General features: G+C 50.9%; 6 protein-coding genes and 1 long non-coding RNA gene across 37 annotated transcripts; 3 read left to right on the top strand and 4 right to left on the bottom strand.

The window, feature by feature from the left end:
- Window positions 1-5,320: 5,320 nt before the first annotated feature.
- On the bottom strand, window positions 5,321-6,147 carry LOC132485692 (transcription factor BTF3-like). Its single transcript, XM_060092270.1, has one exon. It carries the CDS (start codon window positions 6,042-6,044, stop codon window positions 5,556-5,558), a length of 489 nt encoding a protein of 162 aa, XP_059948253.1. The 5' UTR covers window positions 6,045-6,147; the 3' UTR covers window positions 5,321-5,555.
- Window positions 6,148-42,290: 36,143 nt separating this feature from the next.
- On the top strand, window positions 42,291-129,677 carry SMARCA4 (SWI/SNF related, matrix associated, actin dependent regulator of chromatin, subfamily a, member 4). 9 transcript variants are annotated; one of them, XM_060094116.1, is made up of 36 exons: window positions 42,291-42,449; window positions 57,540-57,789; window positions 59,611-59,743; window positions 60,640-61,038; window positions 61,334-61,432; window positions 62,350-62,608; window positions 64,778-64,904; window positions 65,835-66,008; window positions 67,565-67,738; window positions 68,973-69,140; window positions 69,227-69,277; window positions 74,091-74,221; window positions 74,411-74,468; window positions 82,554-82,675; window positions 83,646-83,796; window positions 85,443-85,606; window positions 91,165-91,231; window positions 92,252-92,362; window positions 94,130-94,372; window positions 95,781-95,894; window positions 96,609-96,716; window positions 97,809-97,895; window positions 98,703-98,749; window positions 99,836-100,002; window positions 102,706-102,869; window positions 105,647-105,874; window positions 106,126-106,224; window positions 106,482-106,559; window positions 107,345-107,563; window positions 111,986-112,042; window positions 112,551-112,804; window positions 125,367-125,475; window positions 125,757-125,858; window positions 126,539-126,671; window positions 126,863-127,005; window positions 129,163-129,677. In XM_060094116.1, exons 2-36 carry the CDS (start codon window positions 57,568-57,570, stop codon window positions 129,193-129,195), a joined length of 4,995 nt encoding a protein of 1,664 aa, XP_059950099.1. In that variant the 5' UTR covers window positions 42,291-42,449; window positions 57,540-57,567; the 3' UTR covers window positions 129,196-129,677. The 9 variants fall into 9 exon arrangements, with proteins under 9 accessions (XP_059950099.1, XP_059950101.1, XP_059950100.1 ...); XM_060094118.1 differs by having other exon boundaries at window positions 57,537-57,789; window positions 69,230-69,277; XM_060094117.1 differs by having other exon boundaries at window positions 57,537-57,789; window positions 125,370-125,475.
- An 11,376-nt stretch (window positions 129,678-141,053) lies between these two features.
- On the top strand, window positions 141,054-177,539 carry LDLR (low density lipoprotein receptor). Of its 5 annotated transcripts, none has more exons than XM_060094110.1 (18): window positions 141,054-141,260; window positions 151,963-152,085; window positions 153,038-153,160; window positions 155,976-156,362; window positions 157,994-158,116; window positions 160,124-160,246; window positions 161,959-162,078; window positions 162,536-162,661; window positions 164,317-164,488; window positions 164,575-164,802; window positions 168,003-168,121; window positions 168,424-168,563; window positions 169,965-170,106; window positions 170,217-170,369; window positions 171,462-171,581; window positions 173,888-173,965; window positions 174,992-175,146; window positions 175,787-177,539. In XM_060094110.1, exons 1-18 carry the CDS (start codon window positions 141,194-141,196, stop codon window positions 175,820-175,822), a joined length of 2,535 nt encoding a protein of 844 aa, XP_059950093.1. In that variant the 5' UTR covers window positions 141,054-141,193; the 3' UTR covers window positions 175,823-177,539. The 5 variants fall into 5 exon arrangements, with proteins under 5 accessions (XP_059950093.1, XP_059950092.1, XP_059950094.1 ...); XM_060094109.1 differs by having other exon boundaries at window positions 174,989-175,146; XM_060094111.1 differs by lacking the exon at window positions 153,038-153,160 and having other exon boundaries at window positions 174,989-175,146.
- An 8,306-nt stretch (window positions 177,540-185,845) lies between these two features.
- On the bottom strand, window positions 185,846-191,250 carry SPC24 (SPC24 component of NDC80 kinetochore complex). Its single transcript, XM_060094108.1, has 4 exons — window positions 191,078-191,250; window positions 187,373-187,790; window positions 187,155-187,231; window positions 185,846-186,065 (listed from the first exon to the last, which is right to left on the bottom strand). Exons 1-4 carry the CDS (start codon window positions 191,235-191,237, stop codon window positions 185,959-185,961), a joined length of 762 nt encoding a protein of 253 aa, XP_059950091.1. The 5' UTR covers window positions 191,238-191,250; the 3' UTR covers window positions 185,846-185,958.
- A 241-nt stretch (window positions 191,251-191,491) lies between these two features.
- LOC132486639 (uncharacterized) lies at window positions 191,492-194,388 on the top strand. The gene is made up of 3 exons (XR_009531497.1): window positions 191,492-191,822; window positions 192,545-192,761; window positions 194,074-194,388. It is a non-coding gene; the product is annotated as an uncharacterized LOC132486639 (long non-coding RNA).
- A 3,792-nt stretch (window positions 194,389-198,180) lies between these two features.
- Window positions 198,181-222,963, bottom strand: KANK2 (KN motif and ankyrin repeat domains 2). Of its 6 annotated transcripts, none has more exons than XM_060094104.1 (13): window positions 222,866-222,963; window positions 220,989-221,211; window positions 219,862-220,023; window positions 218,233-219,444; window positions 208,897-209,070; window positions 208,699-208,801; window positions 207,432-207,671; window positions 206,724-206,811; window positions 205,974-206,193; window positions 204,789-204,931; window positions 201,963-202,163; window positions 201,794-201,883; window positions 198,181-200,356 (listed from the first exon to the last, which is right to left on the bottom strand). In XM_060094104.1, exons 3-13 carry the CDS (start codon window positions 219,896-219,898, stop codon window positions 200,303-200,305), a joined length of 2,562 nt encoding a protein of 853 aa, XP_059950087.1. In that variant the 5' UTR covers window positions 219,899-220,023; window positions 220,989-221,211; window positions 222,866-222,963; the 3' UTR covers window positions 198,181-200,302. The 6 variants fall into 6 exon arrangements, with proteins under 6 accessions (XP_059950087.1, XP_059950086.1, XP_059950084.1 ...); XM_060094103.1 differs by having other exon boundaries at window positions 219,862-219,977; XM_060094101.1 differs by having other exon boundaries at window positions 219,862-219,954.
- A 674-nt stretch (window positions 222,964-223,637) lies between these two features.
- On the bottom strand, window positions 223,638-265,910 carry DOCK6 (dedicator of cytokinesis 6). Of its 14 annotated transcripts, none has more exons than XM_060094086.1 (50): window positions 265,812-265,910; window positions 259,098-259,185; window positions 258,298-258,473; window positions 257,963-258,031; window positions 257,584-257,713; window positions 256,410-256,622; window positions 255,033-255,118; window positions 253,257-253,323; window positions 253,002-253,151; window positions 251,784-251,864; window positions 251,515-251,668; window positions 251,217-251,344; window positions 250,991-251,099; window positions 250,277-250,439; window positions 247,144-247,261; window positions 247,002-247,072; window positions 246,640-246,778; window positions 246,444-246,545; window positions 245,665-245,751; window positions 245,021-245,252; window positions 244,610-244,771; window positions 243,778-243,941; window positions 243,004-243,108; window positions 240,761-240,853; window positions 240,421-240,516; window positions 239,545-239,685; window positions 236,232-236,345; window positions 235,868-236,038; window positions 235,376-235,515; window positions 235,119-235,288; window positions 232,806-232,966; window positions 232,351-232,533; window positions 232,115-232,241; window positions 231,727-231,811; window positions 231,479-231,575; window positions 231,210-231,344; window positions 230,729-230,881; window positions 230,389-230,547; window positions 230,173-230,273; window positions 229,276-229,468; window positions 229,032-229,175; window positions 227,783-227,914; window positions 227,672-227,686; window positions 226,235-226,360; window positions 226,019-226,108; window positions 225,455-225,691; window positions 224,945-225,088; window positions 224,757-224,863; window positions 224,325-224,486; window positions 223,638-223,879 (listed from the first exon to the last, which is right to left on the bottom strand). In XM_060094086.1, the coding sequence occupies exons 1-50, from the start codon at window positions 265,853-265,855 to the stop codon at window positions 223,837-223,839; spliced, it is 6,357 nt and encodes a 2,118-aa protein (XP_059950069.1). In that variant the 5' UTR covers window positions 265,856-265,910; the 3' UTR covers window positions 223,638-223,836. The 14 variants fall into 14 exon arrangements, with proteins under 14 accessions (XP_059950069.1, XP_059950073.1, XP_059950072.1 ...); XM_060094090.1 differs by having other exon boundaries at window positions 224,981-225,088; XM_060094089.1 differs by having other exon boundaries at window positions 250,277-250,412.
- Window positions 265,911-266,152: the final 242 nt, after the last annotated feature.

Here is a 266,152-nt window from a genome sequence, read left to right as displayed (position 1 = left end):
GAATCCGCCTGCCAATGCAGGGTACACGGGCCCTGGTCTGGGAAGATCCCACATGCTTTGGAGCAGCTAAGCCTGTGCGTCACAACTACTGAGCCTATGCACCGCAACTACTGAAGCACACGTACCTAGAGCCCATACTCTGCAACAAGAGAAGCCACCACAATGAGAAGCCCACACACCGCAACGAAGAGTAGCCCCCGCTCGCCACAACTAGAGAAAGCCCGCACATGGCAATGAAGACCCAACGCAGCCAAAAATAAATAAACAAATTTATTTATTTATTTAAAAAACAAAGCGTGTGAAAAGAAGAGCAGGGGATTGAGTCAGTCACCATCCACCTGTGCCAGGTCAGGCCAGACTGTATCTTAGATCCTGGGGATACCAGGATGATCTAACACTTGCCCTGCAGAGTATCAGGGCAGTCAGACACCGTCACAGAAAGGACAGCACATCTGGGGGGATGGGAACCAAAATGTCAGCTAACAGCGGTTCTTTGCCTGTTGTGGGAGAATGAATCAGGATTTTTTTCCTTGTTGCTTACCAATATCTCCTAAGTATTTTACATTAAATATGTAATTCCATAATTCAAGTTAAATAAATATTAAAGAGCTGGCAGTAGACTAGAGGATGCTTTGGTAACAAGGGAGGGGGCTGAGGACACAGAGGTACAGTGGACAGGATGGAAGGTGGAAGGGGAGGAGAAGGGTCCAGAGCTGAGGGATGAAGCTTCTGCTCCAGCCAGGGGAGTGACAGGAACCAGATTTCCTCTCCCATCTGACACAACTCCCAAATTGGGCAAGATGTATGAAAGAAGGTTTTCAAGACACTGGACATGTCTTGGAGGGACAGTGGCTCCTGAGACCCACGTGACCGCACCAGTGTGCTGCTTGAGAGAGTTCCAGGCTGTGGTGCTGGGGACCACATGCTTCGGAGCAACTAAGCCCGTGCGTCACAGCTACTGAGCCTCTGCACCGCTCTCTCCCTGAGCGCCCAGGGAGCTGAGAGTCCAAGCAGACCAGGGCACGCAGACACCACCCGAGTGCGCCTCGCAGGGAATGCGTGAACACGGGAGGATGTCCCCGCAGTGGCATACCGTGTGGCAGTGAAAAGAAACCAACTCCTGATCCAAGCTGCCACCTGTCTGAATAACATGGAGTGAAAGAAGCCAGAAGAAAATGGTACATAGTGGATGATTCCCAGCTATTTAAAAGTCTAGAAAACGCAGCCGTCTTTATTGACAGAAAGCACATCAGTGGTTGTCTGGAGGGAGAGGGGGATGTGGTTCACAGATGCTTCATGGGTATATACACACGTCACAATGAATCAAATTGTGCACCTTAAGTATACAGAGTTTACTGTATGTCAACTATACCTCAATAAAGCTGTTTTAAATAAAATTAATAGGCTTCAGTTTTAGGTTTACAGAAAAACTAAGCATACAGTAATGAAAATCTCCACAGACTCCCCGCCAGCCCCCGTTCCCCCACCCAGTTGTTTCCCCTATTATTAACATTTTGCTTTAGTCAGGAACATTTGTTACAATTGATGAACCTACAAACAGATATATACATATTTATTTATTTATTGAAGTATAGTTGATTTACAATGTTGTGTTAGTTTCTGGTGTACAGCAAAGTGATTCAGTTACAAATATATATTCTAGTACATTCTTTTTCATATTCTTTTTCATTATGGTTTATCACGGGATATTGAATATAGTTCCCTGTGCTACACAGTAGGACCTTGTTGTTTATCCATTCTTTACATAATAGTTTGCATCTGCTTATCCCAAACTCCCAATCCATCCCTCCACCATGGCTCATTTATTTTTATCATTGAATATATGCCATTGTCTGGATGTACCATCGTGTGTGTATCCGCTCACCTATTGAAAGACATCCTCAGAGCCGACTGGGCGGATTAGGGCAGACACCACGGAGCGGCACGGCAGGACGAGTTGTGGCGCGTGATGACCACCAGAGGGCGCCAGATTCTCCCTTCTGTCTCACCAGGACGGCACCAGCCATTTCCCCCCCCGGTCCTAACCCCACTGTTCCCTGCGCTAGGGTTGATCGGGTCTTTGCCTTGAACTAGGGTTGATCTGGAAACCACTTGTGGGAAAAATTAAGTTGGACTTGTTTCCTTCGGATTAAAAACCAGGGTTTCATGACTAGATGCATGACGGGGTGCGGGGAAGGCGTGGTACTTTGTTGAGCGTTTATGGGGGCTTGTCCAGAATCTCTCCCCCAAAGAAGTTAACTGAAGAGTCAGCTGGATCTGCCATCTGTAGAGATGAACTTAGCTGTTGGGGGGCGGGGGAGGGGGGAGGAAAAGCAGCCCCGAGCCTGATTTCCCATGACTGCAGTGCCAGCGACCCCTTGCCCAAGGCTGCTTGCATCTGGTTGGATGAGAAATCAGGGGCCCAGCAGAAGGGGTGATGGCTTGGAATCTGGTCCGAGGGACAGCCCCCCCTTCCTCTATCTATTGATTACGTTAAGCTGCTGTTGCTGGCTGCAGAAAGAGTTGCCTTCCCGGGTGTGTGCAGGGCTCCCCGCGTGGATTCAGGGCAGGTGATGCGTGCCTTGTCTTCACCCCGTGTTCTCAGTTATGGCTCTTTAGGGAAAATAGTGCCTGTTCCAGAAACACTGATCGATTTTTTTCAGAATGTATTATTAAGGGCTCAGAATAAGGAATCTTATGCCTACAAATAAGTTTTTAATTATTGATTCATGATAACTTATTACACACTGAATCGTATTGAGGGACGATTATGCATTTAAAGTCATGTAAGTGTTCCCATGAAAACTTGAGTGAAGCTGGAACTTTTATTATTTATTTATTTATCGGTGTCTCGAGGCATGAGGGATCTTAGTTGCTCGACCAGGGATGGAAACTGTGCCCCCTGCAGTGGAAGTGGGGAATCCTAACCACTGGACCACCAGGGAATTCCTGAAGCTGGAACTTTTAAACTCTTTTTTCATTCCTTATTTCCTAGTCTCTCACCTTCATCCCTTTTTAAGGAAAATGATATCAGTTCATTCTGGTGAATCCGGAGCAACCTGAACAAAGATAAATTGACCCCAAAGAGGACTTAAACAAAGTCTAGTTCCTTTCTACTCCGGTGGTACCTGGGTTCCTCAGACCCTCATACAACATCTCACCTATAGAGAACAAACTAGTGGTTACCAGTAGGGAGAGGGAAGGGGGGAGGGGCAACAGGGGTAGGGGAGTAAGAGGTACAAACTATTGTGTATAAGCTACAAGGATATATTGTACAATATGGGGAATATAGCCAATATTTTATAATAACTATAAATGGAGTATAACCTTTAAAAATTGTGAATTACTATATAGTACAGCTGTAACTTATATTGTACATCAACTATACTTCAATAGGGCTTCCCTGGTGGTGCAATGGTTAAGAATCTGCCTGCCAGTGCAGGGGACATGGGTTCGAGCCCCGGTCCAGGAAGATCCCAGTGCTACGGAGCAACTAAGCCCATGCGCCACAACTACTAAGCCTGCGCTCTAGAGCCCACGTGCCACAACTACTGAAGCCTGCGTGCCTAGAGCCTGTGCTCTGCAACAAGAGAAGCCACCACAAGAAGCCTGTGCACCGCAACGAAGAGTAGCCCCCGCTCGCCACAACTAGAGAAAGCCCGCGTGCAGCAATGAAGACCCAAAGCAGCCAAAAATAAATAAATAAATAAATTAATTTTAAAAAAACTATACCTCAAAAAAAAAAAATCTTGGAATTCCCTGGTGATCCAGTGGTTAGAACTCCAGGCTTCCACTGACGGGAGCCTGGGTTCAATCCCTGGTCAGGAAACTAAGATCCTGCAAGTGCGGCCAAAAAAAAAAAAAAAAAAAAAGTAAAAACCAAGCAAACAAAAATCTCACCTAAATCCCTGCCTGCCTCCAGGAGCCAGAAGTCCTAAGTCATGAAGTAGGAGATTACTGGGGAGCCCAGCCTGGGATCGGGGAGACCTCAAGGGTAGGTAGGTGCGTCCTAGGCAGAGGACACAGTGTGGGTGGGCTAAGACCACCAGGTCACATGATCCTGGGCCCTGGTACAGAGCTGGACGTGGTCCTTGGCAGCTGGGGTGGCACATGCACTTTGTAGAAACTAATAGCCTTTTGTTTTGTAGTTTTAGGTTTACAGAAATATTGAGAAATGAGTACAGAGAGTTTCCATATACCTGCCCACTTCTCCCTGCACCCCCCCAAGTTTCCCCAATTATTAACATCTTGCATGAGTGTGGTGCAACTGTGGTAAAGAAAGAAGTGAGGGCTTCCCTGGTGGCGCAGTGGTTGAGAGTCCGCCTGCCTTTGCAGGGGACATGGGTTCGTGTCCCGGTCCGGGAAGATCCCACATTCCGTGGAGCGGCTGGGCCCGTGAGCCATGGCTGCTGAGCCTGAGCGTCCGGAGCCTGTGCTCTGCAACGGGAGAGGCCACAACAGTGAGAGGTCCGCGTACCGCAAAAAAAAAAAAAAAAAAAAAAAAAAAGAATGAAGTGAGATTGATGAGATTTAATTAGTTAAAGCCCATAATTTACAGCAGGGTTCATGCTTGGTGTCATAGAGTCCTATGACTTTTGACAAATAATGACACATATCCACCCAGTATCATACACAAGAGTTTCACTGCCCTAAAAATCCCCTGGGCTCCACCTGTTCCTCCCTCTGCCCAACCTCCTGGCAACTACTGATCTTTTACTGTCTCTGTACTTCTGTCTTTTCCAGAATGTCATACGGTATATAGTGTTTTCCAACTGGCTTCTTTCACGAAGAATTTAAGGAACCTCCATGTCTTTTCATGGTTTGATAGCTCTTTTTTCTTCTTTTCCTTTCTCATATGCTCTTTATCCATTCCTCTGTTGATGGACATTTAGGTTGCTTCCATGTCTTGGCTAATGTGAATAGTGCTGCAGTGAACATGGGGGTGCATGTATCTTTTCAAATTATGGTTTTCTCTAGATATATGCCCAGGAGTGGGATTGCAGGATCATACGGTAGGCTTATTTTTAGTTTTTTTAAGGCTCCTCCATACCACTCTCCATAGTGGCTGTACCAGTTTACATTCCCACCAACAGTGTAGGAGGGTTCCTTTTTCTCCACACCCTTTCCAGCATTTATTATCTGTAGACTTTTTTTTTTTTTACTTATACTGTCATTTTAAATCTTTAATCAGATTCCATCTGTGATTATCAGTCATATTACATGCCATGATTAGCTTTCTGTAAACAATTTTGCTTTCTGTGTACAAATCAGTATTAATGAAATAAAATATAAAACACTGTACTAAGCAAAGAACTTTATTAATCTTTGTTTCAAACTTTATTCCCAGGCTTCCTCAGCTTAATTAGCTGCAAAGAATGAATTGTATATAAGCAAAAACTGAAAAGAGCTGCACTGTCCAGGGGCTTGGGCTTAAAAATATTAGAGATCTAGATTTTATCAGATCCATAAACAAAATTTTAAAAAGCAGTCATAATATAAAATAGCAGCTCCCAGTAACTTCTTCAAGATTTATCTTCTTCAGAAGTTGACTCAACTCAGTTTGCTTCATTTTTGGAAGCCTCATCAAAATTCTCCACAAGATCTGGAACTTCATCATCATCATCCTCTCCAGTAGCAAGTGGTGCTTTTCCATCCACAGATTGTTTGGGCAGAGCTTCAGCCAGTCTCCTTAAACTGGTCAGACTGTCTGCGCCAAGCTGGTTTAAGATGCTGGGTAGCATTTCTGTCAGCTGCTTTGTCTCAGCATGGCCTGTAATGGTGAAAGTGTTTGCTGCCAGAGATGCCTGAACTTTAGGGTTGTTAAAGTGGTTCACTGTTCCTTGGTTTGTGAACATATTCACCTCTTCAGTACCAGAGATATTGTTTACCCCTAACTTCTTTAAAGAGAACTGAAGTTTTTTGTCGTCTGCTGTGGCTGTTCTATGAACCACCTTCTTCTTTCTGCGAGCAGTTCCTTTCCCACCAGTGCGCACTTGTGCCTGCAGTTTGGCGAGTTTCTCCTGGTTCATGATAGTTTCTTTCATCTTGTTGGAGCGGAAATGGGGCCACGCGGGGGACTAGGGTTGGCGCTCAGGGGGGTCTCGGGCAGACCAGCTGAGATAAGGCGCACACACGTGGGGACGCAAGATGGCTATCTGTAGACTTTTTGATGATGGCCATTCTGACCAGAGTGACGTGAAACCTCTTTGTAGTTTTGATTTGCATTTCTCTGATAATTAGCGATGTTGAGTGCTTTTTCATGTGCCTGTTGGCCATCTGTATGTCTTCACTGGAGAAATATCTATTTAGATCTTCTACCCATTTTTTGATTGGGTTTTTTGATTTTGAGTTGTATGAGCTGTTTGTATATTTTGGAAATTAATCCCTTGCATTTGAAAGTGCAAATATTTTCTCCCATTCTGTAGGCTTTTTGTTTTGTTTATGGTTTCCTTTGCTGTGCAGAAGTTTTTAAGTTTAATTAGGTCCCATTTATTATTATTTTTTATTTCCATTACTCTAGGAGACAGATCCAAAAAGATCTTGCTGCGATTTATGTCAAAGAGTGTTCTGCCTATGTTTTCATCTAGGAGTTTTATAGTATCCAGTCTTACATTTAATTCTTTAATCCATTTTGAGTTTATTTTGATACAGTGGGATATTATTCGGCCTCAAAAAGGAAAGAAATTCACACACCTGCTACAACACGGATGAGCCTTGAAGACATCATGCTCAGTGAAATAAGCCAGATGCAAAAAGACAAATAGTGTATCATTCCACTTATATGAGGTCCCTAGAGGAGTCAGATCCACAGAGACAGAAAGTAGGAGAGTGGGTGCCAGGGGCTGGGGGAGGGGGATGGGGTGTGAGTGTTTAATGTGGAGAGAGTTACACTTTTGCAAAGCAAAAGTGTTCTGGAGGCTGGTTGCAAAACATTGTGAATATACTTAATAAGACTGAACTGTACACTTAAAAATAGTTAAGATGGTAAATTTTATATTATATGTATTACAATTTTTTTAAAAAACAGGGATATGAAATTGTTGAAAACGGAGTGATCTCAGAGCTGCCCAAAAGGAGTACAGCCAAGGCTAAAGGTAAGGATGAGCTGCTGTATGGCCTGGAGCTGGCGATTCTGTGCGGGACCTGGCCTGGCAGCTCAAGCCGCAAGCAAGGACCCTCCGGAACCCAGCTCCCTGTTTGATGAAGGAAGGTTTAAGAGAACGGGCTCCTGCAGTGCAGATGCTTGCTCTCAGCTCAAGGTCATTCCTGCTTGTCCTTAGATATTTGTGTCTGCAACCTCTGTTTGTTTGGCACCACTGAGTGGTATTCAGTATCTTAGTTCCCAGACCAGGGATCAAACCTGTGCCCCTGGCAGTGCAAGTGCAGAGTCTTGACCACTGGACCGCCAGGGAAGTCCCTGGTGTGCAACCTCTGGGCAGAGAATTTTGCTTGAAAGGGACTTTGGAGATGACCTGGATGAAGCCCATTGTGCTACGTATTTGCATGCCAGCTTTGCCTTCTTCAGATTTGAAGCCTTTTTAAAAAAATTTTTTATGGCTCACAAATTGTAGTTTATTGAATTTTTAGACACATATAGAATAATTAAGCATCGCAAATTTGTTTTAACATTTCTGTTGAAAAAACTTTAAAGTGTATTACATACATTCTTTAGTTTCATAACCACAATATACTCTATGAAGTTTAATTTTTCATGGTAACAAAGGGCTTTGAATATTAACCAGTATACTAAATACTAAACTATTATAATATGTACAAGAGATTTCCTAGTACAGTATTCATATTTTAACCCCATAGCGCCCTACAGATGAGGAAGATAATGTATAGAGGTTATATGACTTGCCCAAGGTCCCATGGCTAGTAAACAGAGCCAAGTCTCCTGTGAAGTGCCTTTATCCGTTATACTATGACTTCTATGCATACAGAAGGAGTGAGATACTAGATCAGCTTCTAATCCTAGTAATGTTGCTAGACTAGCTGTTTTGAGTAGATTCCTGATAGGTCTCACTATCATAAAATCAGAATGAAGAAAGCACAAGTGTACAAACCATAGATTTTTTTTTTAATTTAAATCATGGCGTAGGTAGATGGAGGCATGGGTCAGGGACTTAATTAAAGAAGAGTGAAGGCAGGGACAGAACATTCCAGACACACAGCCATGTCATTTCCGAAACAGGTTTACCTGCGAGGGTCTCTGAGCGCAGCCGGAGGAAGGAGGTGTCTTTCGTTCACAGTGAAGATGGATTAAATACTTAACCTGGGGACTTCCCTGGTGGCACAGTGGATAAGACTCCATGCTTCCAATGCAGGGGACCCGGGTTCGATCCCTGGTTGGGGAACTAAGATCCCACATGCCATGTGGTGTGGCCAAAAAAAAAAAAAGAAGAAGAAAAAGAAAATATCTGACCAGTATCCTAGTCTGGAAATTGCTGTGAAACAAATGTTTTTTTAATTTAAAAATTTTTTTACTTTTTTTTTTAAAGAGCATATTTTTTATTTTTTTTTTTTTTTTTTTTTTTTGCGGTATGTGGGCCTCTCACTGTTGTGGCCTCTCCCGTTGCGGAGCACAGGCTCCGGACGCGCAGGCCCAGCGGCCATGGCTCACGGGCCCAGCCGCTCCGCGGCATATGGGATCCTCCCAGACCGGGGCACGAACCCGTATCCCCTGCATCGGCAGGCGGACTCTCAACCACTGCGCCACCAGGGAGGCCCTAAAGAGCATATTTTTTAAAAGTTCATTTATTTTTGGCTATGTTGGGTCTTTGTTGCTGTGCACGGGCTTTCTCTAGTTGCGGTGAGAGGGAACTACTCTTCGTTGTGGTGCATGGGCTTTTCATTGCAGTGGCTTCTCTTGTTGCGGAGCATGGGCTCTAGGTGCTCAGGGTTCAGTAGTTGTGGCTTGCGGGCTCTAGAGCGCAGGCTCAGTAGTTGTGGCGCATGGGCTTAGTTGCTCCACGGCATGTGGAATCTTCCCAGACCAGCGATCGAACCCATGTCCCCGGCACTGGCAGGCGGATTCTTATCCACTGCGCCTCCACGGAAGCCCTCTCCACATCTTAATGCATGTCAGGCAGTATCTCACTGTGGTTTAGATTTGCATTTCCCTAATGATTAGTGTTGTTGAGGAAATATTTTTTACATTGGAAATGATTTCAAGGTGACAGAAAAGTATCTAAGCTTATATAACCACCAGCCACTTGTTTTCAGAGATGACAGGGATGCTCAAGTTGGTTCTCATCCATCTTCTATGCTGTAGTGTGACTTCTTTCTTCTTCAAAAACTGAAAATACACACACCTGGGCTGGGCCCAGTGCACCTGGACACACAGGTTCAGCTGTTGGGGAGGGCAGATGGCAGCTGCAAAACCACTTCTGACACGTGATCCCCTGGAAGCTCAAACTCCTCATGTACGCAGAAGACAGCTGTGCTGAGAGGCCGGCTTTCTCTCCCCAGGCCCCACTGGTCCCACCCTTTGCCTTAAGGCCAGCTCCTTCTTTGGGTGTCACCTGCAGCATCTTTCTAGCCAAGGACAGCTTTTCAGGCTCTGGCTTCTTGCTACACACTCTGCCTTCGGAGCACTTACCACAGGGAGATTGTAGAGGGATGTGTACATTCAAGTTTCTCATGTCACGTCCCCAGACCTGACACATAGACATCAGGGACCTGGTCTGTCTTCTATGCTGGAGAAATGTCTGCTCAACTCTGGCCACCATACTAATTAAAAACATAGCTCTAAACTGTTTATTTTCAACTTCAAAAATACATTACAGGGCCTCCCTGGTGGCGCAGTGGTTAAGAGTCCGCCTGCCGATGCAGGGGATACGGGTTCGTGCCCCGGTCTGGGAGGATCCCATATGCCGCGGAGCGGCTGGGCCCGTGAGCCATGGCCGCTGGGCCTGCGCATCCGGAGCCTGTGCTCCGCAACGGGAGAGGCCACAACAGTGAGAGGCCCGCATACCGCAAAAAAAAAAAAAAAAAAAAAAAAAAAAAATTACATTATTACTAGTGTTACCAGTTCAACATGTGTTAAGATTTATCCACAGTTACCACTTTTTTTTTTGCTCAACATTCCTTCTTGGTTCTCAGTCGTTGCCTCTCAGAACTTTTTGTTCTGCTTGAAGAATGTCCTTTTTAAATTTCTTATAATATAATTTCTTATACCATTTTATTTTTTAAATTATTATTTTTTATTTATTTATTTTTGGCTGCACCCCACAGCATGTGGGATCGTAGTTTCCCCGACCAGGGATCTAACCTGCACGCCCTGCAGTGCAAGTGGGGAATCTAAACCACTGGACCACCAGGGAAGTCCAGAACGTCCTGTATGGAGGTCTGCTAGTAGCAAACTCTCTCTTTTTATTTGAATGAAAATGTCTGCCTTTTACTATGTTCTTTTTTTTTTTTTTTTTAATATTTATTCAGGGCTCCCCTGGTGGCGCAGTGGTTGAGAGTCTGCCTGCCGATGCGGGGTTCGTGCCCCGGTCCGGGAAGATCCCACATGCTGCGGGGCGGCTGGGCCCGTGAGCCATGGCCACTGAGCCTGCGCATCCAGAGCCTGTGCTCCGCAACGGGAGAGGCCACAACAGTGAGAGGCCCGCATACCACAAAAAAAAAAAATTTATTCATTTGGCTGCGTGGGCTCTTTAGTTGCAGCATGAGGGCTCTGGTTAACATGACTAGGGATTGAACCCGGGCCCCCTGCTTTGGCAGTGCGGAGTCTTAACCACTGGACCACCAGGGAAGTCCCTTTTACTGTGTTCTTGAAAGTTGTTTTCAGTGCAAAGTTGACTTTGGTTTTTCAGAATCCAAAATTTGTTTACTTATTGAAGATATGATTCCTTGTCTTCTGGTTTCCAATGCTGCTTCTGCAATGTCAGCGCTCTGTATAATTGTTCTTATTCTGCCTGATCTGAAAGTCATCTCTTTGTTTTAGATATTCTACAGTTTTATTACAATTGGACTACATGTGGAGTTTGGGTTTTTTTGTTTGTTTTGGCCACGCCAGGCGGCATGAGGGATCTTCCCTGACCAGGGATCAAACCCATGCCCCCTGCAGTGGAAGGGCGAAGTCTTAACCACTGGACCACCAGAGAATTCCGGAGTTATTATTTTGATAAATTTTAATTTGAAGTGTAACACTGTATAGTGAAGAATTACCCAGAGAGAGGTCTGGCCTCTGTCCTAGCTCCTGGGAGGTAACCTCTAAACCCTTGGGATTCTCTAAGTGATAGGATGTATTGGCTATTCTTGGAGAGCCCCTCAGAACACACTTTTTTTGCTGTTAGTTTCAAGTGTACATCAAAGTGACTCAGTTATACATATACATAATCTCTTTCAGATTCTTTTCCATTATAAGTTATTACAAGATATTGAGTATAGTTCCCTGTGCTATACAGTAGGTCCTTGTTGTTTATCTATTTTATATATAGTAGTGTGTATATGTCAATCCCAAACTCCTAATTTATCTCCTCGCATCCTGGTATACCCTTTGGTAATCATGTTTGTTTTCCATATCTGTAAGTCTATTTCTGTTTTGTAAATAAGTTCTTTTGTATCATTTTTTAAGATTCCACATATAAGTGATATCATATGATATTTGTCTTTCTCTGTCTTCACTTAATATAATATCTAGGTCCATCCATGTTGCTGCAAATGGCATTTCATTCTTCTTTATGGTTGAGTAATATTCCACTATATATATATACCACAGCTTTATTCATTCATCTGATGAACATTTAGGTTGCTTCCATGTCTTGGCTATCGTGAATAGTGCTGCCATGAACATTGGGGTGCATGTATCTTTTCGAATTAGAGTTTGCTCCAGGTATATGCCCAGGAGTGGGGTTGCAGGATCACAGTGTAACTCTATTTTTAATTTTTTAAGGAACCTCCATACTGTTCTCTATAGTGGCTGCACCAATTTACATTCCCACAAACAGTGTAGGAGGGTTCCCTTTTCTCCACAGACTCTCCAGCATTTATCTTTTTGATGATGGCCATTCTAACTGGTGTGAAGTGATACCTCACTGTAGTTTTGATTTGCATTTCTCTAATAATTAGTGATATTGAGCACCTTTCCATGTGCCTGTTGGTCATCTGTATGTCTTTTTTGGAGAAATGTCTATTTAGATCTTCTGCCCATTTTTTGATTGGATTGTTTGTTTTTTTGATATAGAGCTGCATGAGTTGTTTGTATATTTTGGAAATCCATCCCTTGTCAGTAGCATCATTTGCAAATATTCTCTCCCAGTCTGTAGGTTGTCTTTTCATTTTGTTTATGGACTCCTTTGCTGTGCAAAAGCTTTTTTAAAAAAGTTTTTATTGGAGTATGGTTGCTTTACAATGTTGTGTTAGCCTCCACTGCACAACAAAAGGAATCAGCCATACACATACAGATATCCCCTCCCTTTTGAACTTCCCTCCCATTTAGGTTACCACAGTGCATTAGGTAGAGTTCCCTGTGCTATACAGTATGTTCCCATTAGCTGTCTATTTTATACATAGTATCAATAATGTATATGTGTCAATCCCAGTCTCCCAATTCCTTCCACCCCACCACCTTCCCCCCTGGTATCCATACATTTGTTCTCTACATCTGTGTCTCTATTTCTGCTTTGCAAATAAGATCATCTATACCATTTTTCTAGATTCCACATATGTGCGTTACCATATGATATTTACTTTTCTCTTTCTGGCTTACTTCACTCTGTATGACACTCTCTAGGTCCATCCACATCACTACAAATGACCTAATTTCATTCCTTTTTATGGCTAATATTCCATTGTATACATGTACTACATCTTCTTTATCCATTTCTCTGTTGATGGATATTTAGGTTGTTTTCATGTCCTGGCTGTTGTAAATAGTGCTGCTATGAACATTGGGGTGTGTGTGTTTTTTTGAATTATGGTTTTCTCAGGGTATATGCCCAGTAGTGGGATTGTTGGGTCATATGGTAGTTCTATTTTTAGTTTTTTAAGGAACCTCCATACTGTTTTCCATAGTGGCTGTATCAATTTACATTCCCACAAACAGTGTATGAGGGTTCCCTTTTCTCCACACCCTCTCCAGCATTTATTGTTTGTAGATTTTTTGATGATAGCCATTCTGACCAGTGTAAGGTGATACCTCATTGCAGTTTTGATTTGCATTTCTCTAATGATCAGTGATGTTGAGCATCTTTTCATGTGCCTCTTGGCCATCTGTATGTCTTCTTTGGAGAAATGTCTATTTAGGTCTTCTGCCCATTTTTTGACTGGGTTGTTTGCTTTTTGATATTGAGCTGTATGAGCTGTTTGTATATTTTGGAGATTAATCCCTCGTCAGTTGCTTCATTTGCAAATATTTTCTCCCATTCTGACGGTTGTCTTTTCATCTTGTTTATGGTTTCCTTTGCTGTGCAAAAGCTTTTAAGTTTAATTAGGTCCCATTTGTTCATTTTTGTTTTTATTTCCATTACTCTAGGAGATGGATCCAAAAAAAATATTGCTGTGATTTATGTCAGAGTGTTCTGCCCGTTTTCCTCTAGGAGTTTCACAGTATCTGGTCTTACATTTAGGTTTTTAATCCATTTTGAGTTTATTTTTCTATATGGTGTTAGATGGAACACACTTGACAGTTTAAGCTAACTTGGTGACTCACGGTGGGCCCCTGGATCGTTTATGCTAACTCGATCACTCGTGGTGGGTCCATGCCAGAAACACCAACCATGTAATTAGATGGATAGGGTTGGAGTCACACAATATCAGCCTGACCTCCAGTGAGGGGAGGTGGGGACGGGGGCTGGAGATTCAGCCATGTGGGCAATAATTTGATCATGTAAGTATTCAATCAATGATTCCTACTTAAGAAACCCCAGTAAAAGCTCTGAACACTGAGACTTGGGTATACTTTCCAGGTTGGCAATAATCTCTGTGTATTGTTGCAGATGTATGTGTCTAGAGGATAATGTATCCCTGAGGACAAGAGAAACTTCTCGATGTTAAATCTCCATTGTCAATGCCATGGTCAATGCTGGAGAAACATTTCCTATGAGATGCATTGGGCTACTTTTTTCTGTAGGACCTATATGTTTTTTGTTCTTAATCCCTGCATTATGGTCTTCTTTGGTGTTTGATGGGTATTTTCCCTAGTGTGCCCTTTTAATATTATTTTTTTTGGCCGCACCATGCGGCACACGGGATCTTAGTTCCCCGACCAGGGATCAAACCCACACCCCCTGCATTGGCAGTGTGGAGTCTTTTTTTAATATATATGTATATTTATTTATTTATTTGGCGGAGCCAGGTCTTAGTTGAGACACACAGGGTCTTCGTTGCTGCATGCAGGATATTTAGTTGCAGCATGTGGGACCTAGTTCCCTGACCAGGGATCAAACCCAGGCTCCCTGCATTGGGAGTGTGGATTCTTAACCACTGGACCACCAGGGAAGTCCCATAACCACATTTTTTGAGAATAAGATCCATATTGCTCCCCACTCCCCACCTGGAGATAGCATCAGACCCACAGGTTAAGTAAGGGCTCTGTCCCACGAGACTGGCTCCCAGTCTCTTTGATGCCAATCTCAAGTTCAGGTTGTCACCTGTGCTTCTGACCAACTGGCTATAAACCAGAGGTTACCCACGACCCCTCCTTGGGTTCGACTAATTTGCTAGAGCAGCTCACAGAACTCAGAGAAACATTTTACTTACTATATTACCGGTTTCCTACAAAGGCTATGAAAGGACCCAAATTGACAGCCAGATGAAGAGATACACTGGTTGAGGTCCTGAACGCAGGAGCTTCTTTCCTCGTGGGGTTTGGGGCTCAGCACATGGATGCGTCTGGTTCACCAACTTGGAAGCTCTCTGGACCCCATCCTTTTGGCTTTTTATGGAGGCTTCATCACATAGGCATGATTGATGAAATCGTTGGTCAGTGGTGATTGATTCAACCTCCAGCCCCTCTCCCCTCCCTGGAGGCTGGGGTGGGGCTTTGGAACCGAATGTTCCAGACAGGGTTGGTTCTTCTGTCAACCAGCTCGCATCCTCAGGTGCTTTCCAACAGTCGCCTCATTAACATAAACTCAGGTGTGTTGAAAAGCGCTTGTTAGGACTATCAAGACACCTTTATTGCTCTTATCACCTAGGAAATTCCAAGGGTTTTAGGAGCTCTGTGCCAGGAACGGGGATGAAAACCAAATATATAGTCTTTATTATAAATCACAATATCATGGGACACAATTTGAATGTAGAATCAATTACAAATACCAGATGAATTGGATGTAGGGGGGGTGAGAGAAAGCGAAGCAGTGAGGCTGACTGAGAGTTTTGGCCTGAGCACCCAGAGGGATGGAGCTGCTTTGGATGGACAAACAAGGTTGTTATTACTGGTTTTTATTTTTAATTTAATTTAATTTTGCTTTTTTTGGGTCCCAGCATGCGGCTTGTGGGATCCTAGTTCCCTGACCAGGGATCAAACCTGGGCCCTCGGCAGTGAAAGCGCAGAGTCCTAACCACTGGACCGCCAGGGAATTCCCTATTAGTGTTTTTTAAATGTAAAGTATTAACTTAAAAATGATTAAAAATCATTCACATTTTGGTCATTCGTCTCACTCAGTAAACACGTTTCAAATTCTAAACCAAAGGGTCCTATCGGTGGTTCAGGTGAATTCATTTAGTTGACTAGTGTTTGCTGAGCACCTATTACACACCAGGCACTATTACAGACACACGGGATACATTGGTGAACAACACAAAGACTCTGCTCGGCAGGGGGGCACGAAGGACAGAGGCTGTTGGCATAGTCAATACATGATTGACATAGTAAATAAGGAAATCAGAGAGTGTGTTAGAAAGTGGTAAGTGCTATGGAGAAGGGTGGCTGGGAGAGCTGAGTGCTGACGGAGGGGTTGCAATACTGAATAGGGTGATAGGAGTTGTTGAGACTGGAGCAAAGGTCTAAGGGAGCTGAGGGAGGGACTTCCCTGGCAGTCCAGTGGTTAAGACTCCACACTTCCACTGTAGGGGGCATGAGTTCGGTCCCTGGTCGGGGAACTAAGATCTCGCATACCTTGCAGAGCGGCCAAAAATAAAAATTTTAAAAATAAAAATAAATAAAGGAGCTGAGGGAGGAGTGATGCAGATATCTGGGGAAAGAATGCTCCAGGCAGAAAGACTGCAGGTGCAAAGGCCCTGTGGCAGGACTGCGCCTGGCAGGCTGGAGGAGCAGTGAGGAGGTCGGTGTGGCTGGAGTGAGTGAGTGGTGGGGACTGGCGGAAGCGAGGGCAGGGGGCCTTGAGGGCCATGGTCGGGACTTCAGCTGAGGTCAGTGCAGCCACTGAGGCTAGTCCTTCTAGCCTAAGAAGATTCCAGAAGCTCTGATTGCAAGAAATGCTGTCTTTACCTTGCCCTAGAAATATAATCCATGGCTTCTTCCACTTTATTATCTGGGAACTTTTAAATATGGAGAAAAAAATCTAAGTCCAGGATGTAGGGGAGTCTGGTAGAGCACAGCAGGCCACTTCAAGATGTTTGATAACAGCACATCCAAGGGACCAGCAGATGCCTGTTAAAAGGAAAACCAGCCTTGGAGCCACTGAAGGGGCAGCTTTCCTTCCCCTGGCTCTCACCAGCGAGGTCTCCCGGCAGTAATTACCGCATGTGCACGCTGACTCAGGGCCCGGCTGGCACTTTTGTAATTCCATCCTGTCCTGTGAGCTTCAGCACTGATCTCAGAAGCGCAGACAATGAGCACCATGATGGAGGCCTCTAGTCCCCTCCATAAACACAGCGGTCATGATCTCCATCGGATGAAAACCATCTCCAGGGTTCCCCAGGGTGCCTGGATAAGCCAGCAGAATCAAGTCTTAATTATCCTGGGCTGAGGCTTCTCACACTGTCTCTCAGCCAGCACCTGAGGATCTGGGCTGTGCTCATCAGAGGTTAGCTGGATGGCTTGGATTTATTATGACTTACGAGGTTTTTAAAAAGTTGAGGTAAAGTATGCATAACAGAAAATTGACCATCTGAACCATTTTTCAGGTACAGTCTGTGGCATTAAGCACATTCACATTGTTGTGCAGCCATCACCACCATCCATCTCCAGAACTCTCTTCGTCTTGCAAAACTGAAACTCTGTCCCCGTTAAACACTCACTCCCTACCCCTTCCCTCAACCCCTGACCCCCACCATTGTACTTTCTGACTCTCTGCATTTGACTATACTTTAGGGACCTCATATACCATGTGGAATCATATGGCATTTGTCCTTTTGCACTTATAATGTCATCCATGGTGTAGCAGGTGTCAGAATGTCCTTCCTTTTGAAGGCTGAATAACATTCCATTGTATGGATGGACCACGTACATCTGAGGATGGATGTTAGGGTTGCTTCCACCTCTTGGCTATTATGAATAATGCTGCTTTGACCATGGGTGTACAAATATGTTTGAGTTCCTGCTTTCAATTCTTTTGGATCTATACCTGGAAGTGGGATTGCTGGATCACATGGCAGTTCTATTTCTAATTTTTAAAGGGATCTCCATACTGTTTTCCACAGCATCTGCACCATTTTACATTCCCACCAACAGTGCACAAGGGTTCCAGTTTCTCATCATCCTCTCCAACACTTGTTATTATTTTTTTGATGGTAGCCATCCCAATAGTGCGAGCTGGTAGTTACTCCTGAGTTGTTTGTTTGTTTATTTTAACAGCATTTATTTATTTGGCTGCACTGGCTCTTAGTTGTGGCACACAGGATCTTTGTTGATGCATGTGGGCTCTTCACTGTGGGATGCGGGATCTTTGTGTTTTTTTTAACATCTTTATTGGAGTATATCTGCTTTACAGTGTTGTGTTAGTTTCTGCTGTATAACAAAGTGAATCAGCTATACATATACATATATCCCCATATCCCCTCCCTCTTGGGCCTCCCTCCCACCCTCCCTATCCCACCCCTCTAGGTGGTCCCAAAGCACCGAGCTGATCTCCCTGTGCTATGCGGCTGCTTCCCACTAGCTATCTGTTTTACATTTGGTAGTGTACATATGTCAATGCTAATCTCCCATTTCGTCCCAGCTTACCCTCCCCAGGCCATGTCCTCAAGTCCATTCTCTACATCTGCGTCTTTATTCCTGTCTTGCCCCTAGGTTCATCAGAACCTTTTTTTTTTTTTTTTTTTTAGTTGCGGCATGTGAACTCTTAGTTGTAGCATGTAGGATCTAGTTCCCAGACCAGGGATTGGACCCGGGCCGCCTGCACTGGGAGGGCAGAGTCTTAGCCATTGGACCACCAGGGAAGTCCCACTGCTGAGTTTTAAGAGGCTGCTTCTGGCTTCATGGAAGTGTGTCTCAGGTTTATAAAATCATTAAAAGACCTGGTAAGCAGCCCCAGGGAGAAGTAAGAGCCAGATGAACCCAGGACAGTGAAACCCTTCTCTGGAAGAAGCAGTACCACTGAGGCCCACCCCACCATGCCTTTCCCAGGGTCACCTGGTGACAAGAGCTCATGCGTGGGCCATGTTGGAGGAACACCAGCTTGGGCAGAGATGGGTTTCGTTTCTTCAGTTCACGGTTGGACAGCCTGTTCTGCCACAGTCTCATGGATGCCACTCCCAGGCTTAATGTGCACTGCAGAACGAGGTCAGTGGAAGAAAGGGAGGAGACGACACACGAGAGGCAAAGAGGAGGTGGATGGAAGGGGGCCGGGCAGGACGGCCACCTGGTTTTGTCACATCCATGCCCCGCTGCAGGCTCCCCTGGCCAGGTGTGTGTCTACACAGACCCCAGGGCTGGGGGACGATCATTTCAGCCGTGGTCCTCTTATGAACAGGAGAAGGTAAAAGGATGCTTAGAAGCTACCCTAAATCAGGTCCCTAAATCAGTGCTTCTCCATGGGGGATGATTTTACTTCCAAGGGACATCTGGTCATGTCTGGAGACATTTTTTGGTGGTCAGAACCCTGATGGGGGATTTTTTTAGTTAGGAAAATTTTTATTTCAAAAAGTATGGAGGGCATCCTAAAACCTTAAATAGGATTCTGGACACTGTAAACTTACAGAACAGACAAATATGCCAATCTGCCTCCTCTCTGGGGTTGGAACTGGATGTTGGACTGGAAGAAGGGTGTCCTTTATTACACAGCAGTCTCTGAAGTCATAAAAATAGAGAGTACTTTATAATAGTAGATCAGCATTAAATACTAGCCACTGAATTTTCATAACTGAATTTGTCTCATAGACTAAGTCTCCACATCCACCGTGTAGAGACAACCCCAACCCCCAGGTTGGCCCAGCCTCTGTCCCCAAATCAGCGTACAGACATCTGTCAGTGGTGGGGCTCCAAGCCTAGAACTCACGCCCACGGGAGGGGAGGGATGGAGACAGATGTTTCTGAAGGATCCTCCGCGATCCTGGAGCCCCACCTGGAGGCTGGAGGGACCTGCTGGTGCTGAGGCTGCTGCCTCCCTTTCCTACCCTTGATGGGGTTCTGATGGTGGGGACCTGGGTGGTTCTAGAGTGTGGACATGGAGGAGAGTTGACCCACAGGAGAGGGATGCAAACCCCGCCCCATCTCCCTTTCACTGGCCCACACAAAGCCAACCATCATTGGAGAGGCCGCCAGACGGCGGGATAGCCAGCTACGTGGTGCTCAGTCACGGAGAAGTAGCAAAAAGAAGAGAAAGACCAGGAACCCAGGACACTGGGCCCCCTGCCACGAGGGAGCTTCTACAGGGAAGATCAGACAAAGGCCTGAGTCCCAAGGCGGCACCCGGGAGGGAGCCTGGGCTCTGGCCTTTGGTATTGACCAGTGATGGATGGATGCCAGGGTCGCTGCTCAACGCCCTACAGTCCCTACAGTGCACAAGACAACCCACAGTGATGCTGAGGTGGAGAACCCCTGCCTGACGCCATCTTCTAACAGACCCTTGAGAAAAAGGCCCTGACACGGGCCAAACCCCAACACACACTGCCTGCTTATTTTCTTCCACAGAAGGGGGTGAAATGCTACATTGTAGATGTTTTCAGTTTACACTCCCTGTGGCCAGCTCCACCCTGGCAAAGTAGAGAAAACAGAGCTTCTCTGCCAGCTCTGAGGATGGTGACTGAATCTGTCTGTATGTCCACACCAAAGGTGTCCAGCAAACTATGTCCTGGTGCCCACGTGTTCCTAGTCTATTTTGGTGATGTGATGGTTGATTGTATGTGTCAACTCGGCAGGGCTGTGGTGCACAGACATTTGGTCAAACGCTATTCAGGATGTTCCTGTGAGGGTGTTTTTGGATGAGATTCACATTGAAATCAATAGACTTTGAGCAAAGCAGATTGCTCTTCACAACGCAGGTGGGCCTTTTCTAATCAGCTGAAGGCCTGAACAAAAGACTGACTCCCCCCATCCCCACCTCCAAACAAGAGGGAATTCTGCCAGCAGACAGCCTCCGGGCTGGAACTGCAGTATCAGCTCTTCCTGAGTCCCCAGCCTGCCGGCCCACCCTGCAGATTCTGAACTTTCCAGTCTTCTTAATCACCTGAGCCAGTTCCTTAAAATCAATCTTGAATGAGAGTCTGCTCATGCTGTCATACCAACTCACCATAAACTAGGTGACCTCAAAAACAGAATAAATTTTTTCTTTTTCTTTTTCTTTTTGGCTGTGCCACACAGCTCATGGGATTTTAGTTCCCTGACCAGGGATTGAACCTGGGCCCCCAGCAGTGAAAGTGCCACCAGAGAATTACCAGAAAAAAATTTTTTTCACAGTTCTGGATGCTGGGAAGTCCCAAGATCGAGGTGCCAGACAACTGAGCTTCTAGTAAGTTCTCTCTTCCTGGCTTATAGACGGCCACCTTCTTGCTGTATGCTCACAAGGCAGAGATAGAGATGGAAATGGAGACGCAGAGAGACAGATTAAGATTGTTCTCTGGTGTCTGTTCTTATAAGGACACTAATCCTATCATGTCAGAGCCCCACCCTTATGACTGCATTTAAACTTAATTACCTCCTTACAGGCTCATCTCCAAATACAGTCACATTGGGGTAGGAGTTTCAACATGAATTTTGGGGAACACAATTCAGTCCACAGCAAATCTCCTTCTATCCATGTACACATCCTATTGGTTCTGTTTCTCCAGGGGAACCCTGACTACGGAGGTGAGATGAGATCTTCTAAATAAAGCAACCCAGGCACTGTTTGTCACAGACAACTGAGCACAGGTGACACTGGTCACCTAGGGTTCCCCTCCCCTCTATGGCTCTGTGTATAACCTGCAGGCAGCCAACTCTCACCCCTATCTCTAGCTCTGCATTTTCCTTTGCGCCCATCATTGGCAGCAGCGGTTAAGGGCACAACCACCAGAGTCCACCTGCCTGGCTGTGACTAGGCCAGCTCTGCCAGGACAGTGGTGACCTTGGGTAGATTATTAACCCTCTCTGTGCCTCAGTTCCAACTACAACGTGGGGGCAATGGTAGGAGATGCAGCAAAGGGTGTGAGGGTCATGTACATATATGGATACGGACATACAGTTTTTAAATGAACAGACTTTATTTTTTAGAGCAGTTTTAGGTTTACAAAAAATTGAGCAAATAGTAGGGAGTTCCCATGTATCTCCTCTCCCCACCAGCCTTCTGCCCCATAGTTTCCAGTTTCCCTAATTATTAACATCTTGCATTAATGTGAAGCATTTGTTACAATTGAAATTGGTTTACAACTAAATCAATAGGATATATTACTATTACCTAAAGTTCATAGTTTACATTAGGGTTCACTCATGTTGTATATTCTACTTTTTTAATAGGCTTTATTTTTTAGGGCAGTTTTAGGTTCACAGCAAAATTGAACAGAAAGTACAGAGATGTCCCCTATAGCCCTGGTCCTCCCCGCCACATGCATAGCCTCCCCCACTGTCGGCATCCCCCACCAGAGTGGTATATTTGTTGCAACTGCTGCACCTACACTGACACATCATCATCACCCGGAGTACACAGTTTACATTAGGGATCACCCTATGCTGCACAGTCTGTGGGTTTGGACAAATGTCTAATGACATGTATCCATCATTACTGCATCACACAGAATGGTTTCACTGCCCTAAAAGTCCTTTGTGTTCTCCCTCTTCCTCCCACCCTTTCCCCCAAACCCCAGGGAGGGGGAGGTCTCCTTTTACTGTCTCCGGTTTTGCCTTTTCCAGAATGTCATATAGTTAGAATCACACAGTATGTAGCCATTACAGATTGGCTTCTTTCACTCAGAAATACACACTTAAGTTTCCCCCATGACTTTTTGTGGCTTGATCTTATTTTTCTTTAGTGCTAATATTCCACTGTCTGGATTTACCACAGTTTGTTTATCCTTTCGTTTATCGAGGGACATCTTGGTTGCTTCCAAGTTTTGGCAATTACGAATAAAGCAGCTAGAAACATTCATGTGCAGATTTCTGCATGGACCTAAGTTCTTAATGCATTTGGGTAAATACCTAAGAGCACAATTGCTGGATGATAAGAGTATGGTTAGTTTTGTAAGAAACTGCCAAACGGCCTTCCAAACTGGTTGTTACCAGTTTGCACTTCTACTACATTTTAATTTACATATTCATGGTTTAGAATAGCAGCTGGCGCCCAGGAAGTTCTATGCAAGTGTTAGCTATTGTTGCTAACATTAATTTCTGGTCCTTTAACGGTGGCTAAGTTTAGCACACACCCTTTGGCTTGCTAAGCTCAACCTTTCAACACCTTTGAAAAAGGATTCCCTCCTAAGCGTCCCTATTCCTCCCAACAGAGGAAGCGTGTCTAACCAGTCTCAGGCAGGGACAGAAGTTAAATCTAAGCCAAGTCCTTGTGTAGGAAGCCAAGGAGAGAGGCAGAGAGAGAGCATTCAGGCTGAGGAATTCAGGAAGACTAGAAAAGGACAAAATGGGACCTGCGGTTGGATGTGTGCGGCTGCTGTTTCCAAGCAGGTAGAGGAAGATTTGCAGGGGGGAGTGGCGGGGGGATAGGCAGGGAATTGTGGGCCACTTTACAAAGTAGGGCCTCGTTCTGAGCCACTCAAAGGTTTATTTAAAGTAAACACTTAATATTTATACATGTACTCAGCCCCAAAGGGTGTAAGTGTCTGCCTTCCTGGATCACAGCTCCTCCTAGGGACCAGCCCAGAGCTGTGCTTAAAGAGGGCCAGCCACCTCCCAGCCCCCAAACCCCTACCCCCTACCCAGATGTTTGACCCACAAAAAGCTTTTGGTTTTTTTCTGAATTTTTATTTTTTTATTGGAGTATAGTTGATTTACAATGTTGTGTTAGTTTCAGGTGTACAGCAAAGTGATTCCATTATACATATACGTAACATCTATTCTTTTTTCAGATTCTTTTCCCATATAGGTTATTACAGAGTATTGAGTAGAGTTCCCTGTGCTATACAATAGGTCTTTGTTGATTATCTGTTTTATAGATAGTAGTGTATATGTCAATCCCAACCTCCTAATTTATCTCTTCCCCTCACCTTTCCCCTTTGGTAACCATAAGTTTGTTTTCTCTATCTGCGAGTCTGTTTTGCAAATAAGTTCACTTGTATCACTTTTTTAGATTCCACATGTAAGTGATATCACATGATAATTTGTCTTTCTCCGTATGACTTACTTCACTTAGTATAATAAGGTCCATCCAGATTGGTTCAAGATGGCGGAGTAGAAGGACGTGCTCTCACTCCCTCTTTTGAGAACACTGGAATCACAACTAACTGCTGAACAGTCATCGACAGGAAGACACTGGAACTCACCAAAAAAGATACCCCACATCCAAAGACAAAGGAGAAGCCACAATGAGACGGTAGGAGGGGTGCAATCACAATAAAATCAAATCTCATAACTGCTGGGTGGGTGACCCACAAACTGGAGAACACTTATACTACAGAAGTCCACCCACTGGAGTGAAGGTCCTGAGCCCCACGTCAGGCTTCCAAACCTGGGCGTCCATCAATGGGAGGAGGAATTCCTAGAGAATCAGACTTTGAAGGCTAGCGGGATTTGATTGCAGGACTGGGGGAAACAGAGACTCCACTCTTGGAGGGCACACACAAAGTAGTGTGTGCCATCGGGACCCAGGAGAAGGAGCAGTGACCCCATAGAGACAGAACCAGACCTACCTGCTAGTGTTGGAGGGTCTCCTGCAGAGGCAGGGGGTGGCTCTGTCTCACCGTGAGGACAAGGACACTGGCAGCAGAAGTTCTGGGAAGTACTCCTTGGTGTGAGCCCTCCCAGAGTCCGCTATTAGCCCCACCAAAGAGCCCGGGTAGGCTCCAGTGTTGGGTCGCCTCAGGCCAAACAACCAACAGGGAGGGAACCCAGCCCCACCCATCAGCAGACAAGCAGTTTAAAGTTTTACTGAGCTCTGCCCACCAGAGCAACAGCCAGCTCTACCCACCACCAGTTCCTCCCATCAGGAAGCTTCCACAAGCCTCTTAGATAGCCTCATCCACCAGGGGGCAGACAGCAGAAGCAAGAAGAACTACAATCCTGCAGCCTGTGGAACAAAAACCACATTCGCAGAAAGATAGACAAGATGAAAAGGCAGAGGGCTATGTACCAGATGAAAGAACAAGATAAAACCCCAGATAAACAACGAAATTAAGTGGAGATAGGCAACCTTCCAGAAAAAGAATTCAGAATAATGATAGTGAAGATGATCCAGGACCTCAGAAAATGAATGGAGGCAAAGATCGAGAAGATGCAAGAAATGTTTAACAAAGACCTAGAAGAATTAAAGAAGAAACAAACAGAGATGAACAATACAATGATTGAAATGAAAAATACACTAGAAGGAATCAGTAGCAGAATAACTGAGGCAGAAGAACGGATAAGTGACCTGGAAGACAGAATGGTGGAATTCACTGCTGCAGAACAGAATAAAGAAAAATAAAAAAATAAAAAGAAATGAAGACAGCCTAAGAGACCTCTGGGACAACATTAAATGCCACAAAATTCACATTATAGGGGTCCCAGAGGAGAAGACAGAGAGAAAGGACCCGAGAAAATATTTGAAGAGATTATACTCAAAAACTTCCCTAACATGGGAAAGGAAACAGCCACCCAAGTCCAGGAAGCGCAGAGAGACCCATACAGGAGAAACCCAAGGAGAAACACACCGAAACACATAGTAATCAAATAGGCAAAAATTAAAGACAAAGAAAAATTATTGAAAGCAGCAAGGGAAAAACGACAAATAACATACAAGGGAACTCCCATAAGGTTAACAGCTGATTTCTCAGCAGAAACTCTACAAGCCAGAAGGGAGTGGCATGATATACTTAAGGTGATGAAAGGGAAAAACCAAGATTACTATATCCAGCAGGGATCTCATTCAGATTTGATGGAGAAATCAAAAGCTTTACAGACAAGCAAAAGCTAAGAGAATTCAGCACCACCATACCAGCTCTACAACAAATGCTAAAGGAACTTCTCTAAGTGGGAAACACAAGAGAAGAAAAGGACCTACAAAAACAAACCCAAAACAATTTAGAAAATGGTAATAGGAATATACATATCGATAATTACCTTAACCGCAAAGGGATTAAATGCTCCAACCAAAAGACACAGGCTTGCTGAATGGATACAAAAACAAGACCCATATATACGCTGTCTACAAGAGACCCACTTCAGACCTAGGGACACATACAGACTGAAAGTGAGGGGATGGAAAAAGATATTCCATGCAAATGGAAAGCAAAAGAAAGCTGGAGTAGCAATAATCATATCAGGTAAAACAGACTTTAAAATAAAGACTATTACAAGAGACAAGGAAAGACACTACATAACGATCAAGGGATCAATCCAAGAAGAAGATGTAACAATTATAAATATATATGCACCCAACATAGGAGCACCTCAATACATAAGGCAACTGCTAACAGGAAGTCGACAGTGACACAATAATAGTGGGGGACTTTAAAACCTCACTTACACCAATGGACAGATCATCCAAACAGAAAATTAATAAGGAAACACAAGCTTTAAATGACACAATAGACCAGATAGATTTAATTGATATTTATAGGACATTTCATCCAAAAACAGCAGATTACACTTTCTTTGCAAGTGTGCACGGGACATTCTCCAGGATAGATTACATCTTCGGTCACAAATCAAGCCTCAGTAAATTTAAGAAAACTGAAATCAAGTATCTTTTCTGACCACAACGTTATGAGATTAGAAATCAATTACAGGGGAAAAAAACGTAAAAAAACACAAACACATGGAGGCTAAACAATACGTTACTAAATAACCAAGCGATCACTGAAGAAATCAAAGAGGAAATCAAAAAATACCTAGAGACAAATGACAATGAAAACACGATGATCCAAAACCTATGGGATCACAATCTGAATCTAATCAAGAGGAAACATCCAATGAAGTCAAAGTGAGGGACACATTACAAAGTAGCTGGTTTGTAATTTTCTAAAGTCTCAGGGTGGTCAGGGAAGACTGAGAATCTGTTCCAGACTGAAGGAGGCTGGGGACAGCACAACCAAACCTGTGATTCTGGACTGAATTTTTTTGTGTAAATGTGTAAAATGTAAAAGGAGCCTGAGAATTAAAATGGTAGTATCACGGTTAAGTATCACTGTTAATTTCTTGATGTGATGGATGTATCATGGTTACACAGGAAAATGTTCTTGTTTGTAGGTAATACACAATAAAGAATCCATGGGTAATAGGGCATCTGTTCAGCAACTTACTCTCAAATGGGTAAGAAAAATAAAATGTTCTGTATTGAATATCCAAAAAAAACCACACACACACAAAACCTATGGGATGCGGCAAAAGCAGTTGTAAGAGGGAAGTTTATACCTATACAAGCCTACCTCAAGAAACAAGAAAAATCTCAAATAAACAATCTAACCTTACACCTAGAGGAACCAGAGAAAGAAGAACAAACAAAACCCAAAGTTAGCAGAAGGAAAGAAATCATAAAGATCAGAGCAGAAATAAATGAAATAGAAACAAAGAAAATAGCAAAGATCAATAAAACTAAAAGCTGGTTCTTTAAGAATATAAACAAAATTGATAAACTATTAGCCAGACTCATCAAGAAAAAGAGGGAGAGGACTCAAATCAATAAAATTAGAAATGAAAAAGGAGAAGTTACAACAGACACCGCAGAAATACAAAGCATCCTAAGAGACTACTACAAGCAACTCTGTGCCAATAAAATGGACAACCTGGAAGAAATGGACAAATTCTTAGAAAGGTATAACCTTCCAAGACTGAACCAGGAAGAAATAGAAAATATGAACAGACCAATCACAAGTAATGATATTGAAACTGTCATTAAAAATCTTCCAACAAACAAAAGTCCGGACCAGATGGCTTCACAGGTGAATTCTATCAAACATTTAGAGAAGAGCTAACATCCAGCCTTCTCAAACTCTTCCAAAAAATTGCAGAGGAAGGAACACTCCCAAACTCATTCTATGAGTTTGGTATCAAACTGATACTAAAACCAGACAAAGGTACTACAAAAAAAAATTACAGACCAATATCACTGATGAATATAGATGCAAAAATCCTCAACAAAATACTAGCAAACAGAATCCAACAACACATTTAAAGGATCATACACCATGATCAAGTGGGATTTATCCCAGGGATGGAAGGATTCTTCAATATATGCAAATCAATCAATATGATACACCATATTAACAAACTGAAGAATAAAAACCATATGATCATCTCAATAGATGCAGAAAGAGCTTTTGACAAAATTCAACACCCATTTATGATAAAAACTCTCCAGAAAGTGGGCAGAGGGAACCTACCTCAACATAATAAAGGCCATATACGACAAACCCACAGCAAACATCATTCTCAATGGTGAAAAACTGAAAGCATTTCCTCTAAGATCAGGAACAAGACAAGGATGTCCACTCTCACCACTATTATTCAACATAGTTTTGGAAGTCCTAGCCATGGCAATCAGAGAAGAAAAAGAAATAAAAGGAATCCAAATTGGAAAAGAAGAAGTAAAACTGTCACTGTTTGCAGATGACATGATACTATACATAGAGAATCCTAAAGATGCTACCAGAAAACTACTAGAGCTAATCAATGAATTTGGTAAAGTTGCAGGATACAAAATTAATGCACAGAAATCTCTTGCATTCCTATACACTAATGATGAAAAATCTGAAAGAGAAATTAAGGAAACACTCCCATTTACCATTGCAACAAAAAGAATAAAATACCCAGGAATAAACCTACCTAGGGAGAGAAAAGAGCTGTATGCAGGAAGCTATAAGACACTGATGAAATAAATTAAAGATGATACCAACAGATGGAAAGATATACTGTGTTCTTAGATTGGAAGAATCAATATTGTGAAAACGACTATACTACCCAAAGCAATCTACAGATTCAATGCAATCCCTATCAAATTACCATTGACATTTTTTATGGAACTAGGAAAAAAATCTGAAAATTTGTATGGAGACACAAAAGACCCCAAAAAGCCAAAGCAGTCTTGAGGGAAAAAAACGGAGCTGGAGGAATCAGACTCCCTGACTTCAGGCTATACTACAAAGCTACAGTCATCAAGACAATATGGTACTGGCACAAAAACAGAAACAGAGATCAATGGAACAAGAATAGAAAGCCCAGAGATAAACACACACACCTATGGTCAACTAATCTATGACAAAGGAGGCAAGGATATACAATGGAGAAAAGACAGTCTCTTCAATAAGTGGTGCTGGGAAAACTGGACAGCTACATGTAAAAGAATGAAATCAGAACACTCCCTAACACCATACACAAAAATAAACTCAAAATGGATTAGAGACCTAAATGTAAGACCAGACACTATAAAACTCATAGAGGAAAACACAGGAAGAACACTCTTTGACATAAATCACAGCAAGATCTTTTTTGATCCATCTCCTAGAGTAATGGAAATAAAAACAAAAATAAACAAATGGGACCTAATGAAACTTAAAAGCTTTTGCACAGCAAAGGAAACCATAAACAAGACGAAAAGACAACCCTCAAAATGGGAGAAAATATTTGCAAATGAATCAACGGATAAAGGATTAATCTCCAAAATATATAAACAGCTCATGCACCTCAATATTAAGGCATCTTTTTTTTTTTTTTTGCGGTACGAGGGCCTCTCACTGTTATGGCCTCTCCCGTTGTGGAGCACAGGCTCTGGACACGCAGGCTCAGCGACCATGGCTCACGGGCCCAGCCGCTCCACGGCATATGGGATCTTCCCGGACCGGGGCACAAACCCGTGTCCCCTGCATCGGCAGGCGGACTCTCAACCACTGTGCCACCAGGGAAGCCCGGATTAAGTCATTTTTATTGAATTGTCTGTTACCCAACGTGATTGTAGTTCCCAGAAGGGAGGACAGCTTTCCTTTTAATTTTCTTCTAGCAACTGAGGTACTGATACAATTACAACAGAGAAGGGACCCAACATATCTTACCAGATCACCAATAAGTGGACACATCTTCTCACGCTCATCTATTCATCTGATCAAATTCATATAAGCACCGAAAGTCAGATGGAGTTAAATAAGCAGATGTGATACACGTAAAACTGGGGGTAGTTCTGCAGACTGTAGGATATTGTGCATTGTTCCTCCAGACATTGACAGAGGGTGATGCAGTTAGAGTTTAGACTGTCCCTTTGTCCTGATTGGGTTGGGAAGGAGGGGAAGCTGCGTGTACTGAGTGCACTAACCAGATCTCACTGCTGCTCCTGCTGTGTGAGTACCCAGAAGGGCCACAAGGAGTGTGATTTCACACACACACACACACACACACACACACACACACACACACACACACTCACACAAGAGCAGGAGAGGCCAAATAGCCCAAACGAATATGGCAGGCCACAGAGCCTGTTTTCTTTTTGGTTGTTTGTTTGTTTGTTTCATATATCAAGCAACAACAAAATAAATTTTTGCTCAGTTCATTGCATAACAATTTCTACCCAGTCCATTACACAAGAATGTTTTTTTAAAAATTAATTTTTATTGGATTATAGTTGATTTACAATGTTGTGTTTGTTTCACATGTACAGCAAAGTGAATCAGTTATACATATACATATAATCCACTCTTCTTTAGATTCTTTTCCCATATAGGCCATTACAGAGTATTAAGTAGAGTTTCCTGTGCTATACAGTAGGTCCTTATTAGTTATGTTTTATAGTAGTGTGTATATGTTAATCCCAATCTCCCAATTTATCCCTCCCCTCCCCTGTCTCCCTTGGTAACCATAAGTTTGTTTTCTACATCTGTGACTCTATTTCTGTATGGAGCACATTTTCCTAGTAAATGTTATCCTAAGCTTCTCACTGGCTCTCTTGGATGGATGCTTAAATACATCTGAGAGAATGCAAGGGATCTGCAACTTTGCTTTGTTTAACCTCATGGTAATATGTTTATGTGAATTTCTATCCCATGGAAATTTAAGATCTTCACACATATGTTAAAAAAATCTTTGAAGGAGACACACTGCAGTAGAAACAAGAGGCTCCTGTAGCAGCCAAAGCATACAATACTGTTAGGATCCACTAGTTATCTGCATGTTGGTTTACATTTTTAAACGGAAAATTTTATTGAGATTGTCGATTCATGTGCAGTTGAAAAAATAATACAGAGAGATTCCTCGTGCACTTTCTCAGTTCCCCCCAGTGGTAACTATTTTTTTTCCATTTAAAAAAATTGTGGTAGTGATTACATTTATATAGATTTCTAGAGAATACAAGCTCATCTACAGGAACAGATCAGAGGTTGCCTTGGGACACGACTGGTATTCAGCGAGGAGTGGGGAGAGGCAGGAGGGATGGAGTATAAGAGGGCATGAGGAAACTTTGTCGGGGGATGCATATGCTCATCATCTCATGTTGGCAGTTCACAGTATATGTCAAAATTTATCAGATTGTACCTTTAAGTATGTGAAGTTTATTGTATATCAATTATACCTCAATAAAGCTATTTTTAAATAAAACCTAAAAAAATTGTGGTAAAGTACACATAACAAAAAATTTACCATTTTAAGTGTACAGATTAGTGGCATTAAGTTCAACCACAGTGTTGTGCAAACATCACCACCATCCATCTCCAGAACTTTTTCATCTTCCCAGACTGAAACTCTGTCCCTATTAAACACTCACTCCCCATCCCCCTTCCCCTCCCCCAGCCCCTGGTAACCTCTATTCACTTTCTATCTCTATTAATTTGCCTGTTCTTGATACCTCATATAAGTGGAAGCATACAGTATTTGTTCTTTTGTGTCTGGCTTATTTCACTGAGCATGATGTCCTCAAGGTTTATCCATGTTGTAGCATGTCAGAATTCCTTCCTTTTTAATGCTGAATAACGTTCCATTGTATGGATGGACTATATTTTGTTTATCCAGTCATCGATTGATGGACCCTTGGGCTGCTTCCACATCTTGGCTGTTGTAAATAACACTGCTATGAACATGGGTGTGCAAATATCTGTTCAAGTCCCCAGTGGTAGTCTTTTGCAAAATGATAGTATAATATCACAGCCTGGAGAGAGAAATACATATTTTTCCCATTACTCCCCCTTGCCCCCCAGCTTTATTGAGATATAACAGGATATTGACATGGTTACAGTTCACTGATCTTATTCAGATTTTCTCAGGTTTGCTTGTACTCATTTGTGTGTGTGCCTGTGTGTGTATTAGGTTCCATTCAATTGTACCACCTGTGTGGGTTTGCATATCCACCACCGCAGTCAAGAAATGAAACAGTTTCAATACCATAAGGATTCCTAGTGCTGCCTTTTTATAACCACACACACACCTCCTCTGGCAACTGCTGATCTGTCCTGCATCTCCAAAATGTTGCCATTTCAAAAATGTTACATAAATGGAATCATACATTATGGCTTTCTCTCTCTCTCAGCGTGACTGCATAAATCCCTGACATTACTTCATTCAGGTTGTCCAATGAATCAATAGCTCATTCTCTGTAATTGTTGAGGAGTCATCCACGGTACAGATGGACCACAGTCTGTTTACCCAGTCACCTGTGAGAAGGATGCCTGGGTTGATCCCAGTTTTGGGCTATTACAGATAAAGCTGCTATGAATATTCATGCACAGGTTTTGCGTGAACATTCATTTTTATTTCTCTGGGATTAAGACCTAGGAGTACAGTTACTGGGTCATATGATAGTGGTCTGTTTAGTGTCTTCTGAGGCTGCCACACTGTTTTCCAGAGTGGCTGTACCATTTTACATCCCCACCTGCAATGTATTATTCCACGTGTATTCCAATGTATTCCAGTTTCTCCACATCCTCGCCAGCATTCTATGTTGTCACTAATTCTTCTTTTTTTTTTTTAAGGGAACTTTATTATTTTTATTTATTTTTTTGGCTCCTTTGGGTCTTCCTTGCTGAGCAGGCTTTCTCTAGCTGCGGCGAGTGGGGGCTACTCTTCATTGCGGTGTGCGGGCTTTTCATTGCAGTGGCTTCTCTCATTGCAGAGCATGGGCTCTAGGCTTGTGGGCTTCAGTAGTTGTGGCGCGTGGGCTCAGTAGTTGTGGCTCATGGGCTCTAGAGCACAGGCTCAGTAGTTGTGGCACACGGGCTTAGTTGCTCCACAGCATGTGGGATCTTCCCGGACCGGGGCTCGAACCCGTGTACCCTGCATTGGCAAGCGGATTCTTAACCACTGTGCCACCAGGAAGCCCACTAATTCTTATTTTAGCCATTCTGATGGCTAAATGTGTAGTTTAGTGTAGATGTGTAGTGATTTCTCATTGTGGTCTTAATTTACATTTCCTTAATGGCTAATGACACTAAACATCTTTTCGCGCACTATTTGCCATCTGGATATCCTCCTTGGTGAAATGCCTAAATATATCAAGCCTAGCCCAAGTCATATGTTTGGCTTATGTATATATATGTGTGTGTGAAAAATGTATTGTGATTATTCCTGATGGAGGTCCAAAGTGTAATAATTCCGAACTAGTGTTTTAGAAGAGCTTAATAAATTCAACCTAAAATAAAACATATTTAGACATATTTATAGTTAGAATAAAAAACCTATAGAATTATGACAAATGTAGGGAGTTAGGTTTTGCCCTGTAGCTGCAGGAAGTGACATGATTTAGTGCAAGTGTAACATGATATGCTGACCATTTGCTGAGCTGAGTTGAAACCTGGGCTTCCAGCTAAAAGAAATCTATTGCCCTAGGTTTATAATTGGGAAGGATGGCTTCTTGTTCTCTGCACAACGCATCTCACTGCTTGATTTGGGGAAATTGTTTTCTTGTGACGCCCATTTTTCAGGGCAGGAGGTCATGTTTGAGGAATAAATATATGTTTGGTTTATAAATAAGCAGTTTCATGCCTAAGGAAGATCTGAAGAGATTACTCAAAAAGTACTCACCCAGGGCCTCCCTGGTGGCACAAGTGGTTAAGAGTCCGCCTGCCGATGCAGGGGATACGGGTTCGTGCCCCGGTCTGGGAGGATCCCATATGCCGCGGAGCGGCTGGGCCCGTGAGCCATGGCCGCTGGGCCTGCGCATCCGGAGCCTGTGCTCCGCAACGGGAGAGGCCACAACAGTGAGAGGCCCACATACCGCAAAAAGAAAAAAAAAAAAAAAGTACTCACCTTACAGTGGCAACTGAAGAGGATGCATTTCACATTTTCACCTGCTGGACGTGTGTAAGCATTTTATTTCAAGCCCTTGACGTTGAGTCAAAAGAGAGAAGTTCATTTTCTCTGCAATGGTTCATTTTAGGTGTCAATTTGGCACATGGTGCTTAGCTGTTTGGTTGAACACCAGCTTAGATGTTGCTGTGGAGATTTTCATAGATGTGATTAATGTTTAAATCATACTGAGGATGTTGAGTCAAGCTGGTGACCCTCCATCATGTGGATAGGCCTCATCCAATCTGACTTAAGAGCAAAGAATGAGGATTCCCAATGAAGAAATTCTCAAGACTGTAGTACAGAAACCCTGCCTGAGTTTCCAGCCTGTGGAATTCAGACTCAACACTGTGACATCCTCTATTCCCTGAATTTCCAGCTACTGGCCTGCCCTACAGATTAGACTTCGGACTTGCCAGCCCCTACAGTCATGTGAGCCAATTCCTTAAAATAAACATCTTTCTCTTTTTATCTGTATAAATATAAATATATATACGTGTGTGTGTGTTCTCTTTCTCTATATATGTATATATATTCCATTTCTCCAGAGAAACAGAATCAATAGGATGTATATATATGTACATCCAACATCATATTGATTCTAGAGAACCCTGACACATCCTCTGAGCCACGTGAGAAACTCCTGCCTAATAAGGCAGCAGATACCAGAAGATGTGGACGTGAATGCACAGACTCCGAGACTGCTAAGGCCAACTGGGAATTGTATTTTCACCGCGTGAGGAGTGATGCTGCAAACATCTGCACTTTTATACACCTCTTTGCATTCCCACCTTTCCCTCCACACCTGGCACTCTCCTTCCCACCGGGGAATGCGGGAGGGGCAGCTATCATTGTGCCAGGCAGCATATGGGGAGGGTGACTGGGACCTGGACACAGGAGATGAGGGGCGGAGCCTAAAGCTGTGACTTCAGTCTAGGGCTCCAGTCATTCTCCCCACTGGCATCTGAGAAGCCGGGAGTGTAATACTGACGCCTCAGGAAGCATCTCGTAAACCCGGATTCCGTGTGAGGAGCGGCAGCAAGGAGTCACCCGGGAGTACTCCTTCACCCTCTCTTTCGTGCACCAGGCATTTGGCACTGTGCTAGGTGCTGGGATGCATGGGTGGTGGAGACAGACACAAAGTTTACGTTCCAGCATGGGGGATGAGTACCGTGGAGAAAAATCAGCTGGGAATGCAAGGTGGAGGCGTCTGTAACATTACCCGTATCCTCTGGGAGACAGAGCCATGCATGGGTTGGGAGCACATGGGCAAAAACTCTGGGCCAGGAATGTGCCAGGTTTGAAGAATAGCGAGTGAGGAGGCCAGTGGTGGGAGGGGAATGAGCCAGGAGAAGGGCAGTAGGAGATGCAGTCAGGGAGGGAACAAATGGCCTACAGGTCCCTGTGATGACCGACTTTGGTCTTTTATTTTATTTTATTTTTTTTTTGCTGTACGCGGGCCTCTCACTGCTGTGGCCTCTCCCATTGCGGAGCACAGGCTCCGGACACACAGGCTCCGCGGCCATGGCTTGCGGGCCCAGCCGCTCCGCGGCATGTGGGATCTTCCGGGATCGGGGCACGAACCCGTGTCCCCTGCATCGGCAGGCGGACTCTTAACCACTGCGCCACCAGGGAAGCCCGACTTTGGTCTTTTAAATGTGTTTACATTTATTTTTATTTTTATTTATTTATTTATTTTTTAAATGTGTTTACATTTAAAAAATAAACTTTATCTTGGACTTCCCTGGTGGCACAGTGGTTAAGAATCTACCTATCAATGCAGGGGACATGGGTTCAAGTCCTGGTCCGGGAAGATCCCACATGCCGCAGAGCAACTAAGCCCGTGTGGTATAACTACTCAGCCTGCGCTCTAGAGCCCGCGAGCCACAACTGAGCCTGCGCGCGTAAAGCCCGTGTTCCGCAACAAGGGAAGCCATTGCAATGAGAAGCCCGTGCACCACAACGAAAGAGTAGCCCCGCTTGCCGCAGCTAGAGAAAGCCCTAACGCAGCAACGAAGACCCAACAAAGCCATAAATAAATTAATTTTAAAAAGTAAACTTGGGCTTCCGTGGTGGCGCAGTGGTTGAGAGTCCGCCTGCCGATGCAGGGGACACGGGTTCGTGCCCCGGTCCGGGAAGATCCCACATGCCGCGGAGCGGCTGGGCCCGTGAGCCATGGCCACTGAGCCTGTGCGTACAGAGCCTGTGCTGCGCAACAGGAGAGGCCACAACAGTGAGAGGCCCGCGTACCGCAAAAAAAAAAAAAAAAAAAAAAAAGGCACAGAGTGTTCCCATACGCTCCCTGCCCCACAAATGGACAGCTTCCCCCCTATCAAAGTGCCACCCTCCCATCAGTGGCGCCTTTGTTACCACAGATAAACCTAAATGGACGCATCATCATCACCCAGCATCCACAGTTTACATTAGGGTTCACTCTGGGTGGTGTACATTCTAGGGGTTTGGACAAATGTATAATGACAGGCATCCACCATTGTAGTATCATACAGAATAGACAGACGGCTGTAAACATCGTTTGGGCTCTGCCTATTCATCCCTCCTTCCCCTAAAATCCCTGGAAACCACTGATCCTTTTACTGTCTATATAATTTTGCCTTTTCCAGAATGTCATATAGTTGGAATCATGCAGAACAAACATAAGCCTTTTCAGATGGGCTTCTTTTACTCAGTAATATGCATTTAAGGGTCTTCTATGTCTTTTCATGGCTTGATAGCTCATTTCTTTTGAGTGCTAATATTCCATTGTCTGGACGTATCACACTTTATTTATCCATTCATCTACTGAAGGACAGCGTGGTTGCTTCCAAAGTTTTGACAATTAAGAATAAAGCTGCGGGCTTCCCTGGTGGCGCAGTGGTTGAGAGTCCACCTGCCGATGCTGGGGACACGGGTTCATGCCCCGACCCAGGAGGATCCCACGTGCCACGGAGCGGCTGGGCCCATGAGCCGTGGCTGCTGGGCCTGCGCGTCTGGAGCCTGTGCTCCACAACGGGAGAGGCCACGGCAGTGAGAGGCCTGCGTACTGAAAAGAAAAAGAAAAAAATAAAGCTGCTAGAATGACTTCCCTGGTGGTCCAGTGGTTAAGACTCCACGCTTACACTGCAGGGGGCACAGGTTCAATTCCTGGTTGGGGAACTAAGATCCCACATGCCCCGTGGTGTGCCAAAAAAAAAAAAAAAAAAGGTTGCTAGAAACATCCAGGTACAGGTTTTTGTGTGGACATGTTTTCAACTCCTTGGAGTAAGTACCAAGGAGCATGATTGTTGGTTCATATCGTAAGAGTATGTTTAGTTTTGTAAGAAACGGCCAAACTATCTTCCACAGTGGCTGAACCACTTTGCATTCCCACCAGCAATGAATGAGACTTCCTGTTGCTCCACATCCTCACCAGCATTTGGTGTTTTCAGAGTTTTGGATTTCTCCCATTCTAATAGGTGTATAGTGGTATCTCACTGTTGTTTTATTTTATTTTATTTATCTTTATTTTTATTTTTTTGGTACGTGGGCCTCTCACTGTTGTGGCCTCTCCCCTTGCCGAGCACAGGCTCCGGACATGCAGGCTGAGCAGCCATGGCTCACGGGCCCAGCCGCTCCATGGCATGTGGGATCTTCCCAGACCAGGGCACGAACCCGTGTCCCCTGCATCGGCAGGCGGACTCTCAACCACTGCGCCACCAGGGAAGCCCTCACTGTTGTTTTAATTTGCAAATCCTTGATGACATATTGATATTGAACATCTTTTCATGTGCTTATTTGCCATCTGTGTATCCTCTTTGGTGAGGTGTCTGTTCAGGTCTTCGTTTAATTGGGTTGTTCATTTTCTTATTGTGGAGTTTTAAGAGTTCTTTGTATATCTGGATAACAATCTTTTATCAGATAACTTTTCAAATATTTCCTCCCAGTCTGTGGCTTGTCTTCTTATTCTCATGATGGTCTTTGCCTTTTATGCTTGGTGAGATGGGAGCCATTGGAGGGTTTTGAGCAAAAGAGGGACATGATGGAACTGAACATTTTAACTGCTATTAAATATCCAAATGGTGGTATCTGAGAGGCACTTTTCTGGAGCTCCAGGTCCAGACAGGAGATAAACATTTGGAAATCGTTAGCATGTAGATTTTTAAAAAATTAAAGTGAGGGACTTCCCTGGTGGTCCAGTGGGCAAGACTCCACGCTCCCGATGCAGGGGGCCCAGATTCGATCCCCAGTCGGGGAGCTAGATCCCACATGCATGCCGCAACTAAGAAGCCCACATGCCACAACTAAGAAGCCCACATGCCGCAACTAAAACAAGATTCCGCATGCCGCAACTAAGACCTGGCACAGCCAAAATAAATAAATAAATAATAAAAATTTTAAATAATGTGAGATTCATATAAAATTAAACACTTAAGGATGAATGATTTAGTCATATTTAGTACATTCACAACAGTGTGTAAGCATCATCTCTATCTAGTTCCAAAATATTTTCATCATCTGCCAAATAAAACCCTGTACCCATTAAGCAGTTACTCTCCTCTTACCCCCAGCCCCTAGCAATCTGCTTTCTGTCTCTATGGATTTGCCTATTTCAGACATCTGAAATATACACACTCATACAATATGCTGCTTTTTGTGTCTGACTTCATTTGCTTAGCATGTTTTCAAGGTTCATCCAGACTGTAGCACATAATAGGACTTTGCTTCATTTCATGGCTAAATATTCATTGAATGTATACAGCACAGTTTGTTTATCCATTCATCTGTTCATGGATATTTGGACTGTTCCATCCTTTTGGGTATTATGAATAGTGCAGTAGTAATGAACATTTATTTACAAATATTTTTTCAAGTGCCTGCTTTCAGTGCTTTTGGGCAGATACCTAGGATGTAGATGATTTTTTTTTTTTTTTTTTTTTTTGCCTCACCATGCGGCTTGCGGGATCTTAGCTCTCTGACCAGGGATTGAACCCGGGCCAGGGCAGTGGAAGCATGGAGTCCTAACCATTGGACTGCCAGGGAATCCCCTGGAAAAAATTTTAAAGTCACAAGACTGGAAGGGGGTGAATGTAGATAGGGGATGAAGGTCTGAGTCCTATGGCGGGTCATTCTTAAAAGATCAGTGTGAGGAGGAGGAAGACACAAAGGAGCTGATGATGGGGTGGGAAGAAACCTAGCAGTGTGTGGTGCCCTGGAAACCAAGTGAGGAGATTGTTCTAAGGAGGGAAAGTGTCAACTGTGGCCACCAGCCCTAGGAAGGTGAAGCTGAGAACTGACTCCTGCCTTCAGCAACAGGTAGGTCCCTGTGTCCTGGACAGGAGTCATTTCACTGGACTAGGAAAGGCCTGAAAAGAGCAAGTTTAATGGACATTAGAGAAGACCTAAATAAACAGAGAGATACGCCATGTTCATGGATTGGAAGATGGTGATTCTCCACAAACTGGTCTACAGATTCAGTGCAATCCCTATCAAACCATGACCGTGATAAGTCACTGTTTTTGGTAGAAATTGACAAGTTGATTCTAAAATTTACATGGAAATGCAAAGGATCTACAGTAACAAAAACAATTTTAAAAAAGAACAAAGTTGGGGGCTTCCCTGGTGGCGCAGTGGTTGAGAGTCCGCCTGCTGATGCAGGGGACACGGGTTCGTGTCCCGGTCCGGGAAGATCCCACATGCCGCGGAGCGGCTGGGCCCGTGAGCCATGGCCACTGAGCCTGCGCGTCCGGAGCCTGTGCTCCATAACGGGAGAGGCCACAGCAGTGAGAGGCCCACATACTGCAAAAAAAAAAAAAAAAAAAAAAAAAAAAAAGAACAAAGTTGGAGTACTACTTGATTTCAAGATTTACTATAAAGCTACAGTAATCAAAACAGTGTGGTCTTAGCTTAAGGGGAGGCATATTGATTAATGAACAGAACAGAGAGTTTGGAAATAGACTTTCTGTCTCAAATAGTCAACTGATTTTTGACAAAAGCACCAAAGCAATTCAAAGGGGGAAGCAAACAGCATGGAACAACTGCATATACCTATGGAAAACAATGAACTTCAATCTTACCTCATACTATATACAAAAATTAACTCAAAATGTATCACAGACAGAAGTATAGTGCTAAAGGCATCAGTTTTGCTTAAACTGGGCTCTCACTGTACAACCATAAGCCACTGGTCTATAGGATTATTCCTAAAAGATATCTTGTCCTTAAAACAGGACTCTTTTTTTTGGCCTTGCTGCATGGCTCTTGTGGGATCTTAGTTCCCCGACCAGGGGTTGAACCCGGGCCACTGCAATGAAAAGTGCTGAGTCCTAACCACCGGACAGCCAGGGAATTCCCCCCAAACAAGACTTCTGAGCCTTCCTTGCCAGTGTCCATGTCCCCAGTGTCCCAGCTGCAGAGAAAGCTGGAGTTCACACAGGGCCCTCCTTCTTCACCTCAGTCCCACTTCCATGTTTATCCATTCTAACTCCAATTTCATCTACCTCTAGATGTGAAGACACTCTCTTTACCCTGGGCCAATGCAGTGGCCTAAAGGGGCTCCCCACTTCCTCTCCTTGCTCCTTGCCCCGCAAGCCCAGTCTCCACCCTGCAGCCAGAGCAGCATGGGATTCTCCTGATTAAAGCCCTCCAACTGCCTCACACTGTGCTCCAGAAAAACCTCGAGATCCTTGCCACTGCCCTGCTCTGCCTGGCTACTGCCGACGTCCCCCTCACAGCCACAGGAGCTGTTCCCATGCTCTTTTCCCTCTTCAGGGTCTTGGCATACAGAGAGGTCGAGCTGACGCCTCAATCCCAGGAAGGCCCCATGTTATGATCTCATCACACCCTGGGCTTTTCTTCCATTGCACTTAGACTCTCCTATCATGTATTAGTGTGATCAATGTGGGAGACAGTCAGCTGAACTCAAGGACTGTCTGCTCCAAGGGCCGGAACCCTGCCTGCAGGCCTATGACCAGCTCAGTGTCTAGCATGTTGAGGGCGCTTAAGAAATATTACTTGAGTGAATGAGAGAGACCAAAGTCCACACTCCATTTGCCCATTCCCTGTCCACTGCCCAACATCACAAGCTAAGGTTCTGAGAACTCCCAGGTGGCCTGCTTTCAAGGATTCCTCATAACCAACCTGTGGAGGTGAGTGCTGTTATTGTTTGCATTTTACAGGTGAAGAAAAGGAAGTGTGGATGAGTCCAGTAAACTTGCCTGGCAACCCCCAGCTACTAACAATGGAGTCGGGTTTTCAATTCAGGTCTTTTTGGCTTCAGCCCAAGATCTCGCCTGCTGCTCTATGCTGCAAGGGACTCACCTTGGGCTTGGAAAGGCCCAAAGAGCTTATGATACACACTCAATAGAATCTCTATTATTCTTTCAATCAAAAAAAATTTTTAAATATCTAGCAGATATATGGCAGAGGGGGGCAACACAGTAGATGCTGGGTATTCACTAGGGACTAAAATTTACAACATCGTGTCATTTAAGTTGAGTGAGACAGACAATAAAGGGGGTATGCAAGAATTGTGAAAGAAAGGAAAAAGAGGCAGTGATCAGAAAGGAGGCAAGGCCAGTGGAGGTGATGAGTCAGCTGAGACCTGAAAAATGAGGAAGAGCCGGCCTGAGAGAAGCAGGGGTAGGGACAGTCATAGGCTGTGGGACTTGACCTTGGGGAGCATCTGTCCAGTTGCGGAGCTAAACGCGACATACACAGACTCGGAGATACTTTGAAAACATAAAGAGACCAAGCCGCCTACAGGCTCTGGGTCTTCACACTCGGAACAAAGCTCTCTCCGTCACTGCTTTTATGTCTTGACTCAAATGTCTTCGCAGCGAGGCCTTCCTTAGCTGCCCCATTTAAAACTCCCACGACCCTTCCTGTCTCCATATCAACAAAGTGTATGTTACTTAATTCTCTTGCCCCGCGCCTGCCTCTCCCACTAGATCGTGAGCGCCACAGCGGGTGAGGTTTTTGTTCGGTTCCGTAGCACCTGAGCCTGGGGCAGGTCAATAGATATCTGCTAATCCAATTAATAGCCCTAGGTAGGTTTTGCAGAAAAGGCAGCCACGGTCGGTGCCCGTTCGGCAAAGCCAGACGGGCACCGCCATCCTCCGACCAGGGATGAAAGCGGTTCCTAGGTCCGCCCTTGGCCCAGGGGTCGGCTCTGCTCGTCCCCAGCCCAGCCTGTCCGCCTCCTGCCTTCACGCACGACCTTGGGGCCTCACTTACGAGTCTCAGGGTCCCCCGGCCACCCCTTCTCCTCAGAACCTCGCAGCCACCCCATCCCCCAACCTCCCTCAGCCACCTCCGCCTCCACAACCGCCGCAGTGCCACTCGCTCTGCGCATGCCCGGCGGCGTGGAGACGTGCGGCGTGCGGAGGACGAAGACCCCCCGCGCGCAGGCGCAGGACCATCCCGCACAGCGTGGGGAGGTGCGTTGGGCGCGCTAGGTCTCTCTGGCCCCACCCACCTTCCCCAATCCACCCTGGGCGGGCGCGCACGCGCGCTAGGAGCGGAAGGGCGGGCGGGCACGCGCAAGAGGCCGGGCCGGCGACGGAAGCGGGAGAGGCTGTCTGTGGTGGGGGGAGGGGAGGTGACGAGTGCGCGCGCAGCGGGGGCGCGGGCGGCGTGGGGGGGGGCGGCTGAGGCGGGCGCGCGCGCGAAGCTTACTCTCGCTCGGCGGCAGCGGCGGCGCCTTCTTTGTTTCGTGAGGAGAGACGAGACGCTCATTCTGCCCCCGGCCCCGCGCGGAGGGGTGGGGGCGGCGCCGGGAAGGCGACGGCGCCGTCGACTCCCGGTAAGGAACGCGGGTCTCGGGGTGAGCGCGGCGCGGGACTTGGGAGGACGGTTTGAATGGAGCCAGGGCGCTGAGGGTGGAGGGGGCCGCTGGCGCCCGGATTGGGGCCGGGGTACGGCGGCGCCCGAGGGTCAAGAAGCCTGGCCGGCACCGCGCGCGCGGGGAAGGCCACAGTGCAGCGAGGCCGCGGCGGCTACAGTATCCGCGGGCCGGTGGGTGGGGGCCCGGGCCAAGTGGAGGCCGCGCGCCCTCCGCGCGCGTTCTCGCCGGGGTCGCAGGACAAAGCTCGCAGCCCCGTCGGCGGGCCAGGGGCCCGACCCCCATCGGGGCTCCAACAATAGCCAGGCGTCCTGGCTTTTCTGGCTACGTGTAACGGGTCCGACTCGAATGTTGGTTTTTGGCGAGGCTGCGGTCGGAGCTCAGTAGGAAAAATCCCAGGTGTGTCCAGCGTCGCCTGGACACGAACATTAGCAGCCCCCTTGGGTTAGCCGACCTAAAATTTTATTTTTAAAAATCACGTCATTTTAGATTTTCAAGGAAAGGTAAATAACTCTCCTAATCCCTCGCAAGTAGTGACTTCAGAATGTTTGCCCTGAAGCGGGGGTCGGCAGCAAGTGGGGAAGGACAGGGGAAACTGTTTGGCGTTGAAAGCATTGTTTTAGTTTTGCATCCTTTTCCCTTCCTCTCAGTTGATTTTCCAGATTAAGGCATTTATTTAAAACGTGAATCTTTCAGGAGAGGGTGTTTTGTGCCGGTGTTGAAGACACTAGTCTTGATTTTTCCCCCCGCCCAGTGAATCCTTGGGGAAAGTAGGGAATAAGCGTGAGAGCCACTTCCGAGGAATTTGAAACAAGTTTTCACTTTTAATGGACAGACCGGATTCGAGTTTGATTCTTGGCGTTGCTGTTGACTTAGCTGTGTGACGTGAGGCAAATAGCTTAATCTCTCTGAACCTCTTAGTGTCCTTGTATGTGAAATGGGAATAATGCCACAAATGGAGTTGGTGAAGGCGTGAAAAATGGTTCTTGGCTAGAGGGAAGCACTATTATTGTTGTTCAGTACAATCTCTTCCTTTATTGTTCAGTATTTGTTGAGTCCCTACTGGGTGTTCGATGGGTGGAGGTTGGATGCCCTGAGGAGCCTCTCCAGTCCTGTAGGGGAACAGGTGGTAAATGTGGGAACAACTCCCCTTGGCCTATCATGTGTGAGGAACACAGTGGATGGATGCGCAGGGGAGTGAGTGATGGGAACCGGAGATCAGGGAGGCTGCGTGGAAGAGGGGGCCTTTACTCAGGATCAGGGAGGACGTCCAGGCTGCATTTGACCACCCGGGACCAGTCATCGCTCCCCTCTGCTACACTCGCGCATCACCCTGAACCTTTCTTGTGTAGCAGTTACCCCAGTTTGTAATTATACATCTGTTCTTCTCCAAGGGCCATCAGAGCCTTCAGCTGTGTCTACCTGATCTCCTGCAGTGTACCCCGGGCCCAGCACGTAGTAGGCCCTCAGTGAACCTTTGTGGATGAATGAGGAGGGTATGCGGGAGGACTGAGTGAACATGTGTGTGAAGTGCTTGGCACAGGACTGAAGGGGGGTTGTAGGCAATAAATGTTAGTTGCTGGTTTTGTTTTTGTTTTTGTTTTTAAACTTTCCAGGCCATTGTTTTCTAAACCTCATTACCCCAACAATGAGGGTGTGGGGGGGGCGGTGGTTAATATGAGGTGGTGGTGTGGAGTGCTAGTTCTGGAATTAGACCTCCTGGATTCACAACCAGCTCTAAATCCTAGTTTGACCTCAAGCAAGACACTTACCAATAGGTCCCCCCACTTGTGAAACAGGTATGACAGCGGTACCACCTCAAAGAATTGTTGTGAGCGTTGAAAAGGTAGTAGGGGAAGTGGCTTAACACACTGCAGAGCCTGGCATGTAATGAGCCCTCAATTTATTGGAGTTAATATTGTTTATATATGTATGTATTTGTAAATTAACTGTTTAAAAAACTGAAAACATAAGTTAGAGTCATTCTGTATCCCAGAAATCCCAGGTTTGATGTGCCAGTTATATATATTTTTATAATTTTCTTTAAAATCAATGCATACACAATTATGAAAATAATAAATGTTCTTCCCCATGCCACTTAAAATCATTTTGTGTCCAGCACTTCAGGAGATGTTGATCTTGCAGGTTTTTGAGCTGGGGGTGGTGGTGGGGTGACCTCATCAGAGCTTCTGTGTAGGGTAGCGCAGTGCAGTGGTCTCCAAACTTCCTGTCAGTGAAAAGCACTCCAACATAAACACGTATTTATTTATATACCTTTGCCACTCCTTGTGGACCCTCAAAACATTGGGAGGTAATCCTAGACCAGCTTCAGGTCCTAGCTGCTTATCAGATGTGGGAGAGTGGGAAGGATTAGTTGTGTTAGGTGAATATCCCATGACAACGTTCTGCAGGTGAAGAAACTGAGGTCCAGGTATATTTCACCAGGAGTTCTTGGGTCAAACATCCAAGTCTGACTCCTGGCTTGGCCACTTTCCCTCCTGGTGCCTCAAGGCAATGGGGGTTACAGTGCCTGGCACCTTTTAAGTCCTCAGACATGACAGCAGATTTTGGCCTGGACTCTCAGGGCTACCATGGCACAGAGGGCGTTCACATTCACCAGAGACAGAGCACAACGTGAATGGCGCCCCCTGCAGTTGTGCAAGAAGTAGCCCAGCCACGCATTCCCCGTTCGTATAGCGAACAAGTGTGCATTGAGTGCCTGCCACGAGCCAGGCACAGCTTGGGGCTGGGGGTTCAGCCGGGAACAGGCAGACAAGGACCTTGTTCTCCTCCGCTCCTACCTGTCTCCTTATTTGCAAAGGGGGACAGTAATAGTACTGAACTTGTAGGATTGCTGCAAGGACTAAACAACAACAAAATGACAGATGACGAATGTTAAGTGCTTAGGACAATGCCTGACACACAAGACTAAACAGTTTGTAGCCGTTGTCATATATTATGATCTCTACAACATCCTAGCGGGTTGAGATACAGAACAGATTTTTGCCCCATTTTAATAGTTCTGTATGTTTTCAAAGTGGTAGCAAAGGAGTCAGCTCCTTCATTTTGTCCTTAATAATTTAAAAATTGTGTGCTTAAAAAAAAAATTGTGTGCTTTGAAGTTTCACCATACAGCATTGGAAAGAGGGAAGTGTGTCTGGTGGCATGGGTTTTAAAAAACATCAAGTGTTTGTTTTGCATTTCATATATCTCCTCATAACTTGTAACGTTGATTGGAACACTGAAGAGAGAGGGTTTTTTTTTAAATTAAAATCAAAAGAATATGCAAAACCTACTATAAAAGGGAAGTAACAGCGGCGGGGAATATTGGAGGGAGATGTCCGAGGGTGACTATATCAGAACTGAGTTGCTGTCACCTTCCAGATGTCATCCCTAAGAAGTATTAAGCTCATTCATATAGTCGGTGATATCTTGGAGTTTTCTGTTAGCTGCATGCAAATTTTTCAGGATATGGATTTGATGGGCATGAGAAATCTGGCCTCCACTCATCTTCCTGTGTGGGAAAGGACCTTGCGGGAGGCACCAGGTGTAGCTAGGTCTCTTGGGAGATCATATTTCACAGGGCAGAGGGAAGGAAAGGGATGCATCCAGTTCCCTCAGGGAAGGGGCTTCCTTTAGAAAACAGGTAGCTGGCTCCTCCCTAGAAACCCAGACTGGTTTCCAGGGCTTCGTTTTGGGATTCTGTTACTTTGCTAAAGGGCCATGTCTTCATTTTTGTGTGTGGACACTTGTAACTGGGAACCATCTGAGTTTCGCACAGTGTGAAGTTTACACCCACGGGAGTGTGATAAAGAGAATGGGCTTTCCCAGTGACCTATACTGTATAGCACAGAGGACCGTACTCAGTATTTTGTAATAACGTATAAGGGAAAAGAATCTGAAAAAGAATATGTACACATATTAATGTGCTGTACACGACATTATATATCAACTGTACTTCAATAAAATTAAAAAAAAAAAAAGATGATGGGCTTTAAAATGGCTCCTCGGGGTGGTTTAAGTTCTCCTTTCACTGGCAGGTTGCGCCCTGCTGGTTCAGGAAGCAGGTGGCCGAGTGGCAGTTGCTGCCTCACCTGTTACAGTGAGAGACTTGAGGGGGCAGGGTTTGATGTGCACCACCCCACCTTGCCCCGAAAGTCCCAGTAAAGTGGCACAGTGGGTGTCTCCTTGTCCTGATGGTGACGCTGAAGCACAGGGGGCTCCTCGATGTGCCCTGGGAGCTGCTTCTGGCCCTGATGACCGCAGAGCACACATCCGACCACAGCCTGGAGCGCTAGCGCGCCGAGCGCCCTCGTCTGCCTCCTCGGAACACCCCCTGGAGGCTCCTGCCTTTGGGGTGCTTCTCTTTGCTGCACTTCGTGCTCTTGCAGCCTCTCCTCCTCCTCCATCTTCTGATCCTCAGCCTGAATCAGTTACTCAGGCATTAGAGTCGGACAGGCTTGAGGTAGGCAGGACTCTATTCCTACGTGATTTGGGGCAAACAACGTAACCTCTCTGAGCGTAAAACCCCCTGTTTCTCCCATAGTCCCCAGTTGGCACCTCAGTCACCAGTAGTGAACCAAGGGGACGCAAGTTGGGGCTGAAATCCAGCCTGGCTGGGCTTTGCTAAACTAAGCCTGGTTCCAGGGCTGGTCGCCCCCAAGGAAGGGGCACCCTTTATATTTCAAATGGCATGTGCTAAGTGAGGCCCTGCTGGTCACCTTGGTCATCCCTGTCTCCTCTCATTCTCTCACATCCATTCCACCTGCTTGTACAGAAAAGTCTTCTAAAACCATCATCAGACCATGTCACTGCCTTACCTAGAACATTCCAGTGGTTTCCCATTGCACCTAGGGTAGACTCCAACTTCCTTACCACTGCCCTCGAGGCCTGTGATCTGACCTCTTTGCCCATCTCTGACCTCATCTGCTGCCGCACCTTTCTCGCCTGCTCTCCTCCTTCAGGGTCCCACCCCAGGGCCTTTGCACTTGCTGGTCCCTCTGCCTGTCCATAGCCACTGGCTCCCATTTCACTTCAGGTCTCTGCTCAGATGTGTCCCCATCACTGCCCACCATGATTGGAAACGCACCTCCCATCAGCTTGACTGTTAACCCTGCTACTTTATTCATAGCACTTCCACCCACTACATGACACTGTGTCCTATTTATTTGTGTGCTTGTTTCTGTCACTCAGTTGTCCATCTCACCAGGCAGGGACTTTGTTCTCTGCTGCATGGCCAGTGCCTAGAACCCTGTTTAGCACAGAGTTTGTTCTCCCTAAGTATTTGGGGGTGGCTGGGGGTCTGTCACGAGTGACACTCGGCAGTTATAGGTGCCACACCTCCCCACCTATTCTTGGCCACACTTGCACTTTGTGCGTCCCTGTCATGGGGGACTTCTCTCCTGCCCTCTCCACAGGTCACGCATCGTGCTCAGTGTTGAGTACAGAGCAAGCCCCACAGCAGACCCAGTGGTGGGTCATGATGTCCATCCAGTGGGGCTTGGTCAGGCTTAACAGAGAAAAGGAGGAGAGTCTACCCAAGTTTCACGGCGGGCAGGGTCAGGACAGAACTGTACAACTTGTCTCGGTTACCTGATGCCTGTTTGTGCTGGGTCACATTGGAGTCTGGGTCATGGTAAAAAGAGTTTGGAAGATACCTGTGTAGATAGGCTAGCGTTTGTGTTCTTGAAGTGTAGACAGTTTATCTCCCTGCTGGATTAGAGCTTGAACTCCCCGAGGGCAGAGGGCTGGCCTGGTTGTCTTCATGTCTCCTGCCATGTTATAGATGGGGAGGTACTCTTCAGTGGTTTTCAGATGAATGAAAAACTTAAAAAGGCGGGGGGAGGATTCCAATGAATAAAATGATATATAATTCCCAGTGCTAAAAATAGTACTTGGTAGCAATTTGGCATATCTACCTCTGAGGTAGAACTGAGAAGACATTGTAATTTATCATCGCGACGTGGTTTTTTAGTTTCTCAAATGCATTCCCTTTTAAATGTAGGGCAAGGTTTTGCTACTTAATTATATTGCAAGGGAAATGCCACAGAACAGCCAGCTTCCCAGGGTCTCAGGAAGCCATTTCCACGCGGTCCTTAAAACCACAGGTGCCCCCCACCCCCGCACGTCCTTGCAGGTTCGAGGACTAGTGCACCCCACACCGTCAGGTCAGGTGTGGAGGGTTTTCTTAGTCGTGGAGTGTGGTGGGGGTGGGGATGGGGGAGGTGTAAATCTCATTTTGTAGTTTAAATGTGATGGATGGGGCTGGCTCTGCTGAAGCCATCCCGCACGGCCACCTTCCACCGTCTGAGCGCCGGGTCATGACTTGACTGCAGTGTCGCTGCTGCTGAAATGTGTCTTTGAACAAATTTCTCCACGCCCCAAAAAACAAAATAGCAGCCATCCTGGGACCAAACTTAAATATAAAGCTGGTTTTTAGGCAAGATGGAAAAAAAAAAGAAAAGCCAACCCATAATCTCAGCAAGCAGATTTCAGAGGGTCCCGATCGCCTGTTGGCAGCCTGTCTTGCCACAGTGGCCGGCTACCACGGTCCTTTTTTATTTCTAAGAGAAATGCTAAGAGTGGTACGAAAGAAGAAACTAGACCTCTAATCCTCAAGCAGGTCTGGTTCTGCATTTAAATGTCGGCATAGTGATTTTGGTGAAGTTGAAAGTAGGTGGAAAATAACACAGTCCCCAGATCCTTTCATATTCCTCCTTCATTTCCACAAAGGCACTTCCTGGGGAATCTTTTCTGGGTGTTTATTTCCCAGGTATTTTTTCTGATCCAGGGTTTTCTTTTTTTTCTTTTTCCTTAAAAAGTGTTTTTTAAAAATCTGTTTACAAAAGTAATAGTTAAAACAAACACACACAGAAAAACTTCAGAAATCTGTGATGTGGAATGTGTAAGTTCCCCAACAGATGCCTCCAGAGAGAGTCGCTGGCAGTTTGGTACATGTTTTCTGGCTTCTGTGCTCGGATTAACGTGCAGAAATTGTTCTTCTTAGCAAAGTGGAGTTCGGGCCAGGCACCCCTAACTTTGATGATGCCTTGTTCCCCTGCTTCATTTTGGACCATCCTCTGTGTCCACGTGTACCGTGTCCCGCATTAATTTTTTTTTTTTTTTTCGGTACGTGGGCCTCTCACTGTTGTGGCCTCTCCCGTTGCGGAGCACAGGCTCTGGATGCGCAGGCTCAGCAGCCATGGCTCACGAGCCCAGCCGCTCCGCGGCATGTGGGATCTTCCCGGACCGGGGCACGTGTCCCCTGCATCGGCAGACGGACTCTCAACCACTGCGCCACCAGGGAAGCCCCCGCATTCATTTTTAATGATGCTTTGACTTGTACAGCATGGATTGCGGGCAGTCCTGGTTGTTCGGCAGTTGAGGGGCTTCTCAGAGAAATTAAGGTGAAATGGCTGAGTCCCTTCCAGACCCTTTGGCCCCAGGAACCTGGGAGTCTGTTTTCATCTCACAGCCTCCTGAACTGTCTTTAGTTTTCAGCTTTTTGGTTCTTACCCTGGAGTACATTTACTTTCTGTCACATGCCTTCGGGCTACCTGCCCAGAATCCCAGGTTCCGTTCCCCCCTCATGGAGCCCCCAAATACACCTGCCTCTCGGGCCACACACATCTCGATGAGGCTCCCAGACACACATGTGCTAGTGGCTTTGCCATTTTGGCCCCTGCATCCCCTTGTCCTTCGCTTTTCTCACCTGCTTAGGTTTGGGTTGTCTGTCTGGTTTGAGATGGATTTCTGTGTTGTGCAAAGTTGCCCCACCTCTTCCAGCCCAGACACCATGTGAGTTGCCAGAGAGAGACTTGTTGCGGGAGTCCAGGGAGTACCAGAAAGCCACCTGAAACCCCCTGAGGCAGCCTTGAGGGTGACCTAGGGGACCCAAGCGCTTTGCTGAAAATGCCGGATCTTTAGTGTCCTGTATGAGGAGGGCAGGGGTGTTTGGTGATGAGGGAAGTAGGGGTTTGGAGAGAGGGGTGTTCCTTGCCCTCAGATCTTACCTCTCTTCTGAAATTCCTGGCTGAACTTGTCTGCAACCCCCACCCCCCGGGTAGGAGCACATTGGTATCCTGTCCCACACCCTCTCTGGCTCTCAGCAGGGCCAGGCCCAGCCCTGCACCTCGGGAAGGGCTGGCTTGATGATGGCTAAGAACAGCTCCTTTGTGCAGTGGGAGCTAAAAAGGCAAGGGAGAGTTTGTAGCCCAAATCCTATCCATTGACTGTCAGGCTGGACTGTGGTCACTTTTGACAGCTGGTCCTCATTTGCACCAAGGCTGTGCTGGCGTTCAGGCAGCTGCTGCACCTCCAGGTCAGCAGAGCTGCCTTGTGCAACCCCTGCTTCCCGAGGAGGGAAGCGAGCCTGTTGTCCTGAGTGCCGCGCGTCCGGAGCGCTAATGGCTGATTTCACCAGCAGCGTGGTAGCACTTGCTGCTGGTATGTGCCTGGCATGTGTTAGGTTGTGTGACACAGCTAGCGACCCCTGAGGGAGGGACTGGTCTCAGCTCCAGCCTGCAGAGAGGAAACAGGCTCAGGGAGTCCGGCGTTGTGCCATTGGCAGGTGGCAGAGTCCACGCTCAGAGCCTGAGCTCTACTATGGCCTTAGGCTTGTGATGCCAGCTCTTCCATTGACCCGCTGGGTGGCCTGTGAGCCTCAGGAACCCCTCTGTCTGGTAGTCCTTCCTCGCAGGGTGGTGGTGCAGGCTCAGTGAGGAAATAAATTCCTGTCCTTATTACCCAATGGGACCACTCCTTTCCCTCCCCTCTCTGACTGGATCTTACCTCCCTGCACTTTCTTTGTGACTGATTAGTCCTCAATAATTGTAAACCACTAGGAGGCGGGAACAAGTCACAATCCCCCTGGACTTTAAAATATTCCTTCCCTTTCTCTGTCTCCATGATCCTGAGGTAGTAAAGTGTCACAGTACTTCTGAAACCAAACGTGGGTTTTCCACACCAACCAATTCTCCAAGTTCCTGTGGACACCAACAGGGTGTCCCTACAGTTCAATTCAATTCTGACACTAACTACCCAGAGTTGGTGCAGACCTCACAGGTTAAGGGCTCAGTCCCACAAGACTGCCCCCCACTTCAGATGCCAGTCGCAAGTAGTGGGTCCCAAGGTTATCCACACTTCTGTCCAACTTGGTTACAAACGTGTATTCCCATGACCCCCTCATAAGGTTTGATAATTTGCTGTAACAACTCACAAAACTCAAGAAGGCACTATGTTAACCAGTTTCTCAAGGATACAGATGAACAGCCAGAAGAAGAGATACATAGGGTGAGGTCTGGAAAGGTCCGGAGCACAGGAGCTTCTGTCCCCATGAAGCTGGGGTGCACCACCCTCTTGGCACGTGGATGTGTTCACCAACCCAGAAGCTCTCTGAACGCCATAGTTTAGGGGTTTTATGGTGCTTCATCACGTAACCATGATCGATTAACTCAATCTCCAGCCCCTCTCCCCTCACTGGAGGATGGGGTGGGGTGGGGATGAAGGTTCTAAGCTTCTAGCCATGGTTTGATCTTTCTGACGACCAGCCCCCATCCTGAAGCCATCCAGGAATCCACCTAGAGTAGCCTCATTAGAGCAAGAGACACTCCTAACACTGAGGAAATTCTAAGGGACTTTGGAGCTCTATGTAAGATGCTCTTATCACCCCTATCACTTAGGAGATTACACAGGTTTTAGGAACTCTGTCAGGAACTGAAGGCAGAGACCAAATATATTATTTCTCATTGTCACAGGTAGACAAAGATTTCTTAAACAGGACCCCAAAACCATTGACCATAAAAGAACAGACTTGATACATTGGACATCATTAAAATTAAGAACTTCTCTTCGTCTCTGGGAGACAGTAATAGCAACCACATACCCCCAATAAAATGTTAGTGAAAAGCTTAGAGCCTGTACGAAAGTGGATCTCTCGGTGGCCAGTGAGCATGTGGAAAGCTGCAACACTGTTAGTCACAAGGGAAATACAAATTAAAACTGGAATAAGGTACGATTATACACTCACCAGAACGGTTACAAATTAAAAAGACTGACAGCACCAGGAGTTGATTTAGAGGAACTGGAACGCTCACCCAGCTGCTGCAGGGAGGGCGGTGTATGCGATTGTCATGCCGATTTGGAAAACTGACAATATCTGCCAAGGTAAAGTTATGCCTCCCTCATGACCAGCAGTTCCCCTCCTGGACATACAAGGAAAATGAGCGCCCACATCCACCAAATGACATGGTTCACAGCAGCTTTATGTGTGCTAAAACCTGGGAGCACAACATCTGGGAACAGGAGAATTGACAATAGCATCCAACTGCATGGATGCCCCTCCCAGACCTAGCGATGAGCAGAAGTAAACTATATGACCCTCTTTTCTTTTCTTTCTTTTTCCTTTCTTTTTTTGGCCATGCTGCGTGGCACGTGGGATCTTAGTTCTCTGACCAGGGATCAGACTCGCACCCCCTGCAAAGGAAGTGCAGGGTCCTAACCACTGGACTGCCAGGGAAGTCCCTGACCTTCTTTTCAGATTGAGTTCAGTAACAGGCGAAACTAACCTACAGTGAGAAAGTCAGAACAGAAGTTTCACCGGGAGGGTGGTTCTGAATGGGAAGGGGCCAAAGGCCCCTTCTGGGATGTTGGAAGTGCTCTGTCTGATCTAGGATTCATCCAGCTGTATACCTACGATCAGGGCACTTTAGGTATGCCAGAACTCAAGATGCCCCTCCTCAGTACTACACCAAGGACCCGAGAGCCGCTCCCCACTTCCATTTTTCTGTTCTCTCCACCGCTATGCTGTAGGACTGCCCTCCTGTGTCCACACGTGGCACCAGCACCAGCCCCTGGTGGGGCTTTTGATGGAACCCTACCTGCTTTGCCGCTCAGGATGGTTTTGCATTGTGTCTGCACTTTTTGGATCTCCTTTACTGTCGTTGCCACGTGTGTCTGAGCTTTCAAGTCCAGAAACAAGTTTGCTGACGGTGGCTCCGAGCAGTTAGTTACCTGTTTCATTGCAACCCGACCCTTCAGAGGTGGCAGCTTCTGAAGGAAACGCGATTTAAAAAGGGTTTTGTGAAAGCCCATGCTTCTTGAAGGCGAAGGTTGCCATACTCGGGCATGAAAGTCTTTTTCGCTGCCCTCCTATGTCTTTGGTGAGCTGCTGTGTGTCGCCAATGACGTTAGTGGTGCTGTGAGAGGAGGCAGTTAATTCCTAGAGGGACCTTGGGAAGAGCTGTCTTTCCAGAGGCACATCGGTTTGTCTGTCTTTAGATAGGAGGGTGGTGTGGATTTTATTTTGCCATCAGTTTCAGTTGGCTTGACTTCGAGTGGAGACCTCCAGGTGAGAAAGAAACCATGAGCTGCCAGATGCCACAGGTTCCTTAAGGAGGTGCAGGACTGTTGTCCCTCTTCCCACCTCAGCAGTGCTCTGTGGACCCGAAGAGAGGGCCTGTGGACACAAAGGGCCCAGAAGGGAGCCCCGAGGAGCCATCGTCCTCAGTCCAGCCACGGCCACATCCATATCACTTGGCTGCTCACTTGGGAAGTGTGACTGCTGGTGCATCCACCCTGTAGACAAACCCCTGGACCAGAGGTTTCCAACTCTAGAATCAGCATTTTAGCAAACAAGATACAGGGCACAGACCGCTGTCACGTGGCAGGGCAAACAGCATCCTGTTTGTGTGACAGAATGTGTGAATATTCACATGGAGCTGAATCAGGTCAAATTTTTTTTTTTTAATTGAGGTATAGTTGATTTACAATATTAGTTTCAGATGCACGATGTGATTCAAACGTTTTTGTACATTATACTCCATTTAAAGTGATCATAAAATATTGGCTGTATTCCCTATGCTGTACAATATATCCTTGTAGATTATTCATTTTATACATAGTAGTGTGTACCTCCTCATCCTCTACCGCCATCTTACCCCTCCCTCTCCTCTCTCCCCACTGGTCACCATTAGTTGTCTATATCTGTGAGTCTGTTTCTGTTTTGTTATATTCATTTGTTTTATTTTTAGATTCCATATATAAGAGACAACAGAGTGTTTGTCTTTCTCTGACGTATTTGACTAAGCATAATACCCTCCAGGTCCATCCATGTTTCAAATGGCAAAATTTCATTCTTTTATTATGGCTGAGTAATATTCTATTGTATGTATATGTGTGTGTGTGTGTGTGTGTGTGTGTACACACACACACACACACACACACACACCCCACATCTTTATCCATTCATCTGTGGCTGGATACTTAGGTTGCTTCCATATCTTGGCTACTGTAAATAATACTGCTATGAACATTTGGGTGCATGTGTCTTTTCTGCATATATTCTTGTCTCCTTTGTTGTAGATTAATTGACCATAAATGTGTGGATTTATTTCTGTGCTCTCTATTCTGTTCCATTGATCTGTGTGTCTGTTTCTGTGCCAGTGCCATACTCGTTTGATTACTCTGGCTTTGTAGTATAGTCTGAAGTTGGGGAGCATGATACCTCCAGCCCTGTTCTTCTTTCTCAGGATTGCTTTGATAATTCAGGGTCTTTTGTGTTTCCCTACAAATTTTAGAATTATTTGTTCTAGTTCTGTAAAAAATGCCGTGGGATTGCACTGAATCTGTAGATTGCCTTGGGTAATTTGGTCATTTTAACAATACTGATTCTTCCAATCCATGAACACCGTGTAACTTTCCATCTGTTTGTGTTTCTTCAGTTTCTTTCATCAGAGTTTTAGAATTTTCTGAGTACAGGTCTTTCTGAATCAGGTCAGATTTTGCTGCCAAATGAATTTGTCTCGAATTTATTTTTTTTAAAAGTTTGATTTTTTTCCTTGAGCGTATTGGGTTTTGGATTTGTGCGGAAGGGATTGTGAGCACATGTCAGTTCTCCAGCACTCCTGTTAGGTGTATTTAAGGTCCAACACTGAGGCTCCTTGAGCTTTGGAGGAGATCAGGGATGCCGGGAGGATGGCGGAGTGTTTTCTCGTACGGTCAGGCATGTTCACAAGCAGGCAGGGGTGACAGCTGCTGGTCCTGGCTCTTCCAAGATTTCTGACCCTCTCTGTTCAAGTTATTTAGTCATGAAACTGGACTGAAGAAGTTCGGGCTTTTGATCTTTTATCCAGGAAGATATACCCCCACCTTTCAAATGAAGATTTTTTTTTTGCGGTACGCGGGCCTCTCACTGTTGTGACCTCTCCCATTGCAGAGCACAGGCTCTGGATGCGCAGGCTCAGCGGCCATGGCTCATGGGCCCAGCCGCTCCACGGCATGTGGGATCTTCCCGGACCGGGGCACAAACCTGTGTCCCCTGCATCGGCAGGTGGACTCTCAACCACTGCGCCACCGGGGAAGCCCGACTTTTTTTTTGAATCAAGAGCATTAAAAATGTTCCTGTACTTTTTCAAGATTTATCCTTAGAATCAGGAGAGACCAATAGAGCTTAGGGGCAAAGAGATTCATTCCCCAAACCAAAAAGTCCACAGAAACAAAAGCAGATTTGTGGCATGCCAACAAGAGAGGGGCTTTTGATTATTAATAAGGACCTACTTTAGAGCACAGGGAACTCTACTCAGTACTCTGTAATGGCCTATATGGGAAAAAAATCTAAAAAAGATTGGGTATATGTATATGTATAACTGATTCACTTTGCTGTACAGCAGCAAGTAACACGACATTGTAAATAATCTATACTCCAATTAAAAAAAAAAGAGGGGCTTTTAAATAACTCAGGATGCATCAGGACCAGGGAACTTAGTGGAACTGCTAGAATTTGTGTCTTGAAGACTGTTAAATGATGAAAAGGCTCGTAGGTATGATTCTCTGAAGAGAAAGCTGGCCTAGAATGTGCTGAGTAATTCTGTAGAGCGAGTGTCTGTGTGTGGAATAACCTCGAAGGAGAAGCACTGGAGTGTGGCCGGGTCCCAGTGGGAGCACCAGTCAGCTCTCCATCCTGAGAGGGCTCCATCGTCACAGCTCCGGGGGTCTCTGAGGAGCTGCAGCCCTCTCTCCCCACACATACCCCCTCACCCCACCCTGCTGGGAGGGTTAAGGAAGGCAGGGTTGCTTCTTGCTCTCTGCAGGGCCAGCAAGCACTTAACCTCTGTGTCTGGTAGGATGGTGGGTAATTTTAAGTTTCTGTGTTCTTTTTATGTTTTCCAAATTTCAGCACTGAGAATGTATTACTCCTTTATCAGGAAAGGGGTTGTTAAATGAAAGAGAATTTTACTTACAGTCATAGAATTTACAGTCATAACAGATTGAGGGTTCCCTGAAAACTGAACCCTTACTGTAGGGAGCACTTATAAAATTTATCAGCTCACAGACCAATCGTAGCAATCATAACTTACCAACATCACTGGATATGTTTTTACCTGATTTTTGGATCTTGTGGAGGCCCGGGGTCATAGTTCCGGGCATCAATTTTTAGTTTACAGCACTTGAATATCACTTTTGAAGTATTTGAGATATCAGAGTGCCATTAGTTCTGTAATACTTCTCTTTAAAGGAGCCTACTTTTAAAACTTAAATTCATGTATTTTAAAGGAAACTTGGTCGCACTGCCTTAAGTGGAAACCAGCATTACTTGCTATGAATATGTGTTTTAGACGAATTTATGAAGGTCCAGTCAGATGCTGTTGCCAGCAAAGGCTTTGAGCCTTAGTCACGTTCTTCTTTTTTCTTCAGTAGGAAGATGAGCAGGTGTTGGAGTGATGTGAAGGGTGTGTCAGCACTGCCCTGAGACGTCCCCTCTGTTGTAATCAGAAAGATACCAGGGGAGGTGAGGCAGGATCACCTGGTGTCCCCACCTCCTGAGTCCCACCCCTTCCTCGGGGGACTTTGATCTGAGTTTGGGTGCCTGATGTGTCACCTCCTCAGAGAGGAATGGAGGAGAAAGGACTGGGGGACTGGGGGCGCCCGTCAAAGGCGCCAACTCCCTGTCAGATGGGTGCTCTGACGTGACTGTGTGTGATCGTCCTTGACCTGCCCTGACCCACCCAGCCGATGGCTGTGACCCCCATGCTGACTGGGACTTTCTTCCAGCAGGATACCACTGTCCGCAGCTGCCGTGAAGATGTCCACTCCAGACCCACCCCTGGGCGGAACTCCTCGGCCAGGCCCTTCCCCGGGCCCGGGCCCCTCCCCTGGAGCCATGTTGGGCCCTAGCCCAGGTCCCTCACCCGGCTCCGCCCACAGCATGATGGGGCCCAGCCCAGGGCCTCCCTCAGCAGGACACCCCATCCAGACCCAGGGGCCTGGAGGGTACCCTCAGGACAACATGCACCAGATGCACAAGGTAGGGAGCCCTGGGCCCGCTGCCCCACCAGCTGGGTCCGCACGATCAGAGGCGGGAGGGGGAGCAGCAGCACACCCTGGCCTCCGCTGTGGCCGGCAGCCACCCCACCCTGTGTCTCTCACGCCTATTGTTTTATTAGTGAATTAAGAATGTCCAAATCCTAAAAGATGGCTTACAGCCCATGGTTTCCTCCAGTCGGGCTGCTCGGCTCACCCGGGTAACTCACGGAGCACAGCAGCAGGTGCCCTTTGTCCCCACTTGATCCTGTACTTGGGTGCCACTGTCTTAACCACTTACCTGAGCTGATCAGGGATGCTTTTGCCAGTGAGATGAAAAAACCCTCTTTTAACACAAATGGTTGTCCTCTCTCTCTGCATTCCTGGGCGGTGGTTGAAGGAAATGAGGAAATACCCTCTTATGGATAGTATTTTGCCCATTTTGCAGACGAGGAAGTAAGGTCTCAGGGAGATGGTCACTCAGTGAGTTGGTGGCAGAGCCATCTCACCCCTCCGGCCCTCCCAACCCCTCAGGCATGTGCCACATCGCTGACCTCCCACACAGTGCGGTGACCCCCTCCCCTCCCTGCCCTCCCCATCCCCCATATATTTCTGTCAACTTTGATACAGTATCTGTCTTGTCACTTCCCTCTTGGGAAGCTGTTGGTGATCTCCCTCCATCCCCCCACCCCGGCACACACGCTGACTGAGGCCAGCTTCTCCTCTAGCATCATCTCCTTTTCCCTCTCTGACCATCTTGTTTCTTCCTCCTGGACACTTGACACATGTTTGTCAGATACCTGCCATGTGTCTGGCCTAGGAGCTGAGGTCTGGTGGTGCCCTTCACCTGCCTGCACAGAGCTCCTGCTCTGGGGGAGGCGAGCCCATCAGTCAGCTCCACCAGCCCAGGGAAGAAGGAGCAGAGGGTGGGCCCCACCCAGGGTTCTGCTCAGCATCCTGAGGGCCCCCTGCTTCTTCTGCTTGTGAAGCTGGCCCTCGTGCTCCCAGCCTGGTGCCCTCTCGTCCTCCTCTCATGGCACACACTGAGCTAGCTGTAGCTGACTTTGCTGGGCCAACTATTAGACCGGAGAGCTGGATGTTTGCATTAACTGGGTCTACAGAGGGCCTGGAAGGGTCTCGAAAATGTCCCCTTTCCCAGCCATTCCGTAGGGGGAGTGCTTAGTGCTGAGCATCAGGAGGGAAAATGTGTGTTTCTGTCCCACCAGGATCTGATCGAGCCTCCGCGGAGGGGCAGAACGATGCTGCAGACAGCCTCCCTCCCAGCTAGCAGGTGGGAGGCCAATCTCGGATCAGTGAGGACATTTGACATACTGTTACCATACTTCATGGGCAGGAGTTACTGCCCGTCTCTCTGATTTACAGTCTCCCAGGCAAGAGGGTCCCCCATCCAAAGACTTGTGGTCACAAGCTCGTCTTGTGACGATAAACAGGGAGCTTGGTATCCCAGCTAAAACTGCTCCTGACCAGGAGCTATGTGTGTCCTTTCCTTGTGAGATTTTGGCTGTCTGAAACTGTCTCCTCACCCTCTCCCTGATGTCCTAGTCCAGCTGTCCCCTTGCCTCTAGACCACCAATCTGCAGGTTCCCTGGGTGGCATTATTTCATGCACCTGCCTTGACACTTAAGTAGATGTCAGGACCATGTCTTGGACCTAAGCCACTTGGTCATGTTGGTGGTTCAGTAAATGCCGTGGCGACTTTGAATGGGCATTATTAGTGATATTGAACTCCTCTCATTCAGCGCCTTTCTGTGCAGCCTCTTCCCTTCCCCCCTTGCTGATCCTGCCCTGTTGTCCACTCTCGTAGCCAATGGAGTCCATGCACGAGAAGGGCTTGTCGGACGACCCCCGCTACAACCAGATGAAGGGGATGGGGATGCGGTCGGGGGGCCACGCCGGGATGGGGCCCCCGCCAAGTCCCATGGACCAGCACTCCCAAGGTATGGTTTCCTTTCTTTTCTTTCTTCATGTTTGTTGCCCTCCGGAAGTCCCAAGGTCATTTTCCTAACCGGATCACCCATGCATGGATTCAGAGGACCTAGGACAGTTGAGCCTCCTGGGAGACCCTGCCACAGGGGGCTCTTTATCTTGGGCTTGGCTGGTGCCCTGTTCAGGGCGTCTTGGAGCAGCCCCAGGAGAGCGGATACTGGTGGGACAGAACTGTGTTCAGCGCTGGGTGTTAGACAAGCCCTGGGCAGGATGGGCTCCTCGGGATAGGAGGAGCCACCCAATGCAGACTCCTGGGATTTCCCTGACGGTCCAGTGGTCGGGACTTGGTGCTTCCACTGCCGGGGCGCTGGGTTCGATCCCTGGTCGGGGAACTAAGATCCCGCAAGCCGAAAAAAAAAAAAAGAAATGCAGACTCCTGGGCTCTGCCCTGCTCCAGACCTGCTGAGTCAGAATCTCAGGAGGGGGGCGGGGCTCAGCTTTAACAAGCCCTCCAGGTACTTTTCTGAACAGGGAAGTTTGAGAAGCGATGGGGTACATGGCTTCCTGTCACGGGGTGGGAAGCTCAGGGGCTCCACAGGTAACGGAAGTGAGAGGAGTGGGCCTGGCCAAGCCGAGGGGCAGAGGGGCAGGCCCAGAGAAAGCCCGGATCTGTGTGACATCTCAGCTTTAATCGTTGGCAGGTTACTGAGAGATGGGCCGAACCAAACCAGCTGTGCAGGCTGCTAACCAAGCTGCGAGCGTGTGCTCAGGGTAGGGGCCCGTGTAATCATGAGAACGAAATCTCAGGGTAGGGACCAGTATAAGCAGGCAGGGCTTCCCGTCTCTGCCTTAAAAATTACTGGACACGTGCTGCCGAGTGACCACTCGGATCCACGTTCCCCCGCAGGTTACCCCTCGCCCCTGGGTGGCTCCGAGCATGCCTCCAGTCCGGTTCCAGCCAGCGGCCCGGCCTCGGGCCCGCAGATGTCGTCCGGGCCTGGAGGTGCCCCGCTGGATGGTGCTGACCCCCAGGCTTTGGGGCAGCAGAACCGGGGCCCAACCCCCTTTAACCAGAACCAGCTGCACCAGCTCAGAGCTCAGATCATGGCCTACAAGATGCTGGCCCGGGGGCAGCCCCTTCCTGACCACTTGCAGATGGCGGTGCAGGGGAAGCGGCCAATGCCCGGGATGCAGCAGCAGATGCCAACACTACCTCCACCCTCTGTGTCCGCAACAGGACCTGGCCCCGGGCCTGGGCCCGGCCCCGGTCCTGGACCAGCACCTCCAAATTACAGCAGGCCTCACGGTAAGGCCCACCGCCCATGGCCCTCGGGGTAGGGAGGGGTCTCAGAGCAAACTGACAGGAGTATGGGCATCAGTGTCGGGCAGATCTGGACTCTGCCGCCCATCGGCTTCCCTGACAGCAGGGTTGCTGTCGTGATAAATGTTGTTTCTCCAGCTGCCCCCTTTCTCCCCTGGTTCCCACAGTGAGGGGCTTGTTTTTGGGTGTGTCCCCTGGAGCCAGGGCTGCCCAGGGAGGCAGGTGCAGGGAGGAACACAGGACGCGTTTTATCCTCTTGTCCGTTTCTCCCTGCATGCAGGTATGGGAGGGCCCAACATGCCCCCTCCAGGACCCTCAGGTGTGCCCCCCGGGATGCCCGGCCAGCCCCCCGGAGGGCCTCCCAAGCCCTGGCCTGAAGGTAAGTTCCCTCTGTTCTGGTGACACGTCTGTGCCCTGACTCCCATGTCAAGTTTGCATCATGCAGACCCTGAGATGAGCCTGGTCGGAGAGAGCAGGCCAAGGACGCGTCCTCGCTGCCTCTGCCATCTTCTTTGGGCCTCACCTGGCCCTGCTCAGCTCCCAAAGGCTTGGGTTTGGTTCCATTCCTCTATACCTGCCCACCCTTGTCTTGTGGCTCACAGTGACCCTGGGGTTTCTAAATTGCTAGCGGGAAGAGAAGGATACTAATGAATGAGTCCACCGTGGGACTCAAGTGAGAGGCCCAGCTGCAGCTGCAGCTGCAGGCAGCATCCTTCAGGACGCAGTGTCCTGAGCCTGGAGGTTATGGCTGACTCTCTTCCCTCCCAGAGCTGTGAGAGGCAGGCAGGATGGCAGGGCGGCTCGGGGTTCTGTCTCCCCTGTGTTCTGTGTAAAATGTAGTTAGTACTTATTTGAAGGTCACATCTGTTAGGTCAAAGCAGTGGATAAAACAGACTCATTCCCCATCCTCACGGGCCCTGAAGTTCAGTGATGGGCATTGAAGGGCTAATCGCTTAAATAGGATTCCGTTGGAGCTGGGGTGGATGAAAGGCAGGCAACTGCTGCTCCTGTGAGGCCACAGCATAGCAAGATCACACCCAGACTCGGCACTTGGACCAGTAGGGGGCTTTGGGGAAGGGGCCTGCAGGCTGAGATCTGGAGGAGGAAGAGGAAGCGAGCCCCGTGGGCGAGGAGTGGTGTGGCAGTGAGAGGTGGGGGTTATGGAGAGCTGCCCAGGCCTTGTCAGCCTTGGGGACGAGTTAGTCCCCAGGGCAGTAAACGCCCAGCAGGCTTGTCATCTCCACCTGGAATGGACTCGGAGCGCAACGCTGTGCCCTGATTCTTGACTCCCCCCAGGACCCATGGCGAATGCTGCTGCCCCCACAAGCACACCTCAGAAGCTGATCCCCCCGCAGCCAACGGGTCGCCCCTCGCCTGCACCCCCTGCCGTCCCTCCTGCTGCCTCCCCTGTGATGCCGCCCCAGACACAGTCGCCAGGGCAGCCTGCCCAGCCCGCCCCCATGGTGCCGCTGCACCAGAAGCAGAGCCGCATCACCCCCATCCAGAAGCCGCGGGGCCTGGACCCCGTGGAGATCCTGCAGGAGCGGGAGTACAGGTGAGGGTGCTGCCGTTCCCCCCCCAACCCCAGGTCACGCATTGTTGTGGTTCACACTTCTAAAGGCCTATGGGGTATGCAGCCAGAGGTCACCCTCTTGCCTCTGTCCCCAGCCTCCCAGTTCTCTGGGTCAGTGTGTATCCTTCCAGAGAAATCGAGTATGTATACAGGCAGATGGGTACAAGTGGCTGTGTGGTCCCTAAATGGTACCTGACATGTGCACTGTTCCTCCCCTAGCAGAATATCTTAGGGATCATCCCCTATTTGTACAAAATAAGCTCTTCTTTTTTCTGGACACATTCTGCCTGGTGGCTCTACTGTGACTTATTTAGCCAGTGTCTTACCCGAAGGGACGTTAGGTGGTCTCTAATCTTTCGGTAAAACGATGCCGTAGTAACTACACTTGCATATTTCTCATTTCACATGTGTGCATTTATGTCAGAATAAATATGTGAACACGGCATAGTTTGGGTGCAGGGGATTTACGTGCACGTGGAAACTTCATCAGTTCTGCAAAACTGCCCTCCATGGAGATTGTATGTGTTGGAGTGAAAGTGCTGTTTTACCTCTCCAACACAAGTGTATTATCCAACTTTTGGCTCATCCGCACTCAAAAAGCCACCTGGCAAGCTTTGCGGTGGATGTTCCTCAAACATCAGTAGTTGTTGGTCACTTTGCCAAGGCCTCCTGAGCGCCGGGCGCTGTGTGAAATGCCTGGTGCACAGTAGGTCTGTATCACCCTGTCCCACACTGCTGGGGGCTCCTGAGATTCACTCCCTGAGCACCTCGTGCTTCCCTGTTTCTCCACTGCATTTGTAACCTGTTCAGGGCTGGCCTCCCTTGGTAAATGTCAGCTCCATTAGGGAAGGGGGCTGTGCCTTGTTCACCGTAAATCCCCAGCTGCATCAGTAAATCTGTGCCAATGACTGTCTCCGGAGTGCATCTCCAGCTGTGACGTGCCCTGGAGCTCCAGCCCCTGTACCCAGGCGCCTCCCCGCCTGCTCCATCTGGACAGCTTAAAGATGGCCTGTCCAGATGGCCTTATGCCCCCCAGTTTTCCCTTCTCTCTCTGTTCTCATGCAGCAGCTGAATGGACCATGGACCCTTCGGCTCCTTGACCCTCACTTGTACTCCCTCATCCTCGGTGTCCCCTTGGTGAACCCTCTCAGCTCCCTTCCCTCCAACGCTGTTCACACTGCCATCTGGTCTACACCTCCTCCCTGGCCTCCCTGCTCCCATCCTTGCCTGTGCAGTGTTTCCCACACAGCAGTTTGAAGTCTCTTTTTACAATTAACTTACATTAGATCTGTTCCCTGGGTTAAAACTGGCTTCCGTTATCCATTGAGTAACCCTTTTCTCTTTAGCCCCTGCCCAATGCTCTGTCCTCACCTACCTGACTGTCCTGGTTCCTCTTGCTATTGAACAGGTTAGACTTGTTCCTGCCCCAGGGACTTTGCACATGCTCTGCATTACTCTTTGTGGTTATTTAAGCTTTATTGCCAAGGTCCCCACCTTATAGAGGCCCGCCCCCCCACCCCTCCCCTCCAGGACCCTCCTCAAAGCCCTTCTCCGGAATTACCCTAGATACTTAATTTTTTAACTCCTTTATGGCCTGTCGTCCTGATAATGCTGTGAGCTCCATGAGAGCAACAAACAGCCTTGTTAGTTTTGTTTAGTGCTGAATCCCTTCACCTGGAATGGTCCCTGACACACAGTAGGTGCTCAATAAGTGTGTGAAAGACCGAGTAAGGAGATTATCCCATTTGAACTTCAGACCAAGCCTGTAGGGTTGCTCTGAGGGGTCTTCCCACTTCATAGCTGAGGACACTGAGGCTCATGGGCTAAGTAGATTCCCAGGGCTGGGATGGAGACCCTGGCCCGCCTGACTCCAGAGGCTGGCTCCCACCGCTGAAATGCCAGAAACCAGCTGCGCCCTGTCAGGTTTCTGGTTTGCTGTGGCTCCCGAGACCTCTGTGGCTGCCCTCCTATATGTAGTCTGTGTTGTGTGGCATCCTTTTCTCGGCCATCTCCTGTCTTATGATTCATATCAGCTTCCCTTGAGGGATGGATACTTCTGAGGCTCCAGCTTCAAAGAAAGGGAACAGATGGGTTCCTTGTAAACAGGTGAGACCTCTCATCACCTGTCTTTTTTCTGTCTTCACGCCCTAGGCTGCAGGCTCGCATCGCACACCGAATTCAGGAACTTGAAAACCTTCCCGGGTCCCTGGCCGGGGATTTGCGAACCAAAGCGACCATCGAGCTCAAGGCCCTGAGGCTGCTGAACTTCCAGAGGCAGGTGGGTGCAGGCACAGGCCTTTGCTTTCAGAAGAGACTCTTTCTGCCAGCCTTGATGCTTAGATTAAAGAGCCGCTCACTGGGCAGTTATTAAATGTACCCTGACCATTAAAGCCACTGTGCCAGGACTTCCCTAGTGGTCCAGCAGTTAAGACTTCGCCTTACAATGCAGGGAGTGCAGGTTCGATCTCTGGTCAGGGAGCTAAGATCCCACATGCCTCTTGGCCAAAAAATGAAAACATTAAAAAAAGAAGCATTATTGTAACAGATTCAATAAGACTTTAAAAATGGTCCACATCAAAAAAATCTTAAAAAACAAAAGTCGCAGTGCCCAAGCACACTTGTTAGCTCACTGTCCCCCTTCCTTTCTGTGTCCTGCCCAGTGGAGGGACATTGGGATGAATAAGTGTGGACCTTCCCTAAGGTGGCAGTGGCCAGCTTGAAGCAGTGTACTTAGATGGGTCTATTTCTTTCTTTTTTTTTTTAAATTTTATTTTATTTGGCCATGCTGTGCAGCATGTGGGGTCTTAGTTCCCCGACCAGGGATCAAACCCGTGTCCCCTGCATAGGGAGCGCAGAGTCTTGGCCACTGGACCACCAGGGAAGTCCCTAGATGGGTCTAATTTCTAAGGGTCCTTTACTTTTGAATGACCAATAAGGAAGTTTGTTTGTGGTTGAGGGAGGGCAAAGCTGGAGACCTGAAGGCCTGAGCATAGGGCTGTCTGCTGGGTGTCCAGAAGCAGCTATCTCCTACCCTGTGCGTGCCCCGCCTGCGGGCACCCACCACAGGTTCTCCCCACGCACGCGTTTGTGCTCACGGGTCCTCCTGGGAGCGGCAGCCTGCTGCCTGGCTTGCGATACGGAGGTGCACGTGTTGCGTGGATGTTACCGAGTCGTGCCCGTCGCCAGTTTTTCCTCTTCCTTCCCGAAGCTGCGGCAGGAGGTGGTGGTGTGCATGAGGAGGGACACGGCCCTCGAGACGGCCCTCAACGCCAAGGCCTACAAGCGCAGTAAGCGGCAGTCCCTGCGCGAGGCCCGCATCACCGAGAAGCTGGAGAAGCAACAGAAGATAGAGCAGGAGCGCAAGCGCCGGCAGAAGCACCAGGTGTGTCCCCGCGGCCGCAGGCTTGACCGTGTGCCTGAGTCGTCAGCTCCGCACTGTCGAGTCTTGGTTTTCCTCTCAACACGATGTCCGAGTCTCTTTTCTGTTCATTATAAGAGTATCCTAGGCACTAAGAATACTTCAGTGGACAAAAACCAAACAGTACGGAAAGGTGGGTCATAATCAGACGCACGTATAACACGTTGGGAGTTAATAGGGTGTAAGGAGACATGAAGCGGGGATAGGGAGTGATGGAGGAGCCCTTCACATAGGACGGTCAGTCAGGGACGGTCTTCCTGAGGATGTGAGGTCTGAGCAGAGCCCCGAAGGAGGAGCTACACTGACGTGTGGACGAGGCTCTTTGCAGACAGAGGGGAGTGTGCCCCAGTGTTCTGTGGAAAACAGTGACCCAGGGGAGGGTGGGAGGAGGTGAGAATGGGGAGGTGATGGGCAGAGCGTGCAGGGCCCTGTGGGCCGGGAGGATGACTTGGGCTTGTGCTATGAGTGAGGTGGGAGCCACGGAGGGTCCTCAGTCAGTGATCTGACTGAGGTTGTTAACAAGATCCGTCAAGGAGACCAAACTCTCTACTCAAGTAGGATTTGGGGTGATTCTGTTTGTTCACTCATTTATATTTTCTAAAGTTTGCCTCCAAACAGTGTCTGTTACTGGCATAGTTTAAAATAACAGAGAAGTCAATATTCAGTGTTAACTACTGTTAATATCTTGGTATATTGTTCTGACATTTTTTGTCTATATACATATAGTAATCAAAAGTTGAACAGCTGCCTTTAAAAAATATATATATGGGGCTTCCCTGGTGGCGCAGTGGTTGAGAGTCCGCCTGCCGATGCAGGGGACTAGGGTTCGTGCCCCGATCCCGGAAGATCCCACATGCCGTGGAGCGGCTGGGCCCGCGAGCCATGGCCGCGGAGCCTGTGTGTCCGGAGCCTGTGCTCCGCAACGGGAGAGGCCACAGCAGTGAGAGGCCCGCGTACAGCAAAAAAAAAAAAAAAAAAAATATATATATATATATATATGCACATTGAGCTGTTTAAAGTATTATTGAAGCATGATTTTAACATATGTGTTGTAGTCCATCTCGGTGTGCCCAGCATCCAGTGATTTATGAAACTGTTTCCCTGTTTGGGGACATGCAGCGTACTTTCAGCTTTTCAGTGTTGAAAGTAACACTGGGATAGGCATTCTTGTCCTTGAGTTTTGGGGCCGATCTCTGCTATTTTCCTTAAAATAAATCGCTAGCAGTGAATGATTTGGTGGGAGGGCGGGTGCATTTTGCAGTGAGTGGGTGGCAGACACTGCCAGGTTGTCTCATCCAGGGCATTTGTTCCGTCTGCTGCACATGGAGTGGGGGGTCCCTTTTCACCACACAGTCCATGCAGAGAATGTTGGGCCTCGTAGGCAGACAGTGTCTCGGTATCGTTTTGGTTGCGTCCCCTTGGTTTTCACCAAGCCCCCTTTAAAGTTTCGTCTCACTTGGGGTGACACCACGGCAACTCCTGTCCCATAGTCAGTCTGCTCTTCCGTGTGCGTCCTGCAGGAATACCTCAACAGCATTCTTCAGCACGCCAAGGATTTCAAAGAATATCACAGGTCGGTCACAGGCAAAATCCAGAAACTCACAAAGGCGGTGGCCACATACCACGCCAACACTGAGCGGGAACAGAAGAAGGAGAATGAAAGAATCGAGAAGGAGAGAATGCGGAGGCTCATGGTACAGTTGGCCATCATGACCCCGGGTCCCTTCACGCAGTTGCTGGGTGTTGCAGGCATGGGGGCGGATCAGCCGCCCAGGGTTACGCCGGGGCATTTTGGTGCTCAGAGTTAGAGGCAGGACAGAGAAAGAAAGGGCTTGGGTTTGGGAGTCCGAAAGACCTGACTCCAGACCTTTGCCCACTCACTGACCATCAGTGACCGCGTGACCTCAACTGGTTAACTGGCTGCTCTGTGCTCTCTGGAAGGTGGAGGTGGCACCCCTCCTGGTGGAGGAGCCGCCCCTCCTGGTGGAGGAGCCACCGATGGTATGAGCCTGACCTCCCACCCCACCCTTCCCGTCTGACCATGTATTATTCGTGGAGGGTTCTCTGACCGGGCCGATATTGACAGGCATTGCTGAGTGGACAGGGCCATGTTAGTACGAAGGAGAGTCCCTGCCCTGGTGGGGCTCGTGCTGGCCCTAGAGAGACAGATGCCCAAGCGAGACAGACAAGATAGTTTTGGGTGGTGAAAAGCACACTGAGGAGAACAAAGCAGGGCCAGGGAGTGGGGATTGACTGGGCGTTACGGGCAGGGTGGGTGTGACCCGCGAATGCGGAGATCCAGGGGAAGCAGCTCCCGGCAAAGAGGAGCTGAGGGCAAAGGCCTGAGGCGGGAAGAAGCCGTGTGTGAGGCTCAGCCAGTGGCCCCTGGAACATCGTGGCGTGGGGGCAGAGTGAGGTTGGAGTCCCGGAGGCAGCCACGCGGGGCCTTGCAGGCCACCGGGAGGGCTTTGGATTTAATTCTGACCATGACGGGGAGCCGAGGGAGGCTGTAAGCTGGGATGGCAGTGGGGGGCGACATGATCCGATGTGTTCTTAGAAAGCCGGGGCAGGCGGTCTGTGGGAGAGCGGTGGCTCGGACAAGGTGGAGAGAAGGGTTAGGATTTGGGTGTGTTTGTGGACATAGGGGCCAGAGCTTTTAAATGGCCCCTGGCAGGACCATGTTTGTCCAGCAGGTCCCCAAGGAGCCTGGCCCGGGGTGGGAACTGGGGAAGTTCTGAAGGGGAGTCAGTAGTTATGTGAAAGGTGTGAATATAGCGCAGCCCTGGGGGTGAGCTCAGCGCTCCCTAAATGTGGGTCCGGCTGCTGGTTAACTGCAGCCTCGCGGGCTCCTTGAGTCTGGTTTGCCCGCCCTGGGTGCTGGTGGACGAGCGTGTCACGGGCACGTGCCATAATAGCACGCTTCTACAGGCCGAGGACGAGGAAGGGTACCGCAAACTCATCGACCAGAAGAAGGACAAGCGCCTGGCCTACCTCCTGCAGCAGACAGACGAGTATGTGGCTAACCTCACGGAGCTGGTGCGGCAGCACAAGGCCGCCCAGGTCGCCAAGGAGAAGAAGAAGAAGAAGAAAAAGAAGGTGCGCCCCTCGGTGGGACTGGAGCGGCTGTGTGTGCACGTGTGCCTCGGCCTCCCCGGTGTGACTGTCTCTCTCTTTCCTTCCAGAAGGCAGAAAACGCTGAAGGACAGACACCTGCAATCGGACCCGATGGCGAGGTGAGGAACCAGGGGTTTCTTCTGTGGAAATGCCAGCCCAGCCCCAGGTTAGGTCTATTTCATCCTTAAAAAAAATTTTTTTTTCCCTTTGAAATTATAAAAGTATATGACAATGGTAAAAATCCACATAGGTCCCCTGCCACACTCCACCCTTCCTCGTTCCCACTGCCCGGAGAGAATATTGTTTACTATTGGGTGCATTTCCTTCCAGAGCTTTTTCTATGCACGTGCTGGTATTTATTTCTCAGTTTTCCCTTTAAAGTTTCAGGCTCACAGGAGAGGTGTAAGAACAGTGCAGACAGTTCCTGCATACTCTTCACCCAGATTCCCACTTTTCACGTGTCATTAGTTTTTCCTAAACCATTTGAGGGTCAGATGCACACGTGAGGGCTTTTTACCCCTCTGTGTGTTTCAATGTGTACATCCTAAAAGCAAGGCTGTTCTTTTCCACAACTGTACAATGATCGAAACCAGGAAATGAACATTGACGCAATACTGGGATCTAATTCACAGCCCTTGTTAAGGTTTCACAGTTGACCCTCCAGTGTCCTTCACAGCAACAGAAATCCCCGACGTGACGCCGGGTCCTTCTCCGTGCGTCATATCAGGAGTGTGTGGCGTAGATTTCTTCCCCCACTGGTGATATTGACCTTGAGCCTTTGGTGGCCGCCAAGGTGTCTCCAGCTGTAAAGATTAAGTACCTTGTGCAGAGATACTGAGACTATGTAAAGATAATGTGATTCCTCAAACTTTCATTGGCTGTTTCATCATCCATTGTCTTTGCCTGTATCAGTTTTTGCCATAATGGTTACAAAATGGTGATGTTTTTTCACCCCGTGTTTTCTTCTGCATTTATTAGTTGACTTTCTGCAGGAAGGAAAAGCTTTCCCTTCTTTTTTATTTGGCTTGTTCATAGTTTGGCAATCCTTGGTACTGACTCATAGATTCTTATTTAGTTTAATGGATTTACTTAGTTTAATCCTGCACTATTATTATGTATTTTGATGCTCAAATTGTTCCATTTTGGACCAGTAGGAGCCCCTTCACATTGGCTCCTGCCTGCTTTTGATGTGTCCCCATCGTTCTTTGAGGGGTATCTGACTTCCTTGCACACGAAAATGGCCCAGGCTCATCTTCTGCTTTCTCTGCCCGAGTCCTGGACTCGGGCATTTCTCCAAGGAGCCCTGATTCCTTTAATCAGAGAAAAATATTTGGAAACCATGATCTAGATGTGTTCGTTGCTACTGAGTTGTCATTGCTTCTGGGCCCTCTCAGTGGACAGATCTAGGAAACAGATGTGTGTATGCACACACATCCACTTTGCTAGTTATATATATTAACTAGTTATATATATTAAAAATACTGAGGTCACACTAATACTTCCAATTCTAATCCAGTACCACGGGGTTCTTTCTCTCCTTCTCCCTGTCCACATTATAATAGCCCAAAACCTGACCCCCATCTGCCACGAGATAGGCCCTCATTTCCTCAGTCCTAGACTGTGCAGGAAGTACATTCAGAATGGCTAACGTGTACCCCTCTGCAAAAGAAACCTCCTAGCTGGGGGCTTCCCTGGTGGCACAGTGGTTAAGAATCCGCCTGCCAGTGCGGGGGACATGGGTTCGAGCCCTGGTCCGGGAAGATCCCACACGCTGCAGAGCAACTAAGCCTGTACACCACAACTACTGAGCCTGTGCTCTAGAGCCCTCGAGCCACAACTGCTGAGGCTACATGCCACAACTACTGAAGCCCATGCTCCACAACAAGAGAAGCCACTACAGTGAGAAGCCCGCGCACTGCAACCAAGAGTAGCCCCTGCTCCCCGCAACTAGAGAAAGCATGCATGCAGCAACGAAGACCCAACGCAGCCAAAAATAAATAAATAAATTTATAAGAAAATAGAAAGAAACCTTCTAGCTAGAGGTCAGTGTTTGTCTGAAGTTGAAAGTACATGCTCCAGATACTGCATTCAGAAGATTAGTTCTCCCCTTGTGCCCCCGTTAGTGAGGCTCCCCCCAACGCTTGTTGGTTTTATTTATTTACTCCTCATTTCTTTATTTATGTGTGAAATACTAGCCTGGTTCCAAAAGTCAGAACCATGCAGTGAGGCCCACTCAGAGAGGAGTTGCTGTCCCCACACATGAGTCTTTTCCACGGCACTCTTGTCCGCCTCCTCTCGGTTAATACACTAGTGTGAAAGAAGGCTGCATAGTGAGGTGTAAATGCAAGGTGTGGCCTTAACCACCTCCTCCAACCCCTCCTCAGTCCCCCTTCCCAGAGAGAAACCTGAGTAACCTTCGGTGTGTCTGCTCTGGGACCTTTTCTGTACCTGTGTCTCCAGGTGGTTTTCTTTTCCCCGCCTGGTATTGTATCTTAGTCTTTCCAAGTTAGCTCATGTACACTTACCTGACTCTTTCTAATGCCACCATATTAGAGAGGTGGCTAGTGCTTGCTTCTCTGACTTATAAATGTAATACTTCTAGGAAAAAAAGATAATGATAACATGAAATGTAAATGTAATAACATGAAAAGTAGAAGCCCCCATGGTGCCTGTTCTCTCACAAGCATGCATGTTGATCCCTGGTTGATGTCTCTCTCTGTATCTTTCCAGAAACCTTTGTGCTTATATTCTCTTTGTTTTGTTTTGGGACCATTTGGGTCAGTCTACACATAGCAAGACTTTTCCTGTTTAGCAGGTATCTTGGACCACTTTCCATATCAAGCCATTAGTTCTTTCATTTTATTGTATTGATGTTCTAGGATCTCTTTCATCATTCAGATTGATAGCTATCTAAGTTGCTTCCCATCTGTAGCTGTTAGATCCTGCACTGAACAGCTCTGATGGACCACTATATGTCCCCTCCCCTATGGGTGGCTATTTCCATTGTTTCCTTTCTTTATATCCCACACATTGTTGTAATGAACCCCCTTGTACATTACCTTTTGATGCTGTCTTAGCTGGACTGCCATAACAAAACACCATAGCCTGTGTGGCTTTTTTTTTTTTTTTTTTTTCTTTTTTTAACCACATGGCACACGGGATCTTAATTCCCCGACCAGGGATTGAACCCACACCCCCTGCAGTGGAAGCACAGAGTCTTAACCACTGGACCTCCAGGGAAGTCCCTTTTTTTGTTGTTCTTGTTTTTGCTTTTTTTTTCGGTAGCCTGTGTGGCTTAAACGGCAGAAATATACGTTCTTATAGTTCTGGAGGCTGGAAATTGGAGATCAAGGAGCAGCAAGGTTGGTTCCTGGTGAGGACTCTCTTCCCGGCTTGTAGACTGCTGCCTTCTGGCTGTGTCCTCACATGGGGGGAGAGAGAGCAAGCTTTGGTGTTTCTTCTTATAGGGGCACTAATGCCATCCTGAGGGCCCCACCCATATGACCTAATTTAACCCTAATTACCCCCCAAGGGCCCCATCTCCAAATACAGTGACATTGGAGAGCTGGGGCTTGAGCATATGAATTTTGGAGGGGACACAGTCCAGTCCGTAGCAGATGGCACGCTTTTTCCTGTTGGCCTGATTCCCAGAAATGAATGACTATAGTGATTAACTTAAATAATATTCTTATTTCACATGATTTTATTTGAAACGTTAAGTTGAATTTTTTAAGAGAAATGTGGACTGGCATTTTACTGCACTGCTAAGCCTTCACATGGCCATTTGTGGCTTTCAAGGGGGAAGTCACATCGCAGGAAAGCGTGACTCGGGGAATTCTGTTGGGGAATCACTGCAGCTGCACATCTTGTTTAGTAACGGGAACCATCACTTGATGATGGCTGCTGATTGTCCTTGTTCTCACCCAGTGGTTTGCAGCCTTGGCTGAACATCAGAATCAGCTGGGGAGCTTTTGAAAACCAGAGAGGCCCAAGCCTCACCCCAGAGCAGTTCTGTCAGGATTCTGGGGGTGGGGAGGTCCTGGCATCAGCACCATAACCGCTCTCAGGAAGGACTCAGGGGTGAAAGTCACTGATTGAGGCAGCCTGCAGAGCTCATTCGTGGGGCGGGGGTTTCCGTTCCCCTCCATGGTGGGCCACTTTAAGGGTGAGATTTTAACCTGCATGGAGACTAATCTCTGCTGTGGGTCAGTGTTGATGGAGGGAGGCATGGGAGGTATAAGTTCCTGGTAGATGCAAACAAAGGTTTCCATCCTCATCCTCGTCCTGAAGGTTTTCACCAGGAAATGTGAAGGAGCTGATGAAGGGGAAAACTTCATCCCAAGTTGATATCTCAGGAAATCAAGGAATTCCGTATTTGTTGCTACAAGGAAGTTTTACTTTTCAAATATTCTAGTTAGCTGTTGAACAGAAAAGAATGAGGACCCTTGTTGCAGTCTACAAATACAATATAAATTGAATAACTCAAGGGCCAGAAGAATGGGAATAGCACAGTCACTTGGGTAAAAAAGGAAGGAGTACGTAAGTCCGTGTTCCTTATGTGTGGAATTAATCTGGGAGAACACACGAGAAAATGATGCTGGTGGGCACCTGTGAAGAGAAACTGTCGGGCAGGGGGATAGGGAGGGAGAGTACACTGTACTCTTGAATTTGAACTATATGTTATCTATCTGAAAATTAAAACGTGGATATCAGTTCCTTCCAAGAAACAGCTGTCATCAATGGGTTATATATATATATTTTTACTGAAGTGTTAATATGCAGTTAACCCATCTCCACAACCACTGGTCACATTGGTGTGCCATTTTCTGGGTGTGGAGTTGGGAGGGCACTTCCCCAGTTGGCCATGGTTAGCGGGGCGCCCAAGGTATAGACTCTACGGAATCTCACGTCACACGTGTGACTCTTTTTCAGCCTCTGGATGAGACCAGCCAAATGAGTGACCTTCCGGTGAAAGTGATCCATGTGGAGAGCGGGAAGATCCTCACGGGCACAGACGCACCCAAAGCAGGGCAGCTGGAGGCCTGGCTGGAAATGAACCCGGGGTGAGTGGGGCTTCGTGTTCCAGAGGCAGCCAGGATCCTGAGTCAACAGTCGGCCTCATTCCAGGGGAGCTGGCAGCTGGGGGTGATCCTGCTTACATTTGGAAACAGGCCAACTTGCTAAGGAAAGTGAATCATGCTGGTTCTGGGGAGATTTATATTAAAATACTGATTTTTTTTTTTTTTTTTTAGTTATGAAGTAGCTCCAAGATCTGATAGTGAAGAGAGTGGCTCAGAAGAAGAGGAGGAGGTAAGAGTTAATTTCCTGGCTCTCGAGGCCCACAGTGCTGTGGTGTGACCTCTACCCACAGCAGGCACAGTGATCCTCTCCCGCTCTAGCCAGGCATCGAATGGGGCAGGAGATAGGCACACGAGCAGGGGGCGAGGCTGAAAGTTGGTGCTTTAGAGCTTCACCATCCAGTACTGTAGCCTCTAGCCACATGTGACTGTTTCCACTTTCACTTAATTAAGTAAAATGTAAATGTCCTCAGTCGTACAGGCCACATTTCAGGCGCCCAAACAGCTCTCCCCTCCAAAAAATACTGGTATGAAGTAGTGAGCATGAAATCATATACACGGCCCCTTGTAATCTATTCTTCGGCAATGTTACAGATGGTCGCATTTATTCTGTATGTTCTCTAAATCATTTAATTATGCCACGTTATGGTGACTTTTGGATGTTTGCTGGTTGACAAAGCTCTGATGAGAGCCTTGTTCCTCTGTCTGTCCTGGGCGGCCTCCTCGGGAAGGGTGACTCAGAGGGAGCCCGGTGATGCAGTGTCCGAAAGCAGGGCTCGTTTTCCACAGTTAGCATCCAGAAGGGTGCTGTCCTGCACTCCCCCTTCAGCTGGGGCAAGAGTGTCTTACAAGGCTTTTAAAAAGCTTTTGCCACCTCCATAAGATTTTAAAAAGGGAATTTTAATGGGCAGATATTTGCTTATTAAGGTTGAACATTTTTTCAGGTGTTACTATTTAGATTTCTTCTGTGAATGGTTTGCTTCATTTGCCCATTTCTAATCAGTTGTGTTTTTTTACTGGGTTTTTAAGTGTTCTTTATATATTTACCCCAGCCTGAAATCAGCTTGATGTTCACCTATATCTTTCTTTTGGTTTGTCCTCTTACCTCTTCAGGTCATCTGGAATTTATTTGTGTAGGGCTTGAGATGGAGCCCTTTTTTCCCCTTCCTAGTAGTAGCGTTAAGCCAGTTGGTATACTGCTAGTCCATCCCTTCCCCATTGATCTGTGATATTTTTAAAAAACTAATGTTAAAGACACACTGGTGTCTTTTTAGGGTCACATGTTTAGTTTCTTTTTCTTTTATAATTTATTTTTCTAGTTTTTATTTTATTTAATATTTTTTTAAATTGAGGTATAGTTGATGTACTGTTCAGGTTCTTTTAAAGTTCTAATAATTCTTAGACCAGTAACATTTTGTTGTAATTTTTTAAACAGCTTAATGGAGATATAATTTACGTATGTAAAATGCACCCACAGTAAGAGTACAATTCAGTGATTTTTTTAGTGAATTTATAGAGTAGTGCAATCATTACTCTACACCAGCTTTAGAACGTTTCTGTCACCCCAAATGACATCTCACCCATGTACAGTGTGTTCTCGCTGCCTCCTCCAGGCCCAGGAAACCACTGGTCTGCTCTGTCTCTATAGATTTGCCATTTCCGGAATGTCACATAAATGGAATTATACAACATGTAGTATCTTGTGTCTGGCTTATTTTACGTGGCGTGTTTTTGACTTTCATCCATGTTGTCTGTACATCAGAAGTTTGTTTTACATCGCTAATTATTAGAGAAATGCAAATCAAAGCTACAATGAGGTACCACCTCACACCGGTCAGAATGACCATCATTAAAAAGTCTACAAATAACAAATGCTGGAGAGGGTGTCGAGAGAAGGGAACCATCCTATGCTGCTGGTGGGAATGTAAACTGGTACAGCCACTGTGGAGAATAGTATAGAGTTTCCTCAAAAAACTAAAAATAGAATTGCCATATGATCCAGCAATCCCACTCCTGGGCATTTATCTGGACAAAACTATAATTCAAAAAGATACATGCACCCCTCTGTTCATAGCAGCACTATTTAGCAGCAAGGTCCTACACTTAGGGAACTGTATTTAATATCCTGTAATAAACCATAAAGGAAAAGGGAAAAAAAAAGAAAATATCCTATTCTTTGAAGTTGTAGATTTAACCCTTATATGTATATTTCCAAACCTATCAAACTCAACTTATCAAAATTTTTGATTAGATGTGTACGTTTTACTTTAAGTAATTTCTATCTCTATTAAAAATATTTTAAAAATAAATGTGGAGAAACCATTAATAAAAGTTAAGGTCTTAAAAAAGAAGTTTGTTTTATTCCTGAGTCATGTTCCATTGTATAGATATACCACACTTTGTTTATCCATACACCAACTGGTGGGCATTTGTATTTTTTTCCATTTTCTGCTATTATGAATAACATTGCTGTGAACGTTCACATACATGTCCTTGTGTGGACATACGTTTTCATTTCTCCTGGGTAGATACTTAGGAGTGGCATTGCTGGGTCATATAGTAAGTTTATGTTTAACTTTTTAAGGAATTGACAAACTGTAGCCTGAAGTAGTTGTACCTTTTCACAGGTTCCAGTTTCTCCATAACTTTGTCAACACTTGGCGTTATCTGTTCTTTACATTATAGCCATCCTTGTGGGTGTGTAGTGGTATCTTGTGGTTTTACTTTGCATTTTCCTAGTAAATAATGATGTTGAGCATCTTTTCAAATGTTTATGCACCATTCAAATATCTTCTTTGGTGAAAATCTATTGAAATCTTTTGCCCATTTTTAATTCGGTTGTTTGTTATCTCATCACTGAGTCGTAAGAATTCTTTATATATTCTTCATATGTGTCCCTGATCAGATATGTAGCTTGCAAACATCTTCTCCCAGTCTGTTTGCCTTTCTTTTCCCTCAGTGATGTCTTTTGAAATGCAAAAATGTTTCATTTTGATAAAATCCATTTATCGATTTTTTCTTTTATGAATTGTGCCTTTGATGTTGTATCTAAGAGCTGTTTGAAGTCATGAAGGTTTTTCTCTTATGTTTTCTTCTAGAAGTTTTATATTTAAGCTCTCACATTTAGGGTCATAATTGAGTTAATTTCTGTGTATGGTTTGAGGTACAGGTCTAAGTTTTTTTTGTTTTTTGTTTTGCTATGGATAGCCTTCTTACCCAGCACCAGTTGATGAACAGACTGTTCTTTCTCCCATGAATAGTCTTGGTAACTTTGTGGGAAATCAGTTGACCATAAAATTAAGGGTTTGTTTCTGATGCTCAGTGTTTTCCTGTTGATTAGTATGTCTGTGTTTGTGCCACTACCACACTGTCTTGTATTGCAAGTTTTGAAATCAGGTAGTGTTAGTCCTCCAGCTTGTTTGCTCTATTGGCTATTCTAGGTACTTTGCATTCCCATATACACTTTAGAATCAGCTCATCAGTTACTACAGAAAGGCTTGCTGGGATTTTTATTGAGATTGTGTTGAATATATAGATCAGTTTTGGGAGAATCACGTCCTAACAATATTTAGTTTTCCAGTCCATGAACATGACATGTCTCTCTATTTATTTATTTATTATTATTTTTGTTTGTGTGGTACGCGGGCCTCTCACTGTTGTGGCCTCTCCCGTTGTGGAGCACAGGCTCCGGACGCGCAGGCTCAGCAGCCATGGCTCATGGGCACAGCCGCTCCGCGGCATGTGGGATCTTCCCGGACTGGGGCACGAACCCGTGTCCTCTGCATCGGCAGGCGGACTCTCAACCACTGCGCCACCAGGGAAGCCCTCTCTATTTATCTTGATCATCTTTAATTTCCCTTAGCAATGATTTGTAGTTTTCAAAGTATAGTTTTTGCTTTTTTTGTTGTTAAATTTATTCTTAAATATTTTATTCCTTTTATGCTACTATGAATAGAATTGTTAACTTGATTTTATTTTTTGATGTGTTGTTGCTATTACATGGAAATACAATTTTATATGTATATTTTTAAAATGTTAATCTTGTGTTCTGCGCACTTGCTGAACTCATATTGGTAATTCCAATAGGGTTTTTTGTTTGTTTGTTTGATTCCTTAGGATTTTCACATGCAGGATTATGTCATTCATAAATAACCATAATTCTTCAATACTTCTTCCTTTCCCCTCTGTGTGCCTTTAATTTCCTTCTCTTGCCTTATTGCACTGGCTAGATCCTCCAGTACAATGTTGAATAGAAGTGTCTAGAGCAGATATCCTTAGCTTGTTTTTGATCTTAAGGATTATGCAGTTAGTCTGTCACTATTGTTTGGTGTTAGCTGTAGATTTTTCATGGACGCCCTTCATCAGGTTGAGTAAATCCTCTTCTATTCCTAGTTTATTGAGAGTTCTTAGCATGTGTGAGTTAGATTTTATCTCATACTTTTTCTATTAAGTTGATCATTTGATTTTTTTAAAAATTTATTTATTTTTTATTTTTGGCTGCATTGGGTCTTCATTGCTGCATGTGGGCTTTCTCTAGTTGCGGCAAGTGGGGGCTACTCTTCATTGCGGTGCACGGGCTTCTCATTGTGGTGGCTTCTCTTGTTGCAGAGCACAGGCTCTAGGGGCGTGGGCTTCAGTAGTTGTGGCACGTGGCCTCAGTAATTGTGGCTCAAGGGCTTAGTTGCTCCCCGGCGTGTGGGATCTTCCTGGACCAGGGCTTGAACCCGTGTCCCCTGCATTGGCAGGCAGATTCTTAACCACTGCTCCACCAGGGAAGTCCTGATTTTTTTTTAATTTAAATTAATGTTTAAAATTTAATTAATTAATTTATTTATTGGCTGCATTGGGTCTTCATTGCTGCATGGGGGCTTTCTCCAGTTGCAGTGAGCGGGGGCTTTCTCTAATTGTGGCAAGTGGGGGTACTCTTCATTGCAGTGCACGGGCCTCTCATTGCGGTGGTCTCTCTTGTGGTGGAGCATGGGATTTAGGCACGCAGGCTTCAGCAGTTGTGGCACGTGGGCTCAGTAGTCATGGCGCATGGGCCTAGTTGCTCCACAGCATGTGGGATCATCCTGGACCAGGGTTTGAATCCGTGTCCCCTGCATTGGCAAGTGGATTCTTAACCACTGCGCCACCAGGGAAGTACAAATTTTTACTATATTTTTAAAGTTATTTTCTTTGTAGTTGCTCCAGGGATTACGATATGCATCTTAATTTATCATCATATGCTTCAGGTTAATACTAACTACATTCTGGTAAAATATGGAAATTTTGTTCCAGCTTAGCTCCATTTGTTCTTCTTCCTTTGTGCTGTTATTGTCACATATGTTACATCTATATATGTTATAAACCCAACAATACAGTCTTCTAATTAATACCTGATATAATCTTATAACTTAGTCTAAAGAAGTTGGAAAAGAAGAAATAAGGGAAAATATATTTATAGAGTCTTTTACATTGATACATGCATTTACCATTTCTGATGTTTTTTATTTCTCCTTATGGATTCAGTTTACTCTCACCTGTCATTTCCTTTCAGCTTGAAAGACTTCTCTTTTTTTTTTAACCATTTTTTAAAATCAAAGTATAATTTACAATGTTGTGTTAGTTTCAGGTATACAGCAAAGCAATTCAGTTTTACGTGTGTGTGTGTGTGTATGTATATTCTTTTTCAGATTCTTTTCCATTACAAGTTATTGCAAGATATGGAATATATTGAAAGATTTCTTTTTACCATTTATTACAGGGCATGTCTGCTAGCAACAAATTCTCTCAGCCTTTGTTTTTCTGGGAATATATTTCGTTAGCTTTCATTTTCAAAGGTAGTTTAGCTGGACATAGAATTCTTTGTTGACAGTCTTTTTCCTTTTGAATATGTCATTCCACTACTTTCTGGTCTCTTTCATCTTCAGATGAAAGTTTAGCTACTAATTATATAGATGCGCCTTTGTACTTGATGATTCATTTTCTCTTTCTTGCTTTCAAGATTTTCTGTTTGTCTTTGGCTTTTAGAAGTTTGTGAACTCTCTCTTTGTGTTTATTCTCTTTAGTGTTTGTTCAGATTCTTGGCTTGGTAGAGTCATGTTTTTCATCAAATTTGGGAAGTTTATCATTTCTGTCTTCTATTGAGACTCTGTATTTGTTGATTCATTCTACTTAAAGATGGTTTCCTTTATTTCTTTGAACATATTTACAATAGCTTTGAACATATATATAGTAATAGCTGCTTGGAAGATTGTATGCTAAGTCCAACATCTGGGAACAGAGACAGGCTCAAGCGACTGTCTTTTCCCCTGAGTTCGTATCCCATTCTCCTCCTTTGTGTTTGTCTTGTAATGAATGTTTCGTGGAAGGCTATTTTAGCCACTCTGGATTCTGACTCCCACCCCTGTGTGTTCTTCTTGACGTTCTGTTTGTTTAGTAAATTATCTAGGCTGAATCTGTGGAATGTTTTCCCAGGGTGTGTGCTGCCTTTGGTGTCTCTGCCCAGTTCATTGTTTTTGTTCTTTTCTCAATTTTAGTTTTAATCCTGGCTCTCTAGGAGTGGGTTGTGTTTCTTCATAACTTAGTAGTCTTCCAGTGATTGGGGAGAGTTTGTACTCAAACACCTTGAGCCAGTAAGGCTTCTTTCTCCAGCCAGTGGATCAGTATGTGTAGAAGAACACATTCCAAGTTTGGGCCATTTTCAAGCCCACCCTGGCTTTTACTTTCTGCTGGGCCCTTTCTCCCTTTCTTGTTTCCTCTGTGCATGTGCATAGCCCTCAGCCAGTAATATGCTTTCCCCACCCATGGCTGAGGTCCTCACCTCCACTGACAGCGCTGCTGGCCCGGGCATCATCCACTGCTACAAAATGACTAAGTCCCCATCAGCCTCAGCTGCCAGGCCTCATAGCTTGCCCACCCTGGGAGAACTTTCACATCAGAACTGGGAGCTGAGAGTAGGAGAAATGAAAGCACCCCCAAGTAAGAACTCTACAAACTCCCACTCTTCTTACTCAAGGCTCAGCAGTTTTTTCAGTGTTAATGCTTCTCAGACTCCTAGTGCTCTGAAATGGTTGCCTGTGCTACTTTTGTCCAGCTTTAAAGTCACTTTTTTTTTTTTTAAATATAAATCAGACCTCAGGCAGGGCTGTCAAGCAGCCCCACCTTTCTCCCTACCTACTCCCCAGGAGAACCAGGGGAATTCTTTTTTTTTTAAAATTAATTTATTTACTTTTGGCCGCGTTGGGTCTTCAATGCTGCACGTGGATTTTCTCTAGTTGCGGCGAGCAGGGGCTACTCTTTGTTGCAGAGCACAGGCTCTAGGTGCTCACGCTTCAGTAGTTGTGGCGCACGGGCTTAGTTGCTCCGTGGCACGTGGGATCTTCCCGGACCAGGGCTCGAACCTGTGTCCCCTGCACTGGCAGGCAGATTCTTAACCAGTGAGCCACCAGGGAAACCCCTAAAGTCACTTTTTGAGGGGAAAATTTGCTGACCCCTTTAACTGGAATTAGCCAGGCTTCCCATTCCTATTTTAATTCCCAGCATAGTAATATCAAGTAGGATAAGTCTTACCAGTTATGATTTTTTTGACCAAAATGTTTGTGCTGTCATTACCTGTTGATTATTCCAAATGATCTGTAAAATTACTTTGCATGCTCCAAAGGAAATCCCACTGGGTTTTGACTGGAATAAATTGACAGGTTAATTACAGATACTATTTCTTTTTTTTTAGTTTTATAGCAGTTCCATTATACACACACATTTTGTGTGATTTATACAGGAATACAAGGATGGTTTAATATTGGGAAATGTATTTGTGTGTGTTTTTTCAGTATGTCATACAAAATCCCCTTTATTATCTGCTCAGTAAATGTTGAAAAATCCTTTTAATGAAACACCACACTCATACTTAATATACAGATTTATAGAAAACCTCTTAGTAAACTATGATGCCTGTTATCATCAGTCTTATTTGACATATTTTAGACGTTTTGGCCATGTCAGTAAAGCTGAAAGTAAATCAAGAGCAGTAAATATTGAAGATTACCTATAAAATGTTTAATACCTAGGAAATCCAAGAGAAGGGAAAAGCTGTTTTAATAGTGTGCATTGTGTACGGGGGGCTGGGTGCAACAGAAGTACAGCATACCCTGAGAGGTCCTTAAAAAGAAGTGTCTGGACTCTGCTAAGAAAACTAAAAATCATATACTGAGCAATTAAAAGGATATGCAAATAAAAAGCATGACATGTTTTGGGATTGGTAGGAAGAGGGCACATGGGTTGTAAAAGTATCACTCTGGGGTGACCTGAGGTGAACTGGCTTGTCTCTTGGTAGGAGGAGGAGGAGGAGCAGCCGCAGCCAGCACAGCCTCCCTCCCTGCCCGTGGAGGAGAAGAAGAAGATTCCAGATCCAGACAGCGACGACGTCTCCGAGGTGGATGCCCGGCACATCATTGAGTAAGGCATCCCTCCCTCCACCAGCTTCCTGCGAGGTGGCACCGGCAGAAGCCGTTAGAATCCCAGCTTCTCCCTGGACAGCACTGTCCAGCCGGCAGCCGTTGTGGGACCACAAACACCAGGTTGACTTACTTCAGATGTCACTGATGTTTGTAGGGGTCAAGTGACGTTCCGTCCATTCACGTGGCTCATCCTGTGTTTAAGAGATAGTCGGGGGGCTTCCCTGGTGGCACAGTGGTTGAGAGTCCGCCTGCCGATGCAGGGGACACGGATTCGTGCCCCGGTGCGGGAAGATCCCTCATGCCACAGAGTGGCTGGGCCCGTGAGCCATGGCTGCTGAGCCTGCGCATCCGGAGCCTGTGCTCCGCAACGGGAGAGGCCACAACAGTGAGAGGCCCGCGTACCGCAAAAAAAAAAAAAAAAAAAAAAAAAAAAAAAAGAATTCTAGGGAGTTCCCCAGCGGTCCAGTGGTTAGGACTCCACACTCTCACTGCCAGGAGCCTGGGTTTGATCCCTGGTTGGGGAACTAAGATCCTGCAAGCCTCGTGGTGCGGCCAAAAAAATAAAATAAAATAATAAAAAGTTTTTTTTAATTAAAGAATTCTAGATTAGGTTACAAAACAGCCAAAGTATAAATGATTCTGGTTTGTGCAAGGCTGTTGAGTGTACATTTTCCCTTTAGACTCTTGAACTCCCGGTAGAGAGGGTGGGCCATGTGACCAGCCTCTGGCTAAAAGTAACACTCCTTCTGTGGTGTGACGGTGACTTGATTCCCATGACACCCAGAAGTCTAGTCTTGGGCCCACCTGGATTAGTATTTGCTGCCTTGCCTGTCCTCAGACTGTGCAGCCGCTCTTTGGCTTATCTTCAGGCTCAGGCCATAAAGCTGCTCTGTGGAGGTTTGTGTCAGAAGCACATTGTCACAAGTAGGAATGTGTGTCTTCACACAGCCCTTTGATCTTGCTCCCAGGAACGCCAAGCAAGATGTTGATGACGAGTATGGCGTGTCGCAGGCCCTCGCTCGTGGCCTGCAGTCCTATTATGCCGTGGCCCACGCTGTCACCGAGAGGGTGGATAAGCAGTCAGCGCTCATGGTCAACGGCGTCCTCAAGCAGTACCAGGTAGGTTGGAGGGGGCCATGTCCACATAGCAGTCTCGGCAGAGGGGTTTCCAGGTCGTGGGTGGCTGCTGAAGGCAGGCAGACCTGAGTTCACAGTCCACTCTTGGTCTTTGGGCAACTCACTCTTCCCCTCTGAGCCTCGGTCTCCTCATCTGTAAAGCAGCATCATGGTCTGACCAAGAGGAAATGAAATGTTGCAATAAATCAGTATCTGCTGGGTGCTTGATATGTGCCAAGCAGAATAGAAACACTTTATAGGCTGTTAGCATCTGAATTCCCTCAGCCACTCTGAAGTAGGTGCTGTGGTCCTCCAAATTTCATGGGCCGGGGGGTGGTTGGAGGGACAACCGAGGAACAGAGAGGTACAGCGATTCCTCAAAATCACACAGTTTGGGAATGGCCGAGCCAGAATGGGACCCGGGTGTGGGCCTATGGGTGCTCAGTACATATTTCCTGGAGCTCTGTGCAGCATGAGGCAGCAAAGCAGGAGAGGTTAGCAGCCCTAGACTCGGTCCTTCCTTCTGGGAAATGGGGCAGCAGCCCCTCCTGCCAGCCTCTGAGGGTGAAGTGGTGACGCCTCTGAAGGTCTTTGTCAGGGTCTGGCCTGGAACAGCCAAGAAATGGAGCTGCTCGTAGTAAAAATCTCTTTTCCTGTGGCCCCATATCCCAGGCTCACCTGTAAGCTCCCAAGAGGCAGCTGGTATATCCCCAACCAAAGAACACGTGTCCCTGATACCCAGTTTGGTTGTAACCCCTGATCCCCAACTTCCCTTAAAAGAACTCTCAGAACCTCCGTGCTGATATCAAGTGCCAAAGGTGAATCCTGTGACCAGTGGAACTTTCCAGAGACCAGTGCAATCAGAGAAATCAGAACATGGCCAAGACTTAACTTGCGGGCTTCCGTGGTGGTGCAGTGGTTGAGAGTCTGCCGGCCGATGCAGGGGACACGGGTTCGTGCCCCGGTCCGGGAAGATCCCACATGTCGTGGAGTGGCTGGGCCCATGAGCCATGGCCGCTGGGCCTTCGTGTCCGGAGCCTGTGCTCTGCAACGGGAGAGGCCACAACAGTGAGAGGCCCGTGTACCGCAAAAAAAAAAAAAAAAAAGACTTAACTTGCTTAATTTGTTATGAAAATTTCCAGATTTTCCCTGAAGACAATATTCTCTCTAATTGACTGTGTTTCAGAAAGGTTCACGAGCTTTGGAAACCTTTCAGTTAATCTTGAAATGCTGTTGAGGCAGTTGTTAGTCATGTGGTGGACTCATCACCAAGTTTCCCTGAAACCCTAACGCTCTCCTGAATCCAGTGTCACATGGTTGAGGGCAGGTTGGTCCCAGTGTGCTGTGTGGCTTGGTGTCAGGCAGTGACAGACGGACACTGTAACAGTGAGAAGCTTAGCTATTTATATGTGCACCCAGAAGGGACATTTCATATACATCTCTCATTAGCACAGCAACCCTGTGATTTCAGAGACAGGATTGCTGAGGATGAGGCTGAGTGGGAAAGGAGTGGGCTGACTCAGAGCAAAATACCAAGTGAAGATGGCCGCAGGAGGTCCCTGGCTGGGGCAGAACTTGTGAGTCTCCGAAGCGAGGGGAACACCCCCGAGCCCAACCTGGGCTTCAGTCCTGGCCGCTTCTCCTTGCAGATCAAAGGCTTAGAGTGGCTGGTGTCCCTGTACAACAACAACCTGAATGGCATCCTGGCTGATGAGATGGGCCTGGGGAAGACCATCCAGACCATTGCTCTCATCACGTACCTCATGGAGCACAAGCGGATCAACGGGCCCTTCCTCATCATAGTACCTCTCTCGTGAGTGTGCCCACCCCAGGTGCCGGGAGTGCCCAGTGGGAAGGCCCCGCTCCGCGAGGTCACCAGCAGCCCGGCCTGTGCTCAGACGCCTGTGTGTTAGTTTGCTTGGCCACCCTCACGAAGGACCACAGCCTGGGTGGCTTAAACAATAGGCACTATTTCCCGGGAGGCCACAGGTCTGAGAACAAGGTGTCCGCAGGGCTGGCTTCTCCCTAGGCCTCTCTCCTGGCCTTGTAGATGGCCATCTTCTCCCTGTGTCTTCACATTGCCTGCCTTCTATGTGTGTCTGTGCCCTAATTTCCTCTTCTTAAAACAAAGTCATACCGGTCATGGATTAGGCCTCGCCCCACTGACTGTATTTTTCCTTCATCACCTCTTTAAAGACTCTGTTTCCAAATATAGTCACGTTCTGGGGTGCTGGGCACGAAGATGTCAACATACAAATTTTGGGGGGACACAACTCAGCCCATAGCCACCTGCCTCTGGTGTCAAGGCTCAGGATAGAAGAAGGGCAGGTGCTGGAGTGCCCGTCCACGATTCCTGTTGGGGCATCTCTCACCGGATGTCCTTGGTGTCCTCTTCAGGCCCCACAATGAGCAAATTCCACACAAGGTTGTCACAGGAGTCAGATAACTGCCCACTAGAAATGTGGAGTGGAACCATTTGTGCAGACACTGTGTCCACTTAACTGCTGGGGCACCGAGCCCTGTCGATCGCGTCCCAGCCTGGTCCAGGCACCACAGGCGCTCAGGTGGCATCTGGATACCCAAGCGGCGTCCAGAGGAGGCTCTCTCACTTGCCACCTCTTGGTACCGTTGGTCTCTTCCTCCCAGCAGGCAACCTTCCAGGGGCCAGTATTCCTCAGGCCATCTGGGCATCCCTCTTCCCAGCTCCGCATGGGTCACAAAATGGTTCTCCTGTTCCCAGGTTTTTTCCAGAAGTCCCAGGACTGGCTGTCATTGACCCAGTTCAGGTCACACGTTAGGCAGCAGTCCAGTCATGGGCCTGGAGGATGGTCTGCTCTGATGTGGCCAGGCCTCTGTGTGTACACTTGGCTTGGCACTGAAGGGGAACCCCCTTTACCGTCGGCCCAGCGCTCGGGGGAACCATGTCTGCCTCAAGTCAGCTGTCGAGGGGGAGGATGGGAAACCGAGCACTCATCCCTCAGCGTGGGAACATGCCCTCCTACCTGTAAGGTGGCCAGGCCTCCAGAAGCCACGCACCCATGGCTGGGGGCCCCAGAACCCTCCACTCACTCAAGTCCCCTCCCTTCTGTTTAGCCTCCCAGGCGTGACTTCATCTCCACTGGAATAGCTCTGTCCAGCGTGCTGCTCTGCAGCCTGGGTTTGTCATTTTTTACAAACAACTGCAGAAGTAGTGTGAAGAGTTCCTATATACCTTTCACCCGGCCTCCTGCATCTCACGTAACTTTAGGACAGTTTCAACACCAGGATAGTAACAATGATTTAACAAATCATTGTTAACTGGTAACGAATCTAGAGACTCTATTCAGATGTTGTCGACTTCCCCACTAAAGGCCTTTTTCTGGTCCAGGATCCCACTTTGCCTTTTGTTGCCGTGTGTCTGTCATGTCGTGTCTGTGACAGTTCCTGAGTCCATCTTTGTCCTTCGTGATCTTGACACTTGAATCCTGGCCAGGCATTTGGTAGACTGTCCCTCAGATTGGGTTTGTGTGATGTGTCTTCTTTCTGGAATTCTGGTGAGAAACTCCAGGGTGGGTGCTGTGCCCTTCTTGGGGCCTCACATCAGGAGGCACAAGCCCAGGGGCTCCGTGACAGGAGAGCATCACTTTGGTCTTTCCTTACATGGCGCCTGCGGGTTACCCCACATAAACCTAAGAGTTTTCCTTTGTAGTTTATAAGTAACTTGTGAGAAGGCACTTAGAAGCTATACGAATATACCATTTCTCCTCATACTTTTCCCCGTAATTTCAGCATCCGTCAGAGGAGTCTCACCTGAAATGATTACTCTGGAAAGTGCCGAGTAGTGGTTTTCTCTTTCCGTCATTCCTTCTACAGGTCTTGGAATTCCACTACAAGGAAAAGCTGTCTCTTCTCCCTTAATTAATTTTTTAATGGTGTAATTCTTCATAGAAGAATTGGCTCATGGACACTATTGTTATTTACTTTGCTTGAATTGTCCCAGATTTGGCCCAGGGAGACGCTTCAGATCCGTCCCTGTGTCCTTTTAGCACGTCTCTGTCATTGCATTGTGGTTGTTGTTTACTTTAGAATAGCATTAGATTTACAGAGAAGTTGAAAAGGTCGTACTGGGAGCTCCCGTATACTCTCCCCAGGTTCCCCCTGTGGTTGATCACATCTTACATGATGGTGTTACTTTCGTCACAAGTGAGGAATCAGCACTGGAACATTACTGGTAATTAAACACATTACTATTAAGTAAACTTTATGCGGATTTCACTAGTTTTGCCCTAATTTCCGTTTTCAATTCCAGGATCCCATGTGACATACATACATACATACATACGTACATACATTTATTCATTCATTCATTGATACATAAATACATACATAATACATACATACATACCGGGTCTTAGTTGCAGCAGGCGGGCTCCTTAATTGCGGCTCCAGGGCTCCTTAGTTGTGGCACGCAAGCTCCTTGGTTGTGGCATGCATGTGGGATCTACTTCCCTGACCAGGGATCAAACCCAGGCCCCCTGCATTGGGAGCACGGAGTCTTATACACTGCGCCACCAGGGAAGTCCCCCATATGACATTTACCCTTTACATCTCTTCAGTCTTTTCTGGTCTGTGACCATTCCTCAGACTTGGTGTAATTTTGGTGACCTTGATGGTTTTGAGGAGAACTGGTTGGGTGTTTTGTAGGATGTGCCTCAGCCTGGGTCTGTTTGGTGATTTTTTCATCCTTAAATGGGATGGCAGGTTTCGGGACGAAGACCAGAAGTGAAGCATGCATCTTATCACCTCACAACAGGGGGCAGTTACTGTCTACATGACTTTTCACTCTTGAGGTTGACCTTGATCACTGGGCTGAGGTAGTGTGTGTCAGGTGTCTCCACTGTGAAGTTTTTCTTTTTTCCCCCTTCCATACTGTATTCTGGAAAAAAGTCACTAAGTTCAGCCCACACATAATAGGTGGGCAATTAAGAGCTACCTCCTTGAAGGTGAAATCACTACATAAATTTTTTGGAGTTTTCCTGTGTGGAAGATTTCTCTCTTCTCCCCCAGTTGTGAATGTATTCAATCATTTATATCAATATGGACTCCTGGATATTTATTTTATACTTTGGGTTAAACTCCAATACTGGTTTATTTTGTTGCTCAAATCATTCCAGCCTTGGCCATCGGGAACCCTCTCAGTTGGCTGCTCTGTTCCTTTGACATGCCGCCATCATTGTGGGGTTTTTGAGCACGTCTTTGCTTTTTGGCACCCAAAGACGCTCCAAGCTCAGCTGGTACATTTCCCTCCCAGGCCTAGAACCAGCCATTTCTCCAAGAAGCCCTGGTTTCCCTTATTAGAAAATGGTCTTAGAAACCAAGACTGGTCACACGCAGTGACTCTCGACCCTGGGTGCTGGGTGTGCTCCTTGCTTCTGGGGTGTCATTGCTTCTAGGCCCTCTCAGTGTGCAGTGCTAGGAAGTATACGTATATACGTGTACTGACCCTAGTGCACACGTGCTGACATGATATGCGTCTGGTCATCTGTGTCTCTGTTAAGTGTGACCATACTGCTGTCTTTGACTCAGCCGGGACCACAGGGCTCATTCTAGCCTTTCTCCTTACTCGTGTGTTCGTTCCCAGTGTGCATGTACAGTGCTTTCAGAATACTTAGCCTGTGAGGAACAACCTTACTAACTAGGGATCCAGTTCCTTTTGTCCTTAGACTTACAGTTTCCAACCAAAACATCTTTTCCAAGGTCATTTAAGTTGGCTGCTTTCCCCCATTCCCTTCAGTGAAGTTACCCCGTGTGTTGATCTTCAGCCCTTTTCATGCTTGTGCTACCCAGACCGGGACCCAGTCTGTTGAGTTTCATCTCCAGGAGCCACCTGTGCCCTGGGGGGTGTTTTCAGACTGTGAGTGTCGCGCTGTCCCATCCACCTGCTGGGGCGTGCTGTTCTCCGCCGTGAGTTTGCTTGTCCTGCCTCCCTCTGGACCCCTGACTCTGGCCTGTCTCCTTACTTCCGTCCCGACTCTCCCTCAGCTCTTCTCCCCCTCTGCAGATGCCCCTCCCCCACCCCAGGCTTTGGCCCTTGGCTTCTCTCTCTCTCAGTGCCCCGACCTTCCCCTGTTGCTCCCTGCAGTAGGAACCAGACCTTGGTGACTGAACCAGGGCGATCTTGCTGATCCTCAGTAAGGGGAAGCCCACAGCCAGGTGGCTTCAAGCTTCTAGGACCCAGGCTCCTGCAGTCTTCTGCTCAGTCATCCTTAGCATCTGACTCCTGCCCCTAGGCTTTTACCCTCATGGTTGCAAGATGGCCGCTGCCTCCGTCATCTCCTCTGGGTTCCCAGAATGATGGGCGGGGCCCAGGGCCGCAGGAGCGTATGGCAGCTGAGTCTCCACCCTCCTTCAAGACCTTTCCCTGACTTACAGCCCAGCAACTTAAACGTCCATCTCATTGGCTCAGACTGTGCCCACCTGGTTGGCCCTGGCTGCTGGGGGAGCTCCTCAGTGGAGCTTCTTGCGGGGAGGAGCCAGGTGAGCCATGAGCAGTCTCTTCCACTTGGCTTTTGCATCCTGTCTTTACAACCCCCCTGGTCTAGACTGTCTGAGTGAGTTCCCTCCCCCACCAAAGACTCTGTGTCCCAGTATTTCCCCGAGAGCCCACCCGCTCTGAACTTGGCTTTACTGTTGCTGTCACCCTCTCCTGAGGTTCTCTCTTGTAGTCAGGGGTGACTTGTCCCTCCTCACCCGCCCCCGTGTCCGCTCACTGCCCATCTCTGTCTGTCCCCCCTCCTCCTGGCCTCGAGCCCTCCTGCGCTCCCCCTCCTGCAGTCTTCTGCCCGGGCCTGGCTTGGTCTCACCTGCCTCCCATCCTCATTCTGTCTTTTACCGGGCAGGAACCTTCAGTGGCTGCCAGTTTCATTTTGACGTGGCACCGCGACTCGGTGGTGCCTCCTACAGCCCCGACCTCCATGGCATGACTCCCGCACCCCACCCCCAGTGTCCTGAGCCTGAAATGAGGCACCGTGAATCTGCGTTTTTCTGGGCAGCAGGTCTGCAGCGTGTGGTGTGTTCTCACAGGGGCCTGTGGCCACACAGCGGTGACAGAGAACTGATCTCCAGGGTCCAGCTCCTGGTCCTGGCCCTCTCCGGCCGCCCTGCTCCAGCCCAGGCCGACCTGGCGGAGGCTGACCCAATACCCACCACCATGCCTTTGTGTGTCCCTGTGTCTCCCACCTGGGGCACCGTCCCCTCCTTCCCTCAGAAGCTCCGTTACCCGGCCAGCTCTGAGGGTCACACACACATCAGCTTCACTTCCTTGTGGACATCTGTTGGACAGTTGCTGGCAACGGAACTAGACTCTGACTCTCCCTTCCTTGTTTCCACCAGAACGCTGTCCAACTGGGCATACGAATTTGACAAGTGGGCCCCCTCGGTGGTGAAGGTGTCCTACAAGGTACGTCGCCCCCTGAGGAGGTGGGCATGGGCAGGGTGGGAGAATAGGGGATACGTGTGGGTGAAGAGGGGCATCAACTTGCATTAATGACAGGATGCACGTGTGTGTGTGTGCGTCTTCTTATGTTATACACTTGGGATCCTGCCGTTCACACGGGGTTTGGATCACTTTATTTCGAGGAGTGATGCTTCTTTTTTAACTGAAGTTATGGACTCAGTTTGTGGAATATGGTGACATTAACGCATTCACCTGAAGATTTCGTTATTCCTGCCGAGCTTTGGTTAAAACCCATTCACCTGGGATGACTTAGCGAGTGTCCACCGTGGGCTGCTGTGTGACGGGGGACACCGGGACACGTGGGCCCTGTGCAGGCCTGCTCTGAGTGCCGCCCCTGGATCAGTTCGCCTGTGAAGTGGGGACTAAATGTGCCTCTTGACCTCGTGGGGAGAGAAGCAGAGAGGGCCTCGCACAGCCACTCAGTGGCAGAGCCCCATTGTGCCCTTGGCCATAGGTCTACCAGGTCCAGGCTCGCCACCCTGTGCTGAGAGGCTCTTGGCCCCATGATGGGGAAAGTCGGGTCCCGGCAGAGGGGACAGCGTGTGTGGGGAGAACTTGGTGCGTTTGAGGAGCTAAAAATCATTCGGCTGGCAAGAGCTTATGGGAACGAGTGCAGCTCTGTCTGGAACGTGAGCTTGGAACAGGAGGGACGGGGCAGATTTGCTAACCGGGGAGAGGCTGGAGCTGCCCTTTGGGAGTGATCACAGCGGTCTGCGCCTGTGTGGAAGGCCTGGAGGCCTGACATGGGGACCCGGGAAGAGGAGGGTGTGGGAAGCGGAGCTGGTTGACCATCAGGAGTGGGGCCGATGGAGGTGCAGGCAGCAAGCCTCCCAGGGGCCTGGGCCGCCCAGGACCCACACTCCTCTCTCCGCTCCCCACACTTGGCCCTCTTCCCTTGCCGGGGTGAGGGGCCAGGACCCAGGGCCCAGAGGCTGAGGCACGCGTGTCTTCTCTCCCTCACAGGGCTCTCCAGCAGCCAGACGTGCTTTCGTCCCCCAGCTCCGGAGCGGCAAGTTCAACGTCTTGCTGACAACGTACGAGTACATCATTAAAGACAAGCACATCCTTGCAAAGGTAGCGTGTCTGCCTGTAGAACAAGCCAGCCCAGGCCGTCGCGTGCTGTCAGGGAGCCCGTGATCCAGCCCAGGATTGTCGCAAGTGTGTCACGCTTCCCATCTTCTCAAAGCCCCCGAAGACATTTCTCAGTGATTCCCCCGCATATGTGTAAAAAGACAGCTGCTCTGTGTGTGCGAACAGCCCCAGTCGAGGTGACCTTGGGCTTGCCTCTCCGACCATCTGTCCCCAGGCTGGCCCTGGGCCACGTCCAGAGACTGGCTCCGTCTACGCAACATGTGGACTGGCTCCTCTCGGGCCTTCTGCCCGAAGAGCCTGGTCACACGCAGTGACTCTCGACCCACCTGTCTTGCCTGCCGTGTCCCTGGCAGGGCTGTGGTGAGGCCCCCCTTGTCTCCGCCTGTCTCTAGAGACCTCAGACCTCCCTCCCTGGTGGCTGTGTCTCCCTACCACAGCCTACAGGAAAGCGGCCCACGAAGCAGGAGGGATTTGGTATCCAGGTCCAAGCACTCTGACGTCCCATGTGTTCTGTCAGCCTTGGACCACTGGGTTGGCGCATTCAGTGGGGGCTGTGCACGCGGGGCAGCCTCTTAGCTGACCCAGTTGTGAAGGCAGCTCTAGTTGGGCCATCAGGGAACTACCGAGAATAAACCATGACCCAGATATGAGACAGGCACCATCCCTCGCCTACAAAAAGCTCTTTTCCCGGTTTGGGAAAGGGTTGAGCCAGAAGGTGCTGCATCTGGCCTCACTAACCGTGTAGGGGATTAAGTCAAGTGGTAGGGTTTTTGACCCAGTGGATGGAGGAGATATTTACGTGTTACCACACCGGTCAGCCTTGGTCGTACTGATGACATTTGGTGCTTGATGTGCATCTCTGAGCTACAGATAAGGAAACTGGGGCCCAGGGAGCTGGTGTCCAGTGTGGAGGCTTACCCTTCTGACCCAGTACAAAGCCAGGCCCATCCCAAGCATGAGAACGGGGCTCTGAAAATCCTGTTTGTCTGACAGTGGCTTTAATTAATGTAAACCCCCTGCCACGGGGGTTCCTCATGGGAAGTGGCTGCTGGGCCCCTCCCCCAGTCGGTTCTGCCCTTTTCGTCTGGGACAGCTGATGTGCAGTTCCTCAGCCAGGCCATGCCAAAGAAGCCAAAGCCAGAGTGGCTCTGAAGCTCGTCACAGTCACATGTAAATAGGGATTTACACCTGCGGCTCCTGCCTGCAGACTCACACTCATGGTTAGAATCGGCATCTAGCCTGTGTCCACCAGCCATGTGGCCACTGACAGGCGCTGGGGTGCAGCCGGGGCCCCCAGAGCCCACCGTCTGAACCCACCTGTGCTGCTCCTGCCTTAGAGCTGCCGCCTGCTGACTGGAAATGCACCCATTACTGAACCAAATCTCCTGAAGACCCCACCCCTGAGGGCCTCTGATCAGCAGGGGGGTGGTTATTTGGGGTGTTTTTCTGTGTCATGTACTAGCATATATAATTTTCTTGGGAAACCAAAGTACTTTTGTGCCCCTGGATTTGTTCACCCAGTCGCAGGTCACAGCCGTGTCTCCCTGTCCACGTGTCTGTCTTTACCCCCTGCTTTACAGAGGCTGTGGTGTGAGCTGGTCCCTCATCAGGGGCTGTTGTCGTGCTCACGTTCTCCAGCTCAGCAGGCCGTTCTGCCCGGAGCCTTCTTGCCTAATGGCCATGAGATCCTCACCCAGGTGGGCAGCCCCGCTGCCTGTCCTCCCCTGACCTCCTGCTCTCGGCCCGCAGATCCGTTGGAAGTACATGATCGTGGACGAAGGCCACCGCATGAAGAACCACCACTGCAAGCTGACGCAGGTCCTCAACACACACTACGTGGCCCCCCGCCGCCTGCTGCTGACGGGCACGCCGCTGCAGAACAAGCTCCCTGAGCTCTGGGCGCTGCTCAACTTCCTGCTGCCCACCATCTTCAAGAGCTGCAGCACCTTCGAGCAGTGGTTCAACGCGCCCTTTGCCATGACCGGGGAAAAGGTGGGTGTGCAGCCGGCCACGTGGTGGCGGAGGGAGAGTGGGGAGCCGTGAGCCTTGGCCGCGAGCAGCTCCGAGGACCCTCCAAGTTGATGGTCCCGGCCCAGCTGGCTTCCCTGGGTCGTTGTGGGTTGAGTGCCCACCACAGCCGGCCCAGCCAAGCGCAGGGCAGCCCTGGCACCAAAGGACCCCAGAGGAGGAGGGCAGAGAAATCCCCCGGGATGCTTGGGGCTTCCCTGACCCTGTGCCCCAGGCTCAAGGAGGGGACAGCGAGGAATATGGCCCTGAGGTGTGAAGGTGCAGCTGGAGGGCCTGAGGAGAGGTTAATTTTCACCCTGAGGCCAGCGGGTAGCTTGGATGGTTTCAGTGAAAGGAGTGACATGGTCAGATTCTGTCCCTTTTGTTTTTAAAGACGGCTCTGGGTTGTGGCCAATGTCTCTCAGTGTCTGTGTGGCTGGGAGTGACGTTGTTGGTGTGCCTGTGGCCGCTGCGTTTTCTGTTGAAGGAGGTTAGCGGCCGAGCCTGATAACCGAGGAGGTGGGCACGATCGCAGGGCTTAATGTTGAGCGTCACCGCCCGCGGCAGCCGTGCCCCAGCTCACTCGTTCCCAGTTAGCGGATTTTCCTTAGGCAGGTCTGGGACAGCTGTTCCTCAGCTCTTACAGCGGGGCCTCTGTCAGCATCATCCATGGGGTCCCGCCTCCTTGGTACCGGCTGAGGCAGAAGCCCTCCTGAAGGAGAAATTGAGGCCTTTCCAAGGATCTCAATAAAGGAGCCCCCAGTTTTCAGATTCCCAGGGACCCCCCCCCAAGAGCTGAGGAACAAATGCTCTGGATTCACGTATTTTCAAGTTGAGCAAAAGCTCTGCCCAAAGGGACCCAGAGAAGAAAAGTTCAGACGTCATCTTTCCCCGTAAAAAAATTTTTTTTAATTCACATTTTTATCAGAGTAGCAGGCTCCCTTGGAGAGCAGCATTTCTTTCCGTCCGTCCCACCCAGGCCGAAATGAGAGTTGATTTGGGCTTCCAGTGACAGAGCCCTCTTGGAGCACCCCCCAGTTACACTACACGCTCTATCTGTGTGGCCCCCCGCAGTGCTGTCCAGATTTCGTTTGGACGTGTTGGCAGGATTCCAGGCACGTGGGTTTGTTACTCTTGGGAAAGCCATGCAGCGTGCTGCTGTGTTTCATAGTGCCCTGGGGCCTTGGCTTCTGTGTCCCAGGACTTCCATGGAAGGTCTTAGATCCTTGCAGTTTTCCAGAGGAAGAGGTTGCCCTGCTAGGCTCCTGTGAAGCTTAGGGTAGTCTGAAAAGGAGGTGCTGAGCACAGGGTGACTCCAGATGGCCCTTCCCTGCATCCCTGTCCCCTCCTTTGGAGGTAACGCTTGGTTGGCATGTCTCGTTGGGGCTGCCAGGTGGACCTGAACGAGGAGGAAACCATTCTCATCATCCGTCGTCTCCACAAAGTGCTGCGGCCCTTCCTGCTCCGGCGGCTCAAGAAGGAAGTCGAGGCTCAGTTACCTGAAAAGGTACCACGTTTAGTTTTTTCTTTTTGGCCGCGCTGTACAGCTTGCGGGATCTTAGTTCCCTGATGAGGGATCGAATCCTGGCATCCCGGTAGTGGAAGCGCCGAGTCCTAACCACTGGACCACCGGGAATTCCACGTACCATGTTTGTTTTGAGTGGAAGTCCCAGTGCAGCATCGTCCAGGGGGCCTCCCTGGGGTGGTACCAGTCTGGTGGCTCCCCTGGGTCCCAGGCCTGGCCCTGGTCTTGCCTCGGCATTCAGGAGTCGATCCTGCCTGGGGTTGGCCACTTGCCCTCACTGGGTCTCTCAAGTGGAAGGCAGGTGTGCTAAGTTAGAGCACTAAGTCCCCCCAGGGCCCCCTCCCCTCTCCCCTGGGTGGGCTTGGGGTCCCTGGCCAGTCGCCCCACCAGTCACACTTGCGCTTTGTTTCTTGGCCGGCTGTGGGCAGGCCTTTGGAAGGTAGCCGAGTTGTCCCGTCTGGCCCAGGAAGCCCCCCACATTTCTCTGCCCTGGTACGTCTGCCACATCCCATCTCCCCTCGTCCCCCTGGGTATGGGGTCTCCTCACGGTCACCCCTGTGTGCCCTGATCAGAGCACACAGCCCAGGGCCCAGGATGCCTCTGAGAGGCTGGGCGATCAGAGACGGGCCCAGGCTGGGCGTTGGGCTCCGGGACCCTCAGCTCCAGTTCCGGCTGACGGCGGCGTGTGCCCTGCAGGTGGAGTACGTCATCAAGTGCGACATGTCCGCGCTGCAGCGCGTGCTTTACCGGCACATGCAGGCCAAGGGGGTGCTGCTCACCGATGGCTCTGAGAAGGATAAGAAGGTTGGCCCGGGGCCCCCTTCCCCCCCGGGTGTCCACGGCAGGCGCACTGGGGGCCGCTGGGTGGGGGGCTTGTGCACTCTGTAAGCAGCAGGCTCTCGCCTCCTCGGAGGTGATAGTCGTGGCTGAGGCCCCATCTGGTCGTGGTCCCGAGGGTGTTGACTGGGCCTGGTTTAAATCACAGCTGGTGTGGATGGGTCCAGTCCATAAGGCTGAGGGGGCAGAGGCTGATGGCCCGTTTCCAGGGAGGCCCCCGAGCTTCCCAGTCAGCAGTCTGGGGTCCTCTGCTCATGAAGTGCTCTCTCCCATGGATGCATCAGTCGGCAGTGGGGGGCCCAGCACGGACCCCAGCCGTTAGAATATTCTAGGGAGTCCCACCTCCCCAGCTGGGAAAGAGCCTCGACGGCCAGGGCCACTGAGCCCGTTTACCTCAGCATTACGTGGCGTTGGGATGACGTTAGTTTAGGGTGGAGAGGAGTGGGAGCTGGGCAGGCTGCTGCCTTCTGGCCCCTCCGAGGCCCTGGGCCCCACTGCCCCTGCTCCCTCACCAGGACTGCAGCTGTCCTCCCAGGCCCCTCACTTCTGCCCCCGCGGCCTCGGGCTTGGCCCTGCCACCCCATTTTCTCTTCCAGATGTTTCGTTTGGGCCCCTTCTTACCCGAGCTGTTGCAGCACCCTGTTTCCTGGTTTTCTTCTTGGCCCACGGCACCCACCCTGGCATCCTTCCTTCACCCCGTAGCCAGAGATCTTCCTAAGCCGTCTGGCTGCAGCCCCGCCCCGGGGACCCCCCAGTGCCCATAGAGCCAGCCTCACAAAGTGTTTGTGGTCCACTCTCAGCTCTTTGCCAGTCACCTTTCCCCTGCGTCCTGCCGGCCCCTCCTCACCCTCCACCCTCCAGGGTGCCAGGGGGTCTCCACTTCCCCCAGCGCTGGCTTCACGCTGGTTTCAGGCCTCTGAGCCCCGACCGGAGCCAGCTGCACACGCCCCATCTCCTCTGCCACAAGCCACAGCTCCTCTCACGTCCTTCTTCCATGCCTCCTCCCCCACCCCACCCCGGGACAAGACCAATTTGGGAGCCTCTCTTCTGCCTTCTCAGGGCAAAGGTGGCACCAAGACCCTGATGAACACCATCATGCAGCTGAGGAAGATCTGCAACCACCCTTACATGTTCCAGCACATCGAGGTGAGTCCCAGGGCCGGGGCGGCAGGCCCAGCGGCACCCGGAGCTCGTGGGCCTCAGCCCTGCACAGGGCCCTGCTCTCAGAGGGGTCTGTCTGCGCCTAGCCCCGAGACAGAACTAGGTCGCTTCTCTCTGGCAACTTTAGAGAAAAAGAGCTTGTAAGGTCTAGACTAGATGATGCTTGTACATTTGTCTTTTTATGGATTTTTTTGTTTGCAAGCGCTTATATATCGTAAAGAATCCAAACTGTAGGGAAATATGCAAAAGAAATGAAAATCCCACCTCAGGTAACTGCCGAAGCCTTCGGAGGCTGTGTCCTCTGGAGTCGTTTCCCCCGCGGTGGGGTTGTGCTGCCTCTGCTTGTTGGTTACTAGCCTTCCCCACGCGGTGACACGTGGGGCCATCCTGGGCAGAGCATGGAGAGCAGCGTCCCTCTTCATGACGATTCTGGCCATAACCTTCTGGGTCCCAGTACCCTTGAGAGTCTGGATGCTTGCTTCTGAAAGGCATACATATGTCCGTACATTCTGGCATAAAGTTCCAGGGTCATGCCAGAGGCCCCTGGGGTTCCATTTCAGCTCACCAAGTGTGGTCTCAGGCGCGTGCCGTCCTTGCGCGCTCCTTTCCGTGGTTAAGAGTGTTAGGTCATGATGAAAGGGATGTCAGTGGGATAGAAAAGCTGTATTCAGCATCTGTGTGTGGCCTTGGGGCCGCCGTGGGCGATCGCTGAGGACGGGTGGGAGGGCTCGGAGGCGTGGGGCCTGGCGCCTTTTCCTGCCCTGCACTGACCCGCCTCTCATTCCATCGCAGGAGTCCTTTTCCGAGCACTTGGGGTTTACCGGTGGCATCGTCCAAGGGTGAGAATCTTCCTAGCTTAACGGGGTGGGCAGACCACCTGTGTGCCAGTAGTTCTCTCTTTGGTTGGCTTTATTTCTGTTGTTATACTTGTCTCATTTCAAAGGCAGTATATTCCTGGCAGAAAACTTTGAAAACATAGATGAACCCAAAGAAGAGAATAAAAATTCTCCACTTGGAGAGGTGACCACACCTGGCTTCCAGGCCCCACCTCTGGGCTCTGTGACCTGTGACAGCTTTCTTAACCACTCTGATCCTAAACTCCACCCACCAACAGAGGGATACTCTTCATACAGTGCGCCACGCACCTTGCTCTGGGGGCGTTTTCTCCAGGGTTGTTTATAAAGCGCAGCCCCGGCATCGTTCAGGCCTGGTGTTGGGACACAAATGCTGCCTCAAGGTTTCACCGTTGAAACATTCTTAACGCTAAAGCCACCATTATTTCTCTGGGATAGTAAACTCTTTCCTAGAGCAGAGGCACCGAATGAAAGGGCAAAAGGTTCTTTAGCTGTGTAGTTCTTTATACCAAATTGCATAATGGGGTCCCACAGACCTGGGTTTGAGCCCGGCCCCGGCAGGTCAGCAGCCGTGTCACACTGTCCCCCAGCCTCAGTTTCCACACCTATAAACCAGGAGCGAATGACAGAAGTTGCAGTGGCCCTTAGCCCTGTGTGTGGTGCGGTGTGGGCACTCTCCTCTGGGAGCCTCTGCTCTTGGAAGGTTCTTAAACAGGAAGCCTGGCTTCCCGGGGCAGCCCCTGTCCGTGCCCATTGTCCCAGGATCTTTACTAATAAATAGCACCTTCTCTCGCTCTTACAAGTATCCAAGTTGGTCAGTAATTTCATGACCAAGTTTATTTTAGTTGGGTTGAAATGGCTTTGCTGAAACTTTGGTGGGGGCAGGGGGCAGGGGCGGGCGCAGGGGTAGTCTGCCAAGGAAGCACTTGTGTGCCCCCGAGCCTGGTGGCCAGTCTGCCTAGGCCGGCTCAGGTAGCCTGGGCATGGGAGCGCATGTCGTCCTTGGCCCGCCTGCAGGGCGCTGTGGTTCATGTGGTGTGTGTGTCCTTTCCCACCGCCTCCACTCCGCAGGCTGGACCTGTACCGAGCCTCGGGGAAATTCGAGCTGCTCGATAGAATTCTCCCCAAACTCCGGGCCACCAACCATAAAGTGCTGCTGTTCTGTCAGATGACCTCCCTCATGACGATCATGGAAGACTATTTTGCGTATCGCGGCTTTAAATACCTCAGGCTCGATGGTGAGTATGCCCGGGAGAGAGACGTTTGTTAAAGGGCGGCCTCGTTATCCACTGCTGCCAAAGCTTCTCTGGGTCTAGCGGCAGGAGTGGGCATAGCGGCTCACTCAGTGACACAGGCTTGCGGGAATGGGAGGGAGGGCCCTGGGAGTATCATGGCTGGATCTCCTGAATGTGAGGCTTATGGTGTTTGCACCATAACGCTGCGTCCAGTGGTTAAGGGTTGCTCTACGGTCCTGTTACGGTGGGAAGTGACAGAAACCCATATCCTGTGGGCATAAAGAAGGAAGCCTTGATAGACTCACATAACTGAACCTCAAGGGTTGGCTTTACTTCAGGCACAGCTGGATCCAGGTGCCCAGATGGTGTTAAGAGGGGCTTTTCTGGAACTCTTGGCTCTTTTGTCCTCCATTTTGGCGTCATTCTTAGCCATCCCCTCCGGGCTTTCCTTCCACCTGCTCAGTGTCCCGCACAGAGAAGCAGCTTGTCTTTTCCCCCAGGGGTCTGGGGGTGAACTTTCATTAGGCTGCTGTGAGCGACATGCTCTTCTCTCCACTGCCTGGCTGGCTCTGGAGCTGGAATCGGGCCCGTTCATGCCAGAACTGTGAACACTGAGAGAAGCAGGAAACCGAGGGAGGAAGGGAGGGAGGAAAACCGATGCTGCAGGGGTGATAGTGGCGAGTTCCCTGGGAACAGCACTGACTGTGACCACATGCACTCATAAGAAGCCCTGTCTCTGCCTTGTTCCCAGCACGCAGGAGCTCTGGGGAGGAGGGGGCTGAGTGAGATGCTGACAGTGAGCAGGACCCGTGCTCTGACACGTGTCAACTGACCGGGAAGACCCTAGAGGGAGCCCCCCTCTAGGGTCTGTCAGATGGAGTGAATGGGGCTCTCGAGAAAAATGAACTTGGGGGCCTCCAGGGTAAACACAGTTAAGAAGTGTGGGATAAACCACACTTCTCAGAGCCTTTATCTAAGCTTGTTGCTATGTGCAGCCATGGCCAGACACCCCAAACCTTTTTGCCGCCATTGTGTCTTTCACGGTACATCTTGTGGAACTGTGGTTTTTTTCAGACCCATGGTTGCTGGGCGGATCTGTCTGTCGGTCTTTGCCCTCCCCACTCCCACCCAGAACCTTTGCTGCATCCCTATCTTCTTGGAATTCTGTCCAGGGCGACCTTTACAAACACAGCTGTGGTCAGGTCCTCCCTCAAACCTCCCTCCTTCAGGTGCTTCCCACGGCTTGGAAGGCCTGCGTGGCCAGGCTCACTTCACCCCTCCCTCTGTGTGCTGGCCTCCCCAGTGGCCTCTCTGTCCTTCAGGGGCTGAGCCTCCATGAGTGCTACTCCTTGTCTGTGTCCCTGCCCCGAGCCCTAGAGGACAGGCCGAACGTGAAGAGCGTGTTCCCACCCACCCCAGCGCCCATCCATTTGCCGCCCCCCCCCCTTTTTTTTCCTCCGTGATGAGAGTCCTCTATCTAGGATGAGGACTTTGGTTTGCTTGGCTGTGGCTGCATCTCTGGGCACCTCATGTGGTCACTGCCACATGAGCGGAAACTCTGGGAAAGAAGGGCAAAGGGGGGGAATTCCCTGGCAGTCCAGTGGTTAGGACTCCACTCTTCCACTGCAGGGGGCCCAGGGTCAATCCATGGTCGGGGAACTAAGGTCCCGCGTGCCACACAGTGCACCCAGAAGGAAAAAAAAGAACGGCAAGGGTGGGGGCTCGGTGACACGTGGAGTGGAACCTTCTGCTGTCAGAATGCCGAGAGTGAGGGTGCAGGCTGGGCATCTGGGATCGGGCCTCCACCTGGGCCTGCCTCAGCCCCTCCTTGGAACTGGGGCAGCCCAGGCGCCAGTGGGCATCAGGCCTCCATGCTGTTCGTCGTGACATGTAGGCGAGTGGCTGGAAGCAACACCAAGAATGACACCTGATTTCCCCAGAGGCACCTCTGCTCTCCAGGCTGGCAGTAGCCCGAGGAGCTTAGATGCCCCTCTGAGCATCACGATGCTGAGGATCATGTCCTGGGCCGTCACATTAGAGTCCCTGTGGCTCCATGAAGAGGGGAGCCATCCTGCCCAGAGGGAAACGAGTCTCCATTGTAAGCCTCCCGTGTGCTCGCCTGTAGAAGATTCCCTTTGTGAATGGAGAAAACCCATCACAGTAGGATGGAGGCAGGCGCCAGCCCTCTGGCCAGTTGTTCGATACCGTAGCAGCCCCGTCTGCCCGCCTGGAAACCCCACGTGGGTTTGGGGGCACGGCGTTAACAGTGTTGCTGCAGTGTCTCCCGCCACCCCCTGGACAGCTGGGCAGGGCAGGTGGTGGTGACTCACAGGGCAGCCCCATTGCCTGGGTGTCTGCTGGGTGCTGGGCATTGTGCGCCAGCACCTGCCCACTTAGGTCCCACAGCAGCCCCGATTTACATGGAGGAGACACCAGGGGCCTGTTGGGGCTCGTTTTCTTCTCCTGGGGTGGGAGGACTGGCGGTCAGTAGTGTCACCGTAAATCTGAGTTGTTCGCCGGTCACCACTCATGGCCACGTGTTGAGCGAGTGGCCATGGCTTGGGTGGCCCGAGTTGGACGGCTTTGGACGCTATACCTGCTCCCTGATGTAGGTGTTCCTCTGTCTCCTCAGCACCACTGCCCGCCCCGCCCTCTGCCCGCCACGGTCACCTTGCTAATAATCCTGCACTCCCCACCCCCCGGCAGGAACCACGAAAGCAGAGGACCGGGGCATGCTGCTGAAGACCTTCAACGAGCCCGGCTCCGAGTACTTCATCTTCCTGCTCAGCACCCGGGCTGGGGGGCTGGGTCTGAACCTCCAGTCAGCCGACACTGTTATCATATTCGACAGTGACTGGAACCCCCACCAGGTAACAGCTCTCAGGCCCCCTAGGGGGAGGGGCTCGAAGCCTCAGGGAGACCATGCCCAATAGCACGAGTGCCTGCTGGCCTCTTGACATTTTCCTGGAGTCCCGGAGGCCCCTGGAGAGAAGCCCAGAGAGCAGTTACTTTCCTCTGTTTCTCAAAACAAAACTAGTTTTTTGCTCTGATTATGAAAAAATTCATGTTCCATTGTTATTTTAAAAAAATCCTGGGAATTCCCTGGTGGTCCGGTGTTTAGGACTCTGCGCTCTCACTGTAGAGGGCCTGGGTTCAATCCCTGGTCAGGGAACCAAGATCCCACAAGCCACGTGGCACAGCCAAAAAAACAAAAAAAATTCTGGTGTCACGTAAATGTGCAAAGAAAGTGAAAGATGCCCCAGTCCTATCAGCTGGCAGTAATGGTCACTGGTTTAGTCACGCAGGTCCTTCCTGGCCATGTTCTGGCCCAGCTCTCATGCTGGCACCTCCTAAAACCACACTGGGGCACACTTTTTGTGCTCTGTGCACTGGTGCCCTTGTTTCTTATCCACATACCCTGCACAGAGCTCCGTGCCTGTAGATAACAGGGATGTGGTATTTTATAGATGCAGTAGTTTTTTGTTTGTTTGTTTTTATAAATATTTTATTTATTTATTTTTTGGCTGCGTTGGGTCTTTGTTGCTACGTGTGGGCTTTCTCTAGTTGCAGCGAGTGGGGGCTACTCTTCCTTGCAGTGCGCAGGCTACTCATTGTGGTAGCTTCTCTTTGTTTCAGAGCATGGGCTCTAGGTGCACGGGCTTCAGTAGTTGTGGCACGCGGGCTCAGTAGTTGTGGCTCGTGGGCTCTAGAGCACAGGCTCAGTAGTTGCGACGCATGAGCTTAGTTGCTCCTCAGCACGTGGGATCTTCCCGGACCAGGGCTTGAACCCATGTCCCCTGCACTGGCAGGCAGATTCTTAACTACTGCGCCTCCAGGGAAGCCCCGGTACAGTAGTTTTAAAGTAAGTGTTTACTTCTTAGGTCTTACTATAAAAGTAGTAATTTTTTTCAAATGCAAATACCAATAAGTAACAAATTAGAGTCCATTTTTCCCCTTCCCCACCAACCCCGCTCTTCTCTGAGCCAGCATCTACCCATGTACACACATATGTTCTGGCTTTGACATGAACATGGCATGTTCCAGCACGTGTCTCTTCCCGCCAGTAGCTGGTGTGTTCATGTCTCCATGCAAGCACACGGGGACTCTCCCCAGCTGCTTCCTCAGCAGCCAGCTGTCTTGGCATATGGTGGCCCCAGGATTCTTTTTTTTTTTTGCGGTATGCGGGCCTCTCACTGTTGTGGCCTCTCCCGTTGCGGAGCACAGGCTCCGGATGCGCAGGCTCAGCGGCCATGGCTCACGGGCCCAGCCGCTCCGTGGCATGTGGGATCTTCCCGGACCGGGGCACAAACCCGTGTCTCCTGCATCAGCAGGCGGACTCTCAACCACTGCGCCACCAGGGAAGCCCGGCCCCAGGATTTTTGATTCAAACGCAGACGTCCGGGTTTTCTGTTCCCCTTGGGGAACCCTCTTGTCCCTCTCTTGGAGCACCGGCCAGGCCAAGCCTGAGAGGTGGACTTGCTCGGTCCACAGGCCTGTCCCTTCACGTTCTGGTTGGTTCTGCCACAGTGGCCTCCAGCAGGCTGCCCCAGCTTTCACTCCTGTTGACGGTGCGAGCGAGCCCTTCTCCACAGCCCAGCAGAGCTGGTTATCAGCGTATAAACCACGGGCGCCTCACAGACGAGTGCCTGGGGTGGTTGCTGCGTCAGCCTGGGGTGTGGCTTCCGCCTGGACCTTGGTGACTGGCCCGTTTCCTGAGAGGTGGTTCCAGTGTGCTTCCCCCACCCACAGGCTGTCTTGGGGAGAGACCCCTGTGGAGCCCTGTCGTCCACACCCGGGGGGCATCAGAGGTCATGAAGCACATTGCAGAGCTAGGAATCACGCCGGCTGAGCTGCGGGGCAGGGTTGGGGGTACGAACCGTGGACACAAAGCACACCTGTTCCCACCAGGTGTGGCCTCTGCCGCCGCCATGAGGTGCAGATCTGGAGGTCAGCCCCACACAGCTGCAGGCCCCAGACACAGGATCTCCTAGCCCCTCCTGGGTCTACGCTGGACGTGATGATACAGCGTTGGCGCCATGCCTACCACTTTATGGGCGCTTGCTCCACACCAGGCACTGGCCTGAGCACCTGATGCCCGTTGGCTCCTCTCACACACGATAGCCACGAGAGGGGCTGGTGTCAGCAGAGTGGATCCTGAGGCTCCGAGAGGTGGGGCCTGGGCCCGGCTTGCATGGCAGGGCCTCCAGTCAAACCACGCATCACCGTGGTGCTGCCCAGCTTTGGCGTCGTTCTGTAAACAGTGCCCTCGCCATGATACAGCCACGCCAAGCCAGGCCCTGCCCGGGGCAGCCAAGGGGCCCTGTGCAGCTGTGAGAGGAGCTGCTGGGGTATAACCCCCTGGGGTGGCCCTCTACAACTGTGGTTTCTTCCTGAGTATCCGTCAAATCCCAGTGAAGGTAGAAAGTGACGCTTCTGCAGGAATTTGGGGTGAAGTCATCCTGGCATGGGCTCCAGGTCTTGTTCCTGAGCTTCTGGCCTGTGCAGCTTCTGGCTGTGGCAGGCAGAACAGCCAGGCGGGCACCCGAGAATTGGAAGACCCCTGCCTTTCCCAGTGGCATCCAATGACCTACTGTCCCTTAACGATTTAAAGAGCTTGTTTGGGACTGACCGGCGTCTCTCTCCCCAGGACCTGCAAGCGCAGGACCGTGCCCACCGCATCGGGCAGCAGAACGAGGTGCGTGTGCTCCGCCTCTGCACGGTCAACAGCGTGGAAGAGAAGATCCTGGCTGCGGCCAAGTACAAGCTCAACGTCGACCAGAAGGTGATCCAGGCCGGCATGTTCGACCAGAAGTCCTCCAGCCACGAGAGGCGCGCTTTCCTCCAGGCCATCCTTGAGCACGAGGAGCAGGACGAGGTGAGGGCAGCGCCAGCCCCGACCCCCTCCCCGGCGTGAGTGGTGGACGCATGAGCGGCTTTCATTTTTGTTTTTTTACCTTTTTTGCACTCTTATTTTTTTTGCATCCCTTTGGAGTAAAGGGAGTGTGGGCTGAAAGGAAAGAGGATGAGTACTTGCTTTTTCTTTGAAGTGGTTTTTTTTTTCTAAACTGCTGGTGAAAGATGCCGGATTGACAGCCCTGGAGACTGAAGTCCTCTATTTATCCACAGAGCAGACACTGCAGCACGGGCAGCGGCAGTGCCAGCTTCGCCCACACTGCCCCTCCGCCAGCGGGCGTCAACCCCGACTTGGAGGAGCCACCTCTAAAGGTGAGAGGGGTAGTTCAGTCTCCATGCCCATTCAATCCTCGGCTTCTCGGCTGAGATGGCCAGCAAGGGCCCTGATCCCACGGAGCGTGCGTGTGCGTGTGCGTGTGCGTCTCTCGCTGCCGTGTGGGTCCCCATCCACCGCAGCCGGACTGGGACCGCCAGCTCATTTCCCATGGACCGCCGCCGCTCGCCTCCGAGCCCGGCCGCCTCCCACCCCGGTTTCCCCGCACTCCAACTAAACGTGTGACATCTTGTAGGAAGAAGACGAGGTGCCTGATGATGAGACGGTGAACCAGATGATTGCCCGGCACGAGGAAGAGTTCGACCTGTTCATGGTGAGCGCCGCGGGCACTCGGGCCCTGCGCACCCTCAGGGGCTTGGTTCCCCGCCTGTGTGAACCGCGTGCAGTGGGGCTCACGCGCCGCCCCCCCCTGCCCCCCGACCCCTTCCCTGCTGACACCGAACAGAGCAAAAGGTCTCAGTGACGGTGGCATCCCCAGGGGGTAACGGGGCCGGGGGCAGCCCTCAGGGTGGCCCCTCCATGGCTCCTAACTGACCCATCTTTGTTCCGTGGCCTCCTAAGTGTGTCGTAGGGATGGTAGGACACACGTACACACCCAGCCCTGCTCCAGTTTATGGTCTTCCATCCGGCCAGTGCCTGTTGTCCTTGAGGCTCCCTTTCAGAGGGAGCCACACTGTCCAAGACTGAGGGGCTGGCGAGGGCCTCGGTCTCAGATGCCCTGTTGCCCCTCGTGGGCACGGAATCGGGGGGAATTGGGGGTGCCCTCGGCCCCAGCAGTCCTGTGCTTTCCACTGAGCCTGTATCGCCTCAGTGGGTCAGGGGAGCCGCTGCCCATTCCAGCTCCCGTTCCACCACCTTCCTGTCCTTTCCAGTTCTGTCTGCCCCCGAAGCAGAGCCCCAGCCAAGGTCTGACATGGCAGTCCGGCCAGCTCGGCCACCGCACGACCAAGCTGCTGTTTAACTACCGCTGCAGCAATGGTCCCGAGGCAGGGAAGCAGCTCCCGGTCAGGGTGCCCCCGCGTGTGCCCACTGGCCATCTCCTCTGTCCCCTCTGTGCTGACTGCTGTCCCTCTGTCCCTGCCGCCCCGCACCCCATAGCGCATGGACCTGGACCGCAGGCGCGAGGAGGCCCGCAACCCCAAGCGGAAGCCACGCCTGATGGAGGAGGATGAGCTCCCTTCGTGGATCATCAAGGACGACGCAGAGGTGGAGCGGCTGACCTGCGAGGAGGAGGAGGAGAAGATGTTCGGCCGCGGCTCCCGCCACCGCAAGGAGGTGGACTACAGCGACTCGCTGACTGAGAAGCAGTGGCTCAAGGTACATGCCGGAGAGGGCCGCGGGCGGGGCTCGGGTAGCGCAGGGCTCAGCCGCCAGGATCAAGGCCTTCGTCCGAATCCTGGGCAGTGCCCTTCGGCCTTTCTTGGTTGGTTTTCACTCACGACAGTGACCCTTCACACGTGGGGTCAGGCTCACTCAGTTCCTCCTGATGGAACTCAGGAAGGCACCCCTGTGCGGTTCCCGAGCTGCTCAAAACCCACTTCTGGGTAGAGTTGGCCCTTCCAGTGTCAGGTTTAAGCAAAATATTGCCAGTCTTTGCATGGGGCTGACCGGAGGACCCAGGGATATATTGGGGATCGTCAAGTCACCCTGCAAGATGGTTGAGAGTGGTGACGGGGTCAGGCAGCCCCGCCTTTGCGTGCATCACCCCTGGGAGCTGCCGGGGGGGGAAGAGGGAGGAAGCCCCCGCCCGAGGCTCCCGGCACCAGCTGCTCATGGAGGTGATGTGAGCACCCATTTTCAGCAGGTGGCTCCCGGCCCTCGCAGCTGCTGACAGCTGAGTCAGGACTGAGGGCGGCTGCTGGTCCTCCTGATTCAGCCCCCCAACCCCACCCGAGTGAGGGCACTCTACATTTGCACAGGGGCCTGGCACTGGGGTTACAGTGACAAATCAGACCCCATTCCTGCTCCAGGGGTTCTGAGTGTAGAGGTGATGAGTAAGAGTCCAACCCTCGAGTTGTTGTCCCTGAGACACTTCCTGAAAGGCAGATGGTGGCTTTTGGTTACGCCCTGCTGAGCGCCACACCCCAGAATGAGCAGCTGTCTCCCCAGGCCTCTTATCACACACCCTGGGGTTCCCCTTAATTAACTGCAGCCCCAGTACTTTTTCAGCCATGTGGCCAGGTGACCTTGGTCCCCTCCTGGGAGCTCAGAACACCCCCGACTTGCGAGCTCGCCCACTGAGCTGGGCACCAGAGGGAGCTGTTGAAACATGCCAGGAACCACCGAACCTCCGGTGGGGCGGGTGGGGCATCTCATTCCCTGCCGTTGGCCCAGGGCTCCAGGGCCCAGAAGAGAACCTTGGATGAAGGAACGTCGTACCAACCACAGTCCCGAACGGCTCGCATGGGGCCTTTGCCAGCCCGGCATTACTGAGACAATAGCTGCCCACATGCTAATGATAATAGTTGGCGCTCATTTCTTTCTCCCTCCTCCCCTTCTTTGAGGAATAACTTACATACCGTAGAATTTACCCATGTAAGATGTACAGTTCAGTGATTTTTAGTATATTCACAGAGTTCTGAAACTATCACCACAAATGAAGCTTAGTACATTCTCACCCAAAAGAAACTGTTTTCTCTTTAGCTATCTTCCCATCCCTTTATTCCCTCTAGCCTTTGACATCCACTAAACAACTTTTCTGTTTCAGTAATTTTGCCTAAACAGGAAATTTTCTATAAATGAAATCATGCATTATGTGATCCTTTGATGTCTGGGTTTCTTCACTTAGCGAAATATTTTCAAGATTCATCCAGGTTCTAGCATATATCAGGACTTCATTCTTTTTATGGCTGGATAATGTTCCATTATAAGTATATACAACATTTGTTTATCTAGTCATTAGTTGACGGACCGTGGGGTTGTTTCCACTTTTTAGCTATTGTGCATAATGCAGTGCTGAACATTTGTGTACAAGTTTTGTGAGGACATATGTTTTGATTTCTCTGGGGTGTGTATCTAGGAGTGGATCAAATGGTAATTCTCTGTTTAACCTTTTGAGAAACGAAAACTGTTTTCCAAAGTGGCTGCACTATTTTACATTCCCACCAGCAGCACAGGAGGGTTCCAGTTTCTCCAGGTCCTCGCTGATAACTTTCTATTTGCCTTTTAATTCTAGCGATCCTAGTGGGTGTGCAGTGGTATCTTATTGTGGTTTTGAATTGCTTCCGGTGGGGTGTGCTGGTTGGGGGGTGGTGCTAATGGTGTTGGGCACCTTTTCATGTGCTTTCTGGCCATTTGTAGATCTTCTTTAGAGTCTTTTATCAGATATATGATTTGCAAATATTTTCTCCTATTCCGTGGGGTGGTTTTTGTCTTTGTTTTTCACTTTTTTTTTACATATTTTAAAAATTTATTTATTTTATTTATTCATTGTTTTTTGGCTGCATTGGGTCTTCGTTGCTGCGCGCAGGCTTCCTCTAGTTGAAGTGAGCGGGGGCCACTCTTCGTTGCGGTGCGTGGGCTTCTCATTGCGGTGGCTTCTCTTGTTGCGGAGCACGGGCTCTAGGCACGTGGGCTTCAGTAGTTGTGGCTCGCGGGCTTTAGAGCTCAGGCTTAGTAGTTGTGGCACACGGGCTTAGTTGCTCCGTGGCATATGGGATCTTCCCGGACCAGGACTCGAACCTGTGTCCCCCGCATCGGCAGGTGGATTCTTAACCACTGCACCACCAGGGAAGCCCCTGTTTTTCGCTTTCTTGATACTGTCCTTTGAAGCACAGAATTTTAAATTTCTGATGAAGTCAAATTTATTTGGTTTTCTCTTTTCGCCTGTGCCTTGGTAGCATGCCTGCGAATCCATTGCCAATTGATGGTCACAAAGATTTACCCCTGTGTTTCCTTTCAAGAATTTTAGAGTCTCAGCTCTTACATGTAGGTCCGTGATCCTTTTTTTTTTTTTAATTTTATTTATTTATTTTTGGCTGCGTTGGGTCTTCATTGCCACTCACAGGCTTTCTCTAGTTGTGGTGAGCGGGGGCTACTCTTCATCGTAGTGCGTGAGCTTCTCATTGCGGTGTTCTCTGTTGCAGAGCATGGGCTCTAGGCACGCGGGCTTTGGTAGTTGTGGCACACAGGCTCAGTGGTTATGGCTCCTGGGCTCTAGAGCTCAGGCTCAGTAGTTGTGGTGTGCGGGCTTAGTTGCTCCGTGGCATGTGGGATCTTCCCGGGCCAGGGCTCAAACCCATGTCCCCTGCACTGGCAGGAGGATCTTAACCACTGCACCACCAGGGAAGTCCACCGTTGATCGCTTTTGAGTTAATTTTTGCGTATGGCGTGAGGTCCGGGTCCAACTTCATTCTTTTGCATGTGGCTATCTGGTTGTCCCAGCACCATTGTTGAAAAGACTATTCTTTCCCATTTGAGCACATGCCATTTTTTTTAATATATCGTACTCAATAAAATTTACATTAATAAAAGAGATATTTAAAAAAAAAGAGAGAGAGAGAGATTTACCCAAATCAGATACTCCTCTGTCTTAGTGGTGCACATGTAATTCGCACCACTTTTCTGGCAGCCACTCTGATGCCATATGTACCCAAACCCTGTAGAATGTGCCTGGCTCTTGCCCTTCTGGGCTGACCTGCATGTCTAGGGCACAGGACCAGAGACCCCAGTATTAGATTCCTTGGGCTGCTATGACAATTACCACAAATTTGGTGGCTTTACACAACAGGAATTTTTTCTCTCACAGTTCGGGAGGCTAGGAGTCTGTAATCCAGGTGTCAGCAGGACCATGTTCCCTCTGAAGGCTGCTTCCTTGCCTCTTCCAGCTTTTGGTGGCCCCAGCATTCCTTGGCTTGTGGCCACATCACTCCAGTCTCTGCCTCCGCCTTCACATGGATGTCTGCAGTATCTCTCTTACAGCCTTTTCTGACTCCTTGGATTTGGGCCCATGCTAATGTAGTATGATCGCGTCTCTATTCTTAACTTATTACATCTGCAAAGACCCTATTACCCCATAAGATGACATCCTGAGGTTCCAGGTAGATATGAATTAGAGGGGACACCATTCGACCCACTGTGTGCCCTCCCCCATGCCAACCTCCTTTCAGTCCTTCCTGTCTGCTCTGTGCCCTCCATGGTGTTCCTTTGGCCTGGATGCCTCCTTCCACCACCCTGACCCTTCAGATCTGCTTAAGTGCCCACCTCTGGGAAGCTCTCCCCAACCCTGACCAGGACACATCTGCTCCACCATCCTCAGAGCACCTCTCACCCTCCTTCTTGGCACTCAGCACACTTGTCACCGTGTTTGTGGGCTGTGTTCAGTGCCTGGCCCCGTACCTGCACTCAGATGCAGCCGGTAACTGAGATGAATAACCAGGGAATCCGTTTGGGTCCAGGCCCCACTCCCGGTTCTGATTCCACTCCCCCCTAGAAACCTGGCTTCCCATCACTTTGTGTTCAGGGCTAAAACATTCAAGTTAGTTATTATCGTTGAGAATTAATACATCGGACCTATTTTAAAGTTAACATTCACGTTCGTGTTCTTCAACCCAGCGGTTTCACTTTCAGGAATCTATCTAAAAGAAAGACAAATGTCAGTTATGACGGTACTTAGAATAGCCCACCCACCCATCCTCGCAAAATTGGAAAGAACCTAAATGCCCAACTACAGAGGAAGTTAAGTTAAGGCCCATTTTACAAGGAAATACTATTAAATAGGCATTAAAAATTATGTTGCAGAAAGACGAGAGGAAGTATATCCAGGACATAATAAGCAAAAAGCTGAGTCGTGATGTGGTATGTGGCTCGATCCCGGTGCTGCCTCGATTGTGCACATGTGCGTGGGAAGGTGGGACATGCTGCAGGTGGAGGGTGGGGATGGCTGCACAGCAGGAGCGTTCCCAGTGCCACTGAACTGCACACTTGACAGTGTTTGAAGCAGCTGACTTTATGTTATGTGTATCTTACCACAGTTTTTTAAAAACACGGAACATGGTCTAGAGCAGAAGTGTTGACGGGGTCACCTCTGGGTGGAGGGTTTACAGGAAGGAGCCCACTCTTCAGGCTTCATACAGTGAGGCTGTGACACTTCAATTTGTAACATACACCGTTTATCTGCGAAGAGCGGGCTTGGGGGGCTGGCATCGGGGAGACAGAGCTGGCCCTCACAGCCCCCGTGCCCTTGGAGCCCGTCTGGAGCCCCAGCATGTGTCCCGCCCCAGCCAGGCCCCCGGGTTTGCGCCGTGGCCTCTGCTTGTCGACCTCGGTGCTGGCTGTCCTATTTTTACCACTATTGACCCTGAAGGCCATCGAGGAGGGCACGCTGGAGGAGATCGAAGAGGAGGTCCGGCAGAAGAAATCGTCGCGGAAGCGCAAGCGGGACAGCGATGCCGGCCCCTCCACCCCGACCACCAGCACCCGCAGCCGCGACAAGGACGACGAGAGCAAGAAGCAGAAGAAGCGTGGCCGGCCGCCTGCCGAGAAGCTCTCCCCCAACCCGCCCAACCTCACCAAGAAGATGAAGAAGATCGTGGACGCTGTGATCAAGTACAAGGACAGGTAAGCGGGGGGCGGGGCGGGCGGGCGGGGGCCTCTGGGAGGGGCTGGCGAGCCCACTGCCTGGGCAGTCACCCCACAAACTCAGGTCGAGTCTCTGTCTCGGAGCCTCTGTCCTCGTGGGACGTGACATTAACGTCCTGGAAGACGGGAGACAGGCAGCGTCAGCCGTGGTGAGAGGGCAGGGGAGGCGACGTTCAAGAGGAGCCCTGAGGAGGGCAGGTCTGGGGACGAGGGGTCCAGGAGGTGGCCGGCGGGTTCGAGGCCAGTGGCAGGGTGAGTGTGGGAGAAGGGGGTCTGTGCTGTGATGGAGGCCGATCACGTGGCTGGTGGACCGTGGTGAGGAGGCGCCTGTGGCTGGAACAGAGAGCCAGTGGTTTTCCTTCTGTAGACAGTCCCCCGCCCCGCCCCGGCTGTGGTCTCCCTGCCCTCACAGACACGCCAACCACAAGACAATGCATGCTTTCTGCTTTGTAGATCCATTTGTGGATCATGAGTACTACGTAAGTAAGAAGAAGAAAATAATGGCTCTCCCGCGGCCCTCCTAGGAGACTTGTGCCCGTCCTACCAGCACAGGGTGGGTCGCGTGGAGCTGCATCGGGCAGCCAGGGGCATCCTTCCGCCTCCCAGTGTCTTGTTCCACTTTCTGCTATTTGCAGGTCGATGAGGCTGTCCCCGTAACGGGAGGGTTTTACAACTTGAATTCATAGTAATGCTTTGCAGTCAATCACAAGCAAAGTAGGGGAGAATTTTAATCTGTCTGAGGGAATAGTGTCAAGGCATGAGCCCATGGTGTATCATTTGGAGAAACTGTTACCAAGCCTGTGATTTCAGGGGGTGGTGATGGTTATAGTACCCCAAGAAAGGATACAAATTGCTCTTTATTTTTTTTTATTTATTTATTTTTTTTGCGGTATGCGGGCCTCTCACTGTTGTGGCCTCCCCCATTGCGGAGCACAGGCTCCGGACGCGCAGGCTCCGGACGCGCAGGCTCAGCGGCCATGGCTCACGGGCCCAGCCGCTCCGCGGCATATGGGATCCTCCCAGACCGGGGCACGAACCCGTATCCCCTGCATCGGCAGGCGGACTCTCAACCACTTGCGCCACCAGGGAGGCCCACAAATTGCTCTTTAAAAAGAATCCTTTATTATTGGAAGAGAAACAAATGATGAAGTGGAAAAGAGGCATATTTAAGTTCAACTGCTGGGCCTAAAAATATTACATCTTGTGTCAGTGTTTTTTGGGGTTTTTTAAGTGTATATTGGGGGTTTTTTAATTAATTTATTTATTTTTGGCTGCACTGGGTCTTCATTGATGCACGTGGGCTTCAGTAGTTGTGGCTCGCGGGCTCTAGAGCACAGGCTCAGTAGTTGTGACACATGGGCTTAGTCGCTCCGCGGCATGTGGGATCTTCCCCAACCAGCGCTCAAACCCGTGTCCCCTGCATTGGCAGGCGGATTCTTAATAATGCGCCACCAGGGAAGTTCCTTGTGTCAGTATTGAGAACAAAATATTGAACTGATTTGCAAACTTCACCTTTGAGGCAAATTCCACAAAGAAAAAAGTAGACCAACAATTATTTATAATATGGAATGTGCAAAAATCCAATGAAAATAATAGACACTGATGTTTTCTTCCTAATAGTATTCTTGCAAGGGAACCTTAACATTGTCAAAATGAAGAAGACCCTTGAAGGTCAGTGGGGAAGGATGAACTTTTCAAAAAGTCATGCTGCACTGGGATATCCATCCATACGGAGAAGATAAATATTGACCCCTCCTCACGCCATACACATATATTAATTTGAAATGGATTACAGACATAAATGTGATGTAAATCAACTATATTTCAATAAATCTTTTTTTTAAATCCCATAAATGTGAAAGGTGCAACATGGGAAAAAAATTTTCATGTCCTTAAAGGAGGCATAGACTTCTTTAGTAGGACAGAAACGCCACTAGCCATAAAAGACTCACAAGTTAGACTTCACTAAAATTAAGAACATTTGTTCATCGAAGGACACCCTCATGAAGATGGTGAAAATTGCCATAGACTAGGAAAAGAAAATTCAATTTTAAAATGGGCAAAAGGCATGAACAGACACCTCCCAGAAGAAGATACCCCAGTGACCAATCAACGTGTGAAAAGGCGCTCGGGATCACCACATCGACATCATAACAAGAAGGAAATGCACAATAAAATGAGAGTGAGGTGCCTCCTCACACACACCAGAAGGGTTAAAATTCCCTTTAGTACCACCAAGGACGTGGATCAGTAGCACCTCACACCCCGCTCATGGGAGCATGTGGCTCTGGGCAGTATCTTCTGAAGCTGGACACACAGATAAAGCTTCTGACCCAGCCACTCCAGTCCTAGTCCTGAGTGCATACATCCACCAGAAGACATGTACAGGTGCATCCATAGCAGCTCTGATCACGACTCCCCTAAAGGAAACAGCCCAGTGTCCACCCACAGAACACGTCCACGGCGGCCTAATCGAAGAACAGAATTCTAACGGCCACGAGAACAGACAGACCACCACTCCCTGGGAGAATCTTACAGACACTCTGTTGAGTGAGAGAAGCCAGACACAGAAAAGTACCTATTGTATGCTTCCAGTTACAGGAAGTTAAGCTGACCGACGGTGATGAGCATGGATCAGTGGTTACCTCAAGTCGGAATTGACAGGGACGGGACACCAGGCAGCCTTCTGGGACGTTGGGATCTTGGTCTGCACATGAAAACCTTCACCAGGCTGTACACCTAAGATAAGATGTGCAGACTTTCCTGTAGTAGGTTACACCTTGGTTTAAAAATAGTAGACACTTGAAATCGGCATCCTGCACTCAATAAGGCCTTGGATATTTTCAAACTAAAAAAAAATATGTCAAGTGTCAGTCCACTTTCTTAGTCATCCTATGACTTAGAGAAAAGGCACTACTGTGCTTAGCTGAAGGTCACGTGAGAGAAGAGAAGCTGGCTCCCCTGGCTGCTGCAAACAGCCATTCTCTCAAGCCCATGCAAGACTGGGTGATAAATCGGGCATTGAATTAAAACTAGCTTTTAGGGTTCAGGGACATCTTGTCAAGACTGGCCTGTGGCAGGACACCAAGATCCTGGTGGGGATTCTGAGATCCAGCCTGATGAGAGCCCTGACACTGCAGTCACAGAGCTGAGCTCCCAGGTCTGTCAGACCCACGTGGTGGTGCCTCCGTGGAGGGCTTGAAGCATGGCTTATGCTTCACCTCACGTCCTCCTGGAACGATGGCCCCACTGGACGGGGAGTTCGCCGTTAGACTGGGGAGAACTGCAAAGGAGTTACAAGTGGGCCGGAGAATATGACCATTCCAGGAAGCCTCCCACGCGCTGGCTTTGAGAAACGTTTGGTTCTCAGTTGGAGCAGGGCCTTCCACTCGCTGGTTTGCTGGTGGCCACACAGGAAGAGATCAAACAAGGCACATAAACTCAGGAAAATAGTCACATCGTCCTGGTTGAAACGTTACTTCACGGCACATGCTTTCAGAGATGATGTTTGGGTACAAACTTGACCTACTTAATGGACATTTTTGACGTTCTTATCAAAACGTAAGAATTTGAAACCATGGGGAAAACTACAATATGGTTCATGCAGCTGTAGGGTTAGGCACGGCCTATAGACCACTAGACCACCCTGTCTTCTGACAACAACTGCAGAGTTCAGGGTCCCCAAGACCACCCTCAGGCTCGATAATTTCCCTAGAAGGACTCTCAGCACTCTCTGAAAGCTGGTGTACTCACAGTTATGGTTTATTACAGTGAAAGGACACAGATTAAAACCAGCCGAGGGGAGAGGTGCAGGGAGCAGCGTCCTCCCCGTGGAATCGCCGGCCACAGTGACTTTCCTGGCAACATTACGGGAAGATGCGCACAGAGCATTGCCAGCCTGGGAAGCCTTGGTGTCTAGGGTCTTTATTGGAACTTGGTCAGTATACCCGGCCGACCTCCCACGTGGCTGCCCAGTCTCCGGTCCCTCTGTGGTTGAACCGATGCCGATTGACCCGACGCCCCTGCCTGGAATCACACTTAGACTGTGCCAAAGGCCCCCAGCTAAACAAAGGCACCCCACCAGGCAGGACATTCAAGGACAGAGACATGGCCTCCCAGGAGCCAAGGGCAAAGGCCAGACCTTTCTTTGGGCCAGGGTAAATTCTTTATGACACAGCTGTCACGTACCTGGAAGGTTCTGAAGCACTGGCCACCATGCCACACCAAGGAGAACAGGAGTGGAACAAAACCAGAGGTAGCTTGACGCGCACTTTCTTGTCTCAGACTTCCGATTGCTCCTTTCCAGAAGAGAAAATGAAACTTTGGATTTAACAATCCCATTTGCTTGCTAGAACCCTATGATTAGCTAAACTCTGTACCTGAGTTAAATGTGGATCCTGAGGAGAGAACTTATTGTTACAGCTTGGTTCTTCCTGGACACCAAAGAATGATTACAGGACATCGCCAGCGTTTGGATTCAGAGTGGGGAGCCTGCCTTGCTGAGCAGGGGCCGTGGCGCTGCTGTTCCTGCCCCCAGTGACTGTGGTGGGAGTGGGGTTGCACCTTGAAGCAGTGACTCCAGAGAGAAGCGGCTTGGCCATGCCTCTGCTGCTGAGTCTCAGCAGGGCCGCCCCGCCCCCAGTTTGCACCACTCCAAATGTTGCTACTAAGTGTTGATTTCAAGATCCCTACCCCCCCCACCCCCGCCCCAGTTGTGTTAAAATACCAGTGCCGTCGTGTTTGATAGAACCTTTGCATGTACATCCTGATCTGCACGCAGGTAATGTCCTGATTTGGAAGCTTTTGCGTCTTTCACGTGTGTTCAGATTCAGGGCTGCCAGGTCCACCCCTCCCGAGGCCCCAGTTCACCCTGTGAGCGGCCCTCCCTGGAGTTGTGAGGTCTCCAGCCTTCGCAGCTGCGACCCTCTGCTGGGTGGCGGTGAAAATACACGTCCTCCCGTGGGGTCACGGTGTGAAAACGCTGGAAGAGTCTGCAGTTGTACGCAACTGAGGGCTGGCACAGGCAACCTTGGGGTCCAGTATGGCCTCCGGGAGGAGTGCCACATAAGCAGAGCCTGAGGAAAAGCAGGGGCCCTCCAGGGAAGAGGAGGGAAGGAGCATCACAGGCCAGGGGACTGCGCATGCAGGGGCCCAGAGGCCAATCCCACACGCAGGGCCTCGCAGGGTGCCTTCTCCTTAGTGGTTGGAAATCCCGAAACTGCATGGAGGAACCCTCGGGTTATCAGCCAGAAGTGAAACCAGAATTAAGGAATTAAGCTGGAAGTAGGGATTTTCACTTTAAAATATCTAAGTGCACCAGTAAGTTAGGCTGCAGGGTCAGGTTGGGATTTGTCGTGGAGCTGCGTGTGCTGCCGGTGGCTGTCTTCTCCCCTGGTCCTTCGGAGGGAGTCAGCAGCTGGTGGCCGAGGCATTTAGGCACCGTCTCCAAGTGCCAGTCAGCAGATGTGTGCTCCAGGGCGCATCCTGCGGCGCCTTTAGGATGGCTTCAGAGAAGTGCATCTGCTGGAAGGCGCCACCTCAGGAGACAGGCTCCAGAGGACCCCACAGAGCCCCTTCTGTACCCCGCTGGCTGATGTGTAGAGCTTGACCGTTAACTGCTACAGGGCAGAGTTGTCACTGCTGTAAAGACTCTGCGTTGGACAGTGGAGGCGCATCGGCACCAGGGTTCCTGAATTTGATCATCGAGCCGGGGTCATGGAAGAGAACATCTTTGTTTTTATGAGATACTCATAAGTTATTTCCAGATGGTTCAGAAAGTTGGTGATGTGTACAGGCCGCCCAGGCTAAGCCTCCCAGGGCTGAGCCCCACTAGGTGGGCCCTCTGGGTCCCCTTCTCCTGTCCTCTTACCAGGAGGCAGTAGCCCTGTCAGGACCATAGGGTTTGAGTGTCACAGAGATCGGGGATCAATGCCAGATCCACTGTGGGTGATGAAGGGCCCCACCACATCCACGGTGGCAGCTTCAGCCAGGCCTACTGGCCACTCCCCAAACCCTATCAGCACTTGCCCTCTGTCCTTGCAGGGGCCCTGCATCACCTTGATTAGAATCAAAAAGCAGATGGCTCTTCAGTTGAAAGGTTGTGCTTTGATTGGCAAGAAAAACTGGGGCAGTGTAACAGGCTCCAGGGCAGGTTGTCAGGCAGAAATATTCTCTAGGAGAGGACACCCCAGTTGTCTCCAGGCCCTTCAGAACAGGCCTCTGGGGAGAGGGGAGAGGGTGGAGGGTGGGCGGGTCTGGGAGCCCTTTCCTGAGGGGGCAGGGAGGCCTCAGGCTTCTCCTGCCTCGGCCTTTGGAAGGGTGCACTGGCCCTTCATCGGGAGCCCAAGCTTGGAATGGCCACTGCAGGGCAAGAGGCGACCCTCCATCTGTGGGGTCAGCGCTGTCTGCTCAGCCCCGAGTCCAGAGCCTGGCGTGAGAGGCGCCGAGGTGAGATGTCTTGAGAACAGTGCTGATCCCCATCATTAATCCCCGGGCCCGCCTGAGCGTGGGCACAGGCCAGGCTGCTAGCCGAGTGGGGCTCAAAGCCACGAGAGGGTTAGCCCAGGTGGCCTTGCTGAGCCGTGCTGAGGTTCTGAGCCTGCCACAGAATTTGTGGGAAGAAGCCCCACTTGCCCAGTTAGGCCGGTTCCATCCCCCCCGCTTCACTCCCCGCTGCTAATCGCCATGGTGGAGACAGAGCACGCCAAAACAGCAACAAAAAACAGGGCTCTAGTGTTAAGGGTCTTAAAAGTAGTCACATAAAAGCTTAAAATAGGACAGGTACAGATAGATACCTGGACTCCGGAAACAAGTAGATTTGGGTGAGCAGGTGGCAGCCTGCCCCTCCCGTCCCTCTGCCCACCTCGGAGTCCCCTGTGAGATCCTGTGAAGTGCTCAGTGCATTTCAGCAGGCATGTGCTGCTTCTGTACTCAGGAAGCAGTAGAGGAACATTCATGAAAGTATCAGTAGAATAGAATAAACAGGTAAGGCAGGAGGTGTAAAATGGAAAATTCCAAACAACCGGGGAAGAAAAACGAGGAGAGGGGAAAGGATGAATAAAAAGGTCCAAAGTCAAGGTCAAATAAATGAGAAATTACCAAAACACAGGTAAAATTTAAAATGAAGCCAGGAGACAGCTAGATAAAAGAACTGAAAGGCAGATTGAGAAGTGTCAAACTTCTGAGGTGAAACTCAGAAACTAAATTAAAAATGCAATTTAACTAAGATTAAAAGTTAGGAGGAGGGGGCTTCCCTGGTGGCGCAGTGGTTGGGGGTCCGCCTGCCGATGCAGGGGACACGGGTTTGTGCCCCGGTCCGGGAGGATCCCACGTGCCGCAGAGCGGCTAGGCCCGTGAGCCATGGCCTCTGAGCCTGCACGTCTGGAGCCTGTGCTCCGCAATAGGAGAGGCCACAACAGTGAGAGGCCCGCGTACTGCAAAAAAAAAAAAAAAAAAAAGTTAGGAGGAGGGAAGAGAGAGTGTCTGCGGGGGCCTCCGGGGAGGTGTGGAAGTGGGTCTGTGGGTCCCGGATGGTGGCAGCACGGTTTCCCCACCCGCCGACCCCCAGACACACCTTGGTCCCGGCAGTCCAGGGATCCTCAGCACCCGTAGCTCCCAGGGTGGCCATCCTGCCACTTGAGAAGGAGCTTGAGGCCTCTCTGCCTTGGCGCCGCTCGATACTCAGAGCTGCGGGTGGTAACATGGGGGCTCCAAACAGGAAGCACGCTCCTCAAGACCGAGGTCACTCAGCCCTGCAGAGTGGCCTTGGGCCTCCCTGCGCTCACATGACCAGCTCCGCCCACCCCCGGCCACAGCTCCTGGGCTTGCTGTGCCTCTCATTTTCATCTTCTCCCTGGTCCTGAGAGATGTTCTTTGCAGTGCCATGAACGGTGCTCGTTACCCTCAGCTAACATCCCTGAGTAGCTGCCACAGCAGAGCACAGCACTGGCCCTCGCGGCATTCAGGTCAGCTTGGGGAAGCTGGAATGTACGCTTGGAGTAGATGCCACCCCTGAGAGCCAGGCTGGATTATGATCCGGCTTCTGCGGTTTGCCGTGTGACCCTCTTCTCCAGAATGAGGGTTTCACACTAAGTGGTTTCAAATCCAGCTTAGCGGGGGTGGGGGTGGGGGGTGGTCAGGTTTTCTTTAAAATGAGATTTGGATTTCATCGTTGAACTGGATTAAGAAACATGAGCCCCCAGCTGTGTCATTGCCTTCTGTAAAATAATCAGTTCATTAGAAATTTTGGCTCATGAGATTCTTAATCAGCTTTGTGACCTACAGCCAGTCCAGCCCTCAGCATGTGGACCCTGCAGTAGAGCTTCCCCACCCTCCCTCTTTGTTGGAAGAGTGTGCTAAGAGTGCAGGGCAGGCAGCCTACAGACCTTCCTTGTTGGCAGGTTCCTTGGTGAATATCATTTCCTTTCACTCGTGCATGAGTCAGGAGTTTTTCTGTACCACACAGCCATAAATCTGACACTGAGATTGATCTTTTAAGGGTGGATGCCTGGCAGGTGGAGGTTCTTAGTAAAAATCTGTAAGTGGATCTGCCCCAGACTGCTCACTTTTCTAATTCTCGAGATATCCTTGACTTTGTAATGGGTCAAAAAATTGAACCTGGAAAGTAATTTTGTACTAATATCTCTTTAATGTGTTTCATTGTATCATTTTCAAATTTCATGTATGGTGTACATACACGTAATCTGAGATTCTCTTTCAGATAAATGTTCTGCTGCTAAGTCAGTTTTTAAAATCCTGACCTGCTCATATCCAGGACCCTTGCTGGCTCAGTTCACTAAGCATCAAAAGAGAAAATAGTCCCAGGGTGAGAAGATGTTATCAAGAGGTGTCATGGGAAGAGGGTCTGAACTGCACTCTAGGAAGGAGAGTGGGGCTGAGGGACTGGGGAGGAGGCAGCTAGGATCTGTCTTGAGTACTATCTTCAGTTGATTGCTTCTGCCTGCCTGAGGCTATGAGGGCTCAAGAGATAGTGCTCTGATCCATTTGCAATGTCTGCCCTGGTCAAAGGGTGAGGAATGGAAGGTATCAAGCAGTATGTTATCATCCCCAATACAGACATTCTTTCTGTTATTTTCAGGATTCATACCAGGGGTCAACAAACCAAATTTGCAAACTAGCAAAAATATAGATATGGGCCACCACTTGTTTGTGTGTAGTCTGTGAATTAAGATTTTCTTTTTAGATGAGTTTCAGAGAATCAAAAGAAGAATACTATTTCATGATGTGAAATTATATGAAAATCAGATTTTGTTTCTTATAAATGAGGAATACAGCCAAACTCCGTTGGCCTACATGTTCTCTGTGGCCACTTTGGTGCAACGACGGCAGAGTTGAGTAGTTGTAACAGAGGTGGTATGGCCCACAAAGCCTATAACGTTTATACTGGCTGTTCATAGACGAAGTTTGCTGACCCTTGATTTAGAAGAGTACATGGGGGGAATTCCCTGGCGGTCCAGTGATTAGGGATCCACGCTCTCACTGCCGAGGGCCCAGGTTCGATCCCTGGTTGGGGAACTAAGATCCCACAAACCGTGCAGTGCGGCCCCCTCCAAAAAAGGGACAACAACAACAAAAAGATACTAGAACAGTATATGGGAAAGGATGGGGGAGACCCCTGACTCAGCCTAGGGGACCTGTGCTCAGGTCTTGCCTGCCACCAATTTTCTGTGTCTGGGCCAGCTCTCCTAACCTCTCTGGTTTCTACATCTGTTCAAATGGGATATCGACGGATGACCTCTTAAATACTGAGAGTCTGTGGTTCTGTCCTGTTCGGGGGTTTGGGTCTGTTTTTTTGTTTGCTTTGTTTGTTTTGCTTTTTGTCTCTTCTGATTCTTTGTTTCTCCTTCACATGTTATCATTTTGTTTCAAGGACACATCAAAGGATGTGTCCATTTAGACTTTGGGGCTCTAGGTATCAGGAACTCAGGTCTAAGCCCTGCAAGCAGAACAGGGGTTCCTTTGGCTTGGAGGCCATGGAGGAGTTAATGAAGTCTAGCTTTCAGGACCCAGAGCCACCTGCCACCTCTCCCCTTACCCCTGTGGTGAAACACAGCTCTGGGCACCGTCCTCAAGGCCTCACACACCAAGAAAAAAGACCTCTGCTTCCCCAGCTCCTGGTAAAAAGGCCCAGGGAAGAGCTCTTATTGGCTGGCTGTGTCCCAGGCTCTTTCCTGGACCAGTCACTGAGACCACACGGCTGAGGAGCTGTGCTTGTCTGCGCCATAGTCTTGGGGGGAGAGGTGGGGACTCAGTGACGGGCAGCCCCACCAGAACCCTGAGTTGGTGTGGGGGAAGGCACATTCCCATAGGGAGGAGACCATCTGGGCAGGTTAAATAAAAGGGTCCCAACCAGGGCTCTTCAGGCTCCAAGGAGAAGGGCTTAGAAAACTAGATAAGGCCTCCCCCACCGCGTGGTCACAAACCTCGTTCAGTAAGAAATGACCTCTGGGCTAGATGTGGGAGGAATTGGAGCTCCAGGCAAGGCCCTAGTCACTCTGAGCCCCTCTGTGTCTCATGTCCCGATGTGATGGGCACAGGGCAGTGAACGAGGTGGAAGAAAATCCCTGCTGTGGGAACTGACATCTAGAGGCTGGAAAATAACGTCACTGTCATATGTAACAGCAGCCACCATTGCTAGTGTTACCAAAAACCAGGTGACAGGCCAGGCTGGAGGCATTAGGGCCATGGTGGGTGCTTCCTTTCTTTGTATCTGAATTGGGGTCACAGGGCCGATCCTGACAGCATCAGGATTCTCTCAGGCTCCTTCACTCGCGTGCCCACCGCTGCCAGGCGGCCGGACACAGAGCAGAGCCAGAGATGGAGTTCCAATAATTCTGCCTGGCAGAAACTTCTTCAGAGCAAGTCTCACAAGGCAAGAGGCATGTCTCATCGACAGTGGTGAGCGGGGAGGCCAGGCCTGGGGGCTCACCCTGTGGGATCCCGTAACCTCAAGTTCAAGAGGAGGCCAAGCTCGGCCAGGTGCTGGAGGTCGGGGAGGCTCACAGGAGCAAGCACTGAAGGCTTGTGCCTTTACGTGTCATCTCAGTCATCCGTGTTATTACGAGGTGTTGGGAAGATGACATTTATGCGGAGGTGAGGGTGGGAGCCGGGGTTCCCTGGGGGAGCAGCCGCTTCGGTGATTCTGAGGTGACTGAGCAGGTGGAGAGGGGCGCTGACATCGGAGGTCCCGGGCAGCCCACCTGGAGGGCCAAGCAGCCCCGATGAGGGGGGCGCCGGTGAGCAAGCCTGGAAGGCCACACCAGCCCCTGGTGCGGGGGAGGTGAGGGCTCTCCAGGGGACTTCTAAGGATTAAAAATGACTTCTCAGCTCTTTGGCAAGGAAAATCTTATGGCAGTGGCTTTTCAAGAGGTCTTCACCGTCAGAGAGGGCAGTTTTAAAAGTCCCCCGTGACCCTGACGCCCTGCCCCTCCCTCACACACGCCCAGTTCCAGGCCCTCTGCCCTCAGCACATTGCACCAGACAACAGTTCTCGGGCCAGGTGGGCCTTTTATTCCTCAAGGACGCAATTCCCCCAGAGGTTTATGAGGGTTTTGCTCTGGAATTTCCCTCTGTATGATGGCGCTGGAGTACCGCTTCCTGAGCTCCCTGAAGGACCACGCACACCCCGAGGCCAGGCCACCTGTGTGGATGCCACGGGTGAGCACGGAGCCCATGGCCCTGGCACCACGTACAAGCCTGTTAGAGGGCTGCAGCGTTAATTTAGCGGGTCTAAAACTGGTGTTGCCAGGAGACAGCATCGCCACGCTGGAGGCTGAGGGTGGATGTCTCTCTGTTCGCCCCCTCCTCGTCCAGGCACTGGGAGGATGTTGCCTCGGAGCTCCTGGCCCCAGCATAGCCGGGCACAGGTGTGGCACAGCCTGGTGGCCCAGTGCTCGGGTTCCTCATCTCATGGCCACTCACGGCACGTCTTTCCTCTGCTCCCTCGTGCAAAGCAAGCACCTCGTTGGAAAAGACTAGAAAACAGCTTTTGTCATCCATTAGCATCTTGCCGGGGGACGTCTTTCCTTGGGTTTTGGCCAGATTCTCTGAAGTTCACCGCTTGTAAGTGCCACCTGTGAGAGGTGCACAGTATGCTTGGGAAACTGGCCTCTGCAGATGCTGGCACTTGATGCTCCCAACATGAGCAAACTGATTTTTTGCGTCGTAAATAAATAATCAGGGTTCTTCTCCCTCATTCAAGTGCCAAGGCTTTTGCTGCATGTGGCACGTGTTGCTGTTTCCTCCAGGGCTGGGGTGGGGAGGCGATGGGAGGAAGTTGGGTGAGTTCGGAGCCTCGATTCAAATGCATCAGGGGTCTCTCTGCATGGCTGCCCCTCAGAAATGTTCCAGAACTCAAAAGACGGCACAGGTACAGGAAATAATTCCCGAGTCAGCTTTGAGTTTCTCACCGGCTCTGTCCTCAAGCAATGGGGAAGTGGCCTGGTGGGGGGCGCCGGGCAGGGGACGAGGGCTCCTCGGCAGGCAGGGCCTGCGAGTGATGCCGCCGTGTCCCTCCTTGCAGTAGTAGTGGACGTCAGCTCAGCGAGGTGTTCATCCAGCTGCCGTCCCGCAAGGAGCTGCCCGAGTACTACGAGCTCATCCGCAAGCCTGTGGACTTCAAGAAGATAAAGGTAACCCCGTGTCGAGTGTGCGGGGAGGGCGGGGGTGCTCCCCGCAGGGACATGCCACGTCGGCGTTTGCGGGATTCCGAGCCTGGGCCTCGGGCCCCCCCAGGCAGGGAGCCGGGCGTTGGCCGTTGGGGTCCTGAGGATGTGACGGGCGGCCCCTCCCCGGCACCCACCGCTGGGCCTCCGAGTCTGCACAGAGCCTGGGGGTTCAGCCGTGACCTCGTCAGGCAGAGGGACGCCGGGTGTGAGGGGTCCAGAGGTAAGGCCGCTTCTCCTGCCCACAGGAGCGCATCCGCAGCCACAAGTACCGCAGCCTTAACGACCTAGAGAAGGACGTGATGCTGCTGTGCCAGAACGCACAGACCTTCAACCTGGAGGGCTCCCTGGTGAGCAGCCCCCAGCCCCGGGTGACACGCCCCTCACCCCACCCCCCCCCCCGTGAATTGACTGGTTTTGAAAAAGATTCCCTCCAACTTGGAGTATTTTACTCATTACAGAAGCAATGTGTGTGTATTACTGAAAAAATAGAAAATAAAAACAAACTAAAAAGAGGAAATAGACTCGGTGCCATCCATCCATGGTGACCCTGGGAACAGTCTGCGTACATCTCGGAATCTGTTTTGAATTCACTCGGGGACTCTCTTGAAAGGAATCCTGTGCTGTGTCCCATCCTGGGATGAAATTCATGCACACACACAGCCTTATTAGCCTAACAGTTTCCCTAAGTGTCGGGATGGGTGCCTCTCGGAAAAGAGATCTGATAGTCATATATTTGGGGGGACGTGCTGGCTTCAACGAGGGGCACGCGTTTCTAATGTTACGGCAGACCCTCTCAGAGCCTTTAAAAACGCGCTCAGTGCAGTTCTTCAAAGGGAGGGAGGAACATGTGGTTATTTCTGAACGAACACACCGGACCTTTTGTCTGGGACCACTTCATCAACCCAGTGCTCTCTCGGGCACTGGCTGGGAAAGGATTATTGAGCTGTCCCTCTGCCAGGACTGAGGCCCAGCGGGCGGGGAGCTCCCCAGCAGGCCCCACACCTGAGCCCTGTGTGTTTCCACCCAGATCTACGAAGACTCCATCGTCCTCCAGTCGGTCTTCACCAGTGTGCGGCAGAAAATCGAGAAGGAGGAAGACAGTGAAGGGGAGGAGAGTGAGGAGGAAGAGGAGGGCGAGGAGGAAGGCTCGGAGTCGGAGTGTGAGTCTAGGCAGGGCGGGCAGCGGGGCGCATTGGGGAGGGGCTGCAGCCCATCCTCGGGGTGGGGGGAGGCGGGGATGGGGTCACACCCACCTGAGAGGACCCGAAGCCCACACGGCTCCCAGACGCCCCTGGCTCCGAGGTACCATGCTCTCCCGAGCTCACATCTTTCCTCCTGGTGCCCACCCCAGCTCGCTCCGTCAAAGTGAAGATCAAGCTGGGCCGGAAGGAGAAGGCCCAGGACCGACTCAAGAGCGGGCGGCGGCGGCCGAGCCGTGGCTCCAGGGCCAAGCCGGTGGTGAGCGACGACGACAGTGAGGAGGAGCAGGACGAGGTAAAGCCTGCGGGGCCCGGGCAGGCGGGTCACTGCACACCGCCCCTTGCCAGGTGCTGGGCCCTGGTCCAAGGCCAACACCCCCGCTCCCCAGATGCGGAGACCGAGGCTCAGCCTTATATGGCCTGGGACTCAAGTCCAAGTCCACGCGGCCCTACAAGCACTGCTCTTGGAGCTGGTGGGCTTCAGGCGGGGCATCCCAGCCTGTTGCTGCTGCAGCAGCCTGCAGAGCTGCCAACCCAGGACACCAGGGTTGCCAAGCTCGGGCCGGCAGTGTTCAGGCGGGAGGCGGTGAGATCGGAGGTGCTGCCAGCTGGTCCCCATATGCCCACAGCACAGGACCCTCCAGCTGCCAGGACTGCCATGGTGTCCTCACTGCGCGGGGCACACGCCGTGCACCCCAGGTCTCTGCTTGCGGCTCTGTTCCGGCCTGTCTAGAGGGATTTTTAAAGAATGGTAGTGGGTTAAGAAAAAGCAAGTGAAAAACACAGGTCCCATAATCCACAGTCATAAAAACATTGTGCAGCAGACCTTGTGAACGGGGCTGTGAGCGATGCCTCGGTGACAGTCCCCCTGGCACAGGCTACAGTCCCCCGCACACCAGGGAAGAGCCACAGGAGCATCAGGCCTGGACAGTTTCATGGGCGTGGGGGCACGAGCAGACCCACTGGCTGGGTTTAAATAAGCTTTGCCCTCTGGCTCTAGCCCAGATGCCAGGCCCTTCCCTGCTATAGGACCTGGGCATTTCGCTTTACTTCTGAGCCTGTCTCTACGTCTACAGAGCAGGGAGGTCAAGTGGATTACATGGGGCCTGGCTCCCGGAACAGCCTGACAAGCACCATTTTGCATTTTGTTGTTGTTAGTCTTCTTTTTTTCTTTTTTAAAATATTTATTTATTTGGTTGCACCAGGTCTTAGTTGCAGCACGCAGCCTCCTTAGTTGTGACATGCGAACTCTTGGTTGCAGCATGCATGTGGTATCTAGTTCCCCGACCAGGGATGGAACCCGGGCCCCCTGCACTGAGAATGAGGAGTCTTAACCACTGGACCACCAGGAAAGTCCCTCGTTAGTTTTCTTGTATAGCTATCTGCAATAGCAGCAAAACCAGGTGACTCAGGACTTCCCTGGTGGCGCAGTGGTTAAGAATCCGCCTGCGAATGCAGGGGACACGGGTTCGAGCCCTGGTCCGGGAAGATCCCACGTGCTGCAGAGCAACTAAGCCCATGCGTCACAAGTGCTGAGCCTGCGCTCTAGAGCCCGTGAGCCACAACTACTGAAGCCTGCGCACCTAGAGCCTGTGCTCAGCCACAAGAGAAGCCACTGCAATGAGAAGCCACTGCGATGAGAAGCCCCTGCTCACTGCGACTAGAGAAAGCCCGCGTGCAGCAATGAAGACCCAACACAGCCAAAAATAAATAAATTAATTAATTAGGAAAAAAAAAACCCAGGTGCCTCAGAATAAATCTGACCATAGACATCCGTGGTCTTATGGGGACATGAATGACATTGTGAACACAGGAGTGGTGGCCCTTGTTTCTGGAGAGGAGGGTCTGGGCTGTAAAGCTCCCCATCTGCCCATCTGGATCCAGCAGGGCTTCTTTGGCCCTTGCCAAGCTGTTTAAAATGTTTATACAGAAGAGCAGAGATTTTACATGGTCAGGAATCGCCAAGGTGGTTTTAAAGCCACAGGTCAGGGGAATTCCCTGTCGGTCCAGTGGTGAAGACTTGGCGCTGTAATTGCTGTGGGCCCGGGTTCCATCCCCGGTCAGAGAACTAAGATCCCGCAGGCTGCGTGGCATGGCCACAAAAATAAAAATAAAGCCGCAAGTCAGGGGCACAGGGACAGGCAGACAGCAGTGGGACAGAGCAGGGAAGGCCCAGCAAGCCTCCCACGTCCCAAGGAAGAGTCGATGTGGACGCAGGGGACAGTCTGTGGGAGAACAGTGACATCGCGGAGTGGCCGTGGCAGCAGGGGATGAGGGCAAAGGCCAGTCAGCACCCAGCCTCGCGGAGCCAGGGCTGCCCACTCCCTGCAGGGCAGAGCGGTTCTGCTGCCTGCATTGGTGGTTGAGTGCATCTAAAGCCGAGGTCGGCGCCAGTCGGGGTGCTCCTGAGGGTGGGGCTGACTCACGCTTTCTCCTCCTGTCCCCGCTCCAGGACCGCTCAGGAAGTGGCAGCGAGGAAGACTGAGTCCCGACATTCCAGAGTCTCAACCCCGAGCCGCTCGTTCCAGATCTGAGATGGTGTAGCCCTTAGCAGTAACGGGTAGCAGCAGATGTAGTTTCAGACTTGGGATAAAACTGTATAAACGAAAATCTTCCATATTTATACAGCAGAGAAGATGTAGGACTGTTTGTGTCTGGCCCTGTCCTGGCATCAGTAGCGTTTGTAACAGCATTAACTGTTTAAAATGAGAAAAGGAAAAAAAAAAGAATTATGAATTGGGGAACACACGACACCTGTTTTTCTTTTCCATCCCTGGCAGTACTGTTCCGGCCGCAGTTTGGAATCACTGTAGTTTAAGCTGTGGATGCATGTGTGTAGCCGTCCACTCCTCGTACTGTATTTTATTGGACAGGTCAGACTCGCCAGGGCCAGGGGTCCACAGGCCCGGCGGGGGTATGTCAGTGTCACTGGATGTCAAACAGTAATAAATTAAACCTACAACAAAAGTCTTGTCTTCTGGTGGACTCATTCCTGGCTCCTGGGGTGGTGGTGAATGTCCGCTGCCACCCCAAGCACTGTGAGGCCCTGGGGCCCCATGTGGGGCCTCACCGTATCTGGGGCCCTGTCCTCCCATCACCAGATCCCAGGGGTCCCATTTCACAGGGGAGGACACTGAAGCCCACACAAAGGCAAACACCTTGCCCAGGCCTCACACCATCTGACTGCAAGCCTGGGCTCTCTGGCTCCCTTACCACTGCCATTCTCTATCATGTGTTCAAGCCTACCCTGTCATGCAGGGAGCAAACAGCTCAGTCCCTTCCCCTCTGCAGCTAAGGTGGGGTCGGGGAGAGAGTCACATAAACAGGCAGGTGCAGGACTTCCCTGGTGGCGCAGTGGTTAAGAATACACCTGCCAGAGGGAGGGGATATGGGGATATATGTATACGTATAGCTGATTCACTTTGTTATACAGTGGAAACTAACACGACAATGTAAAGCAATTATACTCCAGTAAAGTTGTTAAAAAAAAACAAAAGACATTAAAAAAAAAATCCACCTGCCAATGCTGGGGACACGGGTTTGAGCCCTGGTCCGGGAAGATCCCACATTCCGCAGAGCAACTAAGCCCATGCGCCACAGCTACTGAGCCTGTGCTCTAGAGCCTGCAAGCCACAACTACTGAAGCCCACGTGCTGCAACTACTGAAGCCCGCATGCCTAGAGCCCATGCTCCACAACAAGAGAAGCCACCGCAGTGAGAAGCCCGTGCACCACAACGAAGAGTAGCCCCCACTCGCCGCAACTAGAGAAAGCCCGCGTGCAGCAACAAAGACCCAAAGCAGCCATAAACAAATAAATAAATTTATTTATTTTGGAAAATAACGGCAGGTGCCACACAGCAGTCAGAGCCGTGACAGGAATCCCAGGGCATTGTGGGAGCCCAGGTGATCAGGGAGAACTCCCAAGTCCAGAACTTACTTTGGGTTCTATAGTTTTTGTCTCTTCATTAAGATGTTGCATTTGCGAGTCATTGTCATCATATTTGCCTTTAATTCTTCAAACACTGTTCACTTTAATTCTCTGAACATATTTTTATTGACTGCTGTGAAGTCCAGCATCTGCACCCTGGAGAGAACATTTCTAGTGACTGCTTTTTTCCTCAGGGTGGGTCACACTTTGCTCTTTGCATGTCTTGTCTTTTTCTTTTTTTTGGCCTTGCTGCCTGGCCTGTGGGACCACAGCTCCCCAACCAGGGATTGAACCCATGCCCTCGGCAGTAAAAGCGCAGAGTCCTAACCACTGGACCACCAGGGAAGTCCCTCAAAAATGGACATTTTTAAATAATAGATTTTAGCAGCTCTGAATTCCAACCCCCCACCACCACAGGCCGTTGTCCTGGTGGCATTTTTGTTTTGTTTGTTTTAGTTATTGCTGAGCTGACTCTGTAGGGTCTTTCTCCCCCACTGTGTGCAGCTGTTTATGTCTCTGCTCAATTTTTGAAAGTTATTGTTTTTCATTGTCTTTAAGCTGACTCCCTCTCGGAGTCACCCCTGGGTCAGCCAGTGATGACACACAGGTTGTGCTCAAACCCCTGAGTCAGTGAGGCCTTGTGCCAGGGGCCCGTGCTCAGGCAGTTTGCAAGCCAGGCCTGCCTTTGCTTCCTGCCGTCCCTCTTGCGTCTTCTCAACACGTGCACGTGGCCTCCTGCTGAGCAGCTTGCTTGGATTTGTGGGTTGATGGGGCTCCCTCTGTCTCTCGTGCAGCCTGGTGTGTGCACACGGCTTTCCAGACCCTCAGGATACAAGGGGCCAACTGTTTCATTGTCCGGACCTCCCGATTGAATGCTGACTAGTTTACCCATCTGCAGCCAGCATCTCAACCTCAGCTAGTTAAGAGGCCTTGGTCTTCCCCATTCATTCCACCCTGAGATCCCTGCTGTTTCCAATTTGCCCAGTGGCCTGAGGTGTTACTTGTCTCCTAGTCAAGTCAGCCCCCTCCAGCAGTGATATTCATGGCTTGTCCAGTCCAATAGGAGCTGGGAGGCCAAAAAAAACCATTACCTCCCACTGCTCTTACCTTGCCATTCAGTAATTATTTTTGAGTAAATTCTTCTTAATTTGTTAAATGCCTTTGATTAATCTCCAGAATCTTGAAATGGTTGTTTTTGACAACTCTGTCTAGTTTTAACGTTGCTTTTATGGAGTGGATTTGCCAAGATACTCATGTCATTTTGAAAGTCCACATTTTTGTGTGTGAATGGCTTCGACTTCATTTTAACAAATTTGAATTTATTTTAATGTTTACAGAAAAGTAGCTCACCTTGATTTCATGGTATTTAGACTGAGGCCAATTTAAAAATGTGTCCCTTGAGGGGGCAAAAAGTATATGTGGAATTTGAGTAGGAGAAAAGTGTTTGTCTGATATAGTTTGTTAGTGAATAGATGGCAGGAAAATCCAAAATAATACTTACTTGCCATGAGTTCATACCTGTCTCATGTCAAAGTCTGGAGTTGGTGCCTCACAGTGTTGGAGAACAGCTCCTTCTCCGTGTTGTTGCTTTAGTACTTGCCACCCCTATGTCCAACATCACCTCATGGCCCAATATGGCTGCTGGTGCTCCATCTATCCATTCCACATTCCAGCCATCAACAAGGAGGCAAGGGGAGGGAGATCCTCTCTGAAAACTGACACTTCACTCCTATGTGCTCGTTGGCTACAACATAGTCAAGTGGCCACACCTAGCTGCACAGGAAGCTGAGAAATGCAGCCTATCTTCTGGTGCCTATGTGCCCAGCTAAAGTTGTGGGCACACCACTTGCTCACTGCGTACTTTGAGGTGGTTAGCCCCAGTTTTCAGATGAGAAAACTGAGGCACAGGGAAGGGAAACATTTGCCCAAGCCTGCACAGCCAGTCCTAGAACCAGTGGTTGTCAAGCCCCACTTGCCTTCCTCCCACATTGGGTGGTCGTGGGTTTGAATCCTGGCCCTGCCACGTCCAGGCTATGTGACTTTGGGCAGTTCTCTGTACCTCTCTGAGCCCACTAGGAGATGAGAAACCAAAAGATGCTCACGGAGGTTTCTTATTTCTTTTGGCATTTCTGTATTTTCTACGGTGACAATGAAAAGAGAAATAATTGAAGAAAAAAAGTGAAGGGCATCAACAAGAGGAGCCAGTTGGGCTGAACACCCACACGTGCAAAGCCAAGTGTGATGGTGACCTAGGAACACGTGGGCTGTGCTGGGGGTGAGAGTTCATCCCCCTGGCCTGGCTCTCCCACGTTGACCTTGGCCTGAGGTCCTGGAACCAGCCTGGCCCTCATGTGGACACTGGCCAGGAACCAGGGACCTCTACCAGCCTGAACTCCTGTCGCTCCTGGTGACAGCTGCTAACTGCCTCCCCACCACCCCCCACTGGCCTTTGCTCTCAGCATCCGTCTATCTGGACAGTCCTTTCCCCTCTATCTCGGCCCGGCTGGCCAGTACCTTCCTCCCCCATTTATCCCAACAACGCTGAGGGGTGTTGACTTCCCTCCCATTTCACAGATGACACAAGTGAAGTTTAGAGAGGTTGAGACACTTGCCCAAGACCACACAGATTTGGGCCCAGGTTTGTGGGGCACAGGAGTGAGTCCTCGGGGGCTGGGACCTGCTCCGAATCTGGAGGAAAGGCCCTGGGTCTGGGAGGGTAAAATGGCCCCTGGAAAGGGTGCTGCGTTGAGTAATGTAGCCAGGTCTGTGTCCTCAGGGAGTCAGGGAAGGCCCCAGCAAGACTTGGGTGCGCAGGTCCCTTTGGCTGGAATGCTAGATGGTCAGGTTATGATGGGAGCCCCTGGGGTGCCCTGACAGGGAGGGGAGCAGTCAGGAAGAGTATGGAGCATCACATGTGACAGACGGCCACAATATCTCCCACCCCATATTCACTTCTAGAACCTTGCAACTCCCCCACCAAGACATGGAATCTAATTCTCCTTCCCTTGACTTTGGCTTGGGACTCTTGGTAAGTAGTAGAGTGCAACAGAAGTGACAATGTGACCACCGCTAAAAGTGGGTCATACAAAGCACCACAGTTTGTTGGAACACTCCCTCTTAAAGCCGTCAGCTCTCATGGAACAGCCCAAATGCCTAGAAGCCACCATGTTGTGAAGAAGCCCGAAGAAGCCCATGCCAAGAGACCACCGAGACCACAGGAGGAGAAAGAGATGGGTGGCCAAACCCCACCTGTGTGTACCTGCCCAGATGAGCCCTTCCCACCTTCCCGACACAAAGAAAGAGAGAGAACAAACTGATTGTTGTTTTAAGCCACTAAGCTGTGTGGTGATTTCTTACACAGTGATGGCAACTGGAACATCCTAAAACAATTTTTCAAATGACATGGGTCTAATTAAGCTAACATGGAAAGATCTTTAGAGCAATGTTAAGGCTAGGAAAGCAAGCTACACGATGAAATGTCCAGCAAGATGCCTTTTTAAAAATTAATTAATTTATTTATTTATTATTTTTGGCTGTGTTGGGTCTTCGTTGCTGTGCGTGGGCTTCCTCTAGTTGTGGCAAGCGGGGGCTACTCTTCATTGTGGTCTGCAGGCTTCTCATTGCGGTGGCTTCTCTTGTTGCTGAGCATGGGCTCTAGGCACGCGGGCTCAGTAGTTGTGGCTCACGGGCTCTAGAGAGTAGGCTCAGTAGTTGTGGTGCACAGGTTTAGTTGCTCCAGGGCATGTGGGATCTTCCCGGACCAGGGCTTGAACCTGTGTCCCCTACATTGGCAGGTGGATTCTTAACCACTGCGCCACCAGGGAAGTCCCAAGATGCCTTTTTTGTAGCACACACAGGGTCTTAGATATTTGCTTTGGACCATGTCTCTGCCACATAAACATTTAGAGAAAGCTCTGTCAGGATATACCCCCAGACACACTATATCCTGAGCAGCTGTTACCCCTGGAAGCAGGGGACAAGAAGATGGAGTTGGGAGCTTCTCCAAGCTAGTGAGGTTCAGGACACATGTCCATTTTAAGACCCATTTCTTGATTCCTCACCAATGTTTAATTCAACAGAATAGTTGGTTTCTAGTTTATGTCATGGTCTCAGAGATTTCTGCTTCAATGAGGCCATTTGTATCTTCCAGAGCATTCATACTGACAAGGTGCCCAAAGCCCAGCTCATCGTGTTCCTCCCACACCTGATTCCGCTTCTGTGTCCCCACCTCTTAGGTGGCTCCAGTGGCCCCAAGAAATCTAACTCAGCTCTCATCCCTTTCCCTCAGCCTCCTACATCCAGTCCGTCCCCCAGCTCAACCATTCTCCTTTATAAGTATCTTCAATCCACCCACCTCTTCTCCATCTTTGGCCCCTACCTGGCCCACCACCGCTGCCATCGCTGGTTTGGACCAGTGTGGTCTGCTCCCCCCTGGTTCCCCAGCTCCCACCCTCACTCCCCACCAGTCTTTTCTTCCACATGGCCAGAGACTTCTAAACTCTTCCAAATCCTTGAGCACACATGGGGCCCTGATCATCTGAGCCTGGCAACTCTCTGGCCATGTCTTCCTAAACCTCAGCCACACTGAAATTTCACACCACACACTTACAGGTGTTTGCACATGCAGGTCCCTCTTCCCATAATGCCTCACTTGGCAAATCTCCTTCCCCTGAGCGTAGTCTCAAATGTCATTTTCCTGCCCCTTCTCACCTTTCGTTGACAATCTGTAGGAGGAAGCATGTAGGCGCCCTCCAAAAGAAGCCCTCATTGTCATTTTGATTTGCATTTCTCTAATAATTAGTGATGTTGAATGTCTTTTCAGGCCCTTATTGGCCATTGTTATATCTCCTTTGGAAAGGTGTATTTAAGTCCTTTGCTTGTTTTTTAATTGGGCTGTTTTGCTGTTGTTGAGTTGTAGAGGTTCTTTATATATTCTGAATATTAATCTCACCAGATATAGGATGTGCAAATATTTCCTCCCATTCCATGGGTTGCCTTTTCACTTTGTTGATAGTGTCCTTTGATGCACTTTAGTTTTTAATTTTGATGAAGTCCACCCTATTTGTTTTTTCCTTTATTCTGTATGCTTTTGTTGTCACAGCCAAGAACTCACTGGCAAATTCAATGTCATGAAGTTTTACCCCAATGTTTTCTTCTAAAAGTTTTATAATTTTAACTCTTACTTTTAAGTCTTTGATCCAGTTTGAGTTAATTTTTGTATATGGTGAAAGTTAGTATGCAAAATAGTAAGCATCATTATTTTGCATGTGGATATACAGTTTTTCCAACACCGTTTGTTGAAAAGACTGTCCTTTCTCCACTGAACTGTCCTGGCACCCTTGTCAAAAATAATTTGGCCAGGGCTTCCCTGGTGGCGCAGTGGTTGAGAGTCTGCCTGCTGATGCAGGGGACACGGGTTCGTGCCCCAGTCTGGGAAGATCCCACATGCCATGGAGCGGCTAGGCCCGTGAGCCATGGCCACTGAGCCTGTGCGTCCGGAGCCTGTGCTCCGCAATGGGAAAGACCACAACAGTGAGAGGCCCACGTACTGCAAAAAAAAAAAAAAAAAAAAAATCATTTGGCCATATATGTGAGGGTTTATTTCCAGGCTCTCTATCCTACTCCATTTTTCTGTATGTCTGTCTTTATGTCAATACCACACTGTTTCGATTGCTGTAGCTTTGTTGTAAGTTTTCCAATCAGGAACTGTGAGACTTCCAACTTTGTTCTTTTTAAGGTAATTTTGGTTATTCAGGGTATCTTGAGATTCCATATGAATTTTAGGGTAGATTTTTCCATTTATGCAAAAAACGTCATTGGGAATTTGATAGGGATTGCATCAGATCTGTAGATTACTCTGGGTACAATTGACATCTTAACAATATTAAGTCTTCCAATCCATGAACTTGGGATGTCTTTCCATTTGTGTGTGTCTTAATTTCTTTCAACAATATTTTTTAGTTTTCAGTGTACACATCTTTCACCTTCTTGGTTAAATTAATTCTGAAATATTTTATTCTTTTTGATGCTATTGGAAAGGGAATTGTTTTCTTAATTTCCTTTTTGGATTGTTCCTTGCTAGTGTATGAAATACAGCTTTTTTGTGTGTTGATGCTATATTCTGCAACTTTGCTGAATTTATTAGTTTTAGCAGGTGTGTGTGTGTGTGTGTAGACTCTTTAGGGTTTTCGACATATAAGACTTCTACTTCGGGCTTCCCTGGTGGCACAGTGGTTAAGAATCTGCCTGCCAATGCAGGGGACACGGGTTCGAGCCCTGGTCCTGGAAGACCCCACATGCCGCAGAGCAACTAAGCCTGTGCATCACAACTACTGAGTCTGTGCTCTAGAGCCTGTGAGCCACAATTACTGAAGCCTGTGCACCTAGAGCCCGTGCTCCACAACAAGAGAAGCCACCGCAATGAGAAGCCCACGCACAGCAACAAAGACCCAACGCGGCCAAAAATAAATAAATTAAATAAATAAATCTATAAAAAATAAGAAACTTTTACTTTTTCTCTACTTCTTCCTTTCTTATTTGGATGCCTTTTATTTTCTTTTAATTGCCTAATTACACTAGCTAGAACTTCCAATACTATGTTGAATAGAAGCATTGAAAGCAAGCATCATTTTCTTGTTCCTGATCTTAGGAAAAAGTCTTTTTACATTTTCCTAACCAGGGAAATGTTTCACCAATTCAAGCTAAATGAAAATATACTTTTTCTCTAGTAGCCTTCCACATCTCATACCAGAAGTAGCCTCTGCACTCTCCATCTGGCACCGCATGGGCTCATGTTTATATACACATTCTGCCCTGTTCTCTCTCCCGGAGTCCTTGAGGATGAGGTGGTGTCTTGCTCAATTTTGAATCTCCCCAACTACAGACTTGGGGCTTTCTCCATGTTCTCAATACAGGTTTGCCTTCAAGTATGGTGTTCTGCTTGAAAGGAAGGACCGGCAGCCCAGAACAAATTTGAGTTCTGAAAAATCAAAATCCCAAAAATAGTGGAATTCAGAAGCAGGGCATCTCTAATGTTGTTGCAGCCACGCCAGCAATAATATCTCTTGGACTTCCCTGGCAGTCCAGTGGTTAAGACTCTGCGCTTCCACTGCGGGAGTGGCAGGTTCGATCCCTGGTCAGGGAACTAAGATTCCACAAGCCATGTAGTGTAGCAAAAAAAAAAAAAAAACCCTCTAATTTTCATTTATTTATTTAACCCTTACTACCACATGGCGCTGGATATATAAACCATTGTCTCTGCCCTCACATGGCTTATAGGCGTTTTTGTGGAGATAATTGATGGCTACCGAGTCAAGGCAAGTCTCTAATTGCACCTACTGGAAGGCACCAAGGCACCTGCAGTTACTCACCCTCTCTCTGCTGACTGCTGGGTCAAAGGCCAGACGACAGCTACGAAGGCTCACCTTGGTCAAAAGACCAGACTCCTTTGTTCAGAAACCTATTCTGGTCTGAGTCTCCTGGTGAATTAGAGAGGTGTAAAATACGACAAAGAAGGCTGTCCATTAATTAGAATGAGGAAAATGCCTGCCCTGGATTTGGGTGACTTTGCACCCCGAGGAATTTTCAGATGAAGTGGATACCATGGAAGGATTGTTTTCAAGTTCCTATGAGAAAGAAAGTGATAAATGGAATATTTATACATGGAATGGAATATTTGTAAACAGAATATTTCCTGCCATATCAATAGACAAAGGGTGTCACAGTCATCAATGATTGCAGCCCTCCAGTGTGACCCGGTGAGCCCTGAGGAAACTCAGGGCTGAAAAGAATACCTGCCATCTAGCAGCCAACAGACTGCAACCACTCGGGAGATGGTGAGCCCTGAGGAAATTCAGGATGTGAAAATACAGGATACTGGCCCCAGATAGCTGAGGTGCATATCAAAGGAATGAGTTCAGTGAGCCCGGACTTTTACATCTTCCCATACGGAGAAAAGCGTTAATTCCTTAACTTGAGATATCTGGTTTTCTTTAATTAACAATAATCTTTTTATGTTCAGACTACCTGCCCTTTGTTACAAAACTTCTGTATAACCTGGCTCCCCCCTCACCTCCTCGGAGCAGTTTCTCAGAGCTATCTGAAACGCTGTCTCCCGGGCTGCAGTCCTCATTTTGCCCCAAATAAAACTTAACTTGCAGCTCTCACGTTGTGCTTTTTTTTTCAAGTCAACAAAAGCCTTCCCTAAAGAAAAGAGAGAGGAGGAAAAAAAAAGAGATGTAGTTGCAAAGACAGCCAAACAAAACAAAGCAAAACAAAACAGGGAACCCATACACTGTGTCTATTATGTGCCAAGCAAGCATGGCTCCAATCACGTTTATTTATTTATTTAGACATTTTAAAAAAATATATTTATTTATTTATTTATTTATGGCTGCGTTGGGTCTTCATTGCTTCACTCGGGCTTTCTCTTTCTGTGAGCACGGGCTCACAACAGAAACTGAGCCAGTGAGGTCTTGCAATTTTTCTGAAGAGAAATCACACCTAGGGCTCCTGACTTTAATAAATAAATAAATAAATAAATAAGGAGCATATGGTGTAAGGAATTGGAATTGGATGGTGACACATTCATAAATGTTGCAACTCCCAGAACTTGCCTGTCCTTGTAAATTTCTCCAGGTGTTTGCTCATGATCTCATTTGACCCTGATACTGAACCTGCCAAGTAAGGGAAGGGGCATTACTTTCTCTCCCATATTTATTTTATCTTCCAATTTAATTTTTATTTATTTATTTTTAATTTTATTTATTTTTGTCTGCGTTGGATCTTCTTGCTGTGCGGGCTTTCTCTAGTTGCGGCGAGCGGGGGCTACTCTTCCTTGCAGTGCGTGGGATTCTCACTTCTGTGGCTTCTCTTGTTACGGAGCGCGGGCTTTAGGCGCGCAGGCTTCAGTAGTTGTGGCACGCAGGCTCAGCAGTGTGGCGCATGGGCTTAACTGCTCTGCAGCATGTGGGATCTTCCCTGACTAGGGATCAAACCCATGTCCCCTCATTGGCAGGTGGACTCAACCACGGAGCCACCAGGGAAGTCCCTATCTCCCATTTTTTAATTAGCAAAGCTAAATGACTCGGGACTTCCTTGGTGGTCCAGTGGGTAAGACTCCACGCTCCCAATGCAGGGGGCCCAGATTCGATCCCTGGTCAGGAAACTGGATTCCGCATGCATGCCCCAACTAAAGATCTCCGCATGCCCCAGTGAAGATCCAGCATGCCACAACTAAGACCCTTCACAGACTAAATAAATAAATAAATAAGTGTTAAAAAAACAAAACAAAACTGAGTGGCTCACCCAAGGTCTGTCTGATCCATAAGCTGGGGCTTTTTACTGCCAAACACTGTCTATAAGTTTCTTCCCCTGGATTAAATCACTGTTTTTCTTTCTGTTTCCTCTCTGCCTCTTTTCTGCCTTCTTTCCTGGGTTTCCTGTAAGCCTGCTGAGAGGTAAGTATGCCTTGCCAAGCTCAGTTTGTAAAGCCTCAGAGAACCCTGCTCATTCCTGAGGGAACCCTCCAAACCTACCAAATCATTTACGGGAGGCTTTCTGGCCAGGGGCCTCTGGGAAGTTCATGAATCTCCAGACACCCTGATTCTTGAAAGCTGTCCTCCAGCAGCCCTCTGTGGTTTAGGCAATCGGGTTCAGTTCTGAAAGCTCTATTTTGTTTTCATTTTGCTTTGGGGAGAGGCTTTGGGCCTCTCTGTTTATTCAACTCCTTCTCCTTAAAGGATAAATCAATATTTATGTCCAGACCCCAGGTGTTGGGTCAATTGATTTTAGAGATGTTTTTGCTCATAATTCATCCAATTGCTGGATCCCACAAAACAAAATCAGTCTTTGGCTGTACTTTCGTGACGATTTTATTTAAATGCCTCATTAATAACTGTTTATGGGGTGATTTGGAAGAACCCTCTAAGACTATATATGACGAAACAGTTAAAATCTATTAACAGTTCCGACAAAGGAAAAGGCAAGGAGAGACAGAGGTAGGGGGGTGTAGTTTCCAGCATCTCTAGTTTTTTTCCTTTTGAGTCAGAGGGGAGATGTCATTGGCCAATTAGACGATTTGGAAGGACAGGTGGTTGCTAATCTTCTTCGGGCACCAAAGAGAACGTAACAATTAAAAGTGGAGAGAAATGTAAGGGAGATCCTTCAGGAGACGCGCATTTCCATTTGGGGGTGGGCGTGACGGCGGATCCTCTCTTCAGGGGCTACCCAAATGGGACACATCCGGCAGCCTGTCCCGAAGCGGCTTTGGAAAGGACTGGAATCCGAGTCAGGGCTTCACGGGTTAAGGAGCCCATGTCACATCGGCCGTTCCAAACTCCTCCTCTCGAAACTCCTCCTCTCGCAGTGAGGTGAAGATATTTGAAAATCACCCCACTGCAGACTCCTCCCTCTACGGGAAACCTCACATTGAAATGCTGCAAATGACTGGGGCCCCGCGTGCAGTCGCGTCAGGGCCGCGCGAAGCCCGGGTTTCCAGAGCGGACACAGCGGACAGCAGCCCGGCCCGGGGCGTGACAGGCAGAGGCTGGGAACATGAGGCTTGCGGGCTGCGGGCTGCGCTGGGCCGTCGCCCTGCTCATCGCTGCGACGGCGGGTGCAGGTAAGGCTGGCTCCAGAAGCCCGCGAACTAGGAGAGCCCCTTGGTAATTTTTTTTGCGGGGGAAGAGAACGAAAAATCATTCCACCCTTGGGAGACTTGTGGGAAAATGGCACGAAATCCTTCCCAAGTGGCTCGAGGGAGCACTAAGGGGAGCGCGAGGGTTGGGAGGGTCTGAGGGGTCTGGGGGAGTCAGGGGAATGCGGGATGCGGCTTTCCCCACAAGTCTCCACCAGATTGCAGACCCTCTTGTTTTAGAGCCGGGTACGCGGGTCTCCACCAATGGGGGGAGGGACCCCCTCCCAGAGTTATTCTAGGGGTGAGAGTGACCCGAAACCCGGCTGCTCAGCCTGCTCCCTGGCTGCACGCTCAGGGGAGTCTGCGGGCGCGCCCCTGCGCCGGTTCACCCTCAGGGGTTACGGCGGCGGGCAAGTTGGCTTTGTGCTGCCCAAGGGCGCTGCTGGCTCCCGGAACCGAGAAGAACGCGTCCAGCGCGGACCCCACACCACACTTCCGCCCAAGGCCACCGCCTTCAGCCCCGCCCCCGAGCTCCCATAGGGCGCCATTGGAACAGGCGAGCCTCGAGCCACTCCCCTTGGCCAATGGGAAGCAGTGGCTGCGGAGGCGCGCGCGACGCCGGGCGGGGCTGGCTCAAGACTAGCGGCGCACCTCGTTCTCCGTGAGGAGGTCCAAGGAGATTCCTCAGGTTGGTCCCAGCTTCTGTCACAAAGGAGGCGTCACGTCCCGGGCCCCTGGAGAAGCTCTGCTAGCGTGGCCGAGGCGCCCGCCGAGCGCCTCGGCCCCCTCGGCGAAGACCTCAGTTTTCCCCTCGATTGTGGCGAGGCCTTCGTCCCCACTTTGTCCTCGGGGGCCGCCCTCACCCAGCCCGCCCGGGACATGTTCACAGACGTGCCCCCCAGGCCACCCTCAAGGCCTTGTTTCCTTGCCAGGCTGAAACGTTGCCTCAGAAACTCCCGCTCCTCCTCGATCGGATGCGAAGGGCACTTCGCGGAGACCTTCAGCCGAGCAGGGGCAGGGACAGAAAGTCAGGGACCGGATGGACCCCTCGGGTTGCCTTGTTTGTTCAGAGGCGCTGAATGGGTTCAGCTGAGCTGCCCACATGACAACATTTCGTTTTAGAGGGTTTGAAATTTAGGTTTGGGCAAGAGGCTAGTTGATGCACCATCCTGAGTTGTCTACTGGCTCCCAGAGGCATTTGACCTCGCTCTGGAAAATAGAGAAATGGTCCTTTAACTACTTACGACCAGCTGGGCCTAGAAAAGGATTGGGATTGTCTGATTAACAGGATGCAGGAAGCTTTTTTTTTTTTATTGGCAGGGAGGTGGCTTTGAGGAAGGGAGGTTGCACATGGCAGAGGATTACTGTAATAATTCGGCCATTCAGTTGTGTGAAGCAAAGGGAGCGTGGCTTGGTCAAGAGACACTTGATTGGCCTGTATTTCACACGCGATCCACTCCTTTCCTAAGAGGGAATGATGGCAGTGAAGTCTTGAGCAAGATGTGTTGCTTGCTTCAGTTTCCTCTTTCAGAGTGGCGGAGGATCTGGTGTATTTTGGGTCTCAAGGAGGCTGAGCGTCTGGTGTGTTCCCCAGGCTCCTGAGAGCTGGCAGCTACTAAGTATCTTCTCTGGTGTTAACACAACGACCGTACATTTGTAGCAGCTCTGACTACTCCAGTTTGCCCCGAGGGGGAGGGAATTTCTTGTCTGTTTCCTTTGGGAATGGAAGTAATTGGAATCTTAACTGCATGCTTTCCCTTAGCCAGATCAAAATCAGTTAACAGTTGTGTGTGGAGTCTCAAATATGCCAAGGACACATCCAAACTCAGAAAGTAGAGTGGTCCCGCTAAGAGTTGTGTCTGCTTTAGCAGCAGGCCCCAGGGTTATTCACTGATCATTGCCAAGCATATTTTTCTTCCAGGGCAACACTGGCAAAAGATAGGGAGAGTGCTTTTGAGACTGCAAATCTTTAAGAGAAATATATGCCTCATTCTGTCTTTCCACAGTATTCCTGTTCTTACCTGTAGGGTTCCTCCCCTGATAAGACCCAATTCTAGATGCCTTTTTTGCTCAGTGCTTGGATGGCCTTTCATATTCCACATTAAGTACATTAACAGCATCGCTGTCAAGAAAGAGACCGTGTGTTGCTAAGACACTGTGGAAGTAGCCAGCAGTGAACAGTGATAGAAACAGGCTACCCCTCCCCAAAGGCAACAAAATCTACCATCGAGATCACCCTTGGGGAAAATACCTTGGCGACACCTCGTCTGGAAAAGAGCACTGGTAAAAGGATGTCTCATTCATTTTCCGCTGAGTCTGTTAGCTCCCGTCATTTCTTTTTCAAGAAAATGATTCCATGTATTATTTTGATTTCCCTGAACAACCACTATCTTCAGTAACAGGAAGGAAAACATCAAAAGCATTTACCACCTCGTTTGTGTGCTGGAGAAAAAGCAGAAATGTGTATTCCCCTTTTCTGTTTCGATAACGTTGTTCCTGACTTGTCATTCGTGACAGGAGAGGTCTAAGGGCTAGAGTTTAGTTTTTTTTGTTTTTGTTTTCTAAGGGAGGGTGCAGTGCTTATGTAATTTTAGGCATCTCCAGCATGAGGAGATAAGGAATTGGGAGCTCTAGTTTGCTTTTGCTGAAATTCAAATGAAACTGACATAGAAAACCCAAATCTTGCTTCTGGAACAGGGAGAAAACAAGAAAGAGGTGTGGTTTCTTTGGGCTCTGGTGTTTGAAACAGCAGGCCTAGTTCTGACCCATTGTTCAGGACTGTGTTGCCTGCTGTGGAGACACCCATCTGATGTGCTGTCCCTTGGTGCTTACTGTTCCTCGTCCCTGTCCCCATGAGCAAGGCTATGGGATTTATTTCCCAGCTGGCCATTCCCTGTAATGGTGAAATCCATTCACTTTTCATTTAAACACTGTCTGGAGCTGTTGGCCAGCTTTTGGATGACCTGTTCAGATAGAAATAGGTAGTAGTGGGGTCTTCCTGTTGGTGGGGTCTTCAGCCGTCTATGACAAGCAAATATTTGATTAACTGTTGCCAGGGGAAGGCTTGTTATCCAGGGAAGGGGGTTATTGTTCTTTAAAGGGCCTTAAGATGTTTTAATATTTCTAACCTTTCCAGGAGCACATTTTGTGTGTAAGATGATACCTTGTGCAAAGTGGATTAGTGGTCATCGAAACTGCAATCGCCTGGTTGGGAGAGGGGATGACAGAAGGTCCTCCTCCGGGATCCTCACTGAGAATGCCCCTTGCCTGAACTTCCATTTTTACTTTTTTCTGAGAGTCCTGGAATTCCGATTGCTTTTTGCCCACCCTGTGTGCCAGGATCTAGAAGTGAGTCATTTCCTTTTTCAGGCATGATCAGAATTCGGTTGTGAGTCAGTGGGGTGTGGGGTGTATTGTAGAGGCAACTCTGAGGGAGATATCCTGTTTGGCTCAGTAGCTGGGCAATGCATTTATCAGTCTGTGTTCTGATAGCAGTAGATTCCAAAGCTCAGCTCATTCACTTCTCTTGAATGAATGGGCTCTCCACTGGGGCCACCTCCAGCTTGGCCTCCTTGTAGTTCAGTTACCAAGTTCTGTTGATGCTTGTCAACACTCTTTGTATTTCTATCTTTATCACCTGTAGCCTCCTTGTGGCCCCTCCTAATCTTACCTGACTGGTTTCCTAACCTCTGGCAGGAACCTTGGACATGATCTTTGAAGAATTAGAATTTCCGTTTTGAAATTGAGGTATAATTGACATACTATAAAATGGACAGATAAGTAAAGAGTTCAGTGAGTTGTGATAAACATTTACTTCTATGTAACCACCTCTCATTAGGATCTAGAGAATTTCTTACCTCCCAGAAAGTTCCCAGAAAGCCATTTACACCCAAGCCTGTCTGTCTGAGCACCTCAGAACACTGCCTGTCAGGGAGTCTACACAAAAGTGCTGGGTGAACCATCAGAGTAGAAATGGATGAAGGGTTTACATTATTCTTCCATGGATCCCTTTACCAGAAATGCCAAATCAGGTTTCTCCATCCGTGCATGCATATTTGAGAACTCAAATACATACATATACATACATGTACCCATAAATAAATAAGTAAGTAAGTAGCTGTTTTTTAAAGAATAATTTTACAAGGAAAAGCAACCCAAACGTTAGTTTCATTGTGCTCCGTAGACTCCAGGGCAGTGAAAGATGATCTTTTTGCAAGTTTCTCCAAAAGTCCTGAAAATGCAGAACATTCCTTGACAGCTGGAATCAGGCCATGGAAAGTCATCCACCATCATCTTACCTCTTCCTGGCATTCTGTGGCTGCAGTAAAAGGTTTCCTCCCTCGTGTATAAACGTAATACACTTATCTGGGTAGTGGAAGAGTTTACCAAGGGAAGCCAGAGGAGAGTGATAAAGTAGAGCATATGGCGTCCCATTTCTCCAGGAAGGTGCTTTTCAAACTGGGTCCCAGAGCCCCTGACCCCCATAGCCCTCAACCCAGGCTCAAGATTGGGTTCAAGGCTGAGTGAAATGTTCAAGGGCCTCCAGAGGTCTCTGGCCTTGTCAACCCCCATTGGAATGACCAAAGCCACCGAGAGCCGACAAAAAGGGTTTATTGAATCAGGGGAATTAGGGCTAATGCCAGGGATAGGCACTGACTGATATCTTAGTTCTTTCACTTAATCATTTTATTCCTTTGTTTAAAAAAAAAAAAAGAATCTCAAGAATAAAGCATTCTTAGAAGAAAACCAAACAACCTGAAATGAATTAAAGAAGGCCCCTTGCCACTATTTCCTATGCAGAAGCACAGATAAGACTTTGTTTCTTCCAAAAATAGGATCGCACTGAAAACTATTACAAACTCTTCTGCCCCTTGCTTTTTTCCCCATTTAGCAAAATACTGTGGACAGCTTTCCAGAGTGTCACAACGTAGGGTGATTGACATCACCTTTTTCAGTGCCTCTAAAGGATCTGCATTATTATTAGGTATCGATTTTGCACGTGTGGCTACATATTTCCATTTGAATATAGGCATACCTCCTTACGTTAGGTTAAGTATTAATTATCTGTTGCATATCAAATTACCCCAGAACTTAGTGGCTGAAAACAATACACATTTATTATCTCCAAGTTTCTGCGGGTCAGGAATTTGGAAGCAGCATAGCCAGATGGTTCTGGCTCAGGATCTCACATGAAGTTGCCATCTAGATACCCCAGGAAAAAATATATTTGCAGGGGCTGCAGTCACCTGAGGGCTCTATGGGGGCTGAAGGTTCCCTTCCAAGATGGTGTCCTCAGTGGCTTTTCACAGAAGGCCTCAGACACTCACTGCATGGAGCACCTCAGCGTGTGCAAAGGGCTTCCCCCAGAGTAAGCAATCCAAGAGATTCTGGAGGGGGCTGCAGTGGCTTCATGATGTAGAGTCAGAAGGCACCTCATCATGTCTGCCTTTTTCTATATATTAGAAACAAGTCCTGAGTACACGCCAGGCGTGGGGAATTAGGCTCACCTTTTGGAGGGAGTGTCATGAAATTTGCGGTCATATTTTAAAATACCACTGGGCTTCCCTGGTGACGCAGTGGTTAAGAATCCGCCTGCCAATGCAGGGGACACGGGTTCCCGCCCTGGTCAGGGAAGATCCCACATGCCACGGAGCAACTAAGTCTGTGTGCCACAACTACTGAGCCTGGGCTCTAGGGCCCGCGTGCCACAAGTACTGAAGCCTGCACACCTAGAGCCTGTGCTCCACAACAAGAGAAGTTACCACAATGAGAAGCCCATGTACCGCAACGAAGAGTAGCCCCCACTCGCAGCAACTAGAGAAAGCACTCACGCAGCAATGAAGACCCAGCGCAGTCAAAAATAAATAAATTAAATACATAAAAATACCACCAATTGTTCCCCCCTTTTCTCAATTATAAGATAAGTTTTAGGGGCTCCCCTGGCGGTCCAGTGGTTAGGACTCCGAGCTTCCACTGAAGAGGGCATGGGTTCGATCCCTGGTGGGGGAAGTAAGATCCTGCATGCCTCCGGGCACGGCCAAAATAAACAAACAAACAAAAAGCTTTGGACCTCTTTTGAACTTGACATTGTTATACACCTGTGTTAATATTTCTTCTGGGTCCCAGGGACTTTGCACTTTAAATTTTGACAGATTCTGCCCTGTTGCCCTCCTAAGAGGTGGAATGTGGAAGAGTTCCACTTTTCCAAAATCTTTCCCCGGCAAAGGTGATGGACCCGGCCCTGATTTTTGGCATACCTATTGAACAGATCTTACTGTGACTGTGTCAGGCCTTGGGCTCTGATGGTTTCATGCTGAAAGGATGAAAAAGACATTCCTTACTCTCAAGGAGTTTAAGTCTAGGCTGGGGGATACACAATAAACAGGTGCTTTCGATACTGTGTGTTAGGAGTGAGAAATGGGTGTTTTAGGGGCTCACGGGGGTGCCAAACCCAGTTTTGGGGAAGGTCAGCTTCAAAGTTGAACTGTTAGGGACTTCCCTGGTAGTTCAGTGGGTAAGACTCGGCACTCCCAGTGAAGGGGGCCCAGGTTCAATCCCTGGTCAGGGAACTACATCCCTCATGCCGCAACTAAGAAGCCCTCATGCTGCAACTAAAAAATCCTGCATGCCACAACTCAGACCCGGCAAAGCCAAAATAAATAAATAAATAAATACTCAAAGTTGAACTGTTAGCCAAACAAACAGATGGAAGTTGGGAGGGGGTTTTGCAGCAGAGGGAACTGCAGGGATTTGGGATCTGAGGTTGTGAAATTTTTACCAGATCCAGTACGGAGGCAGAGAATGCCATTTCCATAAGACTGTAATTCACACTGCTTTGGAGTGGGGACAGTTGGTGAAATCTGGTGACCTCAGGGCCTCCCTCTTCCTTGTTTATAGAGGTTTCAGGATGGCATTTTATGGGGAAAACAGATGTCTTGCAGATGGGTGTGTATGAAAGGAAATGGGATGGGTGTAGGGAACACCGGCCATACATCCGTGAGCTTGGAAAAGAAGTATCCAGGCGTGTTCTTTTGTTCCCTTCCGGCTGTGGGCCACCTTCACCTCTCTGCCACCTTATGTCTTGACTTTAACTTAGATGGAGAACACACTTCCATTTTGGCCAAGAATGGGATGAGTTGGAGACTCATATCTCTTCCTTCATCATCATAAGGTCTGGCTTTCACATGCCTTCCAGCCCTAAAGACCTTTTTCCCCACTGATGCTCCCCAAATCTTTATTCACATTCATTGTTCATTATAAAGAACTGCAGTGGGGACTTCCCTGGTGGCTCAGTGGTTAAGAATCCGCCTGCCAGTGAAGGGGACACGGGTTCAATCCCTGACCTGGGACAATCCCACATGCCACGGAGCAACTAAGCCCGGGTGTCACAACTACTGGGCCTGCATGCCTAGAGTCTGTGCTCTGCAACAAGAGAAGCCACCACAATGAGAAGCCCATGCACCTCATCGAAGAGTAGCCCCCGCTCGCTGCAACTAGAGAAGGCCCGCACACGGCAACGAAGACCCAACACAGCCAAAAATATTTAATGAAGAAAGGAAGGAACGAAGGAAGGAAGGAAGGAAGAAAGAAAGAAAGAAAGAAAGAAAGAACGAACTGCAGTCATCTAATGTATGTCATCTTTCACCTCAAGGACTTGGAAAAAAAATTACCTTCTTATTTTGGGATTATATTCAATGTAAAAAAAAGTTGCAAAGATATTACAGAGAATTCTCATACCCCTCATACATTTTCCCCCAATATTAACATCTTACATACTACAGTATGCGTCAAAACTAAGAGATTAACATTTGTATATTACTATGAACTCCAGACTTTCTTTGGATTTCATCCATTTTTTTTCTTTAATGGCCCTTTCCTCTTCCAAGATCCAATCCAGTATTTCACATCACATTTGGGCCCTAAGTCTTTGATCCTAGTCTTAACCAGTTGGTCTCCCAACTCTTTTACTCACATACCCTCATTGGTTAAAAAAAATTTGAGGAAGTCCTCCCTAATATAATTATTTATCATATACTGTACTAGTGTATGATGTACATTACAAACCATAACTATACAGAAAAGCAGAAATGTTGAAAAAGTGAGATAAAAATCAGACACACAACATTTAAAAATATCTTGTTATTCGTGATGGCTTCCTACTATAGTTAAAATCTCAAATCATGATGTAGTCAGAGCAAGTATTTTGCTGCAAAAGTGATTCAGATTCTTTTTCAATTTCTTTTATAGGTTATTACAAGATATTAAGTGTATAGTTCCCTGTGCTATACAGTAGGTCCTTGTTGGTTATCTATTTTATATATAGTAGTATGTATATGTTCATCTCAACCTCCTAATTTATCTGTCCCTCACCCCTTTCCTTTTTGGTAACCATAAGACTGTTCTCTGTGTCTATGGGTCTATTTCTGTTTTGTAAATAAGTTCATTTGTATCTTTTTTTAAAGATTCCACATATAAGCAATATTGTATGATATTTGTCTTTCTCTGTCTGGTTTACTTCACTTAGTATGATGACCTCTAGGTCCATCCATGTTGCTGCAAATGGCATTATTTCATTCTTTTTTATGGCTGAGTATTAAGGGCAAGGTTAATCATTAGCAATTGGGCACAGAAGGCCACATTTCAAAGGGTGTCCTTGATCATTTTGATTTTTTTTTTGGCTTGACCTTCTATCATATCTGATTAGGTCTCTTTTTATCTTGTATGTTGAGGGTAGGAGGGGCAGAATGCTCATTAATAGGAATAAACTTGGGACTTCCCTGGCGGTCCAGTGGTTAAGACTTTGCCTTTCAGTGCAGGGGGTGTGGGTTCGATTCCTGGTCGCGGAGCTAGGATCCCACATGCCTCGTGGCCAAAACATAAAACAGAAGCATTATTGTAACAAATTCAATAAAGACTTTAAAAAAATAGGAATAAACTTGTTAATGCTGCCATCTAAGGTCGGGAAGTTTGCACATTTACATCCACTCACAGCTCATTAGCTTAAACTCGGTCCCATGGCCACACCTAGCTGCAAGGAAAATTGGGAAATTATAGATCCTCTTTTGGGTCGTGTGCCCAGCTAAAACTTGAAGGTCTTAATAATATGGAGAAGGAGGAAGAGAACAGATACTTGGAAACATTCTTCAGTAGTCTCAGAGCTAAAGAATTATTCATGGAAATTATTATTTATTTATTTATTTTCCAGGCAACAAAATTTTAATTTACCTGTAACCGTTTACTAGACTAAGTGTAGATGATTCACGTTTTCTAGGCAATACCACCATGGATAAAAACAAATTATGGGTGTTTAAAGAGAATATCAAAGGAAAAAAAATCTAAATACATAAAAAGCCCCAAAGCGTGTAAGATCTTGAATCTTCCTCTCTCATATCCAGAATGAAGGAAGGAGAGACTTCTCCCATGAGAAGAATCATTAAAGGATCTACTGTCTTCTGTTCTTTTTGTCTGGAGTTTTCTCCCAGCCAATGCATTCATTAATTGCCTTTGTGCAAGATGAGCTAATGAATTAAGTTTTTGCACAAACCATTAAACTCTTTATTTGGTTACGGCTAACATTCAAAATAAATTAATAAAAGAAAAGACATTCTTAATCTTCTTTCAAAGGTAATGAAAAATATAAGAAATGTAGCCATCAGTTAAAACTTCTATTTTACATATATTTGCCTTCAGAACATCTGACTAATCAGGAAAATCCTGCTAGCTTCTTTTTTTTTTTGGTCTTATTTCCTTATCCTGAGATGAACCAGATCATAATTTTTATTGGCCGCATTACTTTAGATTACAAAGGGGATCAAGGTTTATATTTAGAGATTAAATGATTAGTACCAGGTTTTACCAACCAATAAAAGTTTGCTCTGATCACAGTTCACACATAACAATGCATTCTAAATCAAAGCATGATATGTAAAACGAAATGCAGACAATATTATTTTGTTCTCTTTTCCAAAGTGCAAAAATCATATATTTTAGAAAATTTCCCAAACACTTACTTTGTCCTCATTTTTATCTCAAAATCCAAGTCTTTGTTTTCCTAAGGAAAGTTTTCTCTTGATTAGATCTTTTGGTACTGTGTCTGTCCCATTTCTTTTGATCTGACTTTTAGTTATATGATTATCTTTTCTGGATAATCATATATCCAGCTAGACAGATAGATCCAGCTGGAGCTGGATCTCTGCTCACTGACCTCTACATTAATAATTTCTCATAATTTTTATCTCTTTATAGTTCCTTTCTACCTACTGGAGAAAGCTTTTCAAGTTTTCCTCCAGCTTAATGCTTTTACAACCTCAATTTTCCTTGGTACTGTTTCCATACAGATTTGTAATATACTAAATAATTTTCTTTTCTTTGTTAATGTACACCCAGTTTCTAATATTTTGATCCCATAGACCAATGGATCCATACTTTGGACTCAACAACCATGATGCCAAAATCTCATATTGAGGACGAATCTCTCTTTTGGATGTGTTCTTTGCATCCTCCACGATACTTAAATTTCAGTTCATGAAATTTAATTTGTTGTGCGTGTTTCATTTCCTGGGAACTTGACTGTTACAGTAAGGTTGTATTTCTGGTTCGTTCTTCAGTTGGCAGGAAATAGACACAAGGAGCATGGTCGTTTCTAATCCTGACCCTGATCCTTCCTTCTCCTTTCTTTCTCTCTCAGTGGAAGAAAAATGTGGGAGAAATGAGTTCCAGTGCCGAGATGGGACATGCATCTCCTACAAGTGGGTTTGCGACGGGAGCTCTGAGTGCCAGGACGGCTCCGATGAGTCCCAGGAGACGTGCAGTGAGTCCCCTTTGGGCGTGACACACGTCCTAACCCTTTTTTTAACTCTTTTTTTTAAATTTAAGTATAGTCGATTTACAACGTTGTGTTAATTTCTGCTGTACAGGGATTTCCCTGGCGGTCCAGTGGTTAAGACTCCACTTCCACTTCATGGGGCCGGTGTTGGATCCCTCTTTGGGGAACTAAGACCCCCCAAGCCATGACACAACAAAAAAAACTTTTTTAAAAATAAATAAATAAACATTTCTGCTGTACAGCAAAGTGATTTGATGATACTGGATGACAGACTCGGTGGAAATTGGCCAGTGTATTGATGTACTCAGCTGTGAATTGGGAAATGGAGAGAGAAGATATTACGGAACTGAAACTTTCCTTTAAAGCCTCTTTTTTTTTTTTTTTTTTTTAATCGAGATGAAATTCACATAACACAAATTAGCCATTTTCAAGTGATCAGTTTGAGATGGAGGGGGTAGGGATAAATTAGGCACTTGCGATTAACATATACACACTGCTATATAAAAGATAGATTAACAACAAGGTCCTACTCTATAGCACAGGGAACTATATTTAATATTCTGTGATAAACTGTAATGGAAAAGAATATATATATATATGAATCACTTTGCTGTACACCTGAAACTAACACAACATTGTAAATCAACTGTATTTCAATTTTTAAAAAGCCAAAAAAAATTAAAAATTAAAAAAAAATCAATAGCATTAATACATTCACAGTGCTATACAACCACCACCTCTATCTCGTTCCAAAACCTTTGCAACACCTAGCTTCTAATTTTTAACAAGCTCCATTAAATGTCCTTCATTTTGACCCAGAAAAGTGGGCTCGGCACCCCCTGTCAGAAAACTCTGGGTTTTTCCCTTGCAAAGCTCGGACTGGTGAGGCAGGTTGGTCTTCCCTCTGGGTTAAGGCTCAATCCTGTTTCTCCCATAGTGTCTGTCACCTGCAAGACAGGGGACTTCAGCTGTGGGGGCCATGTCAATCGCTGCATTTCTGAGTCCTGGAGATGCGACGGTCAGCTGGACTGCGAGAACGGCTCAGACGAGGAAGGCTGTCGTAAGTGGGGTCACTGGCCTGGTGGCCCGTGGGTCCCGGCCTTGCCCAAGTGACCCTACCGGGTTCCTGGCTGAGGTCAGAGTTTGTTCCCCAAGCTGAGGGTTCTGTGAAAAAACAGGCCGAGAGTCTTGGAGGGGAAGGCACTTTGCAGCTCGTCCTGTCTTGTCTCTTTGATTTTATTCATTATTTATAATTTCATTTTCAATTGCATAGGTTTTTTTTTTTAACAAAATAAGGCTCTTTAAAAAACAAAAAACAAAAAACTCTGGGGAAAATTTAAATAACTGAGATCACATCAAATCTTCAAGTTCACAAAATATGAAAACCCTTAAGAGAGTCTTAAAAAAAACTAAAAAGGGGGAGTTCCCTGGTGGCCAGGTGGTTAGGATTCCGGGCTTTCACTGCCGTGGCCAGGGTTCAATCCCTAGTTGGGGAACTGAGATCCCACAAGCCATAAGACCCAAAAAGTGAGTGTTTGCTTACATTTACCTTAGAAATGCACGTCTAACCTTGGTTAGTGGACATCTGATGAAACAACTCCCTGGGAAACATTTTAATAAATTAATTTTATTTATTTATTTTTGGCTGCGTTGGGTCTTCGTTGCTGGGCGCAGGCTTTCTCTAGTTGTGGCGAGCGGGGGCTACTCTTCGTTGCGGAGTGTGGGCTTCTCATTGCGGTGGCTTCTCTTGTTGCAGAGCACAGGCTCTAGGCATGTGGGCTTCCATAGTTGTGGCTTGCAGGCTCTAGAGCCCAGGCTCAGTGGTTGTGGCGCACAGGCTTTGTTGCTCCGCGGCATGTGGGATCTTCCCAGACCAGGGCTCGAACCCATGTCCCCTGCAATGGCAGGCGGATTCTTAACCACTGCGCCACCAGGGAAGTCCCTGGGGAACATTTTAAAATAAAATGGATTGGTGCCCTTTTCCAGGCATTTTATTTTTCTTCCAGCTTTATTGAGATATAGTGGACATGTAACATTGTATAAGTTTAGTGTCTGATGTGATGATTCGATACACGTATATATTGTGAAATGATTACAACAGTAGGGTTAGTTAACACTTCCATTACTTCACATAATTACCAGTTTTTTTTTTTTTTTTTGGCTCTCTAATAGTACCAGCAAAGCCAGGGGATGCGGGGGAAATGAGTGAAATAGGTGGAGGAAATTAATAGGTACCAACTTCTGCTGTAAAATAAATAAGTCACAGGGATGTAATGCACAGCATGGGGAATATAGTCAATAATATTGTAATAACTTTGTAGGGTGACACATGGTAACTAGACTTATATGGTGGTTTTTTGTTGTTGTTTTTTTCCTTCAGCCACTCTACGGGGCTGACCGTATCTCAGTTCCCCGACCAGGGCCTGAACCTGGGCCACAGCAGTGAAAGCCCGGAATCCTAACCACAAGGCCACCAGGGAACTCCCTAGACTTACAACAGTGATCATTTTGCACCATCTAAAAATACTGAATTAGGGACTTCCCTGGCGGTACAGTGGTTAAGACACCTCGCTTCTGCTGCTCACGGTGCATGTTTGATCCCTGGTCGGGGAACTAGGATTCCGCATGCTGCGCAGCACGGCCAAAAAAATAAATAAATAAAAAATAAAAATAAAAATACTGAATCACTGTCTTGTACACCTGAAACTAATATAGTATTGTAAGTCAATTATACTTCAATTAAAAAATCCAGTGTCGGGCTTCCCTGGTGGCGCAGTGGTTGAGAGTCCGCCTGCCGATGCAGGGGACGCGGGTTCATGCCCCGGTCCGGGAAGATCCCACATGCCGCGGAGCGGCTGGGCCCGTGAGCCATGGCCGCTGAGCCTGCGCGTTTGGAGCCTGTGCTCCGCAACGGGAGAGGCCACAACAGTGAGAGGCCCGCGTACCGCAAAAAAAAAAAAAAAAAAAAATCCAGTGTCATTATAAATAAAAATAATCAAATAATAGTAACAGCAAACTTTTTTGCCAACCTTTTTAAAAAAAATTATTGAAGTATAGTTAATTTACAATGTTGTGTTCATTTCAGGTGTGCAGCAAAGTGACTGGGTTACACACACATATATTATATTCTTATACATATATTCTTTTTCATATTCTTTTCCATTATAGTTTATTATATGCTATTGACTCTATTCCCTGTGCACACTTTTTTTTTGACTGCATTGGGTCTTAGTTGAGGCATGCAGGATCTTTGTTGAAGCATGTGGGATCTTTCATTTCCTCGCTGGGGCTTCCTTCTCTGTAGTTGTAGGGCACAGGCTTCTCTAGTTGTGGTGTGTGGGTTTTCTTTCTCTACTTGTGGCACGCGGACTCCAGAGTGCGTGGGCTCTGTAGTTTGCGGCACACAGGCTCTCTGGTTGAGGTTCACGAGCTCAGTAGTTGTGGTGCGGGGGTTTAGTTGCCCCTGCCCCGGCATGCGGGATCTCAGTTCCGCAACCAGTGATTGAACCCGCATCTCCTGCATTGGAAGGTGGATTCTTTACCACTGGACCACCAGGGAAGTCCCCTGTGCAGACTCATACTGCTTCCCATGTGCCCAGCCCAACGTGAGAGCTTTATACCCCAAGTCCTCAGCAACGCCTTAAGACATCAACAGATGAGGGAACTGAGGCACAGAGGGGGCCCAGGAGCTGGGCAGTCTTCCGGCCAGGGCAGTGGTTCCGTGTTCAGGGTTCCTGACCACTGCCTCGAGCTCCTGACTGCTGGGCTCTGGCCTCTCCTCGGCTCAGTGTGCCCATCTGTGCGATGGGCTGGTGTCAGGATGTGGTGGGAGGCTCCCCGCTGACCGGGCTGTTGTCTCCCGTCCATCCCCGCAGCCCCCAAGACGTGCTCCCAGGACGAGTTCCGCTGCAATGACGGCAAGTGTATTGCCCCGAAGTTCGTCTGTGACTCGGACCTGGACTGCTTAGACGGCTCAGACGAGGTGTCCTGCCCCGCGCCCACCTGCGGCCCTGCCAGCTTCCAGTGCAACAGCACCACCTGCATCCCTGAGCTCTGGGCCTGCGACGGCGACCCTGACTGCGAAGACGGCTCGGACGAGTGGCCGCAGCACTGCGGGGGCCCCCAGCCGTCGGCCCCCACATGGGGCAACAACCCCTGCTCGGCCCTCGAGTTCCACTGCCGCAGCGGCGAATGCATCCACTCCAGCTGGCACTGCGACCGTGACCCCGACTGCAAGGACAAGTCTGATGAGGAGAACTGTGGTAAGGGCGCCGCACGGGTCCCCTCATCTGTCCCCAGGCTCCCCCAAGTCGGGGCAGGGACAGTGCCTTTAGGTGGTTGAATGGTTTCGCATCTCATAGCAAGAAAGTCGGTCCCATTTCATGTTCGAGTCTTTCCAGTAACATGGAGGACAAGCTATCCTCCAAAGAGTGCTTAGTCTGGAACACCTATTTAATTAATCTCTTTTGCCCAGGGGAGCAAACTGCACCTGCAGTATAATTTGGATCCAGAAAGGATCCTGGGCTCTGGGCCTGGCTGGTGTCGTCTGTGCTGTGTGACCTTTGGCCAGGGACCACTGTGCTGTGGTCTCCTCCCCTGCAGATAGGGCAACAGCATCGGCCTTTGCTGACCTCGGTTAGAATCTCGTGCCATCCGCTCGAACTTGCTGTGATGCTGCCCAGTGCACGAGTGCTGGCCAGTGTAGCTGGTGCCACTGAAAGATGGAATTCTTAGGTTGCTTTCATTTTAACTCATTGAAACTTAAATAGCCACAGGTGGTTAGTGGCGACTGCAATGGAGACGTGGCCCCGAGTCAGTGCTCCCTGAATCAGGGCTGTTCTTGCACGGCTAGTGATGTAGGTTGTTTTCGTCTTTCTGTTTCTTTGGCATCTTTGCCCACGTACACAGTGTTCAGAGTTGCAATTGCTGTATAGGTGTAATTAGACTTTTTATTTTTTTATTATTATTTTTTTCGTTTTCTTTTTGGCCGCCCCACATAGCATGCGGGATCTTAGTCCCCAAACAGGGATCGAACCTGTGCCCCCTGCATTTGAAGCGTGGAGTCTCAACCACTGGACTGCCAGGGAAGTCCCGTAATTAGACTTTTTAAAATGTCACCTTTTTTTTTTTTTTTTTTGTGGCACACGGGCTTCTCACTGCTGTGGCCTTTCCTGCTGCGGAGCACAGGCTCTGGACGCGCAGGCTCAGCGGCCATGGCTCACGGGCCCAGCTGCTCCGCGGCATGTGGGATCCTCCCGGACCGGGGCACGAACCCGTGTCCCCTGCATCGGCAGGCAGACTGTCAACCACTGCGCCACCAGGGAAGCCCATTTGCATATTTTTTAAAAGGTGGATGGGGAGGATCATTCTGCCCATAGATTTATCATCTTTTTTCACTGAGCTCCTGAAATCGAATTTTCAAATTGTAAACATTTTGATAGTGAAATGTAAACCATGGGAAAGTGCAGAAAACTTAAGCTTAGAGCTTAATGAATTAGGGTAAAGCAAAAACCTGTTGGAGGTCAAGGTCTGGACCGTGGTTAGAATGACCCTATTCTAGTCATCACGTGTGTCCGCCAAGATTTCATTGTAATGGCCTTTTTAGGTAGTGTCCACTCAAACATGTTTTACGTTTGCAGTGTGAGTCATTTGAAGGGCTGTATGATACTCAGTGGTATTGATATGATTTATCATAACTTACCTGGCCGGGCCTCTGTCTGGGTTGGGACCACATCACTGCTTTTCTGCAGAGAATGGCCTGTTGGGTCTGCCAGCTTTTTAATGAATTTCCTGCATACGAGGACAGACTGGAGAGAAGTCTAAGAAAATGGTTGTGTTAGGGTGCTTTCCTGCCCACTTTCTTATTTTCCACACCTGGCTCTGTCTTTCCCAGCCGTGGCCACCTGCCGGCCTGATGAGTTCCAGTGCTTGGATGGGACCTGCATCCACGGCAGCCGGCAGTGCGACAGGGAGTATGACTGTAAGGACCTGAGCGACGAGCTGGGCTGCATCAATGGTGAGCTCTGCCCCACCAGGGTTCCGGGCCATGGGGAGATGTAGGGGGATGAGCATGGTGCATCCCAGACAAGGGAGGAGCCTCGTGTGTGTCCTTGGGCAAGTTACTTGACCTCTCTGAGCCTCACTTCCACTTATCTGCCAAATGGGCAAAATGAAAGCACCTACTTCAGGACTGTGAGATTTAATGTGGTCGGAGTGTACAGAGCTCATGTCCCTGAGCTCAGAGTTACATGCACAGTACGATTCCATGTAAAGCACTTTGCTGAATTTACAACATAGCAGTTCCGCTCCTGGGAAACTTGCACTGGGAGAGAAGCTCTAGAACAGGCAGAGCAGCACTGTCCTAAGAGCAAAACACTGGAAGCAACCTGAATGTTCATCAGCAGTAGAATTAATTTAAAAAAAAAAAAAATATATATATATATATATATATATTTATTTATTATGGCTGCGTTGGGTCTTCGTTGCTGTGCGTGGGCTTTCTGTAGTTGCAGCCAGTGGGGGCTACTCTTTGTTGCGGTGTGTAGGCTTCTCATTATGGAGGCTTCTCTTGTTGTGGAGCATGGACTCTAGGCGCACTGGCTTCGTATTTGTGGCACACAGGCTCAGTAGTTGTGGCTCGCGGGCTCTAGAGCACAGGCTCCGGACGCGCAGGCCCAGCAGCCATGGCTCATGGGCCCAGCTGCTCCGCGGCATGCGGGATCCTCCCGGATCGGGGCACGAACCCGTGTCCCCTGCATCGGCAGGTGGACTCTCAACCACTGTGCCACCAGGGACGCCCTGGCGGGTGGATTCTTAACCACTGTGCCACCAGGGAAGTCCCAAAATATTTTTTTAATTGTGGTAAAATACCTTTAACATAAAATTTACCATCTTAACCATTTTTAAGGGTCAAGTTCAGTAGTGCTAAGTAACCATCACCACCATCCATTGCCAGAACTCTTTTCATCTTCCCAAATTGAAACTCTGTCCCCATGAAACACTCACTCCCTATCCCCATCCCCCAGCCCCTGGCACCCACCATTCTACTTTCTGTCTCTATGAATTTGACTGCTCTAGCGACCTCATGTAAGTGGAATCACACAGTATTTGTCTTTGTGTGACTGGCTTATTTCACTGAGCATGATGTCTTCAATGTACATCCATGTTGCAGCAGGTGCTAGAATTTCCTCCCTTTTTAAGGCTGAATAACATTCTATTGTATGGATGGACCACATTTTGTTTATCCAGTCATCTGTGGATGGATACTTGGGTTGCTTCCACCCCTTGGCTGTTGTGAATAGTGCTGCTGTGAACAGGGGTATATGGAAATAATTTTAAACGGCACATAGTGGAATACCATACAGCTGAGACAATAAGGCTACAGCCCTTGTCTGCAGCCCAGGCAAACCTCATAACCTTGGGGTTGGGAGCAAGAAGGAAGTTGCAGGAATTTACTGGGTACAGTTATTATATCATACTCAAAAACAAGCAAAATTCAACAATATATTGTTCATTCATACATGTTTGATAGAATGATTAATGAAAAAATAAGGAAATGGTAAACCCATAATTCAAGACTATCATTACCTCTGGGGATAGCAGAGAGTAGGGGGACAGAATGGCAAAGACCACTATAATAGTCTCTGTCAGGGCCCAATGGTACAGGCCAGATAGTAAGTATTTTCAGCTTTGTGGGCCATAGTCTCAATTACAACTACTGGACTCTGCTATTATAGTGTGAAATCCACCACTGACGGTATGCAAATGAATGGGCAGGGCTGTGTGCCAATAAAACTTTATTTAAACCAACAGGCAGTGGGCCAGAGTTTCCCAGCCCCTGCTCTTGGTGACATTCTAATTCTTAAGCTGAGTGGAGGCTTCACAGGTGTTCAATAATTATTCTGTTTTATTACCAAATACGTTTGCATCTATTCTTGCATGAATAAGCTATCATATTAATAAAAAGCACTAAGTGGGCTCCTGCTGCACAGAAGCACCTGATCCTCCTCTGTGGCTCTCATAGTGAGTCTATGTGAGGGACCCAACAAGTTCAAGTGCGAAAGCGGCGAGTGCATCTCCCTGGACAAAGTGTGCAACTCAGTCAGGGACTGCCGGGACTGGTCGGACGAACCCCTCAAGGAGTGCGGTGAGCCTTGGGGTGCGGGCAGCTGGCAGAGCAGGGGTGGGACCCAGACGTGGGTGCTGCGGTGCTGCGAGGGGCTGGCCCACCCAGGCCCACAAGTGCTGTGGGGTGAGACAGATGGGGGGGTTGCTGGGGAATAAGTGAATTGGCTTCTAAGCCTTAGTTTTCCCAGCTGTAAAATGGGACAGTAACTGCTCCCATATCCTAGGGCTACTGGGGATCAAATGATGCAATGCGTGTAGTTTTAGCAGTGCTGTGACCCATATTTTGGACTTTATAGGCTATAAGGTCTGTGTCACAGCTCTTCAACTTAGCCATTGTAACAGAAAAGCAGCCATACAAATGCATACAACTGCATATGAATGCTTGGGGCTGTGCGCCAAGGAAACTTTTATTATGGACACAGAAAATTGAATTTCATAGAACTTTTTCATGAAATAGCATTTTGCTTTCGATTCTTATTTTTCTTTTCAACTATTTTTAAATGTAAAAACCCTTCTTAGGGGTTTCCCTGGTGGCGCAGTGGTTGGGGGTCTGCCTGCCAATGCAGGGGATGCAGGTTCGTGCCCCGGTCCGGGAAGATCCCACATGCCGTGGAGCAGCTAGGCCCGTGAGCCATGGCCGCTGAGCCTGCGTGTCCGGAGCCTGTGCTCCGCAATGGGAGAGGCCACAACAGTGAGAGGCCCGCGTACCGCAAAAAAAACCCCACAAAAAACAAAAACAAAACAACAACAAACAAAAAAACCCTTCTTAGCTGTGTAAGAGCAGGTGGAGGGCTGGCTTTGGCCCATGCCTGGTATAGAGGGTAAGAGCATAGATTCTGGAGCTGAGTGCCCTGGGTTCGAGTCCAGCACTGTGATCTTGGGCAGGTCATTTAATCTGGCTGTGCCTCAGTTTCCCCAGCTGTAGTTCCCTTGCCTTTAGGGTTGTAGGGAGGATTAAATGGGTTAATATATGTAACTATAGGAAGTTGTATGTGGCTTTTATTTATTTTTTTATTTATTTTTTTGCGATAGGCGGGCCTCTCACTGCTGGGCCTCTCCTGTTGCGGAGCACAGGCTCCGGATGTGCAGGCTCAGCGGCCATGGCTCACATGCCTAGCTGCCCCGCGGCATGTGGGATCCTCCTGGACCGGGGCACGAACCCGTGTCCCCTGCATTGGCAGGCGGACTCTCAACCACTGCGCCACCAGGGAAGCCCCAGCTTTTATTTTTTATAATTAAGAAAATTGTAATTATGGTTAAAAAAAATGTAAAATTTACCATCTTAACCATTTTTAGTGAAGTTCAGTAGTGTTTTAAGTACATTCACGTTGTCATGCAACCATCCCCACCATCAATCTCCAGAACGATTTCATCTTGCAGAACTGAGACTCTGTCCCCGTTAAACACTAACTCCCCCTCCCCCTCCCTCAGCCTCTGTACCCATCATCCTACCTGCTGTCCCTATGAATTTGACTCCAGTAGGGGCCTCGAGGTGGAATAGTGCAGTATTTGTCCTTCTATACCTGGCTTATTTCACTCACTATAACATCCTTATTGTTCTTCCATGGCGTCCCACGTGACAGTGGCTGAGTCCTCTTAGGAGTCATGGTGTTTCTGCAGCTGCACAGTCATTGTGGTGATTATAATGATGACGGCGAAATAGCACAGGTGGCGGGAGAAGGGTGGCTGGAGGCCAGAGTGTGACCGGTCCCCATCCCCCACCTGGCACAGGGACCAACGAGTGTCTGGACAACAAGGGCGGCTGCTCCCACATCTGCAACGACCTCAAGATCGGCTATGAGTGCCTGTGTCCTGAGGGCTTCCAGCTGGTGGACAAGCACAGATGTGAAGGTGATTCCAGAGCCCCGGCCCTTTACCTGGACATGGGGGAGGTCAAGCCCTCAGCCTCAGTTTTCCCATCCATTAAGTGGGCGTGGGCGCCGTCCCCTCTGCACAGGGCTGGTAGGAGGCCAGGTGCACGGGCCAGCTGTCGCCGGCTTGGCTCTCAGGGAGCACTTGCTTCTGGCCTTTGGGTATTAATAATTAAGAAAGAAATCTCAGCTGCCTCAGCTTGGCCCTGCTGGCTGTGCCCTGAGGTGAATGGTGAGATCGGGGTCACTGTTAGAGGTGACACTTGGCTGTTTCCAAGATTTTGTTGGTCAGAGTCCCCGGCCCTGGAGGTCTTCCCCAGAGGGGATGAGCTGTCCCCCATTTGCCACTGGGATGCACGGCCTTTGGTCAGAGCCCATGGCTCCATCTGCGCCCTGTGGGGAAGATGCCCCAAATCTCTCTGTGTCCCATCCCGCAGATATCGACGAGTGTCAGGACCCCGACGCCTGCAGCCAGCTCTGCGTGAACCTCGAGGGCAGCTACAAGTGCCAGTGTGAGGAGGGCTTCCAGCTGGAGCCCCTCACCAAGGCCTGCAAGGCCGTGGGTGAGCGCAGGGAGGCGGCGGGATGGGGAGCGAACATGGTGGGGAATTTTATCATCTGAACTTTGCACTGACTGCAGTGACCCGGGGGTAGACCATCTGGTCCGGAGGCCTCTGGTAGGTGAACACCACAGCCTAGTTAGGAATCGGGCTAGGGAGCTGCCCACACCTGTCCGGCTTTTCTGAAGACGCAGATCAATCCCGTGGGGGATGGTTTGTAGCCCCCAGTCCCATGAGGGGCTTCAGGGCACAAGAAATGGAAAGCCATGGCCTGAACAGCCTGCACCCCTTCCAGCTAAAGGAACTTATATCAAAAAAAAGTAAATCCATTGAAAAGAGACCAAAATATAATTGCTCATGATGAAACAAAATAGTACAAATCACTGAGTTTCTTCTACCTGACCTTTAGGTTAGAACTGCAACCGTGCACTAATTCTTAGAATCACCTAAATCAAGGGATCCCATGGTTTTGGAGGCGTAGCTGTCCTGGTGAAGTTGACAGGTCACCCAAACATCCTTTGTCTTCTATCATGTTCTGCTCTTGCAGTGTTATTCCAAATGAGGACCAGTTTTGCAGAAATATTTTAGAGCTGTTTCCCCTAGGGCCTCTCAGTCGTCATCCCTTTGATGGCTCCCTGGCTTCCCTCTGTCACATCCCCGTGTGTGAAGCCCTCCAGGATTTGAGATTTCATTTTCATCCCATTCTGTAGGTTCAAGTCCCTACAGATGCCATCCCAGCTGGAATGGTGTCGTGGGAAGGGATATTCTGCGGGGGTCAGTTGTAGAAGGCTCGGTGTGTTGGTGGATATTGATGTCATGGTTATAGCACAGCCCCCAGAGTCAAAGTGACCCAGGTTCGAATCCCAGCTCTGCCACCCACTAGCCATGTGACCTTGGGCAAGTCACTTCTCCTCTCTGAGCCTTAACCCCCTTATCTGTACAGGGAGTTGATAACAGCCCCTGCCTCTTAGGAGTGTGAGGGTCAATGAGAGAAAAAGGTAGGAAAAGCACTAAGCAGAATTCCCTGACATTAGGAATCACTCTGTTTACATTTGCCATTATCATTTCTTCACCTTTATGTTCTTCAATGTAAAATGCTGGGGCCCAGGTGTTTTCAAATGTAGGTTTTACTATTATGCAGCTATGGTGAGGCCAACAGACCAGGAGACGACTGCCCCAGAAAAGACAGTTTGTTGCTCACAGGTCCCAAGAGGAGGGGCATAGCACACCATGGGGGGGCCACCCGGGGAAGTAGCAGGAGTGGTCAGAAGGCAGGAGTGAGGGGAAAACCGGGGGTGTGGGAGAGCCTTTATTGTGGTTTCTGTGGGAAGGAACAGGCGAGTTTGAATAATTTCAGTGGTCTCTGGGGAATAGATGCTGGCCCTCTTTGTCTGGCACCTGTCCCTGGGGTGACAAGGGAAGGTGGATAGTGGGCAAGATTGTGAGACCCCAATAAAGGATGTGGCGGGCTGTGGGCTGGTTAGTTTGCATTTGAAGTGAGTCATTTACCGTGTCCTCCCCGATCCGCATCAGAACCACTTTGTTCATACCCCAGGCAGGCGTCCTGGTGTCTCCCCTGATTCAGTCAGACCCTGCAGGGTGACGGTGGAGGCCAGGGTCCCCTTCACTCTCCTGAACTGCCCTTCCTGGCTCCCCAGGCACCATCGCCTACCTCTTCTTCACCAACCGCCACGAAGTGAGGAAGATGACCCTGGACCGCAGCGAATACACCAGCGTCATCCCCAACCTGAAGAACGTGGTCGCCCTGGACACGGAGGTGGCCAGCAACAGAATCTACTGGTCCGACCTGTCCCAGAGGAAGATCTACAGGTGAGCCTGGGCCCCGCCCCGTGCGGCCCCAGCCCCTGAGTGGAATGAGGGCCCCTGAAGCTGACACTCTCCTCCTCTCCCCTCAGCGCCCAGATCAACAGAGCCCCCAGCTTTTCTTCCTACGACACCGTCATCAGCGAGGGTCTCCAGGCCCCCGACGGGCTGGCAGTGGATTGGATCCACAGCAACATATACTGGACTGACTCCATCCTGGGCACCGTCTCAGTGGCCGACACCAAGGGCGTGAAGAGGAAGACGCTCTTCCAAGAGGAAGGCTCCAAGCCACGGGCCATTGTGGTGGATCCCGTCCATGGGTGGGTATTCCCAGGGCTGGGGGCACGAAGAACACGGGTGGGGTTCATGAACCGATTAGGGCTCCAGGTGGGGGGAGGTTTGTGCTGAGGTAGACCAGACTGAGTTGGGTGTGGGCTGTCCCGAACCCCGGGATGCTCTCGAGGTCAGAAAAGAACAGGGCCCAGAATGTGGGCCTCCCCACCCATCCTATGGGGGGCCCTGGGGGTCGATGCCCCACCATGTCTGCTGTGTCACCTGAGGTGGAATCAGACCCTGAAAAGCCCTGCCCTATGGAATGGAATCCAAAATCAGAGATTAAATACTGATTTAAATTGATATTAGAGGGACTTCTGGTCCAGTGGTTGGGATTCCATGCTTCCACTGCAGGGGCCGTGGGTTCAGTCCCTGGTAGGGGAACTAAGATCCCAGTGCCGGGAGGTGCGGCAAAAAAAAAAATTTATATTAGAAATGAACACTTGTTAGAAGTTAGAAATTTAAATTCTGATGTAGTATTATATGGCAGAGTATCCTACACTAAGACAGGATTGCAGAGATGTTTAAAAACGCTCTGGGACAGTGTTAGCCGACTGACAGTTTTCAGGAGGGGAGTGAAGATCACCGCCTGTGGACCACCCTCCTCGGGGTCCGCAGGCCCCGTGGCTGACTCAGCAGCTCCAGTGTCCCCAGGGACCCGTGTCCCCTGGCGGAAAGCCTCTGTCCTCTGTCACACGTACCCTGCACCTGCAGCACACGCCAGCTGCCCTGGTACATCATGTGTGGCATTTCACAACCCCAGGATGGGCAGGATGTTCTGGCTGCAATAACTGGAGAAAAGGGAGCATTGGGCCTCAGGGAGAAAATGTTGGCAAAGGCGCACTTGACTGTCCTTGCATGGTGTCCGTGGCTCAGAACGGACAGAGCCCCCTTGGCGTGAAGGTGGGTGTGTCAGGTCCTCATCAATCCAGACTAATGCTCTCATTTGGTGGAGGGTCACCCGGTCCACCCTACTGCCAGCAGAGAGAGACACCCTCCCCGACACACTCCACTTATTATTATTTATTTTTAAATATTTATTTATTTATTTGGCTGCGCCAGGTCTTTGTTGCAGCACGCGGACTTCTTAGTTGCGGCATGCATGTGGGATCTAGTTCCCCGACCAGGGATTGAACCCGGGCCCCCTGCATTGGGAGTGGGGAGTCTTACCCATTGGACCACCAGGGAAGTCCCACACGCTCCACTTAGATGCGTGTTGTGTGCTCTGCTACTGATTGATTGATTGATTGATTGCCTCGCTGCGTGGCTTGTGGGATCATAGTTCCCTCCACCAGGGGTCAAACCCGTGCCTGGAAGCTCAGAGTCTTAACCACTGGGCCGCCAGGGAGTCCCCAAGTGCTCTGCTTTGTGTTTCTTCCCCCCCACCCCCAATAGCATGGAATTCTCTCCCCTACCTGGCTTTTTCATTTGGCCTATGGGTTTCCTTCCCTGCCAACCCGATGGGCCATGATTTATTTAAACTGCTATCCAGCCCCTGGAAATTTAGGTTTTTACCCCCTGCCTCATACAAAGTAGCCATGAATACCTTTGAATGCCGTTGAAGGTGAGTCGCTGCAGTTTATCTGCAGGATAACATTCTAGTATTTGGATTACAAATAGGTCTGAGGGTACATACATGGACATAGCCTCAAATTGTCCTTCCAAGCAAACACTGTGAAACTGGCCCTCCCGCCAGAGGTGCACCCTAGGACCCGTTTCCCCACGCTCTCACCAAAGGGTTTTCCATCTTTGTAATCATGATGGGGAGGGTGTATTCCAGGGTAGTTTTAATTTGTATTAGGTCACTTGCGAGTTAGCCTGAGCATCTCTTTCAGATGTTTAAAAGTCCTTGGAGGGGGCTTCCCTGGTGGTGCAAGTGGTTGAGAGTCTGCCTGCCGATGCAGGGGACATGGGTTCGTGCCCCGGTCTGGGAGGATCCCGCGTGCCGCGGAGCGGGTAGGCCCGTGAGCCATGGCCGCTGAGCCTGCGCGTCCGGAGCCTGTGCTCCGCAACAGGAGAGGCCACGGCAGTGAGAGGCCCGCGTACCCGGGAAAAAAAAAAAAAGCCCTTGGAGGGACTTCCCTGGCGGTCCAATGGTTAAGACTCCGAGCTGCCATTGCAGTGGGCACAGGTTCAATCCCTGGTCGGGGATCCTGCATGTTGCAGGATATGGCATAAATAAATAAATAAATAAAATAAGATAAATTAAGATTTAAAAAAGAAAGAAAGAAAGAAAATAAAAGCCCTTGGAGATCCACTTTTAAGTATGGATCCAAAAGAATTGAAAGTAGGGACAGAAACAGATGTTTGTACACCCATGTTCTTAGCAGCATGATTCACAGTAGCCAAGTGTCCATCTGCAGAGGATTAGATAAACAAAATGTGGTATATGCATACAGTGAAACTTTATTCAGCCTTAAAAAGGAAATCTGACACCTGCTACAACATGGATGAACCTTAAGGACATTATGCTTAGTGAAATAAGCCAGTCACAAAAGGATAAATACTGTATGATTCCACTTCTACGAAGTCCCTAGAGGAGTCAGATCCATGGAGACAGAAAGTAGGAGAGTGGGTGTCAGGGGCTGGGGGAGGGGGATGGGGAGTCAGTGTTTAATGGGGAGAGAGTTTCAGTTTGGGGAGAAAAGAAAGTTCTAGAGATGGATGGTGATGTTGGCTGCACAGCAGTGTGAATGTACTTAATGCCATTGAATTGTATACTTAAAAATGGTTAAATGCTAAATTTTATGTTATGTGTGTTTTACCACAATTTAAAAAATCTCTCTTTGTGTGTGTGTGTGTATATATACATGTATATATATGTAGGGGTGTGTGTGTGTGTATATATATATATATATGTATTTAAAAAGCCAAAAAATTACCACCCCCCAAAATTTATAAAAGCCCTTAGAAAGCAGCGTTCAGGATGCAGATTCCAGGGCCCCAGTCCCAACATTGGAATGAAAACCTCCCTTTGTTCTCAGAGGTCGCCCAAACCCTGCCAGGTCTCACCAGGTGTGGGCCTTGAGGGCAGCAAGGTCAGGGAAGCAGACAGAACCCATCCAGGGTCTCCCCAGAACCGACTGGGAGTCCTGGCCTGGCTGCTTCAGGGGCAAGCAGCTCTTCCAGGTGGGCAGAGCCTCCCTCCCTGATGTCCTCCTGTCTGTCCTTCCCACTGTCCCACCAGCTTCATGTACTGGACGGACTGGGGAACCCCCGCCAAGATCAAGAAGGGGGGCCTGAATGGCGTGGACGTTTACTCACTGGTGACGGAGGACATCCAGTGGCCCAATGGCATCACCCTGGGTATGTTGGGGGCACAGTGGTCCTGGGGGGTCAGGCACAGTCTGGAAAAGAGGAAATGGCCACGGGCCTCCCTGAGATTTTATAACCTGAAACTCAGCTCCCATTCCCCCACATACCTGCACGCGATTCAGGCTCACACATGGGGTTGGGGATGGGGGAGGGGTCTGAACTGCTTTCCTGGGCCCGCCTCTGCTGGGTCCTTGGGGGTCTCCCTCCTGTGGGGAGCAGCGTGCCTAAGCCCCAAGCCCCGCCCCCCACATCACATGTGACCACTCGTCCCCCCCCACCGTCTTGGATTCTAGATCTTTCCAGCGGCCGCCTGTACTGGGTCGACTCCAAGCTGCACTCCATCTCCAGCATTGATGTCACCGGGGGCAACCGGAAGACCGTGCTGGAGGACAAGAAGAAGCTGGCGCACCCCTTCTCCTTGGCCATCTTTGAGGTGGGGGCCGGGGGCAAGTGGTCGCTGCTTCCATGCTTGCGGGAATTCACGGTCAAGTGCTGCTGACTGAGTATCACTTACATACAAGGCACGAGTGCTCCTGCTAACAGGTCCACACACATCGTGTAGTCCTTCAAGCCCAGATTAGGTCAGAAAACTGCCGGTGACCATGAAGAGGTCTTAGACCAGGAATTAGGGATTTCCCTGGCAGTCCAGTGGTTAGCACTTAGCGCTTCCACTGCAGGGGAACCGGCTTCCATCCCTTGACGGGGAACTAAGATCCCTGCAAGCCGTGAGTCAAGGTGTAAACAAAAGGATGCTGCTCAACACCCTACAAGAGAAGGGGGTGCCCACCAGGAAGGCTTATGTGGCCCTAAATAGCATCCCAGTGGGGAAACTCTGCTCTAAAGAATGTTGCTGTACAGTCAACCCTTGAACAACTTGGGGTTTGGGGCACTGACCCTTCACACAGTCGAAAATCTGAGTATAATTTAGAGTCGGTCCTCCATATCCAGGGTTTGTTGGTATCTGTAGTTCCACATCTGTGGATTCAACCAGCTGGGAACCGTGTATTTACTACTGAAAAAAATCCACGCAGTTCAAATGCATGTTGTTCAAGGGTCAACTGTATTCGTAAACCCATGCTCAAGCAGCACGATCCACAAAAGCCAAGAGCCGGAAGCAACCCAAGGGTCCATCAGTGGATGACTGGATAAACACAATGTGGTCCATCCATCCAATGACATATTATTCAGCCTTAAAAAGGAAGGAAATTCTGACACCTGCTATAACATGGATGATCCTTGGGGACATTATGCTCAGTGAAATAAGCCAGGCACAAAAAGACAAATACTGTATGATTCCACTCATTTGAGTCCCTAGAAGAGTCAGATTCAGAGACAGAAAGTAGAATGGTGGGCGCCAGGGGCTGGGGGAGGGGTATGGGGAGTGAGTGTTTCATGGGGACAGAGTTTTAATTTGGGAAGATGAAAAGAGTTTTAGAGATGGATGGTGGTGACACAACAATGTGAATATACTTAATGCCACAGAACTGGACACTTAAAAATGGTTAAGATGGTAAATTTTACATAATGTGTATTTTACACAATTATTATTATTATTATTTTTATTTTTGCCGCGCTGCTCGGCATGTGAGATCTTAGTTCCCTGATCAGGGATCAAACCCACGTCCCCTGCACTGGAAGCGTGCAGTCTTAACCACTGGACCGCCAGGGAAGTCCCCACAATTAAAAATTTTTTAAAGAAAAAAGAAATGATGCTACCACCCAGCCCTGCTTGTTCCCCAGAGAACCCCAATAACTTCAGGGGATGTGGAGACAGTGGTCTGTGTCCCAGCCCCATGGTTGATGGGATCTGTCACCTTCCTTAACGCCCATGTAGGATAAAGTATTTTGGACGGATATTGTCAATGAAGCCATTTTCAGTGCCAACCGCCTCACGGGCTCGGACATTAATTTGATGGCAGAAAACCTGCTGTCTCCAGAGGACATCGTCCTTTTCCACAACCTCATGCAGCCGAGAGGTAAAGATGGGATGGCCACCCCCACCTCCACGTCCCTGCCGGCACTCTGGAGTTTTCTAGAAATTTTCTGACCTCGTTCTCACCCTGCCTCCCTGCCTTTTCCGCCGCAGGGGTGAACTGGTGTGAGAGGACTGCCCTCCACAACGGTGGCTGCCAGTACCTGTGTCTGCCAGCCCCGCAGATCAACCCCCGCTCGCCCAGGTTCACCTGTGCCTGCCCCGACGGCATGCTGCTGGCCGAGGACATGAGAAGCTGTCTTGCAGGTGGGGCACCAGTCTGCCTTCTGCCACCCTTGCGGGTCTGCCCAGCAGCCGAACCTTCCTGACCCTCACTTTGCTCATCCATCAAATGGGAGAGCGAGGCCACAGGAGACCCTTGTAAGGCCTTTCTCAAATGCTGGGCGCATCAGCACTGTGCCTGGCAGGGAGATGGACTCAGTTCACCTGTAAGGTCTAGTTCTCTCTTTCCCAGACCTCTTGGGTGGGGGAGGGACTGATTTTATTTTATTTATTTATTTATTTATTATAAATTTATTTTTTTTGTTTATTTTTGGTTGCGTTGGGGCTCCATTGTTGCACGCGGGCTTTCTCTAGTTGCGGCGAGTGGGGGCTACTCATTTTTTTTTTTTTTTTTTTTGCGGTACGCGGGCCTCTCACTGCCGTGGCCTCTCCTGTTGCGGAGCACAGGCTCTGGATGCACAGGCTCAGCGGCCACGGCTCACGGGCCCGGCTGCTCCGCGGCATGTGGGATCCTCCCGGATCGGGGCACCAACCCGTGTCCCCTGCATCGGCAGGCGGACTCTCAACCACTGCTCCACCAAGGAAGCCCGGGGGCTACTCTTTATTGCGGCGCACGGGCTTCTCATTGTGGTGGCTTCTCTTGTTGCGGAGCATGGGCTCCAGATGCGCGGGCTTCAGCAGTTGTGGCTCGTGGGCTCTAGGGCGCAGGCTCAGCAGTTGTGGCGCATGGGCCCAGTTGCTCCACGGCATGTGGGAGACCAGGGCTCTAACCCGTGTCCCCTGCATTGGCAGGTGGACTCTTGACTGCCTGCGCCACCAGGGAAGCCCAGGACTGATTTTAGATGCAGACACTGAGGGAGAAGGTGGCCCCCTTTTGATTCTCCTCTTAGAGAAAGTCTCTATTTGGGGCCAGTGTGTCTGTAACACTTAAGAATCTTCCTTTTGAAAAACAATGTGTAATATAATAACATAGATATTAGTGGGTTTGTATTTTCACTGCATCTTCAGTTATTTCTTTGTGGCCCATGGCACTTGCTTCCTACCCGTTGTCATCACCAGCGCAGTTATCAGCGGGACTCAGGCTGCAGGGCACTCAGGAACTGTTTATTTTTTCAGAGACTGAACCTGCAGTGACCACCTGGAGGCCCTCCACGGTCAACTCAACAACCGTGGGGCCGAAGCGCACAGCCAGTCCTGAGCTCACCACGGCAGAGTCAGTGATGATGTCCCAACAAGGTAAAGGCTGGGGTCACCCTGGCCCCGGTTCATTGATGTGAGCATGTTGGTGAAGAGACAGAGTGGATTTAGTCTTGGCTCCTTTTCTCACTGTCTCTGGCTTGGCCTGTGCATCTCTGAAGCCTCAGTTTCCCTACCTATAAAATGGAGCTAATAACAGTGCCCACCCACCTTCCTGGAATAGTGGGGATCACATGGGCTTTTTCAGGTGTCTGTCCAACAGGGCCAGGACTAGCATGAGGCAGGTCAGGCACTCCCTGGGGCAGCATCTAAGGGGGGCACCAGGGACTTCTCTGGTGGTCCAGTGGGTAAGACTCCAAGCTCCCAATGCAGGGGGCTTGGGTTTGATCCCTGGTCAGGGAACTAGATCCCGCATCCCACAACTAAGAGTTCGCATGCTGCAACTAAAGACCCCCGCAGGCCACAACTAAAGAAAGACCCACCCCCGCATGCCACAACTAAAGATTTCACATGCTGCAACTAAAAGATCCTGCATGTGGCAACGAAGATCCCGTATGCCGCAACTAAGACACAGCACAGCCAAATAAGTAAATATTTAAAAAAATAAATAAAGGGGGCACCAAAAAACCCAAGATTCAAATAATATTTTAATGCAGTATTTTTTAAAAAAAATCGAATCCTCAAACTATGGCGTGTGGGGTCAGCCACCTGTTCTAGTAAATAAAGTTTGCTCGGATCCCGGGTCTCAGTGAGGCAGGATCTTGCAAAGTGTATAGTCAGATCCTGTTTTCCTAAAAATTTTGCTATTTTGGTCACCATGAGGTACTGGCATTAATTTTTCTTTTCTTTTCTTTTTTTTCTTGGCCGCGCCGTGTGACTTGTGGAATCTTAGTTCCTCGACCAGGGATTGAACCTGAGCCCTCAGCAGTGAGAGTGCGGAATCCTGACCGTTGGGCCGCCAGGGAATTCCCGCTAGCATTAATTTTGATTTTTAAAAACAATGCAGGGACTTCCCTGGCGGTCGGAGATCTAAGATTCCGCATGCTGCACGGTGTGGCCAAAACAGGAGAAAAACAAAAAAACAATGCATTATAATATTACTGGTTTACTGAGTTTTGGGGGGGCCCCTTTAAATTTAGTGCCTCTCTCTCATCATCTTAGCCCGCCCCCAAGGTCATGATCTACCTCCCCAGCTGGAGGAGGTGAGAGCTGGGCTCTCAGTGAATTGGAGCCCACCATTTGCTGCTTTGTCCAGCAGAGGGCGCCCGACCCTGTTTTTGAGCAGCCCGGAAACAGAGCTCAGACTTTTCTGGCCAGGAAAAAAAAAAAGGCACATCAGCAAGTTTCAGACTTTTTTTTCCCCCCTCAGAGTAGCTGAATCCTTTGTTCAACCATAAAGGAGATAAAACAGGAACTATATGGTTGAGGGAGGCCCAGAACCCTTCTCACTTGAAGGACCACTGCTTAAAAAACTATTTCACAGACGGGCCCGTCCAGGGCTTCTCGAATTTGGCAAAGGAGCCCTTTTAAGGGAAAATTTTTTCAAGGACACCAATGCTGCTGCCCTAAATTATTTTTGTGACAAGGTTTCTTAAATATGCGTAAGTGTAAAACTGCATGTAAACTCTGTCCATAACATTTGCGACAGCGGATTGAATTAAAACCCAGAGGGATTTTCACACAACCAGAGATGGTCATCAGTATTCACCGGCGTATGTGTGGCTTGGATGTGGCTTGTGCAGTCTTCCCAGCTCACTGGCCTGTTTGTAGGCCTTTAAACTTTCACTTGCACGGCCCCTCACGTTGTCCAGCCCAGGTGCACAAGCGTGGTTATATGAGGTTCCCCCCCACCAATATTTCTTATTAGGCGTGGACAGCTGGCACAGGACTATGGGGCTTTGGTGTGATGCAACCCAGGCACTGGGATTGCTGAGCATTATGGGGACAGAAGTTGGCCCCTGCCCCATCCAGAATAGACTCCTTGTCATCAAATGCAGAAGCAGGTTGAAAAATCCCACTAGTGACCTCACCAGCCACTGGGAATGTATCTATAGGTGTTGGTCTCAGGGACCAGCAGCCCCTTCCCCAGTGCCTTGTAATGTGAGGCTAAAGGACCCTCTTAAATTTGCCCCAAATCCCATAACTCCGATTGCTAACAAGTGAGGGCCTGGAGGAAGCCGGCCCAGCTCCTCTCACACCTGGGAGATGCTCCACGTTCCTTTGAATGTTTGAGGACACAGAGAAACGTCAGGCATTTTCCTTTGCGGGTTGTCATCATACACCTGCTGTGTTTTCCCGCCCCTCACGGGGGGTCTGGGCCTCACTCTCTCCCTCCTCCCTCGCAGTCCTGGGAGATGTTGCCGGCCGAGCGGATGCGGACAGGCCCCAGGGCGTGGGTGCACTGTACATCGTCCTCCCAATCGGTAAGCCTGTGGCCGGTCCTCCCCTGGTTCCCAGTTTCCTGCAAAATGATCTCCGTGCCCAGTAAGCCAGTGTGGTCCACCTTTCCTCCAGGAATGGGGTGGCCCTGCTGCACGTCCTGTTCATCACTGGGCCCCCCTTCCTACCTTCATTTACTTAACAAATATAGTTGAGCGCCTACTGTATACCAAGATTGCTTCCGGGCACTGGGGACCCAGCCCTGAAAGAAACGAACATTCCCCCCACCTCGGAGCTGACAGTGAGCAGAGTGGGGCAGTCGATGTGTCACATGGGGGAGGTGGGGCGGGGCCAGGGTCCCTGGTGTGAGTATGGGTGGCCTCACCAACACCCAAGGGATGGGAGGGCAACCAGCAGGGGCGCCTGCTGGTGAGCGGTTCTCGTGCAGGGGGCAGTTTGGAGATTTCTGCTTTCCCGCCCTCACCCATCAATCATGGCTTAGTCAGCATCACACCCATTTTTCCTTTTCGGAAAAAGTCCTTTCAAGGTGTCCCTTCACAGAGATGAGAGATCTAAGTGCCCAACAGCTGTCCGCTGTGGGTTGGCGGCTGGGCCCCTTACCTTCCTTGGGGCTGCCAGGGGCCCAGCAGAGCCTCAGCCTCTCCCAGACCTGGGCCGGGTGAGCCCTTGGCTGTTCCCTGGATCTGGGGGAGGGGGTAGGGAGGGGACAGGAAGCACCACCCCAAGCCCCACCATAAAGGATGCAAAGAAGGATCCAGACCCACCCAAGTTCAAACAGAACCAGAGTGCACTGTGGCCCCGTATGTAGAGAACAGTCCTATTTCTGAAAAAGCGGCGGCTCCCATGTGACTAATCGCGCAAAAAAACTGGAAGAATTGACAATAGTTGGGTATTTGGAGGGTGAGGCAGTCACAGTGGTCTTCAAGCTAGAGATTTGTTATGCTCATAGATAGATTTTTGTTTTTTAACAACGGGCAAGTACTGCTTTAAATGCGGAATAAAAACCTTTACAAGTTGAAAGCAGCATCTCTCCCCTCTCCCTGCAGCAGTGCTCATCCTCCTGTGCTTCGGGACCTTCCTCCTCTGGAAGAACTGGCGGCTTAAGAGCATCAACAGCATCAACTTTGACAACCCCGTGTACCAGAAGACCACGGAGGACGAGGTCCACATCTGCCGCAGCCAGGATGGCTACACCTACCCCTCGGTGAGCCACGCCACTTGGGATCTCGCTGGTGCCTGTGTGTCCGTCTGTCTGTCATGCCTCCTCAGGGCCAGGTCCTCCCCAGAGAGCAGACATTCTCACGGTGTGGGGACGGGGCCAGAGGATAAGCAAAAGGATCGTAGGTCCGAGGGTGAAAGCCAGAAGGGGGATGGAGAGTGGTTTGTGGGTCTGGGAGGGAGGGGATGCAACTTTAGGTGGCCAGGAAGGCTTCCCTGAGCAGGGAGTGTACGGTGTGCAGAAGGCACCGCCTGTGCAAAGGCCCTGTGGCGGAACCCTGCCTAGTGTGTTTGAGGAGCAAGGAGGCCACCAGTGTGACCGGAATGGAGAGAGTGGGGGAGGGGACAGGGCAGATGGAGCAGCACCCTTGGAATGAGGTGGGAGCCACGGAGCCACACGATCAGACTCAGGTGGTCACGGTGCTCCCTGGTGGCTGTGAGGGAGCAGGCTGGGGCCAAGTTGCGGAGCTCCGAGACCCGGGGGGAGGCCACTGTGTGGGTCCAGCGGGCAATGCGGAGGGCTGGTTGGCCGGAGGGGCCAGCAGGGAGTGAGGCGTAGGTGGCCTGTGGCCATGTTTACTGGATGTTGGACTGATGGTTTCCGGCGTTTACCGTTTTGTCGACAGAGACAGATGGTCAGCCTAGAGGATGACGTGGCGTGAGCTGCTGCCTCGAGTCCCGTCCCTTCCCGGAACCTGCCGCTGGTCACTCGCTGGCAGGAAGAACACTTTCTCCCCGGACCCTTGACCTGCCCCAAACCCTTCCTGAGACCTCGGCGCCAAAAGCAGTGCTGGTGGCTGCAGCCCTGGCGCCCGTCTGCCTTGTCTGCCAAAGCTTTGTTTTATATATTTATTTGTTTGGGAGGCAGAACAGGCTTCCGACAGCGCCCACGGATCGGGTTTGGGTGGCATTTTTTTCTTTCTTTCTTTACGCTTAAAGGAAAAGAGGAGGAAGGCGGACGAGCTAGGGGATGTTTCTGAGCTTCTCTCCTCCTTGGCGTGCTCTTCCCCCAAGGGAATGATGGACGGAGGGACACGGAGCGGGAAAGCTAGTGGCTTTGAACGCACCAGAGCAGTTGCTACCCACAGGGTCCCGGGTGGCTGCTGCTTCACCTGCCCTCTAGCTCGAGCCCCACCTTCAGGACTGAACGTGTTTACCTCTGCCTGCCGAGCCTGATGGGATGTGGCCAGAGTTGGCCTTTGCTCTGCCACCCACAGGTCAGGATCAAACTAGGGTTTTCCAAGCTGGGTTTGCCCTCCCCTTATGCTGGGGAAGGGCCCCTGGTGATGGCTGGATCCAGCCTTCTGGGGGTGGCACCCGCTGAGCCCTATTCATTCACCAAAATCCCGGCCATCCCCAGGGAAAACCTGAGCCACCCGTCACCCTTAATATGTATGAAGTGCCTGAGACCCCATTGCCTTGTGCGTGAAGATAGGTGGCTCCAACCTCTAACTGTGTCCCTCTCTGTCTGGGTGTGGGTGTCTGGACCCCAGCCCTGCCCCTTGCACTTTTTCAGTTTAGTTGTACACTGTGTAAAGTCGACAGTCTATTATTATTTTGCACTGCTTTCCGTTCTGGCTGGAGAGAGTCCAGATCGGTGATGGTGAAGACCTGGCCCCTCTCCCAGCACGTAGGGAGACATGCGTGAGGAGGAATGGGTCGGCTTGATCACGACTTCAAAGCCAAGATCAAGATCAAGACTATCTGGCTAGTGTTTCCACTTCTGTGCAGATGCCCTCAAGCCATTCATTTCCCCAATAAGCTGGTCATGGTTGGCGGGGGGGTCCATCTGAAACGTGCATGGCAGGTCCACCCTGTAGGATATGCTCCTGGCTCGGGCATTTTGCGGGACTTATTAAATAAGAATGCTTTCTGAAATTGACACACGTATCGCATTTGTGACCACAGAGCCGGGGGGCGGAGTGGGGGGGTCAGCCTCCCACGGAGACTCTCTGAGGGGACTGCCTGCTGTACAACCACAGAACACGGCAGCCCTGCAGGAGGCTGTGAATGCCTTTTCTCTTTCTGAAGCATGTAAATAGATCCCCGGGCAGACAATGGGAGCTTTTTGTTATGTTTGCACTTTGTATATTTGTTGAAACATTTATCACTTATATGTATATAAAAAAAGATCTATTTATTTTTGCAAACCCTGATTGCTGCATTGGGGGAAACTGTCTCTGAGACGCCTCGTCCTTCTGTACAAAAAGATTATTCACGCGTGCTGTGCGCAGCGCTCTTCAGGAGAATCAGGTCTGTATTGTATATATGGGTTGCTTTTCCGGGATGGGTATCGCTTTTTTAACCACTGTATAGAATGTTTTTATAGCCTGAATGTCTTACTGTGATTGATTAAATTTCTTAAAGTATTTGGCTAAACCAGAAGTGCTTTCTTCCTCTGTTCTCTGGCTCCCTCCATCTGTTGAGGGACTAGACTCCCCGGGAGAAGGATCTGGAAAGGGAACATCTCCCCAGAGCTCCAGCAGGCTGCAGGCTCTCGGGGATATTGTGCTCAGCTGGGGAGCAGCTCTGCTGGGTGCTTCCCTGAGTTGGGGTTTTGCTAAATTTCCTGCTTGTTCATTCATTCAATAAACAATGGGCACCTGTCGTGTGCCAGGTCCTGTTCTAGGCGTGTGGGACACTGCAGTGAATAAAAGTCCATGCCCTTGGGACTTACCTGGAGGATCCAGTGGTTAAGACTCCACGCTTCCAATGCAAGGGGCGGGGGTTCGATCCCTGGTCAGGGAGAGCTAAGATCCCATATGCCATGTGGCACGGCCAAGAAAAAAAAAGTTATATATATAAAAAAAAGAGTCTGTGCCCTCAAGGAGATGACATTTTATTTTTATTTTATTTTATTTTATTTTATTTTTTTTTTGCGGTATATGGGCCTCTCACTGTTGTGGCCTCTCCCGTTGCGGAGCACAGGCTCCGGACGCACAGGCCCAACGGCCATGGCTCACGGGCCCAGCCGCTCCGCGGCATGTGGGATTTTCCCAGACCGGGGCACGAACCCGTGTCCCCTGCATCGGCAGGCGGACTCTCAACCACTGCGCCACCAGGGAAGCCCGGAGATGACATTTTAGAAGAGGAAACAGATAGGAAAAAGTATATTTTACAAGATTATTCTGGAAGAATATTAAAAAGGATGAGACAGAACTGAGTGGCAGGAGGCTTTTTTTGTTTTGGGGGGTGTCGGGGAAGGATCCTCCTGAATTTAGTCCTATTAAATTTGTTGCTAAGATGGAAAAAAATCGAGAGATTTCACAACACAAATCCAAATAATCATAAATTCAGGTGAATCTGGCTACATCATGGAAACATTTGGCCAGAGCCATGGGTGTCAGGGTACGTGGGCTGCAGTCCACTTCAGTCCCCTACACCCTCATTCTCTTGTGCACCCCAGCTTTACCTGAGTCTGGGCCTTGAGGGCATTTCAGACCCCTGTCTTAGGGCATGGCGGTCAAGCCACAAATAGTCCTGGCACATCAACTGGGGGACAGTCAGAAACACAGCAGGTCACTGGATAGACAAAAACAATACAGGGATCTAAGCATAACACACCAAATGGGCAAATCATAATGAAATGCCACCTCACACCCATTAGGATGGCTGTAATAAAAAACAAAAAACAAGACAAAAAGTGTTGGCAAGGGTGTAGAGAAACTGGAACCTTCGTACATTGTTGGTGGGAATGTAAAATAGTGAAGGCACAGTGGAAAAACAGTATGGTGGCTCCTCAAAAAATTAAAAATAGGACCTCAAATTTTTTTAATTAAAAATAGAACTATTGGGACTTCTCTGGCGGTCCAGTGGTTAAGACTCCACGCTTCCACTGCAGGGGGCATGGGTTCGTTCTCTGGTCGGGGAACTAAGATCCCGCAAGCCGCGAGGCATGGCCAAAAAAATTAACAATAAAAATAGAACTATGATGTGATCCAGCAAGTCTACTTTTGGGTATATATACACAGAAGAATTGAAATCAGGGACTTAAACAGATATTTGCACACCCATGGCTCTTAGCATTATTCACAAAAGCCAAAGGTGGAAACAACCCAAGTGTCCATCTGCAGGTGAACAGATAAATAAAATGTGTATATCTACAATGGAATATTATTCAGCCTGAAAAAGGAAGAATATTCTGACACATGCTCCAACATGGATGACTCTCGAGGACGTTGTGCTAAAGGGAAGTCAGCCAGTTATAAAAAGGTAACTACTGTATGGCTCCACTTATATGAAGTCCCTAGTGTAGTCAAATTCCTAGAGACAGAAAGTAGGACGGTGGGTGCCTGGGGCTGGACGAGGAGTCTGGGGAGTTGGTGTTTAATCGCTATAGCCCTTCAGTTTTGCAAGACCAAAGAGCTGGATGGCTGGTGGTGCTGGATGCACAACAATGTGAATGTGCTTAAGGCCGATGAACTACACACTTAAACTTGGATAAGATGGTAAAGTACGTTATGTGTATTGGAGCACAACTGAAAATAATCCTAAATAATACTTTTTTTTAAAGACCAGGGGGCTTCCCTGGTGGCGCAGTGGCTAAGAATCCGCCTGCCAATGCAGGGGACACGGGTTCGAGCCCTGGTCCGGATCCCACATGCCATGGATCAACTAAGCCCGTGCGCCACAACTACTGAGCCTGCACTCTAGAGCCCGCGAGCCACAACTACTGAGCCCGCGAGCCACAACTACTGAAGCCCGCGCGCCTAGAGCCCGTGCTCCGCAACGACAGAAGCCACCACAATGAGGAGACCATGCAACACAACAAAGAGTAGCCCCCGCTCTCCGCAACTAGAGAAAGCCCAGAGGCAGCAACCAAGACCCAGCGTGGCCTAAAATAAATTAATTAAAACAAAACCAAAGACCCAGGGAATTCCCTCGTGGTCCAGTGGTTAGGGCTCCACACTTCCACTGCACGGGGCACAGGTTTGATTCCTGGCCGGGGAACTAAGATCCCAAATGCCACAAGGCGCAGCCAAAAAAACCCACAAATGGGGACAATGAGGCATCTAGAAATAACAGCAGAAGAAGGGGTGGCATTACTGGAGCCCAGGAGCTGTGGGAACCTGGGAGGAGACCCCTCCACGGCAGAGAGAGAGGAGAGAGACTCCGTCCTCTCCCCTCCTCCGGGCCTCCCTCCCGCCAGCGCCCCCATGGGCTGAACCCAGCAGGACCTGGGAAACAGGGTTCTCTGCAGGAATGGGCCCAGGGTCAGGGGACCCAGAGTGTCAGGGCAGCAGGTGGGAAAGAGCTCAGACTGGGCCAGGCGGCCTGGGTTGAGCTGGGTGACCTTGGACCCATCAGAGGCTCGGTTTCCCCAACTGAAAACGGCTCCACGCGTGGCAGGCGTGGTGGTGGAGAGAAGCGCCAGGAGCCGCAGGGACTGTTATCTTTTCTGTGTCCACAGGGTGGCACTTCCTTCCTTCCTTCCGCCTTTTGTCTTGGGACGGTTCCAAAATGCCTCTAGGGGCGAAAGCTGAGCGGACCTCACAGGAAGCGTCCGGGGCCTGCAGGCAGGCGGTCGATAATTGGTTGATTGACTGACTCCATGCTCAGCCGCGTGGCAAATGGGACAAATGAGCTCGAATGGCTGGGCCTGCGGGAGGGGCCAGGAGGTGGCCAAGGGTGCTGTGAGGGGAGGGTGGGCGGGACTCGGGGGTCCCTGAGCAGAGGAAGTGTCTGGGAGAGGCTGGAGGTGATGGAAGTTTCTGGTCCCTGGCCTGGGCAGTTTTCCATTAAGGGAGTGAGTAGTTGCTGAAATCCTCCCTCGGGCGTCCCCACTGTGGCACTGAGTACAACACAGACACGCAGGACTAGAGCCTCAGGAAAAATAAGAGCAAACACTTCTTGGGGATTAACTGCTCCCCTCGGTGGCCGCCCAAGGTTGGGGGGGAGGGAGGGCAGGCCCAGAGCCCATTTTACAGATGGGAAAGGGGAGGCTGGGGGTGAGACCCAGACGTCCCTCCCTTTGTCTTTTTCCACCAGCAGCCCGAGGGGTGGAGGGGGTGCGGCCTGATGGTGATCCTCTCTGGGCTCACAAGGGGTCCCCTAGGGAAGGGCATGGATGTCACCCAGGTAAGATGCAGCGCAGCTAGCCGGCCACTTGGAGCTGGTCTGTGGGCTCAGCCTGCCCCAAGGGGTGGGGAGCAGACTGGAGCTTCGGAGCTGCCATCCCCAAGGACAGGGTGTGGGCAGGCGCGACCCTGGCTCCCCCTCTCCAAGGACTCAATGGCTCTGGCCAGGACTGGCTGGGTGGTGGGAAGAAGCTGCTCCCCCAAGCCTGACACCCCAATTCATGTCCTCTGCTGCCTCCCCCTCCTGCCCCCACCAGCATCTGAAACCACAGCTGCCTGTGGTGAGTCAGGCTGGAGCCTGCGGGGCTGAGCCCAGGTCCGGGGGAGGGAAAGGGGGAGGCAGGGAGGGGAGAGCCCTGTCCCTGATGGCAGCCCCTCCTCCACAGTGGGGGTCAGCACTCCTTCCTCTCCCCCAGGAAGTGAATCCCCTCCACGATGAAGGGGTAAGAGGGCGGCTGAGCGTTGGAGTTTGAGCGAACACGGGTCACATCACCCACCCCACTGAGTGGAGTGGGATCGGGGGGATAGCCCCCAGGACTCCTGGGTCCCGTCCAGCCTCCCCTCCAGGCAGCTCAGGTTTCAGCACTGATTCCTGCCCTTGGTGGAGGGGCTCCACCCTCCCGGCACAGCTGCTCTGCTCACCCCAGAGGCCTCCTCTCCCATGCTGTGCCTGGGATGGAGGTCGGGAGCTTGGGGATTCATAGCGAGACCAGCCCCCTAGTCGGCTGGGCCTCTGCACCATGACCTGTGTCAAGAGGCCAATGTCAGGCTCCCCTTTCCAAGCCCCAACTCTGGGGCCCCCCTGGAATCTGAAAATCCTCCCCATGCCTCACTGTGGACTGCAGGCCTGGCATGATCCAGCCCCACGGCCTCATGTTCCCTCCATGCTGGCCTCTTTGCTGTCCCTGAACACCCACCTTTGCGCTTGTTGTTCCCTCTGCCTGGCTCACTGTCTCCACACCTTTGTCCCCAGAGGGCTCAGGTCTATCTGGGCTCAGATGGCTCTTCCTCCCGTGGGCCTCCTGCAGGCTCTGTCTCCATCAGCTGCGACCTTCCACGAATAGCCTGCCGTCTCTGTGCCTCAGTTTCATCACCTGTAGGGCACTGGGAGCCGGCACACGGCACCTGCTCGTGGCCTCCACTGGAGTGTGGCTCCCTGAAGGGGGCCTGGCAGGTCACAGATGCCCAGCGCACACTTCTGAGTCAGTCGGGGAGCCGCCGGGAGGTCCTGGGGCCTCCCCGAGGGTGGTCCAAGCACTGCCGTGTCTGTGTTGATGCCCTGTGACCAGTCCTCCCGGCCTCTCACCAGCCTCGGCCCACCAAGCTTGCCGGAGGTCCAGTGTGAAGGGTTTGGCCTCTCAACTCCATATACCCTTGGCTATTTTTCCCCAGAAACACCAATTATAAGACAGGTTGGCCAGGTGTGTGGATATCTGACCGGCAACCACTGATCACTAAGCGTCTAGAACTTTACCCTGCCCTGTCGCCCAGCAGGGCTCCACCCAGTACAGGCCTGAGTTCCAGTCCTTGGTCTCTTTCTACCTGGGTGACCTCGGACAAGGGGCAGGCGCCTTGGAGGCCATTTCTCATCTGAAAAGCCAAGATGCTCCTCCACGGACCCCGGGGCCCCACTGCCGAGTTCAGCCTTCCAGGGTGTCACTGTCCTGTGACTTTGGGCAACCGACTGGACCAAGCTGTGCCTCGGCTCCCCCACCTGTAAAATGGATACTCCTCACCGGCGTGGGATGGTGTTGGCCTGAACGGTGCAGGAGGAATGGGCTGGGGGTGAGGGGTCAAGTCTCACCTCTGCAGGCGCAAGGCCTCGGTTCCCCACTCACTGCCTGGTCAGGGGGACTCCGATCCTGCATGCACTCCAACAGGCCCGGCCGAGAGAGCTGGCTGCTGGCTGCCCATGGGCCGGCTGTCAGAGGGAGAGCAGGCAGGGGTGGGAGTGGGTGTGCAGCCTGGAGGCCGCGGGCCGAGGCTGTCCGGGCGTCCAGCCAGTGCCGGGCAGTGAGTCAGGGCCCAGGCATGTGGAGGGCCAGGGCCTCTCGCGGCCCCTGTGAGCTCAGGCACCTCCCTGAATGCGCCCGCCGGGCCCCACTGGGCTGCGTTCCTCACCCACTTGCTCACTCCTTGGGCTGGTTGCGGGGGAGGCCTGGGGCGATGGGGCCCCTCTGAGCCTAGGTCCGTGCTGCCGCCCTGGAGCCACCTTCTTCTCCTTGGGGAAACTGAGTTCTGGGCAGGCAATGCCTCCAGGGCCCCTCCCAGAACAAAGCGAGGCCACTGCTCAGAGGGCAGGGAGCAGGCCCATGGGGGGTTCAGGCCCTGGGCCCGGGGTACAGAGAAGCCTGCGTCTGTAACTGCAGCCGCCCCTCAACACCGGCTTTCTCTCCCAGGGACTCTGCACCTGCAAATCTGTTTGAACTAGAGAGAAATACGCCTCTCTGCCCACCCTGGGACCCTCAGCTGGGCCGGGTCTACTCAGGGCACGGAGCACTCCTGCAGGGGAGCAGGTGGAGGCTGGCTGTGTCACAGGAACAGCCACCAAGGTGACAGCAGCTAGTCAGCTGACCTTGGCAGAAGACTGACTGGTTCCTGGCTGAGGCTGCGAGGCAGGGGGGTGGCAGCCCTGAGTGTGCCTGCGCCCCCGCGCAGGGTTTTCGCGACAGGGGTATGCTCCTCCCATCTAGTGGGTGGAGGCCAGGGATGCTGCCAGATATCCTGTGATGTCCGGGACAGCCCCCACCAGAGAGAGTGACCTAGCCCAAACATCATGAAGGCCGAAGCAGGAAAACCCTGGTCTAGATCAAGTCTTTTGCCCTTTGGAGGCCAAGGGTACAAATAAAGGGCTCTGCTTCTTTTTCACATCATAAAAAACTCTGCCAGCCTTGAAAATGAAAACAGCCCAGGAGGGCTTATGTGAACATTTCCTTGAATATGTAAAGCCAGGCCCTCGGCATAAAAGCAGGGCCTCTGAAGTTCTTCTGGGAATCTTTCTTTGTGAGCCAGATGGACTGGGGCTGCTTACATTTCAGGGAGACTAACAACCCCTTTTTTGGGTCTATCTCCTGGAGCCCGACAGGCAGGATCCCTTGCTCTAGGGCCTCCGAGAGACACCGGAATGGACTATTTTTAGTTCCCACTTGATGTACTCAGGAGCTGCTAGAACTTACTGCTCCCTCTGCTTAGCATGTCCCTCTCTGATCAAGAAATACAAATTGTACTTACTGTAAATGGTACAGAGGTGCACAAAACCCAACACCCAGAGGTTCATGTAACTACCAAATCTACTGGCTTCAGGAAAAGCTGTATCCAAGAGGCACTTGATATTGAAAGGACCCTACTTCTCACTCTCTACCCTCAGAGAGGCAGGCAGGCTGGCCACAGGCTTCCCACTCTTAGTAGTACCTCAGTCACTGAGAATGGGGGTTAGGTGAAGAAATCAATTGGCTGGCCCAGGCCCTGGTTGCATGCTGAATCAGTTAGGGTTTATTTTGGCTGTTTGTGATAGAAAAACTAAAATAACAAAGGCACACATAATAGTTTAGCCCCTACCCGCAAGGAAGTCCAGCATTGATACCCAGCTACACCATCATCAGGGAACCAGGTTCCTATCATCCCTAGAGGATTGCACCCCACCTTAAGTGTGGCAATACAGCTGCCAGGGCTCTAGCCATCACACTCAAGTTCCAGAAAACAGAGGGGAGGGGGAAAGGGTATACTCCCTTGTCTTTTTTTTTTTTTTTTTTTTTTTTTTTTGCGGTACGTGGGCCTCTCACTGCTGTGGCCTCTCCCATTGCGGAGCACAGGCTCCGGACGCACAGGCTCAGTGGCCATGGCTCACGGGCCCAGCCGCTCAGCAGCATGTGGGATCTTCCCAGACTGGGGCACGAACCCGTGTCCCCCGCATCGGCAGGTGGACTCTCAACCACTGCGCCACCAGGGAAGCCCTCCCTTGCCTTTTAAGAAGTCATACACAACACTTCTTTTTACACTTCATTGTCCTGAACTTAACTGCAAGGGAGGCTGGGAAAAGCTGTGTTTTGACTGGGCAGCTAAAAGGATTTCCTTACGAAGGGGGGAGGGGAGAACAAATATCAGGGAGGCAAACAGTGGTCTCTGACACCCAGTGCACCCTGGAGCCAGGGATGGGCCCCTATATATCCTATAGTGTAATCTCTTCCTGACTGACTCATCCTTTCCAGTCCCAGCAAAAATGCCACCCCCATCCCCTGGGGCAGGCCCCCTCCCTGGCCAGGGTCCTGAAGCACTCTGGATGCTCTCTAGCTCCAGGGTGGCATCTGATCGCTTTTGACTCCTCCATTGGCTCAAGGGATCCTTCATCTTGCCTTGGGTTCCCAGCACAGCTCGGATACACAGTGGCACTCAGAGAATGAACGGATAAAAAAGGGCCAAACCTGAATCACAGATGACAGAAGACCTGGAATTTGTCATTGGATACTACGGTGTCATTTGTATGTGTTGTCACAGACGTGAAGTCACAGGCCTGGCACAGTTAAGTCAGTTTTCTTTGGTTATCTAGTCCAGCATTTGAGGCCAAAGTCAAGACGGCGGAACGGGGGAAGAAATCCAGTAAAAAACTCATTTACGTATAAACATTTAATGTTAAGCTAATCTCACCACTGAGGCACTGACCACCCACCACGGGCTGATTCCCACTGTGTGGGACTGTACGATGCAGTCCCAGAGGCTCCTGGCTACCACTCCGTGTCCACCAAGCTCCAGAGATAGTCGCTGATGAATTTCTTGGAGAGCTGGGTGCTGTCCAGGTGGATGGGCTGAGCTACGCTGGGGCCATGATGGACTGAGGGCGCAGATGTAAGGGAAACAGCTCACATGGCCCTCCCCCTCCCCCCACGACGCAAGGACACTGCCTGTAAATTGTTATTATTAAGACAATTAGAGACTGAAAGAAATTTTCATGATCAGAAAGTTAAGATAACGTACGAAAGGACACTGCCTTTAAATTGTTATTATTAAGATAATTAGAGACTGAAAGAAATTTTCATGATCGGAAAGTTAAGATAATGTACTGTCTTTTTTTTTTTTTTTGCGGTACACGGGCCCCTCACTGTTGTGGCCTCTCCCGTTGCGGAGCACAGGCTCTGGACGCGCAGGCTCAGCGGCCATGGCTCACGGGCCCAGCCGCTCCGCAGCATGTGGGATCTTCCTGCACCAGGGCACGAACCCGCATCCCCTGCATCTGCAGGCGGACTCTCAACCACTGCGCCACCAGCGAAGTCCCTGTCTTTTTTTTTTAATTGTGGTAAAACACATAGAACATTATATTTACCACCTTAAACGTTTGAAAGTGTCCAGTTCAGTGGCATTAAGCACATTCATGTTGTTGTGCAACTATCACCACCATCTCCAGAACTCTTTTCATCTTGCAAAACCAAAGCTCTGTCTCCATTAAACACTGACTCTCCCTCCCATCATAATCCCCTTCCTACGTTCTGTTTCCATGAATCTGACTCCTCTAGGGACCCCATGTAGGTGGAATGATACAGTACTGACTTTTTGTGTCTGGTTTATTCCAACCAGCAGATTATGTTCCAGGTTCATCCATGTTGTAGCATATGCCGGAATGTCTTTCCTTTTTAAGGCTGAGTAATAGTCCACCGTATGGATGGACATTTTGTTTATCTGGTCATCTGCTGACAGACACTTGGGTTGCTCCCACCTTTTGGCTTTTGTGAACAGTGCTGCTGTGAACATGGATGTACAAACATCTGCTCAAGTCCCTGCTTTCAGTTCCTTCGTGTGTATCCCCAGAAGTTGACCTGCTGGGTCATGTGTTTATTCTGAATTTTTTAGGATCTGCCATAGTGTCTGCACTGTTTAAGACTCCCACCAACAGTGCACAGGGTTCCACTTTCACCACAAAGGATACTGCCTTTGATCATCCCCGGCTCACATTCATAATCCCACTCAATTTTACTAATTCGGCGATAAAGTTGAGCCACATATCTGCGTGAGAAGACAAAACAGAGAGAGAGAGAGAGAGAGAAAAGAAGTTACTCCAGCATCGACTCCAACGAAGAGCTGTGGGCTGCGTGCACGCACACACACATACACACACACGCACTCACACCGCGTCTGGGGACCTACACGGCTGAAGGGATGGTGACTGTCGTGTCTTCGTCAACCTCCCTCTCTTGTCTTTCGAGATCAGCCTCGATCTCCTTGAGCTCCTCCAGCTCTCTGCTGAGCTGAGTACACAGGCAGTTAAGGACCCTTGGCTTTGGAGGGAGGGCTGCCCACGTGCTCACACCAACCCCGTCGGGCCCGGGGCTGCTGGCTCCAGGTGTGTTTTCTAGAGTGAACAAGGGCCTCCTGGGTGAGGCTGGGGCCCGGCTGCTCTGCACACACAGGAAAGGATATAGGAGGCTGGCCTTCAGACGGGTGTCTTCCTCGCTGGCCCTCTGAAGCTCGGCTTCAAGCTGCTGCAACTCAACGCCGCCCTGGTGTGCCTGCTCCTTCGCGTTGAGGAGGCTCTGGGCCACCTCCTTCTCCGCAGTGAGGACCTCTGCGGGGCAGGGAGAAGTCTGTGCCCCTCAACTTGGGCTCCCCAGGAGAGCCCCGGAGCAGAGGGCGGTCTCAATGCCCCCATCTATGGCCATGTTCCCACTTCCATCTCTAGCTCCCAGACCCATCGTCCTATTTGCAAATGCCCGCCTGAGAGTCACCTGGACCTGGCACACGTGCTTCCATTTCACCAAAATCACACTTGAATCCATCCAAAGTAATAAAGCCTGGTACTTGTTTGCACACCTAGTCTTAATTTATGACGTCACTCTCGACCCCACTGTCCAAGCAACAAGCCTGGGACTCACTTTCTGGATCCAGTTAGCCATCCCGTCTGGCAGGACCCCTTCTTCCGCGTGCTGGTCCTTCATGCCTCCAGGACCACCCCAAAAACCTCCCTGCCGTGTCCTGCTTTGGTTTCTCCCGTTGCCAATCCTTTCTGCTCTCTGCCTTCAGAGCAGCTGCGTCAGAGGCCAAATGTTAAGTTGCTCCCCTGCTCAAAGATCTCCCGTGGCTCCCCAGTGTCTCCAGGATAATGTCCAGGTCTTTTTGGGCACCTTCGGCATCCCTGCCAACCTCCTCTCTCCCTGCTTTTCGCCCCACCATGTGCTTTTCCCTTTGCTCTGGCTGCAAAGACGCCTCATCATCGTGCAGAAACGCCATGTTTTTTCAGTCCTGGGCCTCTGCCTGCCGGTCTTTCAGGGACCTGTACCCCTGTGTCCCTGCCCACTGGCACACCATTCCCAGCATTAAGGCCTTCTGGATAATGCCTGACTCAGGCAGCTGGACACTCTCTTCTCCCTCCTGGGGCGAGACTGTGCTCCCAGGACAGCCCTTATCACACTGGACTATTTATTCCTAGTCTCTCTTCTTCAAAGCACAGATTGCATCTTAAAATCACCGTACATTGCCAACACCTACTCAGAATAAACACATTTTGAACAAAACATCCAAAAAGATCAAGAACACCCTAAGAAGGTTACTGTGTTCCTTCCCACAGAGTCAGAGAAACCTGCCAACTCAGAGAAGGCACGGATGAAAATGCTTCTTAAAGGGCCAGTGTTTAAGTGTTTATAAACTTATATTAAGTTAATTTTTAATCAAAGCACTACATGTCTATGGTTGTGAAAATTTAAACACACACACTCACATATAACCCTCTCTAAGCCTCTCCAACCCTCTGAAGCAGCCACTTAAACTCTTCACTGTTTTCTCTGGCATCGACCTTCATATTTCTAAATAATTTGCTTATGCTGCTATTTCTTGATCTGTCTGTGTTAGATGGTGCCTGCTGACTTCCTGTTAGGAGAGTTGAGGGTCTGGCTCTCTTTTGCAGCCTTCCCGCCCCTTCTCCACTCACCCTCCGAACAACAACCGAGTCTCCTGGGATGATCTTTTCCCCATGGACGTTCACTATAAGCTGTCGTTACCCGAATATGTGCTAAGTGCCACAGATGACCACGGAGCCCCAACTCACTGAACTCTCACCACCCTCTGAGGGTGGTTGAACCCCTCCTCCCATTTGAGAGGCGATGAGCAGAAGCCCAAGTTCCAGTGGCTTGTCCACACACTTAGCTCTGAAGCCGGGATCTGAACTGGATCCTTTTGATCGAAACCCCAGCTCCCCTAGAACACCGACTCTTGTCTCCCTGCCCCAAATCCATCCGTTCTTCTGAAACCCAGGCAGGTTGGGTGATGCTGAGCTTCTCCTCAACCATCAGTGAAAGGGGAGTTAATGGAGCGGGAGGGGAGGAAAGAAAGGAGAGGGAAGGAAGGAGGAAGGAGAAAAGAGCAGAAGACCCTGACCAGGACACCTGTTGTGCTTAGCCTAACATCCAAACTCCTCCTGGGGGCTCGCAGGCTGGCAAGTCTGGCCCCTGCTGACCTCATCTTCTACCTCTTTCTCCTGGGTCTCCAAGCTTATTCTCACTTCATGACCTTCGCATTGACAGTCCCCTCTGCCAGGAACACTCTTCCTGGAGCCATCCCATGGCTAGCTCCCAGATCATTCAAGTCTCAACCCAAACGGCACCCTCTCATAAAGTGTAATTGTCAAAAGGCATTACAAATCCCTGGCACTGAAACCACAGTGGAAAACTAGATGACAGTTCCTCAGAAAAATTAAATATCAAATTACCATCTGATCCAGCATTTCCACTTCTGGGAAAATACAAAAAAGAATTGAAAGCAGAGACTCAAAGAGATATTTGTACACTCATGCTCATAGCAGCACTATTCACAATAGCCAAGGGGTGGAAGTGTCCCAAGTGTCCAGTGATGGATGAATGGATAAACAAAATGTGGTGTATCCATACAATGGAATACTGGAGATGATGGTGGTGATGCTCACACAACAATGTGAATGTACTTAATGCCACTGAACCGGACACTTGAAAATAGTTAAAATGGTAAATCTCAGGTTATGTCAATTTTACCACAATAAAAAAAAGTTTGAAGCCTTTAAAAGACAAAAACAAAAAACCCCTGATGCTGAGAAAAGCTGCAACAAGGGCAACTCCCATGCCCCTTTTAAGGGCACAGTGCTGTGCAAGCATCATCTCCATGAATCTCACTTTGATCCATCAAGGGGTGCTATCAGCATCCCCATTTCACAGATGAGGAAACTGAGGCTTGAGAGGGAAACACTGGACTGGGACCAGAGGGTTCATGAGTTAACAGCTGAAATCCTTAGCCCATCATCTCCTGACAAATCCATTTTTCTTGTTTATCCTCTGCCTCACCCCACTAGAATATTAGCCCTACCCACACCCCAGGGATTTTGTTTGCTTTGTTCCCGGCTGTCACCCCATGACTGGCACTATGCCTGGACCCAGCAGGTGCTCAGTAAGACATGTGAACAATCTCAGCAGGAAGATGCGGACTATTTATTATTACAACCATTTTATGGGAAACAGAGGCATTGCAAGGTTAAGTAAGTCAACTCAAATCTCACAGCTGGGAAGTGGCGGTGCTGGGATTCAAACGCGGCGCTTTGACACCTGAGCCCCAATTCAAACCCTGAGTCCCAGCTCCTGCTCACAGCGCGTCAGACCTTCTACATTCACCACTAAACCCCTGGGAGGTGGCTGCTGTCCTGAAGCCCATTTCATGGGTGGGGAAACCGAGGCTCAGAGGGGACAATGCTCATCCGCCGGTCGCACGGGGAAATAGGGTAGCGGATGGGGCGCCCAGAAGGGAGGAGGTTCGAGGCCGGCCTGGCCACCACCACCAACACTCGGGCCCGGCTGCCCGCCGCCCCCCGCCCCCCGCCCCCGACCCGGCCTTCACCTCGCAGGCGCTGTTCGGCACCGTCTTGCGTCTCCAGCAGCCGCTCCACCACCTGCTCGTGGCGCCTCAGCAGCCGCCGTTGCTGCGCCTCGGCGCGGTTGGCACCCAGCAGGCTCAGCAGCCCCTGGCTCACCTCCTCCATGTCGCGGAAGGCCGCCATGACTACACTAGGACCAATCCCGCGCAAATTTAACTGCCCCCTGGGCCCCGCCCCCTTCCCGGAGAGGCCTGTTTCCATTGGGTTTATCCCACGTCAGTCATCAGCCAATGAGGGAGGCCGCTTCTAGTCGGACTAGTGCGCCTGCGCCAGCTCCTCTGTCGGCCATTGGCGATGGCCAGTCTGCGTAGGGAGGGGGCGTGCCTCCGGCGTCCTGCCTGATGCGCCTGCGCAGGCTGGAAAGCGGCTGCAAGAGCTTTAAGCTGTTTCTTTCCGGGTCCAGCGCCTGCTGCGAGCAACGCGCTGTTCTAGGGGCGAAGCCGAGAACTACTTCTCGTGGAGCTGAGGTTCAGCGGTGTGTGTGTGGGACACTCAAAATAAACATCATAAATAAGTAAATTCGATAAGAGGCTGCGTAGCAAAATGGAGTCTGCATCCAGATTTATTGGGTTTCAATCCCAGATTTGCCACTTACTAGCTGTGTTACCCCGAGCAAATTGCTTCATCCTTCCGTGCTTCACTTTCCTCCTCAGTTAAATGAGGATCATCATAGTGTCTACTTCAGTGTTGGTGTGAGAGTTGAATGAGGTCAGTGCCTGGTATTCAGTACGTGCTTTATAGGTGTTAAATAAAAAATACATAGAGGGGCTTCTCTGGTGGCGCAGTGGTTGAGAGTCCGCCTGCCGATGCGGGGGACACGGGTTCGTGCCCCAGTCCGGGAAGTTCCCACATGCCGCGGAGCAGCTAGGCTCGTGAGCCATGGCCGCTGAGCCTGCGCGTCCGGAGCCTGTGCTCCGCAGCGGGAGAGGCCACAACAGTGAGAGGTCCGTGTACCGCAAAAAAAAAAAAAAAAACGTAGAAAGCTAGTGGGTGAGGTGTTTGATTCTCACCGAGCACCATGTTGTGTGCGGGGTTATTGAGGAAAGACAAACTGTTCACTTTTGTGACATGTCCCTCAAATGAGGTGAAGAAATAAGCGGGTCATGACCAGCATTTTCAACAAAATACAATGGAAAAAAAAATCAGTGCATTGTGTACAGAAAGCTAAGTATTGTTTTGGGAAACTCCCCCCATTTGTCTACTGGGTGTGGAAGATTGTATTTTCCCAAAAAAGTCTACAGAAATAGTTCCCATTTTGCCAGTCTCTATCAAGAGGCAGACTCTGATTCTTCTCTTGAACTTGAGCAGGATTTGTGCAACAAACAGAATGTGGCAGAAGGGACGCCGTGTGAATTCCAAGTCTAGGTCAGAAACTAGAATACGTCTTTTGCCTGGTACTAGCTCGCTCTCTCCCTCTTTCTCAATTCCAGGATAACTCTCTGGGAGCCCAGCTGCCATGTTGTGAGGAAGCCCAAGCCACGTGAAGAGTCTCCCAGATAATGTCCCAGCCGAAACCAGCATCAACCACCAGAGAAGTAAGTGAGTGAACATTGAGATGATTCCAGCCCCCAGGCTTTGAGCCATCCCAGCTAACACCAAGAGGCACAGAGAGAGAACTGTTCCCATCAAGCCCGGCCCAAACTGCAGGTTTGTGAGCAACATCCATGCCTTTGTTTAAAGCCAGTAAACTTGGGGGTAATTTGTGATGCAGCCGTAACACCTGGATCACTGGGTCACATGTGAAATTTGTATCTTGCTGTGGGTTGTGTAAAAAATCATTGAAAGCCACAGCTCTAGTGGCAAGTCCTCACAGTAAGCAAAGAAACGAACAGAATCATTTTAGCCAGGAACACCTGCTACAGGGAATAAAACAGGGTCATAGGACAGAGTCACCAGAGTGACTCCCACCAGGGGAGGGAAGTGGCTTTAGGTTAGGTGGTCAGAGATGGACTCCCTGAGAAGGGGTCATGTGAACTGGGACCTGAGTGATGAAAAGGAAACAAAAAGGAAACAAAGCACCAGGCAGAGGAAAGAGTAAGTTCAAAGGTGTTAAGCAGGGAAGAGCTATGGACTGGATTGGCTCCAGATCTTCTGGAATCAAGAGAACTTGCCAGCAAGACTGGATTCCATCCTTCTCTGAGGAAGAGAAAGGATGCTTCTGGGTGTTTGGCCCAAACACCTGTTGGGTGGTGGGTGGTGGTGGTGGTACTAGTGCCCAAGGTGGGTAGGGGAGCAGGCTTGGAGGTGGAGGGCTGCATGAAATGGAAAGCTTGGGGAAGTTCGCAATGCCCGGAGGCTGACCACGTGGAGCTATCAACTGGGTAGTTGCAGGACTTCCCTGGCGGCCCAGTGGTTAAGACTCCGTGCTTCCACTTCAGGGGACGTGGGTTCGATCCCTGGTCAGGGAACTAAGATCTCGCATGCTCCACGGCCTGGCCAAAAAAAAAGGTAGTTGCTTGGCTGTGAGTCTACAGAGACATTTGAGCTGCAGATAGAAATCAGGGCGTCGTCAGGGTGCAACCAATATCAGATGACAGCTCTCCTGGGGGAGAGAATGGAGAGGACAAGGTCTGAGGACTTAAGTTCTGAGACCCACCAATTGCAGACGTTGGAGAAGCCGGCCAGATAGAGAAGGCACAGCCAGGGAGAGAGGAGAGAAACTACAACAGAGGCGTCAAGATTTCCACTGACCATCCAGAATCTGACAGGTCCCCAACCCCAAGCCTGGAGCCACCTTCCTCCTTAGAGCTTACTATCATGGGATAATTTTTGCCAAGACCCCAGGGACTGCTCATGTTCTAATATTTTTACAGCGGTCATGGAGCTGGGGACACCCTTGAGACTAATATATTTATTTAGTCTTCCCCGGGTCACAGATTCCTTTGAAATCTAATGAAAGCAACGAGACAGGCTCTTCTTTGAAAAATGTACCCAACAGGCACACATTTTTGTATTTCAGGACCCCAGAAGGCCATCCCCAGATTTTCAGGTTAAGAAGCTCCACAGCCTTTGTCACATAGGGTGGCTAGCAGATGTATAAGTGATGACACCTTAGTTGTTTCCTGCAGAAATGTCGCTGTCCGGGCATGGAGCTGGGTCCCCAGAGTCAGCGCTTATGGCATCGTTCACCATCCTGTTAGCTGAGCATTTGATGCTGAGATTGGTCTGTCACCATCAGCTATGTGACCTTTGGTGGCAGGGACTGGCCTTCTCTGTGCCTAAAGGCAAGCACAGTGCTGAGTGAAATGAAGAAGAGATAAGACCATGGGTTCAGTTTCTGGCTCTGCAGTTCACCTATGACTGTGGCAAGTTCTTAACCTTTCTAAGTCATGGGCTAATGATAGCTCTCTTATCAGCTGGGAAAGGTTTTTCAAGAGTTAAGCCATTCCAGGTTGCACAACCAGAGCCTGAAAAATATAAATGCGCCTGTCAAAAAGGCCACTCACCTCATTTCCAAAAAATAAAGAAAGAACCACTCACAGCCATTAGGATGGCTACTATTTTTTTAAAAAAATCAGAAAATAACAATTGTTGGTAAGGACATGGAAAAACTGGTTGGTGGGAATGTAAATTGGTGCAACTGCTCTGTAAAAAACTCTGGCTATTCCTCAAAATACTGAAAACAGAACTACTGTATGACCCAGCAATTGTACTTCTAGGTATATACCCCCTAGATTGAAAGCTGGGACTTGAAGATGTTTGTATAACCAGCATGATTAACAATAGCCAAAAGGTGGAAGCAACCAAGTGTCCACTGATGGATGAATGGATAAATAAAATGTGGTGCGTGCAAACAATGGAATAGTATTCAGTCTTAAAGTAAGGAAATTCTGCCACATGCTACAACGTGGGTGAATCTTGAGTATATTATGCTAAGTGAAATAAGCCAGCCATAAAAAGACAAATACTGCACGATTCCACTTATATGAGGTCCCTAGAGTAGTTGAATTTCAGAGACAGAAAATAGAATGGCAGTTGCCAGCAGCTGGGTGTGGGAATGATGAAGTCAGTGTTTCATGGGGACAGAGTTTCACTTTGGGAAGATGAAAAGAGTTCTGGAGATGGATGGTGGAGATCGTTGCACAACGATGTGAATGTACTTAATGGCACTGAACTGCACGGTTAAAAATAGTTTAGATGGTAAATGTTTTGTTATGTATATTCTGCTATAAAAATAGACATATATATTTTTTCAGACATTTTTTTCATGCACAATTTCTATTCTTTTTTTGTAATATCTTTAAAATTTTTATTTATTTATTTAATTTTGACTGTGTTTGGTCTTCGTTGCTGTGTTCGGGCTTTCTCTAGTTGTGGCGAGCAGGGGCTACTCTTCATTGTGGTACGCGGGCTTCTCATTGCGGTGGCTTCTCTTGTTGTGGAGCACGGGCTCTAGGCGTGAGGGCTTCAGTAGTTGTGGCACACGGGCTCAGTAGTTGTGGCTCACGGGTTCTAGAGCACAGGCTCAGTAGTTGTGGTGCACGGGCTTAGTTGCTCCGTGGCATGTGGGATCTTCCTGGACCAGGGCTCGAACCCGTGTCCCCTGCATTGGCAGGCGGATCCTTATCCACCGTGCCACCAGGGAAGTCCCTGTAATATCTTTATTGGAGTATAATTACTTTACAATTTTGTATTCGTTTCTGCTGTACAACAAAGTGAATCAGCTATATGTATACATATATCCCCATATCCCCTCCCTCTTGAGCCTCCCTCCCACCCTCCCTATCCCACCCCTCTAGGTGGTCACAAAGCATTGAGCTGATCTCCCTGTGCTATGCAGCTGCTTCCCACTAGCCATCCATTTTACATTTGGCAGTGTATATATGTCCATGCCACTCTCTCACTTCATCTCAGCTTCCCCTTCCCCCACTGTGTCCTCAAGTCCGTTCTCTAGGTCGGCGTCTTTATTCCTCCCCTGCCACTAGGTTCATCAGTACCAGTTTTTTAGATTCCATATATGTGTGTTAGCATACGGTATTTGTTTTCCTTTCTTTCTTACTTCACTCTGTATGACGGACTCTAGGTCCATCCACCTCATTACAAATAACTCAATTTAATTCCTTTTTGCAGACATGTATTTTTAAAAAGCAAAACAAGACACTGGGTTTGGAGCGTGGGGAATGGGGTCTTAAGCATGAGCTGAACAAGGTAACAAAGATGATGAAATGGTCCTAGGTGACTGCTTGTGAGAAACAATTTTTTAAAATTAAATTAAATTTATTTATTTTTTGGCCACGCCACGTGGCTTGTGGGATCTTAGTTCCCCAACCAGGGATTGAACCCCGGCCATGGCAGTGAAAGCACCGAGTCCTAACCACTGGACCACCAGGGAGCGTCCAAACAATTTTTTTCTTTTTAATTTCCGAAAGGCCCCTTCTTGGCTCACAGACCCTTTTGGAAAACTGACAAGATCAGTGGACCTTCCACTTAGAAATATACAACTTTGAATAAAATTTCTGGGACTTCCTATAACCTCTGAAAACCACCCGTTATCTGCTGGTTGAACAGTCCAGAGGAAAAACAGAGGAAGTGAGAATCAGGAGAGCAATCATCCATCATCAGTCATCCTTGGGGGAGAGAGAGGAGTGGCCCAGGGACTGGGGGGCATTGCTGAGGATGCTCCGCTTCCTTTCCTGGAGCTGGTGACTCACAGATGTTCACTTTTCAAAAAGCCATGGAGGGCTTCCCTGGTGGCGCAGTGGTTGAGAGTCCGCCTGCCGATGCAGGGGACGCGGGTTCGTGCCCCGGTCCGGGAAGATCCCACATGCCGCGGAGCAGCTGGGCCTGTGAGCCATGGCCGCTGAGCCTGCGCGTCCGGAGCCTGTGCTCCGCAGCGGGAGAGGCCACAGCAGTGAGAGGCCCGCGTACCGCAAAAAAAAAAAAAAAGCCATGGAGCTGTACACTTTTGTACACGACTTGTACACAAGTGGTATATGCCACCTCAATAAAAAATTAAACAGCAAAACAAAGTATTTTAATATCCAACCTATAAGAAAAAGGTTTGGCAGGAGATTCTCCAAAGTATTGACAATGGCACGCATTTCTACCAAGTAGGACCACGGCACCCTCCACTATGCCAAATGTTTTTGTATTGCTTAAACTTTGTGTTTTACAATCACTATAAATTCTTTTGTCATGAGGAAAAAACAATTAGTAAACATTTTTTTCTGCCCACAGTGGGTTTTTTTTTTAAATAAATAAATACATTTATTTATTTATTTTTGGCTGCTTTGGGTCTTGCTGCACTCAGGCTTTCTCTAGTTGCAGTGAGCTGGGGCTACTCTTCGTTGAGGTGCGCGGGCTTCTCATTGTGGTGGCTTCTCTTGTTGCGGAGCACAGGCTCTAGGTGCGCGGGCTTCAGTAGTTGTGGCTCTCGGGCTCTAGAGCGCAGGCTCAGTAGTTGTGGTGGACGGGCTTAGTAGCTCTGTGGCATTTGGGATCTTCCCGGACCGGGGCTCGAACCCATGTCCCCTGCATTGGCAGGCGGATTCTTTTTTTTTTTTTTTTTTTTTTTTTTTTTTTTTTTCGGTATGCGGGCCTCTCACTGTTGTGGCCTCTCCTGTTGCGGAGCACAGGCTCCGGACGCGCAAGCTCAGCGGCCATGGCTCACAGGCCCAGCCGCTCTGGGGCACAAACTCATGTCCCCTGCATCGGCAGGCGGACTCTCAACCACTGCGCCACCAGGGAAGCCCTGCAGGCAGATTCTTAACCACTGCACCACCGGGGGAGTCCCACCCACAGTGGGTTTGATTAGAACTTTCTGCCATGATGGCAGTGTTCTGTATCTCTGCAGCCCAATAGGGTAGCCACCAACCACATGCAGCTACTGACCATGAAGTAATTACAGTTGATTTACATCTAAATGGAAATTGCCACAGATGGCTGGTGGCTAGTGGCTATAGTATTGGATAGTGCCAGTGTAGGGCAGAGCATAAGGGCGTTTATTGTAATATTCTTGTCACCTTTCTGTAGCTTGGAACATTGTTCAAATAAATCCATTTTAAAAAAGAGATCTATTTTAAAGCTTCAAGAGGAGTACAGTAAGACAAAGACCAGACACAGATGCTTTGGCATAATCATAAGGTAGCTTTATTAAATTCCTTTACTTTCTAAAAAAACGATTACAAAAAAGAATACTTCATTTAAGTGTAATACTGTCTTTATGGACGTACCGTGGTTGGAAAGTGAAGTTAAAGGTCATGAATACATGTGAGAAGAGAGTGGGATCAGAGGCAGGACCCCCTGTAGCCTACCATGCCAAGTCCAGTGGGTAAGCTGGGGAGAAGGAAACACAGGGATAACTATGGACTTATAGGGGGTGTCAATGAACTGCTTCTAAAAGCTTAAAATAAACACACCCACCGGCTCCAGGGCCAGACACACAGGCACACAAGTCTTGTACCGCTTCTCAAAGCTGCCCAAAGCTGTGGCCTTCGTCAGTGGTCATCCCCAGTCAGCTTGGGTTTCTTTCGTTTCCTCGCCATTTACACACACACACACACACACACACACACACACACACACACACACACACACACACACACACACACACACACACACACACACACACACACACACACACACACACACACACACACACACACACACACACACACACACACACACGTCTCTCTCCTTTGACCATTTAAGCTCTCTTGTCTTAGGTACCATCCCTTCCATCAAAACCAAAGCAAGCCAGACTCCATCAAGCCAGGAAACCTACTTTTCTAGGAGAGAAGCCAGCACTTGGCTTTATTGAATGAACGTGTAAGTGCCGAGGGCTTGCTCTGTCCTGCTGGGGTTTTGGCTTCCACTCCAGCAGCTAAGCTGAGAACTGGACAAGAGAGGGCAGGACACCTAAGAACTAGGGATCTTACTCCCTGGTCACAAGGCACTTTTCGACGCTCGGAACCTGTCCCCCTTCCCCCCTCCCTTTTTTTTTCTTTTTTTTTGGTCACAAAAGGAAGGAACAGGAAAGAAAACTTTGTTGAGATTCTGGGGACAAAATAGGCCATGCAGGAAACTACGTGTGTTGGGAGAGCCCCGTTTCCAGCAGGCTCCGTTCCAGGCAGCTCTGGAAAGCCTGTATGTTGTTTAAAAAAAAAAAAAAAACCCAGCTGGCCCTTGTTTGGTTTTCGGCAAAGCCCTGTCTCTTTAAGTTTGCACTGGGAGCCCTTGGGGGCAGCCAACTTTTAATCGAGCACACATGGAGTTTTTGGAACTGGTCCTATGCTTTGCCAACAGTCTCATGCCCTGTTTTTTTTCCTTTGAGGAGAGAAATTCTGGAGTCTGGGGAGAAAAAGGATGGCCCTGCTACTGGCGTTCTAAGCCTAGGGATGCAGGGACCACTCTGGGGACTGGATTCATTTCCTGCGTCTCCACATCTAAAGGATTTTCTAGGAAAATGAGTATTTGCCAGGGCCCCCATGTGGGGAGGGGACGGATTTCTGGGTAATCTCTCGATATGAACTACTTGCACACCTTGGCTGCTGGGTCCTGAGTCCCCCACCTGAATGAGGGCGTGGGAGACGCTGGCAGCGGCAACATGAAGGCAGAAGAAACGACTAAACTTCCTGCCCCGGGTGACAAAGACAGGGTCTGCTTTGTGAAGAAACCAGAAGAAAATTCCACCAAGAAAGCCGTCTGGGGAGGGCGAAGTGGACAAAATGCTATTATATACCAAACAATTAAATGTAGGGGAGCGAGCGGGGGAGGGGGCGCATTAGGCCACTCCAGACGTGATCCGTGCGTAATCACATTGAGGATTAAAATGAAAATACGCGATTCCAGTGACTTTCAAATTTTCCCCCCTTCCCCGAACATGATTCAGAAATACAATATTTCTCCCTCTCACCCTCCTCCATCCTTAATTGCCAGTTGATTGTTCTCAGCGTTCTTCGCAAACCCACGCCCCAGCATCAGCCACTGGCGCCAATTTATATAAGAATTTAGCTTCGGTCTGCGCTGCGGCTGCTTTGAACCGGGGTACTGGGAAAAACCTGCTTTCGGCTGAAGTCTCAGAGCTGTTGGGGGCTCCCTGGGGAAGCAGAAGAAAACCCCACTTGCATTTGAGACTTGGGCCTTGGTGGGTAGAGTGGGGGCCGGCCAGGGAGGGGATGAGGGACCAGGGATGGTTCGCTCTGGGGCTGCCTGGCCCCCGGGAGAGGCGCCTCGGGCCCCTCTCACGGCTACTCTTCTGCGGAGGATGACGCAGGACTCTCCTCATCCGACATCGGGGCAAACTGAAACGAGAGGCAGAATTCCTTTAGTTTGGCATCCTTTCCTGTGCTATGAGGCGCCGACTTTGTTGGCTGGCCCCGTGCCTGCAGTGAGTGAACACAAGAGGCCTTGGTTTCTTGGCCTCAAGGAGGTGACGCTGGGGAGATGCTTCAGAGCAGCACACAGATGAATGCAGTGGAGGGTTTTTCCTGAGGGATAAAGGGTGGAAGGCAATGACAGTGGAGAGTGGGCGGTTGGGGAGGGTGACGTCTGAGCTGAAGGATGTTAGGGGTCCAGCCAAGGGGCAGGGCGTTCCAGGCAGAGGAAACAGCAAGTGCAAAAGCCCTGAGGCAGGAGCAGCGATCAGGCCAGTGTGGCTGGATCAGAGTGAGCGAGGGGGAGAGGAAAGAGAGTGGGGGGAGGTGAGGGGTGTTGAGCAGGGCTTGGTGGGCTCTGGAGATGACTTTTGTTTTTTTCTCTAAGTGGGGTGGGAGCCACAGAGGGCTGTGAACAGAGGAGGGATGTAGCCCGACTCAGGTGCTCACAGTAGCGTTTGGCCGCTGTGGGGAGAACAGAGTGGAGGGGACAGTGAGGGTGGGAGCCAGGGAAGCAGAGCGGAGGCAGCGGCAATGGTCCAGGGGGACAATGATGGAGGAGTGGGATTCATCCCTCAGGAGCCCTGGGAAGCAGGACCACATATCAGACAGCAGGACAGCACCCAGCCCCATCACCCCCCATTTTCCAGCTGAGGACATGGAGGCCCACAGCTGATCCCAAGGGGATCCCCTAAGCACCACAACTGAGGCTCAGGTGTCCTAACACCCTACGGAGTGAAGACGGAAAGACTCGGAGCCTCAGGAAGAAGCTGGAAACCAGTCAGGAGCTAAATGGCTTAGGTCTCAGCAACCTTTTCTCTCCTAGACCATTTGGGGAATTGCTGTGGTTGACGCCCACCACGCCACCCTTGAACCTGGCCCCAGATGTGCCTGGGGAGGCCAGGGCAGGTACAAGGTAGGGGTGAAGAGGAGAGGGCAGAGAGGCTCCTGCCCGTGGTCTGGATTCAGACCCCAAGGTCTCTCCGCCCCTTCCTGTCTGTGAGACTTTGGGCCAGGAATGTAACCGTTCAAAGCGTCAGCCTCCCCACCTGAAAAATGGTAATAGTAACAGTACTTTATGCAACTGAATTGGGTTATTGTGGAAGGTTCCAGAAATCATGCTTGGGAGGCACGCCAAAGTCCTCTGTGTGGTAATTAAGAGCATGATTTGGAACTAGACAGATCCGGGTTCGAGTACCGTGATGCCAACCATAACCATGCAGTCTCAGCTCTCGTGCCTTATTTCCTCACGGGGGCACCGTGAAGGTTCAACAAGCAGCTGACCATGCAGCCCTTGGGATGGTCCCCATACACCAGCCCTTCCCAGAGCCCCGCACCCCCTGCCCTGCCCAGGCCGAGACTCACCGAGCACTTGATGTTCATGCGAGAGTACAGCATGGATGCAATTTCACTGTGTCCTGCATCCAAGGCCACCATCAAAGCCGTGCTCCCGTCCTGCAAAGCATCAGTTGCTATGCTGACACCCTGCACCATGTTCCCGCCCTCCCCGGAGCGCGCCTGGGTGGGGACTCACGCGGTCGGTGATAGAGATGTCGCAGCTGGGCACAGCCAGCAGCAGCGCCGTGATCTCCTTGTGGCCGTGCTCGCAGGCACACATGAGGGCTGTGGAGCCGTCATCATCTTGGACGTTGATGTCCGCCTCGCAGGCAAGCAGGGCTTTGACCACGTCCACCCGCCCGTGGCTGACCGCCAGCATCAGGGCTGTCTGCCCCGCCTGGGTAGGGCAAGGAACAGCTTATGGATCATGCAGGCTCCAGAGCGTGACACCCCTGCTCCGGAACCATCCATGGTTCCTGAGTACTCTGACACTAACCGCACCTCCACTCACGGGCCTCCTTCTGTATCTCAAATAATCCTTCCTACCACTGGGCCTTTGCACTTGCTGATCCGTCTTCCTCCTGCTGGCTCCTCCCTCAGGTCTCAGCTTAAATGTCTCCTCCTCGGGGAGATGCTCTGTGCCTCCCCATCGCTATGCCCACTTAAGTCAGATTCCTAACTCACAGGTGCAAACATAAGTAAAATGTGTTGAGCTGAGAGTTGTACACTTTTCTGTCTGCCAGTTAAACTTCACTGTAAAAAAAAAAATCAACATCCATCAGTGGATGAATGGATAAAGAAATTTATATATCCATACTTCAGAACATTATTCATCCTTAAAAAGAAATGAAGCCCTGAGGCATACTGCAACTTGGATGAACCTTGAAAATATGCTCCATGATAGGAGCCAGACACCAAAGGACACAATACTACATGATTCCATTTATATAAAATATCCAGAACAGGCAAATCCATAGAGACAGAGAGCAGACTGGAGGGGGCCAGGGGCTGGGGAAGTGAGGATGGGAGTGACAGCTGTGGGTGCCGGGTCTCCTATCAGGGTGTAAAGATGTTCTGGAGGTAGACAGAGATGGGGGTTGCACAGCAGTATGGATCGATTTGTTCACTTTAAAAGGGCTAATCTTATGTGCACGTCACCTCAACTTTTAAAAAGTAAACCACCTGGGCATACATCTGGAAGGATGAAAACTCGAATTCAAAAAGATACATGCACCCCAATGCTCATAGCAGCAATTTTACAATAGGCAAGACTTGGAAGCAACCTAAGTGTCCATCGACAGATGAATGGATAAAGATGTGGTACATATACACACAATGGAGTATTACTCAGCCATAAAGAAGAATGAAGTAATGCCATTTGCAGTAACATGGATGGACCTAGAGATTACCATACTAAGCGAAGTAAGTCAGAGAAAGACAAATATTATCATATGATACCACTTATATGTGGAATCTAAAAAAATGATACAAATGAACTTATTTACAAAACAGAAACAGACTCACAGACATAGAAAACAAATTTATGGTTACCAAAGGGGAAAGGTGGGGGGAGGGATAAATTAGGAGCTTGGGATTAACAGATACAAACTACTATATGTAAAACGGATAAACAACAAGGTCCTACTGTATGGCACAGGGAACTATATTCAATAGCTGGCAATAACCTATAATGGAAAAGAATCTGAAAAAGAACATATATGTAAAACTGAATCACTTTGCTGTACACCAGAAACTAACACAATGCTGTAAATCAACTATACTTCAATTAAAAAAAAAAGTAAACCACCAAGAAAAAAATTTTAATTAAAAAAAAATCAGTAAAAAAGCAAGGAGGGTCTGCCTGTTATGCACCATGGCAGCACCTCCCCCTTTTCCTTCACTGCGGTAAGGCTGCTGCTAGTCTCTCCCCTCCTTGCTGTCCCCATGGGGTCCTGGCTGCCCTGCTCTTCTGCCCAGACACCCATCCATGCCCCAGTCACCTCCACAGTCCCCAGCTTCTGCTCCCCAACATACAGCCGAAGGGAGATTCCAAACCAGAAAGCAGCCCTCGCCCCTGCCCTGGTGGCTTCCCACAGCCCTGAGTCCAAACCCCCGCTAAGCCTCCAATGCTCAGGCTCCTGGAGCTCCTGGCTGGCTAGTGAGCTTTGGGAGGGTGGGAACTGTGCCTGCTTGTCAAACATTTAAGTCCCCAGCGTCCGGTTGCTGGTCAATGAATTACCAAGGAGGATGTGGGATGGCGTCGGCTTAAGAAAAGCTGAGGACCCCCATGTCTTGCCACACCCCCATTTCCACCATGAGGTCCTGTATCAGAGGCACCCTGGCAGGCAGGTCATTAAGAATGGGACTCTCGGGGGCTTCCCTGGTGGCGCAGCAGTTGAGAATCCTCCTGCCAATGCAGGAGACACGGGTTCAATCCCTGGTCCGGGAGGACCCGCATGCCGCGGAGCAACTAAGCCCGTGTGCCACAATTACTGAGCCTGTGCTCTGGAGCCAGCAAGCCACAACTACTGAGCCAGTGAGCCACAACTACTGAGCCCGCATGACACAACTACTGAAGCCCACATGCCTAGAGCCCGTGCTCTGCAACAAGAGAAGCCACCACAATGAGAAGCCCACTCACCGCAACGAAGACCCAATGCAGCCAAAAATAAATAAATAAAATTAATTAATTAAAAAAAAAAAAAGAATGGGGCTCTTGGGACTTCCCTGGACGTCCAGTGGTTAAGACTCCGTGCTTCCACTGCAGGGGGCGCAGGTTAGATCCCTGGTTGGGGAACTAAGATCCCACATGCCATGTGACACAGCCAAAAAAAAAAGAATGGGGAGCTAGACCCCCAGGTTCAAGTCCCCCCTCCTCTAGTTTGACCTTGAGGAAATGAATACATCTCTGAGCCTTGGTTCTTTTGCCTGTGGAGTGGGGATTCTCCCCTTGGGCTTGGGTATGGCCAGGACTTAATAAATGGGAAGAGTTATCCCGGTCTGCAGCGCCGAGGGCCCGTACCTGGCTGGCTTTGGCATTGACATCTCCGAGCCGGAAGAGCTGCAAGACAGTCTCGATGTCATGCTGGGTCTTCAGGGTGGCCAGGGCGGTGAGCATGATGGGGCTGTAGCCGGCACGGTTCTGCTTGTCCACCTGGCAGACACCTGAGGGAGGGGACCAGAAGGACAACAGGCCTCAGACACCCCTGATGCTGGCCAGGTCTGCCTTAAGGCTGGGGGGGGGGCAGTCCCCGAGGACCAGGCCATGTCTCTGCCATCAGACTGGAAGCCTTGTTCACGACCATAATGAGTACTGGGTATCATGCCTCCTCCAGCAGTCTAGGCCTGGCCTAATTACTCCTTTTTCTTGGACTGAGAACCCCATTCTGGCCTAGGGTCTCCATCTCTATTATGGGAGGGGCTCCTAAAGGTGTAGACTGTGCCTCCTCCATCAGACTGGGGCCCCCTGGATACTGGCACCCACATTTAGGGCTGAAGGGAGAAGCTGTGCCTCCCCCATTGATCTGGAAGAGTCCCTAGTCAGTCGCCTCCATGAGACTGTGGGCTCTGCCTCCTGCATCAGAGTGACTAGGGGGCTATGTCTTCCCCATTACACTAGGGGAAAGCAAATTTCTTTCTTTTCTTTTTTTTTTTTTTTCGATATGGGGGCCTCTCACTGTTGCGGCCTCTCCCGTTGCGGAGCACAGGCTCCGGACGTGCAGGCTCAGCGGCCATGGCTCACAGGCCCAGCCGCTGCGCGGCATGTGGGATCTTCCCGGACCGGGGCACGAACCCATGTCCCCTGCATCAGCAGGCGGACTCTCAACCACTGGGCCACCAGGGAAACCTGAAAGCAAATTTCTTCATGTCGAATTGAGGACCACATCTGCTCTCCAAGCCCCAGGCTAGAGGCCACATCCATGTCCTTCCCTCAGACTAGGGTTCCAGAGGTATCACCTTCATTATACAGGGGTCATTGGTTGGGGTGGGGAGGGACGGGCCACATATTTTCCATAAGACCATGTCTGCCTTTTCCAGTACACCGGGGCCACAGGTGGGGCCTGTATCCCCCTCACCTCAGACTGGGAGGGCGGCGTCTCCCCCATCAGACGGGGAGGGCAGCATCTCCTCCATCAGACTATGAGGGTGGCCTCCCCCACAGACCAGGAGGGCAGTGTCTCCACCGGCCCCACCCCGCTGGGCTCACCGCTGTCGAGCAGCTGCCGCACCACGGGGAAGTTGGCGTGGGACACGGAGTAGTGCAGCGCGGTGTTGCCGTTGCTGTCGGCGATGTTGACCACGTAGTCCAGCAGCCGTGCCGACATGGCCCGGAAGGTGACCAGGTGGCGCCGCACAAGCTCTGGGTGGGCGTCGCTGCGGCAGGCCAGGCGCAGCCACTCCTGCAGCACCGTGGTGTAGGCCACTTTCTGGATGCAGATCGGGAAGGAAAGGGGTGTGAGGGCCACGGAAGCCCACCCCATCCCAGACGAAGCCCCCCAGAACCCGAGCCTTGAGGGGAAGCATGGGTGCCCCACCCCAGTGAGCCCCCCTGGAGGAAAATGTAGTGTCCCCTGCCCTGGACAAGAACCCTTAAGGGAAGTGTAGACACTGCAGTACCAGGTACGCCCCCAGAAGAAGATGTGAGCATCTCCACCCTGGATGTGACCTTCAAAGGCAAGTGTAGACACCCATCAAGGGAAATATGGCAGCCCCTTCCCTCAAGCCCCCGAAGGAACAGGAACCAAGGCTGGGTTTGCCAGCGGGCAATCATCCTCGGCCCCTCCCTGCTTCCCTGGAGCCTCTCCAAAGACCAAGACTCAATCCTCGGAGCCCCCCACAAGCTCCCAGCTAGGATCCTGGGGTCCCCATGATCCAAAGTACAAGGAGAAGCCAGGGTGAGGGTGGAAGGGACAAAGCCCCCCCCCCCCCCGCTTTCAGGCCCAGGGCCCCACTGTACCAGCTCCCGCTCGGTGAGGGCATTGGGGTTCTCCAGGTACTTCTCCAGGGCCAGGCAGGCTGAGATGAGGTCGGGGCTGAGCTCCATCCTGCCGGGGGCAGACAAACGGGGAGTTGATCTTGAGAGCACCCACCTCAGCCTCCTGGGTGCCCCCTACTCCCCACATCCAGCTGGGGTGCTCAGATAGGCCCTCAACACTCTCCACCAAGGCACTCACCCAGTCCTGCCAGGGCTCACCTGAGTGTTAGAATCTCAGACCCCCTTCCCTGGGGACATAATTTTACACAGCACCCCAAGGGGCAGACATGGGGAGCACACAGACCCCAGGAGAAAGTGGACACGTGGGCCAAAATTTATTCCAAGTGGCCAGTGGCAGATGGAAAATCTTTCTCTGAGGACAGATTTTTTTTTATCAGGGAAAAAAAAGAGACATACACAGGATGGACAGGTGTGGCAAATGTCCCAAAGAAGGTGGGTGGCTTAAGGACAAACTTGGTCTGCCCTTTAAACCCAAACCTGAACACCCTAAATTGCCCCCATCAAAGCCTCCGGACCTTCAGATGCCCAGAAGGAGAAAGTGCTTGTTCACTAATTCAGACTAAGGTGGGCATGACTGATGGGAGGTTCCCTCAGAGGGTTTGAATGGGGGGATCTGAGGCAGAGGTCACCCCAGGCCCTGCCTAAATCCCTCCCACACAGAAAACTGACCGGATCTCCTCTTCTGCACTTGATCCCGATGCCCCCTCAGCTGTGGGCGCCTGCTGAGACTCCTGGGACAGCTGGCACTCCTCCCGGCTGATCTTGGCCTTTGCCGTCTCCTTGGGCCTGAGCTGGGGGGCTTCAACCACACTCGGAACCCTCTCCTCCGGCTCTGGGGCCTCGTTCTCTGTACTCTCATTGTCCGAGAAGTTCTCTGCTGTGCTGGAATCCTCGGATGAGGACTCATACCTGGGGAGACACTGCAGGTTGTGGGGAGGGGCACTTGACCTCTCTGGGCCTCAGTTTCCCCATCTGTTAAATGGGGGGTAATGGCAGTATCTAGCTCACAGGGCTCCAGGGATGCATCTATGGCACCTGGCACACAGTAAGTGATCAACAAACACTGGCCGTGATTGTGATCATGCTTGGGGGGGCCAGGGAGAGACATTGCTTTTCCCTTCCACCCTTTGGTACTTCTTACACTTTGTTCCTTACACAGGTGTTATACTGATTCAGACCCTTGCCCCACTGCAAATAGGACCCTCATGCTTCTTGCTACCCCCAAACACATCTAAACTTCTGGGCCTGGCATTCAAGGCCCCCAACTGGCCCGGTTCCCCAGGCCTCCCTTTTTTTTTTTTTTTTTTTTTTTTTTTTGCGATACGCGGGCCTCTCACTGTTGTGGCCTCTCCCGTTGCGGAGCACAGGCTCCAGCCGCGCAGGCTCAGCAGCCATTGCTCACGGGCCCAGCCGCTCCACGGCATGTGGGATCCTCCCGGACCGGGGCACGAACCTGTGTCCCCTGCATTGGCAGGCGGACTCTCAACCACTGCGCCACCAGGGAAGCCCCAGGTCTCCCATTTTTCACATCACTGCTTCCTCCCACCCCTGAGTCTTTATCCAGGCTCTGCCCTCCATCAGGAGACCCCCACCCCTCCCACTCTGCACATCGCAAGCTTCTGCCTGTCCTGCAGCATATGTGCTCCCCTCCGTCAGTTATTTCCCTGGGCCCCCCACTGCCTGAGCATCCCCCATCATTGCTCCAATCGTGTTGGGATCGCCTATTAGGGCCCAAGATTGCAGTGGACCAGGAGCTCCATCAGGGCAGGGAGCCGAGTCCGGCACCTCCCGAGGGGTAGTGTGGTGCAGTGGTTGCAGCACAGGCTCTGGAGCCAGCCCACGGGGCCTTGTTGTGCCTCTGTTTCCTCGTCTGTCTACTGTACTTTGGTTAAATGAATGAACCATAAAGTGAGGGGCTCAGACCAGGTTCTCTCACCTGCCATTGACCCCCACGAACTGGAGGCTCCCCCGGTGGGTCTCGGGGTCTGCGGGCTCCTCTTTCCACTTCATGATGGATGGCACACCTGCCTGGGGCCCTCCTGGTGGGGGAGCGTGGTGTCGTGAGGGTCTCCCAAAGCCAGACCCCATGCCGGGCCTCTGGCACCTGACCCTCTCGGTGGCCACCCCCATTTACCTGCACCCCCGGCCTCCTCTGACTCCGACTCCTGTGGGGCTGCTTGCCTGGTAGGCTCCCTGTTGGTGGCGTCGTGGGCAGGCACCAGGCCTGTGTTCTTCTCTGGCTGCGTGAGGGAGTCCCCCTCAGACTCCGGGGGTGACAAGGATGACTCTGCAGGAGCCTGTGGGAGACCTGAAGGGGCAGGAAAAGAGGCGCTTACTGTGGATAACAATAGCAAAACAAGAACAGTAACAATAGCTACCTCCTGGCGGGGGTGGGGGGGTCACATACCCCAGGCCAGGTGCTCCAAGGGCTAATTCTTGAATTATTTCATCAAATCTTCCCAGCCCATGCAGAAGTTGGATTATTTACCAATGAGGAAATTGAGGCGTACAGATTGCCTGAGGTCACCCAGCAAACAAGTGGCAGAATCTATTCCAACCCTGGTTTGTTGCCTGCCTCGCAGCTGGTCAGGATCAGGGAAGACTACGAGACCCCATAATCCTGGCTTGTGACCCCCTCTGACTTCATACTGAATATTGTCTGGAAACTATAGCCAAGCATAGTGGTCATGGTCGGAACTCATATCTCCCACAAAAGAGCTGTGTGACCTCAGGCAAGTCACATAACCTCTCTGTGCCTAGGACAAACACCATTTCCTACATCATGGCATTGTGCAGACTAAAGACAGTAATGTGAGGGAGACAGCTTAGAACAACACCTGCCCATCAAGAGCACTTGAAGAGCGTTTGTTAATTCAAGAGAATTGTAAACTATATTTTGATCAGATTTAACATTATACTTTTTTTTTTTAACAGAAGTAGGGTTGTGCTGTAGATAACATTTTGTTTTTCACTTCCTTCTCTTTACTTAACATAAAGCAGGGGAATTCCCTGGTGGCGCAGTGGTTAAGAATCCACCTGCCAGTGCAGGGGACACGGGTTCGAGCCCTGGTCCGGGAAGATCCCACATGCCACGGAGCAACTAAGCCCATGCGCCACAACTACTGAGCCTGCGCTCTAGAGCCCGTGAGCCACAACTACTGAGCCCACGCGCCTAGAGCCCATGCTCCACAACAAGAGAAGCCACTGCAATGAGAAGCCAGCGCAATTCAACGAAGACCCAACGTAACCAAAAAATAAATAAGTAAATAAATTAAAAACAAGAAATTAAGCAGGTGTTCCTTTTAATAATCACGAAAAAGAAACAATAAGGGCTATTAGAAAATGAAAACTAAAACCCCACCCAGGTGGAGTTTCAGTTTGGGCCAATGAAAAAGTTCTGGGAATGGAGGGTGGGGACAGTTGCACAACAATGTGAATGTGCTTAATGCCACTGAGCTGGACACTCAAACATGGCAAAAATGATACCTTTTATGTTACGTGTATTTTATCATCATTAGAAAAAAACCCGCCCAGTTTGGTCTGAGAACAAAGGTGACATTATAGGACCTGGGCCCCGAGGGTGCCCACTGCACAAACGGGAGTGGCCTCGGCAGACAGCTCCAGCCCCGGATCACCAGCCTGGAGCTAGAAACAAAAGTCCAGTTGCCACTTGGAGTGGCTGCCCGGGTCTCGGAACCCACTCAGGTTCCCCCACCAACCCCCGGCCTGGCCAGGCCACGTGTGGCTTCTGTGTCACCACTTCCCTAGGATGTCCCCTTCCTGCCAACTGGCCAGGGGCTCTGCAGACCAATTCATTTTAATTCCCTTTAACGGTTAACTTTTTTTGACATCCACAGTAACTACTTCCTCAAGTCCATGGGCGACACTCAACTTGAGCTGAGAACGGGGAGTAAACACTCAGCAGAAGTAAGGCACACAGAACGGATAAGACATTGGCCATAAATGCTTCCGACAGCGCCCCAGCCCAGTCGGGCCAGGCGGATTCCTGAGCAGGGAGCTCCAACTCCCATGGGGAACCAAGAGCAAACACCGGGTTTTTACATGAATCTCCAGATTTTTTTTTAAACCTTGTCAATAAATTCACATCAAACAAACAAACAAAAGTACTATGTGCGTGGAACGTATCAGAAGGCAGATGGGCCACCTCACAGTCTCACTGTTGCCCGAACTGAGGCCTCCTGATGTAAACACCTGGGAGGTTTGTTACTCAGCAAATCAGACTATGCTCAGTGAAAGAAGCCAGTCACAGAAGGACAAATACTGCATGATTCCACTTATATGAGGTTCCTAGAGGAGTTAAATCCATAGAGACAGAAAATAGGATGGTGGGTGCCAGGGGCTGGGGAGTGAGTGTGTAATGGGGCAGAGATTCAATTTGGGAAGATGGAAAAGTTCTGGACACAGATGGTGGGGATGGTTGGACAGCAGTGTGAATGTGCTTATTGCCACTGAACTGGACACTTAAAAATGGTTAAGAGAGTAAGTTTTATGTTACACGTATTTTACCGCAATTTTTTTAAATGTGAAAAAAAAAAAAAAAGTGAAGTGGTGCAGCTGTATGGCCCGTTCTGCCCAGAGGGAAAAGCATGGCTCCTTCCAGGTTGAGAAGTTCAAGGTCAGACACTGCAACACTAAAATAACAATAACAAAACTGATAAAAGTTATTATTGTTATTCTACTGGGAGATGGAGCAAACTGTTACCAAAATTTATAAGGAAGAACAAAAGTCCATGGCCAGCTAATTTTACAAAAATGGGCGGGGATGGGGAAGCTGGCTTAGGAGAGAGTACCACATATTCCCAAAGTCACAATAATCAAATCAGCAGGGCATGGTTGCAAGAAGAAATGGGCCAAAGGAAAGGAGTTCCAGCACAGACCCTCTCTGAAAGAACTTGGGGTAAAGCAGAGGGCTTTCCGCAAATCAGTGGTCAAGGGTGAGCTCTGTGGGGTGGTGTAGGGAAAGCAGCTTACTCTGCCCAAGAAAAATCAGGCTGGATCCCTACCTCACACCTTATGCAAAAAATAAACTCCGAAGGACTAATATGAAGGCACAATGACAAAGCTACAGGAAGAAAATGTGGCAGAATATCAGTGGCCTCAAGAAGGGGAAAGATCCCTTTAAAAAGCCCTCTGAGCACTGATCATATATGAAAAGTATGAGGTGATCTTACTTAAATGTGGAATAAAAAAAACAAAAACAACAAAAAAAACTCATAGATACAGAGAACAGATTGATGGTTGCCAGAAGCAGGGGATGGGTGGGATGGGTAAAGGTGGTCCAGAGGTACAAACCTCCAGGTATAAGATACAGGCATACCTTCTTTTAGTGAGCTTCACTTTATTGTGCTTCGAAGATACTGCACTTTTTTTTACAAATTGAAGGTTTGTGGCAACCCTGCATCAAGCAAGCCTATTGGCACAATTTTTCCAACAGCATTTGCTCCCTTTGTATCTTTGTGTCACATTTTGTTAATTCTCACAATATTTCAAGCTTTTTCATCATTATTATATTTGTTATGGTGACCTGTGGTCAGTGATCTATGATGTGACTATTGCAAAAATGTTATGACTCGCTGAAGGCTCAGATGATGGTTAGCGTTTTTTAGCAATAAAGTATTTTTTAATTAAGGTATGTACATTATTTTTTTAGACCTAATTCTATGGCACACTTAATAGACTACACTACAGTGTAAACATAACTTTCATATGCACTCGGAAACCAAAAAATTGTGTGACTCGCTTTACTGCAGGGGGTCTAGAACCGAACCCGCAATCTCTCTGATGTGTATTTGAAAGTTGCTAAGAGAGATCTTAAAAGTTCTCATCACAAGAAAAGAACCCTGTAACTCTGTGAGGTGATGCATGTTAATTAAACCTGTTGTGGTAATCATTTTGCAGTATATACATATATCCAATCATTAAACTGATATAATGTTATATGTCAATTATATCTCAGTAAAGCAGAAAATATCAAAAATTAAAAAAGAAAAATACGATGGGTTTAACTACATCAACATGAAGATTTCTATTTGGTTTAAAAAAAAAAACTCTTAGACAAAGTTAATCTACAGAAGAATACAGGCTGTGGGAAGATAGTCATAATGCCAAAAACAGGCAAGGAATTACTTTCTAGAATAGGAGTCAACAAAATTTTTCTGTAAAGGGCCAGATAGTAAATATTTTTGGCTATGCGGGCCATAAGGTCTGCTGCAAATAGTACAAAAGCAGCCCTAAACAGTACATAAATGAATGGGCGTGGCTGTGTTCTAATAAATTAGAATTTCATATAATTTTGCTCATATCACACAATGTTATTCTTTTCACATTGTTCAACCATTTAAAAACATAAAAACCATTCTTAGCTCATGGGCTATATAAAAACAGGCAGTGGGCTGGATTTGGCCCTGCAGGCTGTAGTTTGCCAACCTCTATTCTGAAATATGCCACGAACATCTCAAACTTGCCCAAAGAAAAATGGACAAAGGCTAAAACTAAGCAACTCACCAAGGATTCTTGTTAAACTTATATGGTGATGTTCAACCTCACCAGAAATCAAAGGAATGCAAATTAAAACGAGATATGAAACAAACACAACATTGTAAAACAACTATATCCCAATTAAAAAAAAAATACAAAAACGAAAAAACCCCAAGCAGATACCACCTTGCACCAGTGTCAAATGGGCAAAAAATTAGAAAGATAGGTAAAACTGCATGTTAGTGCAGATGTAGGGAAGTGGGCACTTCAGGCCCAAGCATGGCTGGTGGGAACGTGGACAGGGAGACCTTTTCCGAAGAGGATAAGACAAAATCTGGAGTGAAGTTGTACATTCCCTGTGACCCAGCAAGCCCACCAGAGGGGGACATGTGAGGATGGCGCCATACTGTTCAAAGCAGCCAGGAGCTGGAAGTAACCCGGGGGCCCACCAAGGGGCGGATCAGATAAGAAAGTGTAGCACATACCTAGGGCAGAAATCTACGCAGTCATTAAAAGTGACAAACCAGATTTATAAACATCAGGGTGGAGAGTTCCAAAATAGTGTGTAGAGAGGAAAAAATAAGAAACAGAATGAGATTTTTTTTTCCCTAAAGCACAATACCATTTTAGGAAATTAAACAAGCATAGGCCATATTTTTCAAGAACACTCAAATATCTAAGCTTCTGGAAGATGGGTTGCAAGGAAAGATATCACAGTGGGGTGGAGGTGTATGACTGAGGAGCGGTTGCTGAATCACGGCCCATGGACACAGTTTTTACATTTTTAAATGTTTGGGAAAAAATCAAAAGAAGGATTCTCTTTGGGACACATGAAAATGATAGGAAATTGAAATTTCAGTGTCCCCACAGTAAGTTTTATTGGTACACAGCCATGCTCTTTCATTTATGCATTGGCTAAACCTGCTTAAGTGCTACAAAGGCAGAACTGAGAAGCCAAACTCATCAAAATGTATACATTAAAAATGTGGGGCTTCCCTGGTGGCGCAGTGGTTGAGAGTCTGCCTGCCAATGCAGGGGACACGGGTTTGTGCCCCGGTCTGGGAAGATCCCACATGCCGTGGAGTGGCTGGGCCCGTGAGCCATGGCCGCTGAGCCTGTGTGTCCAGAGCCTGTGCTCTGCAACGGGAGAGGCCACAACAGTGAGAGGGCCGCGTACCGCAAAAAAAAAAAAAAAAAAAAATTTAAATCACTTGGCCAACCTGTACACGGAGGGTGTGTGTGTGTGTGTGTGTGTGTGTGTGTGTGTGTGTGTAAAAAGCAATTTGGTAACAGACATCATGGTCCTTTAAAAATGCTCTTCCAGGGACTTCCGCAGTCCAGAGGGCCCAAGTTCGATCCCTGTTCCAGGAACTCCTGGAAGCCACTTGGCGAGTGGCTTCCAAAAAAAAAAAGGGGGTGGTGTGAAGGGTTCCCATAGAAGGACATTTGCATAGCATCTTTGACAGTAAAGAGTCACCGGCTGTTAAAAAATAAGTAGCATGTCCCAAGAATTTTTTTTAGCCGCGCCTTGCAGCTTTCGGGATCTTAGTTCCCTGATCAGGGATTGAACCCACACCCTTGGCAGTGAAAACATAGAGTCCCAACCACTGGACAGCCAGGGAATTCCCCCAAGAATTTTTAACAATGTGATGAAATGGCCCTGGGATAACGTTAAATTAAAGAAATCAGAGAGTTTAAATCCTGGCTTTGAAAACTGTGGGCAAATTCCTTTACCTCCCAGTGCCTCAGTTTCCTCATCTGTAAAATGGAGATAAAACACTACCCACCTCATAGCGGTGCAGGGGGTGTAAATGAATTAAAATACAAAAAGGGCATCAAATGATGCCCTGGCCCATTGTAAGGGCTGCCTAAATGCTTTTAAATATAAAATAAAGCAACACAACAAATTCCATCAGCTATATGTTGCCAGACTTGAAAAATACATATTATTTTCTGCATTAAAAAAAATCAGAAGGGGGCTTCCCTGGTGGCTCAGTGGTTGAGAATCTGCCTGCCAATGCAGGGGACACGGGTTCGAGCCCTGGTCTGGGAAGATCCCACATGCTGCGGAGCAACTAGGCCCGTGAGCCACAACTACTGAGCCTGCGCGTCTGGAGCTTCTGCTCCACAAGAGAGGCCGCGACAGTGAGAGGCCCGCGCGCCATGATGAAGAGTGGCCCCCGCTCGCCGCAACTAGAGAAAGCCCTCGCACAGAAACGAAGACCCAACACAGCCAAAAATAAATAAATAAATAAATAAATAAAAATTAAAAAAAAAAAATCAGAAGGAAAGCAGAAGTGTTGACAGAAGCTGTGTCTGGGTGGTGGTGGGTTTATGGGGCTTATATTTTGTGTTCTAGATTCGTCTGTACTTTCCAAACCTTCCACAAACAATATGAATTGCTTTCATAGGACTGTGTTTCAAACAAGAGCACAGGAAATTTCAAAGCCCTGGAGAGATCTCACGGATGCACGTGCCTGGCTACCCCTTCTCCCACTAATCTCTCTGTGGTGCCTTTGAAAGGTGAGGGGTGAATGAGACTTTATGGGGTCTCCAGGCCTCTGCCTGCCCCACCCACCTTTGCCAGCCTGAGGGGAAGGCCGCCTCTCACCTTCCCTGCCCTTGGCTGCAGCAAGCAAATTCTAGATGTCAGAGAGGCTGGGCTCCCTCCTGCCTCCTCCTCCAGGGAGTCCTCCCTGGCCTACCCATTGAGCTGACCGACCTAAAAGAACACATGGTCCAAACACTCATCAAGGACTTCCCTGGCGGTCCAGTGGTTAAGACGCCATGCTTCCACTGCAGGGGGCGTGAGTTTGATACCTGGTTGGGGAACTAAGATCCCCGCATGCCTTGTGGTGTGGCCAAAAAATAGAAAAACAAATACACAAACAGAAACCACTTGTCAAGCAGCCACCCGGCTGCTTCTTTCCTTTCACATCTTGGTTCAAAGAGCAACCTACCAGCGCCTGGTACCATACTGAACACTCACACCAACTGATGCATTTAAGATCACACTGATCTGGTGACATCAGGTTGTCAGGACCCCCAATTTGCAAATGTGGCACAGAGAGGTTAAACAGCTTGCTCAAGGGCACAAAGCTAAGGAGCAGGGAAACCAGAATTTGAACACAGGCCGCCACCCCATCCAACCACCACCCACCCCATGCCCATTTTATTTACTCCAAACGTGTTCTCTGAAATTATTTTTCTTCACATGTTTTTGGTGGTCTCTTATTTGTTTATTGCAGGGGCTTTTGTCTGTCTTGTTCACTGCTGTGTCCCCCGTGCCTGGAAGAGTCTGGCTCATAGCAGGCACTCAATAAATGTCTGCCGGATGAGAAGGTATCAAAATGAATTAGCACACACCAGTTCCACCCAAGCAAGGCAGAGATTAGGGCTGATTACAGCAAGAAGGAGTTAAGTGAGACACAAAGTAGAACTTTCTCAGGGGTGGCAGATTGCACAGGGTGGGGACATTGCTAGGTCTGTGTGTTCTGCAGGCAGAAGGCCCCATGGCTGCCCTGAAAGGCATGTCTGGAATGGAGGTTGCCTCTCAAGAGATCCTGAGGCTGGGCAGGGCGGGGCCTCTGGCTGGGGGCCAGGGTCGCAGGGCTGGGTGTTTGGGATAGACACAGAACAGAAGGGTGGAGTCCAGAGCTGTCCAGGAACAACATGGGGACGCAAGAAAACACAGCTGGGTCCCTGCCCCCCAGCTTGTGTCCTCTGGTCCCTCCATGGGCTCTGGCCACCTGACATTCAAGGCTGGGATGGGAATATGGGCCCCACTGCTGTAGGTTCAGAATGGCCTGGGCTTAGATCCTGGCTGTGTGACACGGGGCAAGTGAAGCTTCTCCCCAGGCCTCAGTTTCCCCAGCTATAATAAGAATTGACCTGAAAATCATTAGTAGATGGAGCAACAAGCACTGGCTAAGCACTTACTATATGCACTAATTCACAAGAGTCTTAGAGGTGGGGGTCATTATTATGCCACTTCACAGATAAGGAAGCTGAGGCCCAGGGAGGTGAAGCTTCTCATTCAGGGTCACACAGTAAGAAGTGAAATTTGAACCCAGGTTGCCTGGCTGCACAGCCCACTGTCTTAACCTCCTCTGTAGGTGAAACACTTATCAGAGCCCTCAGCACCAGACTGGTATTCGATAAAGAACAGCTGTTATTATGATGAATCATTCTGGCAGCTCCTCCCAGGGGCCTCAGGACGGCGGTGGTGGGACAGCTGCCATTCTGCACATCCCACATCCCCTTTCCTGGAATGAGGACTCAGCAGTTCCTCCAGGGAGCAGCCCCTTCCTCCCTCAGGACTTGGGTGGGGCTCCTCTACCCCCAGGATCTGGGCCTGGGCAGTGAGATACACAGTGATTAGCTCAGTGATGGGCATATGACCCAAGCCAGCCAAGGAGGGCCACCCCTGGGATTTTTCTTGGTGCTATCTGGATTGAGGGGCTCCCTTTCCACTGAGCTGCAAGGACAGATGCCCAGAGTGGTGGGGCTACCTTTGTCTGCCTGAGAGAGAAGGCTCCAGGGTGCACAGAGGAAGAGAAGGAGGGAGTTAGAGATTCCTGAGGATATTTGAGTACCTGGATCCAGCTATGCCTGAAGCCGTCCCTAAGTTACATGAACAACACATTTCCTTTTCATAGTCTGAGATTGGTTTCTGCCAATCAGGGATGATTTTTTGCCCAGCAGCCAACAGCCTTGAGGACCCTCCCCCATATACCTCCTGTTTTCCAGACATTTACAATGCGCTAGACATGAGCACACACGCTTAACAGACACCCAATTTCTTCTCATGGTCCCTAGAGGTACTGAGTCAGCAGCATAAGTGTCCCCTTTTCACAGACGAAGAGACCGAGGCTCTGAGAGCTGGCAGAAGGACAGGGCTGGGGCTGGACCCCGGCATTCAGGGGAAGAAGGAGGGACCCTCCACCACCTGCCCCAGCCCACTAAGGCTCACCTGCTGCCCCATCGCAGCTGCGCTCTGTGATGCTGATCTTCTTTACCAGGTGGACGTTGCTGGTGGATGCAGGGGGTGTTGGGAACACTGTCTCTACCACCTCGTGGCTGCGGAACACAGGAGGGCTCTCGGCCCCGCCGGTTGTCGCCAGGGCCCGCAGCCCTGCCCCGTAGGGCTCCAGACTCTGGGCCCGCTGTGCAGGGGCCCCTGCAGCTGTGCTGGCCGCCACCTCTACCTCCCTTGGCCCCTCCACCACCCGGACAGTGTCCACACGGACTGGGCTGTCTGGTGGTGGCCAGGCCTGGGGCTGGAGGTCGGCCTGCCGGGCCTGAGCTGCCTGCAGCTCCTGGAGCGCCTTCTTGAGCTGGGTCTCCAGCACGGCGACCTTCGCAGCAAGGGCTGCCTCCCCGTCGGGCATGCCCAAGTCCCGCTCTCGGACCCAGGTGCCCACGCTCCGGGTCTCGAGCACCACCGGGTCCTCATGGGGCTCGGGGAGGTCTAGGCAGAGCTCGCTGCGCCCCCGGGCTCCCACCGGGTGGCCTAGGAATTTCTGGCTTTTGAGCTGTACCGTGAGCTGCCGCTTCTCCTCCTGCAGCACCGACAGCTTCACCTGGAGCACGGGAATCAGTTTCACCTGCTCCTCCAGCTGCCGCAGCTTCCGCAGGGCCCCCGCCATCTGCTCGCGCACGTGGGCCAGGTGCCCAGCACTGGGCGGCACCGGCGTGGACAGTCCCGATCCCCGCGGCGTCGGGGGTGGCAGCCCCACGCCCACCAGTGAGCTTGTCGAGCCAGCCACGCTGGGGGTCAGGGAGCCCAGGCCGGTGGGGGCGGCCGCCTGGTCCTCGAGGCGGCGACGGGCGTCCAGCAGCGTGCGCTCCACGCGCGGGTTGAAGCCGGCGCGGGTCTCCAGGGCGCCATACTGCGGGTAGAAGCCTCGGCCGCAGTAGGAGTAGGCCGAGTGGCGGCTGTCCCCGCTGGCATTGGAGCACAGGGACTCGGTGGACGTCCACCAGGAGCTAGGGCCGCGGGGCAGGGAGCCGAGGCGGGGCCGGCGCTGCACCGCCACCCGCCGCAGCGTGTGGCCCTTCTCGATGTCGTCCACGTACTTGAGAAAGTCCAGGTCCAGGCGGTAGCCGTAGGGCGTCTCCACGGAGTAGGGCAGGTCGGGCTCCTTGGAGGGGAAGGTGGGCGGGGAGGCTGGGCCGGGGGTCCCTGGGGTGGGAGGAAAGGCCAGCGCCTCTGAACACTGCGGTCCCCTCCTCGGGGCAAATTGATGCCCCTGGGGGGGTCAAGGCTTATCTGCCCAAAGGATGGGAGCCCACCGGGTGCTCAACTGCTCAGCTGTGTCTGCGGTCTCCGAGCCTCCCCCGGCCAGGGCAAGGCCCTGTCACCCCCTCAGACCCTCTCAGGGAAGGGCTGTGCCTCCAACCTCCCAACCAAGACAGGACCCTGTCTCCCCACTCAGACTCTCCAGAGGAGAACCAAGTTGTCCCTCTTCAGGCCCTCAGGGCAGGGCTTCGTCCTACCCTCAGCCTCCTCAGTAGGGCCCTCTCCCCTCCCCCAGGCCGTGTCTCCCCTCCCCCACCTCCAACCCCAGGGCAGGGCCCTCTTCCCCGTGAGACTCCTGACCTGGGAAGGGGGCTGGCACGTGCAGGACTTGGGCCATCCTCCTGCCTGCAGACGCTCCTCAAGGGTCACTTGGGGGACTGTGAGTCAGACCACCTGCAGCACGGGCTGAGGCTTACCTGGGGAGAGGGTGTGACGAAGCCCCCCCCCCCCCGAGTTGGGAATCTGCAGGGGGAGGGGAGGAGATGTGGCCACCTCTCCCCTCTGCCCCCTCCACCCCCCCTCCAAGTTTCCCCTTCCCCTGGGCGTGGGACCCTCTCATAGGTGCACACCCAGCCTGGCTGTGGAAAGGGGTGGGGTGCCCCCAGAGCCTGGAACAAAGAAACCAAAACTCACAGTCTGCCCGCACATCTGTCCGGCCCCTGGACAGGCTCCAGCTGTTCCCACAGCCCCGCCTCCACAAGGCTCCCGGGCCGAGGAGGAGCCTAAGCCTGACAGGCCCCACCTTTCCTGAGCCCCCTCCCCTTAGCCCAGGCAAGAGCTGGCTGCTGGGACAGATGGGGGCTTAGGTGGACCGAGGGCTGGGGCACTCGTGGGGAGACAGCCTTCCTGCTAGGATCGGAGGAGACAGAGACACAGGGGCACAAAGAGAAATAGAGATCAGGGTAAGGGACCCCAAAACAGAGCTGGGTCAGGCCAGGCGGTGCGGGTGGGGGGCGGTAGGGAAAGTTGGGGGGAGGCAGCGAGGAGCAAAGCCTTTTCCCTTTATGGAAACAATTTTCTCTAAAAATAAACAGTTTCGCTGCCGGGCTACACGAGAACTTCCTGCCCCCCCCACCGCCCCCACCCCCGACCAAGGACGCGTCCGGCTCAGGGCTGGGGGGGGCGCGAGGGGGGGGCGCGGCGGGGATAGAAGGCCGGGTGGAGGCCCAAGAAGTCATGGGGGTGGGGAGAGGAAGTAAGAGGGGGTGCCTGGAGGCTTCAAAGGGGAGGGACAAGCAGGGCCTCTCACTAACCTACTCCCCCCAGCCCTGGAGGCCGGCCAGGGCACTTTTGTCCCCAACACTCCACCTGAGTTTGGCCAGTTCTTTCTGCTGTCTGACCCCTAGCCACCCTGCTGCAGAGGTCCCGGCCCATCCCACCACCAGAGAGGACCCTTTGCAAGCTGCAGGTGCTGGGGCAGTGGGTACCTGGGAGGATGGGCCAGGTGGGGCACCTGCTGGGCATGAAGGCGGGGCCGGGGCTCCAGGGGCAGCCAAGCTTCTCCTGTCTCACACCCTCCTTGCTTAGCGTCTTGCTTCGTCTCTCCACGTCTCTCTGTGTCTCTCCACGTCTCTGTCTCTCTGTGTCTCTCTTCACTTTTCTCTCCCTGTCTCTCCACGTCTCTGTCCTCACTTCTCTGTCTTTCAATGCCTGGAACACACAGTCACCCAATTGCAGGAAATTTGGTTTCCCAGCTGCCTGGAGGGCCATCCCATGCACAACAGGGAGGTGATCAAAAATATTTTCTGCAGGGACTTCCCTGGCGGTCCAGTGGCTAGGACTCTGCACTTCCAATGCAGGGGGCGCAGGTTCAATCTCTGGGGAACTAAGATCCCGCATGATGCGTGGCGCGGCTGATAAAATAAAAGTTAATTTAAAAAAAGTTTCTGGGGACCTGAGATAGACTGGAGGCAGGGACCAGGAACGGTCCCCGGTGTGGAACCCTGGAGGTGGAGGGTGTGAGGCGAATAACAGTAATAACTATAATCATCATCCCGGCAACTCATTTGATCATCATGACAACCCTACCAGGTGGGTAGTTATCAACCTGTTTTACAGATGCGGTGTTTGGGGACACAGAAATACACAGTGACTTGCCCAGGGTCACTGAAGGGGGAATTAGCTGGGTCTGGATTTGAATCCTAAGCCTGGTAGATTCCCCCACTGCCAGCCAAGCCACCCTTAACCCCCTTGCCACATTCCTCTGCCCATTTCCCAGGCAGAGAGACTGAGGTCTGAGAGTCTCCAGCCATCTGACCGTCTTCCACGTGGGCCGGTGACTGACTCAAGGTGGAGAAAGCAGATTGTGGGGGAAAGTGTAATGGTGGTGGGTGTCTGTGGCTGAGACTCCTCTCCCTCTATAGGACCCCTGGAGAAAAGGGAGGACACGGGATAGGACAGAGACACATGGAGAGAAAGGGACAGGACACTCTAAGAGGGGACAGGTGGGAGGCTCAGGGAAGGGGCGGGGGGTCCCGGGCAGGCCTGGATGTCCGGCGGGGTCTCCCTAAAGCCCCCCTCCCAGACCAGCCTGGACGTCTCTGGGGTCTTCCCGCTCCTCTCCCCGCCTCAAAGACGGGGGCGAGGAGGACCCCGCCCCGTACAGGGTAGGGGCGGGGCCTGCGGGGTCCCCAGCTAATGGCAAACAGCTGCTGCTCCCCACGCCGGCCCAGCCGCCAGGCCGAGGCCCAGCCCGGCCGGACGCCCGGACGCCTTCCCGCCGCTTGGGCCTGGCTCCGGCCCGGCCGCGGAGGAGGGCGAGGGAGGACCGGGTGGGGGGGTTGGGGAGGCGGGACAGAGGTAGAAAGGAGGATGGAGACAGGGGAGAGGGGCAGAGGGGAGGCAGTGATGGGGCAAAGGGGCAGGGAGGTACGGATGGAGGATGGGGTTGGGGGAGACACGCAGGGACAGACAGGGTCAAAGATGAGGACGGGGCAGAGGCGCGGGACCAAGACACTCAAAGTCCGGAAAGTTTGGGCATAGATGATGGAGTTGGAGGCAGCAGCTGGTAGAGACCGGCGAGATCGCGCCCCGGGGTTAGGGGTGGGGTGGGTGGGGTGGGGACCACGCTCGAACCCCGAACCGGACTCGAACCCTGACCCAGCCCGGGTCCTACTCGCCTCGCGCGCTCCGGCCGCCGCTGTCCCAGCGTCCCGCCGCCCGTGCGTCCTCAGCGCGCCGCCGCCCGAGCGCCCGGCCCTCGGCGGTAGCTCCGCCCCGCCCCGCCCCCAGGGCTGGCCCCGCCCCTCTAGTCGCCAGCGGCCCGGCCACTGTGGAGGGGGATGGGGGGGGGACAAGATCGCACCTGGACGGGCAGGTGTGTGTGCGCGCGTGGGGTATCCGGCCTCGCCCTCTCTTCCCGTCCTCTGGGCAAGGTCCCACCACCGCTATCCTCCCCTCCGACAGCTGCCGCTGGGCCGCTGCGGGGGGCGGGAGAGGGCGGGGCTGGCCGGGGTCCAACTCCTGGAGGGAGGGAGGTGGTGGTGGCGGCGGCTGCGGGAGGTCACCCCTCCCCCCGCCGGCTCAGGGCTGGAAGCCGCCCAGCACAGGCCTGGTACACGGTGGCGTGACCACCGCGGGGCGGGAAGGGAGGGCTGGGTCAGCGCGAGGCTGCACAGACCGTAGCTAAGGCCTGGGCTCCAATCCTAACTCCACCAAGACTTTACTTGCTGCCTCAGTTTCCCCATCTGTAAAATGGGGCTAAGAATGCTGCCTGCCTGATAGTGGTGTTAAGATGATTTTATAACCATGAGGCAGGGGCCTAATAGAGGTCCCTCAGGCAGAAAGGCCCATAAACGGGGCAGTGTCTTTGCGGAAGCCAATTATACAGGGCTGGGCACTTAACGAGAGTTTAATAAATGTTACTATTATTCCCCCTGCACACATGTGACATTGTCATTTGTGTGTTGCCTTCCCCACTAGAATGTCAGCTCTGCAAGGGCAGAAATTTGCATCCACTGTCACTGCTGTGTTCCTGGCACCCAACTAGTTCTCAGTGTCTGTGCATCAACAATCAGGGTGTGCAGGTAGAGGGTGCACATGGGACCCAGCTCCCAGGGACCACACCACACAGGCTGTTTATAAAAACCATTTTAAATTAGAAAAGGTAAGAAGCATCAGTGCACACAGACAAGAACAGAGGGACAGAGGGCCCAGACCCATGTGCGATGTGGTCACCCCATGGCTGAGTGGGCAGTGGGGGCGACTGTCAGGAAGGCACAGACAGCTGAGTCCAGGGTGCTGGTTCCTCTGGGTGTGGCTTCAGGCCCTGCAGGCTCAGAGGTCAGCCTTCCGGAAACTTGCTCTGTTCAAGGAGTTCCTGGGGGAGGAATGAAGTGGCTCAACATGGCCACAGGGCCCCCAACTCCATAATGCTCCCCAGCCTCCTCCTCCGCCCCCCCTCCTTTTCCTCCACCCTCCTCCTCCAAGGAGGTCTTCTATGGTCTTCCTGGCTCCCTTTACATTGGTTCTGATCTGGCCATGGAATCAGAAATTCTCTCTTAGAATCCACCACTGGAGATATGAATCACGCCCATTTTACAGATGTGGAAACTGAGGCGCAGAAAAATGAAGTCACACACCTGGGAAATGATCAGAAATGGTTGCCCTGAGCTTGAATATGTGTACGTGTCTGAGTATTCACATGACTGTGCAAAGCCCTGAGTACCCGTGTTGATGTGCACATGTATGACGGCCCCCACACTCTGCCTGGCTTTGCCTGCCCCCTCTCTCCCTCTCTAGGGTGGGAGGCCTGGGTCAGGCACCTGAGGCTGGCTGTGTTTGGCGCCAGCAGCTGAGGCAGGCGCTGGGTGAGCAGAGGCTGCAGAGCTTCCCGCAGGCGGGAGTAGTTGCGCTCCAGCTCACGGTGGTACTCCTTCTGGTCCGGCCCAATCAGGGCTTTGTTCTTCCGCAGCGCATCCTCACACCTGAGGGAGGACCAGATGGCAGGAGATGCTCAGGGGCTGACACTCAGAAGACAAAGCAAGACCAGAGGTGGGGAGTTCGCGAGCTGGGGTCAGGCATGCAGAGGAGGAGCCTATAATGGGGGTCTGGCAGGTGGATATGACTTAGTGGAAATCAGAGAGGCTACAATGGGGGCTCAGGTTGATAGACAGGCTGTACTGGGGAGTCAGATAGGCAGAGAGCCATAATGCGGGGGTTAGAGGGACTCTGATTGGGAGGGTGGTCAGGCCTACTTCTTGCAGAAGTCCTTGAAACAGAGCCGCAGCTTGTTGTGATGCCTGAAGAGCTTAGGGTCTTGCGGGATCTCGGCCAAAAACACCTGGGCCACCTCCAGTGGACCCTGTGGGGTGATAGGGGCTTGTGACGATGTCTGCATGGCCCCCGGGGGCCTCAGGCAGCCTGCATACCCCACCGACCGTGCCTGGTTTACAGTGGGCCCCACGGAGCCCTGCAGCACCATCTGCAGCATTTTGGCATCAGGCGGGTCCTGCTCGGTGGCGAAGGCCAGTTCCCGAGTCTTCTTCTGCATGTCCTCAATGGCCACCTCTACTGGCGTCAGCACTGTCTGCGGGGTGGAGATGAGCAGGCACACGTCGGGACCTGAGGATGTGCTGACCCAACCCAGCCCACGGCAGCTTGGACCCCAGCTGGGGGTGGACAGGGGTACAAGAGACTGTAAGGAACCAGGTCTGGGGCTCCTGCCTCCTTGGGTCTGGCAGGGTTGGGGGTCAAGGTTCAGCTGCCTTTGTCTGGTTCTGATAACTTTGGTCTGGTTCTAGTCCAGCCTTGGGTCAGCAAGGTCTGGAAGTAGGGGTTTGAGTCTGCAGATTGGGGTCTGGAGGTTGGAGTTTGGGGGTCCCTGGCCTCCCTTGGCTTTGGGGTCTCTGTACCTCCCCTCCCTGGGCCTCCCCCAGGCCTGGGCCCCGCCCACCTCCTCCCGGTGGCACACGCGGATTCGTGTCTTGATGTAGGGGAAGGCGTGGTCTGTGCTGAGCAGCGTCTTGCGCTTGTGCTGCTCGGGCAGTTCTCCGTGTGCGCGCCCGTCCGGCGTGAAGGGCGTGCAGAACAGGAAGGTTCGCAGCCCGTAGTTGCGGTCGAAGTAGGTCACCCGGTCCTTGAGCTCATAGGTGTCGAAGTGCGGCTCCACGTATGTGATCTGGATGTAGGCCTGGGGCACGGGGCTCAGGGGTGAGGCTCTCAGCCCCAATACACACACCTGGGGCTTGCTGGCCTCCCGCAAGGGCCCCATCCCTGGAGAAAGGGGATTTGGGCCTCCTTGGGTCTGGGGGCCTCGGATCTGGGGTTCCCAGGTCTCCGTGTGTCTCCTTTGGATGTTTGGGAATCCCCTGAGGAATAGGATGTGGGGTCCCCGAGGGAGATAAGCTTTGGAGTTTCCCAGAGGTATAGGATTTGAGGGGCCGCAGGATTATAGTACTTGGAGTTTCCCTGAATATAGGATTTTGGGATCCCTGGCGGGATAGTAAGGAGCCCTCACCTTCTGGGGGTCCAGCTTGGTCTTGTCCACAGGGTTAGAATCTTTGATGATCTGGACCACGTCCTCCCCGAATCTCTCCGTGTAGAACTCCTGAGGACATGGGGCTGACTCACAGCTGCTCAGCTGCAGCCCCAGTGCCCTGTCCCAGGGCACCCCGCCCCACCCCGCCCCAGGGCAGCCCAGTGCCCTGTCCACCCCCCCACCGCCAGGACGTGCCTCCAGCCGGTGTGAGATCTCGGCCAGCTTCGTGATGGACGGCTCCTTGTACACGAACTCCTGTTCATCTAGGTCACCGAAGCGGGCGCCGTAGAAGCCCACGCGGAAATATGTCCCGAACACACGCTGGGGCTGTGGGAAAGCTCTTGTTGCCCAGGAGGCCCTGCTGGAGGTCCCCCTACGCCAGAGACACATGGGTCCTCAGGCCCCACGTGCAGAAGAGGTGGGCATGGGCAGAGGTCCCCGGACACCCCAAGAACATCACATCACGGGTACAGGCAGGGGCATGGACCCACATGACTGCCAATTGCCCACACCCTCACTCTTTTTCCCCAGCCTGTCTCCTACCTCCCCCAAATCTTTATTCTCATTTAACACAGACCCTTAGTTTCTGATTCTCCCTCATGACCCATGCAGTTCTTCAGAGTCTGGATCTCAATATGACATGAGAACTGGGGCCCTATTGCTCATAACTAGGTCCTCAATGCCTATAGGTCTGGGTATACAGTAGGTGCTCATATGCATGAGTGACTGAGGGAAGGCGTGGCCGTTTCTTGCTCTGGGACAGAAGCTCTGGTTCCCTTGTTCCAGTGCATCCCCTCCCCTCCTCCCAGATCTAAGTTTGCCAAGAAGGACCCCCTCCCTCCAGGTAGACTACTTTCCACCGGGAAGGATGGGGGTGGCTCCATGTTCACTCACCAAGGCAGGTCCAGGCAGGGTGAGATGGGCACCAGGAGATGGAGGTGGGGAGCAGGGGGCAGAGAGACAAAGTCATGGGTGAGGTCAGAGGTCACAGCCCCCAACCCCTCAGAGTCCTGGTTATGCTGCCCCATGAGAACTATTCCATGGGCAGAGACAGGAGATCCGGGGAGGGAGGGGACTTGCCTGCCCCGCCCAGCTCCCACCCAGTCCTCCCCCCTTGGTTCTGGGTTCCTGCCATCTTTGGCCAGAAAATTCTCCCCAAACTAGGAGATGCCTAAAAATAGACCCAAGTAGGGGAGAGGCGGGAGAGGGGGGACATTAAATGGGAATGAGGAGCAGAGATCCTGGGGGAAGCTGGGGAGACAGGGAGAGACAGAAACCAAGAGAGACACACAGAGAGTGATCAAGGAGAGAGGCAGAGACAGGGAGAGATGGACGGAAAGAGACCAAGAGACACAAAGAGAGAGAAAAAGAAACAGAGACAGAGGAAGTTGGAGGCCCCCCCTTCCAGGCAGTGACCAAGCTGGCCCTGCCTGAGGGAGGGGTGTCTCTGGAGAGCTCCCAGCTGGGTGAGTCACAAGCTGCCCTGGAGATCTGGGGCAGGGAGGGGGGCTCCGGGGGGAAGTAGTGGGGTGCGTCATCGCCCACTGAGCCCCCGCGGCCAGGCAGCTGTGCTCCTCCAGCGCCCCCTGGTGGTCCCTGACCACTGTTGACCAGAGGCAGGTGGCCACTCACCTCCCAGCCGGAGCTCTGTGGGTGGGGACAGAAGGGTCAAGGTCAGCTGAGCCCAGCAGGGGCCAGGGGCTGGGGCCGAGGGCAGGGTCTGAGAGGGCGGACTGGGCCCACCTGGTGCATGATCTTGGTGAAGGCCTCCTGCAGTTTGCCGTGCACGGCAGCCAGCTTCTTATAGTCGCGGTGGGCTTCCAGGATGGGGATGAGGGTCTTGTAGACCTCATTCACTGCCTCGTAGAGCCCACCCTGGGGGTGGAACATCAGGATTTCCAGCACCAGCCCTGATCTTCTCTCCTGCCTGGAACAACCCTCCTTCCATGCTCCTACCCATCCTCCAGGGTGCCATCTTCCATCACCTCCTCCAGGAAGCCCACCCTGACCACATCTGCCCCAGATCGGGTACCAGCCTTTCCACTCAGCCCCTACAGACATCCTCTGTGGTCTCCACCATGCTTACTATGGACCCGGTGCTGTGTACATGTACACTCTACCCATGTTCCTTCATTGGTGGGAGGAGTCATCTTTTTCCATTCCTCAGAGGGGAAACTGAACTTCAGAGATGTGGAGGGGCTCCCCAGGGCCAGGACCTGAAGGCCGGCCCTTCTGGCATGGTGCCTAAAACCTCCACACCCAACTGCCTCCCGGCACATGGTAATGGCCGCTCCTGAGTGCCGCTGGCCCCCAGTCAGGGCCAGCATCAAGCCTGGCACATGGCAGGTATCCTGAGCTATTTGCTGACTGTTAGAGGTCTGTGTCTACCGTCTGGCTTATTCCCAAGGCCTCTGTCTCTGAGACTCCAGCAAAGTGATCATAATAATAAAAACAGCAATAAAAAAAAACAAACACCTCTAGAAAAAAAGGAAAAGAAAAAAGAAGACTTGATGCAAAGAACTGAAACAGGATGGTAAATATAGGTGGTCACTGAATTTCAGTGCTGGGTATGGGGGGTGGTGGGGATACAACTTTCTTTTATGTGTTCTTGAAATTTTTTATAACAAAGAATTTTAGGGAATTCCCTAGTGGTCCAGTGGTTAGGACTCTACATTCTCACTGCAGGGGGGCCTGGGTTCAGTCCCCTTAGTCGGGGAACTAAGATCCTGCAAGCTACATGGTGTGGCACAAAAAAAAAAAAAAAAAAGAATTTAAAATGGTAACAATATATCCAAGGCTTATTATATCCAGACCACGTGTCAAGGGTTTTATGGGGAGAAAGGCAGGTAACAGGGTCTCTGAGGGATCCCAATCCTTCTTCACAAATCCCCTGCCCAGAAAGGGTCTGGGCAGCAGCTTCACCTTGAGTCTCTGGGAGCAGGTATCGGGCCCATCAGCAGATGCACGATGCCGCCCCAGCCCCAGCCCTCACCATGGTGAAGTAGGCGGCCGCCTGTTCCAGCAGCCCCACCAGCCCCAGCTCCGTGAAGTGCTTCCCGGAACAGAAGCCCTCCTCATCAGGCGACAGGATGTCGTCAGAGATGGCGGACTCCTCCAGCACGTTGGACGAGATGTTCTGGGGTGGGAGGTGGCGTCAGAGCCTGGTCCTCGGCCCACGTGTGCCACCCCCTGCCCACCACGACCCCACGCCCCATCCCCCCATCCCTGCCGCTCACCTGGAAGGAAACGCAGCCCACAGGCAGGTGGCGGCTGTCCTCCAGCAGAGCGAGGTACTCCGCCACCAGGGCGGCCGCGTGAACCATGCACTGCGCAGCCTCCGCGTGGTTGCCCAGCTCCGCGTGCTTCCCCGCCATGTTCTGCAGCCATGTCAGCCGCAGGTCTGGGGAGCCCTGGTAGCCCCGGGCAATCCTAGAACCCAGGTGAGGGGGGATGTGAGGAGGATGGAGACTCACCTTGCCCCCCGCTCACCCCTCACCTGTCCATCCCCTTCACCTGTGACCCCACCCATCTGCCCCAGCCAATCTCCTCACCTTTACCCCATTCACCTGTCTCCTAACTTATCCCACTCCTTACCTGTCCACCTCTTCATTACCCCCACAAGTGTCACTCTGGGTCTGCCCAGGCCCATCCCTTCTGTATGCCCCCTGCTTTCCCTGTCTCCATCACCTGGGCCCCCATCTCCCACTCCCCAGTTTCTTACTAAATACCCTTCACTCTCCTCCAAATCACTTGTTCCCCTAATCTGTCACCCCTTCATGGGTTAGCACCTCACTTGTCTCTCCCACCTGTACCCCTCACTTATTCTTGTGCTCCTCTGTCATTCTCATCTGTATGTTCATCTGGCACCATTTTTACTTGCTCGTTTACCTGCCCTCACCTGTCTGCTCACCTCTCCATTCACCTGTCTGCTCACCTGGCCCCTCACCTGTCTGCCCTCTCACTTGGTCATCTTCACGTGTCTCCTCTCCTGGTCCCTCTTCACTTGTCCATCCTGACTTGTCTCTCTTATTACCTGTACGCTCACCTGCTCCCTCCCCACCTGTCCCTCTCACCACCTCCTCTCCCCTCACCTGTCTGTGAAATGGCTGAAGGTTCCAACCGGCCCTCCTCACCTGTACATGAGGTCGATGAGCATTTCCGGGTCCTCCTGATGCTCCTTCATCTTCACCGTGTCAGTCAGGATCATGTGCAAGTTGAACATCAGGTCCTGGACCTGGAGCGGGGGAATGGCCAGGAGTGACGGAGCCGAGGTGGTGGGGTCAGGGGTCAAGCGTAGCAGGGCAAAGACCCTGGCTGCGGAAGGTGGGGCGGGGGTCCGGCGGGGTCACCTGCTCAGCAAAGGTGCTGTCCCGCAGCCCCACATCCTCCTCGGCATAGGTGAGGATGGTCTTGAGTGAACGTCGCAGGTGTTCTTCGCTGAAGTTCTGCGTTGTCCCCACCAGGGACGAAAGCGACATGGTCACTTGCATCTTCACGCGGGCAAAGTTCTGGGTGGGCCGGGGAGGAAGAGCACGCCTGACTGTGGACCTCGGACCCTCACACCAGAGCCTGCTCGACCCGCTGACTTCACCCCTCTCCCCTCTTGCCGTGCGTCTATCGCGTCAAGACCCCTAGTCGGCCGCCCTCCCCAGAGCCGCAGATCACACCCCCCCACACACCCCCACTTACGTTGCCAATCTCGAAATTCTGGCGCATGAGGAGGTAGAGGGAGGCGCTGGCGTGCGTACGGATGGCGCTGATGCGGCTGCCGCAGTGGCGCAGGAGCCTCAAGCAGAGGTCGGCACACAGCTCCGTGTCCTCCTCAAACAGCAGCTCTGGGAACTGGCCCCCAGGGCGGGACAGACACCAGTCAGCCCCTCCCCGCTCTGGCTCAGGAGGTCCCCGATGGGGACGTGGGCAGAAGCATCGGTCTGTGTTCTGCCTTCTCTGGCCAAAAGCCCAGCAAGTTTTGGCGTCAGACCTGGGTTTAAGCCCTTACTGTGTGACTCCGGGTGAGTAACTCTGCCACTCTGATACTCAGTTCCCTCCTCTGCAAACTGTAGCTAAGGAGTGAGTGTCTGCCTCATGGAGTTGCTGAGCACACAACAGTCACTCAATGAATGGGCTGTGATTGTTACTCTTAAGAAGCGTGGCTGTCAGAGGTACTCACCTTGGATACCAGGGCCCGTTGTGTGGCCAGGCCATGCTGCAAGAAGAGGGCACTCTGGGCACTGCCCAGACTGTACAACACAACCTTTAGTACCGCGCCCAAGATACTCTCCCGGGCCTCTGACAGCATCACCGTCTGGGGGGCCAGAAATCCAGCTGTTAGAGACTGGGGTGGTTATGGAGTCACGGAAGGAGAGGGATTCTGGAGTCAGAGATCACAAGGCCCTGTGGTGGGGTCAGAGGTGAGGGAGATGCTGGATCAAGCCCTACCTGCACGATGATCTCCAGTGTATCCAGAACCACCAGGCTTGCCTCGGTTGCCAGGTTCCCGTCCACCAAGGCCTCGTGTTCCATTTCATCCTTGGTCCTGGAGGAGACAGGAGGGATTGAGGGGGCCTCTCAGGGCCAGACTCCACCCCACGGCTGAGGTCTTTCCCCTCCCTCGGCTGCCCTGGAGGGGGCACCAGTTCTCTGGAAATTGATCTAACCCCAGCAAACTACTTCCTGCCCACACCCACTTGTCCACACGGTCCGAGGTTTGTCTCCAGTGTGTGACGCTCTTCCGCCAGCGTACATTCTCCTGGTTCCCAAATGGGCTCCTCTCTGAGACACACAGGTGCGTGTTCACAGATGTGCAAAAACATAAAGACACACGTGACCATGAGAATGGATCCCACACACATGGGATCCCTATGAGGACACTGGGTGACATGGATGCTTGCGGAGTGGATGCAGTTAGACGTGAACAGGGAACACAGACACCCACATGTATAGTGATAACGTGTGGACTTCTTCCTGGGAAAAGTAAGCCAAATAGAGGCAGAGATGGTCCCCGCCTTGGGGGCCCTGGTACAAAGGCTGGGAGGCACCGGGTAGGGACGTGCAGGGGGTACATCTCCCTCTCACCACGGCTCCGTCGCACCATCTCCTGTCGGGCTCCGATGGTGCCCAAGATAGCTTCCTCCAGCCGGGCCTTCATGTCCAGTGATTTCTTGAACGTGAGACTGTTGATACGTTCAAAGGCCTTTTTCCCCTGCAAGAACAGAGAACAAGTTCGAGGTTGACTCTGCTCTTTTCTGTGGGCTAACCTGGTCCTGCTTCTTCTGCCTCCTATACCCCAGTCCCCTGCCCACCCCTCGAACCTTGTATTCAAAGGCAGCCAGACAGAGGTACAGCAAGTCCAAGAGACGACCCAGCTGAGGGAGGGCCAGGTCCGCAGCCCAGCGCTGCAGCAGGGCTGGCTCAGCATTCTTCAAGACCCATAGCACACACACCAGCAAGGTCCGGCTAGACTCGGCAGAGAGGGCACAGCCTGAGCGAGCAGCCTGGGGACAGAGAGGGGACAGGGCACTCAGAAGGGAGAGAGGTGACTTTCATTTTTCTCCATATTAAGATGAGAACTGGCCAATTGGTACTTCATTGCATAAATTCCATTACCAGGTTATTGGACACACAATGTCCAAAATACAATAAAAAAAATCACAAGACATGTGAAGAGGCAGGAAGATGTGATTGATAAGGGAGAAAAGACATTAGACGCAGGCACAGAAACAATCAAATGTTGGATGGTGTCTCTGGGGACAAGGCTGGTACTCACTGTCGCTGGGCCCTGGGAGATGCTGGCCCGGGAGCCAGGGGCCAGGGGGCCACCAGCGATGGCCATGGCCACTGAGGGGTTGATGGTGCCTCCCATGTCCCCTTCCCCTTCTGTGTCTGAGTCGAGCATAGAGGCCAGCCTTGACCGCTGACCTGGACCCTCTGGGGGGAGAAAAGAATGAGACCGTGGTTAAGTGCTGTCTCTGTTTCAAATTTCAGCTCACAGGTCACCTCCTCAGGGAAGCCTTCCCTGATTCCACCCCACAGACCAGGGTGGAGTCTCTAGTTATTGACTCCCACAGCTCACTTATTGTACTTGTAATTAGATACATGCATCATGCAACTGTTTCTAAGATCCACAAAGGCCTGGACTATATCTGCTCTGGCCACTCTAAACTCAACACTGAGAACGTGGCCTGGTGCACAGGAGCAGTCATTGTAAAGATGATGATGATGATGATGATGGCAATGGTGAAAACCACAATAATAAATGCTTCTGCTATTATTATAGCACCAACTGGCGCTTCCATAGCATTTCCTGTGTCAGGTGCTGTTCTTAAGCACTTTAACAATATTAATTCTTACTCTTCAAAACAACCCTATGAGATAAGTACTTTTATCACCCTTACTCTTTGGAAGAAGAAACTTAGGCACAGAGAGGTTAAGTTACTTTCCTGGGGTCACACAGTAGGTAAATGGTAGAGCTAGGATTTTAATCTAAACGGTCTGGTTCCAAAATCTCTGATCTTGGACTTCCCTGGTGGCACAGTGGTTAAGAATCCACCTGCCAATGCAGGGGACACAGGTTCAATCCCTGGTCCAGGAAGATTCCCACACGCCACGGAGCAACTAAGCCCGTATGCCACAACTACTGAGCCTGTGCTCTAGAGCCCACATGCCACAACTACTGAAGCCTACACGCCTAAATCCTGTGCTCCGCAACAAGAGAAGCCACTGCAATAAGATGCCCGCGCACCGCAACGAAGAGTGGCCCCCGCTCACCGCAGCTACAGAAAGCCCGTGCACAGCAACGAAGACACGACACAGCCCCCCCCAAAATCTCTGATCTTAAAAGAGTACTCTCTCCACTCCCCCCTCCCCAAAAAACACAGTCTCATCAGAGAGAGAGAGTTGCTGCCAACAAATACAGAACAGGTTTCACTCCAGAGAGTCTTGAAATAAAAGGTCAGTCAACTGAGTTTTACTAAAGCTCCAGCTCAGTTTAACCTAGCTGAATTCCTGAGTGGATTGAGGTGATCAGCCCCTTATCCTAGCTGCCTAAGAGAGAGAAAGGGGAATGCTCACTGGGAAAAGATGACATTGCTTCAGTCCTGATGGTCCTTTTACACGCAATGTCCAAAATACAATAAAAAGTCAGAAGATGCGAAGAGGCAGGAAAAGGTGACTGATAAGGGAGAAAAGACAATAGAAGCAGGCACAGAACTGATCAAATGTTGAAGTGAGCAAAACTTTAAAATAAAAAATAAAAAAGATGCACAAATATGGGTTAAAAAATGGAGAATTTCAGCAGAGAACTAGAATCTACAACAACAACCAAATCAAAATTTACAACTGGAAAATATAAAATTTGAAATTCAGAACTCAGTGGAGGGGATTAATAGAAGACCAGACACAGCAGAAGACAGAAGTAGTGAGCTCAAACACATGTGAATAGAAAGTTTCCCAACTCAAGCACAGGGAGCAAACAGAATGAAAAACAGAACAGAGCACAGCAGACACTTGTAACATGATCATAAAGGTCTAACATACGTGTAATTGGAGTCTCAGGAGGAGAGAAGAGAGAAAACGAGGCAGAAAAAAAAAAATTCAAGAGATAACTGAGAATTTCCCCCGAATGACGAAGGGGATCAACCCACCAGTCCCAGGTCTGTGCTTCCAACCACTGAATACACTTGTCCATCAGTGGTGCCAATGAATATGCATATAAATGAACGAACACAGGGCTCCAACTGATGTTCCCCACCTTTCCCTCCTCACACCTCTTTCTAGAAGATAATTAATCTCCCATTTATTGCACGCTGACAATATCCCAATACTACACGTCCTCAGATTTTCACATAATCCTAGGAAGTAGTTGGTGATATCACTGTCTCCATTTTACACGTGATAAATCTGAGGCTCAGAGAGGTTAATGGCTTTCTTGGGGCCCCACAGCAGGACTTGAACCCACTCCTCTGATCCTAACACCCATGTTTTTACTCCTAACATGCTCGCCCACCTTTCCTGATCTGAGCCTTGTGGGATCAATCAGGCCCCCAGATCGTGGGACCCCACCCCGCCTTGCCCTGCTGACCAGCAAAGTCATGCAGCCGTGGCAGTGTGTCCCGCGCCAGTGACAGCAGTGGCAGGTATAGCTCGGCCACCCGGGCCTTCACAGTGGCCTCGGCGTAGCGGGGGTCAGCATCATGGCCACAGAGCAGGCTGTGGACAGCACTGATGGCCTTCTTGTGCAGCAGGGACGCCCTGTGGGGTAGTGAGGTGCTCAGGACAGAGTGGGTGTGGCTCCTGGACCTTCCTCCCGCCCCACGGCCAGGCAGGGCCTGTGCTCACCCCTCGGCCTCAGGTTCCAGGGCCAGGGCCAGTTCTGTCAGCAGGAGTCCAGCCAGGAAGTGCTGCTGCCGGAACGACCCACTCAGCTCGAACATGCTGATCACCTTGGGGTCTGGGGCCTGGCTGGAAAAGGTGGAGCTCTGGAGAGGGGGGCAAAGCAAGGGACCAGGGGCCAAGGGTCAGAGGTGAGAGGTTAGGGTTAACTCATCTGTGAGATGACAGGGCACAGGGTCCAAAGTTAGAGATTTGAGAAATGGCAGATGGAACACCAGTCTGGGAGTTAGGATTTAGGGGTGAGAAATCAGAAGCTGGTCCTCCCAGGAAACTGCTGAGAATGCAGGGTCAGAGGTGAAGGGTCACAAGGTAAGGGGTCAGTCCCCTGGGCAGTGGCCTATTGTGAAATGGACAGAGATGAGGGAACCATCATCAAGAAGGGCTGAAAGGTAAGAGGTCATAGGTCAAGAAGAGGAAGCAGATGTGAGGCCAGCCCACCTGCGAGGTGGTGGAAGATACGGAGGGCGAGGGCGAGGCCGGGGGCGACAGGGGGCAGCAGGGGAGGTTGAGGGTCACATAGTGCTCGTGGCCGCATAGGATGCGGGTGAAGTCCATGCGCAAGGTCAGCAGCACCGCCGGGTTGGGAGCCGACTGCAGTCGTGTGGCCACCTGCGGGGGAGGGTTCAGTGGGTGACATTACACTGCTCTGCCCACCAATCCACACCACCCCCTTCCATGTCCCTGCAGGTGTGCTGTCCCCTCTAAGTCCCCCACAGGTATGCCGTCCCCACCACATCTCCGCAGGTATGTTGTTCCTACCACGTCTCTGCAGGTGTGCCATTCCCACCACGCCCACCCCTACCTGCTTGTAGTGAGCCCGGACCAGGCTGAAGACAAAGCCGCGGTCCACCAGGGACAGCAGATCACTGAGGAAGAAGGCCAGGCTGGCGTTGAGGTGCTCGGCCAGCTCCACATCCTGGGGGAACAGGGCCTGTCAGCCCACACCCATTCACCCCATCAAGCCTCCATCCCTGCCTTTGGCCTGGCTCTCGCCAAGGCCACCAGTGACCCCCTAAGAGCCGTGTCACTGCCCGAAAACCTTGGTTCTCCTCGACATGCCCTTGTCTCTAGGCTCCGGACTCCCAGGCTTCCTGGTTGTCCTCCTCCCTCTGACTAGCCCTTCCCTTCCCCAGTTAGTGTCTACCCTCCACCCGGCTCTGTTGAGGACACTCTTTTTTATTCTCTCACCAGATTTGAGTAACACAACACAGATGGCAGAGGCTGGCTGCTGACCCCCCACCATATCCTCTCACAGGTATTAGGATGCTTCTTCAGAGTTCAGAGCTGGGTAGGGACTACATTTCCCAGCCTCCCATGCAGCTGAGAACAATCATGTGACCACATTCTGTCCAATGGGATTTGAGAGGGATGATGTGGCCACTTAAACAGAAGGGGCAGGTCCTCCGGTTTCCATAGCCTGTAATGCCTGATGTGGCAGGTACCATGATGAACTGAGATGGCCAGGCCCATACCATGGAGCCCCCCGTAGCCCATCTATGCTCAGAAATAAACTTTGGTCACATTTAAACCATTTGTGATGATGTTCAAGCAAATTAATCTTTGCCCTAACTGATAAACCCTAAGAAATCATTTAACAAGTATCTATTATGTACCAAGTCTTGTGAATGAGACAGACATGGTCCCTGCTGCTTGTCCAGCTCTCAGTCTCATGGGGGGGGGGGATGGGGGATAAGAGTATTCTGGATAGTTCTATGTGTTTCAAAGACAACTAACAGGGTGCTATTTCAAGAGAAGCCTGAAGGATGAGCAAGAGCCCAGGGGAGAAAGGCATTCTGAAGAGAGGGAACAGTAAGTGCAAAGGCCCTGGAGCAGGAAGCGCCTGGCAAGTGTGAGGAACGACAAGGAAGGAGGCTCCTATGGCCTCAAGGCCCAGCTGCCCTCCTGCTTTCGGGAGCTACTCTTGGCCTCACAAGTTAGCCTCAGTGGCTCGCAGTTCCCTGCAACCCAAAGAAACAAAATACAAAGTCCACCTGAGCTCCAAGTCCTCAAGTGGGGCAGAGACTTGTGCATGGAGCCTGATACAGTTGGTGCTCCATAAATGTCAAGTGAAGGAATGAAACCGCTGTGGCCGTCACTGATAACCCCCCGGTGCTGTGACGAAGGTGCTTCTCAAGGGCATTGTTCTTCCCTACAGCACCCCCCCTTTTTTTTAAAGAAGATGTTGTGGGTAGGAGTTTATTAATTAATTTATTTAGTTTTGCTGTGTTGGGTCTTCGTTTCTGTGCGAAGGCTTTCTCTAGTTGTGGCAAGCGGGGGCCACTCTTCATCGCGGTGCGTGGGCCTGTCACTGTCGCGGCCTCTCTTGTTGCGAAGCACAGGCTCCAGACGCGCAGGCTCAGTAGTTGTGGCGCACGGGCCTAGTTGCTCTGCGGCATGTGGGATCCTCCCAGACCAGGGCTCGAACCCATGTCCCCTGCACTAGCAGGCAGATTCTCAACCACTGCACCACCAGGGATGCCCCTTCCTGCAGCCCTTTTGAGGAGGGTTTCCTCATAATCTGGATCAGCCTCCGGGAACTCAGCCCTTGGGGAGGCTCTAGTGAAACAAGGTTAAAACCTTTGAGACCAGCCCAGAGGTCATGGGGGATTGCACAAGGGCCAGCTTGGGCCGACCAGCATTTCAAAAATCTGGAAAATTCCCATCAAATCCTGAAGTCCCCTTTCTCTTTAAAAATCAGACATTCTGGGCTTCCCTGGTGGCGCAGTGGTTGAGAGTCCGCCTGCCGATGCAGGGGACACGGGTTCGTGCCCCGGTCCGGGAAGATCCCATGTGCCGCGGAGCAGCATGGCCCGTGAGCCATGGCCGCTGAGCCTGCACGTCCGGAGGCTGTGCTCTGCAACGGGAGAGGCCACAACAGTGAGAGGCCCGCGTACCACCAAAAAAAAAAAAAAAAATCAGACATTCTGGCCACATGCCCTCTGGTCCACCATAAGCCCCCCTCCCCCAACTGAAGCTGGTGGTGAGGGTTCAAATCCCCATTCTGCCCATTCCCACTTATATGGTATCAAGTTGTTACTCAGTCATTCTTTGCTTCCATTTCTCCAACAGTATAATGGAGAAAACAATACTACTAACTTCATGGAGTTGTTGGGAGAGTTTAATGATGTGATCCATCTAAAGTATTTAGGTAGGGGCGTCCCTGGTGGCACAGTGTTAAGAATCCACCTGCCATGCAGGGGACATGGGTTTGAGCCCTGGTCCGGGAAGATCCTACATGCCGTGGAGCAACTAAGCCCGTGCACCACAACTACTGAGTCTGCATGCCCCAACTACTGAAGCCCGCGTGCCTAGAGCCCGTGCTCTACAACAAGAGAAGACACTGCAATGAGAAGCCCGCACACCGCAATAGAGTAGCCCCCGCTTGCCACAGCTAGAGAAAGCCCGCGCACAGCAATGGAGACCCAGTGCAGCCAAAAATAAACAAATAAAAATAAATAAATAAAATTAAAAAAAAAATAATAAAGTATTTAAGTACACAGTAAGTGCTCAATAAATGCATAATTTTATTACTATTATCATTGTCTGCCCAGCTTCTGTGAGCACTGGAATTAATGGTCCAGGGCCTGGATAACCATCAAGGTCTCGGAACATCAACATCCATTTACTGAGTACTTACTGTATACTGATACTGTGCTAAGGGCTAATGCATCTGCCCTGTCACCTCTCTGCCTTCACCAACTCCCATTCTCCACTTTGTTCACTTCACCCCAGCCACTCACCTCCTCACTGCTCCTCTGACAGTGGCAAGGTCCTGCCTCAGGGCCTTTGCACTTGCTGTTCCCCCACTGACTGGAATGCTCTTCCCCCAGACATCACATAGATTGCTCCCTCATGTCCTTCAAGTCTTCCCCTAAAAGTCAGCTCCATGAGGGTAAGGAACTGGGTCTGTTTTGTTCACTGCTGTGTCTCTAGTTCCCAGCACAGGGCTGTGCTTAAGAAATAGATGTTGCGTGAACAGACTGATTCAGCAAATGGGATTCATGGTCTTGTAGCCAGGAGGTACTGGACAGGACTGATGCCTCATGTGGTTGGCTCTATGTCCTCCCTAAGCACCCCTGCCCCACCCTCTCTCCATGGAGGCCCCTCCCCCTTACCTTGTGGACGCGGGTGATGACCTCCAGGCCCACAGAGCCCACCAGGGCAGCAATGTCATCCAGGAAGCGCCCAGGGAAGCGAAGCTTGCGGGGTGTGTCCAGCTTCTGGCCCAGAAGCAGGTGCAGTGCCATGCTTTTCACCTGGGGGTGGGGCAAGAGGGCGGGGGGTGGGTCTTGAGGGGCTGTGGGTGGAGGCGGCCTGCCAGAAGGGAGCAGAGATTGGGGGGTTGTGAGTGGTGGCTTGAAGTGGGCTAAAGGTGGGCATGAGGGGTCCTGGATGTGGCTTGAGCCCTGTAGTTATGGGGTGAGAGTGGGGCCTGATAGCTGTGGGGAGGGGCCGAGAGCTGTGGGTGGGACTTTGCAGGTTGTGGGCGGGGCTTGAGAAGGACATGGGCAGGGCCTTGAGTGGGTGCTAGGCAGAGGGGTGGGAGGCTGAGAGAGTATGCGTGGGGCTAGAGCAGGTCTCCAGGGGTCAACGTCTGACTGTAAGTAGGAGGGTGGGGCTTGAAGGCCCACCAGATTGAGGGGGGATGGCTGTAGTCAGGAGGAATAGTTCAAGGCACCTCTTGAAGAGTTTGGGGGGTGTCTCAAGTCTGATCCCAACAGTTTCCTTCTCTCTCTTGCAGGGGAGGCCTCCTTGCTAGTTGGGGGTCTCTCAATGGTCTTATAGGGAAGGTGGGTAGTGGGGATCCTTCTCACTGTGGAAGGGGTTTCAGGTAACTTTCAGGGGGCCTCTCCAGGGAGCGATTCCCTTAGGCATTTCTTATCTCTCTCTACGCGCGGGTCTCTTGGGGCCATTTCTCAGGGGGCTTCTCTCCCCAAGGAGAGTCTCCCCTGGGGGCCTCTTGTTCTTGGGCGGGGAGGAGGGCATCTCACCATGAGCTGGAAGAAGAACCAGGCATGCTGCAGGACAGCCTCGCGCACGGCACTGCCGCTGACCACCCACTGCAGGGCCAGCTCCTCGTGAAGCAGCTGGGGGCAGGGGCAGGGATCACAGAGAGCAGAGGACCCCACCCCGTACCCCCGTCTGGAGGCCGTGACAGGGGAGGATGCAGCTGGAGGGCTTGGGATTAGAGCCGCGAGAGGCCATGCAGGAGGAGAGGGGCCAGGAGGAGTCAATGTGCCCTTTCCCCGGGCTCTCCAGACCCTGCTGGGCTCGAAGGCAAGGGAGCTCTGGACCCCAAAATGGAGTCACCCACCCCCTGCCTCCCACTACCTTCTGCACAGTGGGTCTCAGCTGGGTGGCTGGTGGGGTCGAGGAGGAGCCCTCGAGGTAGGAAGAGGTTCGGCTAGAGCTGCGGTCGATGGCCTATGATGGGATGACGTGGGGATGGGATGGCGACGGGGGTCAGAGTGGGTGCAGGCGGTACGGATGGGGGAGAGAGACAGTCGGTGTGGATGGAGGAAAGAAGTGGCCGTGTGGACAGACAGCGGGGATGTGGATGGAGAGAGCCGTGTTAATAAAGACAGAAGGGTGTGGGAGCCGATGGAGAGGGTAAGAATGTGATGGAAGAGACGAGAAGAAGCAAAGACACAGGTAAGGAAAGGACAAGCAGGGTGAGCGAACAGGCAAGAATGTGGACGGGAGCCCGTCAGATGGAGCAGGACCCAGCAGACAAAGATAAAAGAGATGGGAGGAGTGGAGGTGGGGAGGGTAAAATCAGTGTAGATGGAGAAGAGAACGTGGTCAGAGGAGGTGAGCCAAGTGGGGACGAGGGCGGAGAGTGTGAGTGAGTCCGTGAGCCCAGGGATGGACAGAGGAGGCGGAGGGCACCAGGGTGGAGGAGGAAGAGTGTAGACAGGGGTGTAGAGTATAGACACAGGGGATTAAAGGGAGGAAGGAGGAGGAGAAAGAAGAAAAAGAAACATAAGGACAGAGGAGGTGAGATGGTGATGAGAGGCAGTGGGAGCAGCCAAGAGAGCCCCAGTTTCCAGGCCTGGACCCGCTCCAGCTTTGCTTGGGGCCTTGCCAGGCCTCAGTGTCCCCATCTGTGAAATGGGCATGAGGTGCTCAAGCTCCACTCTCCCCGCCTCCTTTGCTGGTCAGGTGAGGCCGCTGACAGGGAGAGGAGACCCAGTGATGGAGCTGGCCCAGCCCTGGAAACTGCCCAGGCCCTTGCCTTGGCCGTGGGGGCCCCCCCAGCTCCCATAGTCCCAGCCACACGCCCTGGGCTCCTCAGCCCGCATCAGATGGGCCATCTACTGCAAAGGCCAGCCTCACTGCCACCTCCTGCCTGGAATGCCTACCCTCCTGCCACCTTGTCACCTCCTATGTGCTCTTCCAGGCCCAGCTGACACCCCAGAGAACTGAGGGCACTGGTGGGGAGACCTGTTAAAAACATGGGGGGACTGGAAAGGCCCATGAACCCAGACTCCCAGCAAATCTTAGAAGACTGTCCAAAAGTCCCCCTGCTCCTGCTGTGAACAGTTCCCTGGCTGCCATGCGGTGCAGGTTGCCTAGGTGACAGGTACAGAGCTGGAACATGGCCTGGGGCCAAGTATGCAGGGAATCCAGTCCTTGGTGCCCAGGGGCCTCTGAGCTTGGTTCCAACCTCTGTATATGCCTTTCCCTCCATCTGGAACACCCACCCTTCACTGGCTGGCTCTATCTTACCCTTCAGGTACCAGCAAAAATGTCACCTCCCAGGAGAGGCTCCCCAGACCACCCAGAGGGAGGCTGGTGGCCCTGTTTCAGTTCATTTCCTTTCAGGTATTTTCACCCCCTGCACTTATATATTCATGTGTTTGTTTGATGGGTGTCTATCTCCCCAACTAGCCAGTAACTCAGGGATGAGGCTGGGTTGAGGATCTATCTCCCCAACAAAATCTTGCCTGTGATGCCCTAACTCCCTCCCAGGCTCGGACCGCTGCACTGAAGAGCAAAGTCTTCACTTCTGAAAATTCAGAACCTGGGGCGCAAGGGGAGCCCATAGCAGAACCAGGACTTGATCCAGATCCAGGGTCTGATGGCAAAGCCCCTCCCCACACCAGGTCCCAGGAAGGGGCAAAGCAAAGGAAGCTGCCCACAGGGGTCGCTCTGCCTGAAACGGGGTGGGGGAGCCCAGAGGTTCAGTTCCATCCCCCGGGCATCATTCAGGCTGCTGTGTCAAGGGGACAGTTGAGAGTCTCCCCAACAGAGTGCATTAAAGGGAGAGAAACAGGCCATGCGGGACAGTGAGGTTAGAGTGGCTGAATGTGCATATCATTTGCATGCTATTTGCATACCACCCCGCCCCTTCTGTCTCTGCCTGAGGCTGTGGTCTGTGGGGCAGCAAAAGGCTGGTTAAGATGACCCTGTGCTGCCTACAACATCCACTCCACAGCCCCAAACAAAGGCAGGAGGGGGTCCACTGCCTCCTCCAGGCAGCCCCCCTAGGTTAGTCGGCCCCAGCCAGGAAGGTGGGAGGAGCTCATGCTGAGGTGGGCTGACACACGTGCAGGGGCAGGCAGGGAGGGCACCTGTCTGGGGTCGGCCCCACAATAAGGGGGTGCCCGTCGCAGCACCGCCTTGCTGCCTCCTGGAGCATAAGCAGAATTCACCCAGGAGTGTGAGCGGTCGATACCCTGGAGATACACGGATAAGTGGTAGCATCTATGGGCAGAGGGCAGGGAAACCAGCGTGAAACACCAAGCGTGCTCACTGTCCTGGGCCACACGTGTACCCACGTGGACACCCACACGCAACCCTGGAATATGTGTGTGTGTGCAAATGCGCACGTGGTGCATACATATATGCCTCCCGCATACATCTGTGCATGGAATGCATGAGTACATGCACCTGCGTTCCCATGTGCGTGGGGTGCGTGCATATACGTGCCCCATGTACGTACATGCATAGGGTACACATGGAAATGTACCACTGTGCTATGTACATGGTGCTCTTTTTTCAAGATCCAGTCACCCGTCCTTGGGTCAGCCTAAGAGTCTGAGTCACAGCTCCCAAACTGTGACAGCCAGAGCCCAACCCTAATGTCCAGGGTCAAGTCTATTTTTTTCTGGCCAGGCTGCGTGGCTTGCAGGATCTTAGTTCCCTGACCAGGGATTGAACCCGCACCCTTGGCAGTGAGAGTTTGGAGTCCTAACCACTGGACCGTCAGGGAATAACCCAGGGTCAAGTCTTCATCCATGCTGTTGGCTGTCTTTCCTATCCTCTGTCAATACTGAGATCTTTCACCTGCCCACCTGGCAGTCATGACCACTGAGGCTGGAGAGAGCAGGGGCCCCTTGCCCTACCTTGCTGGCCAGGATGCGGGAGACCTCGTCATCCACGGAGCCAGGGGCCACGGCCAGGTCAGGGTTGCTGCTGCTGATGCTCTTAGACCGGGCCAGGTAGAGGCTTGCGGGGCGGCCAGGGCCACGGGCCAGCGTGGCAGGCTGCAACGTCACTAGAGGGGCCCCTGATGATAGAAGGAATATGCTCAGCCCCCTGCCCACCTGCCCTCATGACCCCCTGCCCCTTCCCAGTCAGCTGCCCTTGGCGAAGTCACTTTATTTCTCTGAACCTCTAGGCTCTTCACCTGTAAAATGGGTGTGATTATGGCTCTGCCTCATAGCAATTTTGGGGAGAATGATAAACACTGAGAACAGTGCCTGGCACGTTGTAAGTCTTAGTGCTTATTGGTAATTATTTAGCAAATGAAAAAAAATCCAACTTTATTGAGCGCTCAGTGTGCTAAGCATTTTGCATGGATGACTATGCCATTGACTACTACTTGCACCCCTGTGAGAGGCACTATTATTATCATCGTTTTATAGATGGGAAAACAGGCCCAGAGAGGTAAAGTCACTGGCCCAGAGTCACAGAGCTTATAGGCAGAACTGAGATTTAAACCCAGACAGCTCTGCTTGAGTCCCTGCTTGCTGACTGGCTGAATCACATGTCAGTCAAGTTTACAAAGACCATACCCCTGGGGTTGGGGCAAAAAGTTCTCTCTCTCTCCTGTAAATTGCCCAAACCAACCAAAGCCTGTGCCGCCTCAGGACCTTTGCACATGCCCTTCCCTTTGCTTGGGATGCTCTGCTCCCAGGTATTTCCTGTGCCCCAGGGTCTCCCACCAACACTCACCGCCTGGGAGGTTGGGCTCCGTGCCAGGCAGTCGGAAGGCATAGTAGACATAGGCAGCCAGCAGTGGGCAGTGACCACGGGCGTCCTGGGCAGCCTCCAGGCTCCGGTGGACGAGGCTGACGACATGAGCCATTGCTTCAAAGGCTACACGACCCAGGTTTACTGCCGGGCAGAAGAGAGGTCAAGTTCCAGGTCCCAGGGCTTCCTACTTCCCCAGGGAAGAGACTTCAGGGTCCAAGGGGCTCATGTGGCCATCAAAAAGTCAGGGGACTAGGGACTGAGGGGCCATTTTTCAGATTGGAAAACTGAGACCAGAGAGATAAATGGGCTATGGGAGGTCACCCAGGACCAGGGGACCCAAGGCCCATTCTCCAGATGGGGAAACTAAGGTATGAGGCTGTGCCCGCGCACCAATCTGGCCGCCGATGATCGGGGGCCGCACGACCAGGCGTACGAGCTTGTCCAGTACGTGGTGGGAGAAGGCGACAAGGGGTTCAGGGCTGGCGAGTCGCAGGGCCACCAGGCTGGCCCGCAGCTCCTGTTCCACGGTGCTCTCGCTCAGCACGGCATCCTTGAGCCGGAATGGAAAGGCCCCTTCCTCCAGGACGTGCACCAGGGTGAAGAATTTGTCCAGGTAAGGGTCCTGGTGGGGGACCAGGGGTGAGCAGGGTGAGGCCAGGGCCCCCAGTCCAGAAAGGGCCCAGGGGATCGAGTGCGAGGCTGAGTAGGCTGGGACACCGAGGCTGGGGATCAGTGAATGGAAAATACATGAGAAAAGGGACAAGACGGTAGCTCAAGAAAAGGAAAAGATGGGGAGTGATCACAGAAATAGCAAGGGACAAATGGGGTGAGGGGAGGAGAGACCATGCAAAGGCCAAAGCTCCAGCTAGCATGGCCACTGGCACGGCCGCCCCCACCTGAGTCAGCAGCTTCCCTGGAGCCTGGCCCCACTGACCAAAGTCATGTCCAATGGCCCGAAGCCAGGCCTCCCTGGTCAGCGGAAACTGTTGCCCAACCCCAGGGCCGGACTCCTGGGCTCTGGCCCCACCCCCTACCTGGGGGTGCACAGAGGACACAGCCGTGAGTTCTACGCTGAACACACCCTTGTGGCCGTCCACCCAGCGCATGCCCGGCAGCGCCACCTGCGGGAGGGACACACCAAGTGGGCACCGGTCGGCCCTGCCCACCGCTCAGGCCACCAGCCTCAGCCATTGCGACACTGTGGCCTGAGCATAGCCCCGCCTAGGGAAGCCACTGGGCACCCTGCCCCGGGCCCCGCCCAGCCCAGAGATGGGGGCAGATGGAGGGGAGCGCTGCGGGGGTCCACCGGGCAGGCCGGAAGCCTGGGATGCTCACGGGAGAATGGAGACCCAGGGTGACCGTTATTGGAGGGAATGAACAGGAAATAGCATGATGGGAGGACTCGAGGTCCCCGGGGTGCAAATTAAAGGCTATGTGGGAGGGTGACAGAACATTCGCATGGGGAGGGGGTGCTCTAGGGACAGTGATTAGGGAGGCAAGCAGGGCTGCAAGTGGGGGGCTGCAGCAGAGAGGTGGTGGAATCTCACTATGGAACAGTGAGTGCAGAGGCAGGGGAGGGGGCAGTAACGAGGCAGGGCTAGTCGGGGACAGGGAGGGACACGCATGGGGGCAGCAGGTCACACAGGATTATAATGGGGGTGGGTGTGACGAGGCAGGCAGGGGCCCTGGGGGCCCTAGTGGAGGACAAGGCTCCCAGGGGTGTTGGTGGGAAGGAAAGCAGGGCATGAATGGGGGACTTGGGAGCACTGATGGGGGACAGGGTGCTAGTTAGCAGGGAGTCCAGAGCACGTACGTCCGGTGTGAGCACGGAGTAGCTGGGCGGGGGCTGATCCACGGACACAGGGAGGCAGAAGGGGCCGGTCCTCAGGCGGCCATGCTGCAGCAGTGGGATCCACTGGGGAGAGGCTGGGGGTCAGGTATGGGGCCGGACAGGGGGCAGGAGGGCTGGGCATGGGGGTGCGGGCTGGCAGTGGTGGAGGGGAGCTCACAGTAAAGCCCACAGGAGTCTCCAGGGCCGTGCCTGGCCGGGGCTGGCAGCTGACGTGGTAGAACGTGAAGAGCAGGTGGTGGTTCTCGGTCACGCAGGCCGGAAGATGCAGCTTAAACTCCTCGTAGAATTCAGGGGACCTGGCAGGGCCGGGCTGGGGGTTCTGCTGGGGGCTGGGCTCCCCCTTGCCTGCCCCACCCTGTCTGCCACATGTTCCCCCAGTGCTGCTGGGCCCCACCGTCCCTGCTCTCTGCCTCGGGTTCCCGCATTAGCACTCCAGGAGATGGCACCCCTCCCCCGACCCTGGCCCCCCTTCCTGCCCCACTGGACCCCCATCAGTCCCCCCACCCCGACCCCACATACTTGTTATGGTAGACCACCGGTGTGAAGGCCTCGCGGGTGAATTCACTGCAGCTGGACTTGCCAAAGATGACCTGGGGGAGCAGGGGTATGAGGGGCCGGCGGGGGACACCCCGCCCGCCTCCCCCTGGGCCCAGCCACTGACCGGCAGGGCCTGGCTGGGGTCCTCGCCCGCCATGTACTGCACTCGCACAGTGAGGTTGCGCACGGAGCCCTGGCGGCTGCTGAAGTTGAGGCTGTGCGGGTACACGTACAGCAGGTTCCTGCGGGGGCAGGGGCATGTCCACGTCAGAGGGACACAGAGCCGGGGGACAGTGGCCGCACCACTGGGGCACTGATAGCCGGGTCAGGGACACGTATGGGCACCAGGCGGGAGATGTGACTGGCAGAGAAAGGAGGACAGACAGGCACCCTCAGAGCACAGGCGGGGGAACAGTGTGGCAGAGGGTGGGAACACAGAGGGACTTCGGGGGTACTGAGGGTACACAGTGAGGCAGAGGGCAGGGGACAGATGGGCGCTGAGGGCCAGGCTTCCGAGAAGGTAGCCCAGGCAACCAGTACCAGGCCTGAGCCCCGTGCAGGCTGACCTGCCCATCACCCAGCTCAGGAGCCTGACCACCCCTTCCCCCAGGAGAGGCCACTAGAATTATATGGTGTGTCTCTCAGGTGGGGAAACCAAGGCTGGAGTTGAAGGCAAGGGCTGGGCTGGGGTCAGGGTTCTGTCTCCCTCCCCCAGGGTAACTCCATTCAAGCCCTAACTGCCCCCTGGGCCTCAGTTTGCCTATCTGTCTAATGGGGGCATCAAGCCTCCCAGCTGAGCCTTTGTAATACCAATGATGCTAAATTACAAAAAATGTCAATAATTGCACCAAACACTAATGCGGCACCAACTGGCTCTGGGTGTGTTGGGCTCTGTTCTAAGCACCCGACGTGAAATGACTCATTTATTTCTCACCAGCAGCCTGTGGGCAGGGACTCCCATCACACTCCATTTCACAGGGAAACAGGCACTTGCCCACAGTCATCCAGGGAGACAAATGGCAGTTAGCATTGAGCCAGGATACATGGAGGTCCTGGAGTCAGGCTGTGTGGCCTTGGGAGAGGCCATCTGTATCTGCTCCCTTAGCTCTTAACCAGACCAACAAAAACTCCAGCATCACAGGCTCGTGGGAAGGTTATGAGACCAGCTACTATAACAGCAGTGGGACAGCTCTGGGCAAACCACTGGAGCTCATAAAAGCCTCACTGGTATTGCCATTATTGTTGTCATGCCTATCCACAGGAGGGGAAACTGAGGCTAGGAGCCATAGTCTCCCAGCGGGGCCTGAGCCTGTTCTCTCCCAGTGTCCTCACCCCCACCCCCGGCCCCGAGCCCCAGCCAGCGTGATGCCAGCGTGGCCCGCCTGGACATTCGCCTGGCCCTTGCACAACACGGGGCACCCGGCTGGCCAGTTAACGATTGACCTGAGGTTAAGGGGGGTGTTAAGGCATAAAAGGCAGCAGCAGTGTTGCTGTGGCCACCCCCCCAGTCCCCCGGTCATGCCCATGCTCGTGCTGTGTCTGCTGTGCGCCCTGGCAATGGCGGCCCAGCCTGCCCCGGTGGCCCCCATGAGCGGCTCGGAGCCGGCACAGCAGGAGGAACTGACCCTGCTCTTTCACGGGGCCCTGCAGCTGAGCCAGGCTCTCAACAGCGTGTACAGGGCCACGGAGGCACAGCTGACAGAGGCTGGGCACAGCCTGAACCGCTATGGCCAGGCACTGGGGCTCCTGGGGCAGGAGGTCAGCCAGGGCCAGGATGCAGCCCAGGAGCTACGTGCGAGCCTACTGGAGATGCAGGTAGACGCTGCAGTTGGAGTGTTGCGGGGTGGACAGGAGTCTATGGGAGAGTTATGCCTAGGGTGACCAACTGTCAGGTTTTCCCAGGACTGAGGGGGTTCCTGGAATACAGGACTTCCAGTGTTAAAATCAGGCCAGTCCCAGTAGGTCATCCTACTAACATCCACTATTGATCAGATGGAAGAGGATGGTCTCAAGCTGCAGGCAGAAGCCACAGCCCAGGCGCTGGGGGAAGTGGCCAAAGGACAGCAGGTGCTGCGGAAGAAAATGAAGCGGATGGAAGTCCAGCTGAGAGGCGCTTGGCTGGGCCATGCCCGCCAAGAATTTGAGGTCTTAAAGGTAAGGGGTTCCCAGCCCTGGGGGAGTCAAGACCCTGATTCACAATCAGACCTCATTTCTGAACCTTTTGTCCCAGAGACCCCCCAAAGGTCAGCCTTCCAGTACCCTGGCCTCTACTCTGTGTGTCTCTGGGCAAAACCCATGTCCCTTCCCATGCCTCAGCTTCCCTATTTGCAAATAAGGGCAACAACTGATGTCTCAAAGCAGAGCCAGGGACTCAGTGCAGATAAAATCCTCAGCATGGGGTGGGGCACATGGGAGTTACTCAATAAATGCATACTATTTAGAGAATTTCTTAAGTGCCCATGACGTATCCAGCACTGTTTTATGCCCTCTAAAAGTCCACATCATGCTCTTAACAACCCCACAAAGGGACCCCTGTTTCATCCCCATTTTACAGGAGGGGAAGTTGAGGCCAAGGAGTGGCAGTGACTTGCTGGGTCACACAGATGCAGTGGGGAGCAGGGGGGTCTGGGTGGGGTTGAGGGACAGGAGGTGAGGAGGCTCCCAGCTGAGGTTTCTGTCCTGACCCCGCAGGCCCATGCAGACAAGCAGAGCCACATCATGTGGGCCCTCATGGGCCACGTGCAGCGACAGAGGCAGGAGATGATGGCACAGCAGCAGCGGCTGAGAGAGATTCATGAGAGGTGTGCCTGGTGGGGGGTTGGGCGTGCCAGGCAGCGGGATGGGGACTCCTGCGCCTTGGCTGAGCCTCACCTCCCTCCCAGACTCCACACGGCGGCGCTCCCAGCCTGAGACTGTCCGGGTGGAACTGAGGACCAGTCATGCACCGAGGGATGCTGCCATGCCCCATGCAGCCCCTGCACAGGGAGGAGCTGCCTGTCTGCTGAGGTCGGCCAGGGCGCTGGGCCCCATTTCCGGCCATGGAGCAGAGATGGAAGCAGGCAGGGTCACAGGCAGAGGACATGGACCGTCGAGGAGGGGTGGAGGAAGGACACGCCCCTTCAGTCCTATCCATCCCCCATTAAAGCAGAGCAGTGGCATCTCAGGCCAGTGTCTGTGAGTGTCAGGGAAAGGGCATCTCACTTTGCACGATGCCTGAATGCCCCCATTCAAGTGCCCGGCTGCCCCAGAGGCTGTACCTGTAGCTGGTGTGGGGGGCGTAGACCTCACGGGCGGGGAACTCCAGGATCTCCTTGGTGGGCCGACCCCTGGGGTCTGGGTAGGGCTTGACATGAAGCAGCTCCGGGGAGAGGCAGAAGTGGGGGTTCTCAGGGGCTGGGGAGATGTCAATCTTGAGCTGGGCTGGGGAGGGGGTAGCCAGTTTGCACCTGCCTGGGAGCCTCAAGCTGGGCCCTACCTCTCTGGGCTTCGGATCAGGGCTCTGACCCTCCCACAACATCCTCTGGTGGCTCTATCCTTCAGGTGCTAAGGCTGAAAGATGCCCTCAACTCCCAGGTCTTGCCCTCATTATTTGATCAGCTCTGCCCACCACATTCCCCGTGTGGCCCACTATCTATGTCTTATTTATTCTTTTTTTTTTTTGGCCGCACCCCACGGCATGCGGGATGTTCCCCAACCAGGGATCGAACCCATGCCCCCTGTAGTGGAAGCGTGGATTCTTAGCCACTGGACCACCACAGGGAAGTCCTGTCTTATTCTTATTCTTATTCTTATTCGCTGACTCTCCAAGTGGGGAGATTGTTTCTCATCTCTAGGCCCCATTAGAAGGTCCACCCATGAAGTTGGGGCTTTGCCTATCATGGTCCCCAGGACCTGGCACAGTACGTGCTCAGTGTGGGTTTGCTGAGTGACTGTATGAGTAACACGTCTCGTCTAGGGCGCGAACCACGCACCGGTCACGGGCCGCAGGCGCCGCAGCAGGGATGTCGGGCGCCGCATGTCGGCCAGGAACTTGAAGAGGTCCTCGTCACTGAGCCGCTCAGCTTCCTGCAGGGACCCGCCCTGGTGAACCAGGGCCGAGGGGCTTGGAGTCCCCGGGGCGCGGGCAGCCACAGCGGAGTAATGGGGGCTGCCCCTGGGCGCCCCTCCCTTAGCCCCCAGCCCCCCGAGCCACGGCACCTGCTTAAAGAAGTTGGTGACAGTTAGCGTGGCTGGGCGGAAGCCGGAGAAGCTGCAGGCGTCGTCCCCGCTACTCGTCCGGTCCTGGGGCCCCCGACGGCGGCGGTCAGTCCAGGTGGGTCGGCGCTCTAGGGGAGAGAGTGACAGTGATGGAGAGGGACAGAAATGAGAGAGAGAGAGAGGCAGGGAAGGGCAGAGACGGTGCGGACTCAGGTCTGGTACCAAGTCCGGCCAGCAGAGGGCGCCCTTCCCCTTCCCCGGTAGCTCCGCCCCTGGCCCGTCGGCCCCGCCTCCTCACCGCCCTCCGAGTCCGAGTCCCGGTCCGACTGGCCCGCGCTGCTCACAATGTTGGCCAGGTGCACCGCCGTCCAGGCGAAGGGCATGCGGTAGCGGCCCAGACGGGTGCAGAACTGCTCAGCCGCCAGGCGCAGCTTCTCTAGCTTCTCTTTGTTCTGTGGGGAGACACCGCAAACACACCCCACAAGCTCAGTGCCCCAGGCCCTCTGAATCCAGGATCTGCCCTGCCTGGGGACCCCTTCACCACCTGGACCAGCTTCCCACGCTTACCTTGGCTGTGTCCACCTCCTTCATCACCATGTAGGGCTCACAGCACTCGCTGATGTCCCCCTGCTGCAGCACCTTCTCCAGCTGAGGGGCATCCAAGGCCAGTGAGGCACTGCTGGGACTGCAACCTCCCCAAACCACACCCAACTTCGCTGACCCTCACAGCCTCCCATACATGCCGTTCCATCCAGCTAGGGCTCTCGTTCCAACACCGACCATGGCTCCCACTGTCCTTGGGATTGAGTGCTAGCTCTCAGCCTGGGCAACCAGCTACACCCTCCCCACCTTTTAAACCTGGCCCCAGGGCTTCCCTGGTGTCGCAGTGGTTGAGAGTCCGCCTGCCGATGCAGGGGACACGGGTTCGTGCCCCGGTCCGGGAAGATCCCACATGCCGCAGAGCGGCTGGGCCCGTGAGCCATGGCCGCTGGGCCTGTGCATCCGGAGCCTGAGCTCCGCAACGGGAGAGGCCACAACAGTGAGAGGCCCGCATACCGCAAAAAAAACAAAACAAAACCCGGCCCCAAACCCAAGACTCCATTTTTCCCCCCACATTTACATCTTTCTTTGTTAGTATAAACAGAGTCTACATCAAGCATGGCTCTGAGCCTGGACTCCAATCCTGACCACTCAGGGGCTATGGGACCTTGAGCACATTCCTTACCAGTTCTGTGCCTCAGTTTCCCCAACTGTAAAAGGGACCCCATGGCAACTCCCACCTCCCGGGACTGCTGTGAGGACCAAAGACCAAAATCCCTGTGAAGCCTAACCGACTGGGAGCAGTGCCTGCCTTAAGGTGTTCAATTAATGTCATTAGCATAACCTAATTGAATGTTTTGGGGAAGGAAATTTGAACTCACTCCTGGAAAAAGAAAATCCCAAACGAATGTGCCAACTAGGTCTTTCTTCCTTTAATAAACTGAAAAACTCTCAACTAAAAAAAATTTTAAACATCCACCCACATGTGCTGGGATGCCATTTCTCCCCAGGCTGCCCACTCATGGGTGTCGGCTGAGCTGTAACCTCTCCAAGGAAGCCCTTGATGATTTCTCCCCGCCTGGGTTGGGTCAGAAGCTTCCTCTGGGCTCTCACCCAGCTGCCTGTACTTCCCCCATGACAGCCCTGATCACCCTTCTTAGTGACATATCTGTCTTCTTTCATGAGAGTGGGGACCTCGCCTGCAGCCTTCACCATTATCACCCCCTTGCCAGCCCCAGTGGGTACCTTGATGACCAAGAAGATGTCGGGCGAGGGATAGGTCACGGAGAAGATGGCAGAGCGGGCCAGGGTGGAGATGGCAGGATGGGTGCCATGGGCCCGCAGTAGCCCCTTCATGGAGTCTGAGTTCAGGTCAAAGTAGAAGTTCTCCGAGATCTGGGGGCACATGAGGCAGCTGGGCCACCACTCCCAGGGAGCCCACTACCCTGCGGCGAGGAGGAGGAAGAGGACTGGCAGGAAAGGGAAGAAAGGGGTTCCTACCTTCTTTTTCTCCCGCACGTCGTACAGGGCCAAGATGCCAAAGATGGGCTCGATTTCTATCTCGAACCTGCAGTAAACAGGGGTTCTCTGGCAGAGGATGACCTTGACACTCCCTCCTCCATACACCCCACTCCCTCTTGAGGTCCAGCCCAGCCTTGGTGCCTTGTGGGGACAGGGGGCATCTGTTTCCCACTGGGTCACAGAGAAGCACCATTTAAGGGCTTGTAGGAAAGACCTGTCCCATTTTGCCAAAAGGGAAACTAAGGCACCAAGAGATTCCCCACCTCCCCCCGCCTTCCTCCCTCAGTAAGTAACTCACAGAGTCCCTCCTGCTGAAACCATGGCCCTTGTTCGGTTAGCATGGAGGCAGCTTTTGGCACATCAATCCTCCCCCAGTCCCATCCTGAAATTCTCGACTCCCGGGCCTCCCTGCCTCCCCTCCGAGGTGTCTTCTATGGCTTCTGCCATCCTGGGCTGAGTCCCATCTTCGATCGCCTAAACAGCCCCCATAACCGCCTCCCTGTCTTACTCTGCCATGCTCATTTCTACTCAACATCCACGTGCCTCCTAAGGAAACATCTTAAAACTTAAAATTTGGGGCTACCCTGGTGGTCCAGTGGTTAAGAATCCACCTTCCAATGCAGGGGACGTGGGTTCAATCCCCGGTCGGGGAACTAAGATCCCACATGCCGCGGGGCAACTAAGCCCACGCGCCGCGACTACTGAGCCCGCGCCACCATTAGAGAGCCTGCGTGCCACAACTTAGAACCTGTGAGCCACAACTAAGAACCCGTGCGCCACAACGAAAGATCCTGCATGCCGCAACCAAGATCCTGCATGCTGCAAAGAAGATCCCACATGCCGCAACTAAGACCTGATGCAGCCAAATAAATAAATAAATATTTTTTTAAAAAAGAAGGTAGGAAGAATAAAAAAAAAAAACAACTTAAAATTTGAGGCTCCTCACTGCCCTGCGTGGCCCCATCCCGCCCACTTCTTGGCCTCAATTTTCCTCTCTCCAGATATCTCCTGGCCTCTGTTTGTGCTGTATCCCCCACCTAGAGAGTCCTATGTGGTCATCCCACAGTTACACGGCCTTGCATACAGTAGATGCTCAATGAGTGTTTGTTGAATGACTGGATGAGCTCAGAGAGCCAGTTCCCAGTCCATGTGCTTGAGGCAGGAGGTCCACCCGGGCCTCAGGCCAGATGGGACCTCCCTTTCCTGCCCCCATCCAGGCAGGAACTGAGAGTGGGGGAGGGGCAGGACCGGGCTCAGGTCCAAGGCCACATCCTGTTCAGCTCCATTCCCACGAACGCTGGCTGCTCCCAGGGGGCAATGTGGAGGGGGCCTTGGGCAGCTGGAAGCCAGGCCCAGGGTCACCAGCGCCCCCTCTCGCCTGGGTCCTAGCAGCAGACTGGGCGAGGGCCAGACTCTGGCCTCACAACTCGTGATCTTGGACACAATGACCTTTCCACCCTGTGCCTCGGTTTCCCACCTGCACCCACATCGCATGTTGTGGTGAAGGTTAGTGTTAATACACATGGAGGGCTGAGAACTGAGCCTGACACACAACTGGAGCTTAGGATTGGCGGTTTTGAATAATGAAAAAGGGAGTCTTATTTTCCAGCCTGAGAGCCCACGGGCGTCCTCATAGGTCTCAGGGCTGCACACGGTAATGGCATGGCTCGAGTAGTGAGCACCGAGTGTGTGCCACACCATAAGCCACATGGTCCCCTCCCATGTCTGAAGGGAGGGACGGGTCAGCACACTCACTTAAGCGACAGACACTTGACCAGGATCCTCTGTCCGAAGTGCTCTCGGGGTGGCTCCGGGCGGCTGCAGCGTTCCACGGCCTCATCCTGCCAAGAGCCGAAGGGGCGGCTGGGAACACATCCTCCAGGAAGGGCTTGGAATGTGTGGCCTGAGACCAGCTCTATACGCAGCCTGACTTAACTTCTTTCAGTCCCCTGCCTCTGAGTCTTTGCACATGCTGTTCCCGCTACCTGGAATGCCCTTTTTCTCCCTTCCTCCTTGTCTGGCCGATACAAGCTCATCGTCAGGTCGCACCTTAGCTGGCACTTCCTCCAGGAAGCCTTCCCTCACTCAGAGGCACTTGATGCTCCAGATGCTCAACAGGCCCTGTTGCAATGGGCCACATGGCTGGGACATTGAGGGCCATGTGAGGGACAATGACACACACCTCATCATGGCACTATTCTGGGTTGTCATTTCCTGGTATCTCTCCTCCACCAGGCTGTGAACTCAGAGAGCAAAGACTGGCTCTATCTTGTTCGTGGCTGTATCCCCAGTGCCTGCTATATAACTGGCACTCAAACATCTTGGTTGGATAAACACAGAGGTATGTAGTAGGTACCTACTAAAAAGTGGTTGAATAAACATGGACATATATAGAAAGTATTTGATTAATGCTGACTGGACATATATAGAGACGTACTAGACACCCAATAAGTACTAGTTGAATAAAATATTGGGGTATACAGCAAGCACTCAATAAATGGCTGAATTAAAACACATATGTATATACTAGGTACCTAATAAAAGTTAGTTGGATAAATATAGGTACACATGGTAGGTGCTCAATAAATATTAGTTGCTCAAATGCTGTTTAATTAAATAAAAGACTATACAGTAGTCATACAGTTAACATTGACTGAATAAATATGAATATACGGTAAATGCCCAATAAATGCTGGGTGGATAAATGTAAGGGTATGTATAATAAATAAAGGTCATTGAATAAAAATATAGGGTACACAGTAGGTGCCCAATAAATGCTGAATGGATATGGGGTATATATAATAAGTCATCAAATAAAAAATGGGGTACACAGTAGGTACCCAATAAATATTGGTTGATTATATGCTGTTTGATTAAAGAAAAGACTATACAGTAGGCATACAATAGTATTGGTTGAGTAAATATAGCAGTATATAGTAGGTGCTCAATTAATGCTGGGTGGAAAAATATAGGGGTATATAGTAGGTACCCAACAGAAGCCATTGAATTTTAAAGTATACGTTGCAGGTATACAGTAGGCACCCAGGAAATCTTGCTGGGATCATATACTGTGATACATGTCAGTTGGATGTGTATTGACCTCAGGGCCTGTGCAGGCTAGTGGGCACCCACCTCGTCGGGCGCCGGGTAGAGGGTGAGCAGGGCACGGGGCCGGTGCTGCCGCCGCAGGGCCTCATTGCGCCGGTCCACGTCCTCCGGGGCCACACGCTCCAGCAGTGAGGGCAGCAATGAGTCGGCTGCCAAGTTCCTCAGGTCGAAGATGCCAGAGGCACCACTGCTTCGTGGAGTGTCGTCTGGGGAGCCTGAGGAGTGCCGGGGGTCATCCTGCCAGCAGTAGAGAATGGGCAAGCGCTGAGCGCCAGCTGAATGCATCTCCATCCTACTCAGGTGAGACTGTCCTCATGTCCAACCTACAGATGGGGAAGCTGAGGGCCAGGGGCTGGGGTCACCACTACAAGGGTTACCTGAGGGCTCTGCTTTCTTTCTAGAACCTTCTGTCTGGGGAAGCCCCCTCCTTTACTATTGTGGGGAGGTTACTTCCCAGTCTGGGTATCACATGACCCTTGTCTGGCCAATCAGAACAAAACAGGTACCAGCCCCAGGGATTGGCTCCAAGGTCAGGATATGCCTGGGTTGGGCCAATGAGAGCCTTCCCTGGGACTCTGCTCACTGTTGCCAGGGGAGGGAGAGTTCTCACTGGGGCTGTCAATGGCCCGGGACCCTGCCTGACCTCCCAGACTCAGCTATGGTCAGAAGCAGACTACCTTGGTTCAAATCCCAGCTCAGCTCTGTGACCCTGGGTCTCTGACCCCAACTCTAAGGGCCTCAGTTTCCCCATCTACATTTATAAATAGTAACAAGGAAACAATAACAGAAATTCTTGACATGATTATTATTGGTAAAAGTAGACACTCAATAAATATTGGTTGACAAAATACAGGCTCAAGACTTAACCAGAGAGTGAACCCAGGCCATAGCAGTGAAAGCTCCGAATCCTAACCACTAGACCACTAGGGAACTCCCCTCAGTGTCTTTATCTGTAAAATGGGTGTTGCCCAGTCTCACAGGATGAAAGATAAGGACAAGTATAAAACATTTAGTACACACTAAGCCTTTAATAAATGCTTATAATTGTTACCCTTAACTTTTCACTTACAGGGCTGATACATTTCCTTTTGGGTTCAAGGCTGTTTGGGTCATTTCCCATCATATGCATTTGAGAGCTGGGGCCGCAGCCCATGCATGTACATATGCTTATAGTGACCCCTGCCCAGGGCTCCCTCACCGAGTCGTCCGGGCTGGACCTCTCATCCCCAGAAGCGTCCTGCTCGAAGACCTGGCGGGTGAGGCCCTTCTGCCTCTCTCGCTGCGTCTCTATGGTGATGGGGCTGTATGCTGCACTCAGGTGCTGGTACCTAGGAGGAGGCGGGGCTTGGTGGGTATCAGGAATGAGGGCTCCCCAGGGCTCCCGGATGTGCTGACAAACCTCCAAGGTCCAGGTGATGCCTGCAAGGCCATCCACCCTCCCTGTGCTCTGCCGGAGAAGTCTGGCTACACTTAAAGGGACGGTGTGTGGATAAACAGGAGGACGGGCAGCAGACAATGGGCTCTTCTGGGCTCAGACCTGGCCTCTCTACCCTGAGCTTTCCCCGAGCCAGACCCACCTCCTGTGGGCGATGATCCAGTCCTCCGTGTACATCTCCACGGCAGCCCTCACCTGGGCATCCAGCTTTCTGCACAAAATACAATCAGGGTAATAAACAGAGGCAGGGCCCAGTGTTAATCTTTCCAGTGGCCTGTGAGGTGGGGCCTGTCCTTCTGTCTGTTTCAGAGATGCAGAGGTAGAGGCTCAGAGAGGGAAGGGGACTTGCCCAAGGTCACACAGTGGAGCCAAGAGTTGAACTCAGGGCTGCTGGGAGCTTGGTGGGAAAGGGGGTATTCATGGGGGGCACAGAGGTAGGTGGAGTTACAGACAGGGAAGGTGTGGAGCTGAACCCACCCATCCTCGGGGATCCCAGGCTCCGTGGTGCGGCATTCCCGGGGCTGCAGCAGCAGCTCCAGGTCATCAGCTGGAAACTCGACCAGGTCCCGGAGTGGCCCCGGCTCTGCATCTGGCGGCCGGCTCAGGAGCACGTCCTCAAAGTCCAGGGGCTCAATGACTTCAGTCAGTGGGACCTGAGTTGGAGCAAAGTGGCTGTGACCCGTGCCCCGGGGGGCTGGAGGGTGAGTGTGGACTTGGGCTGGCCTTGAACAAACAAGAGGGCGGTGGGAGCCGTGGAGGGTGTTGGAGCTGGAGGGGCCCTGGAGGACAGTGATCTCAGCCACTCCACCTCCACCCCAGCTTGGCCGGCCCTGACCCTCTTTCCAGGCAGGAAATCACACCCTGTGCCTGGAGGGGCAGGAAACTCATGGTGGAAGGAAAGGTTTGTGGACTGCAGCAAAGAAAGAGACAACTCCTCAGGCCCTGGGGCGAGAGAGAGCCCCACCCCTCCCCACAGCAGCCAGAAGCACCTCCCATCCCCCAGACCGCCCTCCCCACCATCCCCAGCTGGGTGGTCCAGGCAGCAGGAGGTGCAGGCCACAGCAGGCTGAACTTCTCCCCCACCCCCGACCACCCACAGGGCTGCTCCCTGCAGAGAGGGGGGCCCACCACCCTCCCACTCATGCTCACTGGGGACAGGAACGGGGACAGTGCTGGGCCAGGACAGGGACCCCCTCCCCTGCCACAGCTGGGTCCCTCCCAGTCTCAGGCTCCCGACAGCAGCGGGGGTGGGGGAGGGGGGGTTCCCAAACACTCACCCCCAGGGAGCTGCTGCAGCGCCTGCTGGAGTGGGGAGAGCCACTGCGTTCCCGGGACACCTGCTTCCGCACCTCGGCAGCCACTGTCCTGTGGGGACAGGAAGCGGGTAGTTGGGGGCAGGAGAACTTGGGCAGCGGGGCCCTGGGAACCGGGGCTTCAGAGCCGACAAATTCATTCCATGAGAGGAAAATCCAGGCTATGGAAAGAAAAAAAATCAGGCCCCGGGCCAAGAGAACCCAGGCTTCAGGATCCACAGATCTCAGCGTGTGGGCCCCAAGGCTGTGGCAGATACATTGTCCCCTTTCCTCCTGCAAGCACAGATAGAGGGCTGCTGCTGGGCAGGGCCTGAAGGCCACTGATTCCTGCGCTTCCTTCTTCCCCCAGGCCCCTGGGGTCTGAGTCCTGACCCACCAAGACTGGCTTCCAGGTCTGGAGAGAGGCCTCCACTTCCTCATCTGGAGGACCTCTGCCCACCCTGGCCCCTGCCCCTCATCAGGAATGTGAGAACCGTTCCACCCTTGCCGGACAAGTCATTTCTGCCTCTGAACCTCAGTTTATCCATCTGTAGCTGCCCTGCTCTCACAGACCAGTGGAGCTGAGTAGGGGGCCTGGCATTCAGTGGGCCTGCCACACACCCACCTTCTCAGGGAGTCTGAGACTGAGGCTGACTGTGTGTAAGAGGCCAGCATGACTCTCAGAGGGCACAACCCAGCCACCAAGGTCAGTGCCGTGGCCTTCATGGGCCGCCTGCATCTACGCTGACCTTCAGGGTCCCAGAGGATGAGGGTGAAGGGGCAAGACCCACAGCGGAGGGGGCCAGCACGGGAATTTCGAACAAACCCTATAGGGGCAGGGATTTCCCAAGCTCTCAATTCCTTCAGCTGAGCTTGGAAGGAGAGGGAGCCATGCAGTTATCTGGGGGAAGAGTGTGCCAGGCAGAGGGAACAGCGAGTGCAAAGGCTCAGAGGCTGGGCTCTGTTCTCTGGGCCTGGAAATCCCTGCTCCCTGGGGTCTCTGTGAAAACAGGACTAGGACTGTGTTGTCCCTGTGGAGGTCCCAGCACTGGATCCCACACATAGTAGATGCTCAATAATTTTTTTTCTTTTTTTTTGGCTGCGCCACATGGCTTGTGGAATTTTAGTTCCTCGACCAGGGATCACACTCCAGCCTACGGCAGTGAAAGCACCAAGACCTAACCACTGGACAGCCAGGGAATTCCCATCAATAAATGTTTTTTTGATGGAATGAGTGAATCCCTTCCAATCTCCCTCTTGGTCCAACTTGCGTAAATCTACTGTAAGTTGGGGGAAGCCCCTTATCTTTTAGCTGTGTGGCTTTGGACAGGTGGAACAACCTTTCTGGGCCTCAGTTTCTCTTAAAATCAGGAAGGAAAGGAAACGGCTGAGGGGTTCAGGCCTCAATCGCTCCTGCTTCCCTCTTTTCTCTTATGCTTGGACATTTTCTTAATAAAAAGTTGTGCCCCTGGGACTTCCCTGGTGGTGCAGTGGCTAAGACTCCGTGCTCCCAATGCAGGGGGCCCGGGTTCGATCCCTGGTCAGGGAACTAGATCCCACATGCCGCAACTAAAGACCCCACATGCTGCAACTAAGATCCAGAGCAGCCAAATAAATAAATAAATAAACATTTAAAAAAATAAAAAGTTGTGCCCCATAAAGCGCTATGTTGAGGATTGCAAATGTGGCCCACAAGCATCCAATGCAATGGATGTGTGAGGTGGGCCCAGGAAAGACAGGTGTGGAGTGGGGATAATTAGGAGCTTCAGCCCTGTCTGTGAGCCTCCGAATTCAAATCCGTGTGGGTCAAACAAAACTTGGCCACGACCCTGATCCTACGTGCAGCCTCCAATTTGAGACCCCAGCCTCATTCCTTCTCTGTCTCTGGATTCTATTTCTTTTCTCTGTCAACTGTCTCAGAGTCTTGCTTCTATTGGACAGGGGTGTGGGGAAGCGGGGAAGGGAAGAGAAGCTTGTAGGAAATTCAAAGAATGTTAAAAATCAGGGATTTGTGGAATTCCCTGGTGGTCCAGTGGTTAGGACTCCGTGCTTTCACTGCTGAGGGCACAGCTTCAGTCCCTGGCTGGGGAACTAAGATCCCGCAAGCCAGGCGATGCGTGGGGGGAGGAAAAATTAGGGATTTGTCCTCAAATTCCCCAAGTCCAGGCCACTTCCTCTGGAAGCATGGGCACACAGAGGAGGATTGGGGGTGATTTACGAAAGATGCTGTATCAGGGAACCTGTCTGTGCCCTGGTCCCAGCTGTTCTGCAGCTGCTGCTCCAGAGCAGGGAGGGGGGTGGGGAGGGCTGAGCCTCCAGCTTCATTTTGCCACGGGCCTTAGAGTGAGGCCCCCAGAGTGGGAGAAGGCTGGGTCCACAACGGTGTGGCCACGGGGGCCAGTTTACTGAGTCACAGAGCTCTGCACTTGGAGCTGGGTGAGCAGGGGTGAATGACATCTTTTCTCTGGACCTCTGGGCTTGGGACAGTACCCACGACTTATTGAGCTGTTCTGAGTGTAGGGCCTGGCACACATTAAGTGCTCAATTAACTACTCTCTTGGATGCTCGGGACCCACACCTGGGAGTCATCGCCAACCCCTCTCTCTTTCTCACCCCCACATCAGATCTGCTTCAGATGTTCCCGTGGACCACATTTCAAAAAGGGAGGCAAAATGCTGAGCTGAATTTAGTGGGTTTTCTCAGGAAGGAATCTCGGCCTTCAATGAGGGAAACTGCAAAGATCGGGTGGTGGGTTATAGCTATTGGTGAGATAAATCCTTCTAAGGTGAAAACTCCACAACCCTATGTGATACTAAAGAGATGCTCAGAAGGTAAACGTGAAGCAGTGGCAGCATGGGGAATTCATGTGAGACTGTGTACCTCCCCCCAGGGCTGGCCAGATTACCAGAGGACTACCCTCACAGGGGAGGAGGATGACAAAACCAGAAACAAGAATGGCTTAAGCCTTGATGCTGTGTTCCCACTTCTGCAAAAAGTGAGGGAAGAAAATGAGTAAATATAAAACCACAGAGAGATTCCTCCTCATATCCCACTCTACCCCTCCTGGACTGACAGAAAAATTTAAAGGCAAATAATATGAGTGCCAGCAAGGATGTGGAGCAATGGGAACCCTCATCTGCTGCTGGGGGAACCGCTTTGGAAAACCATCTGTAAATTTACAGGCAGAGTTGAAAATATGCCAATCCAGCAATTCCACTCTGAGGCATAGATAGTCAGGAGGAAATATATGGCCGGGAATGTTCATGGCAGCTCTGATCATGACAACCTCAAAGGGAAACAACTCACAAGTTCCTTGACCAAAGATGGAGAACGCACAAGAAGCAGGGGGAATAGTACGCAGCAATGAAAAAGGATGAGCCAGACTACAGGCGGCAGCACAGATGCTGCCGACATTACGCTGCCATATAGGACTTGACATCCCGTGTGGTTCCATTTATGAGATGTTCTAAACAGACAAAGCCAACCCACTGCAGATAGGAAGCCAACTTGGATGGAAAAACCATAACGTAAGTGAGGAAGAAATAGTAGCTGCCACCAGCATGGCCATTCCCTGAGGGGCAGAATCAAGTGCAGATCACCTTGAGGGGGGCCTGCTGGAGTGGGGAAGCTTGGGAAGGTAGAGACGGTCCCCGTCTTTTTTTTTTTTTTTTTTTGGCGGCATCACACAGCATGCAGGATCTTAGTTCCCCAACCAGGGATTGAACCTGTGCCCCATGCAGTGGAAGCACAGAGTCCTAACCACTGGACAGCCAGGGAATTCCCAAGACAGCCTGTCTTGATCCAAGAGACTTTTCCCCTGGCATTTGTTTCATGATTACTCCTTAAACTTAGCATTTTTCTGTATACATGTCATCTGTTACAATTTTTTTAAAGGTAAAAAATAATCACCTATGCATAAGCTCACGTCTGCAAATATATTTGGGGACAGGAGTGGGAGGAAGATATTTCCTTGAAATCCCACAGGTACTTTTGGAATTTCGTCAATGTATGTCTTGTTGTGCTTCCACCCCTCCAACAAATCATTTCTTTAAATGAGAAATGCAAACTGCCCCACATCAGACAACTGAGGGGCAAAATAAAGACACCGCTCTCAGAAGCCTGGGAAGAATGAATGGACATCCTTGCGGATAGGAGAGGGCAGGAGGAGGCACGGTTTCCAAGACTGTTCTCAACTCTGGAGCCACACACTCTTGGGCTCACTTCCCCCCGAGAGACCCTTGAGAGTGACCTAACCACTTTGGGTTTTGATTTCAATAGTTATACCGATGTCAACGGGCTCTGGTGACAATTAGTGACATCTCAGATGGGGACCAGCATGCGATAAGCACATTAGAAGTGGTGGTCATGGGAATTCCCTGGCGGTCCAGTGGTTAGGACTCCAGGCTTCCACTGCAGGGGGTATGGGTTTGATCCCTGGTCGGGGAACTAAGATCCCGCAAGCCAAGCCAAGCCACACAGCCAAAAAAAAAAAAAAAAAAAAAAAAAGTGCTGGTCGTTATCACCATTCCAGATTAGACTTTATTTTAAAGAGTACAAGTCAAAAAAAAAAAGAACATTATGTTGCATACAATAATATTTGTGCATGTTGTGTACATTCATAACAGTTTGTTTGTTGTTGTTCCTTTTGGCCATGCCTTGCAGCTTGCAGCATCTCAGTTCCCTGACCAGGGATTGAACCCGGGCCCCTGCAGTGAAAGCACCGAGTCCTAACCACTGGACCACCAGGGAATTCCCGAGTTTGTAGTTTTAAGTTGTCCCCCCAAATCTTTGTTTTAAATGGACCTGTTCATTAGGAAACTGGGGGACTGTCTAATATTCAGATTAATATGGCATTTGTGGAATGAATAATTGAATGAACAAGCAGATGAATATAGGCCTAGGTCTGCGCATGTAGATACCTGGGTGCCCACTAGTCTGCTCAGGAGACCTTGTCAGAGGGTGGCTGGAAGACTTGAGCCATTTGCTTGTGGTTCACTGGGGCCCCAGGATCTTTCTCTGCTTTTCTGACCCTGAACTCTATAGAGTATCCATCTCCCAGGGCGAAACCCAGGGCCTCTCTCTCTCACTTGAGTGGATGCCAGGACCCAAGGACATAGGGACTGAGAGGCAAAAAAACAGACAGCAATAACCTCCCCAAGCTCAGAAGCACCAAAGGTCCAAGAGAGAGGAACAATTCAGAAACACAGAGATAACAGAACATAAAAACTGCCCAACCACTATGCCCCAGACACCAGGTCACAATGTCCCTCCTCTGTTCCGATCTCTTCATGGCCCCCACCTCACTCAGGGTAAAAGTTAAACTCCTCTCCACAACCCACAAGCCCTGTACAACCTGCTCCCACTGCCCCCCTCCTCACTCTGCTCCAGCCTGACTGGCTTCCTCAGATGCTCTGTGAACATCTGCTCCTGCCCCTGGGCCTTTGCACTTGCCCTTCCCTGTGTTTGGACTGCTCTTCCCCCATGTCTGGGCATGGACCCCTCCCTCACCTCCATCAGATCTTTGTTTAAGTGCCACCTTCTCCTCCAGGCCTTCCTGACCCGCCTCCCAGATCTAAAATAGTCCTCACATTCCCCATCTCCCTTCTCTGCCTTGTGTGTCCTGATACCACTTACCACTAACATATAATCTACTTTATCCTGCTTCTCCTCTGCCTCCCCCACTGTATCTGCCCCCAAGGGTGGGATCTTTTCTTGTGTCTCCGTCAGGGCAGGGCTGACTCTTTCACCTGGGAGTGATCAGGGGAGGTCCCTGCCCACCCCCCACCCCACCCCACCCCACCCCACCCCACTCCACCCCTGTCCCGCTGCGAGAGAAACACCTCCCGCCCCAGCAGATTCTGAACCCACTATTGGAGGCAAAGACCCGAATGGGTGAAAGGCTCTTCAGCCCCAGAGAGTCTGACATCCCCCCTCCCTGGCCAATCTCTTACAATCTCCAGTGGCCACGGAAATGGATCCCCCAGAGCCTGGCGCCTGTCCCCTCCCCCTGTCTGCCCACCAGCTGGTTCTGTCCCCCGCCCCCACTCCTTCCATTCAATCACCATCCATCTCCAGCGCGTCCAGCCGGTGCTGGGAGAGCCTGAAGCAGGGCTGGGGGCGGGGGGACATTCACAGCTGTCCCCTGCCCCCCAGACAGCTGGGCACGGGACCCTCGCGGGGAGAAGATCACGGGAAACTTCCCGAGGGGGTTCAAAGGCCGCCAGGAGCACCATCCCTGTTCCCAAATCTCGGCGCCTGATGCGTCCCTGCCCCACACCAGGCCCAGAGGATGAGACGGAAAGAGCCCCTCAACTCCCACGCTTGGGGAGCTTGGGGGTCGGGGGAGGGGCCAGGAGATGGGCAGGAGGCGCGGAGGGTGCCGGGCAGCGCTTTCCCCGCGCCGCCTCCTCCAGGAAGGCCCCCCGGGCACGCCCCCACGCGTCCCACCGGTTCCAAGGGAGGACCTCAACCACCACCGCGCCCGCAGCCCTGCCGCGACCCCCAGCCCGGAACCCCCCCGCCCTCCCCACCTCCCCACCTCCCCACGCCTGCGCCCCCGGCCGGAGGAAGCGGGCCGGAGCTGGCCAAGGCGGAAGGAGCTTGAATGGGGGGTGCCCAGGCGGGGGAGGGCCGGGCCGCCCCGGGGCGGGGCTCGGACACGTGGGGGCGGCCCGGGAGGGGGCCTGGCGGCCGCACTACCTGTTGATCTTGTGCGCGAAGGCGCGGCGCTCGGCTACCGCCATGGCGCTCCGCGCGTCCAGCCGCCGACCCCGCCGCTGCAGCCGCGCGCACCGTCCCCGCCGTAGCCGCCGCCGCCGCCGCCGCCACCGCCGCCGCCACCGCCGCCTCCCGGTTCTGGTCAGCCCGGGCTGGGCGGGGCCGGGGGCGGGGCCCTTCCGGGTGTCCCGGGCCGCTCCGTGCTGCCCCTGCCGGCCGGAGGGGGCGCGGGTCCCCCGGCCGCCTTTGCGCCCTCGAGGCTGGCCTGGGGAAACTGAGGGTGGCAGGGGAGGAAAGGACACGGGACTGAGGTGGGGCCTCGG

Source organism: Mesoplodon densirostris, chromosome 3, assembly GCF_025265405.1.
Source record: "Mesoplodon densirostris isolate mMesDen1 chromosome 3, mMesDen1 primary haplotype, whole genome shotgun sequence".
Classification (NCBI taxonomy): domain Eukaryota; kingdom Metazoa; phylum Chordata; class Mammalia; order Artiodactyla; family Ziphiidae; genus Mesoplodon; species Mesoplodon densirostris.
This window is presented reverse-complemented; position numbering and strand designations above follow the sequence as displayed.

Bases quoted from the DNA above. Each gene is read 5' to 3' on its own strand.
- KANK2 (XM_060094104.1), bottom strand. From the start codon at position 219,898: ATGGCCCAAGTCCTGCACGTGCCAGCCCCCTTCCCAG. The intron at 201,884-201,962 runs GTGAGTCCCCAC...GATGCTTTGCAG, and splicing joins ACATCTCTATCACCGACCGC to GACGGGAGCACGGCTTTGAT. The intron at 200,357-201,793 runs GTGAGTCTCGGC...CTCTCGTTTCAG, and splicing joins GCATGAACATCAAGTGCTCG to TTTGCCCCGATGTCGGATGA.
- LDLR (XM_060094109.1), top strand. From the start codon at position 141,194: ATGAGGCTTGCGGGCTGCGGGCTGCGCTGGGCCGTCGCCCTGCTCATC. The intron at 162,079-162,535 runs GTGATTCCAGAG...CCCATCCCGCAG, and splicing joins GGACAAGCACAGATGTGAAG to ATATCGACGAGTGTCAGGAC. The intron at 170,107-170,216 runs GTAAAGATGGGA...TTTCCGCCGCAG, and splicing joins CAACCTCATGCAGCCGAGAG to GGGTGAACTGGTGTGAGAGG.
- DOCK6 (XM_060094086.1), bottom strand. From the start codon at position 265,855: ATGGCGGTAGCCGAGCGCCGCGCCTTCGCGCACAAGATCAACAG. The intron at 256,623-257,583 runs GTGAGGGAGCCC...TACTGCTGGCAG, and splicing joins GGTCCAGCCCGGACGACTCG to GATGACCCCCGGCACTCCTC. The intron at 240,517-240,760 runs GTAGTGGGAGGC...CCCTGCCCCCAG, and splicing joins TGAGACCCACTGTGCAGAAG to CTGCTTCACGAGGAGCTGGC.
- LOC132485692 (XM_060092270.1), bottom strand. From the start codon at position 6,044: ATGAAAGAAACTATCATGAACCAGGAGAAACTCGCCAAACTGCAGGCA.
- SPC24 (XM_060094108.1), bottom strand. From the start codon at position 191,237: ATGGCGGCCTTCCGCGACATGGAGGAGGTGAGCCAGGGGCTGCTGAGC. The intron at 187,791-191,077 runs GTGAAGGCCGGG...CCTGCCCCGCAG, and splicing joins TGCCGAACAGCGCCTGCGAG to AGGTCCTCACTGCGGAGAAG. The intron at 187,232-187,372 runs GTAGGTCCCCAG...CTTCTCACGCAG, and splicing joins GTCACCATCCCTTCAGCCGT to ATATGTGGCTCAACTTTATC.
- SMARCA4 (XM_060094116.1), top strand. From the start codon at position 57,568: ATGTCCACTCCAGACCCACCCCTGGGCGGAACTCCTCGGCCAGGCCCT. The intron at 69,141-69,226 runs GTGCGCCCCTCG...CTTTCCTTCCAG, and splicing joins AGAAGAAGAAGAAAAAGAAG to AAGGCAGAAAACGCTGAAGG. The intron at 105,875-106,125 runs GTGAGGGCAGCG...ATTTATCCACAG, and splicing joins AGCACGAGGAGCAGGACGAG to AGCAGACACTGCAGCACGGG.